Genomic DNA, 278,711 nt, shown 5'->3' with positions numbered 1-278,711 from the left:
TAAAACCAGATGAATGAGATGAATTAAGCCCTTCATATGGGAAGGAATGTAGGCTATTGGTGCTACTTAAAGGAAAAAGCATTCTGAACTGAAATAGCCGATGCCTTTAGATCTCGGGATGAATATTCTGCAATTACTCAACTCTGTTATAGTTTTTCAAACATTTTTAGATCCTCAAAGAGAAATGCTGTTTATCACCTCTAATTTCCACAACTGGGTCTGAAAACTAATTAGTAAAATAGACTGTGCCATATGCTTCCTTGGTATGTGCTCCTGCTAGAACTAGTTCTATTTTAAGTTGGGGTTTTTGCTTTGTAAAATTGCTATTGCTTCTAAAATGACTCGATTCTACCTGTTGTCGGGTTATTGTGCATCGTATTCTGCTCCTTATGTATCTGCATCTCTTCTTGGCATAAAGATTACCTGAGAGGAAGGAAACATAAAACAAAACTTAATCCTTGCCATTCTTCCTGCACAAACATGTCTGGGTTCTATTCCTGGGGGCAACTATTACAGAAAACACTGCAGAGTTCGCAGTAAGAAAGCAGCTCCTCATGCAAGGAAGCTTCCTCCATGGAGAGGGAGCAGGAAAACGGGACTCGGAGTCCCTGAAAGCAGGGATGTTACAGGCTGAGCCCTGCACTGGGGAGCTTGTGGAGCTGCTGTAAGTCAGCCAGGGCTGTGCTCATGGCTATTGGATTGACTGCCACTCCTCGGAGCAGGACGGGATGGATGCTTCTGCCATGTCAAAGCAGGTTCTGACAGAGCCTGCAGTGTTCAGTGATGCTCCATGGTAGAGTTTTCCCCTAATACTCTGCTTAAATTTTCCACTACTCATTTTAATATTGTTATTCCTGTTTCTATGCTAAACAACTCTTCTTCCCTGCTGGTTCATGTCCTCATTGCGTCTGCTTTCTGGAAGAAAGCCTCTGCTTGAGAGCAAGATGCTATCCTTAATGTAAACTCAGTGCTGAAAACTTTCCAGCCCTGGTTTGCACCTGCAGCATGGCTGATGCTTCCCGGAGTTTCACTCCCAGCTGCACTGAGGTTTGTTTTCCAGCCCATGGGGAAGGATTTGTGATGCTGTGGATGAGTAAGTGAAGACTTTTCAGCAGTGGAGTGAGCAGCATTTCCCTTCTGAAATGGGGAACTGCAATGAGCCTGGCAGGAGAGCCATTATCAGGTGGCTGTTCCTTTGCCCTGCCTTTGTGGATGTAAATCCTGATTCCTTGTTCCATTTTTCAGGCATTATTTCTTTTCCTGTCCCATTCAAAAGAACAAAAAGGAGTTGTGAGCCTTGGGGTTTGAGAGGTTTTGCTTGGTGATGGCATTGCTGATTTCTTCCCCTCCCTTTGCATCAAAAATAGCTTTTCCTTTTACTTATGGACATGAAGGGGAGGAGGGAAGAAGGGAAGGACTGAATGGTGAAAGCTGGAGGAGGTTTAACCTGAAGTAGTGATTGAAGTGATTTGATTGTTTGAGCCTTCTGAGGGTCATCCCAGCTCCTCAATAAGCTCTTGCTGTCTCTCTGCTTCCCCACCAGCTGAAGGTGCAGTGAAGTGCTGGGCTCTGTAGTGACTGTGCAGTTGTTGCCTTCCCGGTTCATTCCCCTCTCCCTGCCTCTCCAGCTGCTCTCATTTCCATTGGGAATATATATGGGATGAGAGGCATACAAGGGAGCAGGCAGGAGTTATGGCCAGCAGACAGCATTTAGTACAGATGTGCAGAGCAGCAAGTAGCGGTTGCCAGCAAACCCTCAGGAGATATACATCACAAGAGAAAGTTGTCAGCAATTCATTTTCAGAGGGCTAAACATCACCCATTTTTTAATAGAAGGGGAGCCTGAGGGACCACAGAGAGAATAAATCAGTTGGACTCATGGGAGGTTTATAGCTACTTTCCAGAGCATTCTTTCTGTCCCTTCCTAATCACTTTCTGTGATTCTTCTCCTTTGCAACAAGTGGAACATTAACCACTGAGACAAAGCTTCTCAAACGGGCAAGACTTAAAGAGATAAATAGCATTTAAAATGGCTTTTCTTTGTGAGATTCCTTCTATCATTCCCCAGAGAAGGATGCCAAACACTCAGGTACAGGTCTGGTTGATCCTGTAGGTGATGTTCGGGTGCCACAGCGAGGGCTGGGCAGCATAGAGAAGAGCCCTTTTCCTTTGTTTTCCCCTAGCTATAATGGGTGGAAATGGGAAGTTTGCTGACAGGGTTGAGACTCTTCTCAAACTAGCTTATGGGTTTGTTTTCTTTCTTTGCAGCTTGCTCTAACAAGGTAGCCACAGAGCAGTGAGGGAATCCAGTCTCTTCACTGCAGAGATGGCACTGATTTAATGATGGTCCATGGTTGTAGTTGACTCCCTGATGTTTTAATGGGTCTGTATTAGGAAAGGACAGATTATGTTCTTTCTGCAGAGCCTCAGTTCGTCAAAGCATTTCAGCACATGGTTAAACATATTGAAGTCCAGCACTACTATGCTCTGTGTTAATGGCATGTAAGTGTGTAACACCCGATCAGGGTTGCCGAGCACAAACTGACTCTCAGTGCGGTGGCTTTTCATTTCCATTAACTTTTCCATTTCCATTGCCATTAACTTAATTCTCTTTCCATATTAAAAACCCCTCCTGCAATGAAGCACAAACCCTCATGTATTCAGGATGCTGTGGGCAGCTCCCACCATTTCTGCAGTGCAAAATGGGATGGGTGGTAAAAGCTCCTGCAAGGCATCAGCAGCCCTTTGGCTGCCATCAGCAGAGCTGCCTTCCCCCAGGTGAGGCAGTGGTCTGGAAAGCTCAGGAGATAAAGAACTTGAGCAGAGTCATTGCCAAAGCCCCACTCTGTCATATTTCTCTTTATTACCCCTTCCTCTGGGCCGTGATGGGATTAGTGAGATTGCCATTTGTCTGCTTTATGTATTTTGTTTTCCCTTCCTCTGACAAATGATTCCGGAATGAAAAGTTTGTCAGGCCTTGGAGTTCAGCAAGAGGCTCTCTGCAATTCATTGGGGAGGGAGCAGGCATCTAAAAAACTGCTATTTGATTCAACTTTGCCTTCCTATCAGAAAACGGTTATTTTAGCTCAGTGGTGGGTGTAGGACACAGAGCTGGGTGGGAAACACAGTCTATTTATTTGTCAGATGCCGGAAGATGTGAAAACCAAAGCAGCAGTCACAGGCTGGGGAAACACAAGTTTGCTGCACCTGCTTGCTTCCTAAGCGTTAGGGATTCCAGGGCAGAAGCAGCAGCAGCAGCAGCAAGTACATTGACCTTGAGTGAAACACAGGCGTGAGCTGAGGTCTGTCAGAGCTGGAGGCCCAGCAGAAGCAGCCTCCAATGGTGCTGGTGTGAAACGGCTTCTTGACTTTATCATCCTCCCTGTAGCCTCTCAAGGCCTCGAGCTAATTGGAGGGGTTTGTCCTGACACCTGCTGCAATCACAGCTAAATACTTTCCATACCAAATCAATGCCAGTAAGGAAGCCTTTGCGGTGCTCTTGTCTCCATGCTGTGTCTTTAACACTGGTTTCCACTTGTTCCTGGTTGCTCCACCACTGCTTCCACTTGGAGCACCTTCCTGTAGCCACCTCCCAATGATTTTTAGCCTGAAGACTTGTGGATCTTTCCTGCTCCCACAGTTCAGCCTTCCTCTTCTGCTCACTTATCTCACAATGTCCATAATCATATCAAAGTACCTGCAGTGATTTCTGGCTCAGCAACAAGATGAGGGATCCCATCCAATCTTCCTACCTGGCACCATCGTGGTTTCCTGCTGGAGCTTCCAGAGGTGGAGGCACAATGTGGGATCCTCTTCCTTGGGGCTGTGCAGGTCCATGACAAGCAAAGGGAAACAGTTTTGTCTCCCTCCATATTAGTGATTGCTGATGGATGATGCACTCTTCCTTTAAGTAACCTCTGCAAGGACTGATGGTGCAAGTGTGTGAGTGGTGTTGGTGTGGTTGGAGCTGTGTCAGGGGAGAAGCCACACAGTTATTTGACAGCTCTTCCTGATGTTCTGGAGTCCCCAGGTAAACCCCAGCATCCTCCCTCTGGTTATAGCAAAGTGAATATTCATCAGCTGAAAATACCATCACAGTAACTGGCTAAGCTGTTTTCTGCCTGCTGCAAGGTGTGATAGCTGGATCATAAGGTAATCCTGAGTGGCTCCTCTGAGACCATCACCCTGTGATGGCAGCAGGTTCCATGCTGGGCTCCTCATCCTGCCTCTTTCAAGCTTCCTACTTTGGGGACAGTGCAGGAGAATTGGCTTCTTCCTGAGCAGGGAGCAGGGAACAGGTATTGGATCATCAATGCCCTGAGACTGCTGAGCCCATCCCCAGCCCTGCCTGTGACCACTGTCAGCAAACAGACCCGGGAGAAGGGAAGAGTGGGATCCTTCAGCTTTGGTTGCCCAGGATAAATGAAGCAGTCACAAATGATGACTGGTTCATGCTGCTGCCTTTAACTTGTGTCTCACCAAGGAGCAGAACCAGCATTTGAGCTGAGAACCAGGACCCCATCCATGGAAAATCAGGTCTCTCCTTTCATGTTCAGGAGGGACTCTGGGTGCCTGCTGCCAGAGGGGTTATTATCTTGCTTTCTGTGGAGGGTTCCCACAGTCATCTGCCATCCCTGCTTACCCTAACCCGCCTGGGCTGGCAGTGGGGGAATTGCACTGGAATACAGAGCTCTTACTTCCAATCAGCTGGAAAGGCCACACAAGAGCTGCGCCGTCCGGGTGTGGGATTAGGGGCTTTACCATTCACACGACTGTGGCAATCATTCTATAGGGTTTAATGAAGCCAATACTTATACATTAGGATATTTTTAATTGATGGAGGTAAAACTCCCGCGGGAAGAGTGTGTTTGCTGCTGTGAGGCTTAGAGGTAATTAGAATCCCCTTTTTGACACTGCACTGGTGGGAATCAGCGCCAGCAGTTCCATTTGAGGCTTTATTTGATTATTTTTCTCATTCTGCACAACATTATTACATTAACCTGCCACTCCTGACTCCTCATCCTACCATGGCATTTATGCATGACAAGGGCTGTGCTCTGAAAGGAGCATCAAACTGAAGAATGCTCCATGATGATGGAAAGGCTCCTGTTTATCCTGTGCTTTTGGAATAAGAGCTGATTTTTGGCTTTAGAAGCAAATGCGACCTAGTTTGGATCCAAAATGTAATCTGGTCCTTTATCCACACAGCTCAGCTCGTCATTGAGGACTGAAAGTACTCGACTGGGGTTCTGGGGTTATTTCATTTGTTTCTGTAGGAGTGCTTTTATGGTGTATACACACACACAAACAGAACGTGTTCGGGGTGGGGAGGCAATGACTTTGTTTCTCCCTGCCTGTGCCTATGCTTTGTGATAAAGCCTTTAAGTGCAGGAGCATGTGCTGGGGTTGAAGCTTCTCACTTTTGGGCAGAATCATGGACCAGGTGATGTCCATACCCTCTGGGTGATGTGGTGGCTTCCTGAAGGTATGTGAGCAGGGGGAACAGTCCCCATTGCTGTGATGCCGAGAGCCCTTTTCTTGCCATGTCCCAGCCTTCATCCCCTCTCCAGCCCAGTTAAACCAGAGGGGCAGGAGGAGGCTGCTCCAGTATGAGCCTGAGGGTGCTGAGGCGCTGGCACAGGGTGCCCAGAGAAGCTGTGGCTGCCCCATCCCTGGCAGTGCTCAAGGCCAGGTTGGACACAGGGGCTTGGAGCAGCTGCTCCAGTGGAAGGGGTCCCTGCCCATGGCAGGGGTTGGAGCTGGAGGAGCTTTGAGGTCCCTTCCAACACAACCCAGGCTGGGATTCTGGGATTCCCTTCTGACCAGGCTTGCAGATGATGCCATCAGGCCGCAAGAGAAATCTCACCCCACCAGGGGACCCTGCTCCTGTTTTTCCTTCCAGTCTCTGCACACTGACCTGAATGCAGTTTGGTTTCTGGGTCATTCTTCTGGTCTGTACAACGTTACATGCCTTGCTTTTTAATTGCTTACTTTTAATTAAATCTCATTACTTGAAAGACCCCAAGGAAGAACTTACAGATCTTTAATTTGATTTTTATTTTCATTAAGCTAAAGCTTCTATGACAAGTTCCCAAGAGCTTTTGCTAAATGCACTTTGTTTTCCTGCAGGGCTGTTCTCAATAGAAGCCCCATTCCTGCCACAGGGATGTGGGCAGGAAGGGGATGTTCACCTGGTTTCTGTGACCCTGCTGACCTGTCTTTGTTATTAAGATTGTGACAAGCAGGGAAAGCAATGAAATACTGCGTTAGATGGAGTGGGTTTAACCTTAGGTTGTCACACATTGTGTTGGCATAAAAAGCCGGGGGAAGAAGATTGTTCACACAGAGCAGGGGATGCTTCTTGGGCCTTATGAAATTAATTATTTTATATTCCATAACTGAAACTTGTAACTCAGTGTAATTGGCAGGAGAGGTCCCACAGTAACAATCACAGAGCCTGTTATTGTTTCCTCTAGTGCTCCACTGTGGGAATGCTGGAAAAACAGCCTCCCATTCTGGTGGTTATTGGCAAACGTTACAATAAATCATGCCAAGCTTGTACAATAAGCTCAGCCATAAACAATTTCTTCTCTTGAAATGTGAAGTGTTAGAGGAGGGAGGAAGGGGGGCAGGCAGGTTCTGTGGGACCCATTTAGCTGGGGTTGTGGTTTATGGCATAGGAGAGCTGGAAGGGTTTGGAAAACTTTGTTCTCTTCCCAGTCTGCCAATGCCTTGCTTTGTGACCATAGCAGGGCATGGATTCATCTTGTCTTGCCTCCGTGCGCTGTTAAAATAAAGCCATAATGGGTGAAAATAACCATTAATGGGTTATTTTAAACTCAGTGGACTTTGGTCCATCCTCATGTGGAGCACTTGGTGTCGAGGAGCCCCTTCCAGCTGAGCCAAGCCAACACAGGCTCTTTGCCATGCAGGAGCTGAGTGCTTACCCAGGGGCTGGTGCTGATGTTCTGTCTCCATGGCATGGGGATCCCATGCTTGTCTTCTCTGGTGGCAGTGGCTGGGGAGAGGGAAGCAGCTCTGGGAATGGTTGGTCAGTGGGTGCAGGTTCAGCCCTGCCTGAGCTCTTTCCCAATCCCAGCTATTGCTGATGATAGGAGGGGAAAGGAACCTGTGTGCTGCTCATCCAGGCTGACACTGGAACGGGGGTGACACCTTCCTGTGATGATGCCATGAGGCTATGTAGGTGCTCGGGAGGATGCAGAGCACCTGTGGGAAGCTGGTGATGGAGCAGATGTGTCCGGTTGCACAGCCGGCTGCATCCCTGCAGACAGATGTGCTCGGTGCTTCAACAGGGGCCAAGGCTGCAGGCTGCTGACAGGAGATGCTGGTTAGGCCATAGAGCCTGGAAGCATCCCCAGAGAATGCTACAGAATTGTATTTGTGGGGATCCATGGAGGGGAGTGTTTTAATGCAGCACTTTTGGCCAGCTTTGGGTCGGAAGTGTCCATCCTCACCAGAAGCATCATGCCTGTATCTCCCTCCTGTCGGGCATTTGTTTGCACTTTGTTAAATCCAGCACCAGGGGATTCTTCCTCCCTTTGCTTTCAAAGACCTCATTTCAACTTCCCCTTGACTCTGGGATGCCAATTAAGTAGCTTGAAGCAGGGAGGGCTGTGGATATTATTGATTAAGGCTCTAATTGCTTATCTCGCCACGCTGTCCAAGTGAAATGGACTGTATGGAGATGCACTAAGTGAGATAGGGATATGGCTGCGTGCCGCTTGCATTGAAACGTGCATGGCTCCTCAACACAGGGATATTTCGGAGCTATTGTTTCTGTGGTGCTGCCTTTGTCTCGCTGCTGTTGTCCCTTCCAACCTCACTGCTTCCACGTTGTGATCAGCCAAGGGGGCAGTGGAAGGCAGCCCACTGCAGGCGCATCCCATTTGCTGCTGTGAGCACTTCCCAAGCAGCCAGTGCTGCAGCAGAGAGGCTGCATAGCATCAATCAATGGGTAATTAATTTCCTTACAGCCCAGAACCAATGCTGGGCATTTTCCAGGCATCGTTGCAGGGCAGCAAGGGGCAAGTTCACAGACAGAGCAGAGGCAGTGGTTGAAAGCCCCATCTCTTAAGTTGCAGATTTGGGGTATGTGTTCTCAAGCTATGAGGTGATCACAGCTTTGTTCACTCAGTGACCCTGAAGAGGAGGGGAAGCCTCATCACAGACTGATGCAGTTGGTCACAGTGAGATGTGGACAGCATCAAGAGCCAGGACTTCCAGGCAAAGCAGCCCTCTGCCCATAACCCTGGGCTGTTCCTGGCCTGGGAGGCATCAGGCCCTTAGCCAGGAGAAAACAAGGTTTGCTGTTTGTGAGTCGCTGCAGGAATCTTTGCCCCCCTCTGAGCAGGGGGATGACTCCAGAGCTGTCTAATTGAGCAGGCAAATGGTGGCAAAAGGATTTCACATCCATATCTGAAAGAGCTCAAATTGACCGATGGAGTCAAGGAAAGGCTGAAGCTCATTCACAGCCTCTGCACAAACGGAACCACCTGGCTGGGGATGAGAAGCTTCACACTGGCTCTCTGCTTGGGGGACGTTTCATCAGAATGGGCTGATAATTGCATTGTAAAGGCAGAATCGAGCAGGGTGAATTTACCTTGGAGGCCCATGAAGGACAAGATCAAATCAACCGCACAACAGTATCAGACTTTGCAAGACAAAGCATAAACCCTGAGAGGACTTTGTGAACTCCACATCAGCCTGTGGGTGTTCAAGGCCGACAGTAAGACGGGAAGGTGCCGTCAGGGTAGGGGATGCACGTTCATCACTGCAATGTCAGGACATTGTCATCAGGTTCAGCAAGTGCTTCTCTTCTCTAAGGGAAGATTGGGTGCAATCAATGGAGTGTCTTGATGTGGTTTGGGCTGCTCTCTGGAAACTGCTTTGTGTTAGAGATCAGGGAGAGGCCTCGAACCTGCAGGTAAGGCACAAAGTGCTTTGCTCCCAGGGAAGCCCTTTTCCCTGCCTGGGCAGCTCCCAGAGGATACCAGTGCTTCTTTCCAGGTGTGCTGCACCTCTGGGGCAGACAGAAAACGCTGCAGTGCTGGAGAAGCCAATGAGGACAGTGGTGCCCTTCTTCCTTAGGGGATTCTTCATGTACTCTGGGTAGAAACCAACAAAGACCTTGCAGAGGAGAGCACATACATTCAAGGTGGCTGCGAGCAGCAGTGCAGGTACTGGGGATTGGAGGTAGTGAATCTGCCTTTAGGTAAACTTTTGATTTTCAGATCTGATCTGCATATTTATCCCCTATCTACACGCACACTTAATCCCCGGTCGCAATGGGACATGAGAAGTGCCTGTTATTTCAAGCTCTTTCTCGGTGCAATTTCCTGTTGCTAATGCAGCTCAGTCCCTTGTTTGTATTCCAGTCAAATGATGCCCGTTGTCTTTTCCGAGGTCATTGTGTTGCCTTAAACCCCCCCCACCTCTGTGTTCACAGAATAAAGAGCTCTCTCTAAGGAGCTGCTGAGCCAAGTTGCCACAGCCAAGTGAGCACAGACCTGAAGGAGCATCTCCATCACTTGATTAGCTGCCAGTCCTGCTGCTCCAAGCACAAACATGCTTGGCTTCAGATGCATAGAGATGTGTGGTCTGACTTTATTTATGAACTCTTCATATCTAGATAGTCCTTAGACTATCGATTTATATAATGCAGGTCTGGAGACAAAACCTCTGGCTCCCTTTGCCTCTCTCCTGCCTACTTAGGCAAAGAGGGAGATGGTTGAGGGGTGGGTAGAAGGGATGAGCAGCGCTGCCTCTCTCAGGAGCTGCTGTTTCATAAAGGTGCAAGCACTGATGCTCAAGGGAGGGAGAGCAAGGCTCAGAATTCTACCAAATGGGCTGGATGGCAGTAATAGATAAAACTTTCTGCTTTTCTTATAAGCAAGCAAAATGTGGAGTGGCAAAGGTGGCTCATTTCTGCAGAGCTGCCTCTGACAATAAACACATTGAAGTGTCGGCGCGAGGAGCAGCAAGTTGTATTCTCGAATCTCTCTTGTGAGTAACAATGCATTGTGCTTCATCCGTGTTCAAAAGAAACCTGCTGTTCTTCTGAGGATCCTGTCCCACTTTGCCACTCTTTATTCTGCTTTCTGTGAGTCACGAACTGAGAGGGGAGGTCAGGCGCTGGGCTGGAGGTGCAGTGGATCCAGAGAGCATCCCTGGCCAGCTTAACCCGGGGGTCTGTGTTCCTGTTTGGATTTGCTGTAATAAATCCTCTGATGAAATGAACAGGATGGAGACATCATTAAGTGCAAACCAGATACAGCCACAAAGCCTGTGTTACCTGGCAGTGCTCTGGGTGCTGGCCCTTCCCCAGGCTTGCAGCTTCTCTGCCTGCATGGCTGGAAGGAGGAAACCCTGCGCTGTGTCTGAAGCACCTGGAGCCTGGCTCTGTTGGTGAGGTGGCTTTGTCCCTCTGCCAGAAGATTCCTACAGGTACATTTATCCTGTGCACGCTGCTGGCATAGGCACAGGTGTGCAGCAGGCATCCACTGGAGCTGGCAAGCTGGAGAAGTAAGTGTCTGCAGGGACAATGCACACTCCCTGTTGGTGCCTTCCTCCCCTCTGCTGGCAGTTTCTCTGCACATCTCAGAGCTTTCATCCTGCTGCCCCTGAGAGACAGAGATGAAACATTCTCATCACAGCAGTGGCATTTTTCTCTCCAAGTTCTCCCATGTTTTGCTGATATCGAGAGCTGTAGATGTCACAGATTGGGATGGATGGATGGATGGATGGATGGATGGATGGATGGACATGCAGCTGAATGGGACAGCTGCATATCTGACTTTTCCATTGCAAAATCTGACCCCTCTTCTCTGCCTTCACTTTGATTTCATGCCCCTTCTGACACCTTCTTCCATGGAGCTGGGAGCTGTGTGGAATCTGAGGCTTCATGTCCAGTGAGCTCATCGGGTCTCAGCCCACAGCAGTGAACTCATTGCCAGGATCAGCACTGGTGACCATCCCTTGGTTCCAGATGTGAGCACATGGTGTGTTGGAGGGACTGAGCTGCCCTCCTGCTGCAGAGGCTGTTTTCTCCTCAGGAATGCAGGGTTGGACTTGATCATCTGAAAGGTCTTCTCCAACCCAGTTGATTCTGTGTGGGCTCAGCCCCTGGGTTTCTCAAGGTGACACCGCAGGGCAGTGAGGAGTCATGCAGCAGTGAGAGGCTCAGGTCACAAGCAATCCTCTTACACAGAAGGCAGCTCAATGTTCCCCCCTTGCACTAGTGCAGGTCAGGAATGGTGGGGTTCAGTTGGATCACTGGGATTGTATTCTTAGTGTGGTGCAACCAGAAATCACAGCCCCAAAGCCAGCAGGAGGGGCTCTCAGCTTGGCCTTGTGGAAGGACAGCAGGGCAGAACAGTTGCCTCTTGCATGGCTGCAGACAAGGACATGCTGGTGGCTCTGTGGGCCCCTCTCTGGACCCTGCTGTGGTTGTCTCTGCAGCACCATCAGCACCGAAGTGTTTCCTGCTGCAGGGCTGAAGCAGCAGAAGTACAGCACGTACAGCTGGAGCTGAGGAGGCTCAGCACCCCCTCTTCTTGTTTCATGTTTAATTAGCTGGTGTGTGAAGGATGGAGTGGATAGAACAAGGAAGCAGGAGGGAGAAGGAAGGTTAATCTATCCTGTAGCCTTGCTGTTCCTTCTTCCTTGTGATCTTGTGAAGCAAGGAGATGATGTGTCCTTTGAAGTGCAAACTACTCCCCATCCTACTCCCCATCCTTCTCCCCGAAGTGGTCTCCTCCTCCTCCTCCTCCCAGCCTCAGTCCAGCTGCTTCCTGCAAAGTGCTGCTGATGGCTGAGGTGCTGCAAGGGAGGCTTAGAAACAGCATTTCGGGACTGGCTTTTCTCAGCACCCTCAAAGCCATGTGCTTGTGCAGACAGGCCTGAAACATCAGGGAGCTGCCAAGTGCGAGGAGTTCGGGGTCACTGAACAGGAGGAAGAGTTGGGGCTGCTCAGGGGCAGGATGCTGGGAAGCTGCAGCGTAACCTGGGGTCTCACCATGTCCTCAGGTCTTAGAGAGCCATAGCCCGAGCTGGTATCTGTAAGGAGGGGAACTGGGCTCCCTCCTCCAGGGCTCTGCAATAGCTCTGCTCAGTTTTCAGTGAACTCCTTCAGAGCAACAGCTCGGGACCATCAGCACAGAAGGAGCAGGCTGTAGCCAACAGCCCTTTCCCAGGACCCGTGTTCTCCCCAAGTCATCCTAATTGAACTGCTTTAATATTAATATCTTCTCTGAGCCCTGCTGATGGGAGGGAGGGAGGGAGGGATGTTTCTTCCAAAATAGTCTTAAGCTAATGCAGAGAAGTATGAATAAATCTCTCAGAGATTATAGTCCCTGGAAAGCTCCTGTGAATATCAGAAAGATCCTTCCTGCTAGGGGAGGTTTGATTGAATTACAAATTTGAGGCAACTCCAGAGCAAACCTGATTAAGTCTTTTCTTTTTCCCTCTCTTGTTGTAGCTTTTTTTAAGTGCTAAAGCTTTTTAATCACCAGAAATCCTGTCTGTAAATGGTTCTCATTGGCATTGTGTCCACAGAGTTATGCACCGAAGCAGAATACTTGCAAAGCACAAGCCTGTTATGAGCAGCATTATCACTCATTATCTCCCAGGGAGGGTTTGTGTTAGGGGAGGATCACCCTGGGGTATGGAGAAAGCAGTGGGAAAGTGGGGTGATGTCCAAGAGGTGACCCCATGGGTGCTGCAGGGGGTGATGGGGAGAGGTGGGGATGGGAACCTCCCCAACCAGTGGCACTGGCTCCGTACCCCTTGGAAGTGAGGTTTTTACTGGGGAAACCAGCAAAGTCCCCATTCCCCAGGCACTAAGTGCTTGCAGAGCGGGGCTGGCTCAGCTCTTCCCATGGGATGAGCCGTACCCGTGCCCACAGTGAGTGCCGTGTTTGGTAACGTTGTCACTGTGCTGCTGGTGTCTAACGCATTGCTTTGTAAAACATTGTGGTGTAAAGACAGTATAGAAATCCCCTCATTCAGTTCTCCTCTGTTATACCAGAGATTAAAACAGTAGACAAAGCAAAAGCATTGTCCCACAGAAGCTTCAGTCTCCTGCAGGGCTGTCTGTATGGAGAAGACAGCTGTGGTCTTTAGCAGCTTTTGACAAGTGATTTTTCCAACAATCAGATGGGAGAACATGCTCCGTTAGGCTTATAATTGATAATACACCACTGCTGAAATATGCCTGTCAGTTCTGCAGCTAGGTAAAATCATATCATTGGGATTTCATAACAGTTTTCATAGGCAGCATCCGAAACCACGTCCTCCCCCTGGCAGATGAAAGGTTAGACAGGAAGCTGTGTCAGCAGGATCTGGCCTTCTGCCCCACATGGAGAGGGGATTGGAGCCCAGTGCAGACCTCCAGCCCCGGCTCTGTGTGTATGGCAGATCCACACACGTTTGAAGCCTTTCGCAGGACACAGCAGATGCTCTGCACTGGGGGGATACAGCTGGCTCTAAACCGTCTGTACCACAGAGGGGTTAAATCAGGACTTCAAATGACCTAACCCAAGTCATAAAGCCAGCTTTACAAACAGAAAAGGCAGTTAACTATTGGGCACTTGAGAAAGTGAATGGAGATGTTACTGCAGATCTGGAGTCTGCAGGCAGGGAGGGCAGAAGGCCCAATGCATGCACTGATTCGGGTCCTGCAGCTGAAAACACTGACAAAGGGAAAAGCAGATCTGGAGGGCAGAGGAACAAATGGTTCCGTTCTGCTCCTGAGCAGGTGGAAAGCAGCAGGTGAGGCACAAGGTGAGGACCTGGCAGGGCTCACAGCTCCTCTTTGCCAGCCTTGCCTTGGGGGAAGGACACAGCAGCTTCTGCTTTCTCAGTCCTCCCTTCTCCTTCTTTCCTTCCTTCTTCCCCTCTCTTTTTCCTTCCTTTATTGCCTTCCTGGCACAGAACTCGAATGGGTTGATTGCAAGAGCAGTTACATGACATTTCCATCACCCCTTTTACTGTGCCCCTCTGGTGGCTGCTCAGCCACCAGCTCCTCGCTACAGCCCTCACAGTGGCTTGGGCAGAGGCTGTTCACCCACAGCCTCAGCCATTTAGGCCCCCAATTAGCACCTTGCACCAAGACACCAAGCTCTGCCTGGCATTAGCTCTTTGGGCTGCAGCTTCTTCCCATTCATTAGTGTTACTAACATTTGGAGGCAAATTAAAGGCGTGTAGCTAATAGTGAGCTCAGGAATTCTCTTCAGGGTTGGCTGCGCTGAGTGAAATTAGAGTTCCTGACTTCCCCATTCTCCTCCCCCTTCCTGATGAGCCCTCTCCTGCTCTTAGAGGCTGACATTTAAAACGAACTCAGCTAAAATGAGTATTTTTGTCACCAGGCTTCTTGGTACTGATAAGAGGAACACAGAGGGGAAAGAAAGTCCTGACCTAGAGGGCAGGTGCCCTGGAGAAGCCATGGAGGTCCCTTGGGTTGATCCATTCCGGGGGTGTTTGGCTCCTGATGGAGGTCCCTTCATCCCCTTTAGAGATGCAGGAGTCAGAACATTCTGGGCTAAGTCTGCACATCCCCGGCTGCCGTTTGCCACTGAGCTGACTCTGCTGAGCCAAACACAGAGCACAGACACGAGTTTCAGCAGCGCTGTGTGACCAAGCTGCCAGGCTCTTAAACCCCCAATTTCCTGGCTTTTGATGGGTTTAAATCAGGATGGGTGTGATAATAATGCTAACTGGTACTTCCATGGCACTTTAACTTAAAAGCCCTGTACAAACATTAATTAATTACAGACACAGGCAGTGTGTGCACATGTATGGCTGCAGATGCACCCGGCTTCAGAGCCATGCATAGCTTATAGCCGGGAGTCTTCCAGCATGAGAGAGCACAGATGACATCTGCTGCAGCCCAGTGCAGGCAGAGCGGCTTTGCTCTGCTGTTACCTGCTGTGGGTGGCAGCTTCAAGGAGCTGGCCCCAAAAGGTGACAAGAGACAACCTGTGCCCGTGTGTGTCTGGAAGCACATCCCTGGCACAGCAGGGCTGGGGCCAGGGCCCCTCCTCATGCATGGGCTCTCTTCACACCAGCTTCCTGACAGCTCTGCGGGTGAAAGGATGCTGGTGGTGGGTGATGCTGCTGTGTCCCAGTGCATCCCTTTGTGCCTCATCCTCTACCTGACAAAGTGCTGAGTGTGAAATCTGTCTATGTCTGGACCAGTACAAGGCATTTTTACTGCTGCCTGTGGCTGGCTAGAGGGGGGTTAAGCTTTGGTGGTAAGCTCCTGGTTCAGGGCAGTTTGCCCTGTCTGGGCAAGACAGAGAATGAGTAACCAAGTCCTGTCTGCTTTATCAGCCTCCTTATGGTTGTAGGAGGATGCTTTGGGGGATGCTGTGGTACCTACAATTTACAGGAGATGCAGAGATGAAAACTGCCCATCTCCTGCTTCTCCAAAGTAAACCAAGCACCCCAGTACTGCATGGAAGCTTGCTGTTGGCAGTTAGAAACTGCAGCTGCACCAGCCCTGCTCTCCAAACAGATGCTGCCCAACTGGGATGTGATGTTGTGTCTTGGGGATGCTCCATCTCCAGCCAGGAGGGAGGGAGGGCAGCAGCAGCCATGTAGGAAGGCAGGCTCTGTCTTCATAACCTTTCTCCATCTCTGACCACATGGTGGACATGCAAAAGATCCCTGTTTCCTTGGAAACTGGTTCTTTCTGCATGTGCTGCAGTGAGTCGGGAAAGTTTGCCTTCATCAAACCCCCACGGTGAAGAGAATAAGCTCCAGAGATGCTGTCCTAGGGACAGCAGCCTGATTGCTGCTGCTTTTCTTATTTACATCCCTTTCAGAAAAGGAAAGGGAAAATGAAACCCTCCTGCCCCTTGCAGAGGAGTTCTCTCCTGATTCCTTGCTGGGAATCAGAGGAAATGACTTCAATCACAGACCCATCACTGAGCACCCCAAGCCTGTGCATCCCCTCTGCAAAGCATGGGCTGCAGATGCTGCTCCCCTGTGCAGTGGCAAACTGGGAGCAGCACAGGGACGTGTTAGATGTCTGACCAGCTCAGCATAAAGGGCTTCCTGGGAGGTGCCCTCGCCTGCAGCATGCAGCAGGTTTGCATTGACATCCTACTTGACCAGGTTCCATAGAATCACACAATGCTTTGGGTGGAAAGGACCTTAAAGCTCATCTCATTGCAACCCCCTGGGTCCTGCCGTGCTGCAGGTCCTGAGCATCCCAACCATAGCTGCAGCCAGAGCTCAGAAAGTGCTGCGGTGAAGTAGCAATGCTTAAAGGGGCTTTTTATTGCAGAAACACACACAAAAAAGCCAAAGCTCAAGCTCAGTTTATTCATTGCCTGAATATTTCCAGAGGGAGAACCAAGAAAAAAGGTCAAGTGTTTCTAATAATGGGGCTTTGTTACTCAACCAGGATTTGCCGAACTAAACCAAAACCTCGAAGTTTCAAGTCTTGATCCAGAGTGGGTGGGCAAATGTCATGAACATCTCTGCCATTCTCTTGTGCTTGTTTTGACTGCGTGTACCTCTGAAGGCTTGTTTGAATCCGAGTGAGTTTTAATTTGGTTGTTTTTACAGCTGGAAAGCAATGGAGAATGAATAAATTCTCTTTGCTGAACACTGAGAAAATAGCTAAAAAAGCACTGAATCGGTGATGGAGTGATTGGGGTTGAGAATTTGGTTAATCATCGTTTGAAAGCTGCTCTGGTATCACTGCAAGCTGAGGGATCTCATGGAATGTTTCAGTTGTTTTGCTGTTGTAAGTATTGGGGACAGACACTGTGCAGATGCAGTGCTCTGGTGCTCGGGTGCAAACTGCTCCGGTTCCCAGCGCAGACAGGTGCCGGTGTAGGAATGTCTGTCCCATTGGAGTGAACATCCACTACTGCAGTAGATGTATGGCCAGGGGGGGTTTGGGTTGCCCTGTCACAGTGTTTTGCTCAGCCCACGTTTGCACAGGGATGAGTTACCTGGATGGGTTTGGAACCTGCTCTATAAATGGGACAAAATGTGACATCCACCAAAATCTTGTGATTCTTGGACATTCTGACCATGCTCCCTATGAGTGGCTGTGGATTTGCTGAAGTCACTGGCAGGTTTTCCAATGATCACCTCAGCTCTTCAGCTGCCTGGTGCTCATGGGCTTATTTTGCAGAGAATCTGCTCCCTTTGAGCAATACGGATGCGGGTTATGGAACTGATGCTCAGCTGCCTCCTTTGGTCTCAGTATAAATCCCAGGAGGGATCAGGATGTTGCTTTAAAATCTTTGAGCGGCTCAAACAGAGGGATGGATAAAGAGGAATGTTTGCACAATCTCTTTGCAAATCAAACCCTTAACGTTCGTGCATTGCTCTGAGGAGGTGGAGGGGAAAGATAATCCCGGATTTTGACTTTGAGTTTGCAAGGCAAAGCTGTCCCTCAGTGGAAAACCAGTGGGAGTTTGTCCCGCGGTGGAACCAGAGGATCCGGCATCCGGAGACATGGAAACAAATCACACCAGGACCTTCTCAGCCTGACTCCGGGAGGTTTTGTCTTGTGCCGAGCACACGCCGAGTGTGAGCGTTTGAACGTGTTCTCCTAATCCTGGGATTTAGAGAGCGCTTAGCGACACACACAGAAGTGATTCATTACTGCAGCAGCACCGCGGCCTCAGATGCAAGGCAGGGAGAGCCACCGGTGGCTGCCTGCCATGGCCCTCACCTCACACACCCCAGTGCTGATGCTCGTGCACAGCCAGCACCTTTTGGGGTTGTTTCTGGGGGGCTCCTCAGGGTATCACACAGTGCGGAAGCCTCATGACCATCGGTGCGTCCAGGTCTGTGCTCGCCACATCTCCATGTTCTCTCTTGCTGTATGGAAAAGGGAAGGATGTGCCAAGGGACAGAGCCAGGAGCAACCCTGGGGTCCCAGCCCCATCCATACTATGTAGGTCCTGGGGTGCTGTCAGTGCTGCCAGAGCAGCTTTCACATTTTCCTCTTTGCAAAACTGATTCCTCAACATCTTGCAATTCCCAGAATGTCTGTAGATGTGAAATACCAGCCCCTTCCTAACGCTGCTGTCCTGATTCCATAGGCAGTGAATAAATCCTGGGGTTTACGGCTTTGGGCTGAGCTTTGGAGGGACGGAGGTGGTGCTCAGTGTCTTTAGGACCTTAAAATGCCTCCACAAAGCTGGCGCTTGGTAAGCAGCCAGGGAGCATCACCCAGCGTGGTGGCCAGCCCGTGGTGCAGGGAACCAGTGTAACGCGCGCTCATTATCTCTGCCTTGCTCGGAAAGGATATTGTGATTTTAATAACATCTTGGATCCGTTTTTTCCCTGGTAGCTCCTGTTGCCTTGGATACAGGCTCTGGAGAGGCTCAGCCCTGCTAAAGATGGTAGATCATTTAAATGGAATAGAAGATGAGGTGTGGATTTGCAAACTGCTTTCTGCTCTCGCAGCCGGGCTGGGAGCGCTCCAGCAGAGCCGCACTTCCATGGGCCATGCCAGCCTGGCAGGAAGGATGCTGCTCCCGGAATGTGATGCCAGAACTCCCTCAGCACAAGGTCAGATGCAGCATCCGATGTGTCTGTGTGACAGCACCAGAGCGAACTGAGCCCGCGGCTTTGGGAAGTGGTTTGCACTGATTCCATGGGCACCGTGACCAGGAGCAGAGCAGGATCGTGGCATCTTTCCTAAAGGGCTTCAAGGAGCTGCTGCCATCCTCTTCCTCCTTGGGCACGGCCTCTGTGTTCGCTTAGGAATCCCCACAGGATGTGCAGGGTGGGTTGGAGGCATCAGCTTTGTCGGTGTGTGTCCACAGCACTCCAGTTCTCCTGATGTGCTGACTCAAAGTGTGATCCCCACACACCCTCATTCCCTTCCTCCCAGCCCATCTACACAAGCAGTTTATCTATAGATAAGCCATGCAAATCAGAGAGATCCTTATGTAGGAGGTTACCCACCTGTAAAGGTCACCAGAACTAGTAACAAGCCCCTGCTCTCACCATGCCCAGGGCTTTGGGCACCTCATTTGCTTTGCTTTGGTCAAATTTCATGCTGCTGTAGTTTTTGATGTATGCACTTTGAAAGTCTTCTGCTGTGCTGGAGAAAGCTTGTTCGTGGTGCCTGTTGTAATCAAATAGCTCTAGATCTTCTGAGATGCCTTTGCTTCTTTTAATGACTCTGGGGTGTCCAAGCCCATCCTGATGGTAAACACACTAAATGAATTGCTTTGCTTCCTGGCCCTCATCATAAACAGATTTGGCCATGACGCCTGCCTGACGAGGCATTAGGATCATTTGATCACTGTCAGAATAAATCAGGCTGACTTGAGACAATGCCCTGAGCCCCGCTCTGCTGCCGGGTTAGGCACGAGATGCTAATGACACCGCTCCTGGAAATGAGTTCTTAATTGCTTTAGAGTGGCTGGTGCAGATCAAAGGCTGTGTTAGGTGACCTGGCAGAACTGCACCCTCACAACCCAGCTCTGCCCATGCCCAGGGGCAGCGGGAGAGAGGCCAAACCCATGGGGCAGCTCTGGCTGAAGGTCCTCTCCCTGCACAGCTGAGGATACAGATGCGCAGGACCAGGAGAGCTTCTTTCTTGTGGGCTAACCTGGAGTTTCAGCTCTTTTGCCCTGAGGGCAGATCCCAGGAGCTCACAGAACCATGGAATGGTTTGGGTTGAAGGGACCTTAAAGCTCCTCCAGCTCCAACCCCTGCCACGGGCAGGGACCCCTTCCACTGGAGCAGCTGCTCCAAGCCCCTGTGTCCAACCTGGCCTTGAGCACTGCCAGGGATGGGGCAGCCACAGCTTCTCTGGGCACCCTGTGCCAGCGCCTCAGCACCCTCACAGGGAACAGCTTCTGCCTCAGAGCTCAGCTCAGTCTCCCCTCGGGCAGGTTCATCCCATTCCCCTTGGCCTGTCCCTACATCCCTTGTCCCAAGCCCCTCTCCAGGTTTCCTGCAGCCCCTTTAGGCACTGGAGCTGCTCTCAGGTCTCCCTGGAGCCAAACAAACCCAACTCCTGCCATTGCCTCCCAGTTTGTGCCCATGGATGCCCCTGTGCTGGATCAAGTCTCACCTATGTCTGTGCCTGGCTGCCAGTGGGAAGGACTCCCAGACCCCTCTGGAGCTTCACCCTTGGTGCTGCCTGGGGACAGGGCAATGGGGCCAGGAGGGGAAGGAGAACTCGGTCAGGAAGAAGCAGCAGAACAAAGCAGAAGGAACAAACTCTTTCTTCTTTGCTTAAAAAGAAACCTCGTCCTTCCTGGAGAGGAGAAGAGAGGAGAAGGGAGGGAGAGGCACCGCACAAAGAGAAGGAGATGTGCTGAGAAACCACAAGGTGTTTAAAAGCTCACGCAGGAAACCAAACCCGCTTTGATATCCCCTCTCATTGGAAATGTTTGAGGGCAGGATAATGCTGCCGTGATTTATCACACAAAGGGATGAGAAAGTGAGTGGATCCGAGAGCTCCTTTCTGGTTCTTAGGACACAAAAAAACCCTTTGTATTAAATTACAATGTATAAGCAGAAGCCCCTTAATAAAATGTCTATTTGCAGGCATGTATTCGTTGAGCAGTGACATGTGTGCCCTGCCAGGAGCAGGCACCTGAGGAGGTGATGGCTGTTGTGCAGGAGAGGAGCCACCTTCAGCAGTGTGAGAACATCCCTGCCCTGCTTAACACGGTTACAGAGCCCTGCGCTGAGCACCGGGGTCACTGCTCCAAAGGGTCCCTCCGTCAGCCCTTGGGAAGGGGTTGGCAGTCACTGGGTTTCATGGCCAAGGGGAAACTGAGGCACAAACAGGGAATTCTCCCACGCCAGAGCCTGTGAGTACAAAGGAGCCATGTTCCAGGCCAGAGCTCGTGCCCCGAAGCGTTGGCCCTGCCTTAATGTCACCTCTCCTATCTCATAGGGGCCCAGCATGGCTTGGGTTGAAGGGACCTTAAAGCTCCTCCAGCTCCAACCCTGCCACGGGCAGGGACCCCTTCCACTGGAGCAGCTGCTCCAAGCCCCGTGTCCAACCTGGCCTTGAGCACTGCCAGGGATGGGGCAGCCACAGCTTCCACAGTTCATCAACAGCTCAGCTCTGGCTTCTGCTTGTTTAGGGTGATTTTATGGACAGAGGAGCTGCTTTGGCTGTGTGGCCATTTCCAGGTGAGTGTCTGAACCAGCACCGGCAGCCGCAGCAGTGCCTGCGGTAGCTGCATGGAGCTGAGTGGGGTTTGCTTCTTCCTTCAGTGCTGAGTGGATGGGACCCGAGTCCTTCAGAGGAGGAGAAAAACCTCAGCAAACTACTTTTCCTTAAGCATTCCTCCAGTGGAGCAGCTCCTGCTGAGCGTGTGACATGTGGAGCTGCAGCAAACCCAGCTTTTTAACAGGGAAATGTTTATTATACACTGTGCGGGTTGGGTTTTTTCCCCTGATGAAAAAGAAAAGTGTCCAAAATGAACATTTTTAAACTGATGAAAAAATCAATGTTAGAAAAAGAAACACTTAATTTTTCATTAAACATGTCCCCATTTCTTAACTTCCTGATGACATTCGCAGTGATTTCTGCCCATCACAAAGAAGCTGCACCAACAGCTTCACAGACACCTGGTTCTTTAGGTTATTCCAGCTCTGTCTGAAACGGAGGAAAGCTGGATTACAGCCCACAGGAGGGGGATGTGCCTCAGATACAAACACTGACAATGAGGGGAGGTTTGGAATAACAGGGGGGGCAGGAATGCTGTGGCAAAGCCATGCAGGACACCCCAAGGATGGCTACAGAAGGCAGAGGGGCACCTCAAGCCGAGGTTCCTGTCCCCACTGGTGACTTCAGGGGCAGGCAGCTGGCGAGAGACCCCCCCCTTAAAGTCCAGCTGATCCCACAAAACCCTCTCCAAGGTAATTACATGGGAAGGCACAGGAGGCAAAGGCCAATTTGCATTTTGAGCAGCGCTGCTCTCAGGTCTCCCGGTGGCCTTTGAAGGTTAATGGGTTCCCAGTATGTCTTGTAGCCACCATTTGGTCCTCAGCAAGGTCAGCCTCAGCACGCAGAGCTCTGGAGAGGAGGCAGCTGCTGCTCCAGTTGGTATCAGTGCGGGAGGCAGGGTGTAAGCAGGCAGGATGCAGGATGCAGGATGCAGGATGCTTTTAGGAGTCAGTGCAGTTGAGCTCTGAGTGCTGAGTGAGGTCCTGCAGAGCCAGCATCCGCTCCCTCGCCGGCAGCTGGGCCAGGAGATGCAGGTGACATCCTCTGTCACCTACACAGGTCCAGTGCAGGACCACAGACCCTACCCATGCGGGATGCTTGGGGCTCCTCAGGTCCATGTTAGGCACTGATTTCCTTCTAGGTCTAACGTGCCTCCAGAGCAAACCTCTTGCTAGTGAAGAGCAGACCCTGCCCCTTCCCAGCCCTCACTCCTACATGGTGATACGGTGGTGTCCAAACACACACACAGTGATCCCTATTCAACAGATGCATTAATCCTCCTACTGCAGCTTCGGCCAAGGCTGTGCTACCTGCAGCCAGAGCCTAATTCTGCTCCCAGCTCCTGTGATTTATCTTTATTCCCTGCATATGCAATGAGGTGTAAAGCAGCCCCTGCCACCATCAGCATCACCTGAGCTTGATTTGTTTCAGCAAGAGAGTGCTATTTTTTCTCTTTATCCTAAGCAAAATGCACATTTGAACGGGATTAAATCTAAACCCCTTCAAATGCTTAATTCTGACCGGAATGCAAATGGTCCCTGGCGACTGCAGCAGTGGTTCCAGACAGCAGGGTGAGGATGGCAGTGGTGTTATTTCTCCAAGATATTTCCAATTGCAAAACAAAAGTGGGAAGAGAGGCCTTAAATGATGTGAAAATAACACTGTTTGAATTAATGTGTCAGCCCTGATGGATGCTTGTGCTGCCCACACTTTTGAAAAGGCTCTGACGGGTAAGATATTACCAGGTGAGATTTACCTACAGCCCTCGACTTCTAGTCAGCAAAATCTTAGATGAAAACCTATCCTTCACCCTACACTGACTTCCAAAGAATATTGAATCAAGATAAAGTCCTAGAGGGCCACATACAGAAAGGCATTTTGACATCTAAATCCCATTAATTTTGATGCAGGTTTTGCCATTTTCAGGTATTATCTTTAATTTAGTCAAGTAAAGGAGGGCCGGTGCTGATCCCCATCTCCCTCTGTGTGAGCACAGGTGAAGGGCCAGGCTGTGGATGAAGCTGCCAGCCCTGCAGCTCTCATGGGGACGGGGGCTGTGGGTGCTGCACCAAGTGTGTTGTTCCCTATCATCATTTCAAAGCTGCACACTTGTGTATATGTTTTACTCCACATTTGTCTTCCAGAGAATGACCTACACATGTAGGTGTTAAAGCCTGGAAGATGCTGGACTTTATAAACTGGGTTGTATAAGGATTTGAATCAGCAGCACCCGGCTTCTTTCCAGACAGGCACACGCATTCCTGGATGGGGACTATGCTTATGGGCACATCTTTCCTACTTCCTTTACTCTCTCCTCTTCCTCTCCATGCCTGGGTTGGGCACTGATTCATGGCACTAACCCGCAGAGCAGCCCAGTGCCATGGCCTGGGACAGCAGCACTCCAGAATGGGAGCTTCCCCCTCCATCCCATATGCAGATCTTCTGCTGGCTTCTGCTCCTCATGCAGTTGAAGGGGGGATTTGCTGGTTGGGGTCTCACCATTCCATGTGGGATCAGGGCCTCAGCCTCCCCATGCCTTAGAAAATGCCATCCCAGTGTGTTCATCATTCTTACTTTGCTGGTTCATCAACCAGCTCCTCTCTCAGCACTAAATCTTGGCTGCATTTGTAGCTTCCAGCTTTTCCAGGCAACCACTCTTTGCCTGGGCGCTAAGAAAACTGGGCCCTGATTGCTGATGAGATGTAACCACTGCCAAAATATTGGGAAACATGAACAAAAGTGAGAGGGAAAAAGTTATTTCAGGGAAGTGGGGCCACAAAACAAACCACTAATAATGTATTATTAATGCATTAATGCCAGCATTAATAGTAATGCAATGCTTTGCAGCTGGTGTAGTAATAATGCTACAGCTTTATGTGTTAGGAGGTGTAGCAGTATTAGTGCCACTTTCTGCAATAATAACATGGATAATAGCATTGCTTCTCAGGGCTGTGCAAGACTTCTGCTGCTTGCACTTCCTGCCCAGGCAGCATCACTGATGGGAAGAGTACACCCAGGGCAGCATCCCATTGTGCACAGGGCTGAGGCACCTCTGAGATGCTGTTGCTGTGTTTCCTGTGTGATTCCCATGAACAGGCAGAACCAACAGTTCTCTGGTTTTACAGCCTCAAGTTCTTTACTCCATATTCCTGTGCAGGGGCCTGGCTGCATCCTCAAGGAGAGGACAGAAAGAGGCACCTGTATCCCACTTACAACTTTCTAGTCTTCTTTTGAGGCTATGGGTGGCTTTCAGACTAGGCAGGAAAAGAGGCTGTGATTAAATCAGCTGGTTCAAGGCTCTGATAACAACCAAATGAGTCCTTCCACCCTGTACTTAATGAGAGTGCTGCTGGGGGGGGTAGTTTCTTTGTAAGGTTGGTGGGCAGGAGGATGTTGGCTGGGGAGCAGCCTGGGTGATGCTGCTGGGAAAAGGGGAGAGTCCAACTGACCAACCCCCAAATGGGGGTTTTAATGGAGCTGTTACAGTCCTAAGTTAGAAGGAAGTGGATGGAGGATGCGTGGCTTAGTGCCCCACAGCAGAGGAGCTGGGTTATCAGCCCCAGGTAAGGAGGTGGCCGGGTGTGCTGGTGAGAAGAGCTGGCTCCATGCTGTGGTCCTGTGCTGGTTCTCTGGGAGCTGCCAGTGACAGGGGCTGGAGTTCAGTGATGCAGGGGATGGGCTGTGGTGTCTTTGGGGTGCTTTGCATCACAGATGGAGAATGTTGCAGGCACCCTGTGAGAACTGTGGGTTGGAGAGTCAGGATTTCACTGATCAAAGGCATCTGTCCCAGGTCGTGGCTCCTGCTCCTTGCACCCAGTGCCTGAAACTGTTGGGTACAATGATGCTATTAGCTGAAAATGAAGCTTTATCACTTGGCTGATGGCTGGAATCCTCTCCTGCGTGTGCAAAGCTCCCAGGTCCTCACTGCTGGGATTCAGCCCCCAGAAGTCTTCTGGCTTGTTTGTGGTTGCTCTGATTTACAGCAAGGGGTAGCCCAGCTCCAACCTGGGTTTCTATGAAGAGCTCGGGAGCCTGCAGGCTCCTTGTTGCTGTTTTTCTTTCTTAATTGGCTTTGAGTGTGGCTGTGTGGATGTGCATGCGCCTGCCTCCCTCATCAGCAGCACCCCTGGTACTCAGCACAGTAATTAGAACATCTAAATCTTCCCTATATGTCATCCAGACTTTGTGAAATTAACTGTGATTACTGGCACCAGCCTGCAGACGTGCCGCATCCCACCCCAGCTCCAGATAAGCATAATTGCTCCTCATTGTTCTGCTGGAAGGTCTGGAGCTGGCTGCCATGCGCGCAGTTAAATGACTTTGGCTTTTGTTGGCTCTGAGAGGATTTATGAGGAGCTGCACGCAACTGAAATCAGAAGTGCTGCTTGATTGCTGAGCAAACAAAAGGCCTGGGTCTGGTGATGGCTCTTGAAGTGATTCCTTCCCCTTCTCCTCCTTCCCTGACCCCTCGTAGGAGTCAGCAGTAGGTTGAGTTGCCTGGGGTATGGTGGAAGACGTGGTTCTACCCTAGGTACAGCCCATGGTGGAGGCCTGCCCTCTACCAAAGAGCCCTGAACCTCCCCAAGGGCACACATATATATATATGTGTGTGTGTATATATATATTTGCTACATCTAAACCCAAAAGTCTCTAGATCTAAACCCAGTGTAAACATGCAGGCGGTTTGGAGGACCCATCTCGATGCCTTTCCCTACAGGACTGCATCTTCCAACACAAATGGCAGTTCATCCATTAGGATTGTCACCTTTTCCAGGTGTTAATCAGGTGTTACTGACCTGTGATTGGGTGGTGCTGGCTAAGGAGTGGCTTTGGATCATTGTTAGGCTCTTGTTAAATGGGGTAGGACATTGACCTCTTACCACTCCCTTGCAGCACAGGTTCAATGGTGTGTAGAAATACAGAACTTCCCTTCCTGAAGATTGCTTTTCCTCCTTTTCCCTGTCCCAGCCCCACTGGCACCTAGAGATCACCACACTTTGTCTTCCCAGCTCGATAGCTTTCCTTTTTCTCCATTATTTCCTTAAGGAAGTTGGACTTTGTGATCTTCAAGGTCTTTTCCAACATGGTTGATTCTATGCTGGGTGTCCCGTGCCATTCCCAATGAGAAGTAAAAGCCAGGGAACTAACTTTGTTAATGACTTTGCTGACAGGAGTCATTCAGTCCATCTCAGCATCATGGCAGCTCCCTCTGCTTTCAGGACCAACACTCATTGCTGGTTTAGTTTAAATGTTGGACAGAATCTGTCACTTTCCCCTGGCGTGGGTCATGGGGGAACCCATCACTGTTCCTTGGGGTGAGGGGATGGAGGCAGGAGGGATGAGGAGCCTTGGGCAGCACTGTCAAGGACCTAACTCCAGAGCATTGAGAAACCTGGTGATGATGGGGAGATTGCTTCACAACTCAAGGACAAGGAGGCAAGGGTGGCATTTCCAGCAGGAAGGCTCATGCTCTGCTGTCTCTCTGCTCTCGTTATGTGCTCTCCCATTGCTCTTACATGTGCTTCACAGGTTAATAACTGTTTGTGCTGAGTTAATGCAGGCGGGTGCAGTCCAGGGGATGCTGCCCTCAGTGATAAACTCTGCCTCTGTAGTCCTAGCCACCAACTTCAGTAGTTCCACAGCTCACCCGGGAGGTGCCTCAAGATGAGGCTGATGGGGGCTCAGGGGTGTCTGGGGAAGGCTGGTTTAGGGGCTGCTGCTCCTCCAAGAGAGCCACCCCTAGACTGGGATCCATGCTTTGGATCTGAGGTCCTTCCATCCCTAAGCAATGTCCAAACTTCCCTCTGGCTCCATGTGTGTGTGGGGTTAGGATGCACCTGAGGTGCTTGTGGCTGGGGAAGCTGAAGCCACAGGCTCCATCTCTGATTTTCATGAGTTACCAGTGCCCTTCCATCTGCAGTGAGTGGGGACAAGGTGGGATTTGGTTGGTGGGAAGGGAGAGGCGATTTCCCAGCTCACATTAGCTGGCAATAATTGCTTTGAGAGCAGAGGTTTAACCTCGGGACTTCCTACACAAGTGTCCCTCAAGCCTCTTTGCAGTGATGTCTGTTCCTGACGTGGTGGCTGACCCCTTCCCCAAGAGCTGCATCTGAGGTCTCCTTAAAGACTCCTGAAATCCAGAGTGGGGCTGGAGCTCCCACAGCTCCAAAGGCACCTCCTGCAGCCAGGCCTGCTGCTCAGGATGGGATTGCAGCCTGGAATCCATAGGCAGGGACCCACAGGATACCAGTGTCCCAGAGCAGGCTCCCAGTTTGCCTCAGCCCCTGCATCTTTGCAACACGAAGGTCGAGTGAATTCATTACAGTGTACAAATGAAGTTCTCTCATTGAAGGTTCCTCTTTCACACTTCAGATGAATGTGTTGGTTTGCTTGATGGAATGCTTTAAAGGTCCATTATAAAATACCCTTTTATGTGATAAGCAATTTCTTTACATCATTTTTCTTTTCCTTAATTTTTGTGGAACATAATTATCCTTTCCCCTCACCTCCTTTTCTTTTTAATGGATTTTTTTCTTTCCCCTCCCCAGTAGGAAGCAAGCAGCATCATTTAAAGGGACACAGTTAAGATACAGGGTATGATGGATACAGTGGGTGGAAGATGAGATGGATCCATCCATCTCAGACTTTGAAAGGCTTCCATCACTCGATTTCAGTCTCCTGTTTTCAGGGTGAGCAAAGCTGGAGGCAGTGGGATGCTCAGGTTCAAAGCATCTTCCCATGCTTGTGTTGGGAAGGGGAGAGATGTTGGGGGGGTCCTTGGGGCTGAAGGCCTCCATTTCCCAGCCACTGTTCAGCAGGTTGTGTCCTGCTAAAGGGCAATGGAATAGTTCCTCAGGGCACAGTTATGGCACCCACTGGATAATCTTCTTCACAATTAATTCCTCTGCCCTGGTTTGCCTTGCAGAAAATCCTGAGCACACTGAAAAGAGATTTGCTGCCCATTTGTACAGTGCTGCTGAGCAGGGAAAACAGGGACAAAAGGGAGAATGATCCCATCTGAGGCTGGGTGAGGAGCAGCTCTGGCTCCGGGGGAGGCTTGCAGCAGGCAGTATAATTCATGCCCAAGTCATGATAATGAATGACTACATCCAGCTAAATGGAGACTAAATAGGAGTGAATTAGTGGCATGAGCTAATGCAGGCCCAGGAGTTAACAGGAGCTGGGTGCTGGAAGGGTGGCTCTCGCCTCTTGGAGCAGGTTGTGTTGATGTCCACATCTGGGAGCATCTCCTTGCTGATTCCCAGGTGCTGACCAGGGATGAGGCAGGGATCTGTTTGCAGACCCCTGACCTGGGCAGCAGGCAGCAGCTTTGGCTGGGATTGGCTTGAGCTTACCCAGACCATGGGGAGGTTAACACCAAAGCCCTGCCTCACTCTTCTGCGTTGCAGTTTCCTCTCTGGTATTTGAGTAGTGGTGACCTTTGAAGCAGGAGTTTGGAGAGACTCTCACTGCACGGGGCTGAAATGCACCTGAGGCCTCCCCTCTGTGTACACTCAACAATAGTGTCAAGTAACAGCCAAATGGGGATAAAGCTGCTGGACCACAAACTGTCTGCAGAGGAAAAGCAGGTGAACGTGTGCTGGTGACTCAGCTTGAGCGATGCTCTTTAAAGCTGGGCTGAAGAGATCAAACTGTTCAAGCTCAATTACTTCATTGATTATAACCTTAATCAACAGTTGAGGTGCACAGCCCTGACCGAAAGGCAGCAGCCAAGCAGAGGGTGCAGGATGTTGTTACACTCACTGTCAGAAAACCTTGCTCTTTGTGAAGGGCACTTGCCTCTCCCTTTTCCTAGAGCGGAGCTGGGTCCAGCAGCAGTGCTCCTGCTCTGGGGCTGATGGAGGATGCTGTGCCAGGGCTGAGGGGACTGAGCAGGACAATGTGCTTCATTCCCATATTAAGAACAAGAATTCCCAGTGTCTGCTGGTGCCCCAGGGGGTGGTCACTGGGGACCTCTGTGTCTGACCAGGTGCTAGTGCTTGTGCAGTGTGAGTAATGCACCTTGTCAGCTCTGATAAACCCTGGAATCTATCACCCAGCCAAAGGTTTTGTTACTGAGAAAAGTAATTACAGTTTGTCCTTAATTCCATGAGTGCCTGGGAAAGGGCTGGGGAGGAGATGGGGAGGAGGGGGCTGGTCCAGGGCAGGGCCATGGCAGAGCTGCAGCCGCTGCTCACCTCCAGAGCAGCTTCCTTGGTGGCTCCTGTAGCTGCTGTTCATGGTATAGGGATGGAAAGGTGGGGAAGTGGCTGCCCTGGAGCAGCCCCTGCAGTGCTGGTGCTCCCACAGCTCCTGGCCATGCTGGTGATGAGTTGTGCCCCATGAGCATCTCTGCAAAGCCCCTGCCCAGGGCAGGATCATCCTCTTGGTTGATGGGATTGTACAGAGTTTGTTTTTCAACCCCAGTTGTTCAATGGAAGGGGAAAAGCCTTTTCCCTGCCTCTGGATCTGATGCAATGAGACATCTGACACAGAAGATGAATTGAGGGCTGCATCTGAAGTGCCAGATACATAATCCATCCTAAATAGGCTTCATTAGTGGTAACAATTAAAGTTACCATTGTGGATTGGATATGTTTTCTATTAACTTTGCCCTTGTCTGCAACTTGGACTCGCCTCATAATAATGAGCGGTGTCACTTCTGATCTATTTCTCATAAGAGCTCCTTTCTCTTCTAAATCTGGGCAAAATATGATTTATAGGCAGGGCCATTGTCTCTGAAGCAGCCCTGAGCCCCAAACCTCCTGCAGCAGTGATCTGCCTGCCTCTGCCTCAATAATACCCAAGGCCTCTGTCCCATAGGAGGGGCTCAGTCCTGGATGCTCCAGCATCCAAGTGAAGTTTTTCCCAGGGCAAGTGTTTTCCAGGTATTTGTCTTCCCCTCACCTTTCTTGCTTCAGCTGAGCATGAGTGATGGCTTTCTTATGGCTGTGTCACACGTGTGCCCAGCCACTGCTCCCGGGTCCTGGTTCTTGATGTAGCCCAAGGGACTGAGACTTGGAGCCACCCTCTTCACACTGGCCAGGACTGTGATCAAGAGGGTGTCTGGAAACCAGCCCCTGTGAGCCTGCTCCAGTCCCCTCCACGTCTGAATCCCCTCTCAGAAGAGCTCCAAACTTCTGCCAGCTGGAGCGTGAGCCACAGGAGTGCCAGCAGCCCTCCTGACAAACACCCCCCCTTGGGAAGCTGCTGTCATCTCATTATATCAACAGTGATTAAGAGAGGAAACTGGCAGTTAATCCCCTGCTAGGTATTTTGATGATTAAATTGTGAGTGTCTGGTATAAAGCTGTAGCATATTTAATGTGCCTGGGGTGGGTAAGAGGGGAGGCAGCAGTGATGTGATTCCTTCTTGTTTCAGGGCAGCGCTCTCAGCCCCAGCACCTCCGAGTTGAATGAATTCCTTCTTACTTTTCACTGTGGCTCCCATGTTTCATGCAGGCAGAGCCAGGAGAGGTTCCCACTTGGTGATGTTGTCAGGCCTGGAGCCTGCTTAGTCCTGGCTCAGCAGCAGGACATGATGGGCAGAGCTGTAGGTTGGTTGTCCAGGGTTAGCACCCCCTGTCCCTGTGTGGGTTTGTGCTGAGAAATAACATGCAGGAGCTAAAAAGAAGAGGATTATGACAAATACACTTCTGCCAGCCTGAGCTGAGCAGACTGTGAGGCTTCAGGACCCTTTCTGACAGTTAAAACCAACGTGGTGGCTCTTTGCTGGTGAGAACTGATTCTGTCACTTGGCATTATAGAAGCCTCCTTGCCAGGCAGGGTGACCGGTTGGCACTGGGGTGGTGCTGGAGTGCTCTGATGAGGCTGTTTGTGGTCACCTCCTCTGTGCTGTGTGTTTATGGGCAGCCAGGGCTCACTCCTGCCCCTGTCACCCTCTCACTGCTGCTGGCTTGTCCCCAAGCAGCATCCGTGAGCAGGGCAGCATCACTGCCAGCAGTTGCCATGGCAACGCGGCTCTAACAGCACATCATGATTGTTGTTTATTATGTCAATCGTGCCCCGGTCCACTGGGCATGGAGCAGGATGAGACCCCCTGTGGTCCTGTGTTCAGCTCTGGGACACCAGCACAAGAGGGACATGGAGCTGTTGGAGTGAGTGCAGAGGATGATATGGAGCTGCTGTGAGGGCTGGAGCAGCTCTGCTCTGGAGCCAGGCTGAGAGAGCTGGGCTGGGGCAGGCTGGGGAAGAGAAGGCTCCTGAAGGGGAGACCCCAGAGCAGCTCCAGTGCCTAAAGGGGCTGCAGGAAACCTGGAGAGGGGCTTGGGACAAGGGATGTAGGGACAGGCCAAGGGGAATGGCTTGAACCTGCCCGAGGGGAGACTGAGCTGAGCTCTTAGGCAGAAGCTCTTCCCTGGGAGGGTGCTGAGGGCCTAACTGGTTGGGGCTTGATTTTGCTTGCCGGGTCCTGAAGTCACAGCATCACATCAGCTCAGGCAGAGCCCTACTCAGAGCTCTGCTAAGCTCGGTCCATGGCTGAGCAGAGCCCACCCCATATAGCTGTGTCCCCGTGTTCCCCCCCAAGCTCCAGCATCCCATATTGGCTGAGCGTATTGCCCCCAGGTGTGCCCTTGCTCTTGGGCCTGCTGAGCAGCAGGGAAAGGGGTTGTAAGCCCCTCACAGTGGGGTGTTCCCTCTGTAGATCATGCATGCAGTGAGGCTTTGTCAATGCCCACACACTGCCATCCTGCTTGAAGCACATCCTGCACTGCACGGGTACCTCGATGGCAGCCCAAGGTCACCAGGATGTCACAGCAGACCTTGGAATTGAGATTTCATCTTCTTGAGCTGTTCAGTGCTTTGCTCTCAAAGCCATCCTTCATCCTTCCTAAGGGAAGGGACTGCCTCGCCAGAGGCACACGGAGCTTTTCATGTGCGCGGTATCAATCTCCGTAAGGGAAGCACTTTTCTATTGAAGATCTGATGGAGGAATAAATTCCCATAGAAGTAGAAAGCAGGAGCTAATAGGCTTTTTCACAATGAAAGAATAGATCTGCTGACAAAGGCATTTCCAGGGCATCAAAATAAACTGTTTGCTATGAAGACCCAGGCTCTTCCAGAGCTCCTGTGCTGGCAGCTCGGCTGAGAGCAGCCATCCCAGGACACTCAGACCTGGCTCCTGAGCCCTTGGGGGGTCTGTGCCATCTGTCACCCACATGGAGCAGTCCTGTGCATGGTGCCTCTTGGCTCAGTTATGTCTCCCTTTGCTCCTGATCCCTCTGTGCATCCCCTGCTTGCCTGGACATGAGTCTCCTGCATCCGACCTGCCTTGTCAGAGCCCATCTGCTCTTGTTCTTCTCCATTGCAGGATTCCTGAGCCTTGGTTTGTTTTACTTTGCTTGTTTTAATCCCACTGCATTCCTCTGATTCCTTTTGCTGGCTCAGGCTTTGCTTTCTGTGTGAGTGCATCCCTGCCCTGATGAACCATCTCCTGTGCAGCCCCTGCCTCTGCCCCAGCTCCTGCTGTGACCCCACTCACTGGGCTGTCTCAGGTAGTTTGGGAATGCCCTGGTTCCCACTATCACTGGGTCTTGCCAATGTCTTCGGCAGCAGTTGCAGGATGGGGAAGCTCATGCTGCCCAGATAATCCTTCTGCTTAAGCCTCTTATCTGAAAGCAGCTCTTTGGAAGCGATAGGTAGAATTAGCCTTCAACCTGCATCTTCTGTGCACTGCAGGCGGAATTCCCAGCTGGGATAACCCTGCACATCAATGTGTCTTCCTCACTGTCCCGCATCCAGTGCTGTGTGTGCATGAGGCTGGGGCAGGATCCTGCTGCCACATCCATACTCAGCTCCAGCCCCCTTTCATTCTGGAGAGCCTTTACCCATGGCCCTTCCTCTCCCTCTTCCCCATCACTGCTCTGGCACTGGGGCAGCTCTGACACCACAGGGGGAAGCTGGGACCCCGAGCAGGTCACTCCAAGCTTATCCTGGTGCTTCCAAGACTTAGGAATGGTTATCCCAGTGGTCACAGTGGTTCCCCAGAGCTGCAGCAAAGAGGAGGACAGGCTCCAGGCTCGGTTTCATTTCCCCTTTTGGAAAGCTACACGTTCATTTGTCTTTGCTCTCAATTGATTTTGCCGTTAGAGCTACTCTCTGCCCGCCCTTCATTCCCACCCTGCCCGAAGAGCAGCCCTATAAAAGAAATGGATACCCCCATTGCTTAAGAGACTGAAATTTACTGAAGACATATGCGCTCTGGTCCCCAAAGGGCGCGAGAGGAAATGATTTGTTCAATTAATTATAAATGTTTTAATTTAAATGGCTAATGTAGAAGATAGTCAGATATAAACCAGCAAACTACTGAAGTGGTTTATGGGTCCTTAAAGACCACTAAAAGCTTGTTCTGATTCTGCTAAGATCACTCAAATGACTTTTCCTCTTGCATTCACTGGGTGCAGTGGGAGGCCGAGGGGAGAGGTTTCCTGTTGTATTTTACATACCTCCAGGCAAGTGGTGATAAACGTTGAGTTGGGATTTGCCTTTGAGAAACAGAAAACATCTCATGTGCTGTGGAGAGGTGAAAAGAAAAGATGGAGAAGAAGGAACCTTCTGGGTCAAGGTCACCTCTTGCTGTAGGTCACTTAAGAACTGCATTGTCTCAGTTCCTTTTCCCCCTGCTCTCCCCACACTGTCCTGGAGCTCAGGGTCTGGCTCTGGAGCTGTTGCCCAAACTGAATGGCTTTTCTTTTCATGCTTCAGCAAAATCTCTCCTTGTTCCAGCACAACCCATCTGTTCCCAGGCCATACGGATACCAGCACAGCAGCAAAACATATTCACTCTCCCCAAGTAAATGTTTGGGGCTTATCCCTCAAAACCTGAAACCCCATTGATATGAATAGATTCTTTCCTTACTGTCCATTACTGCAGGCAGCAATGTAGAGCAGAAACATCTGGGGAGGCCACAAATGCTGTCGGATGCTCTGGTCCAAGAACATCCATGAGGAGTCCTTGCTCTTGGACTGCAGACTCGTTGGTTGATGTGAGCCTGTTTTGCTGAGCTTGGGACATGTCCTTGCAGAGGAATTTGGGTCTCATGATTGTAGAGGTTTGCTTTGACTTTTGTCTTGAGGTTTCTTACCCTTTCCTGAAGAGGAGGATTCAAGCCTGTAGCTTTCAAAGGGGGCTTCCCATTGAAGGGTTTGTTTCCATTGGTGGGGCAGTGCCAGACCCCACATCACAGCAGGGCAGGTGGAGGGAGGTGGCTGCTGGGTCGGGAGCAGCAGCATGCAGTGCCTGCGAGCTGAGCTCTGACCTGCCTTGTTAGAAAGCACAAAGTCTCTCACAAATGGATTTCCAATTTCCCGGCCGCCTGCTTAGCTGAGACAGGTCTCTTGCTTTCTAATTACTTTCTGGGTCCTCGCAGGATCCGGTATCCAGGCAACTTGATGCCTCTTAAATCCTCTTGTAAATCTGTGTTTTCCTGTTGGTTTTTAGGTGTTGGAGAAACATCAACCAAAGTCTTCAGGCAGAGACTGCTTTCTTCATGGCTGTTTCTCTTTCCCAGAGCCTGCTGGGCAGCACGATGCTGTGGCACTGGTTTGGGGTGTCATGGAGCAGCTCCTACAGCTGCTGCCTGCTGAAGCTGGCAGGGCACTGGTGCCTCTCTGCATGGCAGCTCTTGGTCTTGTTTCTGATAAGACACCAGCCAAAGCCAGCTCCTGTTAGCAGTGTATCGTGTTCCCAACAGCACCTTGAGGCAGTGGCTTAAGTCTGTCCCTGCTCCACAAGGCATTCAGGCAGATGCTCAGGACCTATGGACCTGTCCAGCTCAGGGCCAGGCTGAAGATGCTTTTATTGAGGCAAAGTCATAGTTAATCATGCTGGTGAGCTCTCTGTGGATGGCCCATCATGGGGATGGTGCAGGAACAGAGTCCAAGCTCTGACTTTCCCCTCCTCCTGTTCATTTACATTTTCATGGACAACCAAAGGAGGGAGGGAGGAAGGATATCTATGATACAGCATATGCTGCTGTTACAGGCCCCAGCAGTCTCTTCATTACTATGCAAAAAGCACCAGCAAGTCAAGACATCCTTCAAGAGGTTGCACATCCACACACTGCAGGGATTTGACCTCTGTTGGGTGAAGTGTAATTTAATTAACTTTGGGTTGGTTGTTCACGTGCTGGAATAATGTGGGAATCTGCACCTGGGTCACATCAAGGGTGCCTGTCCACTCGCCTGGCTCCCAGCATTGTCCCCTTCTCCCTCTCCTCTCAGTCTGGGCATCCTTCCATGCAGAGCAGTTGGGCTTAAAGCTATTGCTTGTGGTCCTGGTGGCAACAATTAGGCCATCAATCAATAAACTAATACTCTCATTTACAGTCATTAGGGACTGCAGATCTAAGCATCTGCTTTTGCTAATGAGTTTAGAAGTTGGCTAAATATGGCAGACCTGTTCTCGTGGAGAAGGGAGAAGCAGGAGTTGGATGCAGAACTGGACTCTGGTGAAGATGACATCAATTTTAATCAGTCAGCTTCCATGATTTCCCAGCTAACCCAAGATAAACAGGGGATGGGATGGTGCCAGTGGGGCAGGAGCACTGCTGGGGCTCCCTGAGGAGCTCAGCTTCCCATTCCCTCATGGGGGAACCACTCACAGGTACCTTCCCTTCCCAGCACCAGTGGTCTGTGCTCAGCACTCCCTCGGATGTGGCTCAGCTGCAGCGTTCCTCTGCTGTCACATATATCTTTTAATCTGACATGGAGTCATTTATTTGCACCTCCAGGCCTAACACAGTGGCTACCCTGGGGATGCTGAAGTTTAAATAGCCCTATCATAGATCTGTTGTAACCTAGAGGGAAGGTAAAAAGCTTTTCCTGTCGCTAAATGACTATAAATGATTTTTTCTTGGCGATTGTGGCTCACAGGGGACCAGCAATTGATGAGCTGGTGTTTGCCTTGATAGATGGAGACCTCCATCACCTTCCTGAGTCTCCTCCCTCCCTGCAGTCATGGCCTTCAGCAGAGCCCAGAGCCTGCATCCTGCACAGGAGGACCCTGGCTACCAGCCACCAAATGTGCATCCTCACAGCACAGAGGCTCTTTAAGGGAGAGGAAGAAATATAAAGATGCATGGAGCTATACATAGAGTCATGGACTGGTTTGTGTTGGAAGGGACCTCAAAGCTCCTCCAGCTCCAACCCCTGCCATGGGCAGGGACCCCTTCCACTGGAGCAGCTGCTCCAAGCCCCTGTGTCCAACCTGGCCTTGAGCACTGCCAGGGATGGGGCAGCCACAGCTCCTCTGGGCACTGAGACTTTTCAGGTCAGCCTTGCTCAGGAGGAGCTGGAAGGCAAAACTGAAACATCTGCAGCCCAGTTCCCCAAAATGCCTTGAATCAGAAGCAGCAGTGCTTGGATTTTACCTGTTGTGTGAGGCTGGCTGGCTGCTGACATGCCCCCGAGCAGCACAGCTGGAATTACACCAATGCATAGAGCAAAATGCTTCAGTAGAGCCTTGTTAGCTTCATACTGTGCAGCTGAGAAACATCTGGTCCTGCTGCAGCCATGGGCCTGATCCTGGACCACGTGGATGTGTTGAATCTAAAGTGAGTCAATCCTATTTGCCTAAATCAATATTCCCTTTTTTTTTCCTAAGTAGGCAGGTTAACAGAATTAGTGATGAAAAGAAAGATGTCATTTGGGAAGGGAATTATGCAAAAGCAAATGTATTCTTGAGAAAATCCAGACCATTTTGAGCAGGGAGCCTGACACATCACTGCTTTATATCCATCATCTCGCTAAGGTTTGATGCAGGAGTTGCCCCATGGATCACCATAGGAGGTGGTTAGACCCTGGTGTGTTATCCGGAGCGTCAGTGGGCAGGGGATGGAGCACTCCCCACCTCGCACAGCCCAACCCCATCCTCTCACAGCAGCACCATCATTTTCCTGATAGATGTATTTCTGCAGAGCATCAGCCACATCCTGGTTTCTCAGGGATCTCACATTTCTCAGCACAGGTTAAAGCAGCAGATAAAAGGAACCATTTGAAAAGTCCTTTCTCCTTTTCTTGTGGTGAGTCACACTGAGGCATTACCAGCTGTCAGGGGTGTTTTAAGGCATGGCTTTCTCTGGATAAAAGCAAAGTCCAGGCACAGGATTTGGCTTTCAGTGAAGATTTCTCTTCCTGAGCCGTTACTCCTGGGCTGCCCCAGCGTGTACCCACGTCCCTGCTGCGTGTTGCTCCCACTCACAGCCTCTGATCAGAACAAGGTTATGGACAGCTCAGCTCGCAGGGTGGTTTTATTTTAGCTCCTATGGGGAAGTTCTGATGAGTTTACAAAAGAGAAAATCAGTCTTATTCTATGAGGTGATTCTTTTTTCCTTGCAGTACCTACAGGCATCTGCAGACCCAGAAAGGTCCGTGTGTGGCTGAGGATAATCCCTGCTCACACAGTGTGCCTTTCGGTGCCTGTGCCGTGCCAGATGTGTGCAGCTGGTGGGTATAGCACAGCTTGGAAAGGTGAAGTTTGGTGGGTTCCTGGGGCTTTCAGGAGAGCATCCTTGAAAGGGTGAATAACCAAGACCTGGCTTAGGGAGGCTGGAACAGGGGAAAAGCTCTTCCTGAAATAAAACCCTGTCAGCTACAGAGCAGGGAGAGTTTGGCAGCGTTTTGAATGGAGGGAGGTGACCCAGAGGCTGTTTAATGCCTGCTTGGAGGGACACACTGAGATCTGACTGCCAGAGGGTGGATGTGTGTGAAGGGATGTCTGCTCCAGCCAGGGTGCTCACCAAGGGCTGGGCTTTAGGAGGACCCCAGCCAGGGGGGATGAACCAGCAGCAGCCTGGGTGCTGCAGTGTGCTGAGTGCCGGGCAGAGCTGCTGCAAGCCTCCATAGCTGAAGCTCTTGATGCTCTTTTTAATACATATATTAAAAGGGTGATAATAAGCAAATCCGTCAGTTATGCAAATGAGTGGCAATTGCATCTTGAAGAGCATCCCACAGTTTAATTACATCATAATTGCAATGTAACACTTTAATTACCATATGCATCACAAAATCATGAGCACTGTTTCTAATCTCTTCACTAATATTTCAAATCAAACAGATTGCACAGGGCTCAGGATCACACTGCAATGCTGCAAGGGAAAACGTGGGATATATCCTCACACAGCAGCGATGCAGAGGTCTGGAGGTTGGGAAGCTGCTCTCGGCATCCTCACGAGATGCCGTTAGCAGATGGCTGGATGAGTGGCCTTGGCGGGTGTCTCAAACCACATCCAGTGTTGGGGATTCACAGGGACAGCACCGTGGAGGCTGGTGTGCATTGGGATGAGAGGGGTGAAGTGGCTGCTTTGGAAAGCAGCTTGAGCCAATGGGGCTATATCCCTGGCTGCCTGGGCTGGGGATGACCGCAGCAGCCAGAGAAAGGGATGAAGGTTTGGAACCAGCTTTTCTGGAAGAAGCAGTTTGATGCTGCTCTTGATCCTCCCAGCACAGGAGAATGAATTTCACATTCTCCTGATCACCCTCGAGAGGGAAACAATAACACTTTCTGGGACACGGCTTTAGCTGGAAACCTGTGGATTTGATTTAATCCCAGTTATTTTGTAAATCATCCCACTTTGCATGCTTTAGTTTTCCTCCCATCCCTCTTCTTTCTTTGTTTCCCCCATAAAGGGACATCCAATAAATGACTTAAGAAAAATAACAGATGGGCTTAACAATGGTCTGAAATTCATGACTGGGGACTTGGAGAGGAGCGTTCTGGAGCGGTGACATGTGTGATATGATGGATCAGGAGGGACGTGTGCTGGGGAGATGAACTCACTCCAATCTTCAGCAGTGTCTCTGTGTTGGGATGGGGCTCAAGGTGCTCAGCAGGTCCCTGTGCCCGTGATCCCAGTGATTCCCATGATCCCACTCCCCAATGAGCAGTGGGAGCAGCCCTGCCTGTCACCAGTGCTTTTGCTGCAGGTTGCAGGTTGCTGCTCTGCTTTGCCGTGAGCTGGCAGTGATTTAAAATCATCCTGTGCTAATCCATATAAATTCTTTTAATCGTGGATTTAATCTTTTAAGCATGCAGTAATTAAATTACATGCCAGTCAGAGGCACGTCCGTGTAACATGGGAGGTTGGCAGCCCCATGGGCAGTGCGGGAGAGCTTCAGGACAGCCGGCCCCATGGCTGGGACATTCTGCCTCTTGCTCTCTCCACTGTTTCCTTGTTTTCGTCCCCAACATCCCGGGAGGGGATTTGCTTTTGGAAAGCCAAAGGTGGGTACATCTGAGGGTGTCCCCTCAGCAGAGCAGGCTGAGGAGCATCCCAAGAGAAGATATTTCCTCCTAAGCCCTTTTAACCTGTCCCAAAACCTCCCTGCATCCTTCAGGAGCTGAGAGCATCACATTGGGCAGGAGCCGGGGCTGCCTGAGCCCCAGCAGTGGAGGCACATCTGCTTCTGTGCTTAAAGATGCCAGGAGAAGGAAGAGGAGGGACAGGGTAGGAAAGGATAAAGCCCCAGGCCAAGAGCACTCCTCTATGTGCTGGGATACCCTTGGAGAGTGGGAGGAGACCCAGAGAGGGGAGCTCCAGAGCTCCCTGTTCAGGACACTGATGGGCTGGTGGTAATGGAGCAAAACACCGAGACACAAGGAGCAACAGATTAAACTTTGTGGTGAGAAGGGGAAAGTGGAGCTGAACTGCTCAGTAGAGAGATGCCAGGCTTTGGGAATGACAATTACTATACTTAATATCTTTCTAATATTAAGAGCCAAATAGCAGCATATATTTAATTCATTAAACCAGTATGAAGTAGCTCCCTCCATCCCAATGCAGTTAATCGGTGCTCAGTGTCTCCTAATGAAAGGGTCCCTGTAAGGTCAGCCTGGCACTTGTTAGCTAATCGGAGACTTATTTGTTTTGCAAATTGCTCTCCCGTTTTGAGCACTGTGCAGTCATTTCCATGGCAGGGAAGCAGGAGAGGGTTCAGGGGCTGGTTTGTGAAGCCCTCGATCTGTCACTGGGATGAGGATGGAAATAGCCTGGGAAAGAGGAGCAGGGTGCTGGGTTTGTTCCAGGCCATCCAGCCCTGGCTCCCCTTGCCTGGCCGGGCACAGGGCATCACCATCCTGCCCTTCCCAGCTCTGCTGTCAGCCTCCTGAGGGAATCGTGTGGTCCATGGGGGTCCTGCTGCTGCTGCCCATGTTCTCTGTCCGAACACCTGCATTAGGTGAGCAGAAATCTGTGCACAGAACCACGTTACCTGGTTCTCTGGTAGCAGCCTGGGATGCAGCTCTTTGACCAGGAACCCATCCTGTGCAGATGGGGAGCTGCCCTCCTCTCCATGGGAACATTGTAGTTCAGCATCTCCCCATGCTGAGGCATCTCCAGTGCAACATGGCAAATCCTGAACCTTCCTCCAGTTCTCCTCTTGGAGACCTTCCTGGTGCTCCTCTTCCAGCATCTCCAGAAACCTGGGATTTGGTTAATTCCTGGAGCAGCTTGCAAGAAGCAGAGATAGCAGAGAAAGAGACAAGTGGCAAAGCAGCCTGGAAGCATCAGCAGCACCTGTCTTCTGCACAAGGAAAGTCTTGTAGCAGATGGGAGCTGTGGGCATCACCAGGGGAGCTGGTGTCTCCTTGGTTCCTCCCCATTCTTGGTCCCTGGGATAGCTTTGCTGATCTGGCTTCACATTAGTACAGATGGACCCTGTTGCCTTCTTCAGGCACTTGCTGAGCTTGTGTTATGGTGTCTGGCCTGGACATCAGCTTGTGCTGATGAACAGACAGGCTCATGAGGAGTCTTTTCTTCTTGCCATCAGGGCAACTCTGCTTTCTACTCATGGATGATGCCAGTAGCAAGTTCATGTTCTTCCAGGGCAGTGGGGCACAGCCCCAAGTGACTGCTTGCCATCATAACTCATGGGATCTCCTTTCCCTCACAAGCACTAGAGTTTGGGGCAAAGTTGCCCAAGCAGGAAACAAGAGTCACAGTCTCTCTCTCATGAGAACATAGAATCATAGAATCCCAGCCTGGTTTGTGTTGGAAGGGACCTTAAAGCTCATCCAGTCCTAACCCCTGCCATGGGCAGGGACACCTTCCACTGGAGCAGCTGCTCCAAGCCACATCCAACATGAAGGCGTTTTTCAATCCCAACAACCTCAGTTTCCTCCTGGAGCCCCTTTTCTCCTCCCCCTAAGGCCCAACCTCTGGCACCAGCGCAGTTGCATGAACGCTGCCCGCCGTCCTCAGAGCTACATCAAGTGTGATCCAAGGCTGACCCTCCTCGGCGTGCAGGAGGCGGTGGAGCGGTACATGTAATACATACACATACCTCTGTCTCCAGGAGGCAGGCTCTGAGCTTGAAAGCCACCATCCCCGGGTCATGGCCCGCAGCGTGGGGCCGGGAGCAGCTCCATCCCTCACTCGGTGCTACCAATGGTTCCCTGCTCCTTCCGAGCGGGTCCAGGCTTCAATTGCAGGAGGAGGGAACGCTTCGCCTTGATCAGGAGGGATAAGAATAGCGAGCGGCAGGCGGCAGCCGGTGGGGTGCGGATGAAAGGCCTCTCATCCTGCCCCTTCTTTCTTCGAGCCATAATTGCAGGCCATGCCGCAGATGAGTGTCACACTCCACCAAAGCCAGAGCACCGCGAGGCCAGGGCTTCCAGGCTCTCCGTCAATGAGTGGGGAGGCGGAGAGGATGCTTTTGATCCGACTCTTCTTCCTCTGCCATGCTGAAGGATTATTAGGCTCTGAGGAAGGTATTTGTCTAGCATGAGCTTTCTCTTGCCCTGCAAAGGAGACCAACTGCTGCTCTGCCGTGCCGAGAGGGCTGTGCCGGTGGCCTGTGTGGCATGAGCCAATCTCACAGAAGATGCTCGTTGGGCTTCAGGACAAGTTCAGACCCAAAACCAGCATCCCTGAGCCCTCTGTGGCACACAGCCATTGTGATGGTGACCTTTCAGTGGCTTGTGCTCTTGGACATCATGCTGGAGACAGCCTTGTCTGAGGCACCGCAGCCCTTTGAGGTCTTGTGCCACCTCGGCACTGATTAATGAGATGGAGATTGAAGTGATGCACTAGAAAACTGTGACACCTTTATATGGGAGAACTCCAACTGGGGGTTTCCTTTTGGATGAAGGACCTGGCAGCAGTGCTGGAAGGAGATGGAAGAGAAAACCCTGATACTGGTGGTTACAAATGGGAATGGAGGTAGAAGAACAATGGGGAAGCCAGCATTGCCTTAGGAGGTTGCCCTGCAGCTCCATCCGCTTCAGCACATCATCCCTACCGCTGGCTGGTATTCTGGGGCTCTGTTTCGTCCTGGTTTTAGGAGATGCTTTAGATGGCAGCTTATTAAAGTGCTGACATTTTAAGACACGATGATGCGAAATCTCTTGCTTTGAGCCAAGTCTGGGCCGTTTACAGAGTTCAGTTCATGGATTTGCTGCCCAGAATCCCTGGGAGCAGTGCAAGCAAATTAGGAGGGATGATGTGTTGTTGTTAAAGTGGTGGTTTTCTTAGGGTATGAGCAAGTTTTTAGCCTTTGGCAGGATGATGTAATGTCAGGCTGCAGCATCCGGGAGATTCTGAGATCTCCGGGAAAAGCTGAGCTCCTGGGGTAATGGTTGGACTTGATGATCTTAAAGGTCTTTTCAGCCTCCTTGAGTCTATGGTTCTCTCTGGCAGAGGTGCCTGTGAGTGTTTGAGTTTTGGCTCTGCTGTGTGGTACCCAACTTGGGCAGGGAGAACAGGGGAGGGGGAGTTCCAGCACCATGGGATGGGGGGAGGCAGGAGAGCAGCCCCAGAAACTGTAACATCAGCCCAGCAGCTCTCCCCTGCTAAAGCAGAGTGATGTGAAGCCCAGCTTTGATGTTCTCCAGAAGACTGGAAGCTTTTGAGGTACCCCTGGGAGGAGAGGCTGCAGCGGTGCCATTCCATGTGCCATCAGCACAGAGCGGAGGTGTGGTGTTGAGGCTGGGGCTGGCTGGAGGGGAGCGAGCTGCAATCAGGAGATGTATTGTGGCTGTTGAACTGCCTGCACAATGCAGCATTTAGGAGACAAAGAGCAGAAGTCGCCTCGGCACCGTGGGGATGCTGGAGGTGAACAGGGGAAGGAGATGCTGGCCCTGAGGTGCAGGAGGGCGCTGGAGGTGATGGGCAGCCGGCAAAAGGGGAAGGAGCGCAGCTGATCCTGGCTGCTGCAGGCAGTTCTGGCTCTAACGCGGTGCTGCAGGTCTGCAGGGTGAGCATGGGCCACCCCACAAAGAACATCCCAGGCTTGTTCCCATGAGGCCTGGGAACCCCAGCCCCATGGATACTGATGGACCTGGCGAGGGGGCAGCAGGTTCAGCTTTGAACTCATTTTAAAGCCCTGCTCCACCCTTGTAGGGGCATCCAGCTGCCTGTTACCCAACTGGGCATGCACCCATGGAGCCCCTGCATGGCGCTGCTGGTGCCAGCGCTGGCAACTGGGCTCTGGGGAGCAGCCAGCAGCTCTGGGAGGTGCGGACCCCAGCTCCTCACTGGGAACGAAACAAAACGTGCTGGGAGGAAGCACTGGAGCAGCAGAGCAGGCGAACACCAGCACTCAGCCAACGTGCTGGCCATGGGGCACCGCTTGGTGCGGGTCGGTGTGGGGATGGATGGAGGTGAGCTCGGCAGCCTCCCCACCCAGCAGAGACATTTTCTGCTCCGTCATCCTGAGTTTTCCGCTCCGCTTTGCCAGAGTGTTCCAGGGAAGGCGGCCGAGGATGCTGCGTTCTCCCAATGCCATCTAGCGTCTGCTCCGGCGGCCCCAGCGCTTCTGAGGCATCAGAGCTTATTTATTGCAGAGCGATCTTCGAGGGCCAACAGGCTGCTGGGGCTGATGATTAACGGGGTACCTGCGGCACGGGGACGGACTGGGGGTGCACAGCCTGGGCTCCATTGTTTTCTCTACCGCTCCCGTTTCGCACTCGAAGCCCGAGCATGGAGCGAGGATGCAGTGGGTGATTAAAGCCTTTCAGCCTTCAGCCACTTGTCTTTAGCCCCGACATCACCTGAGGCTTAATCACTCAGAAAAGTGCTGTCATGTCCCATTGTCACCGTATTGGGGGCATGACCTCTTTCCCATTTAGCTGCCATTTCAAAAGAATATAACTTGCCAGGGGACAGGCATGACTCAGGAGACTGGTAATAGGATATAAAGACTTTGACCCGTGGGTCGCCCATTCGAATGCTGCCAAGGTCAGTGGCAAGAGCAAAGATGTCATTTGTGCGTTGATTATTTGGCCAAACAACCCAATACAGACGTAACTGGGCCCTTTGTGGCAGTCAGCAGGGGCTGGGGGCTGGGTTGGACTCTGCTCCCACTTCCAGAGCATCCAGGGACCCCAGTCCTTCCCTGCCTGGGTTTCAGGACCGTGGGACTGCCCTCAGTGCCCTCCAGCTAATGTGTTTGTCCTCCACATTCTTTCCTCCCCGTCCCTGGAGGGGCATGGTCTGTACAGACTTGCACTCTTATTTCTCCCTCACAGGGACCAAGTGCCACAGCATCTCCCTTTTGTGCCCCGTTGATTTGCTTCCCAGTGCAAAGAAAGGGTTTGCAGGACAGGCATCCCTTCCTCCCACCATCATCATCTGCCATGGTTTGAGTCCCTGTAACCTCATCCCCATCCTCAGCCACCATTGGCCATGTGAATTTATCTCATCGAGTCAGTTTGATTCCATGATTAATTAAGCCCTCCCTAGAAATGAGGTTACTCCTTGCAGTCTCACTCATAAATGTGAGCAGATTAACGGGTGCTGGCCATGTTACCTGGTCATTACCAGGCTGGGCTGGGGAGGGTTTGCCTGATTTCATGCAGACAGTCCTTGATTACAAGTTTGCCACAGGAGAGCTTCTGAGCAGACCCAACATATCTGCAAACCACCATCCTGCCATGTGAAGGAAACCTGTGCCAGGGGAAGCATTAATATCAGCGGCTCTTATGGCAGCCTGGGATTGATGCTGACATGAAGCAGCAGAAGGTCCTTTCAGCATCACTGTACTGGCAGTTGCTTCTCACTGTTTCATGGTACCCACAGGTCCAGCTGCAGCAGCATCTCAGTGATGCTGGGTGCAGATGCCTTTGCCAGCAGACCCCATCATTAGCTCCCTGCCCTCGGCTGCTGCTGTGCCAGGGCGGTTTCATTGCTGTCAGCCTCATCAACAGCTCCTCCTTCTCACCACCCTCCTGTAATTGCAGCCTCCCTCCTTCCCCAGCAGCACTGGGTGAAATGCTTTGGGTGGGAATCTCCCGGGGCCCTGTTGGGCCTGATTAAAACAGGGTTTGCAGCCCTGGTTCCCCCTGTCCCTTCCTGCTGAGCCCTGTGGAGCTGGGGCTGCACTGGCTCTTCCCGTGGGTGCTGGAGATGGGAGGTCAGTCCCATGGCTCAAGTCCCTGAGCATCTGCACTGTTCTTTGCTGGCACCTCCTGCTAGAGGTGGAGGCTAAAAAGGTGTGGGAGCCCCTCTAGGAAGTGCTGAGGGTCTCTGTAACAGCACTGGCAGCTTGGGGAGGTGGTGAATGCCCCTGTGAGCTCTGGGATGGAGGATGCAGGGGACAGCAGTGGGGAGCCATGGGCTGGTGGATGGAAGGGGCTGACCCAGGCATGGAGCTGCAGCAGCTGAGCCCCCATCCAGCCTCTGTTCATTTGCACTGATCTCTTTGGGGACTTTTAATTATCTGCAAACAAGGTGCCACCTTCTTTACATAACAATGGTGCTGGGCACAGGGAGCGCTTCCCTGCTCCCCACCCGCTCTCTGTCTTCACCCAGGACCTGTTTTTCTCTATTCAGTATCAATAATGGGATTCCGCCCTGCTAACCAGCATCTGCATGTAACATCACCGGCAGCAGGAGCGATTCCTGCTGAGTTAGTGTATGAAAGCTTTTGCAATCATCTTGTGCTACACGTCTGAAGGAGGATTTAAATATATGGCTCTTTAATAAGATGAAAATAGCCCTTTCCGCAGCGCTTTCCTGCCTGCTCTTGCCGCAGCAGCCCTCGGGTTGTGTCAGGGCTCGTCTGGCCGTGGGCTGACAGGGTTCCAAGCTGCTCCGAGCTTCTCCCCTCCTGCTCCATCAGGAACGTGGCGCTGGCTCCTGCTGCTCCTCTCCACGTGTGTTTGGACCTACAACTTCCGCAGCACAGATGTAAACCATGTCTCCTATCTTGGAACCTGCAGGAGCCACAGGGTTTGCTGTGCTTCACATCTGCAAGGCCTGGCAAGGAAGCGACCAGAAGGACAAAAAGAGCTGTTATTATTATCATCACTGTGTTCACAAAGTGAACAAACTTCTCTTGCCATTCCAAAAGCTCCCAGGAAAAAGGCACATGCTGTGGCCAGAGGAAGTGTTTTGCTTTTCCACAGCAACTTTTGCCTGATGATAGCAAAACCCCACAGAACACATGGGCCAGGCAGAGATGCCCCATGCAGGGTGGGTGTCCCCATGGCTTCAGAGCGGTGCCATCCTCTGAGAGAGGGCAGAAGAGCGCTGGTGGTCTCACCCGTGACAGGCATGGAGGAAACCCTGTGCCTTGGTGTGTGCTGTAGGAAAACGGGTATAATCCTATTTACCTGCCTCCTCCGGAGCGGGCTGTGGTGCTTGATTCATGTCAGGAGCTTGGCTGGTGACTCCTGGATGAATGACGCTATATAAATGCAAAGCGTTATTAATATTTCATGTTGTAGTGAAAATGTACTAATGGGGCTTGTTCCTGGAAGATAAAGTGCTGCCATTAATACACCTCCATGTCCCCAGCACTGTGGGGTGGCTGTGTTCACCTGGTGGACAGTGCAGCCTTCAGCACCCCTCTTCTGCCTCTGCCAAACCGCAATCCCCAGCCAGGGTGAGCAGTGGGATGGCAGCTTTGGCCATGGGAGCTCAGTGCCCACCAGCCCAAGGGCAGAGGATGCTCCATGAGCTGCTCCTGTTGGGCTCTCACTGGCTGGTGTCAGCCCTGCCTCTTCCTTCTCACCCTGTTGATTCAGTTTGTGCCTCCCCCAGGCCTGGTAGATAAGGGCTGATCTCCACATCGGATCTGCGGGACCAGATGTCCCCATGGGGGGACACAGCCCTCGGCACAGCCACTGCACAGACAGTTATAATAACTAACTAAACCCTGGCTTGTTTGATTTCCAGCTGCAGAGCCCTCCCCCGGAGCCGTCCTCAAGCAGTGCTAATTTACTGCACCACTGGTTGGATTTGTTCCTCTCCATCACTTTGGTTTCCAAACCCAGCAGAGCTGCAGCCCGAGCCTGTGTGTGCTCCTCAGGTGCCTCCTGCTGCCCCTGAGCTCCTGCACCCCACACAGCAGCACCCACTCCTTGGACCCTGCTGCACCCCAGAGCTGGGGGTCAGGCCTCAGAGAGGGGGTTCTCTGTGCTGGGAGCTGGCTCCTGGGCCCTGTGCCCAGTGATGGGGAAGGGACTTGCCCCAGCTTGCAGGGAGGGGAGCAGTGGGAAAGTGATTAATGAACCTCCAGTGAAATAACCAACACCCCCCTCGGCAGGAGGGGAGGGATAAAGGCTCTTTGTAAATCACTGCTATGGTGCAGAGTTTGTGTGAACTTTGAAGGGAGGTGTTTGCTGAGTGGCTCCCAGTGCCTCAGGCTCCCAAGGCTTTGGCCACATCATCCCTGCAGGTCTGAGCAAGGGCAGATGGGTGCAGGTAAGGACCCCAGGCAGCGCAGGGCAACAGATGCAGCAGGATCGGACCCTTCACCCTGGGGTTCCTACAGCTACAGGACACGTGTGGATCTGCCTTGAGCCTCATCCCTTCCCCTTTGGGAATCTCCTCCTCGCGCAGGAGCCCAAGGATGACTCACGTGGCGCTGGCACCACTCACATGCACCGGGCAATGCGATCCTGCCGTGGGCAAGCACCGGCAGCACCGGCCTCGGCGGAGGACACCCCGCAGGTAAGTGGCATGAACACCCCCTGCTGCAGCCCCCAGCCCTGGGGAGGTGCACACTGCAGAGCCTGACCCGACGGTGATGGGCACATCTGAGAGTGTGCTTGGGGAAGGAGAAATGGGGCTCTGTGTGTGTGTGTCCTGAGCCAACCAGTGAGACAGGAGCTGTGTGAATGGGGAGCGATGGCTGCACCGGACGGGTTGTGCAGAGCAGTGGATGGTTTCACCACAGGAGCCCTGCCAGGAAGGGGGAGTCTCATTTTACTGATAGGTAAAATGTTTAAGGAGAGCCAATGCCAAATCCAGCCCTGGGGATCCCACTCGGCTGCAGCCCCACACTGCCTGAGGTGCCCTTATCCAGCACAATGCAGGGCAGGGGCAGCTCATCTGCCTGGGTCCTGGTGCAGGCTGCGGTGGGTCTGAGCCGATGAAGCCTGGTTCTGTGCATCCCGCATGGCTGTGCCCGGCGCAGGTCGGCACCGGGATCCTCCCGCGCTGCCGGGCAGGAGCGGAGGCGATGGCAGATTCCAGCGATGGGAGAGGAGCTGCTGGGCTCCGGGTGCGTCACACCCCAGCTGCTCCCACTTGTGTGTGCCGGGGCCAGGCCTGGCAACGTGAGGAGCATTCACCACAAATACCTGTGCGGGGAGGCAAGGATGGGGCAGGCACAGGACAGAACCACAGACCTTCAAAGGTCACCTTTGAAGGATGGCAGAGCCATGGACCGCAGCTCTGATGGATGAAGGATGAAGTGAAGGATGCTCTTGCCACTGGAGAGCCATGGTCCCCATGACCAGTGAGCATGCAGAAGGGGATGGTGCTCTGCAGAGACCAGGTCTGAGCTGGGGCACGTGTCTGTGTGTGTCCATGTGCAAGGAAAGGACAGAGGTGGTCCCCAAGGCCACCCAGGCAGGAGTGTGGCTCAGTGCTTTGGGGCACGTGGGTGTTCTGATTGGGACTTCTTGCTGCTTCTTTGGTGTCACTGTATCATAGGATGGTCAGGGCTGGAAGGGATGTTGGAGACCATCTCTCACCTGTCTTCTCTCTCTGCCCAGGCTAGCTAACAGGATCGGGGGACCATGAACTGGGATCTGTTCGAAGGGCTCCTCAGTGGGGTCAACAAGTACTCCACAGCCTTCGGCCGCATCTGGCTCTCCCTCGTCTTCATCTTCCGCCTGCTGGTCTACGTGGTGGCAGCCGAGCGGGTCTGGAGCGACGACCACAAGGACTTTGACTGCAACACGCGGCAGCCTGGCTGTACCAACGTCTGCTTCGACCACTTCTTCCCTGTCTCCCACATCCGCCTGTGGGCCCTGCAGCTCATCCTGGTGACCTGTCCATCCCTGCTCGTCATCATGCACGTGGCATACCGGGAGGCCAAGGAGCAGAGGTACCGCGCTGCCGGCGGGGACAACGGCCGCTGCCTGTACCCCAACCCCGGCAAGAAGCACGGTGGGCTGTGGTGGACGTACATGCTCAGCCTGGTCTTCAAGGCCGGCGTGGACATCGTCTTCCTCTACATCTTCTACCACTTGTACAGGAACTACACCCTGCCCCGGCTGGTGAAGTGTGAGCTGTCCCCTTGCCCCAACATGGTGGATTGCTTCATCTCCCGGCCCACCGAGAAGAACATCTTCACCCTCTTCATGGTGGTCACCACCTGCATCTGTATCTTGCTGAGCCTCATCGAGGCCACCTACCTCATTGGCAAGCGGTGCCGCGAGTGCGTCCTGGCCGGCAGCGGGGACAGCCAGGACTGCTCCCCATCCAGCGCTGAGCCCATGGGCATGGAGGGGCAGGTTTTCCATGGGGTGGACTACAAACCCCCCACAGCCTCCATCCCACACATGGCCTCCAGCCCTGAGCAGCCGCCCGAGGAGGAGACTCTTCCCTAGAGCATCCCTTGGGCAGCTCTAGGAGAAGCCTTCATCCCCCTTCTCTTCCTCTTCCTCCTCCTCCTCTGTCCCGCTGGTGCAGGAGCACTGGGGTGGCAGCAGCTTGGGTTCAGGCTCTGCCCGTGGGCTCTGTGTCCCTTCCGTCCTGGGGAGGGCACGTTGTGTTGTTCTGATGAACTTGGGGTACAACCAGGTCCTGTGGGACATGTGCAGTCCCCAAGAGCCCACAGGGACAAGCAGCTCTGTGATGGGCAGCAGTACCCAGAGGTTGAGCTGGTCCTGGGGGTATCCTTGCAATGAATAGAAATTCCTATCCCTTAGAAGTGATGACCAGCGCAGTTCTTCTGCTCCTTGGGCATAATCCTTGGATCATAATCCAAGAGCATCCACCCCTGGAAAGGCATCGCTGCCACAGGCAGCTCCAGGCTGGATTTGGAGCAGCAGTGACAAACCAAAGCTCATCCTTGTGCCCAGCTGCGGTCAGCAGGCACTGGCTGCAGGCGAGCAGAGGGCAGGGTCTGCCATTACCTCCCTGTAACCCCAGGCTTTACAATGAATATGTGAATTCTCCATTTCAAACGGGCTGCTGGGCACAGGCAGGTGCACCCAGAGGTGGGAGCATCCCTGAGGACCCATGGGTGGCAGAGCCCTTTGCGGCTGTGGGACAGTTGAAACATGGCACAAGTCTTCAAAGCAGCTCAGAGGTGGTGGAGAGGGAAGAGGGGCCAGTGAGGGCCCCTGTCCCCATCCCTCACCCTACACGAGCCCCAGCACAGGACCATTTCAGACTGATGTGATCGTCATTAATAACACTCATTAACTGAGTGGGGAAGGAGCACGTGTTCATTGTGGCACCATCGTGGTGCAGGGTGAGGCTTGTCGTGGGCTGCTGGCTCTTCCTGCCTGGCCAGAGGAAAACACCTGAGCAAAACAGCTGAATAAAGGAGAGGAAAACCACCCCAACCATCGATTAAACTATAACATTAAATGGCAGAATGTGATCTTGTTTATTGCTGTAATATGTCGCGTTCTGCCATGACTCAGCGCTGCAATTTAAGGCCATCAGCGGTAACTGAGCATTAGCTGGGATGAATAATTAACAATAATTTCATGGCAAATGCACTCGTAAGTAACATGAACATTGAACATGCAGCTCGAGCTGTTGCTGGATTCGCTTTATTTAGAAGGGGTGGTTATTGTTTTCTTCCACGAGCATTTGCTGTCTCTGCTGGGAAGGATGCGGGATGGGGCTGACATCGCTATGGCCTTTTGGACCAGGATGCTCTCGGTCGTTGCCCCGTTGCAGCACTCCTGACCCAGTGAACCAGCTCCCCCTGGAAGGGCTCATGGGGCAGAGCTGGGCTCCTTCCCACAGCCCACCCTGGGGAAAGGAACCAGCCTGGGTGTGCTGGAGGAGGATGCTGAGGGCAGGCAGGGCTGCAGCATCCGAAGGGAGGACAGGGACCGGACCGACTGCCCCACAAAGGTGGGGATGGCTGAGGAGCCCCAGAAGGATCCCTGCTGCCTGCATGGGACTCTCGGGCACGCTGACACCAGTGAGGTTCAAGACATGAAATGGAGGTGGATTCCTTCCATCCCTTTTCAAGTGAAGCTGTGCTGATCTCTACCTTCCTTCTGTCCACTCTCACTGCTGTGCTTGCTGGTTTGGGCTGGAAGGGACCTTAAAGCTCCTCCAGCTCCAACCCCTGCCATGGGCAGGGACCCCTTCCACTGGAGCAGCTGCTCCAAGCCCCTGTGTCCAACCTGGCCTTGAACACTTCCACATGAAAACTTCCTTTATTAAAGCCTTCAACATCTGAGGGTAGAAGCTGTTCTCTGTGTGCCATCGCCTCTGGTCCAGAGAGCTAGGGCTGGGCTGCTTGTTTTCCAGCCTGCTCTTGATCAAGGCTGTCCTCAATTAGCACAAGCCCGAGGTGTTCCCCAGCTGCAAGCACTGATGGCAGCAGAGGTGAGACCAGAGCAGCCACCCTGCCCGCCTGCCCTGCTTCTGCACATCAAAGTGGCAGCAGGAGCTGCTGCCCACTGGGAGAGACCTGATGAGCCGGTTGCATTTGTTGTGCTGCTTTATCTCGCTCAGAGCGAGCATTGCAGCCACCCCGCAAAGCTCCGGGTGTCTTGCACCATCCAGGCTTGGGATCAGCAGTGGGATAAACAGGGATTTGGTTTCTTTTTGATGCATTTCTGTGCTCTGCACCAAGGGGAGCTGAGGTTGCCCCGCTTGGTGCTGCAGAAGAGTGGGGCTGGAGGATGCACAACAGTAGGTTAAGAGGCAGGATTGGTGTCAGTGGTAAAGCAAATCAGCTGTGGATGTCAGGGTAAAAGCTCTGTATTTCCCAGACTTTGTGTCATTACACAGATGGAAAATGCTTGTGGGGTGCCCAGAAGGCCCCTGGAATTTGAGGAGAGAGGATTTAAAACTAAACCACCCCTAATTCCAGCTCAGCCAGGGATGTCGAGCAGTTTAGGTGTGCAGCAGCACGGGTCGGGGGTAGCCCATCCTTCCCAGCAGGGGTTTGGTTGTTCCCTGCCTGAAAGCTTCCGACTGATTGCTGGGAATGCCGAAAACCTCTTTGCTGGGAACCAGGAGAAACTGTGATTGGTGTCCAGGGTGCCGGCTCCCAGGCTCCCATGACCCAGCACTTGTGGGGAGGTCTCCTCCCTGGGTACACAGCCCTGGAGTGGGATGGATGGGATGCTGCTGGCAGACAGGGAACTGGACATAAAGGCTGGGCTGGCTCCCGGCCCTGGACAGTGGCTGCCTCCCAGGGGTGCCCCATTTAAGACCCTTTTAAAGAGATTCTGAGGCTTCCTGCTGGTTTGGCTGCGCCTGCTCCTTGGGATTTTCCTTTATGGGTCAGGCCAGAGGAAGTCACCGGATGTTTTAGGGATCACATCCAGCACCGAAGCCTTTCACCCGTCACCCTCCGGGTTGGAGCAGGACCCCGATCACGGACACAAAGCTCCTCTGAGGGCTCCCTGGCACTGAGAGCTGCTGAACCACACTGGCACCTTGCCCTGTGCCCACACCGGATCACTCAGCAGAGGGGTGGTGGGGGAGGCACCGGGACCTGCCCTTTGGTGGGACACCCAAATCCCCTGCTCAGCACCACAAAACATGGCAAAACACTGCAAAACACCACAAAACACCTCAAAACACCAGAAAACACAGCAAAACACCAGAAAACACCTCAAAACACCACAAAACACCTCAAAACACCAGAAAACACAGCAAAACACCACAAAACACCTCAAAACACCAGAAAACACTGCAAAACACCAGAAAACACCTCAAAACACCAGTTGTTTCCATTTCCCACCCAGCTGCCTTAGGGAAAATCTGCCCATGCCAAAAGACACCTGAACTCTCTCCCCATGGCCCCATGGCCTCTCTGAGATTCCAGAGCTGGGGAGCAGGGGTTGCTGGAGGCACCAGCCCCTCTGCAGCTGCTCAGGGAGCTCTGCAGGCAGCACACCAGCCACTGCCTCTCCCCTGGGTTCAACTCGAGGGCCACAGCCCCAGATCCCTGCTCCGGTCTCTGCAGCATAGCTCAGATTCCTGATGCTGCCGATAGGACGGGGCAGAGGCACCCGGGTCAGGGGAGGCTCCTGGCTCCGGAGCTCCCGTTAAGGGTCCCCCCCTCCGGGCTCACCCTGCATTCCACATTCCCAGGAGTGTTTGCTTTGGGTCTCTTGGGCTCCCATTGCTGCAGCCTCTCCCTGCTGCTGTTCCCAACCCAGCAAACCCTCACACGCTTTATGTGACCTCCTGGAGCTGCTGGGAAAGCAGCTCCTTGTGTCCATGGGGAGCAAAGCTCTCAGGGCACTGAGCACCCGGTGGGGCTCTGGGAGCACATCCCTATGGGATGGGTGACCCCAGTGCAGCACTGGGGGAAACCCTGCGTGTGCTTGGCCGGGTGAACCAGGCAAGAGGAAACACATTCCTGGCCGGGCCACGGGGGTATGGAATGGGGCTGTCACAGGGGGAGGCTCTGGGGAGAGGGATGGGAGCTCCCTTGCAGGGACACATCCCAGGTTCCATGAGGACACGGCAGGAGGCAGGGTCCTGCTGGGTGGGAACGCTGCTTCCATGACCTGACACCCGTTCTGTGCCATGGTTTGGGAGAGGTCTAATCCAGGACACCCGGTGCCAGCAGGGCGGTGGCTGCAGGTCGCTGTGGGTTGGAGATACCGATGAGCTGTTGCAAAACTATTACTAAGGCAAAAGTAATGCGTGAAGTGGGTTGTGATTGTGTAATCTGGGGTTCTTAGCAACGGGTGCTGGCTGACTGCAGCCGGGGGGTTGCTGTGAGCCTGGGGTTCGCCCCCCTGCTCTCACCCAGGGTTTGCTGCACACAGAGCCACCCGTGCAGGGACTGAGCATCACCTGGGCAGGAGCTGCTGGTGCTGCCTGTGGAGGAATCCAGCTCCATCGCTCTGGCTGCAGGATTTGACCCGCCTTTATTGTTCAACCTGAACGTGTATGTGCATGTGCCAGACAGGAGCCTCTACAGAGCTGTTTGCCAGACTCACCCAGTTACAGGAACAGAACAAACCACCCTTCCCTGCCCGCACCCTCAGCACCACCGACACAACCTGGGCACGCAGGAGGGCTGCAGACAGCGCACACGGGAAAGAGATCCCCTACTCCGACCCCGGATCCAACCACCTCCCTCTGGCCCTTTCCCGGCTGGGCAGGTACCTCCAGGGTGCTCACAGGGTGGGGGTATAGGGGGACAGATCCCGTGGGGTTAACGGGGTGCCGGTGGGGCTGGGGCTGCTGTGCCTGAGGGGGCCCCAATATTGCAGTGCCCATTGGGACCCTACCGACAGTACTGGGGCCATTGCTCACTGGGGCTGCACACCCGGGTGAGGGGGGCGATGCAGAGGGATGGCATGGCCCAAGGAGCAGGAATGGCCACCCCAGGCCTTGCTCCTCTCTCCCACCGTTGTCCCCAGGGTCTGAGAAAGGCTGAGCCCCCATAAAGGTGCTGTTCTTGCACCCCGGGCAGGAGCTGGGTGCTTTCAGCCCCACACCCTGCACCCACGCGGGGCAGGACCCGGTACCCAGTGTGACGCAGGGGGCTGGCACGCCGGGGGCTGGAGATGGTGCTGGGCTCCCCGAGAGGCAAACCAGTGCTGCCCACAGAGCCCAGCACACCGGGAGCGCTGTCCCTCTCCGTGTGCTCCGTGGGGCACACAGCACACACCTTTGGGAGCTTGGAGCTCCCAACACCTTCTTGCCCTGCTGTGGGTCCATGGCTGGAGCTGCTGCTGGACTGAGCCACACACGTGGGTACCGGGGCAGATGGGTGCTGGGTATCATGGGTGGCACTAGGAATGGGCATGGGGGCATTGGCTGGAGAGGGGGCATTGACCATGGGGCTGTGCAGGGACTCTGGGCTTCAGCCACCAGCACCAGCTTTTGGCTGAGGAGGGGAAAGCAGGGGCAGCCCCACCGGCTCCGGGCAGTGCTTCAGGCTCTGTTCCTCCCCTGCAGCACCAGGACTCCCCGGACGAGAGGAACGTGATCATCCCTGTGCCATTGCACCCCCGGCCATGCCCTGTGCTAGGCACTGCCCATCACACAGCCCCCGGTGAGCCGGGAAGGAGCCTGAGCCCCCTCCAGGTACCACTCGGGGGCCAGCGGGTGGGCAATGAACAGCAGCTCCTTGGGGGTGGGAATTGTACTGTGAGGGTGCTGAGGCACTGGCACAGGGTGCCCAGAGAAGCTGTGGCTGCCCCATCCCTGGCAGTGCTCAAGGCCAGGTTGGACACAGGGGCTTGGAGCAGCTGCTCCAGTGGAAGGGGTCCCTGCCCGTGGCAGGGGTTGGAGCTGGAGGAGCTTTAAGGTCCCTTCAACCCAAACCATTCCATGGTTCTCAGGTTCTGTGTGAGCACACGATGCTGCTTGACCTGAGAACCTGGGTTGGAAGGAACTGGCGCTTGGGGTTGAATGATCTGGTGGTATCTGGGACATGTTCCCACTGGAAGCATTTGCCAGCCCCGGTGCCCCCTCGGGCCCTGGCCTCAGCTGGCTCTGCCCTGCTCCTCACCCCTACCCTGCAGCCCCCCTGTGCTCATGTCAGTGGCAGTGGGCACTGCTCAGCTCCACAAAAGCAGGGTCAGACCCAGCCTGGCTGTGAAGCTGTGCCAGGGCAGCACCTGTACAGCACAGTGAGGAGCTGCCAGCTCAGCCCTGCCTGCAACCCACTGGGTTCATCAGTGCAGGCAGCAGCAGCGCTCCAGGTCCAGGTTAGAGCCTCGCACTGGGGCAGCCCCAGGAGCTGTGGAGCTGGTTTGGCCGGTGCAGGGCCCTGGGGCCCCTGGCAGTGCTGCCAGGGCAGGGAGGTGCTGGTGACACACATGGACTCTCGCTTTCAGCAGCCCCACTCTCAGCCATGCACGGCTGCCTCGGGCATCACCTGCGGCAGCAAACACCGGTCCCGGTGTCTCCCTGCATCCCAGCTCTGCAGCAGCCGCTGCCCCTTCGGCTCTGGCATTAGCAAAGCATGGTGGCTGGTTTGACCCATTTTACCCATGGAGACACTGAGGCTCAGGGAAGGCTGGGACCAGCTGGGATCCCATGGGATGTCCATAAGGTGCCGCATCCATCCCCACAGTGTCCTGGTGCCACGTGTGCAGGGGAGTGTACTGGGGTGTGTTGCTGCTCTGGTGCTGCACCCATGGGCAGCCAGCTCAGCCCTGCCCCTGCCAGGGTGGGTTTCCAGGGGGCTCCCGCTGCCCCCCATCCTTCCCACCATGGAAAGGGAGCATGAAGCAACCACTGACCCTGTGCCTCAGTGCTGGGAAGCTGAAGGGGCTGGCAAGGCACTGGGGTCCATCCTGGTGGGCACCAGCACACGCGCCTGCAGGCAGTGGGGGAGACGGAAGACACGGTTGGGGATGGAAATGTGCTGTAGGGTCCCCTTGCTCCCTGCCCCAAGGAACCTGGTGTGCACACAGACCTTTGCTTTGCTGACATGCCAAGCTCCCCCCTCTGCTGCCCGGGCACAGCCTCTCCCTGTTGACCCTGGCCTGCTCCAGTGGAGCACGCTGCCAGCTTACACCATCACACGCAGTCAGGCTGGATTTGGTGACAGGCATTTGGCTGCGTGGCTCATCCCTTACGGCAAAGGCTCCGTCAGACGGAAGTGGAGAGGCTGAGTCACCTCCCTCACCAGAGGAGTGTCTGCAGGTGGGATTGTCCCCACATCCCAAACCCAGTTCAGAACCCGGGGGAGGGCAGAACAAAGCATAGCAAACAACGAGGTGCCCCCATTGCTCTTCACCCACTGCTTCTGCTGCGGTTTCTCCAGGTCGGGTGACTCCGGTCTCCATCCACCACCATGGACTGGAAGACGCTGCAGGCGCTGCTCAGTGGGGTCAACAAGTATTCCACAGCCTTCGGCCGCATCTGGCTCTCCGTGGTCTTCGTTTTCCGGGTGCTGGTGTATGTGGTGGCTGCCGAGCGCGTGTGGGGGGACGAGCAGAAGGACTTTGACTGCAACACGCGGCAGCCCGGCTGCACCAACGTCTGCTATGACCACTTCTTCCCCATCTCCCACATCCGCCTCTGGGCCCTGCAGCTCATCTTCGTCACTTGTCCTTCCCTCCTGGTCATCATGCACGTGGCCTACAGGGAGGACCGCGAGAAGAAGAACCGGGAGAAGAACGGGGAGGACTGCCCCAAGCTCTACAGCAACACGGGCAAGAAGCACGGGGGGCTGTGGTGGACATACCTGCTCAGCCTCTTCTTCAAGCTCATCATAGAGATCCTGTTCCTCTACCTCCTCCACAAGATGTGGGACAGCTTCGACTTGCCCCGGCTGGTCAAGTGCTCCAACGTGGACCCCTGCCCCAACATTGTAGACTGCTACATCGCTCGGCCGACCGAGAAGAGAGTCTTCACTTACTTCATGGTCGGGGCTTCCTCCATCTGCATCGTCCTCACCGTCTGTGAGATCTTCTACCTCATCTTCAAGCGGGTTGTGCGGCGTGCGCGGCGGTGGAAGAAGTCCACCAAGCGCTCGGTCAGCTACAGCAAGGCCTCCACGTGCCGGTGCCACCTCAAGAACGAGGATAAGGACAACAAGTCCCAGACGAGGTTTGTGACCACCCTGCAAGCCTCAGCTCCCAGCATCACTGCTGTCTGATGGGCTGCTGGGAGGGCAGGAGGCAGGGAGCAGTGTGCAGGGATGGCAGGACCTCAATGGCTGTAAGGGACACATCCATGGGGAAGCTCCTGTCTGGGACTATGGGCACAGGGAGGTTGGTGCTGGCTGCCTGTGGGCATGCCTGAGGGTGTCTGTTCTTCCCACAGAGGAGAGGAGCTGTGAGCAAGCCCATCCCAGCGGCCTCGCCTCCCCGTGGCCCAGATGCTTTTCAAGCCTCCGAGTCCCTGAACCCTCAAGGTGCAAGAAACGACTGAACCCAATGGCTGAAGTCCCCCATGAGAGGCCCCTGTGCGGCTGAGCAGACGCAGGTAAGGCGAGGGCAGCCCTGGAGCTGGGCTGGCTGCTCACAGTGGTGCCATGGGCTTGGACATGACAGCAGTGACCTAAAGAGATGCTGAGCTCAGCGCCGTGGCCAGAGCCCTCTTCATGCGCCAAAGGAGTCACGGAGGAGCAGGGCTTGGTTGGCTCCATTTGCCCAGTTGGCCAGTACTGGGGCAGGACACCAGGCCCCTTTGCTCATGCAGGCACCGTGCTGGTGTCCTACCCAGATGCCCTCGCTGGCTCTGCTGCTTCCCTCAGTGCCTTTGCATCCCCCTCACCTTGGACAGATGTCACACATAGCATGAGCTATGGATCCAAAAGGCCAATAAATGTGTTGTCTGTGGACACTGGGATCTGCTTTGATCACTGTTAACTGGGGGGACTGGTGAGGGCAGAAGAAATGGATTTGCAGAGGTTCCCCAGGAGACCACAGCTGCCCCCCCCCTCCCACCCGCAGTGTGGGTTGAGCCCTGGCACCAGTGTGCTCAGTGTCCATCGCTGCCTCCTCCCGGCTTGTCACGCGTCATTAAACTCCAATTCACCCAGAACCGCATACTGGTCCCCAAGGAAATCAAGGCGGGATCAGCATCAATTATTTACTAAACCTTGATGAATACTACAATAAATAGCAATGCTTTCCATTTAATCTCTCCTTAAGCAGCAGGGTCTGCTGATGCCCAGTCAGCCGTGTTTCCCTAATGGGGCACAGAGCATCACTGAGCACAGGCACCAAGAGGGGCCATGCCACTGGGGCAGCCACAGCCCAGGGATGGCAGAGGGGAAGCGGCATTCCCAGTGGGATGGCTGGATTCTGCAGCACCCTGGTGTCATGGAGCAGCACATGAGCATTCCTGAAGGGTGGCAATTATTTGCTATTAAGTATTAGGACACTGTTCCAGCCCTGACACTGTCTGAGGAGGAAATGCCACATCCTGGCGTGGGAGAGATGGAAACTCCCGCTTGTGTGTCCAGGCTGGCGTAGTTTTCTGGTTCTAATATCCCACATCCAAGGTCCCCACGGCCCGTGCCAAGCCCTCTGCAGCTCTGCAGGACACCGAGTGTGGGCTTACATAGGAAGCCAGCAGGACTGAAGCCTGTGGACCGAGCAGCAGCGCTTGTCCCCTCGCTGCCCCGCTCCAGAGCTGGGCAATGCGGGGCTCCGGTGGGGCTCCAGCACCACCCAGCGCCCGTCGCGCCGCACGGCCCCGCTGCCGCAGCGGGCAGCGAGCGGAGCACCGCGGGGTCGTCCCACTGCACCCCCAGGGTCACCGCTCAGGCTCCGTGCAGCGCCGGGGGCCCCGTCCCGATGAGCGCTGCGGAGCCGCAGCCGGGGCAGAGCGCTCCGGAGCACGGGGGGTCCCCACCGACCCCACCGGCTTCGGCCCCGACGGTCCCCGCTGTGCCGGGAGCCGGAGCTCCGCGGAGCCGGCCCATGGGGCCGCCCCCCGGGGGCAGTGGACGGGGCGGCCCCGCACACCTGCGGCCCAGCGCTGAGCCCCGGCCCCTTGCTTCCTGCCCGCGCTCCTCCCCCGGCTCCCCCGGTCCCGCACGGCCAGAGCCGCCCCGCACACCCCAGCGCGGCCCGAGCCAGGCGGGACGTGCCCGGAGCACGGAGGTGAGTGCAGGGTACCGGGGACCCCCTCGGGGCACCGCTCGGGAACGCTGTGCCTGGGGTAGCCCTTTAACGGTGCAGCTGGCACCTCTGCCTGCTTAATTGGCAGGGGTTAATTAGGAGCCAGGGCTGCGGCCGCTTCCCACCTCCCTCAGCCGGGCTGGGCTCGCTGCAGCACGGGGGAGACTGAGGGGCTCCGGAGCAGCAGCGGGTCTGTGCGGTGAGTGTGCTCTTAGGGGGGCCCTGGGCAAGGGGGAGTGCTCTGGGGCGGGGGTGTCCTCGCCCCATGGAAAGGGAGCTGCGTAGGGACTGACCCTTCAGTTTGGGGTGAGCCCTGACTAGGCACTGGGGGGCTGCTGTAGCCCCGGGTTTGCAGTTCCCCTCCTGCACCCCCCCTGCTTTCTGCTCTTTGGTAAAGCTGAGCTGTAAGAGAGGCAAATCTGCCCCTGCTGTGCCCCCTCTCTGGGTGTTGTGGGCACCTGGGGCAGCCCCAAACCAAAAGGCAATGAGCCCTTTGCTGTGGGGTATCCTGTGGGAGCCACAAACCACCAGTGCTGTGAGTTGGGTGCTGCTGGAGGAGGTAAGTCCCTGTGCTGCCTCTTGTCCCCCAGCCCCGTGTTTCCCTATTGGGCTGTGGGGTGCAGGAGGAGCACTCCTGAGCCAGGCTCCATCCCTCTGGGGTGGGATGTTCCCCTGTGGGTTTGCTGAGCCCCTGTGCAGAGCAGTGTCCTGAGAAAGCATGGGATTTAGGTGGCTCTGTCTGTGCTCTCCAGCATGGAAACAGAGCATTGACTTGGCTCCTCTCCCCTCTCCATCAGCAGAGGCACGAGGCTCCATAGGAGATGGGTGACTGGGGTTTCCTGGAGAAACTGCTGGACCAAGTCCAGGAGCACTCGACTGTGATCGGGAAGATCTGGCTCACTGTGCTCTTCATCTTCCGCATCCTCATCCTGGGCTTGGCTGGGGAGTCTGTGTGGGGGGACGAGCAGTCGGATTTCGTGTGCAACACCAAGCAGCCCGGCTGCACCAATGTCTGCTATGACAAAGCCTTCCCCATCTCCCACATCCGCTACTGGGTGCTCCAGTTCCTCTTTGTCAGCACCCCAACCCTGGTTTACCTGGGCCACGTTGTCTATCTCTCACGGAAGGAGGAGAAGCTGAAGCAGCAGGAGAGTGAGCTCCGGGCTGTCCACAGCAAGGACCCGAAGATCGAGCAGGCACTGGCAGCCATAGAGAAGAAGATGTCCAAGATCTACGTGTCAGAGGATGGGAGGCTCAAGATCCGAGGGGCACTGATGTGGACGTACATCATCAGTGTGATCTGCAAGAGCATCTTTGAGGCTGGTTTCCTTGTTGGTCAGTGGTACCTGTACGGCTTCTCCATGGTGCCCCGCTATGTGTGCAAGAGGGACCCCTGCCCACATCAGGTGGACTGCTTCATCTCCCGCCCTACCGAGAAGAGCATCTTCATCATCTTCATGCTGGTCATGGGCCTCATCTCCTTAATCCTGAACCTCCTGGAGCTCTTCCACCTCTGCTGCAAGAACCTGCTCAGCAACATCAAGAAGGTGTCGGACCCAGCCATCCCAAGCCGGGACGCCTTTGCCCCTGACATGGTCTCAGGTGCGTGCCCACACAAGCACTACCCCTTCCTGCCCATGGCCGAGAGCCACACGCCGTCCTTCCAGGCCTTCCACGAGCTCTCCAACCAGCAGAACTGGGCCAACATCCACAACGAGGAGAACCTGGCACTGGGCAGCAACAGCAGATCCCTGCCAGACCCCTATGCCCCCAGGGCTGCCGATGCCCCCATCCCAGAGGAGAAGCTGTGCAGCCGGCCCGGGAGCTCAGCCTCTAAGAAGCAGTATGTCTAGAGCCAGGCTGGCCCTGGCTGGCCAGGGGGGGACGTTCCTTGGCCCCCTGTGCCTTGAAGGTGCTGGCCATGGGCAGGCAGCTGCCTCCTGCCTGGTGCTGTGTGGCAGCCAGGCCCCTCGGTGGCTGTGCCCACACTGACCTGCCTGCTATGGGACTTGATGCTCAGGCTTGGGGCTGAGCACTGCCCTGGAGCGGAGCCTCTGCTCCCTCCTGTTTTCCCCACTAGACCCTGCAAGGAAGGAAACCACACAGAGTTCCCTGGGACACCATGTCCCATCCGTGGGAAAGGGAGAAATCCCTGGAGCCAGGCGGCTGGGAACAGGCTGTCCCCGGGGCCATGGCCGGAGGATGCTGCCCTTTAGGAGCCGTGGCTTGACCGGACCCTGGGGCCTTCTGGAGATCCCCAAGCGTGTGGCCGTGGGAAGCTGCTTGACCCCAGCCTCTGCTTGGAGCCTGGCAGGGCCGGGGCAGCGCTGCCTGAGGGGTCCTGGCCACCAGCCCCTTCCTGTCACCCTGGAGGTGGGACCAGTGGCTCCTGACCAGGGTTTGCTGGGACATGGTGGGTTAAGCCAGCAGCAGGGCTCTGCAGTGATCCCGATGGCTGCAGGGTCACCACTCTGGTGCCCTGGGAGCACAATTCCCCCCCCCCCCGCGCCTCCTGTCCCGGGATCCTTTCCCATGGGATGCGTGTGTCTTAAGTTATTTTTAACCTGCTGGCCTGAGCATGGAGTTTTCTGCCTTAAAGGAGCAGTTGTGCAGGGGCTTGGGGAGCTGTGTCCAGCCTGGCTATGTGCCCCTGAGCCCATGGGGGTTTTATGGGGGGGGAATGAGCCTCATAACTACTGGTTTGGTGTTACTGGTTTTACTGCTTTGCACTGGTTGTCTCCTGCTGTGGACTGAGGTGCTGGGGAGGGATGGAAGAACCAACTGCTGCCACATGAGCATTGCCTCTGACTCTGCATCCCACCAGTGCTGTGAAAGGGGAAGGTCCTGCGTGACCCAGGCATGAGGGTGGGATGCGGGCACTGCCCTCTGTGCTGTTCCTTCCCTCCTGGCAGACTCAGTGCTGTACCTTGTTGAATAAAGCTGGATGAATGAACAGAAGTGATGTGGGATGTGACTGCTTCCTGCAGCTGCCTCTGGGATGATGGGTAAGGGTTTGGGGATGAGGGATGGGGATGGGTGAAGGGAAGTTGTACTGCCAATGCTATGCACCCACTGCAAGCACAACCCTCACTGCTATAGCATCCTGTCCCCTCCAGCCCAGCAGCAGCCCAGGGTCTGTCTGGGGCCATCGGGCTCCTGGTGACCCAAAGCAGAGCTCAGCCCCTCTCACCCTGCCCCAGCTCTGCTGCAGATAAACCCAGTGGAGCCGCTTGTGGCTGCATAATAGGTGGAAATGAGCCACAGATAAATGCACACAATGTGGCTGGGGCTGTTGTTTAGGTTCTCTGGCCAAGCCAGCCCAGGGCAGAGCCTGCTTTCTGCCAAGGGCCCCTTCAGCAAGGGTGGGACGGCCTAAAAATACCCTGGAGAGAATGAAATATGGGTGACGATAGGGGTAATATCGCTGCCATCAGCTGCTGAAGGAAGTGCAGAGGGAGGCACCCCTGGTGCTGAGCCTGCCTTTGGCTCCTCTCCCTGCTGGGGATGAGGGGGGTGACAGCCCCTGAGGGGTGCTGGGGTGCACGCACAGCCCTCCCCTCTGATGCTGGGGCAGATCCCTCTGCGGGACCCTGTTCCTGTTGCCTGGGGGGGTTCCCCAAAGCAAGAGGGGCCGCAGCCCCGTGCACCCCAGGCACCAGCAGAGCAGCAGCTCTGGGGGAGCAGCCCCGTGCTCCCCAGGCACCAGCAGAGCAGCAGCTCTGGGGGAGCAGCCCCGTGCTCCCCAGGCACCAGCAGAGCAGCAGCTCTGGGGGAGCAGCCCCCCATCCTCAGGCAGGAGGAAATGCCCGTGTGAAAGGTAACGGCGCAGCCGGGCCGTGGGCTCCCCCCTCCGCTCCGCTCTCCGGGGCTGATATTTGTGTTGGCACCGGGGGAGCATCACGCTCGGAAAGCTGGAAAACAACGAGGGACGAGAGCTCCTCCGCTTGGCCGCGGTGCCCGGCGCCGGCAAACACGGCTCCGAGCCCCGCTATTGTTCCCGTGTTGTGACAAGGCGGCTGCGCTGACCCGGTGCCCGTGGCACAGGCCAACAACAACAGTGAGGGTCTCACCTGCGGGGGGGCCGGGCAGGGGCTGCAGTGGGGCTGGTGGTGGCAGCAGCCCCCCCAAAGGCAGGCGGCCCTTAGGCAAATAGAAGTTTGCTGCTGATAAGGGCGCAGGCAGGGCTTTGGCACAGCCTGGGAACAGATAGCGGCGGCCGGACAGGGACAGGCTCGGCCTTTCTCACAGCTCCCAGCTCCATCCTGAGTAAACAGGCTCCGCCGGTCCTTTCCTGGGAATGACACTCGCTATCCCAGTGCGGGGCCATGAACTGTGATGGATGCTGAGCCCTGGGACAGCATGGGCAGCCTGGGCGCTGCAGTGAGGGGCTCCCCATGGGCACCCCGAGACCCAGCTCTGGACCCAGAGACCCAGTCCATGCTGGGCTCCCCCTGCCTTGACATGGTCTGGGGGCCAGAACCCACAGCAAGGCTCTGCCCAAGGCGCTGCCTGAGCACCAAGGGTTTATATTTAAGCTCTCCCAGTGTACAGAAAGCAGCAAGTGCCTCAATCCAAGTGCCATGGGAAGAGCCACAGCGGGAGCAAAGCTGCATCTGAGAGAGGAGGAAGGGCACAGGGCTGGGCAGGGGGATGCCAGCCAGGGCCACGCCACATCCATCCCACACACCCAGTGCTGGACCCCCATGCACACCCAGGGCTCTGCCACAGCTTCCCAGCACCCCATTTCCTGCAGCCCCTCAGGGTGCTTGGGCAGGAGCATCCTCCTGAGCTGGGCACAGACCCCAGAGCCCCAGCACCCTGTGTCAGCAGCACCCACCATTGAGGAGACACCAAACCAGGTACAATCCTGCCCTTGTCAGCACTGCTGCCAACAGCACAGAGCAAACCCCACCGAGCTCCCTTCCTCCCTGGGCCCAGGTTATATTTAGCCCTCCACGCGCGGGCACAGCAGACAATGAATGTGGCCCCGTGTGAGAACCGGGGGGAGGAAACGCGCTCAATAGCCCCATGACTTCCCACATCCTGACATTGTCGCTCCCCTCCAGCCGCTTCCTTGTGCCGAAACAAGGGGACCGTGGTGCCTGGCACCCACTGCCCACCGTGGGCTGGGAACGGCCCCTGCCAGGGCATCGTCCCACTGCAGCACTGCGAGAGCAGGAGCTGCTGCAGCCGCTTTCCCTGGTGTTGGAGGGTGATGTGGCCTGAAAGCAATGAGGAGATGGGGATGGGGAGTCAGCCTTGAGCTGTGGCTGAGAGAGGTGATGCCAAGTGGGAAGGGGCCATGTCCCACTGTGGCTGTCCCCAGCCAGGACCCAGGGATGTGTTCCAGTGCACAGCAAAGCTGCTCCTCTCCCACAGCACTTCAGGGCTCTGCTGGCTGCAGAACGGAGCCATCAGGCAGGGCAGGAGCACAGGCAAAGGGAGGGATGAGCGAGACGTGGAGGCTGGGAAAGGAAAGGGCAGAACTAGAGCCTGGGAAAACAGCCTCAGCTTTGGGATGGGAGGGAGCAGATGTCCCCAGAGGCTGCAGGGGATGCATCGTTTGTGCTCCAGTGGAGCTGGGGTGAGCACCCTCCATGTCCCTGGACACTGGCTCCCTGCATGTCCTGGGTGCTCCAGGGTGACTGCACTGCTCCAGGATGGGACATGGGAGCGTGAGGCCCTCAGGCCCCAGAGCCCTCCCAGAGCAACATCACTCCAGGCCTTGCTGGCTCTGAGCTCCCAGCCCATGCAACTGGTGCATCCCTGACCGGACACCACTGAGCCGTGCCAAGCAGCTCCCACTGCTCCTGCCTGCACAGCAGCCGTCCCCGTCCCCTGGGCTGACCCCAACGAGCTGGGGCACAGCTCACCCCTGCACAGCCCCAGTTTGCCCCATCCTGCCTTGGAAACCACCACCTCTCCCAAGCTGCTTGTGATGGAGCCCCAGGAGCAGACCCTGCACCAGGAAGGGCAGAGGCTCAGCCTGGATGCTGCAGCAATGCAGCAGGGCCATGACAAGAACTAGAGCCAGCTTGCTGCTCCTGAGCCTGGGGCATGGCCACCAGATTCCATCCCTGCTCTATGGCACAATGCAGCCGGCCCCAGAAGCTGGACCAGCCCTCGGAGGATGCTCTCCCACAGAACACAGGCCTGGGGACAATGCAGTCCCACTGCAGCACCAGCTGTGCCATGCTGGGAACAGCTGGATTACAAAGGGCAGGACCAGGCCAAGGACTTGCACTCAAGGGGCTGTGTGCAGTTCATTCAACAAAGCTTCCTCTCACTCTTCATGATCCTCTGTGCTGCTCACCCCAGCCCTGAGCACTCGCCGGCTCCTATTCTTGTCCAGCCGGCGCTTCCCAGGCAGCACATTGTTGGGATTCAATGGGAGGAAGGGTGGGTTTACGGCACCAAGGCCTTAGGAGAAAGGCGACTGGTCTCTGGGAAGCAGGGACTCCACAGCCAGCGTCTGCTGCAGGGATGGACGGGAGACACATGGAAACCAGTGGGAAAGGCAGCGGGACCAGCAAGGCAGCAGTGCTGGGAACAGGGCAGAGGCTGCCCCATGAGATGCCACCGGTGCCCATGCAGCCGCATCAGGACTCAGCCCTTCCCAATGGCACTGCAAGGAGCAGCCCCCCTGACCCACACCGTGTGGGCCCAGGGGAGGAAATGGGGCAGCGAGGCCCCGACAAAGCCCGATTGTGCCTGGCCAGGCCTGGGAACAGGCAGATCAATGGGCTATAAACAGCCGAGGGAGCCGCTCCGGCGCAGGGAACAAAGGCATTGCAGAAGACGTTTCCGAGCTGGTCCCAGCTCGGGGGAAGGGACTCGACCATTCCCACCCCAGAGCACAATAGGGAACCCTCAACCAGGCTGGGGAAGCAAGAGGCCAAGGGCAGGGGGACCATGGTGGTGGCACAAGAGGTGCTGTGAGCCCTAGTGCAGGAGGCAGCAGTGGGGCAGAGCTGGGACAGCCTTGGTGCTGTCCCCAGCCCCACGTGCTGTGACAGCAGAGGCTTCCTGGTGGTGCTGGGCACTGGGCCCGGCCGGAGGGCAGCGATCCAGCTGAGGACAGCAGGGCTGGAGGTGAGGACAGCACCGGCATGGAGATGTCAGCAGGGCTGAGGAAGCAGGAGGAAGCAGCACGGAGCGGTGGGAAACACCAAACCTGACCCCAAGGCTTCACACCAGGCACGGAAACACCAAACCTGACCTCAGGGCTTCGCACCAGGCACGGCAGATTTATTGTCCCTGTGGGGGGAAGGCAGGGCCAGGGCAGAGTGAGGCCAAGTGCAGGCACCAGGGGAAAAACAAGGCAGGAGGTAGTGATAACCACAGAGAGCCCAGGATAACCACACACAGCCCAGGATAACCAGCACACAGCCCAGGATAACCACACAGAGCCCAGGATAACCACACAGAGCCAAAGATAACCAGCGCACACAACCCAGCCCAATGGGATCCCCTGTCCCCTGGGCCATCACCCAGCCCTTCTTGTCTAGGTAAGGAGCTGAGGGGAAGCAGATGATGAGGCTGGGGAGCTGGAAGGAGGAACAGCCACAGCACGGGCTGGGGTCTCGGTGCTTTCCCCTCCTGCCACCCCACTGCCAGGCCCCGAGGTCAGTGTCCCTCAGGGCATTGCTGCCAGGGTAGAAGGGGTTGAAAACACAGGGAGCAGAAGCACAGCATGAGCCAGGGCTGGGGTCAGGGCTGGTGCAGAACACACAGAGGCCCAAGGACAGACAGAAGTTTATTCTGGCTGTTTCCATACAGGGCAGAGATGTCCCTGTTCTTTACACACCAGCCCAAAGCTCCACCACAGCAGCAGGGCCAGGACTTCCACCTGCCCTGTGCCTCCTTCCTCACTCTGAAGCCTGGGGATGATGCAGAGAGGGGTTCCCTGGAGGTGTCCATTGCTGCTCAGGCTCCTGGTGTGTGATGCGGTAGTGCGGTGCTGTGGTTGGGGCTGCACAGAGCCATGGCAGAGCTGTAAGCAGGGCAGCAGGTCCTCCCGAAGCCTGACCCCAGCCCCGTGCCCCTCAGGACCTTGTTTCTTCTCTCCTCACACAATGGGAGAACCCAAACCTAGAGAGATGTGGGAGGAACCAGGCCCAGTTCTGTGCTCCAGGGGCTGGGGATGAGCTGCAGCAGGCTCCACCTCCAGAGCACGGCTCCTGCCCCACAGGAGGCCTGGGAGCTGTGCTGGAGGCCAAACCCCGACCCTCCGGAGGGCTGCGGGGGTCAGAGCAGCAAGGGGCGCAGTGCACGGGGCAGGCCAGGGCCGTGTGGAGGCCGTGCGGGTGACGGGGGAGCCCCAGCCCGGTGCTGTGGGACACAGCCCTCCGGCTCCGGGGCTCCGGTGCGGCCTCAGCACACAGCCCTCCGGCTCCGGTGCAGCCTCAGCACACAGCCCTCCGGCTCCGGAGCTCCGGTGCGGCCGCCCCCCCGCCTCAGCTCTTCTCGGGCCGGTTCCTGTTGAGCACGGCGCGGGGGGCGAACTCCATCTTGTCCTTGAGGCTCAGCACCGCGGTCAGGTCCTGCCCCGCGCTCTCCCGCAGCTTGCGCTCCTCCCGCTGCTCCGCGATGCTCCGCTCGTCGTGGGCCGCGGCCGGCGGCTCCCCCCGGAGCAGCCGCTCCAGCTGCTGCCCCACCAGCCCCACCACGAAGGCCACAGGGAAGGTGATGTAGTGCGCCTTGGAGCGCACGGCCGCCCACAGCACGGACCACATGGCACCGGGGGGGGGACACGCAGCGTGCGGGCAGCGCCGGCTCCGCAGCACCCACCCGCAGGGGCTCGGGCCCCGCGGGGCTCCCGCAGCCGCAGCCCCGCTCACCTCGGCCCGGCCGCCGCCGCCGTCACCGCCGCTTCCGGTGAGGGACAACACGGGACCGGCTGCGTCCCCCCCCCCCCCCGCGGGGTGGTGCTGCCCTCTGGCGGACATTGCGGTGCTGGAGGAACGGGCCCGGATGAGGGTGCACATGGGAAGGGTGAGGGAGAGAACAGGGGAGATCCATGGGGAGATCCATGGGGGAAACCATGGGAGAGAACCATGGGGAGAGAACCATGGGGAGACACACAGCAAAAGAGCCATGGGAGACCCACATGGAGAGACCCACATGGAGAGACCCATGGGGAGAGCCATGGGGAGAGACACGCAGTGGAGAAAGCCACTGGGAGACCCAAGGGGTGATCTATGGGGAAGACCCCCAGGGAGAATCATGGGGAGACACCCATGGGGAGAGCCATGGGGAGAGCCATGGGGATAAACTCACAGGGGGAGAGAGCCACAGGGAGAAACCCATGGGGAGAGCCATGTAAGTGCCCACAGGGAGACCCACGGGGACAGCACAGGGAGAGCCCCATGGATGCCTGCAGACACCCCCCAGCTGCCCCACGGCGAGATCCGCTCCCACCCCCCCGACACGAAGGGGCAGCAGACGGGGGAAAGGCGAGCCCGGTGCCGGCCGTGTCCCCGCAGGGAGGCGGCCGCTGGCCCGGAGTAACCAAAGTCATCTTTATTAACTGCGGCGGTCCGGTCCGGTCCGGTCCGGTCCGGTTCGGTACAATAAAAAGGGAGCCACGTGTCACGGTCACTGCACGGCGCTGGCCGGGGCGGGGGGACCCTTCCCGGGAGCATCCCTAAATCCAGGGTGCAGGGGGAGCGGGGAGGGAAAGGGCTTTGGGTGGCGGAGCGGGCGCTGCCGTCCCAGAGGTGTTTAGCACCAGCAGAACCCCCTGGAGCAAGGGACCCCCGTGCTTGGTCCTGGCCCCCTCCTGGAACATGGGGGGCACAAGATCCCCCCTCCCCAGCTGCCTCCATTCCCACTGCACTGCCCCAGGGCCCTGGGAGACGTTTGGCCATGGGTTTCAGGAGCTCCCGGCACCTGCCGGCCCTGCCTGGGGTGGCTGGTGATGCTGCGTGGCAGGGTGAGGGACAGGGATGGGGTCCTCCCCTCTTCTGCCACCATAAGGGACAGTGGTGGGGACAGGATGCTTAGAGATGGACCAGGGGGCACCAAGCACATGGCAGCCCCGTCTTGGGGTGTCCCATCCTATGGGAGAAAGGGTGATCCATCAGGGGGATCTCCAGCAGCCCCACACTAAGTAGCAGCTGCTGGTCATGTCCATGCTCCCATCCAACCCACCGGCAGAGCCACGGCAGTCCCTGGCACCACAGGCAGGTCTCCCCATCACCACCACCTCACTCACACACTGGGAAGTGGCTCCCATCGGTGGCAAGGCACAGGGGGACCGTATCCCCCCATCCCTGGCCAGTGCTGCGCTGCAGACGTGCTCCCAGACTCCAGGCTGGCAGGAGGGAAGGACTGAGGGATGGAGGGACAGACGGATGGGGAAGGAGGGCTGAGCAGGAAGGGGAGAAGCGCATCGCGATGCTCCGTGCGAGGGAAGCGGGGCCATGTCCGGGGGCTCCTGCTGCTCTGGTCCATCCCGCCAGGCAGAACACAGCGCTGGGCACGGGGAGTTTCTGGTTTATTCCTCAGGTTATACTTATAGATGTATATAGGGAAGGAGCCCTGGGTCCCCCGTGGCACCTGAGCTGGAGGCAGGCAGGGGCAGCGCAAAGGATCCCTGTGTCCCTGCCGCATCCCAAAGCCTGGTGCTGGTGGGGCTGGGGGTCCCGTCCCCACTGGGTTTGGGGGGATTGCACTGAATACAGAGAGGCTGGGGGGGGCCTGCCTGCAGCCCCCTCCCCTCCAGCCCAGGGGGGCCGGAGGCTGGGGGTCACCTCTCTTTCAGTGGGGGCACAGGCTGGGGAGGGGGTACAGGAGGGGTAGGAAGGGACATGGCCCCAGGGAGGGCAGAGGGAGGGAGAGCCCCGGACCCCGGGAGAGGCTGGCAGGGGCATGCGGGCAGGGGGGCAATGGGACGGGGCAGAACCAGGCTTGAGTTCCCCACCGTCAGATCCACGGAAGGTCTAAGATAGAAAAGAGAGAAGCTGTGAGCGGGGCCAAGCGCTGCCCCCGGTGCCCCGCGGCCCCCGTCACAGTGAGTACGGCCGCGCCGTCCAGTCCGGGTAGAAAAGCGGCGGCTGCGGCTGCGGTCAGAGCCGGGTCTGCGCCTCGGGGATGTAGATCTCGATGCTGTCCGCGCTCTCGGTGGCCGAGCTCTGGCGGAAGGAAGCAGCGCGCTTGGCTGCCAGGAGGCGCTTGCGGGCCTCCTGCCGCTGCCGGTCCACCGAGTCCAGGGAGCGCTCCTTCACCGGGTGCACCTTGGAGCGCGGCGGCTTCTTTGGTATCGGGGGAGGCACCTTCTTCTCCTCCTGCACGGACAACAGCGGCCTCAGGAGGGGATCTCATCCCGGCACAGGCAGCGGGCGTGTGAGACCCCTCCGTGCGTGGTGAGTGCCGTAGCCACGGTGAGATGGGCCCACAAACCCTCCTGCGCACCAAGGTGCACGTCCTCTCATCTGCCTGCACTGGTGTGAAGGTTCCTGCCGCAGGATGCCCGTGCCAAGACCCTGCCTGTCCCTATGCAGGCAGCGCTGCCCAGAAACACCCAGCGAGCCCATGGAAGGGAACCAGCCCCTTCTTTACCCTTGTGTTTTCCAGCTCTATTTTCCAAGTGTTTGCTAAGAGCAGTCCCCTGCAGCAGCCCAGCAAAGCAGCGGTGTTTTGGGTGCAGATATGCTTGAGGAGGAGGAGGAGGTAGGGAGAGGTGACGGGGGACAAGTCCCCACAGCAGAGCCCTGTCCTTACCTTGGGCTCCACAATCTTCCACCCATTGGCCTTGAGCTGCAGGAGCTCTGCAAACTTCATGCTGACATCCTCAATGGAGAGCTGCAGGAGGTCCCAGAAGCCGGCCAGGTCTTGGAAGGTGGGCACAGGGAATGCGTTGGGATCCTGTGGGGACACAGTGTTATCCACATCACCCTGTGGGACATCGTTTCCGCTGGCCATGCGGTCATCCCACTGCCTCGCTGCTGGGGATCTGTGTCCCCATGGTGTTACCAGGACCCTTTCCCACTGGCCATGGCTGACCCCATTGCACCACTGCCTGGCACTCACCATGTTCTGCTGGCAGAGGCGGTAAAACTGCTGCACCTTCTGGGACATGAGGAGCTGGGCACTGCCCACGGCGCTCCGGATCTTCTCCAGGACTGGCAGGGGGGAGAGCAGACAGTCAGCGCTCCCATGGGCACAGAGCCTGTCCCTGCATGGTGGGGACCTGCACCCCCTTGCACCCCACTAACCCATGGGGCATCTCCTCCCTCCTCCAGACCCCACTGATCCTAGAGGGTTTCCTGGTGTTTCTTGTCCCCACTCATCCTCTTTAGCCTTGGCAGGGAAGATGCTCCAAAGTGCTCCCAAGGTGGTCCCAGTGTCTCCCGACCCCACAACCCCCCCACACTCACTCTCCTCCGGCAGGTCATAGTCCTCAGCCTCCCTCTCCATCTGCTGGCACCAGCCCTCCATCTTCTCCACCTCTGCCTGCAGCAGCTTGATGAACCATTCCCCATCGCGGTGGCAGGGGGAGGCACGTCCGGAGTCGGGAAGGCTGCGGGAGCCCCTTTCCATCCAGGCATCCCTCCGGGGCACCTCCACCGTGTCATACTGCAGCTGATAGTCCTCCCGGTACGCCCACTGCCCCTGTGTGTGCACCGTCTTGTACACCGCGTACTGCCGGCCGGTCTCGGGCTCCGAGGAATGCCGCTGGAAGGGGCGCCCGAACTGCAGTGCTTTGTCCTCGGTGGCCACGGCCAGGCCGGTGAAGCCCTCGAGCTCCAGGTCTGCCTGCACACCTGCAGTCACACTGTTGGAGCGCTTGAAGCGCGCTCGCCTGTGGAGAGCAGGAGTGCATGGGGACCCCTGCAGCCAACAGGGACAGCCCCGGTTCCCCATCACCCTGCTGGACAGGGGCAGAGATTCCCATAGGTGGGATGGGGCTGGGGATGCTGGGATCAGTCTGGATCCTGGAGCATCTGGGGCCATGTGAATGGCTCTGAGCAGCTGTAGACAACAAGGACAGCCCTACTGCTCCGTCCCCTTGGTTACTGTGGCAGGCAGGGGTAGAGGGAGGGATGCCCACAGCCACAGTGGGGCTGGGGATGCCGGTATCAATCTGAATCCTGGAGCATTTGGGGCCATAGGAACAGCTCTGAGCAGCCACAACCTGCTGGTCCCTTATCTCCTCTGCTCTTAGCCCGTTTCCATGGCTACCAGCGCTGGACCAAGGATGGAGGAGCATGCACCAGGCTGCGTGGGCACATTGCAGGAGCTCCCCTCCCGCAGGCCGTGCAGGTCCTGCCACTCAGCATTCCCAACCCAGCCAAAATGTCATGCTCAGCTGCAGGAAAGCCCAAAGCTTTCATGTGTGCAAAGCCCAGGGCTGAGCCCCAGCAGAAGGGACCCGAGCACAGGGAGGGGAGCAGGCAGTCTGCTTGCAGCAGTGAGGTACAAGGGCAAAGGGAGGGCAGATCCTGCCCAGGATGGGGACAGTGCTGAGCTCTGGGAGTCTCAGCCAGAGGAGAGAATGAAAAGCTGCTGTGGGGCAGTGATGGAGGGTGCTGCTCAGGGACCCACAGTGCAGTGAGTGTGGCAGGTCTCAGCCCAGCCCAGTCCTGCGGTACCTTTTGTCCTCCTCCACCTGCACCCCAATGGAGTGGAATTCCCTCTGGCTCCGGCTCTCCGTATCCGAGTCGGAGATGGCCTCAACCTGACGAGGGACAGAGGGAGGATGCTGGTACAGCAGCTCACTGTGGCCCAGGCCACTCAGGCAGGCTCGGAGCCAGCTCGGAGCCCACAGGGAGGAGCGCATCCCACCTGGACACCAATGGAGGGACGCCACTTCCTCTGCCGAGCCAAGCTCCGCAGCTCCTCCCGGCCGGGAATGGCCTTGATGATGAGTGTGGAGGGCTTGGGAGCAGCACGGGGCTGGACCGGGGGCAGGTCGAGGGCCACGGACGTCACCTTGGAGGTGTCCAGGCTCTCGGCCGAGTTGCAGCGGGCAGCGGAGTCCTTGGACCATGCGGAGCCGCGCGTGGCCTCGCCGGGCAGGTAGCTCTCATGGGCAGACTCGGTGCTGCTCTGAGCCGTGACGGAGATGAGGGGCTTGGCTTTGGTTCCTGGAGGGATGGGAGGTGGAGCTTTTCTGTAACTGAAGGCTGTGGTGGGAGAGGCGCAGGATGGAAAGGATGTGAACACACAGACACTTGCTCATTTCCCACCACGAGCAGGGGCCCCGGGAATGGTGCCCACCCCTCCCACAGCAGGGGGCTCAGGAACCCAGAGGTTTGCACCTCAGCCGGATGAGATCCAGGCTGGAGCTCGGGGGGGGGGTTTGGCCTGTTTATCCCCACTGGAAACCACCCCAGACCCATGCTGGCCATGCCCCCAGAGCACCCTCAAGGGGCAGAGATGGGGATGGAAGCAGGGGGATGGAGCGAACAGCAGACGGGTGCTGGGGGCACAGAGCAGCTCCCTGAGCAGGACTGAGCCACGAGCAGGATGCTCACACCCTGTGCCAGGGTTGTGCAGGGCTGGGGCAGGAGTGGGGACATCAGCAGCCCCTGGCACGTTCCCAGATGAAGGCAGGGAGATGTGGGGTCCCTCGCATGGCCAAGCCCTCACCACCGCCCGGGACTCACAAGTGCTGGGCTTCAGGATGCTGCTGGTGATGGACGGCCCAGCAGGGGCCGACATGGAGAAGAGCGAGAGGCAGTCATCGTCCTGGGAGCAGCCGGCCTGGATGGCCCGCAGGTAGCTGTGGCTCCGCATGCGGAAGCAGCCGGGCAGATCCAGCGCCTCCACGGCCTGAGACTCCACCTCCCCAAACACGGACTCGCAGACGGCTTCGAACTGGTGGTTGAGCTCGTCGTTGATCTGGGGAGAGCAGCGGGTGAGGCTGGGGGTGCTGAGCTGGGGAGATGCTATGGGGAGCACCTACACCTCCCTGCCCCAGCGCTGCCCCATGGCACCAGGACCGTACCTGGCCGGTGGTGAAGGAGCGCCCGTAGCTCTGTCCCCGCGGGAGCATTCGCGGTGGCGTGCAGCAGCTGGGACAGTTACAGATATATGAATCAGAATAGTGCCTACTTGCAAACCTAATGAGAGACAGTGGGAATAGAAGGGATCGCACCAAAAGCAACAAATTCAAGCAGAGCATTTGGATACACAGCCTTAGTGATGCTCGCTATGGCCACCACTGCTGACCCCACTCCTCACTGCCCCAAAACGCAGTCCTGGGGTTATGGAGCCATCCCCCAGAAGTGCGAGACTGATGGAGAGCTATGTGCCTGATCCAGGCAGTGGGAATGGGGACAAGGAGCCAGCCTGCCACCCTCCAGGACTGGGGCATGTCCCAGTCCTCTGCATCCCTCCAGGATGGGCACGTTTCAGTCATCTCCTCTTGAACGTGCCCCTTTCCCCAGCCCTGCTCTGGCTGCAGCAGCAGCTCCCACCCCAAAGCCCAGCGCAGCCATGCCCACCCCAGCACCCACCAGGAGCAGCCACAGCTCAGGGGCAGGGCTCAGCACCCCTGCACTGGGCTGTAAGCACAGATCATCCTGCTCATCCTCCCAGGGAGCTGCAGCCCATGGCCCCATTGCTGCCCCAGGGCTGGGATGGGTCTGGGAGGGGACAGCCCTTACTTGGTCCTGGCCTGGTCGGCGCTGGACGAGCGGCGGTAGCTGTCTCGCCGCGTGGCTGCCCTGGGCAACACTTTGGTGCTGATGTCCGAGTCGGCGCTGTCCTCGTCGCCCATGGCCTTGATGTAGCTGCCGCTGCGCATCCGCCGGCAGGGAATCTCCCCGTCCTTGCCCACCGCCGGGTACCCGCTCCACTCGTCCTGGGGCACCTGGAGCGGGAGGCAGGCATGGGAGGATGCGGTGGCTGCGGTGCCGTGGTCGGGATGCCAAGCCCAGTGCCTGCCACGTGGCCTGTGCCATCCTGAGCCCCGGTGTGCATGCATGGCCCAAACACAAGGCTGGTGCCTGCACTGGCACCACTCTCCCCCCTCCCCACAGCTGCAGGGACAGGCTCTGGGGCCTCTGAGAAAGCCCCTAAATGCAGGGGGCTGAGCCCTCCCAGCAGCTCCCTGTGCCCCATTCCTAAACCACAGCACAACGCAGCCTCCCCCACCTCGCAGCCCCCCCGGCAGGCATGGCTGGGCCAGATCCCACCCATGCCAGCACAGCCACAGCCGCTGGTCCCGCCAGCACCACGGGGTCCTTACCAGGCTGTGGCAGGGGGACGGTGTCCCCCGAGCCCCACGGGGAGGGCAGTGGGGCCGGCCCCCTGCCCAGATGCCCCCGTTACTGGCAGAGAGGGGCCCCGGCCACCCCCCTCGCTGCCCAGCGCGGCATTGCCAATCCCTGTCTCCTTCCCCCGGGAAAGGAAGGGAAAAGTTAATTAGATTTTAATTGGCAGAGGGGTGACCCAGAAGGGACCAGTGACGAGGCAGGGGTGGCAACCAGCCAGGAACAAGGGGGATAAAAGCCACAAGGAGGGAGCAGAGGAGGGGCCACCGAGCCAGCAGACCCCAAATCCATCAGGTACAGGGCAGATGGGGGACAGCAGGGACCAGCGCAGGACACGGAGCAGAGCTGGAGCATCCCCACAGCATCCCTGCGGTGCTGGGGTGGAAGGTCCCAGCCCTGGCTCAGCCCACGGCATCACCAGCCCCTCACCTGCAGGTACTGGTACGCTCGGTCTTTGGCCTTTGATTCCTGAAGCATCAAGGTCTTCTCGGTGCTGCCGGCGCTGGGGTAGGCTTCCCGTGCCTGGCTGACGGTCATGGTGTGCCAGGCGCTCCTCTTGACTGTCTGGCCGTCCAGAGACATGGACATGCCGGCACAAGCCAGGCATTTTCCTTCCCCGCCGCCTTTTAGACTCTTCAAGGTCAAGTCTCTGAAGGCACTTTCGGGAGCGTCCACGCAGTACTGGGTGCCCTGGTCGGCAGCGTGCCGGCCGGACACCATGTAGCTGCTGTCGCTGTCCAGGTTGTCATCGGAGCTCCACCAGCCCATCACCTTGGACCGGTGCCGGGAGTCCACCTTGCGGTCCTTGCTCTTGCTGCGCTTGCCGTGCCGGGACTGGTGGTGGTGATGGTGGTGGTGATGGTGATGGTGGTGGTAGCCGTCCCCGCGGCCGTCCATCTTGGCACCGTTGTACTCCCGCTTGGCCGGCGCCTCCAGGGAGTGGGACTTGGCGAAGAGCTTCTGGACGGAGTGGACGAGGTGGCGGATGCGGCTGGGGCTCTCGCTGCGGGGCTCAGCACCCCCGGCCCGCGGGTACTGCAGGGTATGGAAGCCGTCGTGGTGCAGCGGGAGCTGCTTCTCGAACTGGTCCAGCAGCGTGGGGGGCAGGCGGTTGATCTTGCCGGAGGGATGCGCTGCTGTCGCCATGCATTCGTCGCAGGAGTCGTAGGGCTGCTGCGCGTGGTGCATCCTCGGGAAGGTGCTGCTGGCGCTGGCCGAGGGCAGCTCGCTCAAGGGCCCGCCCGGGCACTCGCTGGCTGTGCCAGGGCTCCGCGCCGGGCAGTAGGGATGCTCCAAGGAACACGGCTCGCTGGGGCTGAGGGGATACGGCTGCCGGCCCTCGGGGCCGGGCTGGATGTAGTCGGGATGCTGGCAGTCCTCTGGGATGCAGCGGCAGCGGTGGCCGGAGGAGGGCTGAACCTGGCTACGCTCCCCATGGTAGCCCTTCATGGTGTTAGCACCCGCCCCATAGCTTCGGCATCCTGCAGGGCTGTCCCTGCAGGCTCATCTGTGGGGACAGAACAGACACAGCGTCACAAACCCCTGCACCCCACAGCCAGGAAAACACTGGGGTCCCCCATAGGAATGGACTAAGAGGGCTGGGAAGCTCCCAGGGCAGGATCTGGCCCTGGTGGAGCCCCTGGAATGCCAGAAAGCTGGTTCTCCATGGGGCAAGGGGGGCACGGTGCCGGCAGTGGGAAGGAGAAGGCGGCGGCAGCAGTGACGCAGGCAGCAGGGGCTGCAGACGGCGAGGGAGGACACGCTGCCATCACCAGAAACTTGTTTTCTTCCCCGACACCAAATATTATGAAGTGTTTCTCCATGAGGAAATGGTTCTGGCTGGGATTTCAGCCGCTGCGATTCACGGAGCCGTTAATGAGCTGCCGCAGGGCGCGGGGGAGCCGCGCTCTGATGGCTCCATCCAGCACATCCTCCCTGCACCGTGGATGGAGACCCACAAGTGGCTGCCCCACAGCCCTTCCAGCCCCACGGATGGAGATCCAGGGAGCGGAGATGGCTCAGCTGCGTGTGGGCATCCCCACAGGAGGATGGAAGGTGTTGAGCCAGGCTGGCCTTGGGGACACTGGAGCTGTGTGCACCCACAGAGGTTTGTTTTCCTCATGGTCCTCAAAGGCTGTGCCTTCGGTATGACTGTAAATGAGGAAATTACTTATTCCCCAGTGTAGCTCAGCTAATTAACAGGCATCGTTAAGGCTCTTGTTATCATATGCAGGCAGGGTGCTGCGGGCAGCCCGTATCCAACACTGACTGCGGGATAAAGGTGACCGTGGGATGGGAAAGGTGACCATGGCATGGTCCCCGTGCACAGGGGTCTGTCTGACACGTGGGGATCAGAGGGATACCGGGAACCCAGGGAGGGGAAAGGGGCTGGAGGCCCCTGATGGCCACAGTAGTGATGTGTGTGTTGGTGGCAAGCAGCAGACAGGATGCAGCAGCACCCAGGGAACACATCTGCCCTAATGAGCCTCCACCGCCTCCTTCCTTCAGGCTCCAAGGCTGGATGCTCGGTCCTGAGCCTCTTCCCCTGCCCTCCCAGTCCTGCTCCAGCTGTAATGAGGCTCCATAATTGCTGCATCTTAACCAAAGGATGCTGCAGCCTCCTGGGAGAGCTGCTGCCAGGGACGGAGCCTGCAATCGGCAGCAGGATGGACAGACAGACACACCGGTCCCGGCTCTGCCTCCACCTCGGCAGGCTGAGGGAAGCTCTCCGGTGATCCAAACATTGCTGCTGCAGCAGGGAGAAGGAATCAAAGCAGCTCAGCAGCCCATCAGCAGGAGCCCAGCGGGGCTTTGTGTGCAGCAAGGGCAAGAGTCAAACAAAGCTGGGCCCTGCCACAGCAATCCCACAGCCACCAGTGGAGCAGGAGATGGCAGAGGATGGGGATGAGCCATGGTGAAGGATGCTGCAGCCCAGCCAGAACCAGCTCACCAAAGCCACGCAAGCACCTGAGCTCTGGCCAGGGACCAAGTGGTGCCTCTGTGGGCACCCTGCGGATGGGGAAGGGGTTGGGAGCGATGCTGTGGGTCTGGGTCCCCAAACCTATTGAAGAGGTCAGAGAAGCCATCAAGCCTGCTCCTCTGTCCTGCCCAGCATGGGCAGTGCAGGCAGGAGGCTGCCACATGGGCCAGGGGGATCCAGCCAGATCCGTGTCCCACTGAAGGCCTCACACTGCACATCTCTTGGGAAGGGAGGGATCTGTGCCACCAAAACACAGACTCAAAAAGGGGGGGGACAAACCCAGACTGGCTGAATTTTGTGCCATTTAACACCAGGGTAATTACCACCAGTGGGAACCTACCGCCCACATGATTATGTGCTAGGATAAACTGGAAGAGCATAATTACCATTACACATAACTCACTCCTTGCCTTTATTGCATCCAAAGCCTGGAGAAACTCCCACTGGCAATTCCCCACCGCCAGCTCCCCTCTGACATCTGCTCCTGCCATGTCAATCCCCACCACGAGGGTCAGCACGGGGAGGAGAAGGGTCAAATCCAGCCTCCTGCTTGGTTTCCCATAGGAGCACTTGGCAGAGGCGCTTCTGCTTCCCAGCAGCCACCCAGTGAGATCTCTGCCTTAGAGGCAGCAACGTACTGGGCCCAAGGACATGGGGCAGCCCCAGCAGGACCCTGTGGCACCCAAGGCCCCCCAGCCTTCCTCCAGCTTCAGGACTAGCAGTGGGGAGGTGATGGGACAGCAAACCCCCACCACAGCATCTCGTCCAGCAAACCACCCCGCACAGGGCAAGAATGGGGTTTCCAACATTTCCAGGTCAAACCCCAAGAGCTGGGGCTGATGGACCCATACCTGTGGGTCCTGACCCCCCACTCCATGGGCAGCGTGTGCCAGGGTGAAGCCCATCAGTGGTACTTACCGCCCTGCGCTCAGGGGGATGCTGTCCTCATGGCCCCAGCCACCGATGGCTCCTCCACACTGGCTCTCCTGGGGGCAGCAGGCTCTGGGGGAGCAACACAAGGGGGATGAAGGCCAGGGAGGAAGAGTGAGGATGCTCCTCCCCAGACCCAGCCTGACCCCACTCCCTGTGCATTATAACACAGCCTTCCCTGCTCCCCGGAGGCCTCCCCGCACCAGCAGCGACGGGGACAGCTCAGCACGGCCACAGCCACGTGTTTTATACCCAGCTTAGCCCAAAACCATCCCCAGCCCCATCCTCTTATGCAATCCCTGCCAGCGGGCGCCAGAGCTGCCCCAGCGGCCACCTCGCCATCCACTTTGATTTGCTCTGGATGCAGCCATATGTTCCTCAAAGCCTCCTCCTGCCACCCCAGCTCTCCGGTGGGACCAAAGGGATCTGATCCCAGCCGCTGGCCCAGCCGAGGTGTGAGCTCAGCCCAAGGCTTTGCCAGCACAGATCCTGCTGTGGGGCTTTGTGGGCAGGGATGAAAGCAGCAGAGAACAAACACACAGTGTGAGCGCCTGCACCACACACAAACTGGAGCCGGGAGGAGAGGAAAGAGCCTGAAGTGGTTTTCCCACTTAGGAGTTGCGTGGATCTGAGCTACGGTCATGGGAAGGAAACACATAGGGAATATCACCAGGTCGCTCCCACCGCACGTGTCGTCTATTGACTTTCCCCCAGCTCAGTGTAAGCGAGAAGGGCTGTGGAAAGCAAACATCTTATTTTATTACTAATTGCTCTGTTATTTCATTAGTCTGTATTAGGAAAATTTACTCAGCCTGGAAAAAAAACATAAAATGAGAGGGGTTTAGTGAGAAATTGCCTAATTTAGCACGAAATTCTGTGCCAAGTCATTATTTTCTTCAAAGTTGAATTAGCTGCAAGCAGCTCAGTGGTGGTTCCTTAGGTCAGGCAGGAAGGGTGTCCTTAAGGAGGGGTTGGTTACCCCAGGAACCAGGGGTAAGGGCTGGCCAGGGCAAGGGGCATGAATAGGGTGCAAAGATGGCAGCAAACGCGCTCGATGCAATCCCGAAATCAAACCCAATTCCTGCTAATAGAAGAAAACCGAGCGGGCTGCAGGTGGGAGGGTTGTGAGGGGCAGGAACGGACTGGGTGCTGCTGGCAATAAGGGATAAGGCAGGATGCTGGGAAAGCCATGAAGGGCAAATACCCACTGAGGAGTTGTGAAGGTGAGTGGGGCGAGAAGTGGCTATTGAGGCTGCTGACAGCGGCTGCTGGAGCCGGGGGGTCCCTGGCACCCGATGCTCAGCCCTTGCCCTGCACATGGCTCCTCACTGGGCACTTCCCAGGTACCAAAGCAGCGCCCCCAGGCTCCAGCCAGCGCTGCCTCCATGCACCGGGATGCTGAGGACAGGCTGTCGGGCAGGTTATCAGGTTATTAAGCACAAGATTAATCTTGGCACTGGCTGCCTGGCAGATCCCTCTCCAGGGCTGGGGAGAGCGAGCGTGAGAGGTGCTGCCTCTGCTGATGCAGCGGTTGGTGGGATGAAAAATCCTGCAATGCAGCACTGCTTCTTAATGAGCCATTTGTCTTTGAGTCTTCTCCACTCATTACCATGCCGGGAGAGGAATGGGAGTTGCCCCAAATCCCCATCTGAGCAATTACTCCTGGAGCAGAGCGAGGAAATACGGCCACGATGCGCCCCAGCTGCCAGGGATCCCGCACGGCCGCCAGCACCGGGACTCCCTGGCACAGTGTGTGCCTCCGGCTGCTGCCGCTGCAGGGAGCAGGACCCCTCCATCCAACCCATGCACAGCCCGGACACCCTGGTACCCAGCGCCAATGTCCCCAGGGCAGGAGCCATGCTCTGAGGTGTCCTGGAGAGCCAAAGCATCTCAGCTGCCAGGACAGAAGCAGTGCAGAAGGGAGCCTGGTGTCGCATCTCTACAGAGACCAAACCTGGATCTTGGTGGAAGAGCCACTTCTTCCAAAGCCCTGTACGAGAGGATGGGGCCGGCAGGCAGAGCCCACAGGGAAGTGGCTTAGAAGCAAAGAGGTGGCACAGAGAAGGGTGGGAGCAGGCAGAGGCAGGGCTGGCAGGGTGAGCTGCACCTCCGGCCCCTCAGCCCTGCGGTGATGCTCATCCTGCCCATGGGAGCTGGGACACCACACATGGGACCGACTGCCAGAGGTGAGACCCCACAGCCGGAACAGCAGAAGCCAACTGGGTTGGGAGATCACCCTGGAGGGATCCTCAGGCCAAGCAAGGCCCTGGGGACCCCATCCCACTGCAGCTGGTGCAGGGTTCATGGGCGCTGCACTGCACACATGAGCACCCATCACCGGTTATCCCCATGGACAGCTTTCCTCCCATGGATGCACTCGACATCTGCCCATGCTTCCGAGGGCCAGCAGCAGCCAGCACGCTCCCCCAGTGCCCCTGCAGTGCTTGGGAAGGGGGGGACATGCAGGTGACCCCAGGGAGCCCCATGGGACAGAGAGCTGACACCAAACCAACGTGCCCAATATTCACCTGCAGCAAAGGGAAGGGATGAGCAGAGGCATCCCCTGAGCCACACTCTGCCTGCATCCCCACTGGACACTTTGCTCCAGTGTCCATCAATGCCCCACACCATCAGTGGGCTCTGGGCATCCCCAGGAGTTAGACCTGCCCCATCAGAGAGCCCTTTCCAGGCATCTGGGGCCCACAGCAGCCCCCATTCGTGCCCCAGGCTGTGCCATTTCTTCCTCCCTGCTCCATCGGCAGGATGGGCCATGCTGCCTGGGCTTAAAAAGCCACTTACATCCCTGGACACACGGCGTAATGACTTAAGCCAGGGATCACTCCAAAGCTGCTTTGGGAGCTCAGGGCACCAAGCACAGCAGCAGTGATGATCTCTGCCTGTTCCTGCTCAAGTAACACCCACCCCACACAGTTCCCTTTGAACACCATCCCATCCCACGGGTCTTCTTGCAGCAGAGCCACAGGGCCAGGATTTCCAGCAAGCAGGACCTGGGAATGGTGAGGAAGCAGAGCCATTGGTCCCTGGGCCGGCATGGATGCTCCCGGCCATTGTGCCCCATTCCCAGGCTGCATCCCCCCCATAGGGCCCAGTGCTGGGATGGGTACAAGGAGCCTGGGGCACAGCACAGTCCCCAGTCACCGGCGGAGGACCCAAACTGCTGCTTTAATGGATGGGCTTAATTTGCAAAGCTGATGAAAACCTAAATATTTAAATACATAATTCTGCACAATGCTCTTAGCACAGCCCCCACACAGGGCAGAGCGAGGCGGGGGGGGTACAGGGTGAGGGGGGGCACAGCAGTGATGGGGAACACTCTGGTGGGACCACACTGAGCACTGGCATCCCCATCTCATACAGCATGGGGATGGTGCCTGCCCTCACAGCAGGCAGTGCAGGTTGGGGGGTAACGGGGTTCTCTGCCATGAGCACTGGGTCCTGCTCCATCACCAGCCTCCGAAGCATCTCATGGGAAGACGCAGGGAGAAGGAGGCACAGTCATGGAATCAACTGGATTGAAAGACCTTTAACATCACCAAGTGCAACCTTTACCCCAGCCCTGCCAAGGCCACCACTAACCCATGGCACTGACCTCACCTGCAGTGTGTGAACACTTGCAGGGTCTGGGGAGCTGTGCAGGGCTGCAGGCTGGGCCCCGCAGGGATTACAGCACCGATATTCCTGTGACAAGAGCTCAGAGATAGAAGAGATTTGCAGGATTTACCAGCACTACACATGGAATATTTAATTCCAGCTGCAGGGGAGGAGCGGGGGCTCAGCCCCAGGGGCACAGGGAGCTGTGCAGCAGGCTCGGGGCTGCCCTGCCTCCAGGGAGGCATTTCCAGCTCTATGGGGAACAGATTCCAGCGCTGTCACCAGGACCAGGCACCCTCTGCCCAACCTGCCCCTGATCCCACCCATGGAGCAGCACAGCTCCTGCCAGCACGTGCCAGCATCACCATGGGATGAACCACGTGTGTGGCTCCAGTGCCAGGGATGCCCTGGGGGACTCAGGGGGGACCATGTCCCCACACGCTGCCCATGGGCCAGCCCAGAGCCAACACTGCTGCTGCTGCTCTGCTGTGCTCCCTCCCTGCCCTGGCATGGATGTCCCCAACAAGGCTATCCCTGGATGAGGCCGTTTGCCATGGACTGTTCCAGGCAATGGGCCTGGAGGCAGCAGGAAGGGAGGATGGAGCTGAGCACCCTCTAGGACACGGTGGAGAAACCCCAAAGAGGCCCCAGCCACCCCCTGCAAGGCCAGGCCCCAAAAGCCCCCAAGCAGCCACGGGGACAGGACCCCAGCCCCACCATGGGGGACCCTATGGTGCCACCAAGGCAGGCACCCATCCTGCTCCATCACACCATGGCCGGGAGCGCAGCAGCGGCGCGGGTGCTGCCACGGGGCGGGCTGGGGGAGGACAGAGGAAGATGAATGAGGGAGTCGGGAGGCTAATGGCATTGTCTGGAAAGTAGGTCGTGTGCTGAGCACAAAGATATTTATATCGGAGCTCGTTCCCCCGCACAAGCTCCAGAGCCAGGTGCAGGCAGCACCACGGGCCCATGGCCACAGCCCTGCACCCCACAGCACCCCCTGCCCAGCCCCACATCCAGCGCTGCCATCCTGGCTACCCGCATCCCACCAGCCCCGGGCTGCCCACCATAGTGGGGTGGCAGTGCCAGAGATGGGGGTATCCCTGCAGCAGCCCTTTGCCTTTTGCTGACCTGGCTGCAGGTGCCGGGTTACTGGCACTGGGTTACTTTTGTTTTCATATAACCTTTGCCAAGGTGCAACATTCCCATGGATGCTCCCTAAATGGGCACAGTCAGCCTGCACCAGGCCAGTCACAACAGGTCCTGCTCATCATACAACATCATGGTCCATCTCCCCTTCATCGGCTCCAGCCACTGGAGCTGATGGAGCTCCATCATCCAGACTCCATCCTGAAAGCCAGTGTCACCCCTGTGCTGAGCTTCAGCCAGGCCTCAGCCACCTTGTTTCTTGCTTAGGGAGACCCACGCTCCGAGTCCCTTCCCTCCCACCTCCGGCCTCCCTAAAAAGCAGAGAACCCATCCCAGAGAACCAAATGCCTGTCAAGAGGTGTTGCCCCTTCCAGCCATGCTGTCCCAATGGCTGCAGACACAACCCAGCCAGCCCTGCTCTCGTGTCCCCATCGCTGTCCCCATCCCACGCTGGGCAGCTCCTGCACAGGAGCAGGTTCATTTCCCATAATAGCTGTGTCGGCTGAATTTACAGCCTTGCTCTGAGTTATTAATAATAATGGGCTCACTCTTAAGTAGGGCTTTTCATCTGCCTCAGAGCCCTTTCCAGAGGACGTCTGCAGCATTATCACCATTTCATTCCTGCTTCCGCGGGCAGGAGGCTGAGACAGAGCAGGGGCTGTGGCTGCTGCGGAGCAGCGCAGTGCGTGACTCCGCAGGGAGCCCATCCTGAGGAGCGCTGGGAAGGCTGGAACACCCCGGCCCGATGGATGCAGGCACCGTGCCCCGGCTCACGCTGACCGCACCGCAGTGATGTACACCGGCACAGCCCCGGCCCCGCCGCACACATAAATCCACTCCAGGCAGCCATAAACCAGCGTCACCGCCTCGGGAATGCGCAGCGCTCCCGGTGCGGGGACACAGCGACGGCCAAAGGCTCCCCCCGCCGCTCGTGTGCCGATGAACCCGGTCCTGCGTCAGCGGAGGCGCTGGGGAGGTCTCCGGGGTGGAAATCCCTGGCTGGAGGGGTGGGATCCAAGGAGGATGCCAGGCACAGGGCACCGGGACGGGGATGGACCCACGTGGAGCAGGGACATCCCTGTGTGTCACCCCATGGGATGCCCACCCGGCACCGCCATCTCTGTGCCGCAGCAGGGCTCTACCAGATTTATTTCCCCTGTAAAAGAGCTTTGATCTGAAGTTATTTTCTGTTTACTAGCAACAAGGTATTGTAAATACATCCTTGCTGATAATTATAGAGTCTGGGCGCACACCTTCATCTCCATAACATATCAGATGCTACAATTTGCCTGATTTAATGAGATTGGAGGCTGATCAGCCGCTGAGGTAAGCTGTAAACTTGGAGGGGGGAGGAGGGAAATGATTGCAAATGTGCTAAAACGCCTTCATCCCCCTCCTCCTCCTGCCGCTGCCACGTGCCCAGCCTGGCAGCGTGTGCCCAGCACCACAGCCCCCAGCCCAGCTCCCGGCGTGGACCGGGGCTGTGCCGGCAGCAGCTTCACGCAGGGATGGGCATTTAGGGCAAATGGAGCTTTTTATACCATTTACCTCATTAAAACTCCAAGACCTGGGAGCAGCACCGGGACCTCACTGAGCTGCTGCCGGGCTCAGCCTCGGCACGCTCCGCACCCTGTGCCGAGGAGGGATGCACGCGTGTGCATCATGTGCGGCACTGCCTGGCACCACCGGCCATGCCAAGGACAAGCTGGGGTTGGGGGTCCATGGTGGAGGGGCCCAGCCCATGGGGAGCTGCACACCCGATGCCACCAGCCTGCATGGGCACAGCTGGGACACCACATCCCTCCCCAGACAGAGGGGTCTGTGTGGTCTCAGGAGAGGGAATGGGGGTCCCCCTCCTGCAGTGATGGGGGGGCCCTGCCTGGGAAGCAGGAAGCTCCTCCTGGTACCGAGCACCACCGTTTCCACAGCAACCTTAAAGGCCTGCAGCATCTTCCACCAAGGAACCTGCACTGATGGAGCTCCCCGGGGACACCGAGCCCCGTCCATCACCCCAGGCTCGGACCATGGCATCTCCCCCCACCCCATAACCCCTGCCTGGTGCCTGGGCTCACCCAGACCCCCCCTCCCTGCAATGAGACCCCAAAGCACAGACCCCCTGCACCGAGAGGGATGGGTACCCCCAAACCACCCCTGCTCCCACCCAGATGGGCGCAAGGAGCCAGCAGTGACCTACAAATGTCAGAGTGATGGGTTAATTAATTCCTCTCTTCCTCAGGCCCTTATCAGATGGAAGAGGACATCACCTGGGACTTTTAATTGGGCTAATTATGCCAGGCTCAGATTTTAAATAATTAGTTACTGTTGTCTCCAGCTTTACTTAAACCATTTCCTGAAGTCAGGTGGCTCCCAGCTCCCAGAACCCATCAGACAGGGCAGAGTGGGCTGCAGTGGGGGCCCAAACACACCAAGACCCCCATCTGGGGACACTGGGGACAGCACGGTCCCCCCAGCACTACAGTGGGAGCCCATCTCATGCTCCCACTGGATCAGGCAGGAGAGGGGCATCCTGTGCCTTGATGGCAACAGGAGGAAACCAGAAGTGAGAACGGGAGATGAAGGCAAAAAGTGAAGGATTAGGGACAGGAGGCCCCTTCCCCAGTCCCCTCCCACCTCCCTTCATCCAAACAGTGATGCTAAGCTCCCCCACCTGATCAAGCCACAGTAATCCCCCAGCAGTGCCCCAGGGACCCAATTCCTCCTTGTTTAAGGTGTGACTCCCATGGGGGGGAACCTCAGCCCTGCAGCCTCAGCAATGGGATGTCCATGGGGTTCCCTGACTGTTCTGCACAAACACAAGCACCATTGGCACTGGACAGGAGACACGCAGGCAACACCTGCCCTGCACAGGGTCACGGTGGCCAAGGCCATAGCTGTCCATGGGCTGTCCACAAGGATCCTCCATCGGGGAGGTGGGTGCCTAGGACAAGCAGAGCCAGCTCCTCATCCTTCAAGGAGCACCAGCTTCCTCCCAGCCTCACCCCCGCTATTAATAACCCTCAGTAGCCTCCTCAGGAGCCATTTGCATATTTGATTGCAACTCCGAGGCGGGGCAGAGCCCTTCAATCAGCCGCTCCCGCAGCCTCATCTGCATGGCTCAGCACCCTGCTCTGGGGTGGGCACAGCATCCCCATCAGCACTGCCCTGGGCCTGCTGCCCCCAGCCCATCACCAGCAGCACCCAACCCCTCAGGCTTGGGAGGTGTCCCTGGGTGCCCTGCCCTGTCCTCGTCCAACCTGTGCAGTGGGGCAATTACCAGCGCCCGGTGTCGGGCACGGCTCTGGGGTGCTTGCCCAGCCCTGTCTGGAGCTGCTGCACATCAAGAGACAGGGCAGGCTGGGTCATCTCCAGGGATGGGGGATCCCGAGCCTCAGCATGCGCACCAGTACTGCAGGCTGGGACATGCAGTGGGTGATGGGTGATCACAGGTAGGGTGATCACGGGGGAATCAGCACCGCTGCCACCATGGCTACGATGGTCACCATTGCTACCATGGCCATCACCAACACCACCAGCATGAACCACACTCAGCTGCCCCATGGCCCCACCAGCAGCCCCAGGCCAGGGACGTGCCAAGCAGGGACAGGAGGAGCCGGGCGGCTCCAGGCCCCAGGCAGACGTGGCCGGGAGCTGTGTCCCAGGACGCCTTTGCTTGCCCCGGGCTCTTGGCAACACTTGGTAGGAAAAAACAACCCAGGGTGAGGTGTGGGATGGAGCCTGAGGAGGGTGGGAATTGGGAGAGGACTCTGCTACTTCCCTCCCTTCTGCCTCAGTTTCCCCTGCAAGGAAACACACCGCACGTTACCAGTTGGTCTCATGGAGAGCAAGGTGGTGGGGGAAATCCATGGGGAGGAACAGAGGGACCCAACTGTCACTGCAGCCGTGCCAAGGAGTGAACTGAGCACAGGCAGGGCTCGAAGCACAGATGTCGGCACCGGCTGTGCCGCTCCGCAGCAGCGGGGCCGTCTGGCAGGCAGAGCCGGGGCTCCCCATGGGCTCCAACCCCAGCACACCGAGGGCCCTGCTCCCATTGCACAGCCCCTGAGCCCCAGCATGCACAGCCCACAGCCCAGTGCAGCCCTGCAGGGAAAGGGAGGAGAGGGAGGCTGGGAGCTCCCATCCCGGCTCCGTGTATTCGAGGCTGTGCCGAGGCTTGCCTGGGCGAGCGCTGGCCGGGAGCCATACGCTGCACACCGAGACGAGGAGGTGGCTGCCAAGGAGGAGGATTCGGGCAGGAAAGGGTTAGGAGCAGCTCCAAGGGCTGCCGGGGGCTCCCGCTCCGGCTGCACCGGCACCGACGGGCACAAAGTGGGGCTCCCCCACGAGAGGGGCTCTGCGGGGCACGGACCCCCCTGCACGGAGCCAGACCCGCTCCCATCCCACCCGCACCCTCGTGTCCTGCCCGCACCACCGCACTCACCCTGCGCCGCGGCTGCTAAGCCGTGGGGTCCGCGGGGGAGCGGCGGAGCAGTGCGGCCGGATGCGCTCCGTCCCTCCAGCACCGCTGCGGGCTGCCCATGCCGCGGAGCGAGCGGGCACCCCCCGGGGCCCACCGGCACCGTCCCGCTGGTGCCGAGGCGGAGGTGGCGGAGCCGGCGTCCCCACGAGCCGGGGACACACCCCCGTGCGCGGCCACGCGCCCCCGGGAAGGGGCTGCCCACGCACCGCCCACCGGATGGAGGGAGGGAGGGATGAGGGAGGAAGGGATGGAGGAGGGATGAGGAATGGATGAGGAAGGGATGGATGAAGGGTGATGGAGGGATGAGGGGTGAGGGAGGGATGAGGGGTGAGGGAGGAAGGGATGGATGAGGGATGAGGGATGGAGGGATGAGGGATGGAGGGATGAGGGATGGATCACAGACACACGGCTGCTCCTCACCTCTGCACCCATGTGCACCGCGCCCCACAGCCCCAGCGTTCCCACCCCACACGGCCCCCACACCCCCCCCCTCACTGCTTTCTACGTGCAGCTCCCCGACACCCACAGAACCCCTGGCACCCCCGGCGTGGGGCTCTTCTGAGCTCCCCCCCCCAACCCAGGGGGGGTCCAGGAGCCCCGAGCAGATGAATGTCATGGCATGAAACACCGAACCCATCGCTGGCACGGCCATGGCAGGGACATCCCCATCCAACACATGCAGCGTTCCCCATTAGCAACCCCGTCATCCTCAAACCAAGGACCCCTGGTTCCACCACAGCCCCTCAGTGCCAGGGATGGGACACCAGCAGATCCCCCACTGGGCATCACTCCGGGATTCGGTACCTCCATCTCTCACAGTCCTCTCGCACCCCCACACACCCACAGACAGGCTGTTCTCCCTCTCCGCTCTGCCCACCAAGAACTCCAGCTAATTCCCAGCCCAAACAGCTCCTTGCCCTGCCGAGGAGAGGCCAGGCAGGGAGAGGGGCTCCTGCCACTGCCTGGGGCCCGAGGCTGCCTGTTTAAGGCCAAACAAACCCTTGGTGAAACACGGAGCACTGGCAACCGCACCGCAAACATCTGCTCTTCCAATGGCATCATGATTCACAGGCTATTAATTGGGGCTTGGCAGCGCTGGGAAGTGTTTGCATCCCCTGGCTTCGCTCAGAGCCACAACTCGCTGCCGACCAGGTCCTGGTGCCGGGGAAGGAGCCAAAGCCAGCATTTGGCTGCAGTGGAACTGCACCAGGATGGGGCATGGTGCCCAGCTCCCACCAGCCCCCAAGGAGCAACACAGAATGAGCCCCAGGAAAGCAGCATCAGCACTCGGTGCTTGCCAGGAGCAGCCAGCACCACCAGCACAGCATCACTGCACGGCAGCCCCGTGCTCATCAGCACCGGGCTGTGGCTTTGGCTCCCTCCCTGCATGGTCTGTGGGTGCTGGTGATGCTCTTCCGAGTTCCAGGCTCCAAACAACACTTGGGTCCCCCGGCACTGAGCCACTTGCTCCGTGGGTCACCAGGGTGGCATCAAAGGGACCCACAGAGCAGCTCCCTGCTCCGGCAGCAGCAGACAAAGACAAGGAGAAGCCTCCTCCAAGAGCAGCTTTCGCCCATGTGATGGCTCCTTCCTGCTCCAGCATCTGGGGAGGAGGGAGCTGGATGGGGGGGCAGTGACACGGGAACACAGGGAGGGGGACACTGAGCACCCCAGCACCTCTGGCCCCGCAGGAACACGGGAAGGACAAATTAATTCTCCTTAATCTGATGGGCACTTGCCCCACTGCCATGTGCCAGCACCATGGTGGGCAGGGAGCCCCCAGCTCCCCGTGGCTCTGATGCATGCCCGGGGTGGCCGGGCCGGTGCCATATGGCCTTGGGGATGAGCTGCTGGGTGCTGGGCATGGGGAGCAAGAGGAGACCAATCCTGCCCAGCTTGGGGGAGCAGAAGGGGCTCGATCCTGCCCAGCTTGGGGGAGGTGAGCGTGGGGTGCTGAGCTCACAGCCTGTCCCCTTCCTTGGCTCCTGGGGTGCCCCCTCAATGCTGCTGCTCCAAGGGGGACTGCGCATCATAGGGCCATTGAGAGAGCCGCAGCCCTGAAGCCACTTTGGCTTTACACCCAGTTCTCGGGGCTGGCAGAGCCCCAAGGCCACCGCTGATGGGCACTACTCGGGGTCAGCAGCACCAAGCACCGCTCTGCACGTGTCCCCCCTGCCACCCTCCGTGCCCCTGCCACCTGCACCAAAGGGATGTCCCCCTCCTGCGAGGGAGGTGGATGCCACCTCCATCCATCCCATCACTGGGATGTCCCCAGGACACGTCCAGCCCCCGGCCCTCCCCGCGCATCCCCCGGCTGCTGGCATGGCTCACCAGCTATTCTTAGCTCTCCAGCGCTGCGCTCTGCCGGCAATGGCACCGTGTATTACTATTATTGCTGGCTGCCAACGTCTTGAAGCAGGCAGCCAGGATCGTGGTGGGGCTCCCACCCCCCCGGCCACCTCTCATGCGGTCCCTGCCGGCTCTGCTCTTCAACAGGCTATTTCAGGAAAGCCGATGAGATGGGCAGAAGGAGCACAAGAACAGCGTTCAGCTCCTGAGCTGGATCCAGGCTCCTCGTGGCACTGTCAGATCCACATTTTACCTTCGCCCATGACAGCAATAAGGGCCAAGAGTCACCTTTGGCTCCAGATCCAAATTTCTGTCTGGGTGGGATCCAGGGTTTTGGATCAGCTTGTCAGGGAGATGGGAATATCTGCAAAACCTGGAGCTGGAGCCCTAGCCCCAGCTGCAGCAGCACCGCTTGGTACAAGACCCCAGTGTGAGCCTGATCCTGCCTTCGTGGGTGGGCAGACCCATGGAGACCCACACACCAGCACTGCACCAGCCTGGGGGCTCCTGCATGGGTTCTGTGTCCTGCAGGTCCTGGCTCTGCCTCGGAGCTGGTGATGGAGAGGCTGAAGGAAGGACTCCCAGTAACCCCCAGCCTTGCCCAAGGCTGCTGGGGTGCTGGTGGCTGCTCCTCCAGCCCACATGGCACAAGCCCTGGCACTCAGGAGGGAGATTTGGGCACTGAGGGCTCAGCACTGACTCACCCAGGCTGGATGGGGACACCAGGGTTGTGTCATCCCATTCCCACAGCAGGGATGCTCCTGGTGCCCAGGCTCAGTGCTGTAACAACACCCAAAGCAGCCCCACATACGGCTCATGCCCACGCCACCCCGCACCAATACACTCACCACCCCCACAGCCAAGTGGATCCCTCCAGCTCAGATGCTCCAGAGTCATTTTGATGGTGATTTTCCTCCCTGTCAGCCCTGCTGGAGCTTGAATAATGCTTTGAAAGGGCTGACGTGCCCCCTCCAGCCTCCCGAGCGTGGCTGTGGTCTCCCAGTGGCCATCCCCACACTCCATCCCGCAGCAGACAGGGTGCCCAGGGGCTGGGAGCCGTGGATGCATGCGGGAGGACAGTGGGAACACCAGGAACCGAGGGAGACGAGAAATTACATCCATTTCCTAAAGGAGAACCTGTGCTGCTGGCCAGATCCTGCCCTGATTTACACCACCTGAGGCCACCTGCTCCCAGTCCGGACACCCAGCACCCAGCTCTGTCCCCTCCTGCCTGCTCGGGGCTCCATGCCCATCCCCAGGAGCTGGCAGGGACCCGCTGTGGTCACCACAGCTCCCTGTGCCCATGGCTCCCTGCACTCCACGCGGGAGGCGACGTGCAGGGCTGGATGTCATGGGATGGAGGGAGATGAAGCGGTCCCAGAGCCAACTTGCTCTGCAGGTTTGGCACAGGGTGGAGGGACCAGATTGGCTCCTCCAACAAAACCCAACCATCCAGGGAGGCGACAAGAGAGAGACACCCAGGCCCAGGCCCCCAAAATGCAACCCTTGCCTGCCAGGCTGGGTTCTGCCATGGAGCCTGGATGCACAGTGAAAGCCACAGCTCTGCCCGTGCTCCAGCACCCGCCGGCAGCCCCAGACCCAGTGCCAACCCTTCCTGCACCCCAGGCTGGCCAGGGGGGAGACCACCGGGCTGGGGAGGGGTCCTGGGCCTGCCCAACCCTGGCCCGAGCACTCCGCAGGGGGAGGGCGCCTGGATGGCTGGGGATGGTTTGGGGATGCTTGGGGATGGAAGGCATCGCCTCCTGGGGAGGAAGCTGGAGGGACCGAGCTCTTCAGCCCCCTCCCCGAAGCCTCCCGCAGCAGGAGATGGGGATGCCCGCACTCCTCCTCCCGCACCCACCGCAGCTGCTGAGCTGAGCACCGCGGTGCCGGTGGGATGCCCCCAGCCATCTTGACATCCCCCCCCCCCCAGCAGCACACGGGGGGACGGATGGGTCCCCGTCCCGGTGCCCCTATGGGGAGACCCGAACCCCCCTCATCCCCCCGCTCCGGGCACCGCGGACCCACCGGCATCGGTGCCGCACCGGTCACCGCAGCTCTTACCCCGCTCCCGCTGCCTACATCGTCCGTCGGCTGCCGGGCGGCTCCCCGACGGCCCAGCCCGGCTGCTCCCGGAGGGGCTCGGCTGGCAGCATGCGAGTGGCGGCGGCCCCGCAGTGCAGCGCGGATGGGCGCGGAGCGGTGCGGAGCGGAGCGGGGCCGCCGCCGCCGCGGCGCAGACAAGACACGGCGGTGGATTTACACCGGGAGTCAGAGCGGGCGGCGGCGGCGCAAGATGGCTCCGGTGCGGCTCTGCCGCCGCCTCCCGGTGCCCCCGGTACCCGGACCCGAGGAGCGACGGGACGGGCGGCGGGGCCGGCAGATGCCGGTGATGGGGCTTGGGTGGGTTCTGCTACCGGGGAGGTGATACCCACCCGTGAGCATCCCCCTGGGCACCCTGGGACCCAGCACTCACCCGTGCCTGTGGGTACCCGGCCTGGCCGGGATGTGCGGGGGTACCAGGAGACCCCTGGTAACCGGGACAGCCCCAAGGATGCAGCAGACTGGGGGGCCCAGCGGCTGCCGCCCGCCCGTGGAGCCCCTCGTACCACACTGTGCAATTTGCTAATAACAATAATAACAGCAACAGCACCAATGACAATGGCAATGCGTGGGTTAGGAGTGCAGCAGCACAATAACCTGGCTAATGCGTTGCTGTGCGGTGGTGGGAGCCATGGCACGTGCCTGGCACTGGTGTCACACTGGGCATGAAGCTGCCACCGTGGTGTGCGGGAGCCCCTGAGCCAAGCATGGTGGGACACAGCCCATGGAAGTGCCTGGAGTGGGTTTTTAATCATCGAATCTGAGAACCATCGAATCATGGAATGGTTTGGGTTGAAGGGACCTTAAATGTCTTCCAGTTCCAACCCCTGCCACAGGCAGGGACCCCTTCCACTGGAGCAGCTGCTCCAAGCCCCTGTGTCCAACCTGGCCTTGAGCACTGCCAGGGATGGAGCAGCCACAGCAATGGCACCATCAGCCATCCAGCGGGATTGAATGGACACGAGTGTTTCCCTGGGGCAGCAGGAGAGCAGCAGGACATGGGGAGGGCAAAGCAAAGCCAGATCCAGGCCCTGCTCCCAGCGCTGTGACTCCACAGAGCCACCCCCATCAGCTCAGGAGCCCCATGGCTCCATCACCATCCGCTCCCTTCCCTGGACACCAGAGGTGGAGTTGGGGCATGCAGAGAGCCCCCACCAGGTCCTGCTGCCCCCAGGGAGGGCACCCCCATCCCCGCCTGCTCCAGGTCCTGCAGCACCCTGCATTGCCATTGCACGGCTGCTCCTGCTGTGTGCAGGGAGCAGAGCTCTGCCCACCCCCTGCGCAGTTATATAATGGGATTAAAATTTAATAGGAACTTCAAAAGGGGAAAAAAGGGTCCAGGATGGGGGGGGGGCAGGGCCTGGTGCGGGGCAGGGGCAGCCTCGGCCATGTCCTGGCTCTGCTGAGATGCGGCACTGGGCACACGGTGACCAGCTCCATCCAGCTCATCCCATGCAAAGTGCCTGGGCAGCACGGGCTCCCTGCTGTCCTTGCAGCCCACAATAAGGCGTCTGTGCCATGGTCTTCCTGAGTCACCATAGTGCACAATCCCCATGGCACATGGAGACCCCCTCCCCCTGATTCTGGCCTTGCTCTTACACCTTCGCCTCCCCCCTGGCAGTCGAGCAGCCTTTAATATCCCCCCACTGACCAGCACAGCATCACCCACCCATCCCAGGGCCAGGGACACTGGGGGCAGCCCCTGTGCAGGCTCCTGCTGCAGGACTGGGACTGAGCTGGGGCTGTACCCAGGAGCAGGACGTGCACCCAGCAGCAAAGAGACCGGGAAGCCTTTGGCTCATTCGTGTTTAATCCTAGCGAGAGCAGGAGGATGCAGGTATGAGGCTGGGACATGCTGGAGAATGGGATCAGCCACAGGACCCCAGACTGCCCCTTCCCAGGCAGCCCAGCTCATGCCATGGGTGTCTGTGACCACACATGTCCCTGAGGGATGGAGACCCCTGGGAGGGGACAGGAACCCCAGGGCATCCTTCCCCATCCTGTCTCACCGCATCCCACCATGGCTCTGCCCCCCTCACTGCATGAGCCGCTCTTCCAGTGCCTGGGAATGCCGGGGGCAGGATCCACACGTGAACAGAAGCCGTGGGCCCATGAGCACAGGAGGATGCGCAGTGAGCAGAGCAGGGTGGGAGGAGTAGGAGGGGTGCACAAAGCCAGAGCTCCCCACAAGCTGCTCCCCATCCCTATCCTGGCACCAGGGACCCCATCCCGATGGGACTGCGGCAATGGGGCAGGTGGGGGGCAGGACCCCGGTGCCCACCCTGCTATGAGGAGGCGAAGGAGGACACACGGGCACTGGGCACTGGGGGGGCCGATGGGGGGAGCGGGAGGCACCGTCCCATCTTGCGCAGGGTCCGGCCCAGGTCGGCGCGGAAGTGCCGGATGGAGAAGCAGTAGACGAGGGGGTCGAGGCAGCTGTTGAGGCTCAGCAGGGCCACGCTCAGCGTGTGCAGCACATCCAGGGCACCAGGGGTCCCGCAGAGCGGCACCGGGGGCCGGGTGCCCACCCAGGGCGCCAGCGTCAGGTGGTAGGGAGCCACGCACACCACAAACACCAGCAGCATCCCCAGCACCATGGCACGCGCCTGCTGCCGGTGCGAGCCCGGCGAGGCTGCGGCAGGCACCGAGAGCGCGCGGGCGACGGAGGCGTAGGTGCCCAGCAGCACCAGGAAGGCGATGCCAAAGAAGCCCACCATGGCATAGGCGTACACCCGCTGCCGGCCGTGCTGCTCGAAGCAGGCGGTGGCTCCGGTGCCGGTGCGGAAGGTCTGGTGCGAGGCCAGGGTGGGCACGGCACAGCCCAGCCCCAGCAGCCAGGCCAGGACAGAGGCCACGGCGGCACCACGGGGCCCCGTGAGCGGCAGCTCGCGCCGCGCCGCCCGCACCGCGCTGTACCGGTTGAAGCTGATGAGCACCATGAAGGTGATGGCACTGTAGGTCGCCAGGTAATAGGCGGCACCGGCCAGGCGGCACGCGGCCTCCGAGAGCAGCCAGTTCCCCCCTGCCAGGTAATAGGGGATCCAGAGGGGCAGCGTGAGGTTGAAGAGGATGTCGGCCAGCGTGAGGTTGATGAGGTAGATGCGGATGGCCTTCCTCACCTTGCCGCTCTGCAGGAACACTGCCAAAGCCACCAGGTTGCCCGGCAGCCCCACGCACAGCACCAGGCAGTAGACGGTGGGTACCAGCACGAACTGCACCGGGTCCCTGGGCACGCAGTGGTCGGGGTGCCCTGCTGGCAGCGGCTCCAGCACTGAGCCGTTCATCCCGGGATCCTGTGAAGATGGGGGCACAGTGAATGGCACAGGACAATGGCACCAGCAGGAGCTGGTGGGGTCTGGAGGCAGAACCTCCTTCGGGAATGCCATCATCTGCCAGAGGGGCTCAGCCTCCAGCATCACAGGAGGTGAGAGGCTCTGGAATCTTCTCCCAACCCAAGCATATCTCCCATGTTCCAAGGCAGCAGCCAGAGGGGCTGTGCTGGCTCCAGCAGGCAGCTGTGGAGCTTAACGCTTCCCAGCATCCCTCCACAGAGCCCATCCATGGGGAAGCCATCCACAAGCACCAGAATGGAGACCCCATGGCGAGGGGGGCACAGGCACGGGGCTGGCATCCCAAGCTCTGCACCAGGCACTTCTGCCGCTGCTGTTTCGCAGTCGTGGCCATGGAAAACCACCCTGTGCCACAAGGGCTGTATCCAGGGCTGCAGCTTTCACCTCCCATCACTGCCTGCCCACACCTTGCCGACAGCACTGAGTCACCCAGCGGGTGTTTTCCAGCACGGCAGGGCCGGATTCAGCACACGCAGCACCCAGCACCGGGTTGAAACACAGAGGGCATGAGCTGCCGAGCACGGGGGGAGCCAGGGCCCATCCTGGGGGGCTTCCGTTGAATTGCAGAGCCTGCTTAGGCCCCCATGTACCCCCCAGCACCCCCAATGGTCTCCCTTCCCTTTTCCTCCCCCTGTCCCTGTTGGCATGGGGGATGCTCCATCTCACCCATGCCAAGCTGGTTACTTACCCACGGCACTGGGCTGGAGCGGCTGCGTCCCTCCGGCTGCTCCTCACTGTCTGATCCGGTCAGGCTGGGGGAGGCTTTAAGTGCCGGGGGAGGCAGGGGCTGCCTGATCCCCCCTCTGCACCCCAAGGCCCGGTGGGGACAGCAGCGGTGGGGACAGCACCTGCGTGTGTTTGTAACGGGGGATTCCCTGCTGGAGCCATGCTAAGACCCCTGCGCCGGCTGCTGGGGCACGGGGGGGCCCCCAGACCCATCTCGGACCAGTTCCCAGGGCCCTTTTCCCACCCACGCCGGGATGAAAGCAGTAGAGGGTCAGGTTTCCACACCCGGCAGCTGGGGGGAAGAGGGATGCCCTGAAAGGGATCAAAGCTGGAATCTGCCTCCTCACAGCTCTTTGTGCTTGTGTTGGCTTCAAAGCTGGATTGAGGGGGAGCAGCACCCCCAGACCCACCCCCCGGCTCTGTGAGGATCCAGCTCAATGCTTTGCAAGGCCTTGCAATTGGTGGATATTCGTTTGGGAAACCCAAGGTGGCTCCGGTCCTGCTGTGGGTACAGGGGGTTATCCCAGACAGCCACTGTCCCCTCCCGGCCATCCCAGCTGCCTGCTGGGAGGTGCAGGGGGTTCAAACACGATCCTGGGGTTCATCCCGAGGGGATGGGGTTGGCTGTGTCCATCTGGATCCCTGCTGATGTGGAATCCACTGCAGCAAGATCCCATGTCTACCCAAGGCACATGGCCTGGGGGGGTCACGCTGCTGCTGTCACCCCCTGGATGTGCAGCAAGGGGCCTGGCACATCACTGGGTGGCTCTGGGGGGGCTCCTGTCCCCCCGCACTCGTCCCAGGGACCACGATGTCCCCTCAGCTCCCACTGGGGGGGAGCAGAAGCAAACGGGGGAGGTACGACTTGAAAAACAAGAGGTTTTATTCCAAAGTACGAAAGTCCCCCCAGGAGAGCAGCCCCAAACCCGGGGGGAGCCGGGCACGTTGTGGGATAGCAGCGGAGCTGTGGGGACAGCATCACCCCTGCGGTGTGGGGCACCCAGAGCCCTGCGGCAGCGGGAGCACAGCCGGTGCTCGGCATAGGGAGCACAGCCGGTGCTCGGCAGCGGGAGCACAGCCGGTGCTCGGCAGCAGGCTCCCAGCGCAGGATGCGGCCCCGTCCCCAGCAGGACACCGCCTCCCATCACTCGAGCTTGGGCCGGGGGGGGTCCCCGTGCCCGCGGATGTTGAGCAGCAGCAGGAGGCCGAGGCAGACGGCGGCCGGGGCGCACATGGCCAGCGGCTCCTGCAGCACCAGCAGCGTGTAGATGGCACCTGGGCGAGAGCAGAGCGTGGGGATGGGGGTCCCTGCCCGAACCCCCCCCCCGAGGCCCTGCGGCTCTCACCGATCATGAGGACGCTGAGGATGAAGTTGCTGATCTCCTGCAGCAGCTGCGGCCCGATCGCCAGCAGCAGCCCGGCCGCCGCCTCCAGCCAGCCCACGGCCTGCAGGTACCGGCCCGGCTCCGGCTGCCAGCCCAGCGCCTTCAACGGGAACACGGCCGCGAACCGCACGAACTGGGAGCTCTGCGGGCGGAGCGGCCCCGAGCCGGGGTTGGGGGCTCGGTCCCAGCACTGCTCCGCACCCGAGGGGCTCAGCTCCGCACCCGAGGGGCTCAGCCCCGCAGCCAGAGGGGCTCAGCTCCGCACCCCGAGGGGCTCAGCCCCGCTCCCCAGCTCCGCACCCGAGGGGCTCAGATCCGCACCCGAGGGGCTCAGCCCTGCTCCCGAGGGGGTCAGCTCTGCACCCCGAGGGGCTCAGCTCCGCACCCCGAGGGGCTCAGCTCCGCTCCCGAGGGGCTCAGCTCCACACCCGAGGGGCTCAGCCCCACACCCGAGGGGCTCAGCTCCGCTCCCGAGGGGCTCAGCCCCGCTCCCCAGCCCCGCTCCCCCCGCACCCCCCTCACCATGTGCCGGTGCAGCTCTGCCCAGGGCAGCTCCCACAGCTTCACGGCCCCCGCCAGCACGAAGAAGAGCCCGAGCAGGACCCGGAGGGCGGTGAACGCCGCCGCCATTGCGGGGCCGGCCGGGGCGGGGCCGGGGCGGAGCGGCTGGGGCACCGCAGCCTCACCCCCCCCATCCAGCACCAACATCCCCAGGCCTGAACTGGGGGGGAAAGGGTGAGGAAATGGGGGAAACCGACCCAAAACCTGGGGGGGGGGGGGTGCGGGTGATGTCAGCCCCATGGCAGGCAGCAGAGCAGCGGGGCTGGGGTAAAGGAGGCGGCTGCCGCCCTCCCCACGTTCCCAGGTCTGTGCTGATCCCGGTATCCCGGGTACCGGCAGCTCGGGGTTGGAAAGCTGAGGCCCAGAGCAAAGTCTGCCGGTGAATCATGAACTGCTTCCCAGGCACCGGGAACGCCGTGTGGCACCAGCACCAACCCTGGCACAGGGGCTGCAGGGATGAGGGCACTGGTTTTGCTCCTGGCAGAGCATCCTTCATGAGCTCTGCTGGGAGAGCTGCTCCCGGCTCTGGCTCGTGTGCTACAGAACAGCAAACAACAACAGGCCAGGGCCAGCTCCAGCTCCAGCCCTTTGTGCCTCAGAAAACCCCTGGAGGGGAAACGAGAAAACAACGTAAAGAGATGAAAAATGACCATCCAGCTCAGAACAACAGGTGACAGCTGCAGCGTTGGGTCCGGCTTTGTTCCCGCAGGCAGCAGCTCAGGTTCGTTGTTAACTCTCCTTCCTTGGGAGGCCGCCCCCAGCTTTGCCCACACAGCTTAGCCCAGCCCGGGGCAGAGGCTGGGTTTGTGCAGTCATTGCAACACCCCTTCAGTCTGTTTGCATTGCCCAGCGCCTGGGGCACCGCTCTGTCCATCACCCCAAGCCCCTCATGGCAGAGGCACCTGGTGGCAGGGCTGGCACAGGATGCCCTCACCATCCACGTTTATGACCTGCTCTCAGCCTTTTAGTTACCGAGGAGGTCACAGTAACCCTGGGGCTGGTGCCCAGCTGGGGATGGAAAACCTCCACCCCATCCGCTCTCTGAAAGGCATCGAGGGACTTCTCACTATTCCCAAAACACCTCCCATTCCAAAACACTGTGGAGTGGGAGGAGGTGCAGTTCAGCACTGACTGCCAGAAACACAGCCAGGCTGGAAGAGTTTCAGAGGAAGCAGCCAGGGCTGCAACAGTGGCAAAGAAACTGGGGCAAGTTACTGGAAAATAACAGAACTTGAGGGAAAAAGGCTGCGTAAGCCTGCAATGGCTGTGGAGACAAAGACACCAAAAACCAACCCCTTGCGGTGCAGCTATAGAGAAACCACAAAACCACTTCTGCTGGAGCCTTGTCAGACTCTAGATAATGCCATAAAGGAGTTCAATCAAAGAGTGGAATTCCTGTTATCCCACACCTGACTGCAGGATTGCAGGATGAAGTGAAAAGCAGGAGGCAGCAGCTTTTACTGCACCAGGTCCTAGCAAGGATTTAAAGCAGAAGTGAGCTGTGTTCCAGCTGTGTTCTACTATAACCCCACAGAACTGGCCCCCCAGACACACCTTAAGGATTCCCTATGACTTTACCAGATTAAATCCCATTTAGTTTGGTCTTTTCTAGTCTGGCAAGGCAGCTCCCAGCCAAACATTCATGACTCCTTGTGCCACTGCAGGGCAAACCCTTGTTACAATGCAGCTGTATGGCCAGCTACCACTGGTGTATTTTAACACACTGCACTGAACTACTTCGGATTTAAGGGAAGGATTATATTTAACAAGTGACAGCATGGACTACGTATGTGTGCAGTACAGCTGTCCAAAGAATCAAATGAAGGAACATGAACCTTGGTAGTGTGGGCTGCAAGAGCCAAACCCAGCACTTCCCCGGCTTCCAAAGCACTCCAACTTCGGCATCTCAGCTTTAGTTACTGAAGTCATCACCAAGAAAACTATTAAAAACCCAACCAGGCACATGTAAACCTTTAGAATTCTAAGACCTAAATAGACAAGGCCTTGAGATGGGGGAAGGAATGGGTGAAACTTCCAGGAATACTTCAAGTGCCTTAGGTGCAAGTGTGGCTCACAAAAACCAGGAACTGCTGCAGTCACTTTGCAGAGGCGCCTGTGGCTGCACGCCACCAGGAATGCAGCCAGCCCGGGACTGGAGCTTTCTAACTACAAGAGAAGCCTCATGGCACAACCGCAGCAGGCAAAAATACTGTGTTATGTACCAGTCAGTTCTTACTGGTGACAAGTGGTTTCTCTTTTGCAGGACCCAACAACCCCAGCCCTCCCCATGCAGCACTCCCTTTCCACAGCCTCATCTGTGGCAGCATTCCCCACTCACCCACAGTGCACTGGACAGATTTGCTCACTCACTGAATACACTCTGCAATAAAACAGAAGCTGTTTATAAAAATATTAAATATTTTATTTTTGGAAGTTGCATGTTCCTGGCTCCTCTTCCCTGCATTCAGACTTCATCTTCATCTGCAAGTGCAAAGCATACAATCAGCAAGAGCATCAACAATGCCAGCAGAGATCACACATGACACGGAAAGAGAATCAGCACATCACAATGGGCTGTGCACCCATCAAGTGTTCCCGAGGACCACAAATCCTTGTATAAGATGTGAGATTAAACAAACAGCATTCACATTTTCATCTGCTTCATAAACTTCAAAGATGTGAAAGAGCTTCCTGTTGACTACCCTAAGAACAAGAGCAGTGACCAGTCATACATGATTCAATCTCACTGGCTTTGCATCTCCCAGGTTCAGCTGTGCCATATCTGTTACTTACCTGTGACTCCTGAGTTAAGGTACCTTGCATGCTGCACACAAGATTCTAAATATCTGAAGTTCCCCCTTGTAGTTTTAGTGGTAAATCAGAGGGAAAAGGTCATTAATTCTAGCTCTAAGTTAGTTTATTTCCCTAAACCACCACCTGCCTACACTCCTGTATGTGCCAAGTTTACATTCCAGGTTATTCAGAAAGTTCAATTTTCACTGAAATATTAAAGTTGCTTTTTACCAGCTTCTAGTTGGATTAACACATGAGGAAGCTGTTCTATTGCTCCTTTTCCCTTCCTGACAATCACGCACCCAGTTCACTGAAGCCAGAATACAGAAGTAGTTGTCTGACCACCAACAGCATTCAGGACAGTTTATTTGATGCTGCAGGGCTGAAAAGCCCTCAACAGTGGTTATATCCTTGCTCTACAAAAGAAAGATTCAGAAGTTTTATATAAAATTAAGATTAATCAAAGGCAAATTCCAGGCAGGAACTATGTAAAACCTCACAGGGTGCTGGGCCACCAAGCTCCCACAGCAGTAGGACACTAACTACTTACTTCTCTTGATCTCTTGGTCCCTCCACGTACCACTGGGCATCATGCTGGATGTGCTCATGCTCGGCTCCTGAACTGGAAGAACATTCACATGTTATCCCCACAGTGCTTATGAAACCTCTTCTACAAATCCACACCTAGACAGGTATTTTAACCACTGCTGCCAAGGTACCAAGCCCAGACAGAGTGCAAGTGGTTGACCCCACAGCTTGACAACAGGTACCAAGTTTAAAGTGTTCACTTGTACCCATTTCTCAATATTCACCGATTCAAAGGTGAAGATCAATGCCCAGAAGCCTTCATTACTTCACCCGCACAGAACAAGACCAGAAGTTATGCTTACTTCCCATGGATGAGCACACCGGTTTCACTCAGCTTTCATCTTCACCTAAAGGATAACAACCAAAGTTACTACAGTAGTGCACAGAAAATTCTGACCATTTCAATACTAACTTAAAAATAAGTTTTTAAAATACATGGACTCGTTAGTTATGAGGGGGGATTTATAAATTATGCCAAAATACTGAGTGGAAGAATAAGGGGCAGAAATAGGCTAACCTAAACGCTTGTGAAGAGATGAAGGAATATGCAGGTAGTTGACTCAAGAACTGCACCTTGTCTGAGCACAAACCGTAAATCACCAGTCTGAGTACAAGAAGTTTGATGGCAGCCAGAGGTATACTATCCCTTATGTGAAGGTATTAATTTTGTCAAGCTACTTCAACTCTTTTATCCTAGTTTGTCTCCTGTAGTAACACCCTCTTTCTTCCCCTTCATGAAGGAGGGCAATGTCCCTGGACTCCTAACAGCCCTTAGGTTCAATAGTCCTAGAAGTGCTTCAAAAGCTAAAGGAAGACACTAGAGGTTAGCACTGAGTCTACTACTTTGGTCCTTAGCAACAGATTCTTCCCTTCTGAAGACCCAGCCTTTTACTGTAGCTAAGATGAGGGCAAACTGCAATGCTGAGCAGCCAAGGGATGCAGTACACACCTCTAGTTAGGAGGCAAATCACACCATGGACATGATGTGATCTGACCAGGCAGGGAGAAGTTTAGTCTCAAACCCACCACCTGGGTTTTATCATGGCCCTCAGGAGCAGAGAGGTATAGTATGCACGTTTTGTCTTCTATGCTATAGCAACAAACACCATGCATAAGGGATACTATATCTTTGTGCATCCTTTTAACACTCCAGATTCACTTCTAGCCACGCTCCTCCCAACCCTCCCCAGTTAGCTCTTCAGTACTGGTGTTCAGAAGCAACATTTATAGAGATGGGGTATTCACAGACCACTGCGGGACTGCACAGCCAAGTCCTAATGTGTCAATCATTATCTAGCAGCAATGACAGAGGTGGGAGAAGGCCAATCCTCCCTTTTTTTTCCTTTTCCAGTAAGCAGCTATTTAACAGCCCCACTAGCTGGTATGGAGAGGAGAAGAAATCTGAAGCTAATTAGTTGATTCCAAACTTGCTAGTAGTGGAAGAAGCCAAGGAATTACCCACAACAGCATACTTTTTATGCATCCTTTCCAACATGCTTAGCCTCATTGAACATAATGAAACAAGACACTGGCCTTCCTGATCATGTCACTGCAGCTGGCAATGATTAACAGAGACATGCAACCCCATTACTGCTCGAGTCCTAGAACTACTCACAGGCCTCAGTGTTCAGCTATGGGGGAAAACTGCAAGCAAATCAACACTTTGTATGCTTAATGTTACAGTGAAGCCCCCATACACGCTGTGCTCTCTCCTGACAGCACCAGTATCTGGATCTGAGGGCCTAGCAGTACGCAGATGTATTCTGACACCACACTTCTGAGCTTCAGATAAGCTTTTGAGAAAAAGTGTATTTCACACACAGATAAAACCAAGATGAAACACAATGCAAGCACTTTAATGTCATTTCTGGTACCCACTTGTTACAGACTGACTTAGAGCAGACATGACTATTGCTTTTAAGTTAACTACCACACCAAGTTTCATTACTGCAGTCAGAGCTCATGAGACCCATGCTTCAGTCCCAAACTGCTTGCTCCAAGAGTGTCAAAAACCTGCCAGTTCAAGTACGCAGGACAGGGCAGATGTGCCAATAACCCCTCCATGACATTCCTGCAGGTCAAGTCAAGTATCCAGAGCACACTGGAAAAAAACCCTAGGCAGATCTGAGCACTGGATTAAGGATCAGTAATTCAGTGTTGCTACATGACAGTACACATACTGCCACCAGTTTCGGTTCTCAGTTCTAGTCACAGGTAAGAGTAAGCCATCACAAAAAGCCAAACTGACTTTGTGACAAGTGATGTCACTGCTTGACTAGCTGGAGTTGGGCTACACTTGCTGTGGTGTAACCAAAGACCTGCTGTTATTATCTTAAAGTGCAGCTGCTACTTCAAACTTTCAGTGGAACATGAAAGGATAGCCACAGCAGAGGGCAAGACTGGCCAGCAGATTCCCTCTTCAAGCAGCAAGTCTTGCCTGGAAGGTAACACAGAAAGGTCCAAATGTGACAATAATACCAGAAACAAGTATGCAAGGCAGAACTTTGCAGAACAAGCAGGAAAACACGTTACAACACCCCTGAAATAAACTGAACATCAGACAAGAGAGCTAGATCATGTGCTGAAACAAGGGACCTTGAAATTCAGGTTCAAGAGCTAATGCAAAAGAGCTAGAGATCAGCATGTCTGAATGTCTGGAAACATAAGCATGTTAATTCTGGAGCACTAAAGTCGGTGTTTCTAGTAATTAAGAGTTTGGAATTACATTCTCAAGAATGATGAAAATGAAATTCAGCATTACACTACCAAGATGACTTTACGAGGCAGAAATACAGAATCCCATCACTGTCAGTTAAAGGCAGAGGAATGCTTGTCAAAAAGACAACTGAGATGTCCAGTAAGCTCTATAAGCTACTCACAGTGATCATCATTCAAGCACTTATTTGTATGCCCTCAAAAACATTCCAAAAATCAGTCTCAGAGCTGACTCTTAGCAAGTTGGAAGTGACTATCACATAGTGCACACAAGGCTAAAGCAGTGATTACTAAAGCATTTCCTATGAGCCAAGACTCTACAAAGAGATGCACTGTAGATGGGCCATGTTGTCACTGCAGAAAGTTTAAACAGTCCTTTTCTAGGCACAGCGAGCAGTCAATCCTGTTGACTAGGTTGAGCGAGTTTAAGATCACATTCCCTCTTCCCCACAGAGCTCATCCAAGAGTATCTTCATTACATCAGAACTAAGAAAAATCCACACAAGCCGAGTCGTATGTACAAAGGAATCGGGTCTGAAAATACTTATCTAAGAATCACAGTAAGTTGCTTATTGACTCTGAACAAGACAAAGCTTAAAACCGAAAACCACGCAGAGCTTTGATGCAAGCTTAACATACAGGTATGAAGAGTGCTGCACTGTAATTCCACAGTCAGAAGTGTGATGTCAGAATACCCACAGTATAAGATTACATAGAAAGTCACCAAGTTAGATTATATTGCTTGTTACCTACCTGTACGCAGTCGGCAATGAGAATCTTGGAGCAAGCAGGAATACTACATCCGGGTCCTAATGTCCATTGCCATTTGTGGTACTACGTTCCTCACAGTTATGAACTGCAGAAATGCTGGCTAAGTGCAGTTATGTAGCAGGCCACTAGTTATAAGTGTAAATTGCAGTCTCAAAACTCCAGCAAAAACTTGCTGCCACAGTAAATGGTTGCCAAGGAGAAGCCAAGAATTTTTCTACCACAAAAATACCACAAAATCTCAAAAGCAGTTGCAGTTTCTCATCAGCTGTATAAATGATTAGTGTCATGTGTCTACACCAGAAGATAAAGATTATTCTGCATTCATTTCTGATCAAAGTGTGAAGATCTCTGTATAACGATACCACTTTCTACAGGCTGCAGTTTTTTAGAGATCTAAGTGTTAAAATGGACTCACAAATTTGATTAAGCAAGCTAAATTGCAACAGCCAATGTCCTCTAAGTCCAGTACAAAAATGTGTGACGTGATCCAGACTGTCCAAAAACAGATCTGGCCAACAAAGCACTTTTCTAAATGGTTTTAAAGATTCAATTATAGAAATCTGGTTTTATGAAAAAAGTCCAAAACCTCAGAGGAACAGATCAAAGGAACATAACTCTCACCTCCCACATTTAGCAGATTTTAAAGTTGACATGTTTGCCAGCTTTTAAGACACCACCTTAAAAAAAAGGCTTGAAAAAGAAGTTGGCTAGTTAATTGTATGCCTTTTTAATACATGCAACTCAAAGCAGAACTTGTTTTAGAAGTTCTGCTTCTGCAGCTACAACAAGGCTAGATTTAACCCAACTTTCAGATGTTTTGAAAACTGCCAAATCTTTCAGTAGTTACTCATCATGGTTTTGCAACTCAGCTATTTTTAATACCTAGCAACGGGAGCTTACGTACAAAACAGGGGTACCAAAAGACAACCTCTGTAAGGTACAAGGACATCAGCATCCTTCACTCTTCCAAGTTACAGAACTACAAAAGAACATACTTTAGGATATGCACCGGCATCTCTTTAATAAAGAATGACATGTAATCTGAAAAATAAACTGAAAAAATTAATTTAATGTTTATGTTCAGAATTCCCCATCTCAGACACCTTCACCTTCTGTGGGTGTCCCACGAACACCCTCCACAACACATAGGCATTGGTTAATACTACTTAAATAAAGCAAATTGCATTGGTACTGCTGATTTTTAAACTAAGTATCCAATACAAGTACTCCCAAATACTTGCTATGCCATTTCAGAGCTGCCAATTGGGAATTTCCTAAAGAGCAATTCGTTGTTATCAACCCCCAAACTTTTCTGGGAAAATAAGCAGCATTCACCAAGCAAACTGAGTCACTCTTTAGTACACTTGGTATTTCAAGTCAGTGTTACCTGGTATCAGCATTTCCCAACAGGCTATTTTTTCACTTAAGGAGTAATAGCACTTACAGCAAGTACTTCCAAGAGGGATCACCTGCACTCTAAAATACTGCAATCTGAAACTAAGTTTTAACCACAGAGAAAATTTAGTACAGAATTTAGAATTAGCCAATGCTCAGCACAAGGAATGGGAAAGATCTTGGGAAGGCATTAAAGCTACTCACAGAATGCTCAGTAGTTGGGGAAATCATGTGAAGGTACAGCCAAACTAAGTTTACCTACTTTGTGCCAATGCAGGATATGTCAACCTGCTTAACACCAAGGTCTTTTACACTGGGAAGTCAGGTTCCCAGCTTAGCTGGTACAATGTAATAATAACCAAAGAAACTACCTTATCAATGAGTCCAGAATGCTCTGAAATTCTTCTGGGGCTTAATAAAATGAACAGCAAGCTAATGAATTCATCAGATGTTCTACAAAAAAAACCTTAAAGGGAGTTTATTCGTACTGTGAAGTATTAACTCTTAAACTCCAGATTCAGATACTACTTTTGATGCATTATCTCCAAACATCAATAATAAGAGCAATAACCATCATGCAAGCAAGCTGATTTCTGTGTTTTACATACATTTGTAGGATTTGCCCACCAGCTACACGATTTAAGAATAGTTCCTGCAGTCCCCATAAAACAAATGATTGTATTCTGAACTAGGCAATTAGTCCACTCAGTTAGCATGAGGACATAAGCAAGTTAACCTTCATCACTACAGTAACACTTCTGGTCTTTTTGCCAAGCAGTCTGAGGTAAGTATACAATACGGAGCAAGGCCAGATCCTGTAATCTCAAGACAGCTTAAGAGCATATAAATATCACATTAACAATCCTTTAGTTAGGAAGTCAGCCAATACAAGTCATTCTATCAATTTAGTTTAAAATAACCATTGCTAGTCTTCTGCTTAAAGTCTTTAAATTAGATTCCAAGCAGTAACTACCAAGGTGGTTAAGTGCTACCATCCCACCACCCATTATCCAGAGCTAAAATAGGAACATCGTTACATACTGCACTGCTTGCAGTGTAGCTTGATTTAGAGCATCTTGCAGCACTTGCAAGATTTCCATTTGCTTCCTTATTGCAGCACAATTAATGCTCAAAAAAAGATCTGCACCTACTGCAAAGTTAGGCTACTATTTGACCCAATCTTAAGAGAGAGGCATTTTGGGAAGAGATCTCACTCTTCCCTGCAGTTCCACACCCTGGTCTAGGTTTGACCTGTGCTCAAGACTCTCCGTTTACTGCAGAAGGTGTGGTTTTTAGCCTCATTATGTTTAACCACGAATGGCAAGAAGAGCTACTACATTTAGTTTTCTATTTATTTGAAGCACAGTAAAAAAAAGTTGGTACACTTTGGGAATTCAGTGGCACAAGGTACACTGCCATCAAGTTAGGGACGTTATACATCAAAAAAAACAGCTAAGTTTGTTTTGAAACACTGCATTACATAATTAAATTGTACTCGCCCAAACAGACCACTTACAAATATTAGGTCAGTAAGTTTTCTAACATCCATAAAAACGTAGCTTTCTTACTAAAATGCAAGAATTGAAAAGTTGGTGTCTAAACAAGACAGACAAAAAACAAACTGGAATGAAACTACAGGTCACATCTAAAATCGGGGCTTTTTGTTTGGGCCTTCATATTCTTCTCTCCCTCTACCATATCCTGTTGGTGTTCCAGGCCCCATTCCTCTAGGACCCTGGCCACCCACAGGCCCCGCACCTCCCTGCCCAAAGCGCTCAGGACGCTATTGGAACAGAATTAACAGTTCATTATATGTAGTTGATGTCCATGTGTGTTAAGTATATATTTTTAGAAGGTTCCGTAGTCAAGGTTCGTCGATACAATCACCATTGAGCCGATCCACAGGTACCGGGAACATAGAAAGGAAAAAAGGGTAATTTAAAAATTAGTTTATTGTAATACATGCCTTGAGGTATGTTCCCACTTGATGCATTCTCATACATCTGTTACAAAGAACAGATCCTCCCTGCAGTGCTAGAAACGTAAGCATTAGTGCAGATGTGAATTAACAACTTTTCCAAATGAGCTCTAGCAATTTTCAATCAAGTTAATGCAAATAGCTTGCAAACTTCTCACCTTTAGTGCAGTAAAAGCTTAGATTCCATCACTGTCATTTCCAAATAAGCCTAGCCAGAGAACGTATCTTCAGTTCACTGAAGTATGAGCTGACATTCATAAAATGTCATTGTAAACAGAATGCCTACTCACCAGTTAATGGCATGTGCTGCAATAGAGACCATGTGCTTTTCAAGATGGGGTTAAGACTACGGTCTGCTGACTAAACTGCAGAGGCCTTAGGCAGTAACCAAAAGTGATTGTGAGCACTACTGGATTGCAAGAAGAAAAACAAAAAGTGTGAAAAAAGCTCGTGACCAGTGATTTAGCTGTACCTAACCACCACGATGCTAGAGCAAAGGACACTTCGGAACTGCTGCTGGAGAATACACAGGCATGTTCAAAGAGCTATTTATCCAGTGTTTCCAGTTAGAACTCTGCACAAAGGGTTGTGTGCATCCAGTCAGTATCTCCCTTCCCACCCCGCCTTCACCACAAGCTCTTGGAAAATTCACAACTTCACAGCACTGAAAGGTTTCACACCAAGATGTAAAAGCTACATCGCCCTGCAATAAAGCAGAGACTTTAGGTATTTTTCACTAGTACCTCTAGTTGCATGTATTTCATTTAGTTACTGTCTGAGTAGGTGTGATCAGCAGTCAACCTATAGAGCTGACAAATTATAAACTCAAAGACAGCTTTAAACTTTCACTTCAGGCAAGTTTTCCCACTACCGAGTATAGAACAGTGGTAGGTTGGTTGTTACAAAAAGTATCTGCAACTGAAAATTCACACCTCAAGTTCTTGACTTCTGAAAGTCGGTCTGAATCCTTCCAAGAAAGGAACTTCAGAAAGATTACCTAGGTTCTTTCTGCCTAATTCATGGCAGCTTCAGCTTTTCTCCAATTCTGTTTAAAAAGTATTGGCCCAGTAACTGTGACAGCACTGCGTGGCAGAGATCCCCATCCTAACAAACTCAAGGCAGTTAAACCATCTTACTGCCACAGCTTTTGACCATAGCATGTTTTCAAGTGTTACACAAGTTCAGCATGCACCTGTACCATGATTGTACACAGCATTCACCACAGAAAGCCTAACTGCTCACGGGAAACTAAGGATCTGCTTCAGTATCAGTAGATTAGATACATTAAGGCCAACAGCACTGAATCACTGATGCTCTGAAAAGTTATCATTCCAAAGATATGGTTCCCCCAAAAAACAGAAGATTCCTGACAAGCTACTATGGTAGCTCACCACATTAAGCCAGAGGCCTAAACCCACCCAAAAATCATTTAGTTCAGCTTGTGCTACAGAGGGTACACCCCTTCAGGAGGGTGAAAGCACAGTCATATTGCCACCTAAGCCAACAGTTTTCCACTCTACCCATTAAGCATTTCCTTAACCTACATCCATCTTGCTTCAGTGTGATAACACCAAGCAGGCTCAAAGCCCAGTAACACATATAGTGTGTCAAAAATAGTACACTTAGGAAACATACCTCGGAAGGTGAGATATGCTGTAGCTTTATCAAACTACCTACACAGTCATGCCCAACATGAGAAAAGAATGGGCTATCATTCCTTTGTAAGGTAGGAATCACAAAATGGCTACAGTCAAGGATCACTGCAAGAGGCCTAAAACTAAACCCCAGCATTTCTGCTCTTCTATAGCAAACATCAGCATACAGAGTAAGTGATATGCTGTTTACCATTGATTACTTAAGATAATCTGCTGCTTAAGCAGACATGAGCGCAGATTTTGGAAATAACAGCATACCCATACCAACATGCATCGATCCTAACTAGGCTTGGAAGGGCCAAAAATAAATGCAGTGTTACACGTTGGAAAGAACAAAAATCTCTCTTGCCCATTAATACAGAATGTGGAATTACTGAAAAGCTACATTATGTTTCCATCATGAAATCTGTCATTCACTAGACTTTATTAAAAAATCCTTCCAAGCCCAACAGTGACGCAGAATTTCCCAAGTCCAATGAAGTCACAGTTAATTGCAAATATGCTGAACAGCACATCTGAATTCACTTCCAAACAACTTCCAACTGGGTAAACTACCAGAATGGTTAAGTACTAATCTACCAAACTGCCACTCTAGTCTTCCACATTGAACACCTGACAAGAAAGCCAGCAGTTAACAGTGAAATTACACAACCATCCGAACACTGGTAGAGAACTCGATTCCCAACCACAACATCTCCCTTGTGCTAAGCTAAAGCCACCACAGGATACATTACCATGTCACTTCCCATCATAGAACCACTCATGGCTGCTTGGCCAACTCCTGGATTAGCTTCATAACCTATGCCGCCACCACCTCCAAGAGGTGGGAATTTCTGGGCTGCAGAAGCATAAGGATCTAAGGAAGAGAAATACATAATCATATTCTGACACTTTCTAAGTTAGCCACAAAAAGTAATCATTGAAGAATTCTTTACCTCCCATGTTCATTGTGGTGGCACCACCCATCCTCATGTCTCTCTCCCTCTGCATGGAAGAAACAGCTTTTAGCATAGGTAACCAGCTACTGAAGTCTGTACCTTTTCAGGAGATAAAAGCACACGTACAGCCAACTACCACCCTTTTACCTACACCAAGGCAACGTGTTATCTAACCTAGGGGAAGCAAAATGCATCAATCTCAAAAATAAATCCAAACAATTCCTGAACATGATGATGTGTCCAAAAAACAGCATGACTTCACTTACTGGATCCATGTAACCCATTCTACTGTAATTCTCTTCCCTCTGTCTTCTCATTTGTTCCTCCATCTCCCGCTGACGTATCATCATCTCCTCCTCTCGCCTGCGACGCTCCTCCTCCTGCCTAATCACCCCAAAGCAGACTGTTAAAACCCAGGAGTGTAACACATTCACTCATCAACATCACTTGCATCAGCAATTTAAAACACACCAAGTGATTGCACTTAATCAAAAAGATACTCTATGATGCTCAAGCTCTCAAGGAGTAACTTACACTGCAGTTCAATTTCTCATGCACAAAGTGAAGCAGCGATGGTGTTTCTTGAAAAATAAAAACCTCTATATAAGTAATTGGGAAAAAAAATGAAATTAATGTAACATTAAAAAAAATCCCATGAAAGCCAAACCAACCTCAGCTGAATTTCCTTGCGTTTCTGCATTTCTTGGTTATGGAGCTCTTCCATACGTCTCAACTCTTCCTGACGCCTCATGAGGTCTGCAGAAATGAAGCCCTGTCAGCAGCTATTTCACAGACTCGTGTCAGATTTACACTCAGATTTGGGAGAGATCAGCCTCAGCAGCACGATGGCAGGCAGCCACGTCCCAAGTGTCACTGGTTGTAACAACACTTCATTAAAATGAAAATTGAGAAACTATCAGTTGCTCTTTAAGTCTAAAATTCTCAAGTTAGCAGAGGAAGCATGAATTTATTCATGAAACCATCAGCCAGCCAACCATTTCATCTAGCACTGAAAGCAAAAAGATGATCTACAACTCACAGCCAATTACCTTGACGCAAGAGGTTTGCCTGATGCTCATGATAAGCATCTTCCATCTCACTTTCAAGTTTGTCCTTGGCATCTTTCATGTTTTTTGCTACTTGCTCTCTCTGTTGTTTTTCCATTTCATCTAAAGATTTCCACCTCTGGGAATATTCAAATTCAAAACTGCCAGGCTGAGCAAAGCGGGGAGGAGTCTCTCTTTCCCTGCAAAAGGAAGATGCTCGTTCAGACTGGGAAAATCTGGAATCTGAAGGTCAACTAAAAGCCACAAGCAGAATAGCAGGACTATCAGGAATCAGCCCTAAACATACGACTTCAGAGTGTTGTGATAGAAGACTTGTGAGAGCATGCTGGTAACAGTGCATCAGCATTTTACACGCTTAAACAGCAGCATTTCATGTAAATCTTGTGACTACCACAGCAATGATGGAGACTCCTGCACTGTCACACCCAAGCAGATCTCCCCACTTACAGTTCTACTGCATGTTTATCTTCTTCCTTAGATACTCCACTGCTAGCAACTGTCAAGGGCCAAATACTCAAACAAGACAGCCTTTTGCCCAAGTACACAGAGCTGCTCATAACAACAGCGTATGAAGAGATGGAGCTTTTCAGGGCCAACTTACCCAAAGCACTACATGCCAAAGGCAAGTAATAATCTTCACCTGAACTTTAACAGCTTTCAAAGGGCCAACAATTCATCTCATCATATAAAGAAACAGGAGTCTAAGACTCAGTAAAGGAACAAAATTTGGGAAATTCAAAAGCCTTCCATACATTAGCAATGTAAGGCAGTTCAGCTTTTTAGGAACACCATATTAACGTGCACTGTTTTCAAAGGCACTGCCTTTAAACTGGTCCTAGTTGTTGATCAAAGCTAGCAATTCTGAACACTTTTTCATACAGACAAGACAGACTGGATCTCTCCCCTGCACTCCCTTTTATGACCCAGGAAAATACAGCATTCTTACAACACACAGGTACAATATACATATCCTAACTTAAATCTCCTATGTAGGAAGACTCTTATCTACTCTTTTACGCTCAGTGGTCAGGCTCCTGAGGCAAACCTGGCGGCAGGTTTTTTTATTAATCATGGAATGAGTTAAAGTTTTACTTAATTCCTCATCTCACACCACAAACATCCGTGTATAAGTTCCCTTTTAGACCATCAATATGAAATACATCATGAGATGGCAGTTCTCAAGAGGATGAGCAAACAGCTCAAGTCTGCTTTGTTATATATATATCAAAACCATCCGCTAATGAGCAGCTATTTAAGCCTTTACTGTTTCTTTGTGATACAATGTAGAAAATTGCTTCGGGAATGCTTAGTGAATATACTAAGCAGATCTGTACGTTATCTGAAGCCAAACTACCACCAAAAACCCAACAAGAACTAAAAATGCTACTCAAAATTCAAAGCCTGTTTCTGAAGCACTACTCCATCTCCTTTAAAGCTGAGGACAATACTATATACATCATTTACATATGCTTAATGCCAAAGAAAAGTGCCTACTTTTGATACATTGGATTCTTCTGAGCAAGCTTTTCTGGAAGACCATCTTCATCATCCAGCTGTTCCAAGGGCTCCACAATAACTGGCCTAGGAGTGCTGAACACAAAACACTCAGTTTACTTCCCCATCAGAACCTCCAACCTGAGCAACCGATAGCTGACAGCTTGAGTCAGCTCACAGCTCCAACTCAACTGCAAAATACTTACGTCGTCAACAAAAACACTCCTTCAGTACACCGTTCAAAGGCTTTCCTTGCCGCTGGCTTTGACGCAAACTCAACAATGCCTTTTCCTGTTGATCTACCTCGATCATCTACAATCACAACCGCTCTTTCCACTGGACCGAACTGGGAAAACGCTTCCTCCAGCAACTCGTTGGACACATAGGGTGAAAGATTGCGCACTGAGAGAGCAGCGGCATGGGTGGCAAACCGAACACGAAGCTGACGACCCCTCATCGGGGTATCATCCAGTTCTGCCTTCGCAATTTCTGCAAGAGCTCTGGATTCCTAAGGGAAGTTTTAAGACCCGGTTTTAGAAAACCAAGCTGTAAATTACTATTTCGGAGGAATTAAACGGGTGAAATTAATAGAACAAAAGCCTACCAATTTAATGAAGCCAAAGCCTTTCCCCTTGTTGATAAAAACCTCTCCTGGCTCCCCATATTTGGCAAACAGTCTTTTAAAATCTTCGTCTGTTATATCAGCAGGCAAATTCCCAACAAACAAGCGGCAACGCTGAGTATAGGTCTTCTCCCCGGGTCGCCTCAGCAGAGAGAGGTTTGCTTTAAATCCCTATGAAGAAGCAGACCAGTTGGAGCCATCACCGCCAAGATAACGGGCGTTATCCCGTTAGGACACCGGAGCACGGCCGGTACAACCCGCGCTGCCTCAGCCCCCTCGGGGGCCGCAGGCACTGAGGGAAGGCGCTCCTCCCCTTAAGATGGCGGCTGAGGCGCGCAGCCGCCGCCATCTTGTGGCTCGGGGAGGGGGAAGGGGCCATGACTCACCTCGTCCGAGAGCTTCTCGCCGCCGCCGGCCGGTCCCTGCTGCGAGGAGAGGCTCTGCTGTCCCTGGTGCTGCTGTCCGCGGCCGCGCTGCTCTCCGCCCGGTCCGCCGCGGTGCCCCGGCCCGCCCTTGTGCGGCCCGCCGGGCCCCTGCTGAGGGCCACCCGGCCCCTTGGGCCCACCGCCGGGTGATTGTCCTTGTCCTTTCTTAGGGCCGCCAGCCGGGGTAGGGCTAGGGCTCGGCTTGGGCTGCGGCTGCCCACCCGGGCCGGAAGGAGTCGATGAAGGTGTCGACACCGGGGGCTGCTGCTGCGGCGTCTGCCCCGAGGGCAGCGCGGACGACGGAGGCGCTCCGGGGCCGGCCTGGCTGCCGGCGGGCCCCGCTGTGGTGGCGGCTGACGAAGAAGACGAGGAAGGCGGAGCGGAGGTCGACGCGGGCGGCTTCGGGGGCTCGGGCTTCGGGCCTCCGCCCGGCGGGCCGCCCGGGCCTTGCGGGCCGCCCCCCATAGGGCCCCGGTTCTGGCCCATGCCCATGCCGGGCGGCGGAGAGCGGAAATCGTGATTGGGGCCTCCGCGGCCACCGCCTCCGCCGCGCCGGTGGAAGCCGCCTCCACCGCCGCCACGGCTACGGAACCGATCCCGCGACATGGTGATGGTGGAGAGAGGAGAAGTGCTCCGGATGCGGCTGCCGCTCCTCAGAGCCCGCTGCGCAAAATGGCGGCGAACGGCAGGGCCTCACCGCCGCCTTTGTCCTCCCCTCATATAGCTTCCCCGCCCCCGGAAGCCCCTCCCTCCGCCTCGGCGGCGCGGGCCGACTGCTGCATCCACCAATCGTGTGCCCCGATTCCGCCAACTCTTTGATCCCATTGGTGGAAGCCCTGCCCTCTGTCGATTGGTTGGTTTAACCGCCGATGGGGCGATCCGTTACCGTCCTGCGCGCTGATTGGGCAGTTTGATCGGCGGGAGGCTCCCCATTGGCTGCCTGGGGAGTCAGTCAGGGGCTGCCGGTAGCGCCGCGTTGTGCAGGCCCCGCGGGCAGGATGGGGCCGGTCGCCCGCTGAGCGGACGGAGCACGGGGCCTTAGGGCACCCCCGGCTGAGCCCACACCGGCTCCGTCCCGGGCAATGCCCGATCAGTGCATGTGGAACTAACGCCATCTGTGTGTCTTCGGCGCAGCCGGCAACCCTTGCTCCGGCGCTGACAGCGAACTGGATGTGAAGCACCCTGTGTACTCGTTCAAGAGGGGCAGTGGCAGCACAGGTCGTGTTCACTCCGCTCCCTGTCAGTGCTCTCAATGCTGTCTCCTCGGCTGACAAAGCGGGTGTCAGATCCCCAAAACGTAAAACTGTCAGTAGGAAAACAAAGCAGTTGTGCACATTTATGGTGGTTGTGGTCACTCTAGTCCTCGTTCTAACACTGACAATGAACCCCAAGTGCTCCCCATCTGTTTGAGGTTTTAAGTTTTCAGTGCGCTGCAGTGGAGACACCAATGTTACAACACGATGCTTTCATGCTTTCACTGCAGAAGGGTTTCGCTCCATCCAGCTCCCGAGCTCCTGTTGATGTTTCACATTCGGTTTTGGGTCTGAAGAACCAAACCCCACGTGAAACCCAAGCGAAAGCCGCAGGTTTGGGTTATATACACAAACCCCTGGCACTACAGCACTCAATCTCGTAACTACCTGTGAAGCCCCGGGCAGCCAAAGGAGTGACTTCAGAGTAAAGCGAGTTTCCTTTGGGTTTACATCTTCCAAGTAGAACTGTGCTCTAGATCGATCTTTCCCCCAAATCAGCACCAGCCCCACGGCTTCACCCACCTCCAAGCGCAGCAGAATGGGAGCCCCACGTTGCTTTAAAATGGATTCTGTCCAGATGTCAGCCCCTCTCTGCAAGCAGTAAATGTTTCCACCACGAGGTGTCTCAGAGGTTAAAGCGCTGGAAGAAGGAATTTGGGACGGGCTCCTGCACACAAACCTGGCATTGCCTTGCTGTCACACCTGGCTGCGTCTGTTCAGGAAGCAGCAAAAAACACTGCATGTAAAAGGGCTGGTTTCGCCTTTGTTGTGTCCCAAGTATAAGTGAACCGTGTTTTAAAGAGTTGTTAATTTTCAGCATCCTTTGGAAGAAATAAAGATAATTCTGTTCTCAGTCCCATGAAAATCTGTTCAACTCCTCTGAGGTCCACAAAGTGGCTTTGAATTTCCACGTATCTAGTAGAGGCCAGGACGTGATTACATGTTTTGTAACTGCAATATAAGTGTTTATCCTGGGCTTGAAAACAAAGGAACATTGATGTTGCTATGAGGACTTGAAATAAAACTGACCTCTGGTGACAGTCACCTGTTTGTAAATACTCACATTAGGCAGCTTGCTGTTTCCATACAAAAACAAACATGGAAGAAAGCCCCAGCTGTTCTCCCCAGCGTGTTCCACTGTAAATAAACCTTGTGTCCAGACTGGAAACCCTTTATGACAACTGCGATGCTGTTTAGAAGCAGCTCTGTGGTGTTTCTCCATACTTCATATTGATCTGTCTGCGGGGATGTTTAGTGCACACACACATGAGTTTAGTTTAATAGGAGCTGTTGGGAGAACAAAAAATGTAGGGAGAACTCAAGATCCTTCCCTCCTCCAGAATATTAATATCTACTTACAACACCAATGTTATTACTCCTGAAGATTCTTCATACTGTGCAACTGAGCTACAAAAGTGAATTAAGCCATGATAAGAGATTGAGGAATATATCAGAGGGAATCAAGCTGCCACGGAGGTGTCTGAAGTCAGGAACGTCTCAGCTGCCACCGAGCAGAAAGGCATGGATCTCAGCAGGTGGTTGATTTAGATCATCTTCCCCTAAACCTTTTCCTCCTCCTCTCAAGATAAATAAAAGACTGGCAAGAAGATATCTGCATTATCTCTTTATTATTAATTGCAGATTGCAAGAGGGAAGAGCAGCATGTGTCCAACCTGCTAATTAAGAATAATTACCCCATGAGGGTCTGTAAGTGACCTGTGTACAAACAGTAAAAGCTCATGAATCACAGTAACATGTACCACCACTAAAGAAGCAATTAGATGAGGAGTGATTAAGTTGTGAGGAGATGCTGTGTCTGCATTCTCCAGGGATTCCTGACCGAGAAGGAAACAGTTTCAGGGCTGTCTTACAAATCCAGGTATGAGAAAAAGAAAGAAAGGAAGAAAAAGGAAGGAAGGAAGGAAGGAAGGAAGGAAGGAAGGAAGGAAGGGAGGAAGGAAGGAAGGAAGGAAGGAAGGAAGGAAGGAAGGAAGGAAGGAAGGAAGGAAGGAAGGAAGGAAGGAAGGAAGGAAGGAAGGAAGGAAGGAAGGAAGGAAGGAAGGAAGGAAGGAAGGAAGGAAGGAAGGAAGGAAGGAAGAAAGAAAGAAAGAAAGAAAGAGAAAAAGAAAGAAAGAAAGAGAAAAAGAATTATAGAACAAATGAGGGAGCAAAATGCCTCCAGCCACATCTGGTACCTAACACTGGAGGGAGGATGGAAGGAGTGGCTAATAGCTGCTGTGATGGTGATTCAGCTGCACAGCAGAGCTCTCAGCAGCCTCCCTGTAATGAGGGTTATCTTCTTTCTCCTGCACTGTTTTCATTCCCTCCATGAACACTAAATCTGCTCTCCAAGAGGTTTTTCTGTATCCCATAACAGATACGGCTTTTTTAGTAGGCCACTTTTTAACCCAGATGAATGAAAGTAATGCAGGGCCAGATAAGAGATTAGAGTGAAAGGCAAGCAAATTGAGAGGCTGAAAGAAGGGATGAGGGGTTGACTGTCTTTGCACAGTAACATCATTGATTTCAGTGGATGTAATCTTGATTCCTAATGGAACAAAAGAGATCAGAATCAGGCTTAAGAGTCTGCAAAAAAGGCAATATTGGATCTGCAGGAAGTCTGCTGCCCAGAGCACAAACTCACAGTTGTGCTGGAGGCTGTGCTCTCTCAACCCGGAAGGGTTAGAGTTCAGGGTTTTCCATTTCTGATTTCTCTGAAGTAAATGAAGTTAGTAAATGCCTTAAGTAGCAGCAGTTTTGAGTCCTCTGTCAAAATCCAAACTAGCATCAAAGTCACTGGAACAACTGCTCTTTCCCTCCCCTGGCTGCCTGTGCTCTCCTCTCTGGGCAGTAGCTGTGTTCTGCAGTGAGCAGTGATGCTTGCACACAGTGTGCATGCCTGCTGAAGGCACACTTGAGCATACCAAGTCTGTCTTCCAAGAGGCTCCAAGAGCCCTCCGTTTCCAATGAAGGCAATTAGAGTTAAGGGTGCTTACGGGCTTGCAGAAGCACTCAGCACAGTCGTACAACAAAGCCATCAAGCTACACGTTTCCTTGAGCTGTGGAGAGAAACAAGATATGCATCACTGTCCCTGGAAGTGTTCAAAAACCATGTAGATGAGACTCTTTGTGACATGGTTCAGTGGTGGCCTTGGCAGTCCTGGAATAATGCTTGAACTTGATGATCTTAAAGGTCTTTTCTAATCCAGTTGATTCTGTGATTCTATGACAACTAAAATTTCTCCTGCTGCAGTTAACAGCTTCCATTGCTTCTATTAAGAGAATTTAAAATGTCACTGAGAATAAGTATGCAACGAGAACGGGAGGTAAATGCTAAAGAGAATCAATCCTGTTCTTACTGACAATGCAAGAGCTCAACAGGAAACAGATACATCAGCTCTGCAAGAACACCAGCAGTTCTGAACTGCACTTCTAGTTAATGTTTGGCTATGCAAAGAATGTGAGTGGAGCAGGAAAAGTGAGTAGCCTCACAATGCTGGATTTCAGCAGACTGCATGGGCTTTCTTAACAGCTTCAAAACTGGCAATTCTCAACTGACAATCTTCTCTGTGCACTTTTTGGAATCCACTGGTATTTCCAAAACATAAACTCACACAAAGAGTGATCATTGGAAACATACAGGAGACAATAATAGAAAATTAGAAAACCCTTTTTTGTATCAAGATGTATTCAAAGAAACATTGGCAAAGTGGTGGAGTCACAGCACGAAATTCAGGATGGTGTTGAAAAGCAGCAACCATTTGTAAATGGGCACTCCTGTGTAACCTACAACAAGGAATCAAGAGGCAACATCTGTGACCCCCAATAGGCCAGATTTTGCAAAAATCTTCATCACTTTTTTTTTCCTTTTTAATTGTATTTTGAACCTTATTATAGTAAGTAATACCCTGGAAACACTGTATTACAAATAATACCCTCTAAACATCATAGTATCACAATGTGTGGCAGAGCCTGCAGCTAGCACAAAACAATGTCTCACTGAGGTCTTAACTAATCTCACCCCGATTTACAGTGAGTGCTCAGAGGGGACAGCTTCTTGCCAACACCAACTCTTCCTCTGCTGATCAAAGGTGCACAAGGGCTGTGTCGCAGGAAAAACATTTACATGGGGTGGGAGTTCAGATTTTCAGTAAGGAGAGAAAAGCAGATGAGAAACCAAAAGCAAAGACAGAAAAGCAAAGAGAAAAATCATTATTTCCTCTCTTGTGCCTTGACACAAGACCCTGCTATGAGCCTTGCCAATAAATCTCTCCTGGTAGCACAAGAAAGAACAAGAAAGGTGTGAATATAGCTATAAAATAATTAATGACTGTTTACTGCAACAAAGATTAGCTTTATGATTGTTTCCTATGCCAGTCTCCACCTGCACTCTGCTATGGACTAAATGCATCAGTATCTGAAGTTATGCAGCTGATGGTCTACACTTAAACACAGTTCTCTTCTCCGCCTGGGTTCTGTGCTTCTGCCATAAACTTTTCCACAACAGATCATCCAGTACAAAAATAGGCTTCAAAAGTATTGCAAGAAACAGTAACTTGTGGATGAGCACTGACAGTTTTGAAGGCTTCAGAATAAAAACCACTGACAGTCACTGAGGCAGCATCAGTTGTTTGAAATACAGAATCAGGTACAGAAGTGTAGAAACCAGGTTTGCACACGATGGTCACTATCTGTTTAAATATTTCATGAAGTATGCAATGAAGCTCCTTCCTCCCTGTTGACTCCATGATTTTACTTCTCATTAGCTGCGTTCTGGGGTTATTTTCCCATTTCCACAGCGTTGTACAGTGGCAATGGATGAAAACAATTTCCATTGTACTTATATCCAGATTCACTTTGGGGCTCTGAGTTTCTGAACTGCCATATTTGGTGTGCAACAACTGATGTCTGGCATGTTTGGAAACAAAAGCCAGTGTTATTTAGACTTTAGAAGCAGAAGCAGAATAAATTTGTAATTACTGGGATTAGAATAAAAGCGTGATTGCACTGAACTTAAATCCTGGTCCAAATTTTATATCCACCTACCCAAATAGAAATAAAACTCCATAATTAATACTGGGATCATCCCCGTTACAAAAAGACGCTATTAATTATTAATGATGCTTGGATTTCCTCCTAGCCGTTTATATCTTTTTACCCTCCGGTTCATGGAGCGCTGAGGGTAATGCAGTGTGTACACATAAACCCCCCAGAGACGTGGAAGTGACTGCTCCTGCACGCAGCAGACCTGCTCCTGGATGTTCTTATCAAGCAAAGTACAGAGGGGCATTTGTTTGCACGACCAGAGATGGAATATTCTCTTTGGAGTTCAGCTTCCTCCTTTCATCCCACCCACCACCAGACACTTCCTGACATTTCTCCTGCAGGCAGAACAAGGCAACTGCTTTTTTTTCCCCCTTCTGCAAGGCTGTTCCTTCAGTAACCTGTGGGTGGGTGGTGGGGGAAGGGGATGTTAATCTCAACAGCAAACACAGCCGAGCAAGTCTGGGACGTGAGGGGGAGTCTGAGGACGAAAATAGGCCTCTGCCAGCCCTCCTGCGTTTGTGTGTCTATGACTAAGCACGCGGAATGCGTCGCTCTCTAAAACTTGGCTTTTCTCTTTCCTTGAGCTTCGTTGTTTCCAAGCCTCCTGCTCCCCTTTGTCCTCGCAGCCCCAGGGGACCTCGCAGAGGCAGGCCCCTTGCATCATCAGTGCCAGGGAAATGCAAATCCTGCCTGTGAGCCAGCTCTGTGTGCTGAGGGGGACAAAGCCAAAGCAGCTCCAGAGCGGGGAGACAAGCCCACCTCGCTGCTGCTCCTGCAACAGCCTGTGCTCCCCCCGTCTGCTCAGGCTCCAGAGGAGACTCCACTCACAGTGGTTTCCCACTGCAATACTGGTTGTGCTTATGTCTTTACAGCTGTGTCTTGGCCATAGTGTGTCTGCAGTATGGGGCCATGTAAAACTATCGGCAGTTCTGCCCACCTCTGGGGCAGAAAAGGCTGGAAAAGCTCTGGATTTTGCTCAGGAAATGTTACTGGCACATGGTTAACAGCACAAAGCACGTTTGCATAGGAATGACTTGCCAGTACAGCAACACTGGTCTGATCTATGCTGGTTCAACCTTTCCTAATGCAGTGTCTTGAAAGTGAGGAGAGAAAACGCTTTGCTAACTCCCATGTCCCATGTTTTTACACATACACCTTACGTTGTTCCCTCCTTGGGCCCTGGATGTGGGTACAACCCAGGCCACAGCTGTGTTTCTCAGTCCTCCTGTCCTATTCTGGCACTCACTGAGCTCACTGGAAAGTAAAAGATTATTCATTGTATTAATTGGTGTAAAGAAATGACACACAAGAAAGACAAAGCAGTGCTGTCAGCACCTGCAACTGCAGTTCTCTGCAGAGAACCTGAGCTGGAGCAGAGGAAGGAGCGTTGAGATCTCACTATGAAGGGCTGGCAGGTTTTCTGGGTGAACTATATTCAGCTGTGCATGCCCCTGGGTATGTGGAAAGATCATTCATCCAGTTCATTGAGCTGCAGCCTGCATGTGAAAAGAGTTTCATGGGTTCTTGTTTAAATGTCACCGTTTTAAAGACGAATAGTCTCACGCAGAATTGTGCAGCAGATTAGAATATGGGGGCTCCAGGGGTAAATTAAAAAGCAATTCAAAAACAACACTGTGGAACAATCTTATCTTTTCCCTGCCTTATCCAGGCATTTATCTAGGTCTGTTCTGCACTAGTTATCACCACATTATCTACATATTCTACAGTGCTTTTTTAGCTACGTTAGTACATATGCAGTTCATGTGGAGTCAAAAGTAAGTCTGGTCTGTACAAGCTGGAAAACATCCTGCTCTAATTCAAATGCCCTATTCAGAGAGTGGGCTGAGAGATGTCCACAGAATACACTGGGGCTGATCCAGTTTTAAATAGTCCATACTCACTGTCACCCCCTCATCTATCCATAGCATCAGCTTAAGCAAACCTTCCATCAGGGATAGATTCCAACAACATATGGTAGTACTATGATCTATTTTAATGACAGGATCTATTTCTAACAAAATATTTAGGTTAGTGGTCTGAAAGCATTTTCAGTTCCATGTTGGAAGTTCAAATAATTCTGTCAACTCCCTAAAGTACTCAGGAGAACCATGCAGTGAAATAAAACTGTTGGTTCCTGTTAGCATGCTTGAACAAGTTCTGTGAGTTTTTAAATGTATAAAATATTATGGAAATTGAACATGTATCCTCACGAAGTCCCAACAGTTTTGTCAAGTCTTGCAAGGCTCCTGGAATTCTCAGGGTAATTGAGGTTCTCCTGAATGCCTGAGCATGTGGAGTTGGGATTACATGAAAACAGAGGTTTAATTAAAACAAACAAACAACTCCCCACACACTTTCTAAACTTCAGCCTCATCATGTGCAGGCAGTGCACTTGCTGGCTCAGAAACCAGAGGTCAACAAGAAAAAGCAAGTTTGTCCTGAAGATCTTAATCCATAAACCAGCCTCATCTTTCAAGGTCTTCCTCCTGACTTCTGCATACTTGAGTTTCTCAGTGTTATTGCTAATAGTTTAAGTAATTTATAAATATTTATATCCTAGAGGACTATTGCCTCTTTATTTCTCTCTCCCTCTGAATTTTCCAACTTCCCAGAAAATCTCATTCAGAAACATGTGCACTGTCAGTGTTCAATGCACTGCTGCCCATGCACAGCAACCAGTGCTGTTACATGAGAGGCTTTTAGCACATCTGTGCCTGTGCAGTGGCCTTTTCTGCACAACATTCCCAGGTCCTGCCACCTACACAGGGCACTATGGATGTGTCCAAGGGAACCTTGACATGTGGCATCCTAAATCTAGATTATTTCTAGCTATTCAAAACCAATACCAATATAAAGTCATATTAAAATCTTTTATTGTTACTAAATTTTGGGCACATTTAAAACACTAAAATGTTAAATCTTTTCATCTGTGGCTATTTAACGATAAAAGGACACTGAATAATTACAAAACTTCCCATCAATCTCATGGTTTATGCATAACATCTTTTGCCATAAAAAAAAATCCCAAATTCTTTAAAGAAATTTCACAAAATGACTCATCAATGAGAATTATTTTATGCTTGAGGACAAGGATTATTGTGTAAGTGAAAAGCATTATTCATAACTTATTAAACTATTACATTAATTACTTCACTGTCCTTGGCATGCAGTCACTCCTGCAGAGAGGCTTGACAGGATTTCCTAAATGAATCCCAATATTATGCATCCAGCAATCGAGGCCAGATGAAGGACAGTGTTTCTATACGCCGGCTTCATTTGCCATTGAAATGCAGCTGCTGCTTAATACCACCCTTTAATTGTACAAATCAGATAAAGCTGGAAGCAGAGATTTCTCTCTAAGACAAAGTTTTAATTAGCAGTTAGATTCTTTAAGTAGAAGGGAGAAGGGAACACATTGTTCTTATCAGCTCTTGTGGGTGCTGGTCATGTTTGACACTGTTCACAATAAAAAAGGCAACAGTCTGTATCTTACACATAGTTCCACATATTTTCTTAATAGGCCTATGCCTTGCTAACCTTTTGCATGTCTTAATTATTGGAAAGCATGAAAATGAAAGGCAATGTTACAAAGCTTTAAATATTTAGGTTTTAACCTTGAAAGGTTACGCTGATTTTTGCAGCCTAAATGTGACCTGCCAGGTATTTCAGGTTAAAGAGATATGCAAATCTTCATGGGATTAAGTCCTCAGAGTCTGTAGAAACAACCCTTGCATGAATTTTTGATCAACACCAGATGAGGAAGAATGTGGCCAAATATAAACCATCCCTTCCAACATTAAAACCATGGCTGGCTTACAGTTGTACCAGCAGATGTTAAATTAACGACAAAATCACATGGCTCTTCATTCATGAGGGCTACAGCAGCGGCACAACAAACACGAACCAGACTGGTCTGTGCTCTCAGGCTGATTCCAATAAAGGAACAACCCCAATGTGCTGCAGACACTCCATGGCATCTCCAAAACCACCATGCAACAGACTCAGCACAGCCTCTGGGCTCCACGGCGGTACAGAGTTAAAAGTGAATAGATGTGGGTTTGAAAGGTACATTAAAACCTTTCACTGCTCTAGGTATGGAACTCGGTTTCTTTGACAAATTATGGTTCGTACTTGTGTTGAGCATCAAACAAATGAATACATACCCGCTGCAATGGGAGAGCTGCGAGTCCACCATGTCAGCTTCCAGAGTGCTCCTGAAGGGAAGCACCAACGATCCTGCTCCTCTCCACACCACTGGATCCATCCCTCGGGGCATCCTCACCACGGGTGCGAGGTGTCCTAGGGGAACAGGGAGCACCGTGTGAGCCTCGCGCCATGGAGGTGTCGTGCCGTGAGGTGCGTTGTGGTGTGGAGATGCAGCACGGGAGCACCATGTTGTGGCCAGACACACTGGAGAGCCTTGGTTTGGTGGAGCAGGAGGTATGGTGAGGCGAGGGACAGCGAGAGGTGCTGAGGTGAGCAGTGTTGAGTGCTGGTGAGGTGAGCTGTGTTGATGGGCGTTGAGCAGTGTTGATGTGTGTTGAGCAGTGGTGAGGTGAGCAGTGTTGATGCGCATTGTGCTGTGTTGATGGGCGTTGAGCAGTGGTGAGCTGTGGTGAGGTGAATTGAGCAGTGTTGATGCGCATTGAGCTGTGTTGAGCTGTGGTGAGGTGAGCTGCGTTGATGCGCATTGAGCAGTGGTGATGTGCGTTGAGCAGAGGTGAGCTGTGGTGAGGTGCATTGAGCAGTGTTGAGCTGTGGTGAGCAGTGTTGATGTGCATTGAGCAGAGGTGAGCTGCGGTGATGTGCGTTGAGCTGTGTTGAGCTGTGGTGAGGTGCAGCCCACGGTGCCACAGAAGCTCACCACCAATACCGCCACCGCTGCCTCTGCTTGGCGGCCCTGCCACGAGGTCACAGCCCTGTGTCCACCATGGGGCTGGTCGAAGCCCGCCAGGCCCTGGCGCATCCCGGGACCAGCCTGGCACCTCCTGCCCGGCCCCGACCGGATGCCCCCGGACACCTCTGCCCTCCTCGGGCCTCCGGGTCTCTGAGGGAGCTCCAGGCCTAGCCCTGCACCGCCCGCACTGCGCCTGCGCGGGGGGCGCTGGGAGGCGGGGCCGCGCCGTCGGCGCAGGCGCGGGGCGCAGGCGCGCTGAGGCCCCGCGCTGGGCTTGTCGTTGCAGCTTTAAGAGGGCTCGCGGCCTGCCGGGTCTGGCCCCCTCCTCCCCTCGGCCGCCCCGACGGAGCCGCGGCCCCCCCGGCCCTCGCCAGCCCCGTCCCACCGCAGCCCCGGCTCCCCTGGAACCCCCCGGTGCCCCCCGGCAGGAGGGGAAGCCGAGAGGAGCGGACCCCGGCCCCTCGCCCCGGGCTGGGGACAACTGAGGGGGGGGCGCAACATGGCGGAGGCCAAGGAGGAGGGGCCCGCCCCCCGTGCCAGGGTGAGTGGGGGGCGAGAGGGGAGGTCAAAGGGGAGGGGTCATCGGGTGGGAGGGGGCCGGAGGGCCGGTCCCACCGGGGCGGGGGCTGAGCGGCCGGGCCCGGGGGGGGGCACACACGGGCAGCCCCCAGCTGCCGCTGTCCGGTCGCTGCAGCCGGCAGCAGGGCTGCCCCCTCCGTGCTGCCAGGCACGCTGCCCCCTGAGGCTTGGAACGAGTGTCCGGGCATCGTTTGTGTGAGCATCTTTGTGTCACCTGCATGATAAACCTACAGGTAGCAGGATCCGTCAGCACCGCCAGCCTCCTGGTTTAAAACCCACTGTTCTTGCTGCTTTGTATAAATTCACTGTGATTGTCCATTCAAACCATAGTCAAGATGGCAGTTTGATCCAGACTCAGGTCCTCGGGCTGTAACTGGTGTGAGCAGCATCAGCTGCTGGCCCTGTGATGTGGTCCTCCATCAGCGTGGCACTGGGCACCCTCCTCTGCTGGAAGAAATACTTTGTGTTACATGAAGGTTCTTTGCGGTCCACAGGGTTGAAGTAACTATGGAAGAGTAACTTTTTAACAGGGCTCAATGTAATCTTGCAACAAGTGAAGTCCCCTTCCTGCATCATGTAACTTTGGATTGAAAGCTTCCCTGCAGAAATGAGGTTGTTACATTTGCACGGAAGAGCCCATAGCCTGCTCCAATACTCTGAGCTGTCCACTTCCCTTTTCCCAAAGACGAAGATGTGTTCCCATTTTCCAGCCTTGAGAAGGACAAGAACACTCAAGTTTTCCATTCCTGTACATGAGAGAAGTTTAATTTGCTGAATTTATTTCAAGCAACGTGAAACTTGCGATTGCAGTAAAACTAGTTGTTGCTAAATGCAATAGTTACCTTCCAGGTTCTGCCTGGAGGAGTTGCACAGATGTTTGTCTGCTCTGCAGTTCTGAAATGAGCATCATCACTGAGTTGTCTCAGACCTGTGTCTTTTGGACACTTGCACTTATTAATAAGCAATCCCAAAGAATTTTGTGTGATTGCTCACAGATACTCTATAAATGTGTAAGTCTTTAGGAGATTAGGTTCTTGGCTACCTCAAGAAGTTTAAAGGGAAGAGGCTTCATATAGGACAATAACTTAAGAAATCTCAAACTTCATTCACAGGAATTGAAATGTTAGTGATGTAAGGAAATACATCATGAGGACAGTCAAGCATTGGAACAGGTTGCTCAGAAAGGTTATGCTCTACTGGTGTCCAGTGGTCTCTTCATGCTCCTTGCCATGATGTGCTCAATTTATCTGTCATTACCTGGTATTGTCAGTGGAAAAAAAAAGATTGCCTTTTCTTTTCAAGCTTGCCAATTATCTGCTAAGGAATAGCAAAACAGTATTGTCAAGTTCATGTCCTCTTCACTGGCCTCAGAACAAATCATTTCTCTGTCGGTTGGCTAATTATCCATGAGGTGGAAAGTCCAGAAGTCTCCATCAATTACTGCTCCATCTGTCCCTGTGCAGGATGGAAAGCCTTGTGCTGGTGGCATTGACAACATTCTCTGCTCCTGCAGGAGCAGAGGAAAGATCCAGGAAAGTGGAGTTGCTCCACATGAGTGAGGAAAGAGAAAGCACAACTTGCCAGTCTAGCTTGAAGGAAAATCCCTTCCTGGTCCCAAGTCTGACAGTGAGGTTAATCTTAATTGTGCCAGAAAGGTTCCTGTGAGATTTTAACAGAGTAGTAGCAGCAGTGCACTGTGTTCTGTCAGTCTGTAACCTTCAGAGTCTGAGAGGTGAATTTCCTCTTCTCTCCATTCCAAAACCAGTTTAAGCACCAACAAGTTCTTGAGGACCATGGGGAGGAGCGAATCCTTCCCAGCTAATTGATTTACTGATGGAGGCTATGAAAAATTAGATTAACATACTGTAAGTACAGGACACTTGTGCATCTTCCATTAAAGCCATAATTAATGAGGTCTTGGAAGACCTGTGTATCCCATTTCTCCATAGCTGTCCAGCTCCCATTCTACAGGAGGTCACAGTGATGGACTCTTCCAAATCCCATACCTGAGGAATAATGAGCATTTCTTATAAAAACCCTGTTTTCTTTAGTATGGAATAAACAAAGACTAATTTAATAACTTCTCCAGAGAGGAGCTGAGCAGGTGCTGGTGTGTTCAGGATTGTTCTTTTCACTATTAAGATCTTTGGCAAATATCGTTAATCCAGAAGCGTTTAGGCTGGAACTGGCTCTTTGTCAGGCCCGTTGTGAGCAGTTGCTGTGTTTTAGCTCAATCCACCATAATGAGCCACAAAGTAAACCAGAAAGTTTTTGCTAGTGAAAGACTGACGTGGAGGTTTTGTCTAATTTTGATTTAATAATATCTACAAAGTTTTATGGCTAAATTTGTATTTTAGAGAAGGTTCATTTCTGCCCCAAATCAAAACTGTTTCATTTTCCTAAGGAAAAGACACCAACATATTTAACTTTTCATAGTTGCAAAACAATATCAAGATTAACCTGGAAGGTGCTTGTAGGGGGATTTTAATTAGTTTATACAAATATCTGTGGCAATTCGACTTTAATTTGCATATTGAATAATATACAATAATATCCTTGTCTTGAACAGTTGATACTTTGAACAGAATGATCTTTTATTTATGCCTGTAGGAGTGCTAACTCCTGTAATGTGACACTCCAGCTCTTGGAAATGAATTTGGTGTGAATAGGTGAACACCCGGTGGCTGCCTCAATAAAACAGCTTTAATTTTGCATGGCTTTAATTAAAAATTGAAGGATCACCTCATTTAGAAAGGTTTGTGACGGGACTGCTCTCGAATGGTACAAAGACAATGATGAGAACATTTCTCTGCAAAGGCTTGTGCATCTCTTAGAGGATGCTTTGATGGCAGAAGTTTTGCATTCACCTTCTAAAAACCAAGTGTAATGGATGTCAGTTTTTCCCATGAGGTCTTCTCCCATTCTATGAGATACAGAGAAGTCAAGTCAGCCTTTGATGCCCACTTTGAGGCCCTTTGCATGATGAGGATAGTGGAAATTCATTCTGACGTTATCTTCACTTTTGTCTCATGTGATGACTCTTGTATCCCACCATTCCTCCCAGACATTCCAATTAACATTGGCTTTTCCCTCAGTTTATTGCAGTTTTTTGGTAACAAAACCAAAACTTAACTTTTACATTTGGTCCTTTTCCCTTTAGATAGCTGGTCCAGATTCAGAGAAGTGTTTGAAGTCTTCTAAGAGGCTGGAGAAGTTTAGTATTGAAATTTGAGTCTTGGTCCTGAGTTCACCAAGTGCTTGGTCCAAGATCAGGGCAGGGGAGGGTGTAGGAATAATTGCTTTCCATTTGCAATCTTTTTGTGCTTTTTGTACCCAGATAACAGTTACCTGTCTGCTCTCACCTGGGTTCTCTGTACTCTTTCTGCCATCAGATGGGAATCTCTGAAAGATCCTCTGCCCAGTCATGGGGCAGGATGCATTGCTGCTGCAGGAATCTCTTCATTTCCTTTGCAAAAAGAGGGAACCTGAATTACTGACCTAATAAACTAATGTTTAGTTGTCTAAATTTAGGTAAGAAGAGCCTGAGACAGAATTAGCACAACTGCACAGAGTTATTCCTACAGGAGAGATTTTGAAGTACTTGCTTTCTTTTATTATTTTTCACTAACTTGTGTGGGTTTTTTTAATCTTGACATTTGTTAAAACAGTCTAAAAGCATTTCAACTTTATTAAATGTCTTTATTTGCCCAAGAAAGCATTTATGGAATACAGTTTAGCTAATGCAGACTATTTACAGGCCTTTATTATGCTTAATATTTCCTGGCAGGAGTTGTTATAGTGCTCTGCAAAAAAATTAAACTTTCTGTGTTTTTTGGCAAAATATCTGCTATCTCAAAATTGACTAGATTGGTTAAATATGTTTTAAGACATATTGGGGTGATGATTCCAGTACAAGGCAAGCGTTAGCTCCATTGCTTACCTGCAGGCAGAAGAGCCAAGCAGAGGTGGATCAGTGGTTGGAACTCTCACTCTGATGCTGTTGAAGTACTTGCAGGTGTTTTGTGCAGTCTTGTTTGTTCCTAGAACAGGGCAGTTCTTGGGGCTTCATGAAGCCATCAGTCACAGGAGCTCTGATCACAGAGTACCAGTGGCGTTTCTGTGGGGTTTTACTGGTGTTCAGGCAGCTCATTCCCAAGAGCCTTGGTTACTTGTAATAATACCTGCAAAGAAAGTGGCACATCCAACTAAACTGCCTGTTGTAAGAACCACTTCTTCACAGGAAAAGAAATAGTAAAAGCCAACCAGAGCAAAAACTACAAATGGGACTGGAGTTGTAGGTGTTATGAGAGTTGTCAGCAAACTCTTACAATACGGGAAAGACTTGCAGAACCTAATGGTAGAGAAGCTGATTCACCAGTGTGGGCTATTAACATCTAAACCATTCTGTGAAGGAGGGCTGATGATCCCTGCTGCGTTTATCAACAAGCAGAAGGTGCTATGTTTGTCAATTTGCCCGATTTGCATGAAAACCATCTTGTAGGCTTCCTTTTTGGGGACAGGTTCTAATGAAAAGCAGATGATTTCAGCTTATACCTTTCACTTTCTTTAAAGATCAATTGACAGAAAGTTGGGGGTTTTCCCCTTTTAGTAAGGTAACTATTAGGAAGCGATTACTGAGATGGTTTATTATCCTCTTGGGAGAGGCATTGAGTAGAAGGATCTTTCTGAGGTTATAGTGCCGGTCCTGCACCCCAGATTCTTACCCTCGCTGCTTTTTAGTTGGTTTATATGGACTGGTTTTCCCTTAAAAGATGTGGTGATATCTCTCTAAGAGCTAGTCAGCTTCTGAATTCAGTGGAATTAAGGAGATTGCATGCTTTGTAGAACATGATCTTCTAAACAGCTATACTTCTGAAAGCTTGGCCAGAAGTATACATCTGTAATCTGGGCAGTGCTGTCTTCCTTGTGGGATGCTAAAATATGGAACTAAAATGAAATACTTGGTTTGGAGTAATTACCCACTGAGTGTTGCAGCAGAAGCATCCATTGTTATGGTACGGACCCTGTTCTGATTTTGGTCATTTTTACATCAAGTTTAGCTTTTCTGACTTCTGCTGTGAGAAATGGGAATTCCCTTTATTTCAGCTCACTTGCAGATCTAGTGTAACTGAAATCCCAGTGTCAGTGGTGGTTTGTAGTGTCTTCAACAGCAGCAGGAAAGTTCAGTGCATAGCCATAGTCATGTTTGGAGAAGTTCTTTGTTTTTCAAGGAAAGCCTTTCTTGTGGATGTCTTGGTTTGTTTGCTTGCTTGATGTGTGTTTTGTGTCTGGGTGTGTTTGCTAATTGCCAAAGCCCACACGTCTAGCAGGCTTCAAATCAGCACATCAAACTGATGTCTTTCAGAAACCCATTGCGAGGTGAAGCCTTCTTTGTGGAGCTGCTTCCTTCTCAAATCCCTGCTCTGTGGGCAGATGGGAGAAGGGCTCTGGTTTTTGTAGGTAGGTTAAAACCACTGATCATTCAGAGTAAGCAAGGCACACTGTAACTTTCTGTGTGTTGACAGGCTCATCTACTTGCTCCTGTATAGGTTGGTAACAGGCTGCAACCTGTGTGTGCATGTTGGGTGGATCTGAAACCATGAAGTCAACAGGGGCTTTGTTTGGAATTGGTTTGTGAATATTCAGGCAGCTCAGGGATGTCTGAAAAAGCTGGGGACAGGGTGATACACTGATGTCCTGAACCCTGTGCTGTCTGGTGAATCAGTCAGTATTCTAAACCCACACAAGGGAAGGGTACCAGCATGTGTCTGAATCTTCTTTCCTGGTACTTCAAGACTGAGATGCAAACTGACGGTGAAGTTAGTGAGATGCAAGGTATGAATATGTTTCTTGAACAGAAAGATAGGGAGCCACAAGAAACTGAAAGATGCCTGCCTTTGTTCATGTGTAGAGATGAGGGTTTAGGATTTGCCTTTAAAATCGCCTATCCCGGTATCAATTTCATTCCTCTTAGCCTCGATTAAAAACGATCTTTGGAAGTCCTGAGCGTGGCTCGGACGCCCAGGGAAGCCTCAAGGACTCGGAATGCTCCAGGCTCCCTCTCGCAGCCTCCCCACCGGCGGCTCCGAACCCGTTCTCCCGTGTGGAGCCACGCGTGGTGCCCCGCAGCGCCGGGGCCGCAGCCGGGGCTGCTAGGGGGCTCTGCAGGCCCGCATCGCACGCCCAGCTCTATGGCTAGCCTGACCCCGGCGGGTTCTCTTCCTGCCGCAGCCGTGCTGTTCCTGTAGCAGGTATCTGCGGCAGGCTGCGCTTTGTTACCCGCTGCTCTTCCTTCCCTGGTGCTCCGGAGGTAGGAATCTATAGGGCTGGCTGGTTTCGGTAGGAAGCAGCTCCGGGAGAGCCCCGCTGCTCGGCTGTGCTCGTACTGCGGAGCTTTTCCGCAGCAGAGGTGCAGCGCGGCTGCCTGGCATCCCTGCCAGGGGTGTCATGTGTAAAAGGTCAGGGGATGCTTCCTGAGCTCACCCCTCCCACTTCAACAACAGCGGTTACAATTGCAATTACTTGTTTCTTTCAAGTTGTGTCTTCTTTATCAGTTTAATGATTTCTGAAGTTTGGGGGGGGGGGAGGATTGTGCTGTGTGTACAGGGACAAGGCAACTGAACAGACCAGAATCATCTCTGACTAATTTGAATTGAAGTGTTCTTAACATCTGCTTCCTTTACACAGTTTGCTTATGGATGCAGTAAAACCTAGGATCAAACTTCAGAAGGCCTCCTAGAAAGATACATGCCTGTATATGTAAAGCTGCGGTGCTGTTTTGTTCGTTTTAAAGAAATCCTCTGGTTTGCAGTCAAAACAAGGTTGTAGCCACAAGCACCTTCTCTCTTTATATTGCACCAAAATAATGCAGCAGTTGTTTGATTTGTGGATACTGTGGCACCATTTGAGTATTGAAAAGGTTTTTAGTTATTTCCAATTAGCACATTAGGTTCAAGTGTAAACAGTATCCTTCTGTCACCTGCTCCAAGCAAAGCCAGGGTAGTGCTGAGGATGTAGCACTGTTCCCCTGGAGTCCTATATACAGTTGTTAAAAAATAGCAGCATACCTACTGGATTATTATTTTTGATATAAAAGCAATACTGTCTTTATATAAATAGTAATCTAAAGCAAAACACATTGGTTCCAGGAATGCCTGACTGTTTTGTCACCATTTCTGTACTTTTGTTTCCTATATTTAGTGCAATCTGAGTGCTAATGAGAAAGAGTTACTAAGGAAAATGTATCCTAAACCATTTAATTTAGCTAATATCAAGCTTCAGTTGTTCTGCCTTAAGCTCTTAGGGAATGTTGACTACTTTAAAGCACTAAGTATTATTAAGCTGTTCCCTGGCAAAGTACTAGCCAAAATGCTTGAATGGAGGTGTTTTAAAATATGATGTCCTGGAGTTTTGTTGTACAACTGCAAGTGCCTTTTGAGAACTGTGTTGAGGAGTTAAAGCTTAGAGTGTTTTAAGAGAAATCTTACTGTCCTTGATCCTTTCCACTCTGTGGTTATTTAGGACTTAATCTGGGATATTTGAGTGCCTTGTCTTAATTCTGTCAAAAGGACCCATAGGGAATGCCATCCGATGGATCAGGCTCGTGTTTGCCTCGAGGGTACTTTTATTCCACTAATGACCAACTCTTTAAAAATCTGAGCAGAAGAAATAAAGGAAATTAAGAGTGATGGCAACTGACCAGGACTGGTGAGAGAGGGAATTGCCTTACAGAAATGAAATAGAATAATATAGAAATAGGAAAGTGGGCATTATTGTTTACATTTCCATGTAACACAAGAGCAGTGAAAGCCAATTTATGTGACTGATTAAGGTGATTTCATGTAACTATTGATATACAAAATTTCCTTCTGAGACGGCATTAAACAAGATTGTAATAGGATTCAGGAAGGGAATAGAAATGTATGTAAGTGAGGGACTATCCCACACTCATTCAGAAGAAAATATATGAGCCGTCATCAGGGCTTATGGCAGTTATAGACTGCTACGGAATGAGTAATTTATGGGATATATATATATGTATATATTTATGTGTATGCAAATACATATGTATCCACATAGAAGCGTATAAACACTTCCCCTAGTTTCCTCTCTTTGGTTTTATACCATGTGGGAGTTGTGATGCTGCTCACCATCAGAAACTAGATGGTGGTTAGATAAGACTGCTCATATTATCAGATACTGAAGTTCCTGTTATATAAATACTTGTAGTGGAAGCTTTTGACCACAGATATAGATCTTCCTCTGCACCTAAAATCTCTTAAAGGAAGAAAATATTCAAGACGATCTCTTTTATTCTGGTAGCCTTACAAAAGAAAGAGAAAGGCAACAACATAGGGTGGGTTATTTTCCCTAGGATGACCTTGCGGTTGGGAAGTGTTTTGGATTCCTTCCAGGTAGATTGTAAATGTTTTCCAGGTTGTCCAAAACATTTCTGGTAGTCTCTGATGTGCTCTTGCAGGTGGCCCTGTGTGCTGACTTCAAGTGAAACAGAGAGGTCCAGACAGCAAAATGTATTCTTTTCCTAATAATGGTGTTTCTGGTCTTGTCACCTATTAGTAAAAGGTCTATTATCTCCAGGGGAGGAGGAATACCCAGGGCTTGGATCTATAAGGTAACCGGGACTGTAGTAGAACCTGGAATACTTTTCCACAGGTACTCTGGATCTCAAAAGAGTTAAAGAACTACTTTGATATAAACCTGCTTCAAGAAAAGGATGAGCTAATTCTTCGTCTCAGCTGAAAACTTCTCTTGCTTGACCTACAGGTTGTCTGAGACTTTTTTGGAGAAGAAAGAGCATTGCTGGCAGGAAGCAAGAAAAGCATCAGGGGAGGTCAGTGTAGATAAAAGGACCCAGGCTAGCTTGGTTTTGCCTCCCAGGGCTTCATTTTCTGATATTATTATCAAATGGCAACAAGTTCCTCTTTCTGTTCTTCTGCAGAACCAGTACAGCACCACTGTGTGTGTCCTCAGCACTAAGTATATCCACTATTTATGGGGATTCATTTTACACTGGTGTAAACTTGGTTGACTACAAGTGGACTTCCAGGTCAACATTAAACTTGCATCTCTGGAGACATCCAAGGATCATTATAGTTATAGCAGAACTCAGGCCTTCCTGGAAGGTGTTTCCTTACTTTTTCCCTCTAGATAATTACCACGAATTGACTTGCATCAGCCTTGTAGAAATGTGTAACTTCCTTTTTTTCCCATGGGTTTTGTATTTCACTTTTTCAGCCTCAACTGTTTGTTCAGAGAAGCTGGAAAGTTTTGGTGAAGTATCCAAGTGTCTTGATCTTCACAGTGCTGGACAGATTCTTGCCATTCCGTGTGTGTCATTAAGCTGAAGCAGTTAACTTTTCTTGTAGACCTGGATGTGATAGTAGAAGGATGGGCTTTTTGCTGTCAGATGAACCTTGGGAAGATATGTTGTCATCCTTTCCCGGAGCTGGCTGCTATCAAACTAATAGTTCCCATCACAGTCCTGTAGAATATTGGATTTATCAACTAAATGACTTGAGTTAAATGAAATTAGAGATCATCCCTTTGCTACCAAATCCCATTACTTGCCTTAAGATGGCTTAAGAATTGAAGTGTGAGCAGGATCTACCAGAAAAGAAAGTGTTGAGCTGGAGACATAGAGAAAGGAGAGATGACTTCAGTGAATTGCTGTTATCTTTCTGGCAGAAGGGAAGGATGCTAATGAGTTGGACATTCTAAAGGAAACTTTAATTATTCCGGGTGCTCATAGTTCTTCAGACAGCAGTGCAGCATGCCATCAATTTTAATGTCTGGCAAAGAATACTTAATGTAAATGGATGTTTTGCACCACATTCAGCATTGTCAGCTGGTTGTTCTTCAGTTACACTCCCACTGACACCCATTGTCTTGTGACTGTCAGGAAGTTAACCATTACATTTCACTGCTCCTGGAAAGGGGACATTCCCTGCTAGGGAGATGAAACCTTCAGATCTGTGCAGCCCATGTCAGTGGCAGCTGGATATGCTGCTGTTTTGCCATTTATAACGTTCAGAGAAAGTGAAGGATCACAGGGCATCAAAGAGGGAAGAATCTATGATCCTCACCTGCTACAAGTATGTCACATAAAAGTGCAAATCTTGACATGTCCTTCTCTCCCTTCTCTCTTCCACCTTCTCTGGGAAGCAATGCTACCTCTGAATTGTCATTGTGTCCTTTTTATATGTACTTGTGCACCTGTTAGGGTAAATGTGACTTCTCAGTGATGTGAGAGTCTTAATCCATAGAACTTTTCTTGGGATGAGAAACGAAGGAGGAGGAATTGTGACCCTTCTTGTTGGTTTTGGTTTTCATCGGGTGTTTTTTAGCAAAGTCCATGGCAGCTGACCAAGATAATGATACAGTGCTTTCCTTTTTACAGTTTGAAGATAAATCTGATGCGGTATTTGATATTACAGAAAAATGTAAGTATCTTCATTTCTTTATATAAGGCCACAGTTTCACAAAACATTTCTTAGAAGCCTCATTGCTGCTGAAAAAGACTGTCTTGCCCTTCTCCAGGCCCTTGCTGCCCATTACCTTCGTGCATTGCCTTCTCCACAAGTGTTACAGATGAGATGCATTTAATAGGGTTTTTTGTTAGTTTTACTCAGTTCAGCTTCTGCTTCACTATGTGGTGAGTGGGACGGAACTGTTCCTTATGTCAGCAATGTTTTCCAGTAACGTTGGCCCAAGAAGGTTTAGAGTATTCGAGGAATTGCAGCACCAAACAGATTAGCAAAGGACACTTGCCCTTGTCCTTTCTTACATGTAAAGTTGGTGAATTTTCTGACTGTTTATGGGTTTTTTTCTCCCTAGGTGGTGAAATTCTGGACGCAGAAATGTCGGAGGACACTGACAACACCCTAACGCCTGCCCTCGACAGCATATCTTATGGAATACCGAATCGAACAGGATCTGAAAACTCACTGCTGGACGATGATGATGATGATGATGATGACGATGATGATTTCTTTCTGAACTCTGGGGATCTTGCAGGCATACCCGTTGTGGGGAGTGACAATGAAGATGATCAGAATTTCACTCCAAAAGACACTCTTTCTTCAGCAATTTCTGATGAAGACCATTTGGAAGAGGGCAAGAGAGTTACAGATCATGACTTGGACAGTGAAAAAGAAATTCAGGTTCAGAATGCAATCCAAAAGGATCTCGCTTCACCATTTGAGCAGGGCCCTGTATTTAAATCAACTCGGAAAGATTTTAGCATAACAAGAGATAATGGCAAAGAGACTTTTTCAGCAAAGGACAAGAATAGAGAAGGACAGTTTCAAGATCGTGAAAAACGGTTGGAAAAAATCCCAAAAGATACGGATTCTAGATTGAAAAGCAGTTTTCTTGACAAAGCAGGTAACTGTTGGCATCGTAGACCTGGCTACCCAGCAAAGAGGAAGAAAGAACTAGACAGAAATCAGCAATAGGGCTAGTTATTAAAAAGACCATCTTGTTGAAGAGAATACACAGAGCTGTACTCAGGGAAGCATTTCATAAAGAACCCTAAACCATGGTGAACTCTGGAGTAGAACCATGAGTTGCAGAAGGGCCTGGCAGCATTAGGGGGGGTCTCATCTTCCACAGCTTGTTTCAAAGCCTCAACATATCCTTTGATGCTGTGGTTTTCTAAACCAAGCTGGGTGACAATTCAAGCTTCCTTTTGTTTTGTCCTCACTGTATTTTACAGACCTTGGAACTCCTTAAAGGAAAAGTTGATGAAGTTTAGCTGAAGTTGATAGCTGGGAAAGATTTTTTTGGAGCAAAGTACCAATTCTTCATGAATGTGCACATATTTAAAGCAGCATGCATCTGATAGTATCAGCACGGAAAGGCTTGCTAGAAATGTGTTAGTGTCTGCAGGAAGTCAGCCAGAGAGTAGCTTGAGATCTGCTTTTCCTGGGAGACTGCTCTCCTGCCTCAGATACTTGTGCCTTGGACTTTGTCCAGCCAACATGGAGAGAACCAGAGATGCCTGTGGTCTGTTTCTCATCTGAGGGAGCCTGACAGTCACCAGTAGTCTTTCTGCCCACACACTTGGTTTTGACTTCCCAAGCTCTGAAAGTTACAGTGGAAGAGTGAATGAAGGAGTTAGGAATAACCAGGCTGGAACGTGTGATTTAGTTGTATTCAGAAGACTGTATGGAGAGAGGGTTGGTCAGCAAGTGAGAGCCTCCTGGCTGCTTGTTCAGATTCACAGCTTATAATTCTGGTATTTAAACTTTGTATGTCTGGTAAGAGCATCTTAAAACCAGTGCTTCCAGGTGGCACAAATGATAGAGAAGCAATACAGATGTTTTTAGAATAAAGAAGAGTTAAAGATGTTTCATTACTTGTACCTCCAGGTGGAAAGCAAGTGAGGAATATTTCTGTGCAAAAGAAAACTGTAGATAGCTACGGTTACAAGGTTGTGGCTGGAAGCTGTGCAGCCTCAGGCAGAGCCCTCAGTATTGAAATAGGAAGAGTAAATGCTCGTAGACAGCATCCAGAATCCAGGCAAATCCAGAATTTTTACAAGCTATGTGCTAAAAAAGCTTCTGTTTCCTGGGAAAGAGAGCAAAGGCAAAAAAAAAGAGTAGAACAGGAAAGAAAAGGATGGAAGTTGTTGCTCTGAAAGATATTATGTGATTTAAATGTTGAAGCCCAGGAGAGTTCAGAGCCCACAGGGGTGTAGAAAATACTGAAGGAACAGATTGCCTCAGAGTATCACAGCCATTTTTCTGGAATAGAGAAATAATGACCCAATAGAATAATAAAATGTCAGTTCTGTTTAAGGAATACCATCGTATTTGCAGGGAGGAGAAAAGGAAGGAGTTTAACACTTCTGAGGTGCTGCTAGACTATGGGGTTGGGGATCAGCATGAGACTCTAGATAGCTTTAAAGGAAATGCATTGGACTCTGTATTCATTTATATTTAATGTATATGTTTTCCTCAGTTCATAATCAAGTAGAAGAAACTTTACGGACGCAGTTAGCTCCACAAACTCCAGAAACTAACTTCAGGGTAAGCTATAGATCTTTCAACCACTTTTGCAAGTGCAGCAATATACTGGAATAATTCAAAATACGTATTTTGTATTTGAGTGTAAATTTTGAGTATCAGGAAAACTGATCTTCTGACTCTCAGCCATCTTTCCTACTTAAGCAGTGCATATTATGTTGTAAAAGTTTGCTGACCCTCTCTTTGGATTGAGGATTCCTTTTTGTTAGCCACTTTGATGTTGAGCATGGTCTGCCTGCCTGGTGAGCCGAATCTAGACCTGGATGCATCCATCTGGCCTGCTGCCTTTTTTCCAGATGAGACAAGGAACAGTTTTATCAACAGGAGACACTGCCTGAGCAACTGGATGCCCCTACTGACAACCAACTTAAAGAGCTGGGTGGCTTCTGCTTTGTCCAGAGGAGTGAAAAAGATTGGGGGTGGGATGACAGAGGGTGCTGCAGGGAGGTAGAGGCAGCACCTTGCTGCCCATCGTGTCTCCCACCTTCCAGTGACAGGACCCATTTCTCTTGGTCTGCAACAGAAACTCCCCTTGGTAGCAGCCCAACTCCTAATGGCAGTTGCAGGAGGGTGAATTCTTTTTCATATTATTGTTTCAGGAGTCTAGCTACCTATTTTCTAGTAAGGAATCTATTGGACAAGAGCTGGGGAATTCCTTTGCACCAAATATTAGAATTAAGGAGGAGCCTTTGGATGACGAATATGATAAAGCTATGGCCCCACAGCAGGGACTGTTAGACAAAATTAAAGATGAACCTGATAATTCCGAGGTAAGTTTCCCATTGCATTTCTCATTTTGGTCTGCCAACTGACCACATAAGCTGAATGTAAATTCAGCGATTTATTTGGTTTGTTGACCGAAATTTGACTAGTTTAGTAGAAGGATTTTTCCCTCTTAAGCTACCATGAAACCCAGACCCACAACTTTTTGACATCCTGTTACCATGTCACTGAAAATGTTTTGCTTTTCAGTTAGAGACAAAGCAAAGTGCTGTAAAACTTTCATGATTGAATCTGTGTCAGTATAGATACTTTATCTCAACTTGGTCTCACTAGGAAATAAAATGCAGGTCATGTCTTACTGAATACTTTGTGGGTAGTCAGAGAGATGTGTAGTTGAAACTACATTGCTGCTACTTCCCTCCTAAAGGTTCTCTTTGCAAGCACAGTGGTTCGTTGCTTTTCTTGTTCTAAGTTAAGAGTTATAGGTCTTACCTTAGCAAAGCCTTTAAATACATATAGGTCAGTGAAGTCAATTTAAGCATGTGTTCAAGAGACTTTCTCATTTGAGATGATGACATTTTTTATGATGATATAGGGACACTAATTGCAAAATGGAGAAAGTCTGACCTGTGGATTGAGTGGTGCTGGGGCAAGGAATGCTGGGCTCTAGCTGGCCTCTTTGCCCCTGGTTTGCTGCAGGACACCAGGGAAATGATCTGTGTTGCAGTTCCTGTCTCCTCACTGCTAATGTTTGGGTTACATGCCAGACTTTACATGGACTTGAAGGTGTGCAGAACTTCAAAGAACATCCCCCTTGCATCGGCATGAGAGTGCCGGTATTCTTGTGCAGGCATTAGTTTTTCTACCATCAGTCTGTACTTCTGCTAGACCTCCTCTGCTCCCTGGACCTACCTTCCCAAGGTTTTTTCTTCTTCTCCCGTGATACTCTTGGCTTAATAAAATAAGCAAAGTATTTGAGACTATTGAGATTTTACTGCCCTTCCGATTTGTTCAGTGTCATGGGATTGGGTTTATTTTTCCTTAAGCGTATATAATGTGAAACCACGTGTAGGTTGGTTAAATCTCTATTCTTTGTCCTCCCAGGGTGGCATCTGTTGTGTGGATTTGTGGGGAATGCAATGCAAGATGTCTGTGGTTATCAAAGATCATATTAATAAGTAAAAGTGAAGACTTGAAGGATTTAATGATCTGTTGCGGTTTAGATGGACATTATCAAATACTGTAATGTCCAAAATATTAATTCCTGGAGTAAAATCCTGTAATCATCAACTCTGCCTGATACTGGAGAAGTATGAGAACTGATGAAGGTTCATTTTGTTTTGCCTTAGATTACAATTAACGTGGGGGGTTGTTGGTTTTTTGTTCATTCTGAAAGAGAAGAGCATTTCTGGCTGTGACCAGTAGTTGGAGCTCAACTTCTTGGCTTTCAGCACCGTTTCACTGCTGTGAAACTATGGTTGATCATGCACAGTTGATGTCAGGATTTGCCTCTTATTGACTAAGGCTGAAACTGCAGTTAAAATGCTTAAAATCCTGCAAAGAACTAGTTTTTAATTGTTCTATTTAAAAAATGGTGCTTTATACCCCATCATCACAGCATGCGCATGCACAGCTTCAAAGCTTCTCTCACTGGAGCTTTGAATGTTTCATTCTGATGATGAATAAATACCATTGCCTATACTCCTGGGAAAGCTGTTGAGAAATAGTTTGGTAGCCTTACTATAGAAACTTGTCATTTTCCCACAGGAGTAAGAGAAGCATTAAGTTTAAGCATGTATTACATGGATGCTGGTGTGTGATTTTAGGAGATGACTTAAGCTGAGGGAGCAGCTCGGTGCCACTGAGAAGTGAGAGCTTAACTTTGCTCAGTGATTTTGAATTGGCTTACCTTGCAGCCAGACAGCAACTGTGAATTGAGCTCAGTCATAACATGACATCATGCCTCACTACTCTCAGATGACTGTAAGTAGGTTAAATCTTACCATCTCTGGAGTTCCAAGAGATTATGCTTTTCAGCCTATTAAGATTTACATGTAGAGTGTTACAAGCTGCTTTATGGTTCACATTTCTACGGAGAGCATGAAGCATGGTGTCAAAGTATGAATAGCTGCTGTGGAGTAAGCTAGTAATTTATAGTATGTCAGCTACTCCACAAGCGACTGCCTGCAGGGATTTTCTCATCTTGCAGGAAGTGTAAGGTTATTCCCCTCTCACTGAAGCCTGTCAGAGCAGGGACTGTGATGGTCTGGCTGTAGTGGTGCCAGCTTTGGTCTGCTGAGGAGCTTCACCTTAGGCTACTCTGAGGTACTTAACTCATGATTGAGTACCAAATGCTTCTCACCATCTAGGTCCCAGTCTCTGTTTCATTATTATCATCTATTAATGTGGAGACAAAGTTTGTTCCACAGGATAGGAGCAAGGACAGCAGAACACTGCTAGATGGGAAATTTTGTGATGGAAAGCAGAGGATTCCCTTAAGCTTTGTCTGGGTGAATTCTGAGGTGTCTTGGGGTACAGCTGGCAGGGGGACTGCACCAGCAGCCATGCTTCTCTGTTTCCACGTGAGACCCTGGGTTATAGTTTGCTGTGAGCCTCTGGGCAGGTTCTGTGTGTGGCTGTCATACAGCAACATTTGTAAACCTGGCCTTTGGAAGAGGCACAGGGGACCCTCTTGTCCTTAATATTGAATACAACACTATGAAAGAATGGAAATCATGTAACCTGTTTTTACATGTGTGTTTTTGTTCTCCTTTTCCTTTCCTTTTGTTTTAGGAGTACGGCCAACAGCCAAAATCTCAGGAAGGGGAGCTGAAAATCAGTGCTGTATTTTCAGTCAGTGGCAGTCCTCTTGGTAAGTAATAGCCAAGATTTAACTTTAGTTAAATCTGTAAAATATGTCACCTTTGCAAATAACCTGGCAGGTTATTCTGGACTTCATTTGCTCTATCTGACCCCAGTAGGAAAAAGAACCCTAGTTTGTTTTAGAAACAATAAAATTCAGAAATTATAAAACAATTGTGTTTGAGGCATAGGAAAATTGACTGTGTTTTAGGGATGTTAAAAGTGCGTTCTCAGTCTTAAGAGTAGTTGAAACAATCTACACAGAAAACAAGCACAGAGCATGTCATTATGGAGAGTTCGTCTGCTATTTAATTCTCCTTTAGACCCTGACAACCCACGTGAAGTCATAAGCTTTGTGCTTGCCCCTGCACACAAGTGAGTTGTGTTTTAATCCATCTCTAACAGTTACTCTGTGTTTTCTCTGTGTGTCTCTTTTCCTTTTAGCTCCACAGCTGTCATTAGGTTTCCAGCCTGCTGTGGCATCCTCTGGCATGAGTAAAATGCTTCCTTCAGTTCCAAGCACAGCTGTTCGGGTTTCCTGTTCTGGCTGTAAAAAAATCCTGCAGAAGGGGCAAACGGCATACCAGAGGAAAGGCTCTACCCAGCTCTTCTGCTCCACACTGTGCCTCACTGGATACACTGTTCCAGCTTCTCGCCCACCAGCTTCTACCAAGAAAACCTGCTCAAGCTGCTCAAAGTAGGACAGGGCTTTCATTTGTTGTAGTTGTAATTTGAAACTTCTCTGCCAGGGACTGTTTCAAACGAGAGAAAAATAAGGAGAAAGTTCAGTTTGTTTAATCAGCCAACAAACATAAGTGTAGATGGGAGATAAGAGATGGAACGTTGCAATATGAGTCAGACCGTTTTGGACTCAACTACACGGTGATTAGAAAATGTGACTTTTTTGGTCCCTACCCCATTATGATTGGTATTTTCATAGGTAAAGGGGGTTATTCCACCCATCCTGCTTTCTAATTTTATTTTTTTAGTAGAGACTGTAAAAACAGTTCCCTTTTCCCAGTTTCTTTTGAAAAGATTTAATGACACCACTTGATGTATTTATAGGCCACTCCTAAGTCCAGGTGCAAAGTGGTTCACAGAATACCTACTTGAGAATTGTACTTAGCCATTTTCCTAATAGGCAAAGAAAAACGAGGTCAGGTATTCAGCTCAGCAAAAAGAAAAGCTTTAAATTGAATGAATCCACCCTCTTCTAGAGAATGTTTAGTCTGCAGAGAAGGACAGCAAGTTAACATGAAGCCAACATTAATTCTTTATCTGTTTGTTTTTCTTTTTATCTATAGAGACATTCTAAATCCAAAGGATGTAATCACTGCCCAGTTTGACAATACAAACTTCAGTAAGGATTTCTGCAGCCAGTCTTGTCTTTCTACATATGAACTGAAAAGGAAACCTGTCATTACTATTCACACTAACAGCATTTCAAGCAAGTGCAGCATGTGCCAGAAGAATGCAGTGGTAATAGCAAACTTCTTTTTCATTTTGATTTCCTTCCTTTAGACCAGGACAACCGGTTATCTCAGAGCTGAACTTACATATTCTCTCTTTGTTATATATTCTTTCTTTCCTTCCAGATTAGACACGAAGTGAATTACCAGAACGTTGTACACAAGCTCTGCAGTGATGCCTGCTTCTCCAAGTTCCGCTCAGCTAACAACTTGACGATGAACTGCTGTGAGAATTGTGGGGGATACTGCTACAGTGGCTCTGGCCAATGTCACGTGCTTCAGATAGAGGGACAGTCAAAGAAGTTCTGCAGTTCAGCATGTATGACAGCGTATAAACAGGTATATATTGATCGAACACTAAAAGTATGTCTTTGATTAGATTTTGAGTGTTCCAAGAAGCACCAAATGTATTAGTTGATCATTTTGGTTACTATCTATGTCTAAAATAACTCCTTTTTGCCACTGACTGCTTAATCTTTGCCCAAACATGTTGCACTGTTTCCCTTACCACTGAACTGACTACCAGAGTATTCCAGTGTGAGAAGACACACTGGACCCACTCAGCAGCAGTCCACTGTGACTTCTCTCAGCCTTTGAGGTGCTCCCTAGTTGAACATTCTCTACTAAATTGTAACATTTTAATTAAATGGAGAGGAAAAGTAGTAATTAGTTGATAATTAATATATTCATGTCAGTGATTTATTTCCAGGTTAATAAAGACACTTAAGTTCCAAAAGAATGACCAGTTTTCGTGTTTCCACAGAAGTCAGCTAAAATTACATCTTGCACGCTGTGTAAGGCTTTGAGATCATCAGTCGAGATGATTGAGAGCGCAAATAACTTGGGAAAGACTGAACTGTTTTGCTCTGTTAACTGCTTGTCAGCTTACAGAGTAAAAATGGTTACTTCTGCAGGTAAGTTTATGCTTTCACTTCTTTAGAAGCATAATTTCACGTAGCTCATGCCTAAACTAATTTGTGTTGGAAGTTAAGGCTGATAGTCTTTTCTAGGAGGGTGGGAAGTGGCTTTGTTTTTAAAGGGAGGAGCTGAGATGGGATCTTAAGGACTTTTGACTATAGATAAACCTAACAGTGATGGTACAGCCATTTCAGCTTTGTTTTTAGAGAGTTTAAAGATGACAATAAACCTTCATCTATTTTCTTCTCTTGCAAGTGCAGCTGGTATGTTTCCCAGCTAGACAAATCCAGTCCTGTGAATGTATGCCATATCCCTGCTGTGACTGATCAACTCCTTGTTCTCCAGGGTGATCAGCTTAGCTACCTCTGCCTAATGTTGCATTGAGCTAGGCAAACATATTCTCAGCTGTTTTTCTTGTAAAATGGAAAAATGCTTACTGACATCCTAGGAATACTGGCAGATTAATTAAAGGATCTGGCAAGAAACAGGCACTGCAGCTGCAGTGTCTGCTTCTGTAGAAACTTCCTCTTGAGCTTCTGTATGTACCTTGGCTTGTCATTCAGATTCTCTGTTCTTGTATGCACAGTGCAAAATTATCTGCAATGCAACCTGATGTTGCATCAATCATTTTTTCTTCTCTGTTTCACCCTCAGGTGTTCAAGTTCAGTGCAACAGCTGTAAAACCTCATCACACCCTCAGTATCATTTGGCTATGTCTGATGGGAGCATACGCAATTTTTGCAGCTACAGTTGTGTAGCAGCTTTTCAGGTATGACATTTAGGATTTCTTCTTAGCTGAATTAACAGACTAATGAATTGATGGTGGAAATATCTGGGATGTTGGGTGAAATCTGTAATATTGTAGAATGAGCTCAATTCCTCAATGTGCTTTCCTGCAGAATCTGTTCAACAAGCCTGCAGGAACAAACTCCTCGGTGGTACCTCTGTCACAAGGTCAAGTCATTGTAAGCATTCCCTCGGGGGCAATGGTATCTGCAGGTGGAACCACCTCAACTGTGTCCCCCAGCTCCATGAGCAGTTCAGCTGCAGCTGGTCTACAGAGGCTGGCTGCCCAGTCCCAGCAAGCCACTTTTGCTCGCCCTGTTGTAAGACTCAGGTGTCAGCAGTGTAACAGATTTTTTACAACCAAGCCAGAACTGCTTGACTACAAGGTAATGAAAATTAGGGCTTTTCAAGCTCATTTTCTTAACAGAAACCCAGGAAATTGTATATGCAGTGGCCTGCCAGTACTGCTCTGTCACTTACTGTGACCTGCTATGAAGGAATTTGGAACTGATCTTTGTGTCATTTAGTGGTTATTAGAATTAATACTGATACTAGCTCTTTGATCTTAAAACCAGGAAAAACTGTGAACAAAACCCCAACCCTATGATTGCCTGCCTAGGCAAGCACGTTCCTCAATCTTGGTCCCAGAAATGATCCTTTTAATGCAAGGACAGAGCACGCTGTTGAAGGCTTTCTGCAGAAAATTGTACTGTATTTGTTATAAAGCTAAACGAGGAGGCTTATTTGCTGTCCGTTGTTGACTTCCAAGGGCATGATGATGCTTCTGAGCTTTCATTAACAATTAAATTGTATGATTTGAAATGTGAAACACTGAAACATTAAACCCAAAACATTCTTGCTGTGGTGCAGGGTAAAATGTTCCAGTTCTGTGGGAAGACCTGCTGTGATGAATATAAGAAGAAGGGCAGTGTAATGGCAATGTGTGAATACTGCAAAATTGAGAAGATTATCAAGGAGACAGTGCGATTCTCAGGCGTAGACAAAGCGTTCTGTAGTGAAGGTAAGGAAAGGCAGCACTGTGTTTCACACAGGTCAGAAGTGTTTTGTCTTAAAATTACTGGTGATAGAGAAACCTAATCTTTTTAGGTTAGAAAACTGGGAATGTTTTACTTTTAGAAACACAGCACTTTGTCCACACTGTATGTTTTAATCTTTCAACATTATTACAGACATAACTAAACACAAGACCTAGAGCTGCTGAGCAAATGTCATTTTGATATTAAAGGATGTTTTTTGGTTTTTTGCTATTTTCTTTTTTAGGTTGTAAACTGCTCTATAAACATGACTTGGCTAAGCGCTGGGGAAACCACTGTAAAATGTGCAGTTACTGTTTACAGGCCTCCCCTAAACTGGTCCAGAATCTCTTTGGGGGGAAAATGGAGGAATTTTGCTCTGAGGAATGCATGTCTAAATTCACAGTTTTGTTTTACCAGGTAAGCAATATTCTCACATAGCAACCTCTAGAATAGAAACGTGTTAGCAAAAGAACATTTGTACATCAGGAACTATGTGAACTACCTGTAGCTGAGCTCTGTATCCATGGGAGTATATTGTATGTATGTGAGAGATGAGTAAATCCTTCTAAACTTTTGAGGACTGGTTTTCTATGTAGAGAAAACCTAATACAGGTTGTGGGAAGGTAGATAATGCTATGTTGCTGTATGTTACCCTGCAGAAATGATGCACCCTGACAGATTTCTTCATGCTGTATTTGCTGAACAGGGTGCAAAGGGGGTTTATACACTTTGTTGCTATTCACAAGTGTGTTTAATTTCTCCCTTGCTTTTTTTCCTAGATGGCAAAGTGTGATGGTTGTAAGAGACAAGGTAAACTCAGTGAGTCCATGAAATGGCATGGGGAAATCAAGCATTTTTGCAATCTGCTTTGTATTCTGTTGTTCTGTAAGCAGCAAATTGCTTCTGACCCTCCACCCCCAAACAACACAGGTAAAACAGGCTGGGGATACTATTGTCTTTTGGTGTGCATGATAGTGATATGGAAATGTATTTGGAAAATGGATTCAGTGAACTTTTTAAGATGTATCTTTTACTGGGGGGTTGAGAAGAAACAAAAGCGCTTGCTTTTCAGACACTTTCATGAAACACAGTTTGTGGGTAAAATGTACTGAAACCTGTTGAAGACATGTTAAATACCTACTTGTCTCCTGTACTTGACACCACGTAGCCAGACATGGTAGAATGTTAATGTTCATTCAACAAAAAAAAATCAAGTGGTGAAATTAGTAGACTTAATAGTTGTAAATACAGATTTTCATCTATGCACTTTAAGTAGCTGGTTCTGTGTAGTCTGTAGGCATATGAGGAGTTACCATTTCTGTGTCATTAAGTGCTGGTTCTTGAAGTACCAATGCCAAGATTAATGTGTGCAATAGCTGTTTCCTTGCTCATTATTTTAGCAGATGGAATGGGAAGGAGGGTGGGAATGAAGCCCACAGGAATAGGAACTGTGAGTTTCTGTAGGGAATGAAATGCAAAGGGAAGAAAGGAAGAAAGGCCCATAAAGACAGGAAGAGGAAGCGAAACAAAGGGCAGAAATAGCACTGATCCTAAAGAGGGGCATAATCTCCCACTGAGTGATGGTGACTGCAACAGTAAGGTACCCAACAAGCAATAAAGAATATTAACTGAAAGTTTATAGTGTGTACCAGGCTATATTCAACTCCTCAGCTTTGTGCATATCTGCTGCTTACGTTAGTGGGAGCTGTTTCCCTGAATAAGAGTAAAATATATGAGTAACTTTATACTTCCAAGCCATAACTGTACACTGTGACATTCCTGATCTTGTCAGTACATTTGGCTGTTACTAAGGAGAGCAAGATGCCTGCTTCTGCAGAAGTGGGCCTGCAGCCTCAGCTGAGGCGAGTGCAAAACTGGTCTCCAGGCGTCTCTCTGTCCTGGGGACTTCCAGGGTGATGGAGCGCCTCAGAACAGTATTGTTGGATGAAATGTGGTGATTCGTTGTGATGGGTCAATGAATGGTGCTTTCAAATGGAAAAAAAACCTAAGAATTCCTGTGAGAGGCTCATAAAATTCACCTCGGTTATTTATCAGGATCTCTGCTGTCTGTACCAAGCACAGTGAGGCGTCCAGTCCTCTTATCTCCTGGGTGCTCTCTAATACACATAATATTAGAAAGAGAAAGCCACTTTCATCCTATGGCGAACTCCTGAAATGTTCCAGTGACTGGAGAACAGCTGAAGTTTGCTTGTGGAACCAGCTCCTATTTACACTGAAACGCTGCATTTTGGCACCTACATTCCCTTCTCATGCAGCAGGCTTTTTCATTTGGAGATAAATCTGGAGGGTGGGTGTTGTTTCAGAAATGCTCTTTTATGAATTATTGCTTATTTTAGTTTTCTTATGCTCTTTCTGTCCAGCAAACCCTTCTATGGCACCAGCTTCCTCATCAGGCCCTCCTTCTGTGAGAAAGGACTCAACTCCTGTCATAGCACATGTGGTGTCCCTTGCAAGCACCCCTGCTGCCCAGCCTACAGTTAACTCCAACAATGTTTTACAGGGTAAGACTGCTGCATGTACCTGTATTTTTAAATCTCTACTCTTGAACATTGGTATTTGCTCAGGGATCTTTTCCAGCTGAGCACAAGAGCCACTTCTTCATCCTGCTTCACATCAGTGCAGACCCTTAAAGTTTTGTCTTTCCTTATCTAAATAATGACTTACATTTATGTGCATACACCAGGGAATGAGGTTTAGTGGGGGTTCTTTTTCTTGACCTTGGCAGAGTATGGGTTATGGTCCTTGATGTACAGAGGCTATTGTATGGTTTTTTCCTTCACAGGTGCAGTCCCTACTGTGACAGCAAAAATAATAGGAGATGTAAGTTTCACGAGAGCCTCTTTTTCTCACTTTCGCCCAGATTGTATCAATGACAAGTAAAGTATCCAAGAATTTTGCACTGACATTTTGTAACTGCTTTTCCTGGTTGTGACTGGAATTTAAAAGGTATTCAGCTTGCAGGTGTGCTTTTGAAATAATGGATAGAACTTGTACAGTATAAAAGTCTTTCTCTGTCTACTGACAGCCTGGTTAGAAGTTTTAAGACAAAGCTTGTCAAATTGTAGCTCTTGGGATGCCTGTAGTTCTCAAGCAATTCATGTGTGGCTTCTGTACTCGAGGCCACCTTCAGTGCTCAGAAATGGGATGTGATGTCAAGAGGAATAGCATAGGAGAAAGGGGACCAGCATAGGCTGCTGGGGCTTGAAATACATCATTAGCAAGCTGGGTTTGCAATGGTTTTTAAATGATCATTTTTATCACCAAGGGGAGGTTTAGATTGCTCAATCTCCCATAGTAGAGAGCAAATACAAATCTTACGATATCCATCAAACCAGTATTGACTCTGTCCTCTTGTATTTTTCCAAACAGGCCAGTACTCAGACAGATGCCCTAAAGCTGCCATCATCACAACCACCCCGGCTTCTCAAAAACAAAGCATTGTTGTGCAAGCCAATCACACAGACTAAGGCCACCTCATGCAAACCCCACACACAAAACAAAGAATGCCAGACAGGTATGTATCTAATCTACCTGTTTTATAGAAGCCTGTGTTGCAGTTGAGAGAGCAATGCATGGATTATGTACAGAGTATTTAAATCTGTATTTTAAAACCTTAAATAGTTTTCAGCTTGTATGGCATTTTCCAAGTAGCAGTTACAAGACATTTCCTATTCATTGAAATCCATGAAGCTTCATGTGTGATGAGTCTTATGCACACTCTGGAGTGTACCTGGTGGTCATATCTTTAAGCAATTTTTGTTTTGTTCTATTTTTAATATAACAGAAGAAGAAGAAGAAGTTGTTCAACCCCAGATCATTGTGGTACCTGTTCCTGTGCCAGTGTTTGTGCCAGTGCCCCTTCACCTCTACACTCAATACACACCAGTTCCACTTGGGATGCCAGTACCTGTAAGTTATACTTCAGCTCACTAGAGAAGTTGTTACAGTCTTGTTCCTGAACAGGACACAGAGCAGTGTCATTGGGGTTTAAGACTAGTCATGCAACTGGTATTTCAAGTCCTTGAAACCGTTTTCTTTCCTTATCACATCACGTTTGATTGATCATCATTATACAAAACTACCAGTTTATAGGGTTATTGCAGAAATGAAACAAGCTGTCCAGTGTGGAAAGAGTTTAAAGTTAAATCCAGTAGTCTTAAATATGTATAAGATTAAATGAGAGGAACCTTCCTTGTGTATTTGCTGTTTCACATCACCCTCAAACATGCTATCTAATCAGTCTAATCTATCAATCTAATACTTTCCACGTGTTCCATAGGTACCAGTTCCCATGCTCTTCCCAACTACCCTGGATAATGCTGATAAGATCATTGAAACTATTCAGGATATCAAGGAAAAGATTCCCACAAACCCATTTGAAGCTGACCTCCTTCAGATGGCAGAAATGATTGCAGAAGATGAGGAGAAGGAAAAAACACACTCGCATGGTGGTATGTGGTCTTTTTAAAAGGTGCTGGATATAGTTGCACCTTCTGAAACTTTTGTAATTTCACAAAGGTTTATCAGTAACAGGTATTATCATTGTGCATTAGGAGGAGTCAAAATCAAGAAGACAAATCATCTGCATTACAAGAATATTTTCCTATCAGGCTTCTTATGGTGGCTTCTTAGAGGGTGATGCAGGTTAGACTGTTGGACAGTGGTTATCCCATTTAATAAATGTGGAACAAGCTGAAAAGAAATAAACAAAACATCTTGTCTAAAATGCCTCAAATAGCAAACATGGAGGGATGGAAATGTTTGGAAAAGCAAGTATGGGTTAGTTCTGCATTCCTGTTGCTCCTGTAACAGCGTGACCAAGATAGAAAGCTGTTAGAAGAACTGTAGTAGAGAAGAGGACACTTCACATGTGTTAGTGTTATGACGTAATACATAGATTTTTGGTGTTCAAAGTATTTTGTATTAGTTGTGTAAGCTGTCAGTTATTTGTAGATACAGATTTTCTTCTTTTTCTAAAGGATCTCAGACATCTGAGCATGAGCTCTTCCTGGACCCCAAGTTATTTGAGAAAGGTCAGTTAGATTATTTTTTGTAAATGGATTTTGATCCTGCAGTATCTTTTCTTACAAACTCCTCTTTTTTGTCTGCTCTTACCCATGGTATATCTGATCGTTGTCATTACAGACCAAGGTAGCACTTACAGTGGAGATCTAGAATCAGAAGCAGTGTCCACTCCGCACAGCTGGGAGGATGAGTTAAATCACTATGCCTTACGATCAAATGCCCTGCCAGAACCAAATCCAGAACTGAAGCAGTTCTCTAAAGGTGATGTGGAACAGGACCTCGAGGCTGATTTTCCATCAGGTCAGTATAATGTGAATAAAAATGCATTGTTGTATAAAAATACACAGATTTTCTGGGTAAGCATTGTACCAGCAGCCTGCTTGTGAAGGATATGAGTTTTCATGTAGTAAAGCTGGATATTTAAAGCTGCAGTAATACATCAGCCCTGCTAAAAATTACTGGATTTAAACTACTACTGATGTCTTTAAAGATAGTGTTCTACAGAACCTCTGACAGGAGTAGCAGGTAGCCTTGCTTGACTTCTTTGAATTTATCCTTTCTGTGTCCCTAGATATAATCCTAGAATGGTTTGGTTGGAAGGGACATTAAAGCTCATCCAGCTCCAACCCCTGCCATGGGCAGGGACCCCTTCCACTGGAGCAGCTGCTCCAAGCCCCTGTGTCCAACCTGGCCTTGAGCACTGCCAGGGATGGGGCAGCCACAGCTTCTCTGGGCACCCTGTGCCAGCGCCTCAGCACCCTCACAGGGAACAGCTTCTGCCTCAGAGCTCAGCTCAGTCTCCTCTCTGGCAGGGTAAATATGATCTGAGTGTTGCATAAGGATGTTTGCCTGAATGGGTACACCCACTGAGGAGACCTTTTCCCTCTTCTGTGAGTTTATTTATACAGAAGGTACATGGGTTGTGTAGCTGTTCAAAGGCAAATCACTATTTGAACATACAGGTGTGATTGTCAGCTGTGAAGTACTCCATAGTATCTGAGTGATACTTCTACCTGGGCTGTTCAATCATACAAATTAAACTCTTAATGGTGTTGATTTGACTTCAGACTCATTTGACCCTCTCAGTAAAGGACTGGGTTTGCATTCACGTTCACGAGCAAGACGGAGACATAGAGATGGCTTCCCACAGCCAAAAAGACGGGTAAGAAAGTACTTCTGGAGCACAAGTTCCTTCCATTTGAAGTAATATCATCCTGTGCATGCTTGTTCTCAGAAGTAAATAAGTACTGCTCCAGGGTGACAATGAGAATGCGATTTAACTATGCTGTATATTTTTTCTTGTTCTGCTATATGAGATATTCTCCCTCCCCACAGCTAGGTAGAATAAGTGCTCTTTTTAATGCAGAACATTTTTATATGTTTCAAAAAATGCCAAAAGTGATGTCTTTTAAGTACATTCATAACCTACAGGAAAGACTCAATTTTTGCTTGTGTAGCTAGAGCAGAATATATTTCTGTGCATATCTATCACAGTGAGAATCATATTTTATTGCACCTTTTCGGTCAAACATGGTTAGTATTTGTCCACATAGTAAAAATGCACACATATCCATTCAGATTCTGTCATGAGAGTAGGATTTTGTTATCCTGTCAGCATAACAGCCTTTTGATATGAGATCAAAGTTAAGCATCCATAGACAAAGTGCTTACTAAATGTTGATTTGTTCTGGTCTTTGCCTGTAGGGTCGGAAGAAGTCTGTAGTTTCTGTAGAGCCCCGGAATCTGATGCAGGGCTCCTATGCAGGATGCTCTGTTTCTGGGATGACCCTAAAGTATATGTATGGGGTAAATGCCTGGAAAAACTGGGTCCAATGGAAAAATGCACAGGAGGAACAAGGGGACCTGAAGTTTTCAGGTAAATTCTCTCTCTGTGGAAACAAATACTTAGCTGAAGAGCACTTAGCATGGAATGTTGGTCAAATAACAATTGGGATTAGGTATTACTGAGCTTTCAAATATCCATGGGTGGAGGAAAGATTTTATGGAATACTGTCTTATGTCTTCTCATGCATTTGAAAACATATTACATTCTCAATTGAGCTGTTATCTATTGGAACAGGCTCTAAAATACCAGATTCCTTTTCAGTATTAGAAATGTTACTCTTTTAACCTCCATTTCATGTTCATTTGAATGTAGTAATTCTTCAGTTAGAAGTTAGTCATTCTTCAGTTGTAGAAGGGTTGCTCTAAGCAGCTGCAGAGCTTTAGTCAGTTATTATCAGGCCATAATTCTAAGTTGACAACACCAACTTGGCTCCATCTTTTTCCTCTGTAGCTAACACATTCACAAAGTATTTGTTTGTCAGCAGAACAGTTTGCTGTAAGAAAATTGCATGCTGCAACATGAAGAACTTAACAGCTTGTTTCTGGCCTTTACAACTGGAAAGAAACTTTCCAAAGTCCACCTAGTGTGTGCTTCAACCTGGCTGAAACTAACTTTAAAAGGCACAACTTGTTCCTTGTGTCTCACAAGGGCGATAGATGATAATGGCAATATAAATGTCACTTTGGTTTTTCTTTCTACTTACGAATTCTTTTTCCTTACACAAGCCAGCAGTCCTGGGACTTGGCAGTGTCCAACTCCTCTATTCCCCAGTCTCAAATCTGTCCTATGTGTTTGCCCTGAGAGATTTGTGGGCAAATTCTCAGAGTCAAGCAGAGAATTTCAGTGGGGAATATAATCGAGCTTCTTGAGGATGGTGGGGAAGAGAGCAAACCGTATTAAATACTTCTGCAATGTGAAGGACTGACTGTGGCAGGGCTTATATAAAAAAGATCCCAAAGGGAAAGATTCTGGTTAGAACGAGATCTGCTTTTTCCTCTTACATGGAATTTGTGTTGTCATTACATGAGAACAGCTGGGTTTTGTTTCCCAGAAGGACAGTAATCACATGGGTTGCTGTGTTTTCTTCTTGTGGCTAAGGAAGCAAATAATTCCAGTCAGTTCCAGGAAACTGTGTCCATCACAGCCCCTCCCAGAAAGGTTCCCTTGTTAGTCCCAAGCAGGCACTTCTGTAAGCTGTGGAGTGCCCAAACCTGGTAATTTCCTTGCAGATCCTTTGCTCAGTTCCCTGGTCGCTCTGCTTCTCTTGCCAAATCCCACACATGTCCCATTAAATTCTTCATTCCGTTTTCCTGCACTTAACTCATGTCCAGAACTATTAGGAAGCACTCAAGATCTTGCTCTCACTCAGGATTCCCCCGAGTCCAGCTATGGAGGTGAAACCTATTTATTAACTCTCCGCTGCCAGCCTCAAGTGCACGTGGTCATTGCCACACTGCATCTTTGGGTTCATCCCACTGCCTAACTTCAGCTTTAAATACCTGCAGCCTTGTGACTCACTTGCAGTGCTTTGTGCTGCTTGCACTTGCAGGTGGTTTGGCTTTTATTGGCCAAATCCTCATTAAATTGTTAACCAACAGATAGGAAATAGTTCACAAGCTTACTCATACGAGGTACAAGATAGAAGATTTAATAGTTCTGCCTACAAGAAATAATAAGGGATGTGTGAAGATTTAACCTGTTGAATTAAGTTAATTTTTCTAACAACTTTCTTGGCCACAGTTCGCCCTGTGAAGCTCAAGGAGGACATTCTCTCATGCAGTTTTGCTGAGCTGAGTTTTGGCTTGTGCCAGTTTATTCAAGAGGTGCGGAGACCAAATGGAGAAAAATATGATCCTGACAGCATCTTATACTTGTGCCTTGGAATTCAGCAGGTAACTCAGGGTATTGCTGGCAATGTACAGAACTTGCCCTGATTATTTATGCTTTATATTCATAGTCCCATGTAGCTGCTTGTTTTTTGTAGAGGAGGCAAGAATGTATAATTTTTGTGCTTTATTCTTGTCTTAATCCCACATTGGACTAATTTGTCTGGACATTTTTATGGTCAAAATGAACAGGCTTCTTCTGTCCTTGGGAGGAATGTGGCACGGAGGGCAAGGTGTTTCTACCTAGGCATGAATCTTTAGGCTTGGTACCTTTTTGATTGTTATTCATGTATAGGAAAGATTTGCTCCTCAGAAATACTTGCTTTATGATGGAATGTTAGATCTAAAAGAGTTGCTCTTTAATATACAAGGAAGAGGTTACTCAGCAAAGACTGAGCTCCTTCAGTGGCCAAACAGGTACTTGCTGTGTTGGCAAAATAAAAAATACAATGGGAATAAGTGCACTGAAATTAATGAATGCTGGAAGTCATCAGCTGAGTCCTTACTACCTGCCTTGAAGCAGTTGCAGGAAAAACCTAGTATGATACTAACTTCTGTTTAAAACTTCATATTCAGTGTTTCTCTGTTAGTGGCTTTTTTTGTTTTCAGAATAGCCTGTTTGTTCCTTTCCTTGAACACTCATTTGGAAATGAGAACTCAAAGGTTTACAGCAGAAGTAGCTTATCGTTTGACTAGGCATTAACAAGGTCTGGGAGGATCAGCAATGTTTTTGTGTTCCAGTTTTGATGTATTTACTGATACAAACTCCTGACCTGTAGAAAACTTCTCTTAAGTGCTGCTTGACAAGAGTTTAAGGGACTTTATCTTGATGCTGTAAGTTGAGCTCTCAGCAGCCTAGCGCTGGGCCTGTGTCTGTTGTCAGGAGGTGGTAACACATGAAGTTCTTTTCAACACACAAATACTCAATAACTCCTCTGGGTTTTCTAGACAGACTTTTTTCAAGAGTGTTTAACAGAGGGTGATGATTTTTCAGAGAAGAGCTCTAGAGCTTGGAATATTAACAATAATTCTTGCTTAGATCTCTCATTTCATACTGGGGAGGTCCCTGTCCCTGCAGAAAGTTGATATCTCACTGAAGACTTCAGCAAAGATTTTTGGACCATGAGACACTGGGACATAAGGAAAAGACTCTGATGTCCTGTATCTTCTCTGCAATGTTATATGTAATCACAAACTGTATGTCTTCCTTTTTTTCTCTTGTAGTACCTGTTTGAGAATGGTAGAATAGATAACATTTTTACCGAGCCCTATTCCAGGTTTATGATTGAACTTACAAAACTTTTGAAAATCTGGGAACCTACAATTCTTCCAAATGGTAGGACAATTATTTTGTTTTGTGTAGCTGCATGACAAAGCTTTATGATAAACTGATATTTTCTCAGTGCCATGAAGCAGCATTCACTCTAGTCTCCTCTTTGTCCAGCATGTACTCGTTTGTGGTAGACTAGCATCATGGGTTTCATGTCTGTCTCTACCAGTCATGGATTACACTTAAATATATCTCTGCCTTTGATCAATCTCTTAACTCCATTGAAAGAAAAGCTTTCCATTCTGGTAGTCAACATGCTAGTTCTTCTCTTCCCTCAAGTGTTATGGCCCATGCAGTTTACCAAGTTGGATACCAGCTGTATTAGTATGTGAGATCTTTTTTCAGAGTACCAGTGAAACCTGAGTGATGTTGGCAATTCCATACATGTATCCATTTAGAAAATGAACTTTTTCTTTAGTACAGAAATGATCCAGTTACTCATAGAGTGCTGCATACAGTGCTGGGGCTTGGGGTTTTTTTCACTGCAAATGTCTTATAACTCCCCATATGTCCTTTTCCTAACTGACTTACGATAATCACAATGGAGTGTTTGTATATAAAGATGGTACAATTTAAATTCATGCTCCACATCTTCGGAATTATACATTTTTGCAGTTGGCTGACTGTGATTTAATACAGTGAAAGTAGAACTTAGTGAGATTCTGCTGGTGTCTGCAGTCTTCTTTTATAGCCTTATCTCCATTCTTCAGGTATTGGGAGATCATGTTGTTCACAACTTGGTTCTCCATGCTCCCTCTTATGTTTGTGCATGCAGTGTTCTTGGGTTTATTGGTATTACAATTGTTTATGACAGGTCTGAATTTGATCTGATACGAAGTTCATTAAGGTAGAAGATTAGCTGAAAGAGGACTTACATGCATCTCTGTCAAAATCTGCCTCAATTGTACTCATTTCTGCCTTCCCACCCTGCTCATGTGTGATGTTTCCATTGCTTTGGGAAAAAGTCTGAAAATCTTCTAGATTAGACACAGCCTGTAAAACCTGCTCATTTGTAATTGAATGTAGGGACAGCCTAAAACTGCATAAATAACACTCTTCTTTTTTCTTTGCCCACTGTTTCTAGGTTATATGTTCTCAAGAATTGAAGAGGAACACTTGTGGGAATGTAAACAGCTGGGTGCATATTCCCCTATTGTTTTATTGAACACGCTTCTATTCTTCAACACCAAATACTTCCAGTTAAAGAATGTCAGTGAGCACCTGAAACTGTCCTTTGCCCATGTTATGAGGCGCACCCGAACTCTGAAGTATAATACTAAGATGACATATTTACGTTTTTTCCCACCCTTTCAAAAACAAGAGGTAGAATCAGGTGAGTGCTCTCTGATCACCTCTGTTTGGCAATTACATTTGCATTGTCTGTTCTATCTTATTTTTAAGGTGCTGTTTTTCACTGAACTTCTGTGATGCCCTTTTTTTGTATCCAGATAAATTATCTGTAGGCAAAAGGAAACGCAGTGAAGATGAGGAGATTCCAGCAGCAGTGGAAATGGCTGAAAATACAGATAATCCCCTGCGATGTCCAGTCCGACTTTATGAATTTTACTTATCAAAGTGGTAAGTGACAGAACCTGATGTTTGATCTGTGTATAAATTAGAACAGGCATTTGGGCAAAGATCCCACTCAGAACTTTTGTGCCTGTGATGTGAGTTCCTCTCTGCAGCTCCTGCTCTCTCAGTGTGAATGGAATCATGGTGATAGCACTTCCAGCATCAGCACCGCTGTTAGACTGAACAGTGTTTGTCACTGGTATTGAGTCAAGAGTAGAGAGGGATGTGTTCTTTAAATGCCTCTTTACACATCCACTGGGTATAAATGTAAATGGAGGGCATTACTACAGTGACTGTGGCATTCTTACATCCTTTAATTCCCATACAGGATCCTTCTTTTGAGAAGATTCTAATACCCTGCCATCATGTGAAAGAGGGTAGGAAAAGTGTGAATTAGGTAAAACTGCTGATTGATAGCTTTTACCTGCTGAAATGTGAGATGAACTTGTATTTAGAAGATAGAAAGAAGGCTATATAGCAAGGACATAGATAGGAGTTGCCTGCTTCTATATAAACTTCCAATAGATCATTGAGCAGGTGGAATATGATGTTCTTCTCTTTTCAGAGAAAATACACGTGAAAAATGAAACAGTATCTCATTAGTGTCAGCTAAAATTCAAATAAATCACCATGAAAAATACACCTACTGAGCTTACTACAGATAGTTCCATTGTTTTGTGTCTTCCTGCCGGAGCCTGAAAGCTGCCTCAGAGCCAGTCTTTCAAGCAGATGGACTTACCCTTCCTCACCATGAGCTAGGATTTAGTTTTACTGGCTCTTGAACATTCCCTGTGCCAAATTGCACAGCAGTTCTGGAAAATGAGAACCCCTTTCATTCAGAGATTGACTGTCCAGTGCATCTATCAATCATATCAAGATGCTAGTACCATTAATTGGATGATACTGTCATTGAAGAACCACATCTGTGAAGGAGTCTCTATAATTTTCTTTGTTTCTAATGCTAAGTGACCTGGAAACAAATTAACTGTTCCCTACACAGAATGGAGAAAGCCAAGTCACTAATAAGGAGATTTTAATTAGGCTGTTCAGATTAATGTAATCATTTCAGTGTAACTTTCATTTCCTTTGCTGTCTCTCCTGCACGTAGGACTGTTGATGCTGCCTTTTGATAACATGCTCCTGCTTTCTTTCTGTTGACAGTTCTGAAAGTGTGAAGCAGAGAAGTGATGTATTTTACCTTCAACCTGAGCGCTCCTGTGTACCCAATAGCCCCATGTGGTATTCCACATTGCCAATAGACCCAGGAACCTTGGACATCATGTTAACACGTATTCTTATGGTGAGGGAGGTACACGAAGAACTTGCCAAAGTCAAATCAGAGGACTCTGATATTGAGTTATCAGACTAACCGAGGTGGGGTGTTTTCCTTTGACTACACATCAGAAGCACCAAACTGTGAATACGTCCAGCCTTTGGAAAATGTGTATCAAAAAAAGCCAAGATAATGTCACCTGCAGGCATATTTTGAATCACAGTGGATGTACAAACTGGAACTGGAAGGAAGCAAGCTGTGTAAGCTGCAAAAACCACCGTCCTGTGGCACTGCGAAATCCTCTGAACAAATTCCAGATGAACTAACCTATTTGAGTGGTGCATAAATCCTTTATCTGCTTAGGATTTAAAACAGTTGTGAGATATCTTAAAGGAAAACGGTTGTGTGAAACCTACCATAACAATGTTGGGCATGGAGAGCTAGACTGTGGCTCACGTGACTTCTCAGCCCGGTGGCTGGCAGTCCTTGCTGCCAAAGAACATGTGGAGCTCCTAGAGCTCTCCACGAGGCCAGGAGAGGAAGTGGTGGTGCTCAGGCAGACACCTTCCGTTATAAATACACCTACACGTGCTTTTGTAGTTGTTTTGTTTGGAAACTGGGATCAAGTGGTAGGAAGGCAGAAGCCACTGGCTGTCTAAATGGACAACTGTCTGGCTGCTGTTAAACAGGTCACACGATGCCAGAATCTAGCTCTCGGTCCAGGCCAATTCCAACTCTTAGCTCTGCTTGGTCTTCGATGTGGAAGGGGTGCTGTAGGTCCAACTTCAGAGCGATCATATTATGGGATGAACATTTCTGGGGTATGTACAGGAGAGTGACTGTCCTGGGGTATGTGCAGAAATCCCTTCCCTAGCCCAGTAGCTCTGCAGTCTGTTGATATAATCTAGCAAATACTGTGGTGCGCGGAAATTGTTTTTCCCTTAAGGCAGCTTTCCTTTCTCCTCTTTCCCCACTCCAATGGTTTTGGTTATTTTATAAGGCAAATCTGGAGGGCCTTGTCATTTCAAGTTGAAGATACACTCTTTCTCTTTCCACCTTTGCAGTGTTGTGCAAAGGATGCAGTATTATTTCTGACAGCTGAACTGTGGTAGAGAATTACCATGTGTGTTTTCTTTCCCACCCCACCCAAAGAGATTTAGTCATAGTGTTGGAAATCAAAAGAGATTTTCTTAAGGCTTGGCTGTTACTGCGTCTTTTGGAAGGGAAAAGCTCCCACATTGTGTTTGGAGGACAGGACATTATCAGATACCTGCCTGTAGCTCCCCTTTTCTCAAGCTATAGATGTGTGTTTCTGGTGACCAGTGGTCACATACTCATTGGAAACCCAAACTCTTTTTAAAGAAGAGAATTGTATGGTTTTGATGTAGCTCTGGTCAGTTACCCATCTTCTGTAACAGGGGTCTGATATTTGATCTTGTCACTAAAATTTCAAGAGATGCAAATGAACAGCCTTGAATTCTGTTTCCTTTTTTTTGGTTTTGTTTGGTTTGGTTTCATTTGGTTTTTTTAATTATTTTTTTAGCAGTAACAAAAGTAATTTAACAAAAAATAAAATCAGAAAGTAGTCTATTGACGTCGTGTACTTGATAGTCCTGTCCCTGCCTGTAACAGATTTCACTGATGTATTTTTTAATACAGAAAACTATGTGAAAAGTAAACCTGCCCCTGATTCTGTCTGATCAAAGCCCATCTGTGTCTGTCATTTCTGATCAAAGACGCTGCTTTCTCCATGTCCTGGCCATGCTACATACCCTGCCAGTGAACTACCCAGGCTCTTGGAGCTCAGGGATGCTCCTGCAGACTTGGATCTTGTTCCATGAGCACTAACCTGTCCCTCCCCAGAGCTAAACAGTGAAATAGCAGGCACAGTGTTTTGGATTGGAAGGGTTGATAGAACCTTTCAGGGAAAACAAAATCATTCTGGAAGGGTTAGTTTGCATGTCTGTAGCTGTGTCTGTTGCACACGAACCTTGGCAGTAGGAGAGGGAAGGGATCTGAGGATTCCATACTTCTTGGGCATCCCTTTGGCTGATTTCTCACTCCGTCCTTCCCTGACATCCCTCCCCTCCAGGGAATAAGCAAGGGAGCAGTTAGGGGGGCAGGCTTTGGTTGGGTTGAGGTTGCCTAAAAAACAATACCACGTCTGAGTTTTGACTTACTGGACATGAACAGAAATATTCCCATAAAGTAGTATATTTGTATCTTATGAGAAACTTACTCATTCTCTTCCTCTGAAGTCCCTCGCTCTTTCTTCTCTGTGAACACTTTCACATACATTATTTTTTCCAGGTACTTGGAATGAAAGACATTTGCCTTTCATGCTCTCTCTGCAAGAAAAGATAAATCACTTTTAAGCTTGACTGGCTGAAAGCAAAGTTGTCAACCCTTGTGCTAACTGCTTTTACGTCATGGCTCTGAGCTGGGAAGGGGTTCAGTTCACTTCAGTGATATGATAGCAGAAGAAATAGTTTCAATTTTCATTTCCCTGGTCAGATACCTTCTGCTTGGAGGCCCTTTGGCCACGGTGTTCATTGCCCAGGGTGTGCTTGGGCTGTTTTTGCCTCTTGAGGAGTTGCTGGTCAGCCTGGCTGGAGTTCCCACTGATTTACAAGCTGGATTACCTTGAAGAATGAACATTATTAATAGATTTTTGCACATAGGAACAAAGCTCTGACAAGTTGTTCATAATCAACAGATCCCAGTCATTTGCTGACCATGCAACAACATTTATTATTTGAAATGTTCTTTTAAGGAGCAAATCAGGCTGTAGTCTCAGGGCAGACCGAGAAACAAGAAAGAAGAATGGAAGAGGATGCTTCCTGCTACCAGGGTTTCTATCTCTGCTGTCCCACTACAAGACACAGGTTTAACCCCTTCATGGCACAGCTCTGCAGCCCGCTTTGGGACCCTGGCAGCGAGCGTGCCATGTTACTCCTCACCATATGTGTTCTCAGTGCTGGCTCTTGGGATTTTCACAGAGATCTTTGTTTAAAGTGCTTCTGGGATGTGGCTCTGTCCTTTCCAGCCCTAGCTATTCTGTGATTCTATTCTGTGATTCCCTGACCCGGCAGCTCTCCCTGCGAGAGGTGCTCGCTGCAAACCTGCTGCTCTCTCTTGGCTTCGGTTGACCAAAGGAGGAACCAGCACCTGCTGAACACCACAGAATTAAGTGCAAATTGAATTAGCTTACAAATTACTCTGTCAACCACTGTCTAAAAGAAACCCCTGGATTTCTCTGGCAGTCAGAGACTTGAAATGAAACAGCAGCAAAGGCCCATTCCATGTTTCCCCAGGGTGTGCTCCTGCAGCAGTGAGGCTCCACCAGTGCTGGTTTAGTGCCAGGGGCACAGAGGGGACTCCGAATGTGCAATAAAGTCTTCAGGTTTTGGTAACAATCTCAGTAACTCTTCTCAGTCCCTTGAGCAAGTTTCACTGTTGCCTTAAAAACAAGCAAGCAGAACAAGTGCTCGTCTGTAAAATCCATACAATGCTCTTGTCAACCCACCAGCACTGTGCTCACTGTCTAGGCTGGAGTTTTGCTTCCATCAGCACAACGGGTTCTCCCCTTTCTTCTTCCACATGTCATCTGTTTTAAACGTTCCTAACAGAGCTGAGTGCTAGTGTTGGTCAAGGGAGAGTTGCAGAGTTGTGGAATGGTTTGTAAAGTCAGAAAGGTTCTGAGGAGCTTGGGTATCTTGGATTCTTCTAGCTGCAGAACTTAGTGTCCATTGGACATGACATTCACTAAGCTGATGGTTTTTCAGCAGAGATACGTTTTTTGTTAAAGAAATAAGCCCTGAAATAGCTGAGATTGTCACCTGCTTCCAGGGAGAAGGGAGTTTATTTCAATTAAAGAGTCAGGCTAAAGAAAGCATCAACCACCAGATCTCAAAATACATCCCGAGTGCACATGAACACAAATCCAGCCCAGCTTCCTGGTGTTCAGACTTAGGGATGGGGAGGTTGCAACAACCACTGTAGCCACAGCAAGGTTAATTTTGTGGTTCATAGCCAGCTATCAGACACACCAACAAACAGCACACCTGTGGGACTTAGCCCTGTGACCCTTGGACTCTATTAACAGTCTCTTCTACATCTGTAACACATAAAGCCAGACCTTTGGAAAGGCCTTTTTGACCTGCTGCTTTTGAGAGGAGGGTGTGGGTGATGACTTCTGACTTTCTCCCCAGTTAAGCCACCAACTCATCCTACAGCCCAGTGGACACTTCACTCCCGTTGTACCAGTGAAGCCTCATGTTCCGTCCCTTGCCAGTCTGTACCTCGGTTGTACCCCTCTGTAAATTGGCCAGACTTTCCTACCTCGTTTGGGCATTATGAGGCTAAATTCTGTCGGATGCTTTGCAGCCCCGTGATGAAAGGTGCTATATAACTGCAAAGTGTTACTTCAAAAGATTTAAATAGGTCACCAGTGCATCATAACCTATATTAAAATAAAAAAAAGACTTTTTCTTATATGAGAGTTTATAGAGTTCAATGTATGGTATTAATAAGTGAATTATGGAGACCCCAAAAATAGTTTTTGTTTGAATCGTATCTGTATTCTGGAAAAGTGATTAAAAACCTTTAACCTTAATAAAAGAGTACATCCTCATTTCCTGTATCATGTTGGAATCTGAGCTTAAAAGCAACTTGCAGAGATTTTAAGGGGGGGGTAGTTGTTTTTAAGGGAAAAAAAGGAACAAGTGGAAGTACAATGAAGAACAATGGTGTGTGAAGGGCAGAAGCAGTGGAGCAACACTGTGGCCACTTACTGTTGGTTATCTCAGGTAATAACTCCAGAGAAGAGCCACTGAAACCCAGCTGCTTGCCATTGAGAGCCTTGCTCACCTGCGCTTGGGGCACAGCACAGGACACACAGCACGTGTCAGCCCACTCTGCATCCATCACCACCACTGTGTATTAAACATGGTTTATAACACACCTACCTACAGCCTTTCTGGGGATGAAGTGCAGCACTATAAACACTCCAGCTGGAATCTGTTCCTGGACCCCTGCAAATCCTGAGGCACTTGATGGGTACCAGGACGCCAACCACACACCAACCACCACAACACCCCTGCTTGCAGTTCACCTTTATTGGTTTCATTGCTCAAGCTTAGCCACAGCTCTTACGGGGGGGGGCAGGTTGCTGGGGGCTACCCAGTGCCTGCTGTGCCATCAGAACCCTCCTCGTCATCGCTGTTTTGGCTTTCTTCATCATCATCTGGAGGCTTCTTATTCCCCTTGGACAGCTTGGCACCAAGTGCTGCACCTGATGACCCCAGGAGAGTCGTCAGCCCTATTTTGGCACCAAGAGACAAACCTGCAGCTCCTGCAAACACACAATGAGGTGTGATGCTCCAAGAGCATTGATGCTGCCCACTGAGGGACCCAGCACAGGGCAGAGATAACCAAGAACCTCTCTGGACCATGCTGGGGAGTGCACACAGCTCCATGAGGGCAACCAGCCCTTCTGCTGTTCCTTTCTGGCTCCAGCGAGCACTGTTGATGAACACAAGAGCAGCTCTTGCCAGAAGAGCAGATGCCTACAGCACAGCCGAGTCCTCAGCCTTGGTGCCCTGCCCAAGCACGTCCCGACTCTTCCCACCACATCATGGATTCACCCCCACGAGTCACACCAGCGATGGGCTCTGCTGCGGCTCTACAACAACCCCAGTGCATACCCTGCCCTCCCCACTCACCAATGGACTGCAGCACGGCCACGGTGCTGCCGGCAGCTACCCCCCCGCCGTTGGCTATGGCAGCTGCTGACATCATTTTGGCAGCAATGGAGCCGGCGACGATGCCGGATCCCGTAAAGCCCAGTGAGGTGACGGCCAACGGGATGCCAATGAGCACCGCTCCTGCGGGCAGGACACGGCCGGGTTAGCGTGGGCTCGGTGACCGCATCTCCTCCTGCCACCAGCGCCATGGAGCCGGCCTCCCAGAAAGCACAGAGGTGTCAGGGTGGGGAGAAGGGGCACAGGGATGGGGACACCCAATCCTCAGGGAGGAGAGAGGAGAGGGACTGGGAAGGGAGAGGGTGCTCGGGCATTGGAACAGGCTGCCCCGGGCAGTGGTGGAGTCACCACCCGTGGCCATGTGGAGCAGGCTCAGTGCCATGGGTTAGTGGTGGCCTTGGCAGCGCTGGGTTGGACTGGATGCGCTGAAAGATCTCTCCCAACGTGGCTGATTCTGTGAGAGGAGAGGACAGCAAAGGGGGGCAGAGGGGGGCGAGGCCCGGCCGCGCTGCGGCAGCGGGTGCAGGCTGGCTCCCAGGCACACACCAGTGCGGCCCCCCCAGCTCGACCCCGTCCCCTGCTGCCAGCCCGGGGATGGGACCGGGCAGCGACCCCGAGTGTGGCTCCTCTGACGCCCGCCCCTCACCTGTTCCGACCGCGGCTCCAATGGCTGCTCCCTTCAGTTTGCTCACCATGGCTAAAGGAGAAGGCACCGTGAGGGCAGGGGAGGGCAGGGGAGCGCAGGGGAGGGCAGGGGAGCGCAGGGGAGGGCAGGGGAGGGCAGGGGAGGGCAGGGGAGGGCAGGGGAGCGCAGGGGAGGGCAGGGGAGGGCAGGGGAGCGCAGGGGAGCGCAGGGGAGGGCAGGGGAGCGCAGGGGAGGGCAGGGGAGCGCAGGGGAGCGCAGGGGAGCGCAGGGGAGGGCAGGGGAGCGCAGGGGAGGGCAGGGGAGCGCAGGGGAGCGCAGGGGAGCGCAGGGGAGGGCAGGGGAGCGCAGGCAGCTGCGGCCGCCCCCAGCCCACCTCTTCCCCCTTCAGCTGCCGGCAGGACCTGCCCCCCGCGTTGCCTCTAAGCCTGCGCGTCCCGAATGGGCCCTGCCCGGGGCTGGAGCTGGAGCTGGGTCCTTTCCGGCCCGCCCATCCCCGTCCCGCCCCGGCACCGCCCCCCTCGACGGTCACGACCCTGTGGAGGCGGTTGAGCTGTGCCTGGAGCGTTTATTGGAGGGGCAGATGGGGCCGGTGCAGGGGAACGGGGCCGGGGCAGGGGAACGGGGCCGGGGCAGGGGTCGCAGCGTGGGGACGGGTTGTGGGGGGGTCACGGCAGGCATCGTGCGGGTCCCAGTGGCCATGCCAGGGATCAGAATGGAGGAATCCTGATGACAGCTCTCAGCACCGACAGCCCAGCCTTCACGGACGTGGGGAGTGCTACCCCTGAGAAAGAGGAGGAGAAATCAGCCTGAGTCCCCCCAGCCACGGCGTGGGGTCTCCACTGTGCCCCATCGCTTGGAGGAGCCCCCCAGACCTCACCATCCAGCATCCCCATGGCCAGCACAACCAGTGGGGCCGCGACGGGCACCCCGAGAAGATGGGATCCCAGGTCCCCCCGCTCCTGTGGCCACCCCAAGCCCTCCCCACGCTGCTGGTACCACCCAGGGAAGCCAAACCAGCCCCGGCTGCCCCCAGCACCGCACCAGGAGCACTCACCAAGAGTCTGCCCTATGGCCACCAGGCTCCTGGCAGCCACACAGCCACAGCTGTCTATGCCAGTGAGAGATATCAGCCTGACGGCCAAGGATCTGGCTGCGATTCCGCCGGCGGAGGAGCCCAGAATTTCCATGGCCATGGGCACAACCACGGAGGCTGCGATCCCTGCACGGGAGAGCAGCAGCGGTGACCTCCGACGGGCACACGCGTGTCCCCAGCCCCGCTTCCCTCCTGTGCCCCCCTGAAACCAGGGGTCCCGGAGCCAGAGCTCCCCCTCCCCAGGGCAGCCCAGAGCGGTGCAGGGTCCCGTGGCCAAACCTCCCTTCCTGGGGCACCCACGGGCTCCCTGGGACGGGCCAAGGGGAAGGGGCAGCACCCCCCGAGAGGGGTCTGTGTGTGCGGAGCCGCAGGGAGGTGACTGCCACGGAGCATCCCCATGTCACCGGTGCCTTACCGATCCCCACGGCCGCCACGGTGGCACCACCAGCAAGACCTGGAACAGAGACATTGAGGGCGCTCAATCGGCCGGGCTGGCAGCAAAACCAGGGGCTCCCCCCCCCGTGACCCCCCTGTACACCGGAGCATCCCGGTGCCCCCCCCCCAGGATCCCACCTTCCCCAGACCCCCCCGTTCCCCCCTCCCGTCCAGCCCCGACCCCACGAGACCCCATTCGCATCCCCCGAGCCCCCCCGTGCGCAGCTCACCCATGGCTGAAGCGAGAACAAAGAGCTCCTTCCTACGGCAGGAAACTGGACCTCTCTCTGCGCGCTCCCGGCCAAGCCCTCCCCCTGCCCCGCCCCACAGGAGCCCCCCCAGACCCTGGGGCCCAGCACTATGGGAGGTGGAGCAGCCCCAGCTTTGGTCCCGTCCAACCCCCCCCCAAAGGGGGTTTTGTTCCCATCGCGGGGTCCCAGCGCCACGGACCTATCCCTGCGCTTCCCGAGGCTGGGGCTGGGGTTGGGGTTGGGGCTGGGGCCGGTGTGGGGCCTAGCGGGGCCGCGCCTGACGTCACACAGCGAATTCCCGAGTTTCGGTTTCCCCAATTCCCGGCCCCTGTCCCGGCCCTGCAGGAGGCGGAGCCGGAGCCGGAGCCAGCGGCGCTGCAGCCGCCCCGACGGCAGCGCCAGGCCCCACGGCTGCCCCATAGGGACCCCTCCACCTCCTGGACCCCACCATGGGATGGGGCCGTGGGGGTCGCAGCCACCCCCCCCCCCCTCGGGCCGGGTTCAGCAATGGGGCAGCGGTGCCGTAGCGCATGCGCCGCTGCAGCTGGTTGAAGGGGACCAAATCCAGTTGCAAGTTGATCTGGTTCCTTTTTACCAGCCCCAGGGACGCATCATCTCTGCCGAGGCCTGGGCCGGTGCTGGTGGGGCAGGAGCCGGTGCGGGGGTCCCAGCCCAAAGATACATACTTCTTAACATTCCATAACGCCGGCCGACTCCATATGGGCATATGAAGAAGTATGTAGGGTTGGGAGGGAGAGGCGAGCACTGTGGGGCTGATGGGCACCATCGGCTCCGGGTGATGGGACACTGGAAGGAGCCGGTGGCTGCAGTGAAGCATCTCTGGCCTCCGGGGCATCCCCCCTTGGTGGTGGCAGTGCCCGTATGGATCCATAGTGCCCACAGCCACCCTGGAGCAGGGGGAGCTGAGCATCCGGGAGCAGGACACGGCCATGGCCAACACACGTGCCTGGGATGCAGCTTCTGCACTGGCCGGAGGATGCTCAGGCTGGCGATGCTCCCACTGCAGGGCAGTGGGTGCCCTTTGCGGGTGCTGGGGTGCTCCAGGACGTGTCTGAGGCTCAGCTCTCGGGCACTGGGGCACTGCTGAGGAGATGGGGCTGTGTCCTGTGAGCCCACAGAGGTGGGACCCCATCAGCCCTGGCTCTTGGCAGGGTCCCCACTGCGGCTGCAGTGCTGGGTCAGGATGCACGACCTGCACCCCCCGCACCCTGCAGCACCCCTAGGACCCCCCCACACCACCCTGTCCTCCATGCACCAGAGCAGTGGGTGCATCTCTGCCTCTGAGGCCAGCACTGGGGGCCCTCAGCACCCTCTCCCCATGCTGCAGCTCTGTGCAGAGGAGGCCGGAGGTGCCATTGCCCATGAGAGGCTCAGCTGAGACCTCAGGGGCTTCAGACCCTATTGAGGCTGGGGAGGGTTCCCCAGCCCCAGCACAGTGCCCAGGGCAGGGCAGTGGAGGGGATGAGCATCACCACAGCCCGGCCACACTCTGCCCCCATCAGTCCTGTTCCCATTGCTACTTCCCTATCCCCAGTGCCCTTCCCACCCCTATATCCCTGGCTGGAGCGGTGCCATAGTGGTTCCCAGGCCTGTCCCCTCGCAGCATGGGGAGCAGGACCCTGGCAGGGTCACATCGTGCCCGTGACTCAGCGCCGGGAGCTGCGGCCACACGGGCTGCAGCTCTCTGCAAGGAGCCGGTGGGTGCCAAGTGAGCGCTCACGGCACCCACAGGCAGCAGAGATGCTGCTCCTTGGGCCCCGGAGCCACCGGACATCCCCATGGGGCACAGAGCTGCTGCCAGCACAGCCCCAGCCCCAGGGATGCTCCACCAGCACCCCAGGACCTCCCTGGCACTGGGGAACCCAGAGACGCAGCTCCCAGGACCCAAGTCCCTGGCGCAAGGGCAGAGCCTGTCCGGGTGGAGCAGCTCCATCGGCCCCGGCTGACCTTGGGCAGGCTCCCAGGATGGCAGAGCTGCAGGTACCGGTGCTCAGGGGGGGCCGCTCGGTCCCGTCCCCAGCTCACGGCTCCTGCATCCCTTGGCTGGGCTCCCCTGGTGACCTTGGGCTGCTCTCAGCGAACGGGACCTTTGCTGCATCCAGGGCGCCCATCCCAGTCTCCTCCAGCCCAGGCCGCCCCTGCCCTGCCCCGCAGCCCCCCCCCCCGTGCCCAGCCATTCCCTGTCAGCAGCACAAGCCCCTCTGCAGCCCCCAGCCCCAGTGCTGCCCTTCACGGCTGCAGACACAGCCCCAAGCAGAGGCTCTCCCACAGCTCCTCTGTGCCCCTGCTCCATCCTGCACCCCAAGGGCTCTGGGCCGGGTGCTGGTGGGCACCAGGAGCCTTGCAGGGGGCAGGCAGAGGAGCCGGGGGGGCTGCTTGGGGCCGGCTGTGGTGGCACCCAGGAGCCTGCTCAGCACCCAACAGCCCCAACCTGTCTATAAAAGGAAGCAGCTTCTCCCCCTGCTCCCCCCAGCGCCGTGCTCTGCAGTCGCTGCCTCGCAGGGGCCTTTCCAAGTTTCCCTGTTCAGCGCTGCCCCCCCCCAGCGGCTCCCCCCGGCTCATCCATCCCCAGCGAACCCACTGCGGCAGCCGCTCAAAGCAGCACCCTAAGGCCCAGCGAGGAGGAGGGAGGTGGGTGCAAGGGGAGGACTGATGGAGGGTGCCTGGGGAGCACCCGGACCCTGCTCGTCCTGCACCCCTTTGCCTGCAGGCATTGCCCGTTGCAGCACATGGCCCGTGGAGCTCTGGTGCACCCGGACATGGTGCTCAGGCTTCTCCTTGTGTGTCCAACCCACGATGCTGGGATGCCGGGAGTTGGGCTTCTCTTCCTGCCCCATCCCACAGGCAAGGGGTGTCCCTGCTTTGTGAGGCCGAGCCCCACTGCAGGGGCTGCCCCACGGGAGAGGGGCCCTGCTCTGCCCCACTGCCTGCGGACACCAGCACCCGCCCTCCGGCCCCACGGAGTTCGCTGCTGCCCTCACTCCTCCTCCCGGGCTGGCCCAGAGCTGACCCCAGCCCCAGCTGCCCCCAGTCCCCTCCCTGCCCAGCCCCAGCTGCCGGCAGCGGCATCCCCAGCTCGGTGAAGGTTAAACGGGAGCTCCCGCTGCCCCCCGCGCGGTCACTCACGGTGCTGGAGCTGCCAGCGCCCGGCTGCGGCTGCGGGGACACCGGGAGGCTGCGGGGACACCGGCGGCTGCGGGGACACCGGAGGCTGCGGGGGCTCCAGAGGCTGTGGGGGCTCCAGAGGCTGCGGGGGCTCCAGAGGCTGCGGGGACACCGGGAGGCTGCGGGGACACCGGCGGCTGTGGGGGCTCCAGCGGCTGCGGGGGCTCCAGCGGCTGCTCCCCCGCTCGCCTTGACTTTGCCACAGGACGGCTCCGGTTCGTCCGCAGGAGCTTGCAGCATCCTCGGTTCAGCGGGAGAAGTTGCTCGCCAGGGAGGGAGGGAAGGAGGGAGGGATTTAAGGCAGCCCCTGCCTGGGATGCGGATGCCTCCGGGTGCAGGTGAAGACCCCGCAGCCCCCTCCTCGCACGCCCCATCCCGGGCTCGGTGCCCGGCTCCAGGGATGCTGCACGGGTGAGCTCTGCTGAGCACCCATCTCCCTGCCGGCCCCGGCCGCCTCTGCCCCCCGCTGCCTGCCCGCATCCCCTGCGCCCCGAACGGGTCCTGGAGCGGTGCCATGGGCAGAGCTGGGCCCAGCCCTCGGAGGGTGAAACCTGCCCCTGCTGCAGCCTCCGGGGCTCCCCCAGCCCAGGGACGGGCATCCCCGGGCTGGTGTCCCCAGCACCCGTAGGGCAGCGGCTTTAGCATCCATAGCAGCCCGGGGGTGCAGGGGTACCCCGCTGTCCCCAGGCTCCCCCCCCAGCCTACCTCTGCCTGCAGGGAGCCGGCGGGGCGAGGGGGACCCCGGCTCGGGGCTGCAGCGGGGGCAGGACCTGGGACACACCTGAGAGTGGTTCCCAAAGGGAAGAGCCGGGACCAGCAGCGGAGCCCTCCCCACGCCGGGTGCGCTCTGTTTGCCTGCTATTTTTGGCCGCCTCCTAAGAGCTCCTCTCGGGCTATTAATAATGAGAGTGCGAAATTCGTTTGGCCTCTCCTATATAAGGGAAGGTAGAGGCTTAGAGGCAGCTAAATATACTGGCGCGTGCGGGAGCAAGCGGGGAGGCTTTGGCACCGCGTGTGGAAAAGAGATTGTTTGAACAATGGAAAGAGGGACTCAGGCGGCACACGGGGCCTGTGCGGACGGACGGACCCGTGGAGGGATGGATGGAGGCTGACGGCGGCCGTGGGCCGGCTCCGCAGCATCCCCATCACAGCCCTCAGGGCCCTGCCTCGGCAGGATGAGGCAGCACAGGACGCTCCTCCAGCCGAACTCGGGGCAGATCCCGCAGCTGTGGGGGCCACGGTGTCCCCAGAAGCCACCGGCAGCCCTGCAGCTCCTGCATCCACCATCAGTCATTCCCTTGTCACCCCAGGTGAGGTGGGGGAGCTCCCGTCGGCGCTGGGGAGAGCCCGGTGGGAGGGGAGCAGCAGCAGCAGCAATTGAGGGCATCCTGATGACCGGAAGGTGCTGGAGAGCGGCACCAAATCCACTGAGAGCAAGGGCAGAGCGAGCGGAGCAAGGAGAGAGGAGAGAGGAGAGCACCGAACCCACTGCAGCCTCGTGCCCCCTTCCTTGGGCCGCTGAGCACCAGGGCAGCCCCGGCAGCGGCCTCGGCTTCTGGAGCTGCGGAGCTCCTGACACCAACCGTGCCCTCGAGGAGCAGCCTCCAGGGCAGACCCAGACCCCACCGCATGGAGGTGACTGAAGGCAGGAGCGGTTCTTTGCCCTTGGGGCAGTGAGAAACCCTCTCTGCCCGTGCTGCCCTGGGGCTGGGGCAAGGGGCACCCACCCCAGTGCAGCAGGAGCTGATTGAAGCCATGGGAGGGGTGGGATGCTTTAATCCGAAGGCAGCTGCTGGGGCAGATTCGGCTCCTTCCATCCTCAGGTGACATTGAGCAGCGTGAACTCCAAGGGCTCCAGCACAACCCGAGGACACGTGAGATGCGCAGTGGGCAGGAGGGCGGCTCTCAAGGTGAGTCTCCTCCTCCCTCTGAAGTATCCATGCCCCACGGTGGTGCTACAGCAGCCGGGCACAGGGACAGCGGGGCAGGCAGCTCCATCTCCTTCAAGGACAGCAAATACATGCTCCTTGGCTGCATGAGGAGGTGCAGTTACCGCAGGTGTGGGCGCAGCCTGAGCCCTGATCCTGGTTTCTTTGCCTTGGTGTCGGGAAACTGCCCCCAGCGGCTCAGGAGGCTCCGTATGCGCTCAGCAGGACAGCAGGGGCTGAGCGGTGACCTGAGGCAGCAGAAGCTGAAGCAGGGGCAGGCACCGGAGCAGGGCTCAGGCACTGGGGCTGCAGCTCCTGCTCCCGGCACCGAGCGCAGGCTCCAGCCCGGGGCTGCCGCACGCTTGGCTCCGTGTCAGGAGAGCTCTTGGCAGCCCCGTTCACTGCGCTGGTCCCGGAGCCCCAGGAGCTCCGGAGCTGGAGCAAAGGCGAAGCCCGAACCCTGCGGCCGAGGGGGAGCCTCGATCCTCACCCAGAGCCCAGCGGTGCCAGGAGCTGTCCGGGGCTGGAGCCGCAGGGAGCAGCGAGGCTGGGCCGCAGCACAGCTCCTGCCATGGTTATCTGTGAGAAGCACTTGGGTATAAAGTGACTTTTAGCCTCAATCCGAGCAGAACTGCAACCAACACCACTGCTAAACCCGAGCTCAGGCTGGGCAGCACCCCCAGCACCATGAGGTAAGAGCAAACTGTCTATAAACTGGACTGGATTTGCCTCAAGCATCCTCAGCCAGTGCTGGAACATGCTGAAAACAAACCCAAAGGAAGCTGTGGCTCACCTGGTGCCTCAGCTTTTAACTTCCACACACGGGTAACTTGCAGCCAGTGCCTCTAATTGTGAAACCATCGTGCATAGCAATGCAGAAACCTTCCCAGCAGGGTCAGCCCCTCAGTGGCACTCAGGCAGTGAACCAGCAGCTCTGTCAGTGATGCCACAGGAGAGGGTGCAGGGGATTCCTTCCAAAGGCCCATGTGGGCCTGCCTTGGGGGAGGTCTGTGTTAATGGTGCACTGAACAGTCTGCTCCGTTCTCTGGGTCAAGGGGCTCCCACATTGGACCAGAAGTTGCTGACATCAGTCTGGGAGCATCTCTTTGCCTCCAGCAGCTTCCCAGCTCCTCATGCTCCCACAGGCCAGGGTGCAGTCGCTCCCTGTTGTGTGCAGCCCTCAGTGCTCATCAGCACCAAGGGTTAAGATGCAGAGTGAGGAAAAGCACTGCACAGCCAGGGAATACTAATGGGAGCCTGAAGTCTTGCACTGTGCTCTGTCACAGACCTGCGTTGGGTGATGACAAATGACTAACGAGAGAGGAAGTCATCCCGTCATCCTCACTGACTCCTAACCGAGCCGCTCGGAGCAGAGGGAATGCCACAGCTCCCCCCAAGCCCCAGCCTTCCCATGCAGTGCTGCCAGCTAAACCCCAACCCAACCACCGTTCCCCACAGTGAAACACACAGAGGAAGAAAACAACCTCAGCTGAACAAAGCTGGTGGTGGTAACAGGAAGCTGGGAAGCACACCCTGCACTCTGTGAGGGGACTGCTCCCTGCAGCAGTCACCAACGCACACAGCCCTGATCTGCACAGGGACTTCCCCAGGATGGGAAGGAGCAAGATGCTCAAAAGCACAAGCCCCAAGGACCGGAATCAGTGAGAGCCCAACAGCTCCAGCAGCACAAACTGCTCCCAGGCACAATCCCTGCAGCTTCCACACCCTCATTTTGCTGTAGCTTGTTCACCCAACACCCAAATGAAGGGACACCCATCAGAGGGTGGCATCACCCAAGAGCTGAGCAGCCACTGTACAGAGCCAGCACTGGGCTGTGCCTCTTTCCATGGGGAGCATCCTGGCCTCTGCCATCCCCTGCGTGGTCCCAGAGGGAAGGAGCCATTGGGAAAGCAGTGCAGGAGCTGCCTGGGAAGGGGAAGCCTGGCTTGGAGCAGCAGCTGCCTGTGACAGACAAAGTTGAGGGTGGCCCCGGCTGTGATGCATGCAAGAGAGAGACAATTCCAGAGCCTCAGTCCTCAGGAGAGCTGCAGGCTCCAGTGCTGGTGCCTGAGGAAGGCAGGCGAGTGCCCAGGCAAACAAACAGCAGCAGCCATGGCTACATTCAATGAGGGAACATTCCCTCTCATTCAAGAGTGTTTAATCTTCATCTAGCTCAACACAAGTCAGTAGTGCAGCAATATAAATACAACTGAGGAACTTACAGCCTTTTGGCTTTCAATAGCTCAAAAAAAGCCAATGAAACAAGTTTCCAGTTCTTAAATTAAACACAAAGAAAAGGCAATAAACTGCCCACCCATCCACAGAGGAGTAGTGGCATCCTTCATGCCAGCAAGAGGCTGGTTTCTGCAACCCACAACAGCAGCACAGTGAGATAAAGGAGCCAGGATGGTCACACACCTGCCTCCCAGAGCCCAGGCAGCAGGGACATGGCCCCTTGGTGCTGGCACTCACCATGGGATGCCCTCGGGCACTGAGCTCCCTTTCCCACCAACTAAAGGACACCAACATGTTGGCAGGAGCACAAGGGGCTCTTCAACTGTAACATGAGGCTGCTCCTGCCAGCCAGAGGGAGCAGCCAGCTGCTGGGAACTGAAGAGACCAACCTCTGTTAGCCTGGGTTGTGCAAATCTTAACAACACCCCCCCCAAACCCAACCCCCTGGTATAGAGCATGTCAGAACTGAGATATGGTTAATGTCCAGACTCACGGACGGCTTGGTCACCAACAGAAGCTGCCGGGGCCACTGAACAACATCTCACAGCTTTGGAATTAAGCCAGACATTAAACATAGGTACCAAAGGTGGGTACCCAGCTCTGGTACCCAGGAGGAGAGCTTGCTACAGGAGGGGGGTTCCTAGCCCAGCCGGTTACCACAGACAGGTCAGTTTTTCACACCTGAACAGGCACCATGTCATCAACACCCCAGTGAGGAATTCAGAACAGCTACAAACCCCTCTCCTACCTGCAAGCCGAGGAGTGTGACCATAGTGTTTACATTCCCCCTCCTCTACACTCCAAAAGCAGCCAAGTGCATGTGAAAGGACAAGTCTATATTAAAATAGTGCTTAAACCGTTAGGGAAGGTGGGAGTAAAAGAGAAGAAAGCTGTTTGACAGCACAAGTAGCCCCTGGAAAGCTACTGGAGCATGAAAGGAGCTCAGAGCACAGCTCAAAGCACAGCCTTGACCTTCCTTCTCTGGAAGTCCATGGGTGTTTCCTCCGCTGCAGTCTGAGGTGGGCTGGGAAGGTCCTGCACATTCACAGTTGCTCCAAGTGGTTCTGTCCTGCTGCTCTCCAGATACCAGCTCTGTCCTTTCCTGATGCCTCACCTGGGGCTCCCAGTTGCCTTCTCCCTTTGAGCTCCCTTGAAGTTCAAATTCAAGTACAACCAGATTTAACTGAAAAGAAACCCACAAAACCAAAGGTGTTTTCTGTGAAACGAGTTAGCAGCGTTGTCCTAGTCAAAGTGGCCTCCAAAGGCCCTTGGAGGATAGGGACGGGAGTGGCCTTTCCCACTGAGCTCCAGCAAAAGGCCACCTGAGGGGACCTATAGGATTTCCTCCCTCTGGTTCTTGGGTTTGAGCATCACTTGTCCATTGCGCAAGGAGCCGTTCTGGCTCCGCAGCAGTTTCCCTTTCTCATGGTCAGGCCATGTGAAGATGGCTTCATCGCTGTCCAGTTCAGACTCCGAGTGCATCAGGCTAGTGTTGAGCACCTGGGATTTCTGTCTGCCACCTTTGAAGGAGAGAGATTCCAGGTCAGAAATACTTCTAATACTGGTCAACAGCCTCACCTTACTCCATGCCCTCTTTAAGACTCTTTTCCTATCCTGTCAAAGGAGCAGCCTAATCACACTTTCCTGTGTGGCTGAAGCCAAAGTGACCCTGTTCCAGATACTTTGGCATGACAGGGATCACGACACTCCAAGATACTGCAAAGCACAACAAACAGGTAGGAAAGCAAATGACATTACCAGAAGGGGCTGTGAATACATGTGGGAGCTTGTCTCCCTGACCTTGCTTGGGGCATTGCCTAGAAAGCTCTCTGAGTGCTAAAGGCTGTAGTAAAGAGAATATGCAGGTGTGTGAGAGAAGATCACGGTGTTCTTACTACCCTCCCTACTCTCATCTCTGCTTCTCTTGCCCCAAAATGAAGAGAGATAAATTAGCAGGATGAATTTAGATTAAAGCACAAGGACAGGAGAGAGATATTTACTGTTAGCAGAGGAAATATTTAAATTGAGCTTTTCCTTAATGGAGAAATGCAACATTTCCTCTGTTTGCAGAATGCTCCCTGGACATACCTAGCAAGAAAAAAGACTTTAGTCAGCTGCCAGCCTCAGAAGCAGCAAGATGAGCTCAGTTACCAGAGAGCACACGGTTGAGGCACATTTGCTCCAGCCTGCAGAACAATAAAGCCTTCATTTAACAGTGTGGCTCTTGTGGGCAAGGTGACAGATGCTCAGATGAAAGCAGAGTTGGGGGCTGAGGGAGGAAAACACCCAGGTTTTCTTCAAGGGTATGTGTATTTATGCAGCTGGGACAGCCCTGTTCTCAGAGGAATTGTCTGATCAGTTCTGTCACTGCAATGCCCTCCAATGCTGCTCTTAGGTTCTGTTCACTTTGCTGGAACACCATTAAATGGGATAATACTAGGAGGAGCAGTTATTTTTCACTAGCCAACAAGGATCAGGGACTATTTCCATGCACAGTTAACCCCTCCTCTAAACAAAACCAGGGTGCATGCTCTTATTAGAAACACACATTTCAAACTACCAGAACCCAGTGGAAAACTTTAGAGCAAGAGAAGTTATAGCCAAGACCCAGGTTTGGGCTGCCTGGGTCAGGCTGGTCTGCACAGCTTAAATACATCCACTTACTACTTCTGTGATACAGAGACATTAGGACCAGGACAGTTTTGGCTCCAATTCCTAAACCAAAGGGATAACTTTTTTCCTTAGATCTTCTGAGACTCATGTGTCAGTGCCTAGCATCATGTTTGTTTCACTCTGTGATTTTACGTCCACTGAGGAAGAGTGCTCTTAGTCAGCATTCTGGAAACGCTGAGCTCTTCCCTCTCATGTTTTACCTGCTTTGGGATTTGGTTTTAACTCCAGGCTTTCTTGATCCGTTGCATCCAAAATCTTGTATTTGCTTTTTCTCTTGGCTTTTCCTTTTCGTCTAAAGGGGAAGAAAAGGAATTAAGAGGCAGTCCATTTCTAAGAAAGGCTGAATAAAAACCAACTCTGATCTTAAAACCTTATTTCAGATTACCTTCACGTCAGAAAATAAAACATTGCCAACATTTCCTTAGTTGCACATTTTTAGGTTAATCCAAATCTTGCTTCTTAACTGAAGCCAGAGTTCTAGGACTTCAACATTTCACTTGAAACACTAAGTGACAAAAACCAGAGTCCCAAGGCTAAGAAGATGACCTGTTGGGTTTGAAACTTTCACCTAATGCAGCTCCTAAAGCACTGACACAGTGGGGAGTTATGGCCTCAGTCCTACCTTTTGCAACAGCAGATCACCATCCAGGATAAGATTCCAAAGGCAACCACAATGACGAAAGATGCAATGATCACATAGAGGACACTCCACTCTGAAAGCAGAACACCCCAGAGATAAAGACAGTTTGGCACTTCATACATTTGATGGTGTGCACTTTAGATGACTATTCTTGCGGGGAGAGAAAAGGAAGGCCTGACCCTTTGCAGAAGTAGAGGCTACCACCCATCACTGACAGCACCACTAACTCATCCATGGAAGCCAGACTCATTGCACAAGGGCAATGTGTGTTAATTAATTGCTTTCTCATGGCAGGAAAGCCTCTGTAAGGGCACGACAGAAACAAGGGGTGATTTATACATTAAGAATGGACTCAGATCTTAGTGAGTGTTCACTGAGAGGGTCTGAAGAGAGTCCCTTCCCTGTTCCCTGCCTAGAAGCTTGAGTTGTGAGACTGGGGCAGGGACTCGGTAACAATCATGTCAGAGATACTGTGAGAAAGGTGCCTGCTACTCTGCCCACCCTGGCTTTCAAACACTGCTTGCTTGCCACAGATGAACAACCCCAGGGAGGCTGCACATACCACAGTTGCTTTCACCATCTCCCATCTGCACCCTGATGAAGTTCTCCATCCAGAAAGGGTCACAGATGCAACGCTTGGTGAAGGAATCACAGCGACCATGCTCAGAGCAGTTCAGCTGACACGCTAGGAACCAAAACCAGCAAGGTGAACTAAAAGACTCACACGTGAGGCAAAACCAGGACATTACAGTTCAATAAGGACAATTCCCATAGGCTCTATTTCAATCTAGTCACTCATAGACTAGATTCATAGCTTAGCCATAATCACAAGCAGTAACAAGTACAAACATAAGCAAGTAGGCTCATCCTGAACTAAAAAGTCCCACTTCACTATCAACGTAACACACATAATATGCTAAGAAAACTTTGCCTAATAAATCATTAATTTGATATGAAAGTTATGGAATTTGTAATGAAAATGTTTTTAAATAAGGTTTTGATTTCCAAATTCAAACCCAGCCTGTGAAACGAGAAACAAATGGACCCTTTAAAAGGACCAAACAGAACAAAAGAGAGGCTTTTGAAGGCCACAAACCCATAAGATCAGGAAGTCATGAAAATAATTACTTTACATAATTCTAGTTGAAAATATCTAACTGATCAGCAAATGATCCTCACAGGATAATCCTCATAAAAGAAAAACAGTGCTAATGCAAAGCTGTAACAAAATGATGGAAAGGAAACATTTCCTTCAGACTGATGTATGTGCTGCAGAGGAAATGAGTACGTTCACAGCTACCAAGATCTGCAGTTCTATTGTTTTCAGTATGACACTCATTTTGTTGGCTCTATTCCATTAACACAGTGTTTTAGTTTCATAAGGATCAATCTGCTTTTGATTTTGTGAATTTTTATCTTCCTAGCAACACAAGTAACCATTTACATAAATAGTGACTAGACAGAGCCAATGGGTAAATAACTGATTAATGTGTAGTCTAACAGACTCTTACTTACTGACTGTGTTAATTTCTAGTGCTCTGAAGATGAGGAAGTCTGACTGTTGTTTCCTTAGTTCGTTTTTCAGTGTCCAGGCTACCTCTCGTCCTTTGAATATCTGATGGGGAGGCTGGTTCTGCACAAAAAACACCATCTTCGTGCTGGAATCAGACAAAAATGATTACCTGCTGCTTCTCCAAACATCAGGTAGAGAGTCATGCTCCCCAGTCTGTCATTAGAGGGACTTATTCAGCATCCCAGATTTATGTGAGGATTAGACTTCTGGCTCCATCTTGAGAGCAATGATGGTAGAGCTGGTCATACAGGGTAAGACCCTTCAGGACATCTGAGCCATCCATATTCTCAAGGGTAGGGCTGGACTGTTCTGGAGTCTGCTTGTCAAGCACATCTTTGCGAGTTCATGCTAAGCATGCAAATCTCCAAATTTTAAGGTCATCCCATTTTCATAAACTCCCTCCCTTGCTGTGGGATCCTTAAGACTTTACTACACATGGAACTTGGAAGCTCATTTAACTGCTCAGCACAGAGCTCCAGCATCTGAGAAGACAGTGAAGGTTTACAGTCTTTTGCAAAGCTTAGTTTAAATGCACAAAGCATTCTAGCCAGAAAAAAAACCCCACAGGTGTAGAGGATACTGTATTCTGCATCTTTTATTGCATTAACTTTATGACAGAAGAACTTGCTCCCCTAGGCTTGCTTGCCTTCACTGAAGGATGCTTCACATTTACTATTACCAGTGAGCCTATGAGTCAACAGCATGTTAGCAAAGCCCTCAGAGTATGTGAACAGCAGCTGGGGGAAAAAGATCTTTTTTAAACAGTACAAGCTACTTTGATAGTTGAGGCAAAAATGGGATCTTCAAGCCATCTGTCAGAAAATAATCTGTGCTTTTGTAACACTTCCCACTCTTTTATTTACTTAATAAACACAGAAACAGATGAAGCGTTGATTGCAAGGATTCCTTACTTGCCTTACTCAGTGAAGAACAGTGGCAACTGGCCTGGTCATGGCAGAAATAGAAAGGTAATATTACAAGAGAAAGTGCTGGCTCTTCTCTTCTGAGCTCTTTAAGGTTTGCACGGATAATGAATTCTGATTTTACTGCTACAGCAGGCAATGTGGACATGAAGGAATCGATACGTTACAGAACTCAAGAAAGTGTAAAGTACAACTGCAGATTTATTGCTGACTTGCTGCATGACTTCAAGCATGTCCCTTAAATCTTCTTCAGTGCTTTATCTACCTTAAAGCTACTCAACTTTAGTAAAAATTAAGTGCAGTGTTGCACTTATTTCAACAGATTAGCACTCTGCCCTGGATAAGTTGTTGCCATGCCACCCACATGCATGTTCAGGCACCCTCAAACACCCCTACAAGTAGCAATGGACCACTGTTAGTATGGAGATATGTCCAGCTGCTGTTGTGACAATGCTGTAGTACCAGCAGTTGAAGTTTTCTGCAGAACAGTGCATTACCCTAACCAGCCCTTTGGGCAGAGGCAGAAACATCCTTCAGATAGTCCTCACAATTTTCAAAACCAGGTAAGATTAGTTCTTAATGTAATTCTTAAAGTACAGATTTGGGGGGCAAAGGCATCAGCAACAGCAAACAGTTTTTAAGGACAATGCATCATCTCCAGAGGGGAAAGATACCAGAGACCTGCCTGGCAACACACCTTCTCTGACCCGAGCAAGCAGGCATATCCCATGTTAAGCAACATCTCCACACATTCCACTTGTCCAGTCTATTTTACGAGAGAAAACAGCCCTTGGTTTACTAAACTCTCAAGCAATCCCCCTCCAGGTACAGTTCCAGATGAACCCTACCTTTGCTCAGTGTATGGCTGGATCTTTTGCACAGTGATGTCCGAGTCGAGGACCCCCAGCAGAACACCTATCTGTCGGATGAACATCCCCTTCTGCCTCTCGGTCAGCTGGCTGACATTAACATCCAGAATTATCTCCACAAGGTTGTTTTTCCTAGGATCTAGTGTGAATATAGATAATACAGATCCTTAGAACTTCTATTTAACAGTCTGGGGCCAAGTCAGGTTTCTAGTATCTTACCAGAATGTTTCTGCTTTGAACACAAGATTACGGAATCACAAACAGAGGGCTTGGTAGTTCAATGTAGGCAACTGTGCTATAGCACAAAACCCAGACTCACCAGGTTTGACTTCCACTGTGGTCCTTTCCACATCACTCTCTCCTTTGGCATCTGTTACTCTGAGGTGGAATGTGTAGGTCCCTTCTACCAGATTGGACAGGAGGAGGACAGGGTGATGGTCTGAATTATTTAAGACTTCCTGAAAGGCAGAGCAAAGTAAGTAGCAGGAAACAAACTAAGCATGATATCTCATCATGCTTGGGGATATCACTACAAGGTAACATGTACAACAATGAGCTTTATAGTTCCTCAGGAGCTGTCAGTGCTCCTTTCACTGAGGTTGTGATGCACCAGACTTCCATTTAAAAAAGGAACCTCACCCCAGCTGCAGGGCTCCCCTCATCCCGCGTCCACAAGTAGCTGACAATTCCCTTATCGTCCGAGGACTTTGATCCATCTAACTCGGCTGTACTGGTGGGCAGGGTGATGACAACATTACCAGCAATCTTTGCAACCGGTGGCTTGTTTATTTCTAAGCAAACAAAAAGGAAGCAGTTGGAGAAAGAATCTGGTAACATCTAATCAAAAACTACTGCATTAGATCTCCACTCTACCCCAGCAATCCTGGCTAACCTTGGGAGAAGGGAAATTACAAACAGCTGGATTCAGCTGAAGGTCCTGTCCCTCCAGAAAAGGGTAAACCCCTGACTTAGAGAAGGCCATTTCCATGCTCTCCACATTATGTTGCACCCATTCCCTACTCTTACTGTGCCTCTGAACTGCTCAGAGGTAACCTGTGTCTCGGGCAGCTCTGCTCATGGCTGGACATACCTTCTTTGACAATGACGTTGACGGAGCTTTGGCTCTGCAAGTTCCGCTCATCTTTAACTGTCAGAGTAAACTCATATGTCCCAACCTGAAGGCCTGTTACAGTAGCAATGCTGCTGTTGGCATTCTCCAGCTTGACACCATCCGGGCCCCTAACCAAAGTACAAGAAGATCAGTTTAAGCTTTGCACAGACCACAAGAGCTCACACCAAACAGGAGGCTTAAGCACAAGTAGAGTTTATGGGGATGCAAACAGTTGCCTGGAAATACAGTGTCCAGGACAAAAAGCAAAATTATTTCCTCCAGTTACAGCAAGATATCCAAAAGAGGAAGTGCAGCATTCAGAACAAAGGCACAATTTCTGGTGGTTTTGTGTTTTGGTTATTTTTAAACCAGGGGAGCACTGATACCAGCATTCAAGCAGGGTTTAAAAAGTGGTACTTTCAGCAGAAATAGTTAATTTCTAAGAGCTTCACACACACTTTGCTTTAGCAAACAGAAAAAGCTACTGCAAGTTGCTCACAGACTTTTTCCTGAATTCCCTAAAGCACTTCAGTGTCTTTAGAGTCTGAAAGGAAGCGTGACAATGAGAACACCACTGCCCCATTCAAACATTCTGCAGAAGCATCAACTTAGAAGGCCCTGCTGTTGGATTACACGAGTCTCCTTTACAAACCACAACCACGCTTCGTCAGGCCTAGAGATGAAGGCAAAGCTACCTCTAGTGTTCAAACACAACTCCATCTCTCTCTAGTTAAAGATAACATAAACGTCATTCTAGTCACTAGTAAAGCTTGTCAGGGCCAGTGGGACCAGGATTTAACACAAGTAGGAGGAGTCCTGTTTTAAATTAAAGCCCCAGCAACATGCATAAGAACAAGTTGGAAGATGATACACACCGGGTTTTTTCCCAAAGAAAGGAGACAATCTTCTGGTCATCCGAGCTCTTGCTGCCATCTAGAGTGGTGCTGTCCACAGGAAGGGTTAATTCTTTATCTGGACCAGCATCTGCCTTTGGGGGCTTATTGTTCTCTGAAAAATGATGCAGTATTTTTCATACACACACCACAAACCCCAGCAGTAAGATTTTTTTCCATGATTCCTACTATATTTCTTGCCCACTATCTCAACCCTGCATTCAAGAGAAAGTGATGTTAAAAGCAGTCAGATCAGTGTTTCAGTCACACATCTGCAATAAGATGAAAATAAGATGTAGGAGTTCTGATTTTTGCTCTCATTCTCTAAAGACTACACCTTTCCTGCTCCTGTCCTGAGACCTAGCACTGTGGGCAGAAACAGCTGCTTGGAAATACAGTCCTGCCATTACACGGGGATAACATCAGTTAGACTACATTGTGTAAAATAAGAGAACAGCCTAGAAAGGCAATAAATCAACAAATATGAATATCAGCAATATACCAGCCCAGAATGGTCCTAAATTAGAGCAGCTTTTCTGAAGGCAGCCCAAAGCTATCATAAACTCTAGAGTATGTTGACAGATTGATGCTCACCTTCAACCTCTGGAATGGAAGTGGCACAAGCAGCTAATGGCAGCTTACCTGGCTGGACTATCACAGTGACCTCTGCTGTGGACTGGTGCCCAGCAGAATCAGTCACTATTAGCTGGTAAGTATAATCCCCTTCTTGCATTGCAGAGAGCTGCAGCACTGGTGTTCTCACCCCCTTTGAGAAAACATATTAATGTATTAAAAAGAATCCTTATGCAGATGAAAACAGAGAAAGAAGACTATGCTCCCAAAATAACTATTATCAGCAGATTCTAGGGGCTTATTACTAACTCCTGCTATGGGGCCAGAAGTCTGTGCCACTTGAGCATACAAGGCACTTACAGCTAAATTTCTACACAGCAACACGGACACTGTTGTGGAACGTAACAAGAGTAATGCCATACAGGTGCTCACAACGTGTGAGACTCAGTAGTTAGCAACTCAAGCAAATCCTGTGGTGAGTGAGTCCTGGGCAAATTATACACATTGTGAAGCTGATTCATGGATTTTCTTATTATTATTATTTGACAATAGTAATAATCTTTAAAAGAAAAATGATGACATGGAAATAAGTTCCATCTTATGCTGTTCAGGACTGAGGAGTGTCTGGCCAGTATCAGCAAAGTTTAGACTCCAAGGCACAGCTCAAAAGATCCAGTCCATTGCACCTGCCCAGCTTAGGAAATGCTTCGCCTGGTACAATGGGTCATCTTGTGTGTCTAAATGCCATCCTGACCAGCAGGTACTTAAAAGGTCACACAGTCTGGCTTCCACACCTGCTTAAGAATCCCTGCTATACCATCACTGATTCAGCTACCTCTGATGTTCTGAGAAGTCAGCAAATGAACAGAGAAAGAACACATTTCCCTAGCAGCCACACAGGCTCAAGTGAAATACTTGGGTATGATCAAGTTATGCTGAGACCTGTTGTATGGCATTGCTCAAGAAAAGAAACAGGATGCCAGTGAAAACACGCGGCTAGACTGATACATAACTGAACCACTAAGCCAATACCAGCTTCATGTTGATTCAATTTTAAGTATATATTTAATCATCAGATGCTTGCTCTGTAGGATTATAAAAGATATTTGCTAACAGTCAATTAGAAACTATTTGATTATAGAGAAAAAGCCAGTTAATCAGTAACCCAAATTGAGTCCTGGAGACCTGCACTGACCTGCATCTCCATCACCTTCCCTTTGCTGTTAGGGCTTAGCAGCCACTCATAGCTGACAATGCTGTGATCATCGGTGCTCTGATTCCCATAGAGGGTGATGGAGTTCTGGGGCAGGGTAATCACTTGGTTTGGGCCTGCATTCGCCACTGGAGGATAATCCACTGCTTTGTTAACAGTCAAGTTTGCAGTGGTGGAGTTGCTGGCACCATCCGAGTCCACGACTGTTAGACTGAAGTGGGGAACGCAAAAAACAAGAGCAGTGAAGAGGCATGATCATCAGAGCTGAATACAAAACACTGTCTGGAGGGAACTGAAATCAAATGCAGGTAGTACCACAAAACAGAACTGCTTTTTACTAAGTCTAGATGTGAAAATCAATCTGATTAGTTCATATATCAACTGCTTAAGAGGAGATAAGCATTCAGTTATAGGTACTCAGGATTATTTTAATTTAAATGGATCTGCTGATGCAGGGCATGGACATCACACCAAACTACAGACCAAAGGGAAAACATAGAACAAACAGGAAAGTAAAATCAGCTACTCTCTATTACTCAGGTATGTGAACAAAACAATTAGGCCTCATTCACTTATCTGGGACAAACACACTGCATTTAAACACTGGATTTAAAGCCTGCATTTCTTCCTAAGCCTCTACCCAAGCAGTTTAGATTTGATATTTCAAGAGACATTTTGTAGTGCTGGCAGACCATTCATTCCCTTCTGCCATCATCTTAAACCAGTGCTACAACAAGAGAATAAAAAGTAGCTGGATAGCTTATCTCTTCTGAAGTGAAAAGCTATAAACTACCTGAAAGTGCAGAAGCAGAGAGAGGACATCACAAAACAGAGTTCTCTCCACATTGATTTTTTTTTTCAGGAATCTTGTAGGTTTTACTCACAAGGGATGAGAATTGATCAATTTTTCCAGGGAATAACCTACCTGAATGTGTAATTCCCAGGTACCAGGTTGGTCAGTGTCAATATGGCAGTATCACTAGAAACCTTCTCCTCTCGCAGAGGACCCTTCAGTTCTTCCCAGTGATAGCTGACAATTTTATCATCATCAGTGCTTTCTGTTTCAATTATGGAAGAAAATGCACATGCAAGGAGTTGGGAAATGCTGCTTCACAAACCCCAGATGTTCAGTCCCCAAATTCAGTACTGGGTTTAGTGGGCAAAGGCATTTTTGGTGCAAGCCCAATTCTGTTTATGAAACCAGACTAACACTTCAGGGATCTGATGCACAGATACCTACACTGTGTGCTCTCCTCCAACCTGTTTGACAGGTATACTCAAACACCCTTAATTCCAGGTTTCTACGTGTGCTGGGGGAAAAGGAAAAACCCAAACCAAAGCACTTACAAAATGAAGCTAACTGGCAGTAAAACAACTTAAAATCATTTAAAGGAACTCCCCTCTCCTGGCAGGAGAGGCTGATTCTTTTCACTAATGTGTGTTTGACAGTGTCACAGTTCCTCTTAGACTGCTTTCAAAGGGGCAGCCCAGAATCCAACACACAGAAGCCAGGCTTGTTAGACTGCTACATTTAAAACTAGAGGTACTCACGGCTGCCATCAATAACAGTCGAAATGGTTGGCAGTAAAATCTCCTGGAACTGTGGGGACACGATGGCAACAGGAGGCCGATTCACCCGAGGCTCTGCAATGATATCTGAGCTGTTACAATGACATCTACAGGCAGATCATGATAAAAAGCCCTGGCCAAGGAACTCTACAAGTAAAACTACTCAGCCTTTGTGTGCAGGAGTAGCAAACAGAATATGTACTACACATCCTCTTTCACCTCTCCAGCCCTAGCTATGCTCTCAGTCCTGCAGTCAGCGAGCCCTGGAGAGGAGTCCAAAGTGTGGAATTGTTGTGGCCCACAGCTCCAAGACAGCCAAGATCAGACTGACTGCAGAGAACTGCACAGCCAGTGACAGTGATTCATGCTTTCAGCGAGTTAGACACCAAGTTGGGGAAACAGTGCGAACAACAGGGATTTATGAAAACAAAGAGGTGAACTATCACCACACTAGTACTCTGAAAATGGCTGCTTTGCATCAGTTCTACCATACTGGGTCAAGCATTCAAGGACAGACAATAGTTTCACACCTCAGGAAATGCCTTAATGCACATATATATATCTCAAGTTTACAACACAATGAATTTTCACTACATTAAACCACAGTCCAGTCAAATAAGCCGAACACCATGATGCAGGTACTGGTTTGTCAGAGACAGATGAAGTTAAAAGATACAACGCCAGTGACTCACTTGGATTCACCGTTACATTCACGTAACCCTCTCCACGTGCATTCTCCCCATCGACAACAACTTTGAATTCATACAGACCAACAGTAAGCTGGAAGGAAGCACAAAAGATTATTTACCTTCAGGATGGTCAGGAGCTATTAGAAGATCAAGTTACTGTGTTTTAGTGCATTAGCAGCATAAAACATGGGCAATTATACTTCAAAATACGCACACAGAGCAAAGGATGGTTTCCAGGCCAAAAGGGTTTTACATGTCATTTAATTTACAATGGGCTATGCAGAAACCAGGCTAATATTTCTTTCTACCACAGGTGCCACAGGCTTGTCAGTCAAGCTTTATTTTCTAGCAACAAGAGGCCAGCAGAAGGGAGATAAGATTAGTTCAGGTTGTCTGGTCACAGGAATCTGTATGAGTGGACTGCATTTGAGATAAGAAAGGCTGAATGGAAGAGAAGAAAATCTCTTCTTGGGTGTTTTTACACAGGGAAGTATTTCTTCTCTTCCTTCTAGGTGACATGGATCAGACAATAACTGCTTCATCATTAACTGTTGAACCAAAATGAGAGGGTGAAGGAGGACTATGTGCTGGACAATGACTGTGATCTCCAAAAAGCTGAAACTCTGACAGAGACAGACATGCTCCTTTTGAAAGACTTTCATATGCATGATATTGTGACTAAAGCCTGGAGATGTTTTCTGAGTGCAGCAGAATCCAAGATGCTCAAAGGAATGTCTCACAAATACAAAACTGTATATTCACACAATATTTAAAGCCATTTCCCTGTTAAGAATCCTTTCAATGTTAGGGCTTGTCTAAAAGCAGCAGCCAGGGACATGCTACGAGAAACTTCACAGCTCTTGTTAATGGAGTCAGCAAGTCCCTTTTTCAGTGGGACTTCAAGGCTTCAGACCTGAACAGACCACCACACTGCTTCAGAAGCAGAAATATTCACAACCCTTTGTTAATGCTCAATTGTGCCATTTGTATGGCTTGACACAATGCTGTAGGCAGCTTTTAGATTGTAAAATCAATTTCTTCCTTCCCTCATGCCAGATCAATCTCGTTTTCGTAAGAGACTTAGAAGAGGGCTTGCAGTCAAATGTTGGCTGCCTGCCCATCAAGCAATTTCCTATTCATCTTGAAATCACACACAAGTCTTTCCTGGCTGCCACGATTCCCATCTTCTCCACTTAGCATTTAACACAACAGGATACGAAGCAGCAAAAGCTTTACCTTAGACAGCTTGAGGGTCTGGGAGTGTTTCCCTTCCATTTCTCCACTGTAGTCTTTTGGATGAGTGATCAATTCCCACTCATAGGAATAAGTGGTTCCTTAAAAAATATAATAAAAAAGATCCAGACATTTGTTTTTAAAAGACTGTGTTTCTGCCATGGTAAAAAAAAAAAAAAAGCAAAGGTATTAAACATTTACAAGGCACATTCTGCCACACTATGGAGAAATAAGACAGCTTGGAGCTTGGGCTGCAGCTTTTTGGGAATACACCCAGGAAAAGAGACAATCTGTGCTTCTAAACACATGTACTCTGGAGCCAAAACCCATCTTTCAGCCTTTAAGGCATAAAAGAGCTTTGGAACAATCACAGCTCCAGGATAATGAGGAAAGTCATATCATACCCTCAAGTCCTGCAGACACAATGTAATGTCAGTTTTTGAGCAAGAATGCATCTATCCCTGTTGCTGTACAATACATAGCATGCTCACCTTTCCTCTGCAGCCTCCCACTGTCACTGTGGACAGTTATAGATAAGAATTTTACAAATACCTGTGAACAATCTGCATGATGAAATGAGGAGTGTGATGCACAGAGAAATGTGTTCCTCAGTGTGCCAACCCTCCCAAATCAGATTTCAAATCACCAAATGAGAGATCGCTTGCTAAGACAGCTTGTCACCCATCAGCAAATATGAATAGATGCTGAAGATCCACTGCTTCCTCACTAGCACTCTGAGAACATGCCATCTCCCAAATCTAATGACTTTGTAGCACTTTCAATGTTTTTTATGCCTGGCTATTTTCTGCAAGAGGCAGCATAAGGATGAAAAACTTCCACAGGCAAGTGTTCCCTGACAAAAGACATTTTCAAGACCATCCTTATTTAATGCCTATATAATGCCCATTTCCCATTTCACCATCACAAGCCCTTAGCAGAATTCCCAGGGAAGCCTTACCAGGTGGTTGCTCAGGGAGCACAAATGCATTCAGCTGAACTTCATTTTTTGGCAGGGTCACTTCAACACTATCTCCAGCAGAAACCACCAGCTCCTTCATAACTGAGAGGGAGAAAGATAGAATTGAAAGAGAAGCAGGGAAAATAATTAAATAGGTACATCAAAACCACCTTTGTTTCAAAGTCTGTGGAATAAAAACCAGCTACAAATGGCTGTATTTTGTAAACATCCTATCACTCAATATAGTTCCCGTTTCAAGTTTCGCTGTCATTGTTAATGCAAAAGCACTAATAGGGTTTTATGGTTTTAAGACAAGTCCAAAATGGCTCAGTCACCTCTCTCTCTTTACAGGCTCTCTGCAACTCCTGCTCCCTTTCTAAAGAGCTGAAACATGACCTCAGGCCCTGGACAGGGGAATCTATTCACCCAGGCCCAGCAGGATGGAAAAGGTTTTACCTGACAGGTTTTTGGTGGTGAACCCAGCTGCAGCCCCATGACACAGCAAGATAAACACTGCTATTTCCCAACCTGCAGCTCCAGACCCTCATAAATAGATGAAGAATCCATGGTATTTCTGTTTTGAAAGACTGCTTGGGGGCTGAGATTTTTTTTAAACTGCATAACTATCTCATTGAGTATGGAACCTCAACATTCAATCCTGGTCCTTTTATTTGTACTTTCTTTTCAATGCCTGTCTTTTCATTTCATTTCAAATGAATTGATAGGTAGCTTGTTGTTAAAGACTACAGGATGAAGACTTGAAAACTATAGCCAGTGGCATTTTTCTTCTTGTTTGTAGCATTAAGGTAACCAGAAAGTTGACTGCATTTTGGGTGCTCGTGTTCTCACCTGGAGTGGTGGCAGTAGTACTTGGTGACACAGCAGTGGTGGCCTGGGTTGTAGGAACACTGCCATTTGTGGGAACTCCACTTGGCACAGAAGTAGCTGTCTGCATCTTTGCTGTGCTTTTCACTGGCACAGGGTTGACGGTGGGCAACACATCTGAGGAGTGAGGATGGACCAAAGAATCATCTGGCTGCCCAGGCTTCTCAGTCTTCCCTGTGGCTGTCAAGCCCTGTGCTACAGGACTGGAGAACGTAGCCAACACTGATGGTTCTGGTGCAGATGTTCCTGGGTGGATCTGTAAAGGAAAAAGCTGTCTTAGTTTGACTTGAACACTGAATGCCAGTTTTATTGTGTTTAAGCTCACTTCACCTCCTCCAGTTACAGGCTGAAAAGTCCCTGGTTTGTTTTTCCCAGAAGCAGGATATTTTATTGCTTCCTCTTTTCTCTGCATTGCTTCTCCATGTTCTTTCTCCACAGCGGATAGGCCATTTCTAGCTCAGCTGAACACTAGTTAAGTCCACAGATTTAACTACAGCACCTTAAGTACCACGGCTGCTCATGTGGGAAACACAACAAAAGATCCAGGCTCATAACTGCAGTGAGTGGAGCTAAAAGAGGTGGGGTAAGACAGAAGCATGAAACAGGGACCATTTGGGCTATTTTGTCCATGTATTCTAAAGCCGTGCAGTTGGCAAGCAGGGAGCAGGAGGATTGCATTGGCATTTCTATGTAATAATCAAATCACTGCAGCAAGAGGAAATCCATTTCAGAATGACTCTTCAAAGCAAGGTGAGCTGCCCCAAGCAGCTCCCTGCGTGCATGCCACAGGAGATGCTGCTGGGGCAGGGAGCTGGGCTGGAGGGCAGAAAGCTTGCTCACATCCACACAGGATGAGGCACTTTATTGAAAACAATCTAAGTGTCAGAAACAATTTCCTTCCTTTCATCAGAAAATTCCTTTTACAATACCCAGCCCCATTCTAGTTGTTAGCCTGCCAGGCAATACTCTTGACAATTTGCTTTCCACCATGAAGAACATGTGTGCAGCAGATTTTGTTGAGCTAACTCTATTTTGAGAACATCTGCTAAATATTTCAAATGGAGCCATTTACCATCTTGGACTCGGGAAGTGTTTTGGAGCTGAATTACCCACCCCTAGAGGAGCTGATCAAAAGCTCATATTGGACGAAATATTCTCAAGCTTTTACACCATGCTGTTGGGCATTCAGGCCAGGAAACAGGCACTGGAAAATGCTTTAGACCATAGTGGGCAAAATGGGCTGGGCTCCAGCAAACACTAAATGCCAGTTGAAAAACTCAAGCCATGTTGCATGTATTAAACAGCCAGGCTTCTCTGCAAGAAGTTCTTTTTGCAGTTGGGCAAATTGTTTTCTCTCCCATCTCTCAGCTAACTTTCCTTCAGTCACCAAATATAACACATCTCAATCCATCAGTAGGTTTAATTAATATCTCAGCTTTATGGATCAAAGAATCAAATGCTATTTGCTAGTGTAACAGACACGAGCTGTTTTTCCCTATTTTCTTACTTGCTGATGGATTTATCTTTAACAGAACTATGGATTCTTTGAAACAAAGATGCAGGCAAAGTCTGGCATACTGCTCCGTGCTGCTCCCCATTGGCAGGCCCAGGACTGTGGCTGTCCCAAGCAGTATCATCTTGCACTCATTCATAACTCTGGTCAGCTCAGGATACTGTCTCCCTTTTACTCAGGTTAGGAATGCTGGCATGAAAAGAGAGCAGGAGCTCAGTACAGACTCTGCATGGGAGGAGAAGGTCTCCTTGACTTCATACCACTATGGGAGACCACTTTTTGCTTAGCTCAGACCAGCATCTACCTGCTGGGTACAGCAGCCAAGGCTCCGCTTTGGTAATATTTTCAGTGAGCTGGATACTTCCTTGACTTACTTTTTTAATGCCTAAAATAACCCACTTTACAGTTAAGAGAGATCCTCTTCCTTCCAGAAGTCTTTGGGATGAATTGACAGCCAAATGTCTGAGAAGAGCTGGAATTAGATAAGCTTTGCCTGGGGCAAAGTAACAGTCAAAAACGCCTCTAATGCTTGCAAGCTGAGACATTTCTTATCTTTACTCCATAACCCTGAGTTCTTCTCTTGGGGATGAACGAGGAAGAGACTAGAAGTTTGCCAGCTGTCCTACCTCATTAGCTTAGAAAGTAGAGAGAAGTAACATACTGGCCTGAGTGAACATAGTGAACATATCAGACACTTTTGATTCCAGCTGCTCACTGCCTTTGGCCTGGGACAAGTGACCTGGTATCTGAGGCTCCTACATGTGTAAGGTAGAACTCGAACAGCTACATGCATCAGAATCCACACTGAACCTATTAATTGAAAGAAGAATATCTGTAGAATTTTCTTTCATGTTTTTAATTTAGATGGGCCTTACTTTGCTGCACCTGGTCTGAATTTACAAAATAGGCTCTTTTCAGCTTAGATTGTGTCCTAGATAACCTGTTTGTAAAGATCCCTGTGGTTAACGTCACAAAATGTGTCAGAGTTAGTGCTGGCTGTGAAAAGAGACCTTTTCTCCTCCCTCATACTGTAAAAGCACCCAACACTAGCAGGAAGCATGGCAGCAAGAATCAAATGCTGGGCTTGCTAGGGCCAGCAGTAGCCAGAGCTGAGTGCAGGAATGAGCTCTCTGGCTCTGCTGCAGCAACTCCACTTTAAAGGCTGCAGCCTTTTCCAGTCTGCCTGCAGAGCTGCTGCAGTGCTGCAGCAGCCCTTCACCTCAGCACTGCTGCACTTAAATACTTCTCCTGCTTGGCTATTAAATGCTGTATTTTAAAATTGACAAGTATTTCTACAACAAGGCAGGAAAATGTGCCTGGAAAATGTCAGTCACTTGAATGGAAAAGTGCAAATTCTCTTCCTTAGTTAAGGGCTGATCATCAGGGTGCGCTCTGGTTCATCCTTCACCTACTTCTGGTTCCATAGCATGGGTACAGTAAGACCAAATCTAGCCCAGGTGAAGCTGTACCGATTTCAGCATGTGTGTAACTTGACTTATTTTGGTCCATAAGCAACCCAACTTGGAAAACTCCCTGCTTTAGCACTGACCTCCTGCAGAGGCTGGCCACATCCCAAGTACACAGCCTTGAATGTTATCTCCTTGGCCTGAATTAAACTGCTCACAGATCACAAATGCAAGGACAGCTGCATAGCTTGCTGTATAATTTTGCAAGTGAAAGTTGGATGGTTCAATAAGCAAGGAATTAGCCCAGGGCTGGAGAGAACCAGCTTTTGCTCAATACTCCTGTTAAGGTGGATTTTTTAATTCTTTCTCCTCCACAAAACCTCCATCCTAAACCTCAAAAGCCTGACTGCCAGGAATTCCATCACAGCCAATGTATTTTACTCAGACATTTTTATTTGGATGAACCTGCATTTTGTCAAGAGATACGGACTTCCTTCACAGCAAGAACCAGTAAGGAGAAGAAAAAGATCTTGAGTCAGCCCTAAAACCTGTGGGGTTCTAGAAAAGCAAACATTTGTGAAGCTTTAGTGCATGATTTCACATGCCACCCGGGCTGCCCTGGCGCTCTCAGCAGTGTCCCTTGGCTGCTCTCCACATCCTGCTCCATAGGGTGGTGGCTCAGACCAGTCACAGCCCTACCTGGAACCAAGATTTGAATGCAGGGGAGAGAAACAAACTCAGTTAAGTTTCCACAACAAGAATGTAACTGCACAGAAAAAGGCTTCGGGCTTCAACGGTGCCAAATCCTAGAAACATGGCAAAAGCTATTTAAGGAATAGTTTCACAAAGCAGAATTCTTTCTACAAACATCATTTAACATTGCAAACGTGCCAATTTCTCTTTACCATCTAGATTTACTAATTTAACACTGTACATGTTTGGAATAGACTAAAGTGGTTTCATTCAAGCAATGCCAATGTAAGCTTTTGTGGACTTGAGAACCTGAAGCAGTCTTCAAAAACAGAAGAAAAAACATTGCATTAAGATGCCAAGCCAAGCAAGCAGCTGATGTGAAACTACACTGGAAACTCCATGCAGGAATCCATAAAATACCATATTTAATTGCTTCTATTCAGCACTCAAAGAAAACCAGCTTATTTTAGTTTTGTGGGTCTAAAAAGGTACTTTTACAGATAACAGTTTGCAGCTCCCAGGCACTTCCCACTGACATCATGTCTCCCTTTTCCTTCTACCTGGCAAATACACCGTGTGCTTATACAAGAGATCAGCATTAGCACTACCATCACCTCCATCTCCTCTCACCTTTCCAAAGATAGTTTATCCTGGCTAGGAAGAGGGGGAAAGAAAACACCCTACCACCCAATAAAGCAAACAAAAACCCCAACCCTTGGCCTTGCCTTGTTGACAAGAGGCTAAAAAAAGCAATCCAGAAAGGTATCTTATCACTTAAGGACTTTTAAATCAAAGTCTACATAAAGCACATTGAGCAGAAGGGTGACAGCTCTCCAAAGCAGCCCCATTTCAGCCCCAGCAGTCACTTACCTGTGCCAAGCCAGCACCATCCACATCACTTGATCTGTTCACATTATTGCTTTTAGGAGGGAACAGGCTTTTGGGTTTCTGCTCTCTTGGATTCTGTCCATTTTTCGGTAAGTCTTTCTTTTCATTTGGATGGCCTTCAGGAACAGACCTGTCTGCCACTAAGTGCCTCAGTGCTTGATGCTTCAAGAGCTCTGCTTCACTTCGGCTGCTTCTAGATTTGCTGCCTGATGCTCTGGCTGCAGCTTCCCTGCTGGGGCTCACTGCTATATCCCTTTTCAGGAGTTCTACCCTGTTACCTGACACACTCTGCTTCTGGAATGACCTCCGCAGTCTTTTTGTCCTCTGGACAGGGATGCCCCAGTGCAACCACTTGTCAAACCAGGTCTTCACATCACCTTCCCTTTGAAAGTTTAAGAAGTGCTCTGTGCTTTTTGATTTCTTTAAAAACACCAAAACAGAGTCAGAGAAGCCAGTCCTGTTGGCCTGACACATGCCAGGGACAGTGCAGTTCACCTGGATGCACATATTTTCCAAGAACCAAAAGGCATCACAGGTGGGGCTCTGGCAGCAAGCAGCCTGACAGGAGTGCACGGTGTGAAACCCTTCCAGCAGCTGTAAATGGTGATCTTCCCACCATCTCAAACGGCCACCAAACAGGATCTTCCCTGGCTCACATCTAGATCGGTTCCAGTTTGCATCTGGGAAAGTGGAGGGAAGACAAAGACAATTCTCAACCCTTTAAAGCAACAGACAGTAGACATTCATCACTGTTGTCAAGATTAATTTAGGGCACAGGAGTAATGTGGGAGAGAGAGGACAGGGCAACAAAATGAAGGCTTCTCAGAACCTATAGCTGGCCTCGGTACTTACACTAAGTTTTAAGCAACAATCTGCACCTCCTACCAAAGGGACCACTTCCCTTTTTGACAGTAATGGTCAGTAAAGCCATCCCCAGCAAAAGAAGCGAGAACAGAAAGGTTCCTGTTTCAGAGAGGACTGTGAGGCACAGCCTGGGCAGTGAGGCTGAAGCTATACAGCAAGTTAAGAGGTACAAATTGATGACTTTTAAAGACATTTGGCATAATTTGTGTCAAGTCACTTCAGAGCTCAGATCAGCACTAAAGCAGCAACTGCTTTACATATTTTTTCTACGCTTTCCTTAGAATGAAAAACATTCAGAATGCTTGCAAGGATCAATGGATTAAAGGCTTCCAAAATTCAGAGCTCTGCAGATTAAGGACTCCCTAAAAATAGACTAATGACCTATGAGGCTGTTATTCTGTGCTGTGTTCATCATCCAAGGGATAACAGGTCACTGGAAGATTACAAGCTATGTCACTGGACTCTGAGTAGTGCGGATGCAGATGCCTCAGATCCAGCTCCCTGTCTGTTGAGAGTAGAATTCTTGAACATAACACATATGGGAATCTTTTTTTCTCCATTAAAATAGTCTGAATTTCAGTTATAATACCCTGATCCCCATTTCTTGACAGCATATAGAGAAAAGTTCAGTAACATTACTACCCAGTAACTCTAAATACAGACTTCATGTTGCACTATACCCACATTCACTATGTTTGGAACTAAACAAATAAAGAGGCATGGATGTAGAGACTACTGATCCATCTCTCTCTCTGAGAAATCTCACTGCACTTCTCCTGTCACTTCCAAGTTACAAACAAATTAAGGATGAAATATGTTGGGGCACAGGAGAAAGACTGCACAGATCTCCATGTCTCATAAACCAAACAGAAGTAATTTAGTGATGGCACTCTGGTGTGTTTTATGATTCTTAGAAGACATCATGAAAGGTCCCCACTGCCTGGCACTACTTGAACCATTTGACTTCAGGACGTCAGCCACAAGGACACTTAACCTCACACTACTAAAATGGCAAGGAACTCCAATCCTCTGAATCAAAGTGGTATCAAAGTGCTATGACTTTGTCCTTAATCCTGCACCATACCTCAGGGGCATGGAAAGTTATAATACTTTTATAACCTTTTGTGACCCAGTTAGCATTGTATGACTGAAGAAAGCAAGGGGAGAAGATCTGTTGTTGTTAATTTTTTTTTGTTGTTAATTCAGTTATCCCAAACACCAAAACAAGTGTAACAGCTTCTGTACTCCTGGTCATTAAAGATAACACACAATGGGTTTTCTCACCCAGAATGGATTAGCCACTTTTTTGAAATGAAGGAAAAAAGGACATATTTACCTACCTTTTGCAGGGAATCTCTTGCCACACCAAGAATTTCAAGCCAAAAAAAAGGAACTAACAACACCACAAGGAAAAGTTTGGTTTTGAAACATCAGAAGGCAGGAAACAAGTGACACTTATAGCTTACTGTGAAGCCAGCTCAGTAAAGGCAGTTTGAAGACAAGGCTTCAGAAAGCTAGTATCAACTGCAAGAGAATGCACTTAGGATCTGTGACCAACTGATGGGGGACCAGAGCTCCCTGCAGGTGTCTGAACCCCCAACTGCAGAAGATGGGGAAGCTCTTCACTCAAGCAACAGCCAGCTGCTTGAGTGTGTAAATGAAACTTTGCATATGTTCCTCAGAGAGCAAAGTTGACATCAGGGCCTTTAAAGTCATCACCATCCTTGTCACTCTTCATCAACACACAGCACTTCCTTGGAGAGCAAGCAGACAGGCAGCCTGCCTGCCCGGGGCAACAACCAGCCTCATTACACTCCAGAGTGCTTGGACTGACAGTCACCCTGACACAGGGACAAGCACCTGGCACTAACCTGATGGGTCTGAAATTAGGACAGAATATGGGCTGGGGGAACGCATGCACACAAAAGTTGTATGTATGTACACACACACACACACTCCAGGCTTAAAGAAACAAGTAACTAATGAAAGAATAACACTATTGCTGGGAATTTCAAAAGGATCTTCTCCATTCAGGCTCAGTTGAGTCTAAAAAAATTAACTTTCTATTAAAGGTGAAGCACTGTCCCTAACATATCCCATGAAAAGAATAATGTCCTGCTTCCTACATCCCTAAAATGCCTTCTCCTCCTTGCCCAGTGCTGAGATGTCAGCCCTGGCTCATACATACTGCTCAAATCATCAACTTGATAGAGAACCCAGTGAAATTCAGCAGCAGCTTTCCAGTAACAGGCTTAGAACTGGGGCATGAACAGAATGGGCCAAAAGTGTTCCCAGAGAAAATTACCCCTTGAGAAAAATCACTACATAACACAAATATTATATTAATTCATCTAAAATGTAAACCCTGAATCCTCATAAGCATCTCCTGAGCATGCCAGAGCCATGACTTTGCCCAGATGACACAACACTACCATGCTGAGAGCATTCTGCTTCTCTTTTAACCCACTGCTAAACCAAGATGCAGAGATCTGAATTCTATTTTTGGCCAGATTTCACTTCTAGGACTCTGCTAATGCCCACAGAATGTGGTGCAGCACCTGCACTAGGTGGACATGGACCTGCACCAAAAAAGAGAGGGCAGCTCTGAGTACCAGCAGTTACTAACTCCTTACTGAGAGCAGTCTAGTCTATTCCTTCCAGTTCCTTGTGCTGAAACCACACACAGCAGGCAGGTACAGGAATTCAGAGGCTGGGTCAGGCCAGTAAATCTGGTCACTGATAGCATCAATACCGGCAGCTTCAGAGAAAAGCACAAGAAACGTGTCAGAACAAACAGCCCTGAACACGAGTTCTCTCCTAAGCCCCAGCAGCCAAGCCAGCCTTGCACAACACACATCACAGGATGCCTGCACAGCACGTGTGCTTAGTCACTTCTTAACATTGGCTTTGTTGGGGTTTTTTATTCCCTAATATATCAGCAGAAAAACTGCTGCTCTTCTTGGGACCTCAGGAGTTCCTGTGCCAGCAAAGCAGCTCCCAGCAGGGAAATGGAACAGACAAGAACAGTTTCTATTAATAGGCTCAGGTTCATGGGCTTGCTCAGGCACTTAATCCCTCCTGATATCAGATTAATGATTAAAGACTTGACTCTATAGACTTTTTAAATCCGTCACATGTAACCAATTATGTCAACACAAGTTCCTTTTACACAACTCCACAGCCACAATTCCTCCTCAGCTTATCAAACTCTGCTGCTGAAGTGACACAAACAAGACCAAAAGAACAAGAGCTCTGGAATGGAAAATGTCCCCACATTGGGATAATTATGTCACATATAATTAGATTTCTTTCCATACATTTCATGGCTTTAGCTCTCCCACGCAAACCAGCCCTCAAATAGAGCAGCATTCTCCAGAAGACACTCCCAGAGTGACACTGGATTCCCAGTTCTATACTTCTAAGATATTACTAAATGCAGGAAATGTCACACAGGAAGCCCAGTTTACAAGGAAACCCACAATCCACCTGACACACCATCCAAACACACAGTGCTGAGTGCCCTTTGCTAGACCAGGAATACAAATACATCTTCCCAGGTTCTAAATTACCTGCTTAAGAATCAGGTCAGGAAAGCCCCACACAATCCATCACATGAAAGCCCCATACAAGGCACTACCTCAGTTATTTACTTGAGCAGGAGGTTGGTAACTCAAGTTTGAACAGGAAATAAAAAAGCAAACACAACTGCCCATAGGCAAATACAGACTATTGACACACAGCATTTGGAGAGAGTGTTAAACATTTGAGGACTAAAAAACCATTCCTGCCTTCCCAACTTGCTCTGAGTAATCCTCAGATGAAATCATTTTCCAGGTATTTTCCGCAACAGTAGCTGTGGGACAGAGAGATCCCTGCTGCTGACCACCTCAAAGTAACAGGTGCTTATCAGAGCAATTTAGGGTTAGAAGAAGGAATCCCATCATACCCCACATCTTTCCCACCCTTTTGATAGCTCATTTACTAACTGTAATAATTTCACGTCCAGAGTATTTTAAACAAGTGAGAGGGACGAGATCACAAAAACTAGAGGCAGGATCCCAGAGAGAACAGGAGACTCACCTGCTGAGGAGCACAAGGCACACAGGCAAGCGCACAGGTAGAACAGCTGCAGACTTCTCAGCTCCCTTGCAGCTTTTCCCAGGCAGTATCGTGACAGAAATCGGGCGCTAATGTTGAACTTGGCTTCCAACCTCTTCTCCATGGCCTCTGTGGGCAGCAGCGGGGTTCTAGAAACACACAAAACACAAACCATCCACTGGCAGTTGGTATGTTCTTGTACAGATCACGGCGACGCTCTAAAGAGCACGGAGCACTTGCAGAGGTAAAGGAACATCTTATCTGCTGTGACTTAGTTCAGCTGCTGCTCAGTAACTGCCAACATCTGATATGGAAGCAACATTTGGAGTAGCAAAGTTCCCAGTGTTGAGCCACAGCAGGCTACCATGAGAGCCCTTCCCCTCATCCTTGGGATTTCCTCCTCCAAACCCCACCACTTTCAGTGGCAAAACATCCAATATAGCTACTATCCAGCCTGCTGGGTTTCAGATACCTGGGAGAAATTCCAGTTCCAAATACACCACAGGGAACAGGCACCCAGGAGCACCACGAGCATAACCCAGGCTCTGATGAACCCAGCACATCTGCTGGAGATGTCATCGCCTGCTCATTGGTGCTGGCTGGTACCAGCCAGAAACAAAGAGAAACAAGAACACAGCAACACTGAGAAACACAGCACTAAAGACGTGCTTTGCCTCGGGCTTTGCTCCACAGGGCAGAGATCACAAAAACACTGATAATCCTTCCCAGCCTTTCTAATGCCAAAGGCTCTTTTATAGCCCCGTATAGTACTGAAATGTAAATTAGCTTTGGATGATGTGAAATGAAAACATAAATTACTTCACAAGTAATCGATAGTGTCTAATTTTAAAGAGTAGGGAAGCATCTTTAGGCACAAGCAGTTAAACCTGCCATTCCTGAAGAATGAATGGGAATACTGTTACAGGGAATACTGTGGATGCTCTCACTGACAGCCAGACCCACCAGCCCGCTACTCAAACGCTGCTGTCTGTTAAACCCTAAGGGAATTTCACCCCCGACCGGCAGCAACGAGCGTGAGCTGCAGCAAGGACACAACACGGCAGGAACACTTCGCCATGGGAGACGCAAACCCGCGGCTGCTGTGCCAGCGGGTCGGTAACGGAGCCTCCCTTCGGGACACGCCGAGAGCGGAGGCCCCAGGGCCCGGAGGGAGCCCCGCAGCGAGTACGTACCAGGGGCGCATGGCGAGGTGGGCCCAGCGGCTCCTCGGCTGCCTCAGGCGGGCGGCGGGACCCGGCCGGGCCTCCGGCGCGGCGGGCCGGGGGGCAGCGCGGCCTCCTGCCCCGCGGCCATGGCGCCAGCAGCGGGCACCCGCTCACCCCTCACCCGGAAGCTGAGCCTTCGCTTCCCGGAACCGGGACGGGCTCCGCCGGGGCCGTCGGTCGGTGCCGGAGCCGCGGATCCGGTTGTCCCGGCGCTCCCTCAGCCACGGGCCGAGAGGCCGCGCAGCCGCAGGGGGTTTGCCCACAGGCCTCTTGGGGGCGGGGGCTTCAGGGACCGCCCAACAAGGCGGCAAGCGGTTGGGCGGCGGCGCGGAAGACGCGCTTTGATTGGCTGGAAGGCAGAACGGGGCGGGGCATCGGCGGAGGGCGGCACTGAGGGCCGCGGTGCCGCCGGGTGCGCTCCGTCCGGTGCGGCCGCCGCGGGGCCATGGCCGGGACCGGGGGCAGCTCCACGCTCAGGCGGTGCCTCGAGGTGCTCCGGGACGCGAGGAACGACAACGAGCAGTTCGCAGCGCTGCTCCTGGTGAGGAACCGGGCACGGGGGGCGGCGCCGCGGCCGCCATCGCCTCAGGGGGAAGGCGAAACCCGCGGGGCGGAGGTGGGGCCTGGGCGGCGCTGGGAGCCCTCATGGTCCCGTCAGCGAGGCCTCGGGCGCTGAGGGCTCCTGCGGGCCCAAAACCCTCAGGTAAAGCCTCCGTTAACGCTTAGGCCCAGCGCCCAGCCCAGTGGGTGCTTCCCTGCACTAATAAAGGCTGTTTAAGGCTTCTTCCTTGCCGTTGAACCCTGTATATTCAGCAACGCCGCTTGCAGGGCTCACCCCTGGTTTGCCTTACAGGTGACCAAAGCGGTCAGAGCTGGGGAAGTCGATGCCAAGACCCGTCGCCAGATCTTTGATGCAATCGGATTCACGTTTCCCACTCGCCTGCTGGCGTCTGGGAAGCCACCACCCGGCTGCCCCGATTACACCTTCCGGGCGCTGGGCCTTACCCTGCTGGCATGCTTCTGCACCGATCCGGAGCTGGCAGCACATTCCCAGGTGCTGAACAAAATCCCAACCTTCAATGACATCCTGCTTTCCCCGTGCGATCCGGACAGCACGTCCATGGTTGATGATGTGTACCAGTGCCTCAGCGCTGTCATGGCCACGAGCAGGGGGCCCAGAGAGCTGGTGACCAAAGGGACAGTGTCTGCCCTGTGCCAGGCCTATGTGAATGGCAGTTATGGCTCTGACCGTGCTTTGGCTCTGCTCCTGGGGCTGTTGGCCGTAGCAGAGGAGAAGTGCTGGCAGAGAGATGCTCCACACCTCCTGGCCGTGCTGAGCAAGCTCTCCGAGGATTTCCTCCAGACTGAAGACATGACCAAATTTGAGCTGTGCAAGGTTCTGCCTCATTTCATCCCCCTGTCACCACCGCTCACACAGGACCCACAGGGCTCTGAGTGCCTCCATAGGCTTTACAAAGGGCTGGCCAACATCTTGGGCAGTAAACTCAGCCAGTCGCAGCGGGACCCTGCCCTCAAGCTCGCTGCCTGCCTCGTGCAGGCCTATGGGTCAGAGTGGATCCCAGCAGGCAGTGCTGGAAGCAAGTTCCTGGCCTTGTTGGTGAACTTGGCTTGTGTGGAGGTCCGCCTGACCCTAGAAGAGCCAGATCCTTTGGAGGCGGAGGGGAAGAAAGAAGTGGTAACAGCCTGCTATGTCCTTATTGAGATGGGGATCCAGGAGTGCCTGAGAGAAGAGAAACCACTGCTCGAGGAGGTGCAGAAAATGCAGCTTATGAGGATCATGGAGGAGGCATTTGGAGCTGTAATATTCTACCTGAGGCAGGTACTGCAGAGTTTGCGTGTTTTTGTGTTTCTTTGGGAGGCTTTCACAGCTGCTGACCAGGATGCTTACTGGGTGCTCAGCAGCCCATGGCTGTATCTGTGTAGAGCAAACTGTGCATCTGGGCCCACTGCAGCTTTCCTACCTACAGCAGCTCAATAGGACAGTGACCCAAACATAATTTTCTGTCTGCTTGCTTCTCCATGCAGGTTAAACAGGAGGAGCTACAAGACCCTTTCATATTTGCTTCCGTTCGAATCCTTGGAGCCTGGATGGCAGAAGAGACATCCTCCCTCAAGCAGGAAATCTGCGAGCTCTTGCCCTTCCTTGTTCTTTATGCCAAAAGGTTTTTCAAAGAGGGCAGCTCAGCTGGGAGTCCTTCCCAGCCAGAGCTGGTCAGCAAGGAGGGCTCTGGCTTACCCCAAGATGCTCTGAGGTTTGTATTTTAAGCACAGAATTGATGCATTTTAGCACAAGCCTGCTCAAATCTTATCTTTTCCATTCTCCCTGCAGTGCCACTTCCACGGCTCTTTTTTCCCCCTGACAGCTGGATTAAATGCAGGCTTTAGACCCATTCTACCTCATGCTCCCAATTTCTTTCCCCTTCCAGGTTTCTGCTACCTGGTTTTTGCCATTTAACAGCAGAGGACAGGCCCCGGGACATCCTCATCTCAGAAGGGGCACCAGCACTGCTGTGTGAATACTTCCTCCATCAGTGGGAGGTGCTGACCTCCAAGCCTGGGTCCCTGACTCCACTGACAAGCACTGAAATGAGTCTGCAGACCATGTGTGGGATTTTCCTTAACCTGGTTGTGACAGCACCAGACCTTATCAGGTAATGGAGCCACAAGAGCTTGCTCTAAGATTGCACCCTCTTTCTTCCCAATGACATTGTGAAGCAAGCTTACAGGATCTGTTAGCACAAAGCTGACGAAGGGATGTCCCTTTTTCAAAAGCAATTACATTATGGTTTTGGTGCTGCATTTAATCTTGACAGTTCCAGGTGCTTCTGGCTCTGCTCAGGAAGCATGTCTCAGGTTTTGCTTTCTCTCTAGGCGAGACAAAACCTTTTCCTGCCTGATGGACACGTTGCTGAAGTCTCTTCCACTCCTGCTACCCCAAAAGGGTCACCTGGCTCTAGCAGCAAACATTGCCACTCTGGGCCTGATGATGGCCAGGATCCTTGCAGGCTCCACAGGTAGGAGGAATTCCCATTGGTAAATCAGACATTCTGGCTGGTTGGGCTGGAGAAGGCAAATATGAGGGAAGTAGGTCCAGTTTGTAGTTGGAAAAGTGGCAAAACCAAAAGCCTGGTGGAGTAAGGAATAAGCAGGAAAATCGAGAGGCTGATGCACTGGGATTAAGAGATTTCTCAGGCAGGAGGGGGTATCCTGCTCTCCCCAAAGGCCCTTCTGCAGTCAGAGACACTGAAGGGTGCCCTGTATCAAATTAATTCCTTTTTCTTCCAGCTCTCCAGGGGACACAGAGTACCAAGGAGTTCTTTGGAGCTGCTATTTCCTTCCTATCCCAGGCCCACACTGCCCAAACAGAGCCTGGCAGTGACAGCTTGACCTTGGCCGTTTCGCCTGCCTACATGAGTGCCTGGGCTGACATCAGTGAGCTCTGGTTCCTGGGAATGCAGGCCTTGGCTGGCTGCATCCCTCTTTTCCCCTGGCTGCCACAAGCCATGCTCCAGGCACGGTGGCTGGAAGGGGTCTCCGAGCTCCTGACCCATGTTGCTGCAGCCTCCGTGGACTTTGAGCTCATCGCTGCTTTCCAGGGGGTGCTGGTGGAGCTGGCCAGAGCCAGCAAGCCCTGCAGGGACGTGATCCTGTCACACCACGGCCGGGAGTGGGCCAACCTCTATGGTATGGCAGCTTTGGAACAGTGTCTGTCTGAGCAGTGAAGAGCCAGCAGCACCCTGGTGTGGGGAGCAGTCAGCACAAGATCTGTTCAACATCTGCCCCACAGCCTTTGGTGCCAAGTGGGGACAAAACCACATTCAGATTACCAACCTTTCTAAGCCTGGAGTGATGCAGCAGAACTCAGCACTGCCCAACCTGTGCACACAACTGTTGCTGCCTCAGAACGTTTCAACATACACCTGCTTGACCCTCTTTCTCTATTTCTTCTCAAAAGCAGCCTGTGTATTAAAGATGTTTTTCTGTGGCTTTGTTTTTCAAGCTCCTGCAGTGTTGGGATTTGTTTCTGCCCAGGGCCCTCAGAGGTTGCCTGCTTCTGCCATTAACACACTCCCAGTTTTGTCACAGCAAGGATGTCACTTTACATCAGAGGCTTGCATGTGCCAGTAAAGTAACTTGGCACTACATGTGGAAACCTGCAGAAAGCAAGAACAGGGACAGCTTTTATATTTACTGACAGCAGTGAGAATGATGCCCCGTAACTTGGCACAGACCTGTCCCCTTCCAATGGGAAGCTGTACAAGTGCCCTTGCACTGTGTTGTGGGACAGCAACTCCCTGTTCATATCTATAACTGACACCAGCTCATCGTTATAATTCCAAATGTATGTTTAGAAACCCTTCACTTGAAATGGCCCGGGCTTCCCTGTTAAGCACCCACACATGGCACAGCCGCAGGGGTCCCTGGCTGCCGGCTTGGGATGTAAAGGGATTTTCCACTCTTGCCAGGCGATGGCTTCAACCTCGACTGCAGCTTTTCCACCAGGTGTCAGTCGAGGAGCAAGTTGGGAGCAGCAGCCTCGCCGGAGCTGGCTCTGCCAGACCCAGGCACTGATCCTGGCTGTGCCCAGAGCTCCTGCAGGGGGGCTGCGGAATCGTTTGACACAGAGGAAATCAAGCAAGGAGCTGCCTCAAAAGGACTACGCTGGGTGTATTCGTGCTCTGTACCAGATCCTTAGCTCCGTGAAAGCAAACACAGCTGGAGCAGAGGCAGCCACTGCTGCTCAGGGAAAGGATCTTTCTGATCTTTCCAGCTGAGCTCAGAAAAGTTCCTGCAAGCTGGGACAAAGGTGGGTGCTCCCAGGAGGCAGCGATGGAAGCCAAACACACAAGTGAGCCTCCTGGCCTTGGAAAAGAGCATAACTGCATGAGTGCGGGCTGGGAGAGCATCCCCATCCTGCCAGGAACACCCCAGCCCTGCACCACAGGGAAACAGCAATGCATTGGAAGAGGCAGAAACACATTTCAGATTGCCAGAAAAGCCATCCCAACCCTCAAGTGCTTTACCTTCCATTCTTCCTGGTCCCGTGTGCTCTTCTGCCTCTGGTCAAAGGGTATGGAATTCCTGTTAAGGAAAGACTCTCATTAGTGCTAATGAGAGATAGACGCCTGTATCAGCAGGAGGGTGCTCTGCTCTCCTCCCTCCCAGCACTGCACTGGGCTTGCTGTGGTTCTCCATGCTGGCTTGGCTATCCTTCATCCCAGCAGGAAGTGGTAGGTGCTTCCACAACACCTGACCAGGGATCCAGCCTGGGCCTGCAGCACCCTATTCAAGACCAGAACAGCCGCAAACCCAGAGGCCTTTAGCTGCTCATCTTCAGTTCCAGGCAGTTCTCCATTTTATCCTTCCCCACATCCTAGGGCACGTGGGTTTGGCCACCAGCAGGTGCCTGGGGAGCACCTGACCCTCATTCTCATGCTCCTCCAAGGGAAGTCCTATCAGGTGTGAGAAGGAGCATCCCAGAGATGCTGTTGTGTAGATGTGGGGGCTCCTTGAACACTATCATAGAATTCCAGATTGGTTTGGTTTGAAGGGACCTCACAGTTCATCCAGTTCCAATCCCTACCATGCTCCAAGCCCCTATGTCCAACCTGGCCTTGAGCACTGCCAGGGATGGGGCAGCCACAGCTTCTCTGGGCACCCTGTGCCAGCGCCTCAGCACCCTCATAGTGAAGGGTGGTGATACCCTCATATCACCATCCTTTTGTCCTGGAACACCACTTTCCAAGCACATTCTAGGACAGGGCACCCCTAAAAGGCTGTTGTCCCTCCCCAAGGCTCCTGGCTCTCATAGCAGGAGCACAGCACATTCAGGAAGGCAGAGCACAGGCGCTGGTGGAGGCCTCCTACCATGTGGGTGCCTCCTTTGGCTCTGCTTGTGCCAGTCTGCAGGCCCTGGCGTGCCCAGCACAGCTCAGCCCTGCACTAGGGAGATGGTGGAAAGGCTTCAAAGGGTGTGGGGTGACTCCTTGGCCACCCCAAGCTTTGTAAACCCAACTACGAGTTCTACCCTGGATGCTCCAGTGCCAAACAGGCATCACCTAACATCCCTTGTCATCCGCACCGCTTTGAGATCCCAGCACAGAGTGGAATTGCAGCCAGCAGAACCCAGAGCAAACTGTGCTTTATCTCCCAGTGCATTTTCAGCACCAGGACAAGCCCTCCAGGAATAAGATCCTTCATTGTGGCTTGAATGAGGTGCATAAGCCCCCAGAGGAGCAGATGCACATTCCATTTCACTTTGACAGCTCAAATGTCATCACACCGTTGCAAACACCACCACCGCATACATTACCCTACAGCGTTTATTCACATCACCCCAAAAGCAGTGGCAATAAAAGTAAGTATTTCATAGGGCTGTTATGTGGCTGCTAGTGCAGCCCCTTCGCACAGACCTCATGCAGTGAGATGTGTCAGGAGTGGTGAGGAGCAGCAAGGGGGCTGCCCCCTTCCCTACCCTCCCCTTGACAGGGTCCCCATCCTTCTCCCCAAAGCCCTGCCTGGCTCTCCAACCCCACAGCAAGGATCTTCCTTCCCCACCTGGATTCCCAGGAAGGAGATGTGGGAAATGATAGGAGCAGCCCACATTTCTCCGAGGTGTTGATGGGAGCTGGGCTTCTGGAGTAAAACCAGTTCCCCTTTGGCTGGGGCAGAGACCTGTGCTCACGTTCTGTTGCTTCTGTGTCCCTACTGCCCTGCTCAGCAGGTGTTTTCATTGCTGACCCCTGAAAGCAAAGGTTGCTGCCTCAGGGAAGAGCCAACACAGACACTGGGCATTGGGAGGGAGCTTTGGGAACTTCAGTACAAAACCAGTTTTCCAGAGATTTCTGGCTTGGGTGCAAATGCAACAAGTGGTCCCTGGGGTGGAGACCTGGCCCAGAGCTACAGTGAGTGCTCCCCATAGCTGTGGGGCGAGGGGACAGCTCTCATATTGAGGACCTTGGCATGATCATATCATTCTGTTAGCAAACACAAAGGCTGTTTGGTAGAGCAGAACACGAGCACAGCTGGTCCTTAACCTGGGAGGCTAAGGAGCAGGTACTGGGGAACTGCATCTGGGCACCCGGTGTTGTGATGACCCCCAGCACTTGCCCTGGCCATGATGAACCAGTAACAGAACCAGTGTGTGCTGCAGCCAGTGTGACAGCCCTTGGGCCTCCCTGGGACCTTGGGACAGCAGGTTAAAGCAAGTAATTGTTCATCCTCACTGCTGTGGCTTAACACTGCCTCCTGCCCCTGGGAGACCCATAGGGTTAACTTGTCCTCATCACCAAGAGGGTGAAAATACACTTGAAGCTATACAGAGTGAGCATCCTCCTGCTTGCCCTGGAATCCCACATGCAGGCTGGTGCCTGGACTTTGCACACTTTCACCTCTTGCAGATAAATAAAGACCAACATTATATGGACCAGACGAGCAGGGGACGTGAAGAATGAACTGGAAAATAACTGCAAAATACAGCATGTCAGATCCAATTCTTCCCAGCAAATGAAATGGGCAGGGACCCCTTCCACTGGAGCAGTTGCTCCAACCCCTGTGTCCAACCTGGCCTTGAGCACTGCCAGGGATGGGGCAACCACAGCTTCTCTGGGCACCCTGTGCCAGCGCCTCAGCACCCTCCCAGGGAAGAACTTCTGCCTAATGTCTAATCTAAATTCACCCTCTTTCAATTTAAAACTGAAGTGCCATCTTTAAAACTAAATGCTATCTTTAATAGAAATAAATTAGAATAAATGCTCAGCTTTGCCTCCTAAAGACAGGTGGCAGGGTAATATTAAAAGAAATGAATAAAAATTCATTTAATGAGCATTGTTAATTAAACCTGGAAATCAAAGAGGTCTGCGTTGTGGGAATTCAGAGGGAAAATGAAAATGAAGGGAGCTGTAGCTCGGGGCAGGACGAGCGGAATTAAATTAAGAGCGATGTGGGATGGTGCGTGTTGGTGCCGATCTCACCCCCTGCGCGTTGCAGCGCAGTGAAGGGGTTGTTCTGTGCTCGCACACCCATTACACGCTGCCACCCATAGAAACTCCTGCTCAGCAACGGGTACCCGGGTGGCACGATGGGACCGCGGGACATGACCCTCCTCGGGGCCCGGTCTCGGTGCCCTTCACCGGAGTGATTCGGGTTGGGGGTGTCAGTGGGGGTCACTCCGTGCCGCTGGCCCGGCCGCTGCGCCCTCCCGAGCCCCCCGGTGCCCGGTGCCGCATACAGGGCCCCGGTGCTGAGGGCCCTCCTCGCTCTGCCCCGGAGGGAGGGCCTAAGCAGAGGGCGAGGGAGGGATGGAGAGGAGGAGGGAGGGAGGAAGAGGAGGAGAGAGGGTTGGAGGAGGGATGGAGCAGGGCGGGAGGCAGGCACGCTCTCCGTCGTTGCTTCCCAAATTCCCCTGGCTCTATTTCCCTGCGCCCGCCCGTCCCCTCGGGCTAGAGACCCAGACCCTTCCCTCTCTCCCCAGGTCCGGGCTGGGGGTCCCTGCTTCCCATCTTGGAGGAGAGAGAAGAACCCCGAGGGGAGCCCCGGCAGCCCCAGCCCCAGGCCGCGCTCCGGCCGCTGCTGGCCGGAGATCGCAGCTGCCGCCGGGGCTCTCGCTGTGCTCCCTGCCGGGCTCCCCGCTCCCTGCTCGGGACAATAAAGTCAAACCGTAGAGCCCCTCCGCGTTCCCGCAGCCGCCCGCACCCTCGGGGCTCGGTCCCCGCTGCGGCCCTGGGCGCTCCCTGACGGGGCTCTCAGGCGGCCCTGCCCGGGGCTGCTGGCACCGGGGGGAAGCTGTTGGGGAGCGCGGCACCGGGGACTTCCCGAGCGCTCGGGGGGGGGCACCGGCCGCGCTCCCGAGCCAGGCAGGTGCCCCCTGCCCCCCGCCCCAGCCGCATCCCGCAGCGGTCCCATTGCCCCCGCCGTTGGGAGCCGTCGGGCCCCGCGGGAGCGGGCGGCGCGTCCCCGTCCCCGCGCTCTGACGCGCGCTCCCGGCGCGCCAGGCGCGCCCCCGCCGCTATAACTGGCGTGCATGGAGTCGGGGCCGGCGCAGAGGAGCGGGCGGGCGATGGGAGACGTCGCTCCGGCGGGATAGAGGGGCGGAGACGGGGGCACCCCCGGGGCCCGGCCCGCCCGGGGCTCTCCGCGGGCCCGCACAGATGCTGGTGCACAGCTACCCGGGCATGGTGAGTGCGGGCCGGGGAGCGGGCGGGGGGTCGGGGCCGCCGGGGGTCCGCTCGCCCCTCACCGCTGCTGTCTCCGCCGCCGCAGGACCGCACCGAGGGGCTGCCCGGGGCGCCGGCCGGGGCCCGCCTGCCGCAGCTGCCAGCGCTCAACCAGGCGCCCTACGGCTCCGCTCCGCCGCTCTGCCACACGCCAGCCGCCGACTTCCAGCCGCCCTACTTCCCCCCGCCGTACCCGCAGCCGCCGCTGCCCTACCCGCAGGGCCAGGAGCCCGGCTACCCGCACCTCGGGGACCCGTACGCGGCGCTCAGCCCGCTCCACCAGCACCAGCAGCCGGCCTGGGCCCCGCAGCGCGGCCGCCAGGACGAAGCGGGGCTGCTCTCGGGGACCCACCGCGCCCTGGGGCTTGACCCTCGCCGCGAGTACCCCGCCGTGCCCCGCTTGCTCCACGGGCTGCCCGACGGCGGACACGGGCTCGCCGATGGCCCGCTGGGCCTCCATGGGCTCGGACACCACGGCATCGAGGACATCCAGGTACCGAGGGACAGAGGGAGGACGGGAAGGGTTCCCGGGGAGGCGGGTGGGGACCGATCCCGCTGCTGCCTGTGCGGCCGAAGGGGTGTGAGGGGACCCGACCGGGACAGGTACCCCCGGGCAGGGAGAACCGATGGGCAGGGAGCCCCGTTACTGAGGCTCATTCGTTCCCGAGCGATCCCTCCTGGCCGGGGGCAGCGGGTGGACAAGGGTCCCGTCGCTCCGTCCCCACTCCCCGAGCGGCCGGTGCCCATCGTCACCGGGAGCCGCCGGTTGACGGCTCTTGCTTCGGTGCTTTCAGACCGTGGACGACGGCGGAATGAACCTGCTCGATCAGTCCGTGATCAAGAAAGGTAAGAGCGCGGCGGCACCGCGGGACGCGGCACCGGGAACGGGCTCCCCCGCGTCGGTTTTCCCCTGCATCCGCCGTCCCCCCAAGCAGCTCCCGTCCCACCGGGAAGGACTCGCCGCTGGCCCTGGCGGGACTGAAACGAAAACGGCGGGTCCCGACGGGCCTGCGAGTCCGTTTGTCCCCGGTTCGCCGGGCTCCCTCGGGTGGGACTGAGGCCGCCGGTACCGGGGACGGAGGTGCCCGGACGGACGGACCCGGCTATGGGGTGCTCACCCCGGTATGGAAACCCCGGGGCCGTCCCGGCGGCAGCTGCCGGCCGGAGCTGAGCTCCGCACCGCCTCGGGCCACGGCAGAGCGGGCCCGTTCTGCGGCACCCATACCGGGGGAAGGACGTGGGGGTCGGTGCTGCCCTTTCCCTCGGCCCCCGCTTCGGCAACAACGGGGGCCTGCGGAGGCTGCGCGTCTGCGGCCCCAAAACGGGGTTTCCCCTGCGGACCGGTGGGGAGGCAGCCGCTCGTTGCCGGTACCGGTGCGGGGCTGCGGGCAGGGGTCCCGCACAGCCCCCGGTGCCTCCCGCTGCCTCTCCTGATTTACCACCGGTTCTCCCGCACCCGCTTAACAGCCCCTCTGCTTCCCAACAAAGCCCCGGGGTTCAACCAGCTCGGCTCCGTTAATGTCCTATTGATAAAAGCTCCGCCGCGGCGGAGAGGGGGGACCCGACCGGGGCCGCGGCTGCTCGGGCCGGCAGCTCCTCGGGGGATCCCGGCTCCGGTCCCGCTTCTCTTCACGGGTTTCTACCAAAATACGTAGATGGGAAGGATGCTGGTAACGGGCGCTCCGCGGTTCGGGCTCCAGCACAGGAGGGCAAACGAACCCGCCGCCGCCCGGGGGGGTTCGGTGCAGGGTTAACGGGGACGGAGCCGGTACCCGCAGCCCAGCCCGGTGCGAGGTTGCGGTGTGAAACACCGAGCGCCCCGGGGACGTTGGACCGGGCAGGGACGGCCCCGGGTAAAATGCAGTTGAAACCGGGAGCTTTTAGGTCTTCGCTGTGCCTCGGGGAAGCGTCCCCGTGGCCCGGCCGCAGCCGAGGCCCCGGTAAGTGCCCAGTCCCGGTAACCAGGGAAAAAATACCCCTCCGGTTCAGGGGAGAAACAGCGTTCCTGGTGCTTGACAGCCCCTTTGCACGCAAATCGTTATTATACGAACGCAGCTTCGCTCCACGCAACATTTCAGTGGGGCATTAACGACCGTCGTTATTTGAGCTTGAATTAGAACACACGAGAGGCGTTCCATTAACGATCCGTGCCTGAGAAAGTCTGCGGCAGGCTGGGAGTGCGATGCCTGCTCCTCGAGCCGGAGCAGCTCCCGGTTCTTTATCGAACCCCCGGCTCGGAGGGGTGTACCTGGAAGTGCGGCTGAAGTTAGGGTGTTGGGGTATTTTCTCTTCCCTCCTTACCGTGCTGTTCTATTCGGTTTCTTTTCCCTTCCTTTTTCCGAAACGCGCCATTCCTTAGAAATTCTCGTCTCCCGTGGGGAGGATTTGTTGTTGTTTGGTGCCAGATTTGTGCTTGGGAAGCCTCTAGTTTCAATTCCGAAGAAAAGAACTGATAAACGAGCCCTGAGTGGCAAGCGGGGGGTACAGAGCCCGTGTGCTCCTCCCGCTCCCGTTCTCCAGGGTTCTCCGACAGGGATCCCGGGGGGTTCTTGTAACGGCGGCAGAACCGGGGGCAGATGGGGCCGCATCCCGCAGCGCTGCCCGGGGCTCTGCCTGAGCTCCGGCTGCCTCCGGCCTCCGTTGGCCCGTATTTCGGTGGCTTCCTGCTGAGCGATGCCCCGAAACGGGCGAGTTCGGCCCAAAGGAAAGATGCGGAATTCGGGAAGCTGCAGGCGGATCCGGCCGCAGCGCAGCCCCGGCGGACGGTGACAGCGGGATTGGAACCCGTTCGTGCCCCGGGGAACCGGGGGCAGCCGGTTCCCCTGTCCCGGAGCTGCCGGGGTAGCCGCTGCCCCCTCTCGAACGGGGAGAATTAATTACTCTACTTTATTATTAATAACAATATACAGCACGGGGTCGTCCTTCACCGGCTCTGGTGCTCCGAGCCGACTCCTGGAGCCACAACGGGAGCGAGAGCTGAGCCCGGGGTGGATTATACCATAGGGAAAAAATCGGGAATATCAGAGACAAATCCCGAGCGGTTCCCAGGCAGGAGGGGAGGCGAGGACAGGCCGACGGGGAAGGGGAGTCTCGTTGCGCTTCTCTCCATGGAGAGTGATGGTAAACAGTAAAAAGAGCAGTTTTGTCATATATTGGGGCCGAGATCTCAAAATCCCTCACAGGAGATGATTAATCCTCGAATTCCTGCCGGGATGGCCCTTGGACAGAAACCTGATAGAAATCTGTGCATGTGAAAACAGATAAATCTCTCCGTAATTAGTTGCCGAGATAGTGTTGTCCCGGTTCAACCAAATATTAATCACCTGCCCGAACCCCGAAGCCACCTTTTAACTGCCCGACTCGGAGGCGCTTTTCTTTCTTTCATTTCAATTCCAAGCGCAGGGCCCCCCAGCCAAAAAGCGCCCGACGGGAGGGATGCGCCTGCACCGAGCCCGCAGCCGCGTTTCCATCCGGGGGGGCTGTCACTGGTGCATCCCCCCTCAAAACAGGCCCTAGAGCGTGTGCTGGGGCTTAGGGAGGACGCGGAGCCCCGGAGCGCGATGCCCGAGCATCCCTGGGTTTCTTTCTGGTGTTTGCTTCTCTCCCTTTCCCTTCTTAACCAACCTCCTTCGGGTTTAGCCGTCAATGTCATCACAGGGGGGGAGTTGGGGGGTACAGCGCCCTGACGCACCCCTCCCGAGCCCGCAGCGCTCCGGTCCCTTTTGCTGCCGGTAGCCTCGAATTTAACGAACGAACGAGGGAGCAGGGGAGGCATCGCCCCACCGAGGGCTTGGGGGGACCGGTCCCGGATAGAGCAGGGCTGAACCCGGCCGTTCAGAACGCGATTTCCGTCGGTGCTCCCGGGACTGGCTCCGGTTCGTTATCCCCGTGGAGAGCCCCGGGGCTGGAGGCGCTGGCCGGGCCCAGTGCTGCGTGTGACCGGGTAGAGCAAGGGTTCCCCTTCAGAGAGCTCCGGTGACCGGATAGAGCCAGGGTTCCCCTTCAGAGAGCTCCGGTGACCGGATAGAGCCAGGGTTCCCCTTCAGAGAGCTCCGGTGACCGGATAGAGCCAGGGTTCCCCTTCAGAGAGCTCCGGAGCGCGCTGTGGAACGGAGGGTGAGCTTCCCTCGCACTGCCGGCACAGACAGGGAATGCGTTTCGTTTGGGAATTAAATGGATGAAGCTTGGATAGGGCAGCAGAGCTCCCATGAATTCTTTTTCTAACACATTTGTGCATTCTCCCTCCGTCCCCAAAATGTTTCAGAACGACTTTTATGTGACTTTTTTTGTTGGTGTTTTTAATCTGCTCGGGATTTTCCTCTTCTTCCTCGTACGCACTCTATTAGGAAGACATTTGACTTGGAAACAGTAAAATGAACTCTCAGAAAGTTCAGTCTGTGGCCCTGGCTGCTTTCGGCTGCCGCAGCTCTGGGCATTTTCCACTCCTCTCACCTGCTGCCCTGGGGTTAACGCTTATCCAGGCTTGAAACCCTCAAATGGCCGGAGCCGCAGCGAGCCCTGAGCAGCCGCTGCTCCTGGTGCGGGTCCTTCCCTGAGCTGGGTGAGGAGAGGGCGAGTTTCTGTTTCTGAAATCAAGCATTAAAGCCGAGCACTCAGTAGCAAAAAATCCTGCGGCTCGGTCGTAAAATAAGGAGGGGTTTTATTGCTTTGCCATCCTTTTGGGATCAGCGGAAAGCTCCTGATAGAGGCTTTTGCGACAGAGGAAAACATGGATTGCTTTCCCTGGCACCTCGGGGCACGCCGGGGTGCAGGAGCAGCCCTGGGTGCTGCCAGCGATGGGTCAGGGCCCTGCGAGCAGTGGGGAGAGCCGCAGGGGCCTGCGCACCCTGCTTGCGGGCAAGGGTTTTGGCTGGAGCGTTTTACAACCTGGAGTACAGCTGGAGTAGGGTGTAACCAGCGTGGGCTCATGCTTGGCACCCAGGCACACACAGCCCATGGGCACTGCGTAGCTGGTGGGGACTGAACTCTCTCGGCTTGGCGCTGAGGCAGCAGGATTTGGCCGCTGCTCTCTCCCTCGTGTTTGTGACTTGCTTTGAGTTTCCATCCGAGGCTCCAGGGTGGCAGCGCTAGCGTTTCTGCTCAGGAATGTGGACCTGTTTGGCTGGATGCTGGACAGACAGATGGAAAGCTGTGCCTCAGAGTGCTCCGAGCCCACAGTTAGACATATTGCAAGGAGGAGCTGTCACTCCTAAGGAATGCAGCAGAGGAAGCAGATTAAGACCAAGATCCTCAGATCCATTCGCCACTGCACGCGAGCTCCAGGTTTTGAGGCAAAACCTCCCCATGTGCTCAGGGTACAGGGCTGCTGGTGGGACGAGGGCTCTGGCCTGGTGGCAGCAGTGCCATTCCTCCTTTGTTTCAGTACAGGGAGGAAGGGAGCTGGAACAAACACCGCATGAAGCCACATGTGGCAGAAAGAAAAACCCTGAACGAGTGGTAGATTAGATAAACATCATTTCCTGTGATGAGCAAGGTAATAAATGAAGTCATCCTGTAAAGCACCTGGGGCTGCGAAGACATGTCTTTTATAAGACTGGTCACGGATGTGGGTGGAGGTGCTTGGACTGCAGTCAGATACTGGGTGCTGAGCCCAGCTGGCAGAGCCCTCCTGGCTTCCTGCAGCTTCATCCGCTGCCATAGTTTGCCTGAGTAGGAAAAGGGGCTCACCTGGAACAAGTCAGGTCTTGACTGGAGGCTTTGCTGCCTTAGCGCTGCTCACAAAGGCTTTAAAGTCGAGACAAGCCCTTGCACACACCAGGAGATAGAGCGTTCATCAGCCCACAGTCGCACCTCCCGATCCGGGCACACATGCGTGCGCGGCAGGAACACCTACAATCAAACAGCCACACTTGAAAGGAAGTTTTTACTCTGAACTGCATCCAGATCACCATTCCTCCATTAAAATTACATTTTTAATGTCCTATAATTGCACCAGGATAAGCCCAGGTGTGTGTTCATGTGAGATAACACACGCGGGTACCGGTGAAGGCGCTGGGCTTTGTCTCAACCTCACCGGTGCCTCCCAGGCATGTGTTATCTCCAAGTTTCATGTACGTTGTCATGACTTACTGTTTAATTAGATGGTTTTAAATGAGTTTTTTTTCTCTTTGTTAGAAATAAAGAGCAGGTCTTAAAGGGTAGGTTTAGGTTGATGTCTGGCATATGGCTTGAGAGCCAAAGCAACAGGGCTCCTCTGGAGGTAGGCTTCTCCATGGGCAGCACTGAGTGTGGCACCACAGACACACTGGGCTGCCTCTGGAGCTCTGACACTTCCCTTCCTGCACTTCAGGGGTCATGGGTATTTCAGCGTTTGACCCCACATCAGCTCTTTATGCACTGGAGCTGCTCTCAGGTCTCCCATTCAGGAGCCTTCTCTTCTCCAGGCTGAGCCGGCCCAGCTCTCTCAGCCTGGCTCCATAGAAGAGATTCCTCCCTGGTTAGTAATACTCCAAGATACATGATCTCAGGGAAAAAAGAGTTTGCAATCTGTCTTAATTATCTGAAGAACCTAACCAAGGCTCTCTGAAGTCCTAGACTAGCACCCTAACCACTAAAGCATCCCACCCTTTCCTGTGTGATCCTAAGGAATTACTCATTCTTGCTGTCCTTCCATTTGTTTATTTGAATTCTTAATGAAGGAGCTAATTAGCAAACATGGATCCAATGCTTGGAGATGCTGCATGCTCAGGTCTCATCTCCATGCTCCATCCCATACCCAGCTCTTGCTACCTCTGGGTATCACCTTTGGTTTGGAGAGAGTTTAAGTGCTGTGATGTGGTGGAAAAGAGCAGAGAAACACAAGGAAGTGGGAATGAATTGCTAGAAATAAGCCCAAGCTCCCCACTGCAATTAAACATCCTGGAATACAGTGTACCTGCATCCCGGGAGCAGGACAAGGGCAGCTGCGAGCAGGTTCAACTCCACCGCCTAAGAAGCCATGGCAGCATCTGTGGCGCGTGCTTGGCATTCCAGCCCGGCTGAGTCTCCCCACCCTCTATCTCAGGCATTTATCTGGCATCAGTCACCCGAGTGCTGAGGCGCCAGGGAGTGAGGGATGGGGTCAGGCCCTGCTCCCTCTGGACTGGTCAGACAGGTCCCCGGGAGCAAGCAGTGTCCCCGGTGAGGTGGCTCAATGGGGATGGTGTCCCCCAGGGCTCCCTGGGAGCCCCATGGGCTGGTGCTGTGTGAGCAGAGGATCTGAGTGTGGGTATGCAGGGTGGCTTCAAGCACAAGAGCCAAGTTGGCAAGAGATGGGGCAGGCACTGAGGAAACATCATTGGGGGTTTGTAGGTGCTGCAGGAGCTGCACCAGTTACCTGTGGGCAGATGTGCCCCATCCTGCACAGCTGGCTGCTCTGAGTTGGTTTCCCCATAGGAAGATGTGATGTTGCTCCTTCTCTGTGGCTCCTCCCTGGCACCATGATGGGTCCCATGTCATGCATCCTGGGGCTGCCAACACATGTGCTCTGTTGGACAACCCAGCAATACACAGGCATTAGAAACCCAGAGCCCCTTCTGAGCAAGGGAAAGGAAAAGCATTTCCTCTGTGGCAGTGGGCAAGTGGTGCCTCTCCTCAGAGACATCCCCAGGCAAACTGGTGACTCCAGCACAGATTTACATTGCTGTGGCCTGAGACTCAGATCGAAACCCTCCCTCCCTCATGCTCTGCGGGTTGGCAGCAAGTCCTATCTGCAGAGAAGTGTTTTCCTATTATTACTCTCATCTAATCTTTGCTGAAGGGTCTTTTGCCTTTCGAGAACCTAAACACATTTCAGCAAATTGATAGCAACATCACCGTGGCTTGCATGGGTTCCGCCGCCGCCTGCAGAAGACACTGCCTCTTTCTTCTCCCTTTTTAGATGATGTGGATGCAAGCCACACAAATTCAGGTGCTCCTATGGGGAATACAGGGAAAACCTCTCAAGCATGTTACTGTAAAATGGATTATGCTGTTTAAACACAAAGATCCCGTAGACCCGTTGCCAAGATGTAATGGGAGTTTGTGCTGCTAAATGAATAAACCTGTGATGGTAAATGCTGCAGGGCAGAGCGGTGCAGCGCGTGGCAGGGAGTGCTTGCTGCCTTGTGGCATGGCTCAACCAGGCTGCGGTGGCATCAGATGAGAGCTTCCCTTGGTGTCAGCACAGAGCACTGCAGTCTCCAGCTCCCCTGGCAACTCCAGCCTCCTGGTTCAGTTTCTTCCCTTCCTGACACCTGCATGTGCTGGGAAACCCATGAAATCAATAGGAACAGAGGCAGAGCCACCCAAGTCCATCCAAAGCAGTTGGGAATTGAACTGGATTTTGAATGGGTATTTTCCCAATGTGGCTATGAAGGGTCCTAGCTGCAGGTTCAGGAAAAGGGAATCATTCTGAATCAGGGGACTCTGTAATCATCAATATTCACTGTGTTCCAGGGGAGTATTTCAGAGTTTGCTGCTGGGGCTCCCTGACAGCACAGCCCAATCCATGGACTGGAGCACAGCAGGGAAACGGGTGGGAGCTCCCAACAAAGTGTTTGGGAGCAGTTACCAAAACATCCACAAACTGTCCTGACCAAGCAGTGCATTTGGGGCTGAGCCAGTCCTGAAACACATTAGCTGAAAGTATTAACTAGAAACCACTTCCTAATCCCCTTGCCAGTGCTGGAGGAGAAGTCTGAGTAAATTTGGTCATTATATTGATTGGCCATTCCTATCAAGACACAAGGTACTAAGGAGGTACCATGCTGAGCCAAGACGCCACATCCCTTGGTCTCCAGGAGGCTGAACCTTCCTGTGCCATCAATCCATCCCAGAGCTCCCCAGGAGACACCTGCAGTGACACAAGGCAGGTCCTCTGCTGGGTAAAACAGAGGCACACAAAGAAAAATGCAATTAATATCACATGGCACTCTAACTAATGTATTGATTTGCATGGGAAAGAGAATGTTAAGTACAGAGCTTTGCATAGGCATGGGACCTCCTCTGATTAGCTTTCTCATGGGAATAGTTTGAGTTGTATCCCTGCTCCATCTCTGAGGGTCCGAGACCCATTTCCCTATCAGGACTCAGCAATCTGGAAAGCCCAGAGATAAAACAAGATTCTTTCCATCCTTCCATTTGAAAAGGCCTTCGAGCCTATTATGGTGTTTCCTAGAGATGCTCTTTGACATGGGGACCTGGTTCAGGTTGTGCATTCAAGATAAAGAAAATACCTGTATAATCCCCTCCGGGAAGGAAGGATAATTACAGACCACAGGTTTGAAATACAGCTGATGGCACTGACCTCCTTCCCTGGACCAGCAATAAATACCTCTCTGCTGAAACACCAGGAAACTGGAGCAGCTGAACTCCACAGCACCTCCTCCGTGAAAAAGGGCTTTGAAAAGGATGGTAGGAGCAGTTGCCTCTGGCTCACACCCACATGCAGATACTTCTTTATATATGTATCTCCATCTTATAATTTACATCAGAGACATTCAAACGAAGGTTAGATTAGCTCACCGAAAGCTCTTCCTCAAAGACAGCAGCAACCCCTCACCTTTGGAGTGCCTCCCATCAGACATCCATTGGGCTGAGCTTTCCCCTGCTGCCTGCCTGGAGCAGAGCTGCAGAACAGAACCCGGGGGCTCAGGGCTGTCACCACTGCACTTCCAATACTGTGGAAGCAAAACCTCAGCAGCTGCATAAATGTGCCCCTTAGGGCACCCACAGCAGTGGTTTGGGATGCCCTGAACCCACAGTGATGCCCAGCACAGCTGAGCTGACCAGTGCATGGCCCTGGAGACAGACCAGGGGTCGAGATGCTTTTAGGGTGGCTGGAGACAGCTTGTGCCTGGAGATGGGAGATTATTTTGTCCCAGGTAGTCTCCTATAACGATTGGCTGATACCTCTTTGAAATGCAATCTGAGCTGTAGCACACTCCCACCTAAACGGTGTTGCAACAAAAGCTCCAATACCCAAGGATTCCACGTTTCAAAGGAGGAGGATTTACCTGTAATGTATCTAAGGAGAGACGAAAACAGACTTGTAAGACAGGCAGCGATTTGCATGTTCCCTCTGGACTCGTTTTTCCCCCTCACAGCACCCCGAGCTCCAGCTGGAGATGGAACTAACAACAGCAGGACGAGCATTCAGCTTCAAGGACCACAAATCTTCCTGCTTACAATTATCTTGCAAGCAGGAAGCGCCTTTCTCACATGGAAATGTGTCAGTGCTGCTTGTTTGTACCTTTACAGGCAAAGCTCAGCGTTCCCTTAAAGCCCAAAGCCGAGGGTGTGCAGCCACCCCCGAGCACAGGTACTGCAGCATCCACAGGCAGAGCCTGAGCCCCGACTGCAGATGCCCCTTTTGCACTGGCCATTTACCCATCAAAGGGGCTGTTTCAGGCAGCACAGTGGTGATTTCAGGCACGAAGGCTTGTGCACAGAGGAGGAAGCAGTACAGAAGTTCAGGCATGGAGCATCCTCACCCTGGACAATGCAGATCAACTTGTGCTGAAACTCATCACGGCAAAGCAGGAAACTCTCCAAGGCTTTCTAGTTCCCTGGGTAAAGGCCTTTGAAGAATGGGTTCTTTTTGCTTCTCCTTCTTTGCACCTGGAACTTAAAAGCTGAGAGACCCATTTCTGTGAACCAGAGCAAGTGTCAGAAGCTTCATGCTTCATCCTGAAGGCACAAGTCTCCTCTCTCCATCCACCACGTTCACAACAGAGTGATCATCAGCTTAGTGGTGTTTCTTCTCTTTCCCCCTCCTGTTTGCTACCTCCTCCTCACAGACACAAGGCAGTGGCATCCTAATCCACCTGCAGCATCACAGGAGGCATCAGGACCTCATGCTTATGAGTGTTGCCTTCCTACACCTGTCTGCCTCTCCAATGAGCATCATCACATCCTGCAGCTCGGCGCTTGACCAACTCCTTCTGGCTACATTTACCATCCAGGGACTTCTCACCTGGAGAAATCTCTCATCAGGGATCACTTGCCAAGGTTTAATTAGGTATCACAGCATCTCTCCCACACAGATGTTACTATCTCAAGCCCACATTGGTGAGGTGACCTGCCCAGAGGCATAAAGCAGGCTCCTGGCTATGCAGGGATGCAGCCACACACAGGCAGGATGCTCTGCAGCCAAGGGAGTAAGGGGATGAAGCCTTTGGACCTCGTTTGAAATCACTCTCTCTGAATCAGGGGTTTTCATGCCACAGCAAATGGAGCTGTGCAAGTTCCATCCTCTGACATTTACACCCCAGGGGTGGTTAAAAGACAGCCCAGGTCTGACTCAGCACAAAACAGCATCTCTGGGGGATGATCACAGGCTTTGGGGGTTCAAAGGGAAGATGAGGCCATGCATCCCTGTTGTGTAGCACCAGCACCAGTGCCTGGTGTGGGATTTAGTGTCTGCACTGCTGCTCAATGCACACATGAAATGTATACAGCATTGCCAGTGGTACCAGCCATGCAGCAGTGAGATGCTGAGCCTCATGGAAGTGCTTCCCGTGATGTCATATGGAAGAAATGAGGATCTTTTCCCTTCCTGCATTCAGCAAGATGTCATATGCTTGTTATCGACATGCTGCTTTCACAGTGGCTAACTTCAAAACACAAGAGCACCGTGAGGCAAGATGATGCACTGACAAACACCTCTATTTCACAGCATTAAAAGAAGTCTGGAGTTAGGAAAACAGAGGCCATACACCATCAGTTTTCTGTATAGCAATTCCTAACACTTGAGCAATAGCTGAAGCCTGGATTGCTTAGAAAAGCCTTCCCACAGACCATAGCTGCATGCATTCAGATCACGGCCATTTACCTGAGCTTTGGTAAATCATTTAGCTTGTTCTGGGCCCCAGTTCTCCCCAGCTGCAATAATGAACCAGTTCACACAGGCATTGGGAGCCAGTTAATGACTGAAGTGGCTGGTCCTGTACCAGCCCTGGGCAGGGAGCAGCAGCCTGTGAAGCTCTTTGAGGTCTGTCAGTGCAATCTCATTCCAAAATCAGTTTTCCCTTTCAAATCAGCCCCTTGTGACCCATGCAGCCCCACAGTGCTTACCTCCATCCAGCTCCACTGCAGCATCCCAGGACCAAAGGTTCACCAGGGCAAAACACTTCACTGGGGCTTTGGCTTGTGAAGCCTGGTGCCTCTTCCGTACCCTTTCTTGAGCTGAATCAACCCAAACCAAGCTTTGTTAGAGGGAAATGCAGCTTCTGTCCTGCTCTTTATACCTTCCTGGGGTGGGGTGACCCAGCTGAGCCCAGTTCTGCTCATCAGGCAGAGGCCAAGCACATGGGCACTGGGTGGTTTGGGCCCCAGCATCTCCCCCTTTCCTTGTCAGCCTGTGCAATGTGTTGGTGCATCACTGAATGAGCATCTCTGTGGTGTGTTTCTGCTCATAACCCCCTCCTCCATGGTCATGAGTGGGAGCTGAGCCTGCCCAACCCCTGCCATGGGGATGAGCAGGGTGAGAGCCGGCTCATTGATGTCCTGCCCCTATGCCAGGACAGGTTCTGCCTATGGCTGACCCTACAAAGCTCAGCAGGGGTGACCGGTGCAGTGACACTGATGTGATGTTTCTATTGCCAGCCACAAAGGGGGTCGGCACCGGGGCTCTGGGCTGTCGGCCGCGTGCGGTGCCGACCCACAACCGCTCTCATGCTTCCTTCTTGTCTGCAGGCTGGCTCAGGTGCTCCGATCACCTGCTGCTTGCGGGAACAGGAAAGCAGCAGCTGAAGATCGAGGGGGACTTTTGGTTTACTCAGATGACAAGAGACAATTTTGGTTCCCCCAAAGCCAAGGAAACAAAGCTGTCAGGCTTTAATGGTAGCTTGTCTCCCTCCTGCAGCATGTTTATGGGCAAACAAGCTGCAGAGCAGACCAGGCAAGCAGCAGCAGGTGAGGCCAAATCACAATCATTCCTAATTAATGGCGAACGTGGCTGTGTTTGTTCTTGTTGTATTGGGGCAAGGCTGTCTAATGGATGAAGCACTGTTCCAGGACCCAAGAGGCCAGCTCGGTTTCCAGCACTGCATGATGCCAGGCCAGCCACCCGCTCTGTTTCTGCCTTCTCACTCAGTGTGCCCACTGCTAAGGCTGCCAGCTCTCTGTGACACGGGTGACCCCCTCCCATCCCTCCATGTGCCAAATCCAGTGGGGTTCTGGCCTCAGCTGTGGCCTCGAGGCAGAAGAACGATGCCAAAACCCATGTTCTGTTATGGGTGCTGTGTGCCTGCGAGGTTTGCTTGTGGCACAGAGCAGGGCTGACCTGGCTGCTCTGGGTTACAGCTTCCAATGGGATTTGTTTCTGATAGCAGCAGCATCCCTCAGATTGCCAGTTTGTGTTTCAGAAGCGTTGTGGTGTCTCCATGCATCAGCATCCATCTGTGCCTTCCCCCTACCCCGCATGCTGCCGGTGTCACACCGGAGCTCCATCGGACCCATCTCCTGCCCAGTTTTCCATAGGCTCCAGTGTGAACTCGCACTGGTGCCAGCTGCGTTTGCCTCTTCCCCAGTGCCATGTTCCATGGGCATGTGTGCTGAGCCACAGTTCCCTTCCCTCCTGCACGTCTGCCTATCACTTGTGTGTACGTGGGTCCCCAGCATGCATGCAGCTTGCATGCACACCACTGCATGACTTCAGGCATGCACAAATGTGCCACTGTGTGAACATAGATGATACTACAAGCACCATCTGCTCTTCAGGGGTGCCTGGTTTGGGGTGGCCCTTGCTGCAGCAGAACCCACATCCTCTGGGTACCTGCACCTGAAGCAACACACTCATTGGCAGCACTGCATGGATGCTTGTGAAATGCACTCTCTTGATTTCAAGGGTGTCCTCTAGAGACAAACATAACCTGTTCTGGGACTGTGGAAGAGAGCTTTGAAGTTGCTGCTTCCTGGAAATCCAGCTCAGGTTTCCTGCGTCTCATGGTGACATTGCCAGCTCCGGTCATGGCAAACACCAGCACGGCTGCTGCAGCCTCCAGCAGGGCACTGGTGCATCTCACCCTTCAGCCCCTGACTTTGTACAAGTTCCACACTGAGAGGAAACTTAATGCCCCTTAATGCTCCTTCCCATTCATCTTTCACCCTTCAAACATCACCCATTTTTATGTAACATGTGCTGCCGTTTTATTGCCAGCTAACAAGTTCTTGAGCTGTGTTTACAATATGCTGATTGTAAGCACCCCTTAATGGGGCCAGTTCATGTACCCTCCCCAGTTAATGTTCGGGGTTTCTGTTTCATTGTGGGCATGTGGATTTCCCTTCTAAACCTGCATCTCGCCCTGGTGTGTGTTGCTGCAGGAACCATCTGAAGGTGCATTGTGGAGCACTCATTACCGAGGAGCCACAAGAACGCCAGGGCTGAAATGATCTTTGGGTTCTTTAAAACTCTGCTTTCTTTTCCAGCATGAAATGAGTTATTAATTTCAGAACATAAAGGCCAAGGAGATTTGGCACAAGTTTCAGCCCCGGTTTTCACCTATAAACCTTTATTGTGCCTAAGAACGTTTCATACTGGAATGACGTATGGGAAAACCGTGCCCAGTGCTGCTGCAGCCCCCATTGCCTGTCCAGCCTCTTGTGTTAACTGACTTCTGCCCATTAAGTAAAAGGAAGTGTGTGCTGGGTTAATTTGGTTTGATCTTCCCAAGCTTCCCTTAAGCCAGGTGCGATGAAAGTTTAGGGCTGATCCCAAAGCTGAAGCCAAAGAAACTCTTTCCCTTGGCTCCTGTGCATGCCCAGTGACAAGCACAGCCCTCAGCCACCCCAGCACCTCCTGGGTTTGCTGCAGGGTGTGCAAGTGATGGCTCAACCCCATCCAGTGGGATACAGCCTGGGCTGTAGCTGTGACCCCATCCCGAAGCCAGGACAGCAGCAGCACCCAGCGCTTCTCCATCCCATCCCACCTGCATGGAGCACCCCGAGGAGGCAGGGAGGGGAAGCTGGTCACAGGTCCAGCAGCGATGCTGCAGACAGCCCTCAGCATTCCAGATCAGCCCAAAACCTTGGCTTTAAGTGCAGGGGTCATGGGAAAGCAGGGTCCAGGCTGCTTCCATTATCCCTGTTTTCCTTATTTCATTTAACCATATCATCCCATCCTTCCTTTGCTGAGGAAAGTCAGGAACTAACCGGGATATCCCAGCCAGCCGTGCTGATGTCTGTGCATGGTGCTGGGGATTGGAAAGCTGCCGGCAGAGTCACCGAGCAGCTTCCCTGGCTCTGGAATCACTCAGCCACGCTCTCTTCTCTCTCCCTTCCTTTTCCCGCAGTGCCCATCCCCTCGAAGGCCAACGGCACCACCATTAACACCCTGTCAATGAACAAGGACGGGCTGATCGGAGGGGTGACGAATCCCAACGAGGTTTTCTGCTCTGTGCCCGGCCGCCTCTCCCTGCTCAGCTCCACCTCCAAGTACAAGGTGACGGTCGGGGAGGTGCAGAGGAGGCTCTCGCCCCCCGAGTGTCTCAACGCCTCTCTCCTCGGTGGGGTCCTCCGCAGGTAAGCTCCAACAGGCAGCCCAAGCATGCTCTGTGCTCAGCACCAGCTCCCACCTCTCGGGTTGATGGAGGTTCCGGTGTGGGGTGTGCTGGGGAACAGCAGTTTGGTGCTTTAATCCTTTCCTTTCAAACCTAAAACCTTAAACTGGGATTAGTGTGGTTATTTTCATGTCTAATTTACCCCCTCTCCTGTTTCCTCTTTTCAGAGCAAAGTCAAAAAACGGGGGTCGGTGTTTAAGGGAAAGGTTAGAGAAAATCGGGCTGAACCTGCCTGCAGGAAGGCGCAAGGCTGCCAATGTCACCCTGCTGACATCCCTCGTGGAAGGTAAGCGTCTCCATCCCCTCCCATGGAGCTGGGAGCGCCCGAACCTCCCTACCCTTCCCTTGCAGCTTGCCAAACATGAGAACACTGAAATGATGCAGTGGTCACCAGTGACCGAGCCTGGGAGCAGCCCCATGTGAGCCCTGTGCTGAGCCAAGCCAGGCTGCTCCTGAAACCAAATGGAGCCAGGCTGAGAGAGCTGGGCTGGGGCAGGCTGGGGAAGAGAAGGCTCCTGAAGGGGAGACCTGAGAGCAGCTCCAGTGCCTAAAGGGGCTGCAGGAAACCTGGAGAGGGGCTTGGGACAAGGGATGTAGGGACAGGCCAAGGGGAATGGCTTGAACCTGCCCAAGAGAGGGGAGACTGAGCTGAGCTCTTAGGCAGAAGCTGTTCCCTGTGAGGGTGCTGAGGCGCTGGCACAGGGTGCCCAGAGAAGCTGTGGCTGCCCCATCCCTGGCAGTGCTCAAGGCCAGGTTGGACACAGGGGCTTGGAGCAGCTTGTGCTGGGTGCCAGCACCCTGCTCTGTCGAGGCTCCATCACTGCTCCATGCAGTGCAAGGTGCCCCTGCTTAAAGCCGCGTGTTCCTTTGCTCCCCTCCTGCTTCCTGCACGATGGAGATGATGCTGCTGCCACCGCATCTTGGGAGCAAAGCACATGGGATGCAGACAAATGCAGTGACAGCTCTGACTCCCTTCGAGCTTTGGAATCCATTGTGCTTGCGCCCAGCGTGTTGGAGGCAGCTGCCTGCAGTTTCTGAATAGAAAATCATCCCTATTGTTGCCAGCAAATTAAATGACCCGCTTCATTAGGCGGGGGCTGTTACTGAGGGCAGTTGGTTCTGCTGAATGAAAGGCTGATTTCCATTAAAAGAAAGGAAGGAGAGAAAGAAAGGAAGGAAGAAATGTACATTTGGATTTCAGGTGGCTGCTGATGGTGTGGTTCCTGCTTACCAGCTCGTAGTAAATGACAGAGTAGTGCCATGTGTGCCTGATGGATAGGATCTCCTCCTGCACAGAAGTGTAATGGTGTGGGGAGATGGTGCTACTGCATTGTCATTACTCAGCACGCAGAAACTGGCTTGTGCCCTGTGCCCCAGGCACCCTCTTTCTTGGACACTGCCTGAGTTGGTTTGATTCATTTTCTCCCCTCTGTTTGCCCACTGTTCATTCAACCAATTCACTGTGTGGGGTTGTGAGTGCTAATAATACACTGACCCACAGCCCTTCATATAGATGGAGGAGGATGGGTACCAGGGGAGCATGATGAGGGCTGCAGGTAGAACCACAGGTTCCTTTGGGAACCCTTGTCCTCTCTTGGGCACCAGCACACACAGGGCAGTGGCAGGGCTCTATTTCAGCCTCACAAACACCCTTCAGCTCTCAGGCAGAGCTGAGCACTGGCACTGGCTCCTGCAGCCCCTCTGCTTGCTGCAGCCTCCTGCCCCACCAGCCTCCCCTCCTGGCCTCTGGCTTGGTTTGTCTTTAACCCCCCTTCAGAAGCTGGGCTGCCTTGTGCCCTCCACAGAAACCTCTGCACCAGCATCCCAATGGCCTTTAAATGTTCTGCTGTGGAGCCACTCGGATGCACCATGGAGGAAACAACCCTGGTTCCAGCCTCCTTGAGGCCACAGAGCCCTTTTTTACAGTCACAAGAGCTGCTTTTTCAGCAGCTGTTACTTTCTGGTTGGTTTTTGACATCCAAACAACTGTAACTCTGATTCTCTGTAGCTTTTCCTTATTTGCTCCTTCTTTGGAGGAGGAGACAAAGTGGGAAGTGTTATCATGGGATGGGAATCACAGACACTTTCCCCATAACAGGGCACTCAGGCTGAGCTCTGGAAGCTGAGGGGAATGTGATGGGATCTAGGTTAATGCTATTAGGATGGATGGCCTAATACATATGAGCAGCAGGAGGGCAAGTCAAATTAGCTCTGCCTGCCCAACCGGGATTTCGGGTGTTGGGCATGATCAATTGCCATCAGCTCTGATTATTTCCACGGGGATGCCTGGAAATGGATCAATTCCATCAATGGGTGGGCATTTCCATGGGGTGATGGATACGCTGCCTGCACGTCCAGCCCGAGGGCTCCTGCTTACTGCAGGAGGATGTAAACCCCTTCCTTCTGCCCCTTTCTCACATCCCTGTGTTGTCTGGCAGCCACGGGGATAAGGTCACTTTTTCACCCTCCAGCCCATTTAAATCTCTGCTCAATTAGAGGCCAAGCAGGGAATTTTGGGGGATGCAGGGAGAGGAAGATGCCGCAGGGGAAGTGTCCATGTGAGAACACCTTGGTTGTTCTCCCTTTTGGAGCAGGAGCCCAGCATCACACCCCATCCTGCTCTAACTCCAGCACCATCCTTTATAACAGTTAGCAAAGGAAGGTACCAGCTTCAGCTCGGTGCTGGCACTGGTTCACTCGGACCTGTGCAGCCTGGCTTACAGGGGAGTATAAGAACCTCACAGAGGTGTCTGCACCAAGAGCCAAAGGTGCAGAAAGCCCTCGAGCAGCAGAAGGAACAAGCCCCATCAGTGGCATGGCTGAAGCTGCTGCACAAAGCGCTCCCCTTCCACACAGGCACTGACACAGCTTTGATTTGTCCTGCTCGTAGGTGAAGCTGTTCACCTGGCTCGGGACTTTGGGTACGTGTGTGAAACTGAGTTCCCAGCCAAGGCAGCAGCGGAGTACCTGTGCCGACAGCACTCGGACCCCACGGAGCTCCACACCAGGAAGAACATGCTGCTGGCTACCAAGTGAGTACAGATGGCAATGAGCCACCAGTGTGCTGGGTATCGGCAGCATCAGCCCCGAGAGCCTCCTCTTCCACAGGGAAGAGACAGTCTCACTGCACAGGGACCTGGAGGATGTGCAGGAAGCTGAACCATTCACTCCTCCTGGGAGAGGTCAACCTAACCCCAGGGAGCATCCCAGCACTGCCACATGCACCAGCTCCAGCTCTGCACCCAGGGGCTGTCCCCAGGCTGGAGCTGGAAGCTCCCAAAGGGGAAGCAGACACTGGAGCCAGGAAAAGAGCCCCCAGACACAACCAGTAACTCCCAGTAACCACAAACCTTTCTCTTCCAGGCAAATCTGTAAGGAGTTTGCAGACTTGATAGCCCAGGACCGCTCGCCGCTGGGGAACAGCCGCCCCTCGCTCATCCTCGAGCCCGGTGTCCAGAGCTGTTTGACTCATTTCAGCTTGATAACCCATGGCTTCGGGGGCCCTGCCATCTGCGCAGCGCTCACCGCCTTCCAGAACTACCTGGTGGAGTCCCTCAAGGGGCTGGATAAGATATTCATGAACAGCACAGGGAATGGGCACACGGCCGGAGACTCCAAAGCGTCAGAGAAGGAAGTGAAGCATCGGAAATAACGCGTTGTCTCCATCCCTCTTCCCAGCGAGATGATGCAGTGCAACCTGTGCTGAACTGTCTGAACATGGGAACAAACTCATGCAGAAAAGACAACAAAAAGAAGATTTAAAGAACTGAAGGTGGTAACAGCTCTCCTGGGCACGGTGAGGTTGAGATCAGCCAGGTCCATGGCTTCTGCCTTTGCTGGTTTCCAATCGTGGATGCAGGAAGCCAAATCATGTGCAATTTTGGTTTATTGAAAAGCCCCCGGTGAAATCCTCCAGGAATTGCTTCCAACTGAAAACCACACAAGAGCAAAAGCCTCCTCAGTGCAAGCAGGAGAGGCAGGAGCCGCAGAGGGCAGGGAGCAGGATCCCTGCTGTACCTGGATGTATCGGCTGGTTTTGACAGGCAAACACACAGGAAACCTTCTCACTTTCCCCACCTAAAGCCAAGAGGAAGCCGCCAGTGCAGCTGCTTTGGATCTGAAGCAGTTTCAGACTTCGTTTACAGTTTGCAGACTGAGTCGGATCTCAGTGCATCTTCCCCTGGGCTGTGGCCGAGGGGAGGAACAACCGCAGCCCCGATGGGTCCCAGGGCAGGACCTGAGCGGGGAGAGCCTCCCTATGGCCGCAGTCACACTGGGGATAAAGCAGGTGAAGTTAAACCCAGGACTGACTGAAACACCACAAACCATGGCAAACAGCACACACACCTTTCTAAAGTGAATAATAGTAATAATAATAATTAATAAAGCACAAGGAGCAGAACTTGAACCAGGCCAAACGGAACTGTTCGAAATCTGTATATATTTATTTATGTGTAATTAAAATCTGAAAGTTTTAAAATGTCCAGTGCAAGTTATTTATATCAAACTGAGTTAGGGTTTTCTGGGATGGTTTTTTTGGGGGGGTTGATTTTTTTTTGGTTTTTGGGTTTTTTTGGGGGTTATTTTACTTTTTTTTTTTAAGATGAAAATCTTTGGATTTTCAGCCCTTAGAAATGGGAATGAAGTTTTGGATACACAAAACTGTAGCATGGACAAGATAGGCTGTGATAATGACTATAGAAGTTCTTCAGGATTTTGTACTTGCTGTTGTTTCTCTTAATGCTGCAATAGATGTACACCACCACGATGTCATTCTCATTACCTTAATAAACCTCTTTCTATTTGAAGCAAGCCCCTCCATCGTCTTTGTGAACCAGGAGCTTCTGCCCCTGTGGCTGTACCTTGAAATACCACATAGATTTAAGGAACAGCCTCCTCCCTGCCTGATGTTTGGTCTGTGCAGTCACAGAGAAGGAATGACAGGAGCTGGTGTGAGTGCCCTCATCTCCCCAGCCACGGCAGCCGGTGCCTCTGGTGATGCTGGGGATGAAGTGACCTGGTGTGTCTGCAGATGTGCCAGCGCCACTCAGGATAGGCAAATCAGAACCTGTCTGCGAAGAGCTGCAGGAGGACCTCGCTATCAAGACAATGAGTGATAAATTAGCAGACAAAATAATGTCCATGCAATGGGGTTCTCAAGTCAGCTGCTCTGTTGCAGAGAATCATCAAATGGTTTGGGTTAAGGGACCTCAGAGCTCATCCAGCTCCAACCACTGCCACAGGCAGGGACCCCTTCCACTGGAGCAGCTGCTCCAAGCCCCTGTGTCCAACCTGGCCTTGAAGCTTTGGACCTTTCTCAGAGTCGTAGCCCTCAGTTTTCTCTGCAGGCTGCAGAATAGGCTGGTGATAACAGAAAAAACCCAAACTGTCCCACAGGAGGTTAGAAAAGTGTGAAAGGAAACAGGTACTGGTTTAATTTGTGGGGATGGCACAGAGTCAGAAACCTGCATCTCAATTCTCCCTTCAGAAGCTTGGGGATGCATTTAAGTTGGGAATCAGATTGGTGATGTCCCTTGGTATGAAGTTTGGGAAAGCAAAGACCTAAATGACAGGCTCTGCAGGTCTGGTTTTGCTTTGGATCTTCCCAAAGGAAGAACCAGGGAACAAGGAGGAGCCAGGGAGCAGAATGGAAATAGAGGCACATTAGAGGCTTGTTTACACTTCAAAGCTGTTTTGGATAATGCAGGGTGTGAGCCAAGAGCACAAAACCTATTCCTATTTAAAACTATTCCAAAATAGGAGTGCCCTGTTCTGCATCAGCATAATCCACATGTAAAATGGATTACGATAAAGGAGAGCAAGGTGCTTTTGTGCTACAATACAGGTTTCCCTACACGGAGTTATTTAGGATAACTATCCTGAAATAATTCCATTTGTAGACATCCTCTGGTGAGTGGTATCAGAGCGGAGCAAACCACGCTCTGATGCGTGATGAAAGTGCTGCTGTGCACGCTATAATATGCAGGCGTGAAATAGAATTTCATAATGTAATCATATTATGGAAACCTGACTTGGTCAGGGCACTTCTTGAATATCAAGGAATTCTTCGGCATAGCCGCAGCGAGCAGCACAGACAAAGCATCGGGATATGCCTGCCATAATTACATGCCACGTCCATCAGGTGGAAAAATCCCTCCCTCCTCATTTTCCTCTTTGGATAACTCCAATCTGAATGTTTTATGAGGAACCGTCTGGTGCCTGAGAGGCCAGGATGCCACCAATTACCTTCTAATAGGGAGGAAGCTGCATGATTTGGATTCACTTGTTGATTCGGCCACGGATGCTCTGTGGATGATGGATGGCTCATGTGGGATCAACCTGCTAAAAGCACCGAGACTTCCACTGCCCTGGATGTGGGACACCTTCATGTCTGCAGGCTCAGAGAGGAGCATGGATTCCAGTGCTGTGCCAGGCCAGCTCCTGTTTGCAATGAGGCGGTGCTGGAGCTCCCTTCCCAGCTCGCTGTCAAAGGCCATCCCCTGATGCCTTCTTTGCCTTTCCATCCTGAGAGATAAATAAAAGGCATTTGACACAATTCAAGCCTCAACGCTGGCATGAATTCCCACACTGATTGCGGATCTCATCGTGGGAAAATACATGGGATTGTGTCAAAGAGTAAAAATAGACTGAGGCTCATGGTTTCTATGCTTGTTAGAGAGCACTCTGGAATTCCAATCCTAAAGGGGAACTGAGGAAAAAAACCCAATCTTTTTGGAATTAGTTTTCAGTGCAGGTCAAGCCCAAGGAAACCACACAACAATTCCTGACAGGGGAGAAAGAAATAGGACATTAACAGAAACTCTTCATTCCCTGCAGTCAGCTATCCCAAGGGTAAAGTGAGGTTAACACTGAACGGTGACTCTCTGCTGTATCACTTATGTAAACAAGCAGAGGCTGGGTTCGCATTCTGCATGGCTTTGGATAGCCTAAATAATTACCTTTAAGCAGGCAGCCTTAAAAGCAGCAGGGTAATAACAGCTCTCCCTGCGAAACCAACCCAATAAGCAGACTTTGCTGACCTGTACTTAATGCATTCTTTCATATATGAGCGAGTCCATTAAATTCCAAACTTTACATACAGGATGCAAGGAGCTGCACCATCAGGGAGCAAAGGAAGATTTCCTGTCAGCACAATTGACTCGAAACACCAAAACCGGATACATTTTCACATCAGGCTGCAGAACAAACCCTGCTTGCAAGGGGGACAGAAGGCTTGCTTCAGAGAGCATTGGTGTAGCACAGCGTCCTGGGCAGTGAGAGCCTGAATTACCCTACCAGACTTCAGCAGAAACAGCCTAAACCCAGTCATTACCCAGGAGCAGAACATGTGGAGCCAGGAGGTATCATTTTGGTCTTCCTGCCTCTCCTCCTTTATACAGCAAAGGATTCCCACTGTGGCCTCCCAGGCAGCACTGTATTTTCAACATAAATAGCAATAATAATTCCAGACATCAAATATACACCTGATTTCTGACCCCATAATGGCAGTGCTGGAGCATCCCAGAAACCAATCTGAGGCAGGTAGGCAGCAAAAATCACGCCAGCATTACTCTGGATGGCTCCTTTGTATGCTTTTTATCCTGACACCTTCAGATGCTTCTCATCTGATTCTTTTCAGCACAGAAAAGGCTACAAACACCCTGAAATTCAGACACATTTCCCATAGGAATAGCTTCATTTTCGTAGCAAATGTTATAGCCAAAGGTTTGTTAAATGGAGACAACTCAGCTTTTTTGGGGGCGTGAAATGAGTTCAGAGAAAGATCAAGCTATAGCTCCAAGTCAAGAAGTTTTGCAGCGTGTCAAGACGTGTCTGGATGCTGCAGTCTTCTCACCTGGTGATGGCTCTGTCCATGCAGAAGTGCCTTGGGCTCTCCTTGAGTTTTTCCACTATAGAGAGACTTAAACTGGCTAAAGAATCCCCGGTTGGTGTGACAACAACCTGCACCGGCACAGATAGAGTCTGTAAGTATTTCCAATGATAAAAAGTGATCTCCTTTAAGGATCCCTGTTCTACTTTGCTGCCTGTTGCTCCACGGCAAAAACAAAGGCAGAAAACCATTCAAACCAGCAAGGCAATACATTAAATGTTGGTGCTGCAGGTGCTACAGGCACTGCTGAGGAGGAGACTAGTGGAAAGGCCAGTTTGCTCAGTCTGGACAATGAAACCAGCCTTTCTTACACCCTCTTTGTAATGCGCTGCTGTTTTGACTCTTAAATGGACCCTGGCACCACAGGGAATTGCTTCAGTCCAGGCCTCCCACTCTTGACCCATTTTCATTTCATTTCCTCTCCCCCAGCCTTGTCATATGTCAGGAGCACATTATACCTTTTAGAGTTTCCTGCTAATTTGGTCATCACAGGGAGCCTCCAGAAGAACGCAGTAATTACCATGCTCCATCAGACTGGTCTTTGAGCACAGACAACTCTGACTCTGCCCCAGTTGGGATCTCTCTGAGAGGCACACAGGGTCTGACACCGTTGTCTGGAGCAGAAGAGAAGCAAGCCCTGTGTGGGACACAGGGAGCCCATCACCACATGGCATGGCACAGCCACACAGGCACCAGGCAGAGAGGCAGGTGTCAGAACGGAGAAGGGGGAAACCTGTCTGCCCTATGGAGCATCTTTCATCCTATGTGGAGATGGAGTTGAGAGGATCTACACTGTAGGTCTTACCTGGTAAAGTCTGAAGACTTTGATGAAAAGGTAAAATACAAAAGAACATTCCTGTTCTAAAGTATTCTTTAAAAAGTTGTCAGTGCCTTTGAATCTGCTGAGCTAAGGAGTAATTCAGCCGAGTGCTGCAAGGAAAAACAGCTCTGTTCAGTTCAGGGCAAATTCTTTTCTATTCATGCCATGTGTTAATAAGCTTTTTCACAGCTTTTGAACATAAAGAACCTTTTGGTTTCACTCTGCACATAGTTTGGAGCCAACATGGAAACCAAAACCCAAACCCAAACCATATGGGTTTTCAGCTCCCAGAACCAGCATCTGAGGTTAACCTCAAACCTTTAACCAGCTTAGGCAAACATCTGAGATGAAGGCAAGCTGACCCCTGGCAGCGCTCACATAACCAGCCTTCCTGATGCTCATCAAAGCATGGCAATGAACACCAACACACACATCTAGGAATATCAGATGTACCAGACCCAGGTGTGATGGTTTGGACGGGTTTCTCATGTGCTGCGAGTCAATGCTGTAAGGGGAATGAAATTAGAACCCAGTTGTAATTGTTTTCTCCTTGAAGGTGCCCACTCAGAGCTGCAGGATTTTAAGGATGATTCTAACAATTAAAAGAGAGGATTGAGCCTTATTACTTTAAATGAGAGAAACTAAGAAGTAAGTAAACCCTGGAGATCCTTTTATATACCCAGACTGAGCTTCAAAGACTCAAGAAACTGCTGTTCTAAGTAAGAAAACCATAAAGTACTCTGACAGCTTAGGAAATGTCTTCCCAACCCCCGGATGTCAGAGTCTGGTGATGTACTTTAACTCTTCTGATTCCCATTGACTCCAAGCGTGGATTTGAAGGAGCCAAGAGCATTTTCTGCTAAGCCCAAAGCCACAATGACATCTTTCAGCCACGGCCTCAACACACTACGTGTTTGTTGAGTAAGGGTGAATGAATGTGCTAGAATATTCCACATTCCAAAAGAGCCATTTCAGGCTTTTCCAGATTATCTTTGAGCAAATTTTGCTGTGGGATCACAGGGAAGTTCATGGGAAGTAGTATCACATGGAGCTTCCTTCCCAGCGTATTGGCATTGATAAAACATCCTTGCTTCAAGCACATAGTAAAGAGCCATTCTCTCCCTTGCGAAAGTGCATTACCTTCAAGTATTAAACATGCACTTTAACTTTACCTCTCTGCCAGCTAGTGCTTGGACTAACTCGCAGAGGATGGATTCCAGCTACTCTTTTGGGTTGTTTTAGCAAGTCACTCTAAGCCTTCGCTTGTGCAAACATGAATAATTACCTGTTCTGTAGGGTCTGTGCATCTTCCAAGGGAAGAAACAGCCTCATACATCCTGTCTGCCGCTGATGGACGAGGCATTAACCCGTTCTCCATCAGTTTCTGTGACCATCAGATGATCTGCGCTGAGACAAGACCCAGTGTGGAGGAGGTGGTGGTGTGCATGCAAGTTCACTGCCCTCTGCTGAAGGCAGGAGGCTTGTGAGATGCATGGGTTTTCTGCACCAAGCCCTCTGGTAGCAGGATAATGGTGTTTGTTGTATTTCCAGTGCAAGGTTTAGCAAGAAGAGATCAAGCATCACCTGAGCCCATAGCCTTTCAGGGGTTCTATAGTAGGATACTGTCAATAAGCCTAAAGGCACTGACATGAAATATGATGGAGCCCATTGTGTCTCCTGTGAATTAACTAAAGAAATTGCACTATTTTCATGCTTGTGCATAAACACTGGAAATAGTCGATGACATCAGGGTTCTACTAAGCAAAGGGTACTTAAATCAAAATACACTTATCCAAGTCATCATTTCAGGCAGTTAGATGATTATCTAAGTAATAGATTATTAGTATCTAAGGCAACCATACAACACAGCTTCTATGGTTGCCTTACAGCTCCAGACTTACACTGTATTTGCTGGTATTCAGATCTGTGCACATTTTGGTTTAATCTCTCTATAGATTTGATCAGCAGAATTTAACTTATCACAAATCTTGCTAACCTTTAATGCTTTATTGTGAAAAGAACATCCTGGCAATTCTGAACCAGCTCCTTTCCCCTCTCACCATCCCTCAATAGCAAAGGCTTTCCTCTATGCCTTCCGCAGCTGTCTTGAGTTAGACTACATGAATAAGCTTATTGGATAACTACCTAATTGCACATTAGCACAGAACCAAAACACTTAAACTGTCACTTTACATTTTCAAGACAACTAACTTGGTTTTTAACCCAGTCCTCAGCAAGTCAGGAGCAGGCAGAAACTGAAGCCAAGAGAGTCAAGAGCATGGAAAACAGAGAAGTTGGATATTTGAATTCCCCTGTTTCCATTTTGCTTACACAAAAATCTGTTAAAACAACTTGTGTCTGTTTAGTTTGATCAGTGCTCACATGGAAGTTTCCTATGCTTAACAACTGCTGATGGCAGACTGATAACACGTGGAAACTGTAGGAGGTTAAACCTTTCAGGAAAAGGAATTCAAAATGGCTTGAAGGATAAACTTTAAGGACAAATTTAGTTTTCCTTCCACACAACACATACATTGCTTCACAGGCAGCAAAGTTAAAGGGTTTTCCTTGCTTACATGTCAAGCTGTTCTATAGAAAAGGAATATTCTGTGCCTGCTTTAGACTGGGAAATGGAATCAAACCCTAAGCACTGTGAGCATGATCCATAACGTCAGCCCTGGCATCGGGTGATTCTTCTTGTAGGAATCTCCTGTCAAAACTAGAGACGAGCAAATGAACAGACATCCTTGGGAGAGCTGAGCCTGATTCTCCCCTCTGCTCCTACATCTTTACTCTGAAAAGTGACAGCTCTTCTGCCAGCGACTGTTTCATCACCATGAACAGAAGTGAACTCAGACTGCTGGGAATATGCTATAGGATTGCATTATTTCTGCATCTCTGATATTTCTCTTGCTGTGTAGTCTCTGCATTGGCTCACTACAAGCAGACCTGCTGAAAGAGCAGTCCCTTCCCAAAGCTTTTCACCTACCCATGGCTGAAGCATTCATGGTTTAACTGAACAGGGTCACGGATTTCTTGGACTGGAGAGATCCTGGGGAAACACACAGGTGAACCCCCCGCAGCTGCACACAGAAGCTGAATATAGAACTGTCCTGACAACACAAACTTGCTCTAACCCCAGTTCTGCTGTCTGAGTACTGATGGCCTCCTCTGCGCCAACATCTCGAGTACACATGAAGGCCTACACAAAACACAGGTTTTCTTCCATGAAAAGGTACAATGAACAGCAAGACCCACGAGCACTGCACCAATACTCTGCTTCTTCCAGCAAAACACTTCCAAGCTAAAGTGGCCTAAGGCACAGAGGCTCCGTTCCCCTGTAAACCGATCTTGGAGCAAGGTCCAGGCAGAGATGAGCTGGTGCAATGATCTGTTACATGCACCGTGCTCAGGAAGAGCCCTTCTTTAAACAGGAAACCTACACCGAGAAAAAGTGCCTTGTTAACTCTTTAGGCCCTGAGGCTTTGGTAGCAAAACATATGGTCAGAATTACCAGCCAGAGCAAAGCAGAACGGATCACTGTAGCTGCAGTGCCAGAGGACCCCGTTACCCTGCTTTACAACATTCAGTTTTTGTAATACAAAGAACCAAAGACTATTAGTAGAGAGCAGTGCTTGCAGTACTCTGTTCTCTCAGATTTCTTAAGAAAGAGAGGCCTGTCACAAGATGCTTTTCAAATGGAAAGGTGAATTCTTTACGGAAGGGGCTCCTGGATTCTAAGAAAAATATGGTTTCCAAAAGCTTTAGGGCTACATTTGAAGCAGGTAAGAAGTTTCCTTCTCTTCTGTGATAATGGAAAACTTAGAACACTGATTTCAGATTCCATATATCACTGTCAAAAATGACAAGTGACTGCTTCTGAATTCAAACATCAGCACTGCAGACCTTTAAAACAATCTAAAGTTACACAGCAGGAGTATCACACCTTTCCTTAAAAAGTATACATTCTTGGAAAGACCTTAAAAGGATCCGCTTCATTAGAGGCCACAGTCAAACCCCACTGTGGGCCAATTCTTTTGTTCTGCTGGTTTGAAATAAAGGTCTGTATTTATTCATTCTTAGAGGTTGCTGCTCTGCTGGCTTCTGATGCAACCCCTTGGATCTTCACTCAATGGGGGATTCAGATCCTGGGCCCTGCCCTCAGGCAAAACATATGTTCCACTCTGACCTGAATCCAGCAAGGGTGTTTGCAAGGGAATAATTGTTTTATGTTTATTAATCACCTGCATGCAAATAGGTGCCAATAAAAACTGGAGGCAGATTCTGTGCCAGACTCCACGCCCCAGGTTTGGTGTCTGAAATAATGAATACCTCTGATAAGGAGACATCACCACTTTGATATGCAGTGACAAAAAATTCACATCAGCTCAGCCCCTCCGCAACGACGGCTTTGAAAAGAGACAAGAAACCTGCAAAAACATTCAACATCAGTGGTAAAATAAATTAGAGATGCTGCATATTAAGCTAAACAAATACATTAATGCAACATGAAGGGGTGAGATTTCAATCGGAGAACTGGAACATGCATACTCATGTTAAATGTGACCTGCCAAGAGAAAATCATGAGGCAGGGGATGACTTTTCTCAGTGTACAAAGTCTGAAAAGGTTTTCTAAGAGACAAAGTCAATTGTAGCAAAATGTTTCAGTTATCTACCACTGGCCTTAAATAAAAGCCATTGCAGGCGTGACTACAACAAAACCAGCTGATAATTAAACTCATTCTGGAAAGAATTAAACTACAAAGCCTGATGGAACTGGAGTTAAGAATTAGACTTAAGTAAGGGCAGGATGAGTTAAGGCACTGGAGCTGCAAATTTCTTCTGTAACATGAAGCAAGTCCCAGTCTCTAATCCAGTTCTCACCTGGCCAGTAAAGTGGGAATATTTGGTCTTTACTGACAACTTTCTGTGGGAGACACTACCATTCTCAAACACATACTTAGGCAAGACCAAAAAAGCTTCAACAAACAGAAGAGTTAGGTCTGTTACTTACCGTTCCCAACTGAGAACAGAGCTGTTAGGCCATGCCACACAAGTACATACACTCTGCACATCATCATGTACACATCCATCCTTCTATTTACAAGCTTATTCAAACATGAACTAAGCAACCAAACAGAGCATTTTAAATGGCTAACCCAATGCAAATTCAAGTAGTGATGAAAACTGCTCTCAGAAAAAGCACTTCTGGGCAGACTGCAAGGATCAGGCACATGATAATTATCTGAGGCTGTTCTCTGAATGGAGTTTTTATATGGAAGCATCATCTAGAGCCAAGACAGATCAGTGATTATTCTTAGGGAGACAAAGCTCTAGCTTGTTGTAATTCAAAGATTTATGAGAAGTGCTGCAGTTTTATTTCTCATTGGACTGCTTTCATGCACTTCTAAATGTACAGACACATCAACTAAGAAAAAAAAGAAAACCACACAAGTGATACATCAGTTTGTATTTAAAATACTTAAGGTAGTTATGAGCCTGCTGTTCCAGCAGGAGAAGTCTTTCCCAGTAACACAACCACGGCCAGGTGAGTTAAAGTGACACTAATGCTTAAAAATCCTTTCTACTTGAAGATCTTTTCTTTCACCTTTCACTTGGATCAGACTGAAACAAAGTACAACAGAAGCAAATCAAGCCTTTGAAAACCTGATTATTATTGTTTTATAAAGCAAACAGTGGCAACATCTTTGGAAAAATGAAGTAGATGCTCTATGTTTAGCATGAAACACTTGCCTGGTGTTTGATGAGCTTTAATTATGAGTGGGTGACAGCACAGTCATCTAGAAAATATACTACCAGGTTTTTCCATACATAAGAAAACTTGGGGGGTGAAATCTGAGAAGAGGAAAGATAAGTAACCTGCATGTGCACCCATTAACTGTAAATCAAGTTTCACCTTCTCCATAGAACAATTTACTTAAATACTCTCAGGAAGGATCAGTGGAATGAAAAGATAAAACTGGCTATATAAATGTCAATCTTTATTCAATCTCCCAGTGCAGTACATGACTTGTGTCTCCAAGTGAATAGAAAAACACCCAGAAGTGAGCAAAAATAAAAGACAGAAGACTGGTGAAGATCTCAGGGGTTAGGACGTTGCTTTTGGAAGGGGTATTTTTTCCATGTCATGGATGCCATCTTTGTCAATGAAGCGGGCAGTGAAAGAAGCCAGATTGAGGATGAAGCGTTTCTGAAGCTGTTTAACAAAAGACAAAAAGACAAAAGGTGAGATTCATTCAAAGCTTAAATGAAAGAGGAGAGCACAGTTTTAGGGATATGCTGCTGTACATCAACATTTCCATTCTGGTTCTAATGGCCTGAAACATTAGGAACTAGTGATTTCTTCACTGCTCAGGTATCAATTAGCCCAGGTTTGTTCTCTGTGGTAAGACTAAGCCTAGGCTGGAGGTGGAAAACACACAATCCTGTTAACAAGGAAGATGTTTACACAAGAAGACCAGAGTAGGCTACAACTTAGGGCACAAAGTGTACGTATCAAAGGTACTTCAAACAGAACCTCTTTCCAGTACTTCTTCCTGCTGTTTCCTCAGAGGTTTCTTCCCAGTTACATTCAATGCAATCTCTTAAAGACAACAATAAAGGACATTTTCCTACAATAAAAGCCTTCAAGTCTGAAAGGTTACGTCTGCACTAAAACTGATCACGAACTTTAAGGTCAAAGCTTCACTTCAGATACCACTTCACAAGCTGGAAGAGAAGCACAAAATGCAATACAAGTCACAAAAGGATGCTTGAATTATGCTCAGAAAAACCTGAAAACCCAACTATAGACAGCATCAATATTATGCTAAGCATGGAAGAAGCAGAATTAAAGGGAAGTTTCAAGTTTACGTTCTGAAGGACATGAACCATGCTAAGACAATGCCCACAAATCCTCAGTAGCTCTTCCACATCTGGTCAGTGCACGTTTATTACCCCTTCTGGCAAAGGCAGCCAAAAAATGCGACAAGAGGAAGAGGAAAATATCAGCAAATGAATGCAAACAAACGTTCCTTTCTCAAGATCACAAGGGGCTAAGTTTGGCAACTCACCTCCTCTAGACATTTCTTTAGGAGCTCCACAGCTTCCTCACGTGTCATACCTGAAAGAGAAAACATCCACACATTGATTTCATTAGAGGCCATCTCCCCCAACAGAAACTTGATTAAATTTAACCAACTGTTCAGCTGAGCACCAAACCCTCTCCTTCCCAGCTCGCAGAAAACACTTTCCAGATGTACTGAGGATGCCCTGCACTGAAGCGCTCACACTGCAACAAGCCATTGAGAATCGATTTGTTCCACTGAATGGGAAGCATGACGGAATTCTGCCTCCCATGGCCAGGGACCAGGCTCCGGAGAAGTCCGGACGTCTCTCCCTCCTCCAGTTTATTACAGTTTCAAATCAGCTCCATCTGTCCACAGCCGGCTGTAAGTCAGGGACAGTAGGTAGAGATTGCTTTTAGTGCTGCCTTCCCTGCTGGGTATTAGCTTTAATAATGGGAAAGGCACGTGTGTGATGCCCCTGCTATTCTCACATGTTAGGATGAAATCCAGTGCTCTATAGGGATGTCAAGCCATGACAATGTATTGTAGCTTGCTATTTTTCTCTTTTCACAAGGAATGGTGAAAATGGAGCAGTTGAACTTTCAAGGGACATGACTAGAAAACAACTACATCCTGTGAATCTCTCAAAACTTGTTTCTAGAGTTTGTTCCAGATCTGCATCCACTGTTCAGGCACAAGCCCCACTAGAATAAAACTGACAGTTAGCTACACTGCTTGCAGGAGAGATGAAAGGATTACTACAGCAAGAACTCTGTTATGAGATTAAACTCAGCTTTGCACACAGGAGCAAAGCAGTTTTGTAGTTAAAGCCAAAAGATGTCAGATTAACAATATTCCCAGTTTTGTACATATTCTCATCTGTAAAGTGGGGATGCAGTTTATTAAGAACTGGATTAGGATTCTGAAATGAAAACTTCAGACAGGTACAGACATGTACAACAATTCTGATGAACAGCTACCACAGGCATAAAACTAAACCAACCAATCTTCATCGCCACCACTTCAAAGTACTGAAGATAATCTTGTTAAGAGTATCTTCTCACTGTATGTTTTTAATCTATCACACAAAAAGCCAGTCCAAGATACAGAGCAACAGGACCTGGGACTGCCCTCTGAAGATTGGTACTCTGGGAAAATGTACATGTCACAGCCAACAGACAAGCAATTAGAAGATAAAGTTATCAAAATGCTATTAGAGACAGACTACTAGCAGCTAATGGTCCAGGGAAGTCTAGTCATGTTTTACAATAAACTGAAACTTCCTTCACTTACAGTCTGTTATGCCTCAAACAGGAAAACGCTTTAAGGAGTTGACTAGTTTCATGTTACCATTTCAGCAAAAACAGAAGGCAGCCTTTAAAGCTACACTGATTCTAACAGAAAGCCATGTTCAAATCTGTAGCACCACAACAGTTGCACTCAGCAAACGCCAATCTTTCAGTTTAAACCTTTATCAATCGGTGACAGGAGGTATTTCTTCTCTGTACAATCCTTACCTGGCTTGTAATAGCGGTCAAGGATGCTGAGGGTAAGGAATGCACCATATCCATGTGCTGCAAAAGGAGCTTTAGCCAGAGCCGCCAGGTAGTCCATGTAGTAAAGGGCAGGGCCTTCCTGGTCATCATAGCCAGCCAGGAGAAGGTTGACATGATAAGGAGTCTACAAACAGAAACCACGTTTGCATTAAAGCAGCCACCCCTAAAATGCTGAATCTTAATCCCCTGCCACCTACAGAGCAGCAACATGGTTGATTTCTAAACTCACTGCCATAAACTGCTACTAGTAGCTATACCAGTACTGTCTGCAGGAGATTACGGTCTCAAACAAAACTGATTGGGTCTTTTGGTAACTTGGGGTGCAGAAGCAAATAAAACCATGAAACTCTGGTTCTGAAAACGAGCATGTCTGGGGTTTTTTAAGTGCTTTCATGGCACATTCAAACTTCAGAAAACTTTAATTATGTTTTCACACCCGATTCTTTCATCTCAGCAGAAAACTTGCTGAGTTTTACTGTCAACATGTGAGCACAACGTGAACATTTTGCAGTTTCTAAGAACTCCTTTGTTAATTTAGCATGCTCTTTTCTCAGTCACGCTACTGTTAACCAAAGCCCTTTTAGCATATATGAAAGCTTACTTACATACACTGCAAACAGTTACACACAGTGTTACACTGTCTTGTTAACTGGCAGTTAAGAGTTTTATTGCAGGTATTTAATCTTTAATATTAAGCTAACTTGACCACGTGAATGAAGATCTATGGAATCGGTTTATTCCTATTCAAACCCAACTACTATGATACTGCAACATCCCATTTCAGTAGCGGTTTTGTTTGGATGGAAACAGTTTTCTCACACTAGAAATTTAGCTGCCATCTTCTCTGATTCTTGCTTATGACTTCAGCAAGAGTCTATCAAATATGGTTGGGAAATATCAACATCTTTTCCATGTAACCACATTAATGTAGCAATGTCTTTTTACCCTGGTGTACTTGGAAGTTCAGCAATTCCTCAGCAACTTCCTTCATGGTATAGCATAAGTGTGTTCCACCAAAATGAATAAAGCAGATGTCTCTGTACATCTTCCAAGATGTGTATTTTGTAAGATCATGAAACGTGCCTGCACTGTGTTATTTTTACATGTAGGCTCAAAGAAGATTTTGGAATTGTATATATATATATTTTAAAACAGCTTTTATATACTTCCAGTATTTTCCCATCTACAAAATGTTTCTTATTAAATTAATCATACTAACAGGATATTTCTGAAAGTGCTGGAAAGCCTAGATCAACAAAGCAACAAGGAAAAAAAAAAGGATGCAACCAACAATAGATTAAAATACACAAACACAATTTCCCCCTAAAGCCAAAACATTATAATTGGAAAGAGTTCATTTTGATACCAAAACCACTGAATTTGTACTCAAAAAAAACAAACTCAAAAAGTATCCCAGGATACTGTATTTTTCCTTTGACCAGATAGTAATAGAGAATAAAGCAGGCTACAGTTATATGTCAAACATATCACTGTAAATTGTGTGATTTAATCTTCAAAGCATTCAAGAATACTTGGAAGCAAGTTACCATGCAGCTGTATTCCTTTAATTAGTCTCTATTTCATCATTTATGTATTCTGAAACATCACACAAGTTGATATTTAAGAGCCATGACACAAGATCACTCAACTTATTGTGTGACTTTGAATTACCAACACTGGCATATGTGAGATACTCAACCATAAATAAATGGTGTTATATAGACTTAAACAAATCTGTAAGCTGTTTTTCAGTTGTAGGTTCTCCTGCTAATGTTCTATCAGACTACTTAAAACTCCCATGCCTTCCTATTAGTCAAGAAAGACAGGATTTAACCACAAGGAAATATCCATGATGCCTTTACTGGTTCCATTACTATAAATGAAATTTGCAGACAGCCCCTCTTAGTGCTTACTGGCACTAATATCTTCATGCTGGGACTGGTATTCCTTGTCCTTTTGTCCATTCCAAAGGCAGCCTTGCCTTTTGTAACTACATCCATGCCAAGTGTTCTAAACTCTTTGGGAGACTGCTGTGATTCCAGGGCTACCAAATGAGCAGATGAACAACACCCCAGGACTGGAGTAGGTATAGGGGAAGAGGAGCTACAGCATCATTCACCTATGTGAAAGACAGTTGGGTCCAAAGCAGTTTCTAAGTTTGTCTCCATTGCAACACATAAATGGAAATCAAAGACTCTTTTCAGATCCTACTCTGGAGCACAAGCCCCTTGCTTTAAAAAAACAAAATGTCATGCGAAGCCACATGTTGACTACTCAGTAAAAGAGCATAGTAATGAAATGGCCTTAAGTCACAAGGCCAGTGCCATTACACTTAACACTTCCACCAAAAGAACAACTTCAAGGCATTGCCTTTCAAGGCAGCCACCCCCAAGATACCAGAAACTTGGCCTATATGAGCCACAATGTTCATAAACAAAACCAAGCTAGATAACAGAGGAACCCAGATGGTGATTAACAATGCAGAACAAGCTGTTTTGGGCTGGGCCACAACAGTATCCTGTCTGAAAAAGTGCTGTTTCAATGTTAGCCATCCTCCTTCATATTCCTTCCAGCCTTCCATAACAAACAGCTTCACACGGTCAGCAGGAATCCAGCAACAAAACATCTTTTCCCTCAACAAACTTCTTACTTCTAAACTATTTTCTCACTCCTAACAGGAGGCAGTGGCATGTTTTACCTTTCCATTTTTTATTTCTATCACCCACATAATTAGCAGCCTCCAGGAATCCTATATGCAATTCAAATAGATACAGAGCACTGGTGTTAATCCTTCTGCTATTCCACAAATGTAACAAAATTCACAGGGAAAAAATAATCTGATGGCAAGGTTTGTATCATCGAATTCTGAATCCCACAAACAAATCATTAAGTGCTATGTTTAAAGAACAGGAGTTCTCCCTACAGTACAGAGATCACTGTAGTGTGACAGTAGTGTCAGAGTGCTCCGCTTGCTCCAGGGCATTGCCATCTGCAACACAACAACATTTTGTCTCCGGTAAATAAACACATCTGCCTTTGCCAGTGTCCTCCCACTGTGCTGCCCATCTGGAGCAGGTGAGCTGGAAGGCAGGGGTGGGCTCAGGAAGGAGGGGAGACACACAGAGGATCAGGCCTCAAGGGACACAGCACAGAGGAAGACAACAGTACTACATCTATGCCACATCCTGCTGGCCCACTTTGACAAAAACCCTGTTAAATTACTCCTATTAGAGGTACTTTAAATCATATGTAAGAAATAGCTGCCTGTGCTTAAGCAGGCAGGACATTTGGTGTCAGCCTCACCTACATCATCTGTGCAGATCAGGCAGACAATGGCCCTCTGGGCCAGGCACCAAGCAGCATGGCTCCTTCAAGTCAACCTCAAAAACCACACCGAATTCCACAAAACACACACAGACTTACAAATCACATCTGAACAAAAGCTAAAGCAAGCAGCATCACTGCCAGCCGTCACCTACCAACCGTGCTTAATTCACATAGCTGGCTGAAGTCATTTAAACCCGAAGAGTTTCATGTATGAGACCCTGCACCGAGTTGTACTGACTTGCTCTGACTTTAGAAACTTGCTACCTGCAGCTGTGACCCATGCCAAAAGTTAGAGAAGTGATCTCTGGCTGTTCCAAAAGTTCCTGAAGAAGAATCTGAGCTGCACTCCACATGCATGTCATGCTCAACAATACAGCTCTTAAGTTAGTCCTGGCCTTTATTTGTTACTGTACACACAGTGTAGTCAAAACAGCAATATGATTTATCCCACATACTGTCCCTGACAGAGCAACTTCATTCTCAGCATCCCATTCTTTCTTGTTTGCTTTCATACAGCACGGTGAGAAGAATGCCAAATGAAATGCTCCCTAACCGTGGACCTTTCAAAGTCCATCTGCCTCTTCATGATGTCTTTTCATACTCTGAACAAATTACCATGAGAAAAATCAGTAATTGCAGTTTAATAACCTGAAAACACAGCTTCAACTTGGATTTGATGTTTATGGAAAGCCTCATGTTGCTGTTTACAAAAGGGGCTTGCTTTGTCAAGTACATCAGTTTGGCAGTATTAAATCATTTTCCAAGAAGATTAAATGGATTCAGTGCATTTGCATGAAACCAACAACCTTATCTCAGCATTAAAGAGGCTGAATTCACGTCACTGTCTGCAGCATTGGTGACAAAACAGTCCTTGGGCCCAAGGCTGTAATTTTAAGACTATAGCTGTACCAGTTAATGATAAGTGGTAAGTTCTTCAAATAAGCAAAGCAAGTCATATTTTAATAACACATCCTTTCAAAGTGAATTCATCACTAAAGACAGGAGCTGCCACCTTTTTCATCAGGCTCCATTACTTGAACATGGGAATTTTCCCCTGCAAGCCTTTGCCAAAATCTTTCAGCTCTTACTCACTCGACTCCGAAGATAGTCAGCGAGGTTTCGCCGTGTAAAGTTTGCAGCTGCAGTAGGAGACAATTCATAACCTGGAGAAGAAATGTGTGTATTTGATAACAGTACAAATTCATACTCATGTTTCACTTCCTTATTTTGAAATAGCAAAGAGTCTTTGGTAACAAAACCTTAAGCCATTTGCCTAATTCCAGTTTATTCTGACAGCTACAAGCCTAAAGGGGGCCCTCAAAATCCAGGCAGTTCATATCTGTGTAGACCATTAAAATATATAGCTTCAAAGGTTAAAATACCATGGGCAAGCAGCCTGAATTTTTCAGTCCAATGTATCAAGAAAACCAGTAACAGGTGTCACATAACAGACGTAGTAAGGGAAGTATTTTCCTAACAAACCTATTATTGTGCCATTTATATTACAAATAAGCCAACTGGGCTTTGGACAAGCCTCTCTATTTACACTATATAATGTATTTGCCATTTTTAAATCCTGGCTTCATTACCACCTCTACTTGACATTAAAAAAAGCTGAAATCCTTAAAGCTAGAGAAGCTTTGAGAAATAATCAGCTGTAAACTGCACCTGTCATTAACTCTGCTTCTAAACCCTCAGCCAGTAACTGTGCTACTCCACTCACCATTTCTCATTTTGTAGAGCTGAACATTCTTCTGGATGTATTCCGCAAACTGTACAGTGTCTCCAGCCTCCCCAACACACAGGAGTAAGATCTTTTCACTCATCTTAAACATTTTGTCATGGTCTAGGCAAAGAAAAATAACATGGTCATGAGAAAGAATAAATTATTTTGCCAATATCATAACATCATGGCTTCTTTCAGAAGCAAGAAAGTAAGACTCAGATAACTACACTATGACCTGGAGGGCTAACAAAGAAAGTGTTCCTGAGCAAACCCTAGCACTCGGTTGAGCACAGTTGGTGGCACAGTATGCAACACTTGTTAAACACATCACTGAGAGAAACAAAGCTGGAATGCACAAAGTTTCCTTCAGCAAGGGAAGCACTTCAGAAATCCATACTCTTTCTTATACAAAGACTAGAACTTCACAAAGACTATTGTGTGGATGCAAAGTTTAACATTATATGTCGTGCTTCCTGGGCACTCACATCTCCAGGACAGGAGAACCCTGGTACCCAGCAGCACAAAAGGAAGATCACTGCTGTGTGCTGATGGGAGCCTACAGAACAGCATTAAACCTCCACCTCTGTGCTTTGCTTTCAGCTCCTTAAACGCTGCTGAATAATCTCTGCTGCAAGGCAGGTAGGAAGTGTCACAATCAGGAGTTAGCAGAACACCCAGCAATGCACAGAAACTGCATGTCTTGAGTTTAGGGAAGTCACTGACACCAATCAGCCCTATTTACAAATGTAAGTATTAGTAAATGCTCATAACTTAAATAAATACCTGAAATTTGAGTGGGTTTTTTTCTCCCCAAGAAGACAAATAAATCCTGTGTTTTAAATAAATTTCCCTTAAAGTTTATAAATAAAGCTACTTGGAACCCTTACCTTACAAAACATGGTTTGTAGTGATTATATTTGTATTGTGTATGTGCCACCACCTTTCACAACCATCTTTCTAACACCATTCCAATGACCTGAAGAGAAGCATTCTAGGCAAAAGCACTGCTGTAACATTCATGGGTTTGTGATGATGCAGTTCATCAATACTGCATCTAAAACGTGCCTACGGTTATTGAGGGTGCTTTTAAGAGCTTCTAAAGCACAGTATTCGGCTTAGAAAGATGACTAAACCTTGCAAACAATCTACATTATTGCAATAGTAAGTAGAAAAATTGCTTTCAGAGGATTTCAGAGGCTCAGTAACCACAGAATCATAGAACAGTTAGGGTTGGAAAGGACTTTAAGATCATGCAGTTCCAACCTCACACTAAACCAGATGTAATGCCCCAGATGTTTTACCACATAAAGAAGTCCAATATATATTACAGCTTCATTCACATGCCTTGTGCTAAGAATTTCACTGATGCTTTTACTTCTAACAAAGAGCTCCTTTTCAACATGAATTACGTGTTACCACAACCGAGCATTAAATCTCACCCTTCACTACCCCTGCGGTTATTTAACACACCGACACCGCGGTATTTGGGCTGACAAGTCACCGCTTACCCGAACCGGACTTACAGTGGTACCGGTTTAGGCTTGGAAACCACTCCACGCCACCGTCCCTTTGACACTGGGCTCAATCAGCCCCCCTACAACCCGAACCCCCCACAACACCCGCACCGTTACCGCATCCCCTCAGCGCCGCCGGCTCGGGGCCTGCCCTCCGCCGGCCGCCGGCTCCCGGCTGCAGCCGCGGCCCGCACAGGCCGAGCCCCCCGCCGCTCACCGTGCTTCATCTGGACGATGCTGGAGGCTGCCACCGTGTCCGCGGCCACGAGCACGTAGTCGGGGCCCTGGATGCCGATCAGGTACTCCATGGCGGCCGTGACACAGCGAAGCGCCGCCGCCTCCTCTCGCACCCGTGCGGCGGCGCGCACCGATGACGACACCGTCACGTGACTCGGCGGTGGGCGGGGAAGAGCTGATCCCCATTCCCTGTCTTATTCCCACCGGCTTTATCCCGGTTCCCATCCTTATATCCCGGTTCCCATCCTTATCCCGGGGGGTCCTGACAATGTCCTGCTTGGGCTGTAGGGACCTGTGCCCGGGCCGGGGGGCTCAGCCCTCGGTTGGGCTTCAGGCACACTTGGGTCCTGGGGTTTTGGTTCCTGCCAATCTGGTGCCATTCCTGCCCAAAACGAGCGGTGTTTGGTGTTAAAAAGCACAATTCCAAGGCAGTCTCAATGGCGCATCCCACTTTGTACACTCTGAGCCCTCCTCGCAGCAGACACGTTAATGGAAATAAGTACCAGCCCTTGATCTCTGTAATCAAAGAGAATTGAGCTGCTGAGGCAGTGAAATCCTTCGAGGAGCAGTGGATTTAATGGATTTAATCGCTGCCCATCTCCCCGTGTCGGGAATGGCGAGCGGTGCTGGCTGGGTGCAGGGCTGAGCTCCGAGCTGCTGCGGGGGGCTGCCGATCGGTGCCGGCTGCAGCGGGGAGCTGGGATTGCGTGTTCCGCAGGTGCAGCATCCCTCCTGCCGCCCCGGGCACCGTCCCGAGCAGAGCCCGGCAGCCAAAGGACAAGCCCTGGCTTGGCTCAGCTGCTGGGCCAGCGGAGGGTTCTCTTCCCTCATTGCCATGCCCGTGCCAGCCACCAAGGCAAGGCTGTGGCACAGATGTGCCTGCGGTTTCCCTATCAGTTGATGGCTTCAGAGGTGCTCCTTGAGCGCAAATGGAGACCCTGGATTTCGTCACCTAGCTGGACCCGGGTTCTGGCAGCTATTCTGCTGTTCTCTGCTATTCCTTTCTTCCCCCCTCCCCGGTTCTCAAGCTACTTACATTTCTTAGGGCAAAGAAAGTGCTTAAGTGCAGCACCCAGAAGCTTCCAGGTGTGTCTGTAATGTAGATAGTTAATAACAAGAGAAACAAAACAACTCCTCTAATTGCTTGGACATTGTCTCACTCCAGGCGCCATCCTGACGAGCAGCATAACTCCGACTGGCACTTGGTTTATTGATTAGGCTCTGCCCCTGCCTGAGCCCCATCTAATACATTCACTAAGTGCAGCTCCACAAAGACCCAGCCCCTCACTGATGAAAGGGGCCACCGGAGCATTAAACACCCCCCCCCCCCGGCAGTTGCCGTGAAGGATGCAGCCCCAGGAGATAAAACTCTGGATGCTCAGCACATGGCAAACACCCAAGTGCACCTATAACCAAAAAAAGTCACAGTGTAATTATGAGAACTGGGCATAACCTTTGTGTGGTTTAAAAAATACGAGGCATGCCAAAAAGCAACAGCAAATTGTCTTCAGGAAACAGTATAAATGAGTGTAAGCAGCAAATTCACCATTTTGACTGTTTTCCAATTGCCTGTAGCTACACTTGTTAAATTGAGTGCTGCGTGAATAAATCAAAACAGGACGTTTTCTTTTGCCTAACAATGGCCAAGCTCGGTGCCAGTGTTTAAGTGTTTTCAGTGTGGATCCAAGCTGAAGTTTTAAGCACATTTTTCCCTATCCATCGCCATGCATACTGCACATGTATGCAGAGCTAGCCCATCTAAGCAGTTATTTTTTGAGCCCTTTTTAAGAGGAGGTTAACAAAAAATCAACAGCTACCAACCTCGTTGGTTTTTATTGGGCCCTAGGGTACAATTAAATGTTAAGGTTGTTATTGAATTTTCTTGACAGATTGAATTTCCCTGTTTAGGAAGCATGTGTGTCTTCCCAGGGTGCAGGCGCTTTGGCAGTACATTGAGGTAAGAAGGACAGTGGGACATCTCTGCCTGGCAGAAACTGGGGACTGTTTTTCACCATTAAAGGGAAACTGTCCAGGCTGTATAGGTCTGGGTCTGTTATCTAGTCTAGGTCATGCTTTGCCTGGAAAGGTTGGCCTAGGTGATCCTTGAGCTCGATTCCAACCTGGTGTTCTATGACATGATTCTATGTCTTGAAATTGATTGTTCCTATTTTATTTGTTGCAGCTACAGGTATTTATACAAGCGTGCTACACTACCTTGGTGGGGTTACTCCAATAATAAAAGCTGTGAGTAGCACAAGGATGCCAAGCAGCCTGTGTAAAACCCTACCTGTACTGAGCTACCTGTGCTAAACCAAAGCTGGGCAGTGCTGGCCTGAAGCATCTGGGCTCAGCTTTTGGTTCTGTCCCTGGCTCACAAGGCAGCTCAGCAGTGTGGGGCTGTGGTATGATGCAAGACTGCAGTGCAGGGGGTACTTTTAATTCTAGGGATTGTTTGCACAGGCTTTTGCCCTTTGCTGTTGTCTGTCTCTATGCAGTATTAGTAAAGATGATGTTACAGTTGCTATGATGCCTAGACAAGTTTTCCTGCTAGGAGCTCACTGCTTCCCAGAAAAGAATCCTCGTGCTCCTGCTATTTCAGGTGCAGGAAATGAAGGCACAGAGAGCAGAAGTGATTTAGTGGAGATCACAGGGCAGGTCAGCGGACTGGATACGAATAGAAATGTCTTGATTTCTCTGGGCTCCTCTCTAGCTGCTCAAGCATGCCATTTGGCTCACACAACCCCAGAGTGAACTCTGCAAGGCTTACATGGAGCTTTGCTCCTAATCTCCCTGTCTGGGCTCCACAGAGCTCCTCAAGATGACTTCCTATGGGTTTAAACATGGTATATTTTAACAGATTATCCACAGGGATGGGCAGGGACGAACCTTGCATTGTCCTCCCACTGGTGGCTGACTCCTGGTACCAGTCTTTCTGGCTGTGTCTCCCCACCAGGATGCCTCTGGAGAGCAGCTCTTACTGAAGTTTCAGCTAGGGAAGTTGAAGTCTGTCTTTCCGTGTGTGTTTTGACAGACGGGTGTTAAACAGTGCCTGGATGGAGGGGGTTTGCCAGTGGTGTTTAAATCATGAGCCTGGCTCTCCTGGGATGCAGGGCGCATTGTTAGCATCGCCCTGCAGTGACTGCCTCAGGTGTACAGCAGCACTGCAGAGGGGTTGCTCTGAACTCAGGAGCCCCCATTCACCTCTCCTGCCATCTCCCAGGCTGAGACCAGTGTGAGGGAGTGTGTCCCCCCCACCTACCCCAGCAAAACTGCTCCCTGAGTCCTCATTCCTACCGGCCTTGTCAGGAGATGTCAGTGCCTGGCAGCATCAGTGCTGCAGGCATCCCACAGCAGCCCCTGCTTCCCAGGTCCATCGCACAGTGTTTACCCTCCACCTGCGATGGCAAGAACGGGGCATCCATTGGAGTGTGCAGGTGAAAATGGATTGTAACCTGGTGTCTGCCCTCAGCGGTGCAGCCTGCGTGGCTCTGGCAGGATTGATCTTGCAGGTTCAGAGACCAGCTGGGGCCCTGCTCCTCGGTGGGATGCTCCTTCCTGAGCATCATCAGTGGACATCATTATCTCCTTGCGGTGGACAAGAGGGTATCCACTGCAAGCAGTTGGGATGCCTCCCCAGCATTGCAGCTGCTTCCCACTGCAGCAGCTTCTGCTTCCTTCTCTCAGTTATATTTGTGCTCAAACCTTCTTGGCGAGGCAGGGAAGCCACAGGCACTGCAGGCTAATACTGCAAAAGCTGCTACACAAAACCAGGTTGGTGATCCCAATACAGTGTCTAGGTTTGAGGGTGTGTGACCCATAACCATACAGCGGGTCCAGCAGGATGATCTCTTTCCTAACTGTTGCTAACTGTAGAATTAAAGCATAACAAGAAAAGCTGCTGCAAGTCACTGGGTTGATTTCCCCACTGAGGAGGCACAAATCAAGAAATCCAAATGTTGAACAAAACAAAAAAGATTTCTGCAGTGTTGTGGGAGATTTAGAGGCATCGACATCTAACCAAAGCTCCCCCAGCTCCTGGAGCTCTGTTTGGTTTGGATTCCTGCTGGTCACTGGATTATTACTTTTCTTACTATTTCCTGTGCTTTAAAAGTGGGGAAAGCACAATCAAATTATTGTCATGCTCATTTGGTTAATTACCCATTTAGTTACTTATTCAGTGTATTAAAAAGACCCTGGCCACTGTCAGTTCGAGGGAACTCAGAGAGGCAGCCAGTTAGGAGACAGGATATAGGACGAAATAGGCCATTATACCAGCCCAGTGAATGGCAATTCATAGTCCTTATTTTCTGCTATGTCACTTCTGTGCCCAGTTTGTTCTGGATTTAGAAGAAAACACCCCAGCAAATGAAAGCATTCTGCTGGAGCTCCCCAGTGCTTGTTACAATCCATATAGGTTTAAGCCAAAGCTCTGCAGAACGACCAAATCACCTATTTTAGGTCTCCTTTTCTTCAGCTGAATAAAAATGCTGCTGCACAGGTCATAAGATGCCTGCAATTACAACCATGAATAGAGAGAAATGTTGCTCCTTGAAACAAATTCTATCTGACAGTTTTCACAGTGCGCTCGTTCAGAGCAAAATGCCCTGTCCCCTGTCACCCAGATTGAAATTATTAAGGAAGACAGACATTTCACTGACAACTCTAGCCGCAGGGGGGGAAATATTCCTTCTGTTCCCCTCTGAAGGTCAGAGCTCACATCATGCAGAACCCTTGGAACACGCGCTCACACACATGAGGAGCAAACCCTTCTCTTCGGCAGAGCTCTGCACAGATTTCGTGGCAAACAGGAGCCCTCTTCGCATGCATCTCAGAGGGTTTGGGCCCAAAACAGATGAGCGTTTCATGGCTTCAGTGCTAAGCTCTTGTCTTGTAACTGAGCTCTTTCTCCTCTGCGTGTAAAACACATCAGTAGATGGTCATGGGTCCTCACATGTTCGTGCTTCCATTCACATGATCCGTGCCCCGATGTGGCACATCAAGCGATTCCTCCGACAGTCTGGAATCTGTGGGAAAATCACTCTCCCTGGCATCTGTGTGTATGGGATATCCATATATTTCCTGCCTTCTTTTCCTGACTGACAAAAGCCTGTTTGCAACCTGGATGTCCCATTTATCACTTGCACTGCGCTGGCAGCTGTCATTGGCCACAGAAGAGTCCCTGTGCCGTGTCCATGGGAGCACCAAGCAGCTCCTGTCTGATCAAGAGCTTCTACATGCTGGAGGAAGGGCAAAGCCTGGCCCTTCGGTGCACCTGCAGTCCCAGCCCTATGTGTTAATGCAGAGGTGCAGTGCTACATGTGAGCTGTCAGTCACCCTGCCTTCCCTGTGGATCACTGGGCTCACTTAATCTAGGGCTGATAATGGGACTTGAGCCAAGGTGACTGGAGGTGGGAAACCAGCCTGCAGTCATTAACCTCTGCCCACTGCACAGGGTAAAGCAGCGGCTCCGTCTTCCCCATCTTTCCTGCTATTTGGCATCCATCAGGCTCACGCCAGGTCCCTGCTGACCACATACGTGGCCTGGTGTCATTTGCAATGACTTTCCCTGGCTGGATCCAGGTCCCAAGCACAAACCTTCCTTTTTCAGCTTGTCTTAAAAACACTTCCTAAATCAGAAGCCTTTGTGCCACGTTTCCTCACAGAAAACCAGTGAAACCCCTGAGTCCTCAGTACTGCCCATCCTGGCCTGTGCATCCTGCTGTGCTCCTGCTGGGTGGGATTGCAGCCCAGCCCAGACCTCATCCCCCCATCCTTGTTCTGTCCATAGAGTCATAGAACCATGGAATGATTTGAGCTGGAAGGGACCTTGAAGCTCCTCCAGCTCCAACCCCTGCCATGGGCAGGGACCCCTTCCACTAGAGCAGGATGCTCCAAGCCCCATCCAACCTGGTGCAAGCTGGTGAGGAGCTGAGCAGGGAGAGCAGAGCACTGAGCAGGCAGCACAAGTGGGAGCACCTGAGAGCAGAAGATGGGAGAGCTCCAGCGGCTGCTGTCCTGCCCCATCCTGCATCCCTGACTGTGCTTCCCAGGGGAACCCCAGCTTCTGCTCAGCATCTTCCCTCGGATCCACAGCAACCTTCAAACTTTACTTTCTTCTCCCTCTCCCTCCCTCTCCTCCCAAGTTTCATTCCGAACAGCCGGCTGCGTTCAGCCTGACTGGTTTGTTATGGCTTATAATTTGTGTTAGGATTAATTAACTAATTACCGACAAATGTCCGTTGGCAAGATTCTGCTTCTGCTTGTCAACTTGAAGTATTTAATTATTTTAATCATTTACTTTCATCTTCAGAATTTATGCTCTTCCAAGAGCGTTTCTAGGCATCTTTTAATTATTATTCTGATTTCTGTTCGGAGGGTGGGGGCAGGATGGGGGATGGTTCCAGTCCTCATTAACTGTTTCAGTGAGGAAACTTCCCTGGAAACTCATCCTTGGGTTGCAAACCCTGGTGCCGAGAAGGACCAGTCTGAACTGAAGGTTATGTGGGGATGCATGGAGAGGGATGGGCTTTTGCTTCCCAGATACAGTTCTCCCTTTCCCATAAGGATTTCAGGGATCCAAACTGGGGAATGCTGCTGAACCTGGTCCCTGGTTTAGCAGGCGTTGGTTTACACAGATGCTTCACTCACTGGGAATAACCCCTGAGTCCAAGGGCTCAGGACACCCTGTTAGGCACAGAAGAGCCTCTGAAGGCTCCAAGACCAGGTGGACTCTCATTCATCGTGCCAGCAAGTAAATAAAACAATAGGTCATGGGAGAACATGCATTTAAACAGCTTTTTCATCTTTAAAAGATCATGAATGGCTTAAAACCCACAAGCCAAATCCTGCTGTGGGCATCCCACAGGTTGGAACAGGGAAGGCAGGAGCGCATCTGGGCAGATTCGGGCTGTGGGCATGCATGGGAATCCCAGCCCTTGGATGCGCTGCCAACAGTGGGATGGGAGGGCAGCAGGTAACTGGGACAGTGGGAAATGCAGCCAGGGACAGCTTGTTCTCACAGGAAAATCCACAGACAGGACCCCCCTGGAGCACCCTGAAGGAAGAGTCAATTTGCTCTTAAAAACCATGGACTATATTAAACCACGTTGCCTAGATTCAATGCATGCATTTGGTTCCTCCCTTCCAAACACGCTGGTCCTTGCTGCTGCTTCCCAACCTTGATCTCAAGGTAGGGCAGGATGCAGTGGGTTCTGCATTTCCAGTTTGCCCCTTTAGCTCCCACTCACAGAGTGGCACAGGCAAAGAATTATCCCAGACACAGAGTGTGCCTTGGGAAGCTGCAGTTTAATCCCAACAGCGAGATTCCAAGTTGGCACAGGTCTGTGTGCACCCATGGGCACTGGGTTCTCCTCACACCGGCCTGGTTTGGAGAGCACCAGGAGATGAAAGGACAACACAGGACCTCCCTGTGCCTAATGGGCACATCCTGGGCCAACAGCCTCACACTTGGAGCTCAGCAGCCAAGAGATCTAATATCTCGTTTTAGTTTCACACATCAGAGCTGCAGCTCTTCTGCGGGATTAAGACATGGGAAAGGGAAGTGTGATAAGCTGATAAAAGACAGTGAAACCCAGAGTCTTTTGCTGCTACTTTCCAGCGGACTTCCAGGCTTTTCTTCCTTGCCACATGCTGCCAACAAACCAAAGTCTGAGGTGCCTGCAAAAACCTTCCTTTGGTGGCTGGTTGCTCAATGGGCATCACCCCACGTCCTCAAGCAGGGCACACGGCACATGTACCCTCCTGGCTTGAGCAGGAGTCTCTCTAGCAAAGACTAATGAAAGCTTCAGCTCCAAGAATATTTCTTTCCAGAAACAAAGGGATCCCTTGGACCAGAGCACTGATGGGAATGTGCTCTTTAAAAGGTTTCTTGAGGGGACGTAATTATATGGAAAATAATTAGGGGCAAGGCAGCAATATTGTTACTACTTATCATATCACTCCAAACTTAATCCAGGCTGATCTATGGGAAGGCATCGGGAATGGAGAAGGTGAACTTCTCTGAAGCAAGATGAATCCATGACATTGCCGGGTTACTGGCCTGGTGTGGGAGGCAAGAGGTCAGATTCCCCTTTGGAGTCACCTATTGCGGCTGGTAGGTTTGTATGAGAAATGAAAGGAGAAGCCTGGGAAGGCTGAAGCACATTCCCGGAGTCCCTGGAGTGTGAGACCTGGTGCTGATCACTTGGCTCTTCAAACGTGTGGTCCAGGGCCTTTAAGGTGACATCCAGGATCCTTGCTCCGAGACACGGCAGCCCCTGGGGTGTGAGCTCACGCGAAGGCTCCCAAGGAGCCCAGGGAAGCAGCAGTGCCCTTGTGAGTGCTCCTGCTCCTGGAGAGATCTAAATGAGATGAGAAAGATTGTCTTAATTAATATCAGAATCCTGTTAATTGGAATCCTCTCTGCATTACAAAGGGCTCCAGTGACCAGACCAAGTCCTGGCTGCACACGGAGGCAGTGGCACAGGGATGGATCAGGCTCTTCTGGGGGGCAGAGGCTGTCAAATGTCACAGTGTCACAAACACAGCTGGAGGAGAGCCTGCGGATGGGGAAACTGAGGCACGAGGAGAAGCACGGCATCACTGGAAGGTGCTGCAGATCCTCTGCATCCCCCAGCTCCTGGGCTGGGCTGTGGCTACCCCACAACTCAAATCAGCCCCATTGCAGGGCTCCAGAAGATCCTTCTCTCGCTCCCAGCAGAAGGGGAACAGCTCTGGGGTCACCGAGGTGCAGGAGCCGGGTCTCTCTGAGGGTCCCTGTGGGAATGAGAGCCTCGTCCTATTGAAGGCTGACAGAACGAGCTTCGGTTTATGCCCCCGGCAGTTTTTTACAGCTCAGCTATTCCATTTAGGGCTTGGGAGGCAGTGGAAGGAAGCTCGGATCGCTTCACTGACCACCCATAACATCTAGCCAGTACATTAACTGCCCTGCTGCCCTGATCTGATGTGGTTTTACAGACAATAGCTACTGGCTATTTAGGCAATGTATAAATTAACATATTCAGCACAAACTAGGAGCATATTTAAATTAAAGGAGAGTGCCCTTTATTTGTCAATCACTCCCAACTCCTATATTTTTACATTCCTTTCAAAAGACAATTTCAGCCTTCTTAATCCTACCTCAAACCATTCGTCTTCACGGGAGGAAAACATGGTTTGACTGCTCAAGTGTTCCTTTGCCCCCCCTTCCCCTGCCTCTTTCCTTTAATTAAAACAATCCCAATCTGCTCTCCTGGAATTTCTTGCCCAGTTGGGCTCAGTAACTTGTGACCCTCACTGCTGCCCAGGCTGGAGTCAGCTTGGAACACAGGGCTCAGAGATGCAGAGATAACGAAATCACCTCGTGAAATCACCACCACCAGAATACGGCAGCGTTTGGGGTGGCCTCAGTTGCACCTTGTGCAGAGGAGGCTGCCAGGGCTGGTGCAGCAGCAGACTTCATCTGCTGCTGTCCTGCTATTGATGCCTGACACTGCAGTAAAGCAAGAAACAGGCATTGGAGATGTATTGAACTGATGGATTGTGGGAAGAAATGATTGTAAGGGCTACATAACGCTGGTGCAAAAGCCAAAGAGGAGTTTTCCAGCTTGTATTTCCAAGAATCTCAGGGTTTCCTGGAGCTCTTGTTGATGGGTATTGTGCTAGCTCAGCAAATTATCAAAGGGCTTTGCTCTTGATGGCAGCTGTCAACACGAAAGCACCGTTCCCTGCTGGATGCTCTGATCAGGCAGCAGTGAGATGTCTGATGCAGGACAATGCTGTTTGAATACTTGAACTCCATCTCAGGTACTTTGCTGTCTAGAGAAAACACAAGGTAAAGGAGGTAACCGCTGTCCTGAAACCTTCCTAACAGCCACATCCCGACTTTCGCCTGTCTCCCATGCCACAGTGCTGATAGAACAGAGAATACATCACAAAGCAGTGCCCGTTCGAGAGCAGTGCCTCTCTCTGCCTGTCAGCCAGATGCCGACACCTCGCTCTTCCCCGGCAAACCAGGGCCAATGTGTTTATTTAAGACCAAAATCAGCATCGATCAGGGTCTGTCACTCACTCTCCCGGAAAGAAGCACTGGGATGTGGCAGGGTTTGGAATGGGGGCCGGTAATGGACACACGCTCCAATGAGCTTGCAGCCAGTTCACTAAATGCCCCGAGGCTGGAATTCTTTTGATTATTATTATTTAGAAAATAAACATTTTGTTTGTTAAGAAACTGCATTTAAGGTGCTGAAATGGAGCTTTCCTTAGCACTGAGGGGCCTTTCCCGTAACCCTCTGCTGCTTTGAGGGGTGTTTGGAGGCTGCAGCTTGGTACTGAGCCCAGTGCCAGAGGAGCTGCTCCAGCAGGATCTTGGCCCGGGCAGCAGGGAGGTGCACAGTCCAACAGCATCATGGTGCTGCACAGGACCTGGCTGTTAATAACGTGCCCGAGAGGTGTGAATACAGCAGCGTACGGGAGGCTCCAAATGAGTAACAACACATGAAGGGAAAACCACCCCGACTGCCCTCAAACCTGAGCTGCCTCCTGCTCCCTCCTCCCCCCACCTGCCTTTCGTTTTCCTCATGCATGGAAGGTATTAATTACCCAGCTCGCTTTAATGGCTCGCAGGAAGTGCCCTGCAGCAATCCCAGTGCGGAGCGAGCTTTGCCCGGTGCGAAGCTGCCAGGGAACGAGGTGTTTCCTATGGCCCTGTGAAGGGGAGCCCATCCTTCTGAGCCCTCTGAACATCTCTTGTACCTCTGGTGTGCGGCCGAAGCAGCTCCTGTGCCCTCGGGGTGGCTGCACAGGGTTTGTTCACCTCTGGGACAGGCAAATCTCAACCTCTCACCTCCCCATAATAGGAATGGCCACTCGCTCCCACTCACTGCTGCCGCTGAGCTGTGCCTCACCTTGTAACCTGTGGGGCAGAGCCAGGGGAGCAGGAGCAGGTACCTGACCCCTGCATATGGGAGAGCAGAGGGGAAATGCATCCTGCCCTGGGATTCCTAGAACCCACTGATCCCAGACAGCGGATCCCTTTTTCCCACATGGATCGGGATCCCGTGCTGCGGAAGGTGACAAAACCCCTTCTCCCAGGAGCAGCGTTAATTCATCGACCCTTTCCCTGCTAAGGATAAGTCCTTGGGTTGGGGTCTGGGCTCTGCCTTGCCCTTTCCCTGCACCACCAGCTCCATCCTTGCTTTTGTACCTGGAAAACCAAGCGCCGTTCCCTGCGCATCCGATTGCCTGGTGCCAGCCGTGTGGGACCTGCGGGCTGAGCGCACGGCAACCGAGCAGCGAGGCACGGGAGCAGAAGGGCATTAATCACCTTGCTGCCATCAGGGGCTCACTGAGCACCGGCTGCCCCGGGGCCTTTCTGCTCCCTCCCAGTGGCCCAGTTTGCTCTCAGCCAAGCGCATGAGCCCTCGGTCCAGGGAGCAGGTTTGTATTCCCCGCACTGGCTCCAGCTCCTTCCCACCCCTGCCAGTTGCTGCTGCAGGATGTGTTGCCACAGTGGGAATGGATGTTTCCTAATTGCTGTTAGTGCTGTGCTGCACAGGAGAGCAGTAAAAGCAGAGTTTGCCTCCCGTCTTGCCCCAGCTCCTGGCTGTAAGTCACTTTCTGGGCCTGAAACTTCAGCTCAAGCCTTAGGGATCAGAGCCTTTGTTCTGTTCCTTATGGAGGATGGAGGCGGTGGCAAGGGCAGGAGGCTGAGGATGGGCCAGGGAAGCAGGAAGCAGGAGCACAGCAACGCAATGCACCCCAAGGGAGAGGGGTGCCCAAGCTACGTTGTCCTGAAGCAGAGCACCTGAGAAAGTCAAGTGCCAGAACACCCAGAGATGCTCTATTTTTCCATCTTGAAGAGCATAAGTTTATTCACTGGAGCCATCCTTTCACTGCACCGGAGATGGATGTGTCCGCACATGTTATTTTAACTCTGTGGCTCTCCCATCCGTACATAAAAGAGCCCAGGGAGCAGGAGCTGATTCATCTGTTTGCCATGGAAGATGGATCAGTTAGCAAATTATTGTATTGACCCGCAGCTCTGCTCAAGGTCATTTGTTTCGGTGGACAAGGCAGCATGGCTGGCATGGCAAACAGGGCTGAGGAGGGAACCTCCATATGTGAGAGGCATTTCCAAGCCCCTAGGAAACAGGCCTTATTGAGAAACCTTCAGCATCACTCTGGACCCCTCTCAGCCCGGCTGTGCGCACCGGATAAGCTCAGCATTTGGGCTGTAATGCTGCAGCTTTCTCAGCTGTCTCCAGGCTTTTATCCCTGGCTGCTGTTGGGGAAGAAAATCCCTTTTTCTTCACCAAAATGTGGCTCAAAATCTTTTTGCTTTGTTCTTGAAGGACAATGAAAATAATTTCTGATGAGGAAGGGAGGAAATGGAATCAAGCAGCTGAGTCCTCATCCAAAGTTAACTCAGGTCAGCAGCCCTTAGGGATGAGACGTGCACAAAAACGCTACGGAAAAGCTGGACCCTTCTCAGGCTGTTGATCTGCACCTAAAACCAGGCAGCGAGAAGAACACAGATTGTCTTATAGCCTGGGGGTGCCTGAGGGGTTTCTCTGCAGGGAGCAGGTTTTGTGAGCATCTCGTGCTGCTCCATGTCCCTGTGAGGTCCCACCAATGCACAGAGACCCCCAGCACATCTCCTCCTTGGCTCCTGTATTCAGTGTCCTGCTGTCTGGAGCCATTCGCTGCTCCAGAGCATCTCTGCTTTTTGCTGTCCTCTCCAGGCCTCCCATTGAGCTGGGCCCTTGCAAACCTTCATCAACTGAGCCTAAACATTTATTAATTGATGGCTGCAGGGGTACCACAGGCTTCTGCTTGTGTTCAGGGGAGATGAGATGTCCACAGAGTATCCTTGCATGAACTCCATCTCTGCATCTCCACCTCCATCGTTCTGCATCTGCTGCTCTTGCTGCTAAAGCAGCTTTTAGCCAAAGACATATGGGACCCATTAACAGGGGTTTGCTCATTTGCAGAGCCCAATCTTAGGAAGAACTGGCTGATTTCAGCTCATAGTTAAATATCTTCAGCCTACATAAAACTGGGTGCAGAAGCAGAGACTGGAGAGCCAGCCATTGGTGCACGTGGTCGCATCAAGCTTGGGATGAATGTGGATGAGGTTGCATCCACAATGGACACAGCAGATTAATTATAGCAAAGTCACTGATGTTTTCCTTTGCCCAGCTTGATGCTGAGCCCTTCCTGTGGTAAGGGTTTATTTGGATGAGGGGAAAGGAGCTGGGAGGAATGGCTGGGCTGCAAGATAATGCTCCTGATTGAAAGTACCTGGGCAGTGCCTCTGCCCCTCACCTCTGCCCCGAGCAATGGATCAAAACTGGAGCTGGGCTTCCTCCATCTGCAGCCGCATCCAGATCCTCACACTTCTATTTCCAACTTCACAAATGTGCCAGATTGCACACACTGAAGGAAAGAAGTGGGAAAGCAGCAGATCCCTTTGTGCGGCGTCCTCTGAATCCCTGTTAAGTTCCTGTACATGCTGACACTTCTACAATTGACATGACAGCTGGTTTGCTTGGAGGAGAGCTCCGTTAATTAAAATAACACAAAGGGAAAGAAGTGAAATCGTGTCAGCGGATAATTAATTCGGAGCAGGCACCAGGCTGCGCAGATCCTGCTAACACAACTCTGCAGGAATTCACAGCTTCACGGAGCCCAGCCCTGCTGAGCCTCATCCTGCACATGGGGCTGGTCCCAGCCCTGCAGGACACACATCGGAGCTGCCACCCTGACAGAGGATCACAGAGTCATGGAATGGTTTGGGTTGGAAGGGACACCACGGGCAGGGACCCCTTCCACTGCAGCAGCTGCTCCAAGCCCGTGTCCAACCTGGCCTTGAGCACTGCCAGGGATGGGGCAGCCACAGCTGCTCTGGGCACCCTGTGCCAGCGCCTCAGCACCCTCACAGGGAACAGCTTCTGCCTCATATCTAATGTGAACTTCCCCTGTTTAAGTCTTAACCCATTACCCCTTGTCCTATCACTACAGTCCCGGATGAAGAGACACCATCCCCTGAGTGCCAGGCACCGCATCCCACAGAGAGCTGGGATTTGGACAAGTGCTTTCCCAAGGTGTCTGGGTCCCAGCCCCAGCCTTCCTGCCCTCCTCCTTGTTGGAGCTCTGCCTCTCCCAGAGGGATGCTTTCTGCTCCTGCCCTTTCACACTGGGCCACATCCATCCCTCATCCCACCACCACCTCCGCTGCTTGATGCCAGAGCCTGATGCAAGCAGCCGGTGGGGCCAGCAGCCAGCACAGCCGAGGCCAAATCATTCCTGGCACAGCCGGGTGGGTTATCTCCCTGCTCCAGCCCCGCTCAGCCAGGGAGCCCATCAGAAGCCGATCCAGAGGCTGATGCGCTGCAGGAGATGAGCTCTGTCCCTCTTGGCTGAGTCCTTCCAATGCCTCCGAAGCAGGATGGGATTTATGTGAGAGGTGAGGAGTGGGTGTGTGAGGGGAAGGAAGATGTGAACAGGGGGTTCAGGGAGCCAAGGGGACAGGAAGGAGCTCCTGCAGGGAGCAACAGGATCTAATGGGACTGGGGGAAGCGGAGCCAGCCAAGCCCCTGGCTGCTGGCTGTGGCCTAGGGGCTGGCTGGGTGCAGGCTGTGCCACCATCACCATGCCCAGCTTCCCTCCTTGCCACTGCCACGCCGGTGGCACTGATGCTGTGTCCCTCAAAACCGGCCACTCAGCAGCTCACAGTTCAAGTTATGCTTAGTTAACTATTCTGCAGCTCACTCACTGCTTTAGTGTGCTGATCAGGCGAGCTGAGATGGGGAGAGGGGAAAAAAACACAGAGAGGGAAGAGAAAGAGCAGCCCAGGGCTCCAAAGCAGCTGAGGTGTCAAAGACAGAGATTTAATGAATGTGCCTGCGGTTCACCTGAACAGATGAGCAGCAGCTAGAAGGGGAGAAGGAAGAAAATGGAAAAAGAAAGGATCATTTTTCAGATTGGCAGCTCCCCTCCCAGACATCTTTTAACAAGAAAGGGGGAAAAAAGGCTTTAAAGGGCCAGCTGCTTCCCTTCACTGCAGCGGGAACCCGGGCACCCTGACACCCATTGCAGGGGTCGGGCTGAATTGGTGCGGTGGGTCCTGGACCCTTGTCCCCCCTTGGGGACCAGCTGCTGCTCACGTGCTAGAGGACCAGGGTGCTGCAGGGCCCGCGGCGAGAGGAGGCAAACCTGTCTGCTCATCCATCACCATGTGCCAGACCCTGTTTGATGGCAGCAATAAGTGTCTGCCTGCAGAACAAATCTGTGCGCTGAACATGTTAATAACACAGGGGGTTGCAGGAGCCGATGTCTGGAGCTGCCTTGGAATGCTGCTGGCACCGCATGGGCTTGGGCAGAGCATCCCTGGACCATCCCTGTTTCCCACTGCCCCATGCTGGGGCTGGGCTCCCTCTGCTCCATCCCTGGGTCCTGCCTTGGGAAGTTGCATGGGGAGCCTGGGAGAGCTTCAGTTCTGGAGTTTCTCTGTGGTTTACAGAAGGCAGCTCCTTTTCTGGTCTCCTCTGTAGCCGTTTCCCATGCATAAACCTGCTCTCGAGTCGTGTCCAAGCAGTTGGCCATGAGTTCCATCCAATGTTTCCTTTTCAAATGTTGAAGGAAGTAATTCAAGGCAATTGTATTTAATGCAATTATGCTAAATACAACAGCAATGTGCTGCAAGCCAGCAGCTTCCTCTGCTCCTTCATCCAGAGAGGGAAAAAGGAAAGATCCACACAAGAATATCCCTTGGAAAAGTCCTGACCACAAAGGGAGCAGCTGGCATGGGATAGGAAGCTGGGGATACCCCATGGAAGCACAGACAAGGACCCACCATCACCCCAGCAGTGTCCTCTAAGGGCAGGGATGAGCCGAGGCTCTTCCCAAAGACTTGCATTAAGCAGGAGACAGGCAGTATTTTGGGTGCTGGAGGCAGGCAGGATCCTGCTCCTGCCACATCACCCCTTGCCTGGCTCCAGAGCCATAACCAGCCCTGCCAGAACCACTGTGCTGGAGGCATGGGAATAGCACCGGACCCTGGGAACCACGGGCAGCCGCAGGTTGATGTGGTAGAGGCAGCCTTGCTCCATGCTGGGCTTGGTGCCATGGGGCCTATGGGGCTCTTCTGCATGGACGTGCTAAAACCTGGTTATTCTGTATGGGAGCAAGCAGGCAGCTGGTTGAACACAGAGAATCCAGCAGAGCTGCATTAAAGCTGCACAAGTGGCTCTGATGACTGAGCGTCGCACCCAGCACCACTTCTCACTTGCACATCACTCCCGAGCTCCATGGGCCTGTGGGAATGGGGCAGGAGTACTCCAAAACCAAAAGCCAAGCCAGCACAGCCCCTGTGTTCCTGTTGCTCCAGGCTGGGGACCACACGGTACCCCCTGATCCATCCCACTGCATGGCCAGCCCTTGCTCCCATGCTGCACCCACACCATGCACGGCTGCTGCAATTAGGGCTATCTGGGTTTCTTCATAGCTGCAGGACAACATTTGAAGGCAGGACTTTGATCTTCTTTCCTAAGAGTTTCTCTTTGCCTTCCTTTTCATGTGTGTTTTCCATGGGTTTTGTCTCATTACTCAGGTGAAGGCTGATGCTCCCCAAGGCGGCCGTGCCAGAGCCGCGGTCCCCATCTCGCCTCCTGCTGCCGCCGGGACCCCAAGGCACAGGGATGGGGCATCCTTTTGTCTTGGAGCAACTTTGTCCATGGGCCTCTCCCGGGCAGAGGCTGCCAATTACCCTCAACACACTGAGCTCTGTCAGATCGGGTTCTTGTCAGGAAAACACTGCACTGGGATCCTTATTCCCCTTTTTTTGTTGCTTTTTTCTCGCTGTTTTTAATGATTTTGCCAACGATGGAGATGAGGACACTGCTCATGGGTCCCTCAGCCCCTGAGTATGACAATCAGGGGTAAACAAGTAGATCTCATCCCCTGAACTTTAGCATTTCCCCTTAAAACAGGCCCAGCCTTCTCACAGCTGTAATCCTCCCCAGCACCTATCTCTGATTACAGCTCCAGTGCTGAGCGAGTCGCAACCCTTGCCACCTCAGGGCTATTTATTATTATCATTACTACTATTATTCCTCTGACTTCCATTAAACCTTGTGTTCTCCAAATGAAACAGAGCAGGGGAACAGAACTTGCTCTTTTCCACCTAAAAGAAAGACACATTTTGCACGGAGGGGAAAAAAGAAGTTAATAAATGGCCGAGCCCCAGCAGATGGGGGGGGGGAATTTGCATTTTCCAGATTAACAATGCACGAGAAGACAGAAACGCACTTGCCCCGGGGAAATAATTTGAGGAATCTTTGCATATTTTATTTAAAAGCATGCCGCGTTAGGCAGGGTAATAATGCAGAGCGATGGTGATTAGGTGAGGCCTGCAGGGAGCAGCCTGGGACCCCCCTCCTCCCTCCAACCCCTTGGTGTTACAGCCCAGACACCCCTCTGAAAGCCACTTGGGGAGATAGGGAATTGGGGGGTTTATCCCTAGAGATATAGGGCAGAACCCACTGTGTGGTCCGTGCGGTTCCGAGGGCCAGCAGGATGCTCCAGCCCCAGCATGTCCATCCTCCCTCTGCATTCGGTCACATCACAGGTGAGGTGCCTCCCAGGGGCTCTGCAAATCCTGTGGGATTCAAGCATCCCACAGGGGTCTCAGCACCCCAATCCCACAGGCTGCTTGGGAAATCCCAGCCATGGAGTTTGCATCCTGCTTCTACAAGGGAAAGCATTTGAACCATCATCTCCTGTCTGAAGTCAGGTAGTAAATCAAGGCTCATCCCATAAAGTGCATCCCAAGCCTGGGAATGCTGTATGTGCATGGCCTTTGTTGTGGGGATTCAGGCAGCTTACAAAGAAACTGGGTGATGTCTCATGAGCTGCTTCCGCTGGTGCTAACAGCCGGAGCCCCACGTCTGGAGATTCCCAACCTCTGGATCCTAAAGCACTTGGCAAAGGTGTCGTGTCTCCTGTCCCACAATGAGGGGCTCACAGGGACCCCACTGCACCGGTCCTTGGGGCCTCAGACCATCCTTTGGGTTCCTCCCTGCTAATTAATACCTCACTCCACAATAGGCCAAGCAGATGGAGGCTCCCCTCATCCCAGCCCTCCATAGAGCAGGAGCGGAGCCTCCGCAGGGTGACTGCTCCTGCAGCTCCCATTAACACCAGTGGTGTGAGGCTGGCTTAAAACCCGCAGTGCACAAGTCTGAAGATGAAAGTCCCACAGCTGTGCAGGTTAACAGGGTGATAATTGGGCACAGGGAAGGGAAGGAGCATCAGTAGGAGGCACAGCAGGAACAGGGGCTTTTTGCACTGAGCCAGAGGCTTCTTCCTTGGTGGGGGGACTGTGTGGCAGTTACTGCTCTGTGCTTTGCTCTTGCTGGATGGTGCGGATCCTATGGGGCATCATTTCACAGGGGGTTGTCCCATTGCTGCTGGTGGAAAGGCAAATGGAAGGAGGAGCCTGGAGACCTGTTCAGAGCAAAGCCCTGTTTTCCTGTCCTGCTGGTGCATGTCACGCCTGCAGGCTCCTCTCAGGTCAGGGATGCTGGGCTGGGGGCCATGGAATGCTGGTGGATGCAGCCAGAAGCTGAGCAGACCCCAGCAGCAAAGGCAGCAATGGGAGGAATTCTGCAGTTCTACCTAAAATGAACAAAAGCACCAAAACCAGGGCCATGATGCTGCTACAGTCTTGAAACCCTTAATCCCTTCCTTAATGCGGCCTCTTCATTCAAGCATTTAAAGCTTGAGGTTTTGTCTGTCAGGTCTTTTTCAAGGTGATGAGGTCTCGCAATCGCATAAGAAATCCTTCATCTGGAGGCTGCAGGGATGGGAGCCCTGTGCAGTGCAAGGAAACGGCTTGGAACAGCTTTGGAGCCATCCCCAGCCCCTTGCTGCTCACCAGCAGCTTCCGCAGCCTCCAGACCCAGCTTAAACCATGGCAAAATCCCTCCTCCCTGGCAAAGCCAGGCCCTTGGAAAGCTCCTGCCACTTCCCGAGCTTTGAAATCTGACCCAGAGCCCGGCTCTCTCCCTGTCTGCTCCCATTATTAATAAACGGTGAAGGGCTCCCTTCTGTCCTTAATGAGATTAGTGTGATTTTCATGCATTGCTGCAGGGCAGGGGACTGCAAAAGTGGCTGATCTGTAAACTAAAGGGTGCTAATCTATAGAGGGTGGGTTCCCCTGCCCATGGCCTCAGGCCTGCGGGAGAGTGATCAATTAAAAGGGGGGATTAGAGGTGCAGTGGTCACCTACTTTATTGAGGTCACCCTGACACCCTCCCTGCCCTGGGCACCCTGTGCTGGGTCCATCCAGTCACTGAGGCTCGAAGGAAGAAATAAAAGCCTTAATCACCAGCCCCTGTTTACATGCTGGACCCAAAGGAGCAGGAAGGGAAAGTCTGTTGTTAATATATTAATGGACACAGTTTGCTTAGCGGGTCTGCCTGGGCTCAGTAAGTTAATGCTAATTTAAAGCACAACTTCACTGTCTTTTTTCTCTCTTTAACTTCATCCAAGCGATTTTGTTTTGTCAGGGACTTGGGAAGGGGGAAAACCCACACAGCTTGGCCAAATACACGATTGCTTTTGCTTTGGTTTCATAGAGGTGGTTTTAAACGTGGGTCAGGTAGGGAAGAGGGTGGTCTGGCTCAGACTGAATGTGCCAAAACGCAGTTCCAGTGTCCACAATTGTGCATGGAAGAGATTTTGTCTGATTTTCCTCACCAGAAACACCTTGGGTGGTTTGTGCAGGGGTTCAGTCGCTGCCCATGCTCTCTGCTGGTTAAAACAAGCCACCCTGCACTGGCCATCATGGCACGTTCCCTCCGTCCTTCCCTTTGGATCACAGACCTGTGCCTGAAAATGGCACAAAGCCCTGACCTGACCCAGCCCATCTTTGGGGAGAGGAGGGAGCTCTTTGGGTGCTGTGGGACTCAGGCACTGACAGCGATTAAATGCCTCCTTACAGTGAACAGGAGCCCTGCAGCATCCCAGGCCAGGGACCATGGCAGTGTGAGCCTTGGGGAGCGGGATGAGGCACATCCCTTGCCTCTCTCCTCACTTCCTTCCGCTGGGACACCCATGGCATTTTCCATTGTGGACAAGCCATGCTGTGACCGCAGCCAGGGTGCAGGGCTTGGTTAGTGGTGCCAATGATGGGTGCCACCATTGTCACCCACAGACACGGCTCTGTGCCATTGTGCTAATGCTCATCTGCCCTGAGCGCCGGCAAGGAGCCGCTGGGATGTGTCGCTCCCACCGTAACGCATCCATCAACACTCCAAGAGGGGTCCAATTCCCCCCTGCTTCCCAATGAGGACCCTCCAATGGGTCTCTCCTCACTTCCATGTGTGAAAAGGATGTCACTTTGGTTTTATCCGAGCCCTGTTCCTGTCTCTGTGATAGCTATGGCGTGCTGAAGGGATTAGCACTGCACCGGGCAGGCACGGCACCTTGCTCCAGCAGATAACATGGGAGATGCAGCAATGCAGGAGTGGAGGCTGGGAGAATAATTCCCTTCATTTCAAGACCAGCTTTAGGGAGAGGAGAGGCCTGATGCCAAGGGGAGAGGTGGCTCCTTTCCTGGGCATTGCGGTCATTCAGTGTCAGGCCCAGAGGAAGGAGCTTTTTCTTTCTCCCATGCAACATCAATGGCCTTACCATGGGTACCCACAGATGGGATGGGTCAGGAGCACATCCGAGTGCAAGGGTTTGGTTGTGGGACATGACTGGATCCTGCTCTGTGATTCCTCAGGCTGTTGCAATCACTCCCTGGGACCAGAGAGGCTGTTTGGGACACGGTGGCTCTTGGTTCACCTTCAGCATCTCTGCTGATCCCAATGGTTTCGCACCCTGGGTTGGTCTCAGCATCTCACCTCCAGCCTCCATGGGGTCCACACCAGCATCCGCCAGGGACAGAGGGGATTCAATCCCCTTGGGCTGTTCCTGCAGAAAGCCCCTTCTGGTGGGCTGGGAAGGGGGGGACACCACTAAACCCTCCCCTTGGCAGCGGGTTTAATCCTCGCAGGGCTGCATTGCCATGGGCGCTGGATTAGGGACCGTCCCAGCAGCTCTCCTTTGTCCTCCCTATTGTGGAGCATTTTGCTCGCCTCTGCTCTAAACCTTGTAACCGTTTTGCTGCCTTTTTAAAGCGGGTTTGAATAGGGGTGGGATGGAGGGGAGAGGAGCTGAGGCTTTGAGGTTGAAGAGAAGCATTCAGGCTGCAGCTGCCCCGTCTCAGCACATTCCCCATGACCCCCACGGGCACCGCGGCGGCCACCGAGCATCATTGGCAATGTGGCCGCTCCGGGACAATCCACCTGCTTGCTCAGGACAAGCACTTTCATGCCTATTGGGATTAGAGACTTTAAGTGTCGTTCCAAATTGTGTGGATAAACAGTCTTGTGAAGACTTGTTATCATGGAGAAAGGGCCCCTGCCACCACCCTCAGTCCCTGGCCTTTTGTTCGGGCAATTTTTATTGCCGGATTGGATTTGATGAGGTTTAAGGTTTATTCTTAGCACTCCATTGAAGAGCTGATCCTTTGTCTCCTGCCGTGGAGCGTGAAGAATATGAAACATAGGCAAAAATAAATCTGCTTTTCACAGGCTTTAGCCCCTGGAACATGCAGGGACCACCAAATGCAGCTGAGAGCAGCAGCGCCCTGTCCCTCTGCCCTGGCCCCCCCTCTATGGTGTCTGTTCTGGCCTTGCCTGTCCGCCTTGCAGCAGGGCCAGACCCCGGGTGGCCATAGAGAACCATCTCTAGCCAGGCAGTGGATGGTTGGATATGGATTTAGGAGGTGTTGGGTCTGCAAGGAGCCTCAGATGCTGCAGCATGGGGGAGAGCATCCCTCCCTGCCCACCCCATCCACAAGTACCCAACTGGCAGGGCAGCCCTTTAACCGCTTCATTTATCACCAGTGACTTCAGGAGGGATTTATGGGGTCATTCCTGAGGACAGGTTGCTCCAGGGCTGCCTTTCATTTGCCAGGAGCTCCCCATGAGTTCCACCTTTATTGCAGGGAACCTGCCCCGACAGGCTCAGCATCACCCAGGGATGAGCCCGTGCCCCAGGCTCTGTCCCCACCTTGTCCCTGCACCAAAACTCGGTGGATAGGGCTGGTTCCAAGCAAAGAAAATACCCCAGCGTGTGCAAACCCTGCTGGGAGCTGCACCGGAGCAGGGCTGGCGTGGGGCAGCATGGCCAGTTTCCAGTGATACCTCTCCCAGTGGCTCCCACCATGTACCACATCCAGCTGAGGAGGAGGGTGATGAAGGCTCTGCCCTCAGGAGGCAGGAGTTAGCTGTGCTGGGATGCCCAAGCCAATGCTGCAAGCCCTAACCCAGTTGTCACACTGTCCCACCAGGCAGTCCTGCTGCTGTGGGCTGGTGAGCCTGTCCCCATCACTTCCCACTTTGCATCTGGCAAGATGATTCCCAAGATACCCGGTGATGTTCGAGCTCCTCCTGTTTGGATAAAGGATCTGTAATTACACGCATGCCTAATGTGAATTATTTCCACTGCACAATCCTGGTGCTTTGGACCCTACTGAGCAACCTGGCAGGAGACTCCCTTGTCAGTGGGGAGGAGCTGGTGATGGCACTCCTGCCCCTGGGCTGGATAAGCAGCATGGCTGTGGGGAGATGTCCACAGGGTCATTCCCGGCAACCAGAGAATGTCTTCCCTGGGCTCTATCCGGTTCCCAAACGCACTTTGGGTGTCTGATGCCATAAGGAGATATAGGGAGGGGTATTTCTACATCTACTCTTAGACCTGTAGTGGTCATCCCCATTTTGACCCCGGGAGGGTGTGAGAAGTCAATTGCTGTGCCCAAGGCCTCGTTTGTAGCTGCAGAGACAATAGATGCTTTCCTGAGAGTGATGCTGCTGTCAGATAACGTGGGGCTGGTGGAGAAGGTGCTGAGTGAGTTCCCTTGGCCCATGCTTGGGAAGATGTCAGACACGATCCTTGTCATGGTCCCTTCTGGCCCTGCAGTTGAGGGGCTGGGAGCTGGCCCTGGCTGGGGAACAAGAACTGCTCCAGCAAATGTTCAAGGCTTCAAAACTTGGGTTCCTTCCAGTGTGCAAACAAAGAAGTTTTCCATGGCAAGAAATATCCCCAGAGAGCTGTGCAGCCACAGGCAGCAGAGCCCCCCACTGCAGGCAGGGGGTTTTGGGGTGCCAGCAGGCTGGCATGTCCCAGCAATGAGCACGTTGAGCCCCAAGACCCCATCCCCTCCCTGCAACCCACCCTGCTCACCCCAATGCCCCATCCCTGTGCTCTGGCAGGTCCCTGCCTGCCCGCAGCCTGTGCTGTCAGGCAGCGCTGTCTCTGTATGGTGCTTTCCATGGTGCAGGATTGCTGCGCATCCCTCTGAGCAGCCTTCCCCTGTCTCATTGTGTTATCTGCTTGAGGAGGTGACTGATGAACCTTCCTCCCCTTCCCCTGCCTGCAACACTCCCAGTGGCTGCCCAGCATCACCAGGGAGGGTGACACTGGGTGAGGGGACCACAGAGCTCAGCATCCATCGCTGCCTCCCTGCCCATCAGCATCCACAGAGGTGGGAGTGGGGGGGTGGGAATATTGTTTAGGGATTGGGAAGCGACATCTCAGTTGGGTTTCAAAGGCACATCCTGATCCCCACCTCGGGTGGGCATCTCCCCTCCTGCACTGGGGGTTTGGGGTCCGGGCAGGGGTGAACCCCTTGTCCCCATCAACCCCCTCCATTTCCCCCAACTCTTAATTCGTTCTCCATCACTTTTGCCTTCCCCTCCTCCCCCTCCTTGTCTCAGCTGCCTGATGAATGAAGGATGGGTTTTTAAGCCTTTTTTACCCCCAAGGCCTGCAGCGCTGGCTTGGCTGCTATCGCTGGGATAAATGCAGCCTTTTGGGCCTGGAGCAGCATCCGGCAGAGCCGCACCACCCCCTGCACCGGGTTATCAATCCCCGCTCAGCATCACCAGCGCTGGGCTGGGTCCTCTCCACTGGGAGCCCTTTTCTTACCCTCTGGCCACAAGAAAGACCAGTGTGGCTTAATTCTGCACAGTATCAACACCAAACAGACTCAGCCCAGCACTACCAGCTCCTCTTCATTCGTCTTTGTATTGCTGTTTTTCATGAATTTTTAAGAAGTTCACGTTTTCCCCCCTGCCTCCACCTCATCCACTGGGTTTTGGTGGGTTTTGGTCCCTGTGCTCTGCATCCTCATCCTCATCCCCATGGAGCAAACAAAGGGAAGACAGTTTGGATCTCCCCATCCCAGGAAGGTTTTGGATGGCTGGAGGGATGAAACCTCCCGAGGCTCAGCAGATGAAGGGGTTATCAGTGCCATGGGTGCGGGTGGCACCAGGCTCTCCTTCCAATGGGCATCATTCAGATGTAACAAACACAGACGGTGCCACTTGTGGGGCAGGGCTGGAGCTGAGGGGTGGAAGGAGGCTTTGGAAGGGAAAACCCTCTGAGCTCTCAACATGCTTTGGAAATAAACCCCAACCCAAACGTGTTGCTTTGTGGTTTTGCCCTAGTGCAAATTGTGGCCTCCATCCATGACTGGGAGCTGGAAGCTGCCTTCTCCCTCCCGGCTGTGTCCAGAGAGCAGAGAGCTCAAGGCAGCACAGAGGAAAATGAAGATTCCAGGATGGAAAGCACAGATAGAGGCTGAGAACGCAGCCAAGCTGCACTTGTTCAGAGCCAGCACCTCGGCTGCAACCTAAGCAACCTAACCTGGGAGCCTTCATCCCCCCAGCTCCGCAGGGAGCTCCACGTGTCCCAGCTGAGACAGAGCCTGTCCTCAGCAGCCCTGTCCCCATCCTAGGGCACCATCTCCCCCATCCCGGCCAAGGGAAGCCATTAGAGCAGAGCAGGGAGCCCTGTTCGGGGCTAGGAAGGTGTTTCTTGGTGGTCCAAGCAGAACCTGTGTTTTAAGCCCTCAATCAGATGCTCACAGACAGGCAGCCTGCCTGGCACTCGCATTGTTATCTCCTTGGAGGAATAAAGTGCAGCATGGAGGCTTCTGGGATTCAGACTGATGTTTGCAGGGCTCTCGATCTTCAGTGCTGATGCTCAAGCCCAGGAAGGCATTCCCTCCAGCGAGACAGCCACTACATCATACGGGGACCGCGCTATGGAATAATGATGTACAACCGGCCTTGAGGCACTCTTTGCAGCTTGATTGGCCTCAATGGCAGAAGAATAACAGAGTTTATTGCTTCTCTTCTGGTGATCTTTACTCCCAGCTGTTCTGTCAGGGAGGCCTGGATCCCCTCCCCTCATCTGAAGAGCCATGGGTGCTGAGCACAGCCTGTTCCTGGGATGCGGCTATGCTGTTATGGGGTTATCCCTGCGGGAAACCCCCCCAACCTCTGCCCAGCTTGGACCCCTCTTCCCCTCCTCCTATGGGTGCAGTGAGCTCCTGGAGCAGCACCCTTGGCCTCAGCACCCAACCATACAGAACAGAGGGCACCCATCGGCTCACCCCTTGGCACCACATCCCCTTCACCAGCACCCAAAGCACCCAGCGTGTGCTGCAGCAGCACTGATGGTTTCCTCCCACTGAAATCCTGCTGCCGGGGCAGGAAAAGTGAGCACAGAGCACTTGTACACACAGAGAGCTGCTGGTGATCCACAGCCCCTGGTGCCATTCCCATAGGGCAGAGGTCAGATGCTTGCCGGGGATGCTGTTCCCTTTCTTTTGGAGGAGCTGTGCTGCAAGGAGCCGGATTCGAAGGTTTCTCCATCAT

General features: G+C 51.4%; 14 protein-coding genes across 27 annotated transcripts; 6 read left to right on the top strand and 8 right to left on the bottom strand.

The window, feature by feature from the left end:
- The first annotated feature begins 47,722 nt into the window (after positions 1-47,722).
- Positions 47,723-50,470, top strand: LOC101872603 (gap junction beta-5 protein). 2 transcript variants are annotated; one of them, XM_031043255.2, is made up of 2 exons: positions 47,723-48,104; positions 49,154-50,470. In XM_031043255.2, exon 2 carries the CDS (start codon positions 49,178-49,180, stop codon positions 49,991-49,993), a length of 816 nt encoding a protein of 271 aa, XP_030899115.2. In that variant the 5' UTR covers positions 47,723-48,104; positions 49,154-49,177; the 3' UTR covers positions 49,994-50,470. The 2 variants fall into 2 exon arrangements, with proteins under 2 accessions (XP_030899115.2, XP_033925318.1); XM_034069427.1 differs by lacking the exon at positions 47,723-48,104 and adding an exon at positions 48,881-48,933.
- Positions 50,471-54,371: 3,901 nt separating this feature from the next.
- On the top strand, positions 54,372-58,860 carry LOC101869912 (gap junction beta-3 protein). Of its 3 annotated transcripts, XM_034069380.1 has the most exons (4): positions 54,374-54,709; positions 55,512-55,640; positions 57,331-58,118; positions 58,335-58,860. In XM_034069380.1, the coding sequence occupies exons 3-4, from the start codon at positions 57,361-57,363 to the stop codon at positions 58,348-58,350; spliced, it is 774 nt and encodes a 257-aa protein (XP_033925271.1). In that variant the 5' UTR covers positions 54,374-54,709; positions 55,512-55,640; positions 57,331-57,360; the 3' UTR covers positions 58,351-58,860. The 3 variants fall into 3 exon arrangements, with proteins under 3 accessions (XP_033925269.1, XP_033925271.1, XP_033925270.1); XM_034069378.1 differs by lacking the exon at positions 58,335-58,860 and having other exon boundaries at positions 54,372-54,709; positions 57,331-58,182; XM_034069379.1 differs by lacking the exons at positions 54,374-54,709; positions 58,335-58,860 and adding an exon at positions 54,867-55,303 and having other exon boundaries at positions 57,331-58,182.
- A 1,010-nt stretch (positions 58,861-59,870) lies between these two features.
- On the top strand, positions 59,871-62,646 carry GJA4 (gap junction protein alpha 4). The gene is made up of 2 exons (XM_034069416.1): positions 59,871-60,124; positions 60,940-62,646. Exon 2 carries the CDS (start codon positions 60,964-60,966, stop codon positions 61,993-61,995), a length of 1,032 nt encoding a protein of 343 aa, XP_033925307.1. The 5' UTR covers positions 59,871-60,124; positions 60,940-60,963; the 3' UTR covers positions 61,996-62,646.
- Positions 62,647-67,880: 5,234 nt separating this feature from the next.
- SMIM12 (small integral membrane protein 12) lies at positions 67,881-68,962 on the bottom strand. The gene has a single exon (XM_034069287.1). The coding sequence runs from the start codon at positions 68,875-68,877 to the stop codon at positions 68,599-68,601; it is 279 nt and encodes a 92-aa protein (XP_033925178.1). The 5' UTR covers positions 68,878-68,962; the 3' UTR covers positions 67,881-68,598.
- Positions 68,963-69,641: 679 nt separating this feature from the next.
- On the bottom strand, positions 69,642-94,073 carry DLGAP3 (DLG associated protein 3). 4 transcript variants are annotated; one of them, XR_004550280.1, is made up of 13 exons: positions 93,927-94,073; positions 80,264-80,347; positions 76,795-77,872; positions 75,757-75,962; positions 75,096-75,210; positions 74,755-74,989; positions 73,931-74,271; positions 73,738-73,823; positions 72,523-72,947; positions 72,176-72,267; positions 71,867-72,010; positions 70,359-71,430; positions 69,642-70,201 (listed from the first exon to the last, which is right to left on the bottom strand). XR_004550280.1 is itself a non-coding variant. In XM_034069354.1 (12 exons), exons 3-12 carry the CDS (start codon positions 77,812-77,814, stop codon positions 71,212-71,214), a joined length of 2,883 nt encoding a protein of 960 aa, XP_033925245.1. In that variant the 5' UTR covers positions 77,815-77,872; positions 80,264-80,347; positions 93,927-94,073; the 3' UTR covers positions 69,642-71,211. The 4 variants fall into 4 exon arrangements, 3 of the variants coding, with proteins under 3 accessions (XP_033925245.1, XP_033925247.1, XP_033925246.1); XM_034069354.1 differs by having other exon boundaries at positions 69,642-71,430; XM_034069356.1 differs by having other exon boundaries at positions 69,642-71,430; positions 75,096-75,162.
- Positions 94,074-96,250: 2,177 nt separating this feature from the next.
- LOC106023301 (platelet-activating factor receptor-like) lies at positions 96,251-97,249 on the bottom strand. The gene has a single exon (XM_034069436.1). It carries the CDS (start codon positions 97,247-97,249, stop codon positions 96,251-96,253), a length of 999 nt encoding a protein of 332 aa, XP_033925327.1.
- A 1,657-nt stretch (positions 97,250-98,906) lies between these two features.
- TMEM35B (transmembrane protein 35B) lies at positions 98,907-100,069 on the bottom strand. The gene is made up of 3 exons (XM_034069313.1): positions 99,949-100,069; positions 99,388-99,568; positions 98,907-99,316 (listed from the first exon to the last, which is right to left on the bottom strand). The coding sequence occupies exons 1-3, from the start codon at positions 100,054-100,056 to the stop codon at positions 99,186-99,188; spliced, it is 420 nt and encodes a 139-aa protein (XP_033925204.1). The 5' UTR covers positions 100,057-100,069; the 3' UTR covers positions 98,907-99,185.
- Positions 100,070-102,385: 2,316 nt separating this feature from the next.
- Positions 102,386-117,130, bottom strand: SFPQ (splicing factor proline and glutamine rich). Of its 4 annotated transcripts, none has more exons than XR_004550282.1 (12): positions 116,390-117,130; positions 115,986-116,174; positions 115,588-115,889; positions 115,382-115,477; positions 113,870-114,066; positions 113,492-113,576; positions 113,087-113,204; positions 112,818-112,866; positions 112,617-112,738; positions 103,593-103,715; positions 103,331-103,402; positions 102,386-102,468 (listed from the first exon to the last, which is right to left on the bottom strand). XR_004550282.1 is itself a non-coding variant. In XM_034069359.1 (11 exons), exons 1-10 carry the CDS (start codon positions 117,032-117,034, stop codon positions 103,695-103,697), a joined length of 1,824 nt encoding a protein of 607 aa, XP_033925250.1. In that variant the 5' UTR covers positions 117,035-117,130; the 3' UTR covers positions 102,386-103,402; positions 103,671-103,694. The 4 variants fall into 4 exon arrangements, 2 of the variants coding, with proteins under 2 accessions (XP_033925250.1, XP_033925249.1); XR_004550281.1 differs by having other exon boundaries at positions 103,671-103,715; XM_034069359.1 differs by having other exon boundaries at positions 102,386-103,402; positions 103,671-103,715.
- A 10,921-nt stretch (positions 117,131-128,051) lies between these two features.
- LOC101869576 (zinc finger MYM-type protein 4) lies at positions 128,052-166,612 on the top strand. 2 transcript variants are annotated; one of them, XM_034069178.1, is made up of 29 exons: positions 128,052-128,165; positions 138,621-138,663; positions 139,058-139,606; positions 141,185-141,252; positions 141,849-142,019; positions 144,766-144,844; positions 145,279-145,531; positions 146,139-146,313; positions 146,430-146,642; positions 147,067-147,217; positions 147,875-147,990; positions 148,121-148,393; positions 148,878-149,028; positions 149,289-149,461; positions 149,824-149,974; positions 151,426-151,566; positions 151,848-151,885; positions 152,435-152,579; positions 152,850-152,974; positions 153,345-153,516; positions 154,045-154,098; positions 154,211-154,390; positions 155,158-155,252; positions 155,795-155,966; positions 157,677-157,828; positions 159,047-159,158; positions 160,237-160,485; positions 160,601-160,730; positions 161,886-166,612. In XM_034069178.1, the coding sequence occupies exons 1-29, from the start codon at positions 128,124-128,126 to the stop codon at positions 162,091-162,093; spliced, it is 4,581 nt and encodes a 1,526-aa protein (XP_033925069.1). In that variant the 5' UTR covers positions 128,052-128,123; the 3' UTR covers positions 162,094-166,612. The 2 variants fall into 2 exon arrangements, with proteins under 2 accessions (XP_033925069.1, XP_033925070.1); XM_034069179.1 differs by lacking the exon at positions 141,849-142,019 and having other exon boundaries at positions 161,886-162,115.
- Positions 166,613-167,109: 497 nt separating this feature from the next.
- On the bottom strand, positions 167,110-170,433 carry LOC101872112 (interferon alpha-inducible protein 27-like protein 2A). Of its 2 annotated transcripts, none has more exons than XM_034069100.1 (7): positions 170,164-170,433; positions 169,914-169,952; positions 169,460-169,624; positions 168,779-169,186; positions 168,406-168,456; positions 167,721-167,882; positions 167,110-167,350 (listed from the first exon to the last, which is right to left on the bottom strand). In XM_034069100.1, the coding sequence occupies exons 5-7, from the start codon at positions 168,452-168,454 to the stop codon at positions 167,175-167,177; spliced, it is 387 nt and encodes a 128-aa protein (XP_033924991.1). In that variant the 5' UTR covers positions 168,455-168,456; positions 168,779-169,186; positions 169,460-169,624; positions 169,914-169,952; positions 170,164-170,433; the 3' UTR covers positions 167,110-167,174. The 2 variants fall into 2 exon arrangements, with proteins under 2 accessions (XP_033924991.1, XP_033924992.1); XM_034069101.1 differs by having other exon boundaries at positions 167,110-167,290.
- Positions 170,434-177,415: 6,982 nt separating this feature from the next.
- KIAA0319L (KIAA0319 like) lies at positions 177,416-204,258 on the bottom strand. Of its 2 annotated transcripts, none has more exons than XM_034069264.1 (21): positions 203,991-204,258; positions 202,780-202,946; positions 197,818-198,515; positions 193,300-193,591; positions 192,451-192,552; positions 191,496-191,593; positions 190,263-190,350; positions 189,553-189,645; positions 188,927-189,059; positions 187,984-188,212; positions 186,858-186,981; positions 186,198-186,330; positions 185,302-185,450; positions 184,851-185,002; positions 184,531-184,669; positions 184,191-184,350; positions 182,362-182,504; positions 181,409-181,531; positions 180,829-180,919; positions 180,407-180,498; positions 177,416-179,053 (listed from the first exon to the last, which is right to left on the bottom strand). In XM_034069264.1, exons 2-21 carry the CDS (start codon positions 202,919-202,921, stop codon positions 178,866-178,868), a joined length of 3,369 nt encoding a protein of 1,122 aa, XP_033925155.1. In that variant the 5' UTR covers positions 202,922-202,946; positions 203,991-204,258; the 3' UTR covers positions 177,416-178,865. The 2 variants fall into 2 exon arrangements, with proteins under 2 accessions (XP_033925155.1, XP_033925156.1); XM_034069265.1 differs by lacking the exon at positions 203,991-204,258 and adding an exon at positions 203,270-203,289.
- Positions 204,259-204,431: 173 nt separating this feature from the next.
- NCDN (neurochondrin) lies at positions 204,432-208,043 on the top strand. The gene is made up of 6 exons (XM_005142543.4): positions 204,432-204,564; positions 204,877-205,863; positions 206,070-206,296; positions 206,471-206,695; positions 206,916-207,058; positions 207,330-208,043. Exons 1-6 carry the CDS (start codon positions 204,469-204,471, stop codon positions 207,764-207,766), a joined length of 2,115 nt encoding a protein of 704 aa, XP_005142600.2. The 5' UTR covers positions 204,432-204,468; the 3' UTR covers positions 207,767-208,043.
- A 4,992-nt stretch (positions 208,044-213,035) lies between these two features.
- TFAP2E (transcription factor AP-2 epsilon) lies at positions 213,036-233,610 on the top strand. Of its 2 annotated transcripts, XM_034069102.1 has the most exons (8): positions 213,036-213,220; positions 213,306-213,752; positions 214,054-214,105; positions 225,935-226,153; positions 228,532-228,760; positions 228,966-229,084; positions 231,689-231,830; positions 232,162-233,610. In XM_034069102.1, exons 1-8 carry the CDS (start codon positions 213,194-213,196, stop codon positions 232,448-232,450), a joined length of 1,524 nt encoding a protein of 507 aa, XP_033924993.1. In that variant the 5' UTR covers positions 213,036-213,193; the 3' UTR covers positions 232,451-233,610. The 2 variants fall into 2 exon arrangements, with proteins under 2 accessions (XP_033924993.1, XP_033924994.1); XM_034069103.1 differs by lacking the exon at positions 225,935-226,153 and having other exon boundaries at positions 213,044-213,220.
- Positions 233,611-243,490: 9,880 nt separating this feature from the next.
- Positions 243,491-253,069, bottom strand: PSMB2 (proteasome 20S subunit beta 2). Its single transcript, XM_005142541.3, has 6 exons — positions 252,917-253,069; positions 251,183-251,305; positions 250,552-250,622; positions 246,094-246,256; positions 244,583-244,632; positions 243,491-243,726 (listed from the first exon to the last, which is right to left on the bottom strand). Exons 1-6 carry the CDS (start codon positions 253,005-253,007, stop codon positions 243,619-243,621), a joined length of 606 nt encoding a protein of 201 aa, XP_005142598.1. The 5' UTR covers positions 253,008-253,069; the 3' UTR covers positions 243,491-243,618.
- Between the last annotated feature and the right edge of the window lie 25,642 nt (positions 253,070-278,711).

This window comes from Melopsittacus undulatus, chromosome 14, assembly GCF_012275295.1.
Source record: "Melopsittacus undulatus isolate bMelUnd1 chromosome 14, bMelUnd1.mat.Z, whole genome shotgun sequence".
NCBI classification, from domain to species: domain Eukaryota; kingdom Metazoa; phylum Chordata; class Aves; order Psittaciformes; family Psittaculidae; genus Melopsittacus; species Melopsittacus undulatus.
This window is presented reverse-complemented; position numbering and strand designations above follow the sequence as displayed.

Coding starts and splice junctions, on each gene's coding strand:
- LOC101872603 (XM_031043255.2), top strand. CDS start 49,178: ATGAACTGGGATCTGTTCGAAGGGCTCCTCAGTGGGGTCAACAAGTAC.
- LOC101869912 (XM_034069378.1), top strand. CDS start 57,361: ATGGACTGGAAGACGCTGCAGGCGCTGCTCAGTGGGGTCAACAAGTAT.
- GJA4 (XM_034069416.1), top strand. CDS start 60,964: ATGGGTGACTGGGGTTTCCTGGAGAAACTGCTGGACCAAGTCCAGGAG.
- SMIM12 (XM_034069287.1), bottom strand. CDS start 68,877: ATGTGGTCCGTGCTGTGGGCGGCCGTGCGCTCCAAGGCGCACTACATC.
- DLGAP3 (XM_034069354.1), bottom strand. CDS start 77,814: ATGAAGGGCTACCATGGGGAGCGTAGCCAGGTTCAGCCCTCCTCCGGC. Junction 73,824..73,930: donor GTCCCTCCATTGGTGTCCAG/GTGGGATGCGCT, acceptor GTCCCTCGTCAG/GTTGAGGCCATCTCCGACTC. Junction 72,011..72,175: donor GCCTCTGCCAGCAGAACATG/GTGAGTGCCAGG, acceptor GTGTCCCCACAG/GATCCCAACGCATTCCCTGT.
- LOC106023301 (XM_034069436.1), bottom strand. CDS start 97,249: ATGAACGGCTCAGTGCTGGAGCCGCTGCCAGCAGGGCACCCCGACCAC.
- TMEM35B (XM_034069313.1), bottom strand. CDS start 100,056: ATGGCGGCGGCGTTCACCGCCCTCCGGGTCCTGCTCGGGCTCTTCTTC. Junction 99,569..99,948: donor CAGAGCTGCACCGGCACATG/GTGAGGGGGGTG, acceptor CTCCGCCCGCAG/AGCTCCCAGTTCGTGCGGTT. Junction 99,317..99,387: donor CCTCAGCGTCCTCATGATCG/GTGAGAGCCGCA, acceptor GCTCTCGCCCAG/GTGCCATCTACACGCTGCTG.
- SFPQ (XM_034069358.1), bottom strand. CDS start 117,034: ATGTCGCGGGATCGGTTCCGTAGCCGTGGCGGCGGTGGAGGCGGCTTC. Junction 115,890..115,985: donor GCTTTGGCTTCATTAAATTG/GTAGGCTTTTGT, acceptor AACTTCCCTTAG/GAATCCAGAGCTCTTGCAGA. Junction 113,577..113,869: donor GGCAAACCTCTTGCGTCAAG/GTAATTGGCTGT, acceptor TCATTTCTGCAG/ACCTCATGAGGCGTCAGGAA.
- LOC101869576 (XM_034069178.1), top strand. CDS start 128,124: ATGGCGGAGGCCAAGGAGGAGGGGCCCGCCCCCCGTGCCAGG. Junction 146,643..147,066: donor GTATGACAGCGTATAAACAG/GTATATATTGAT, acceptor GTGTTTCCACAG/AAGTCAGCTAAAATTACATC. Junction 148,394..148,877: donor CAGAACTGCTTGACTACAAG/GTAATGAAAATT, acceptor GCTGTGGTGCAG/GGTAAAATGTTCCAGTTCTG.
- LOC101872112 (XM_034069100.1), bottom strand. CDS start 168,454: ATGGTGAGCAAACTGAAGGGAGCAGCCATTGGAGCCGCGGTCGGAACA. Junction 167,883..168,405: donor TGGAGCCGCGGTCGGAACAG/GTGAGGGGCGGG, acceptor TCCTGCCCGCAG/GAGCGGTGCTCATTGGCATC. Junction 167,351..167,720: donor GGCCGTGCTGCAGTCCATTG/GTGAGTGGGGAG, acceptor GTGTGTTTGCAG/GAGCTGCAGGTTTGTCTCTT.
- KIAA0319L (XM_034069264.1), bottom strand. CDS start 202,921: ATGGAGAAGAGGTTGGAAGCCAAGTTCAACATTAGCGCCCGATTTCTG. Junction 198,516..202,779: donor TGCCTTGTGCTCCTCAGCAG/GTGAGTCTCCTG, acceptor CCACTTTCCCAG/ATGCAAACTGGAACCGATCT. Junction 192,553..193,299: donor TACTACTGCCACCACTCCAG/GTGAGAACACGA, acceptor TCTCCCTCTCAG/TTATGAAGGAGCTGGTGGTT.
- NCDN (XM_005142543.4), top strand. CDS start 204,469: ATGGCCGGGACCGGGGGCAGCTCCACGCTCAGGCGGTGCCTCGAGGTG. Junction 204,565..204,876: donor AGTTCGCAGCGCTGCTCCTG/GTGAGGAACCGG, acceptor TTTGCCTTACAG/GTGACCAAAGCGGTCAGAGC. Junction 205,864..206,069: donor TAATATTCTACCTGAGGCAG/GTACTGCAGAGT, acceptor TTCTCCATGCAG/GTTAAACAGGAGGAGCTACA.
- TFAP2E (XM_034069102.1), top strand. CDS start 213,194: ATGCTGGTGCACAGCTACCCGGGCATG. Junction 213,753..214,053: donor ACGGCATCGAGGACATCCAG/GTACCGAGGGAC, acceptor CGGTGCTTTCAG/ACCGTGGACGACGGCGGAAT. Junction 214,106..225,934: donor TCAGTCCGTGATCAAGAAAG/GTAAGAGCGCGG, acceptor TCTTGTCTGCAG/GCTGGCTCAGGTGCTCCGAT.
- PSMB2 (XM_005142541.3), bottom strand. CDS start 253,007: ATGGAGTACCTGATCGGCATCCAGGGCCCCGACTACGTGCTCGTGGCC. Junction 250,623..251,182: donor GCTCTACAAAATGAGAAATG/GTGAGTGGAGTA, acceptor TTTCTTCTCCAG/GTTATGAATTGTCTCCTACT. Junction 244,633..246,093: donor TGACCGCTATTACAAGCCAG/GTAAGGATTGTA, acceptor TTTCTCTTTCAG/GTATGACACGTGAGGAAGCT.